A 288,358-nucleotide genomic window follows, 5' to 3' on the forward strand; every position below is an offset into this window, starting at 1 on the left:
TCATTTAGTAGGTCATTTGTTCCTTACGTTTGGTGCTGGGAAGAGATCACTTGCTGCAGGAAGAGGGGGCTGGGACACCAGTTGCCAGGAAGGTTGGGGGAAATCCTTGGACTGTGTAATCGGGTGATTTGTGTTGCTTTGAGCAAGGAGGCACAGGAGCATTCCACCTGCTGGTGATTCTGCCAACTGACTTCACACTGCAGGCACACCTCTCCCTCCACCCAACCAGCAGATCACCCTGACCAGTATAAACGGTGAATGGTTTAGTCAGTGTTAAAAAAACATGGCCATTATGTTTATTTCTCCAGCAGAATCTGTTTCTTTCACAGGCTTTCAGTTGCTGCTTTACTGAAGAGTGAAGTCTTTATTTCAGACATCTGCCTACAGAAAATAAGGATTTTTTAAGAGCACATTTAAAGATGAAAACTGAGGCTTGAATAACTTAATCAGCATACAAATTACACAGATATAAAAGTTCTCTTTCATTGTCTTAACTTACAGTTTATTTTGAACAGAATTCATTATGTTATACATCTAAGACTTATTATATTGTATAAATACCTTGGGTGTGATGTATATACATATTCAGTGTTATAGATTCAGCAGTTAATGTATGCATTTCACAATACACTGTAGTGTATTTCAATGTAGTGCACATGATTTATATTTCAGAAAAGAGCATATCCGCTATAAAAAGTTATTTCACTCATAGGGTACTCTACCTTGAAATACAGGGGTTCCATTGAATAATGGACTGTTTGTACTGTGTTGTATGGCTGTAAGATTTTCTTGTACATTCCCCAGTATGAATTAAGAAACAGCAGCTCAAAACGTTAATCTCTGTGGTTCTACGTCAAGAGGAGAGCAGGGCCCTGGTTTCCTAAGTAAGTTCTTGCTTCACTGGGGAAGAAGGTAGAGACAAGTCACATGGAGCTGGGCTGTGTGTGATGGCCAACAGAAAGAAAACCTTCTGCACAGGTGAGAATTACTGGCTTCTCTGTTCTTTTATGCCACTGCCATAAATCACTCACTCGCGTTACAAGAGGTGACGTCTGGCATCAGCTTTATTTTTAAGGTCTGCAAACTCGCCGTGTTCCATTAATCCACTCTTTGCCTGGGTGTCTCCTGGTCTGTGTGCTGATAGTGCGCGCTGTCCTTCCTCAACAGCTGGCGCACAGCATCTTCTCTAGACGTGCTGGGTTTGTTCAGCAGTAAATTACAGGTGTTGCTCTTCTGGGCACCTACTGAAGCATACTACTAATTAATCTGTCAGTGTAGTTTGGCTTTGCTCTCTTAGACAGTCCTAGTTTCCTGCATACATACATACACACACATGGTGCCTGTTGATCATATGTGGCAGCCTTTGCTTTGTACTCTCGAAAGCACAGACTCTTTTTATCGATGTTAAGTGCTGTTCATTTAACAGCAAAAAGAAATATTATATATTCCATGAATAAAATACTTGATTTTAAAAGCGGAATTGAAAAAAGTTCAGGTGAATCAGAAAACTGTGGGGGCATTTAAAATAATTTAAATTTAAATTAAATTTACTTAAAGTATGTCACAATTTTGAAATTAAAGCTATTTAATTTTTAAAGGACTGATCAGCTCCAAACCGTATTTTGTATTGAATCTATTCATCTAAATTCTTTTCAATTTTATAAGAAGTAGCAAAGTGCTTAAAGCAGTATAAGTCCAGAATAGCTCTGCTTTACTGGTGTAATTACTGAGAACAGAATTCTCACTTCTTTTGGTTTTTTGTATTGCCATTTTCCATGTAAGAACTTGCATGTCCCAACATGTGATGTAAAAAAAACCAAACCAAAAAAGAAAGGCTATATGAGCTGCAGTTGCAGATTTTTTTCTCCTAGTTTACAGATTCTGGTGGCTTCTAGCAATGACCATGCTGCACACAGGGCTGTCCTTCCCCCACATACTTAAGTGTGCAGCCTGAATGTACAGCCACTGGTAGGTACAAGCAGGGGTTAGGCCTCAGGTACAAGTTCAAGGACACACCCGTGTGGCAGTGGTGAGCACTCTGACTTAGCGATGATCTTCAGTCTCTCAAAGTCACAGTCCTTGAGAAATTCCTGACCACGTAAATGAAGTTGTTGGTTTCCATTGGCTGTTAATGAGTCAAAGAGCAGCTCAGCACACTGACAAAGGCATCCATTTATTGTGTGCCTCTGTGGCACTGACAAGAAGAGGTCAGCATCCGCAGGTGTACTGAGCCACAGTGCAGAAACAGGGCATGGAGTCCAGTACACTGCTGTGAGATCACAGTTCCACTGGTGAACTGATGGTATGTGCTCAGGAAAATAGCTCTGCTGTTTGCCCTCTGCAACTGCCATCAGCAAGCTGTTCCCTCTGATTTCCAGAGTAAACTTATTTGTGGTTGATTTATACTCACTTACTTACTATTGTGCAGATAATACTCTTGCTTTATGCTTGGGCCACATACAAAATAACGTGATGGAAAGAGATGTTAAACTCTAAAAAGGGATTTTTATGTTGGTAGTAACAAGGTTCATAGTAGGAATTAATATTTCCTTATGAGGTCTGGATCATTTAAGGAGAAGGGAACATTTGTTAAACAACCCAAGACTTCATTTGATGCACAAGTGCTGCATCCCTTATGAAACAGAAGTATCTCTGTGCTCTATTATTTTCTCTACTTAAAATTAGATTATAACAGATGCCATCCCCTCACTATGCAGTTCAGTGCCAGCAAACGTAAGTCTCTCATCACTTAGCTAAGCCTGATGTTCTCACTTTCTAGACTCACCATTAAAATTCTCATACTTTGCAGCAGTTACATTAAACCTGTTCCCAGTTATGGATTAGGCTGCAAATGCAGGATTTCCCGTGGTTAAGGTGGTCTCGTCTGTTCTAATAGCAGAACTGAATTACAAAATTCAAATCCTGTCACGAGCTAAGTTATGTAAGGCAGTTGTAATTTGGATCTTGTGTTTATTGCACAGGATCCATCACAAGAACATGTGCTTTATTGTTTTTGTTGAGTATTATGTAGATTCATTTTTTTTCTAGCTGTGATTTTCAACTTATTTGAGTCATCCTTCAGTACAAAAATACACGTAATGCATATGAAATGGAGCTTTGAATCTCCAGCATACTTCCCTTGTTAAACTTGAGAACAGTCAGTCACTTTGTAATGTGCCCAGTGTGTCTTTTCTTTCCTTCTTTCCTTCTTTAATGAAGTAAAATGGTGTAAAGTTTTTAGTGTCTTTACAGTCAGAGATGTTTTAGACTAGGTCTGGACATTAACTGTTGAGCATGGACTTCTTTGTCCTGCTGAACTCTACAATTGGTGTTCTAATTAGTGCAGAGCAACACTGGCTCCAGGCTTTTGCTTGCTAGGAAATATCCTTCCTATTCTCTGCATTTTGATGCCACATGTAACTTTCTTATTCTGAGGATAACGTTTATTGTCAACCCAGCTGCTGTTTCAGGAAAGCATTTTCCTTTGAAGTATGTGCTGTTTTGTTGTAGGTTACTTTTTCACAATAGCAATGACAAAAGTAAACCCAGGGTTACTCCTTGATTTTTATTTTCCAGGGTTTATTATTGTATTTACATTTCCCTGTAAGAAGATACAACCCTTTCCCAGTAAGAGTTCTAACACCTTTCTGTGTTTCAAATACTAACGACCCATATACCCATAAGAAAAGGAGAAAGATAATTGGTGATGAAAGAGGTATCTCTAGGGGCTGATGCAGATGAATAGAAAACTTAAATCATTATAAATATTACCATACTACACTTTGGTACAACCAAAAAAAACCTCCAAAGTAAATATTTAATGTTTCCTAAGTAAGTCAAATAATAGTCATAAACAATAGGAAAAGAAATTAACCACATGGGGGGTTTTATAGCTGTAAAAAATAAGATGACTACTTGGCTGCATTGCACATAGGCAATAAAATTAGATTCATTCAGATCCCTTTTAATGTAAGCCTCGTTTCAGGCTGTAAGCAAGAAATGTCTACTGTGCTTTACAAAGGACGACAACTAGAAAAATCAATGCAAACAAGTATCCCTTTCTTTTCTGATTTACCATTTATCATGAGAGATGACAAACAATGAAGTCTCCTCTGAGTCTGAGCGCAGTTGTATTAGCATTTTGCTAGTACCAGGCAGTATACAAAAACAGCCATAGTGTGTGACACCTCCAACACCTACAGGTAGCTGTTTTAGGGGCACATCCTGGTTTGTGGTGAAACAGGTTTAATTCAGCCAGCCTCTTGTACCTGCTCAGTGATATCAGGTTATCATCTCAGTAACTCCAAAGTTGGGCTGTCTTGTTCCTATTGCTGACTGGACTGACTGCTCCACCATCCATAAACAGAAGGCATAAAGGTGATTACAAACATAAGAAAGTAGTTTTACATATTGTCTTGCAGTCTTTCCATATAGTCCCTAAGTTCCTTGGAATCACCAAGATTCATATCTTGGCATACCCATTTAATATTATCATCACTGTCAAATAGAATTGAATTGGTGTAGGGGCCTCCATCCTCTGGCAGTATCGTTGTATATGAAGTGAACTTTACTCGCTTCTGCTTTGGCCCAGAAGGATTTATAGGTTCACTTTTAACTTCTTTTTCACAAAGGTACTCAGAAGATCTGAGGATATGGTTATGAAGAGTCTTCTGAGAGCTCCCGTTAAGGAGAAAGTTGCTTTCTTCAAACTGCATTCCTCTGTCAATCATGGTAGTGCACTCCTCTGACGGGAGCGAAATGTCAACTGTGTTTTCCAGCAGTTCAACCTCATTTCCAAGCCAGACCCAATCATGGGAATGGGGGATATTGCCTTGCTCACTCACAGCAAACCTTTTATGCCTGTACTTCCAAGCAAATGCCACACAGTTTATCAAGAAGACCAAGATTGCTAAGCAGAAAACACACAGCAGAGCATACATGCCAATCTCCAAATCTGTTAATCCTCTTGAAGTCAATGTGAGATCACTGGGATTGTTTTCTCCTGGTATTTCTACTTGCACAGGGAAACCTGTGAAGGCGGTTGGGTTATTTTGGAGCTGGCCGTCCTCCAGGGACTCCTGATCAATGGGATATACGAAAGTTGTGCTTTTGTTTGCATTGTCCTCATGACTGGACATGTCCTCATGGTTTTTGAACCACTCTTGTACTGTCCTCTCTTGTTCAGCAGGTTTCTCTATAGAATTGATTGCATGGCTTTTAAAATCTTTATCTGTATCATCAATGTCATTAGTGCTTCCTTTTTGGTCAGAATCTTTTTGACCAAACTTCACTTTGACGTTTCCTTTTCCAACAGCCAGAATGCTCTTCCGCTTAGTCTTCTGGCATGGCTCACTGATGACCATTTCAATTTTAATCAGAGGTCCTTGCCCATCCCCTTCTGCCACCACCACAGGCCATCTGGACTGGAGGTTTTGGTGTGTAGACACTACCATCTCATCCAGTGAGGTGACGGTGATGGAGAAGTCCTTGGAGTCATAGATATCTAAAGGTGTCACTGACCCATCGCTGAACAGAATCCATGCACTGACTATGGCTTCCTACAGGGAGAAGGCAAAACATGGGGAAGTTAAGAGACAGGTAAGAGAGCACAGATCAGGCACTCAGATATTTAGGTCTGTTTGACACTGGCAAAATAATTACACAGTTTAACATTGGTTTGTAGGATTTTTGTCAAAAAGAAAACATCTGCTTTGCTCCTCATTTTCTTCTTACAGATTTGTGTTCTCTGGACCGCTTACTCGGGCATTTCTCTCATTTTCAGGAACTACCAAAGACAGCCATCTAAATGTAATAAAAGGTGATGACAAATATGTAGGTTCTTTTGAATGCCAGAGCCTCGTGGTGAAAATAATCCAAATAATGAATATTTCCAAAGTCCTGGTTAATTGATTTTATAAAGGACTTACAATAGGGAATTTCTGTAGTACTGCAGTTCTAATGCCAGTTTTAATACAACATGCAGAGCTGTTACGTGTTGGAATGCTGTTCCCATTCAGCCCCTTGAAACAATTTACATTAAGAACACATCTGAATGCTGTATTCTGAATTTTCTGTCATCACTTTCAAATACAGAAGATTACACAAAATACACAGAAGTGATTGATTATAGCCTTTTCTGGGAACTAAGAAACACTTGCAGAAATACCATGTTTAAAAGGATGGTTTGACCAGAGCAAGTCTTCTTACTGCAGATTGCTAGTGTTAAAAAGATAGTTACACTTTCTGTAGTGATCCAGAGTCTCAATTCTACGATAAATACAATGAAAGAGATTAAAAAAAAATAATTCTAGATACTATTTTGGATCATACCTGTTTCAGAGTATGAAGAATATCATATGCAGAGGTGGTAGAAACGATAGCTCTCTTGCTTCCTTTGCTGATTTGTAAGGAGATGGACAAGCCTGAGACTAGTTGTACGCCTAGATCTATAATGGTTACACGGTCATCTAGAACGATCACTGTCTTCTCTGCCAGGATGGAATCGGAAAGAGGTGACAGAACCTGGAAAGATAAAGCAAATATCTTGCCTGAAACATCAACTAACTGCTTTAAAGTAACATTAGACTCTGATCGGCCCAGTACTTTGTATTAATCTTGGGGTTGTCACATCCATGTATAAGCTATAATCGATGTTCCCCCCAGGACTTTACACTTATTTGCTGCTAAATTACTTTAGTTACAAAAATAATTTAATAAAATAACCAATCGTTTCAAAATTGCAACTTCACCCCCACTATGGAGTATAGATTAAATGGATTTGGTTTAGAGAAGTCATTTTTGTTGGGGGTATAAAGCTCCCTGTGAATGCAGTTTAGCATGAGGCGTAGTGTAAGACACTGATTAACGCTGAAACCCAGTAAGGGAGTAAGTAAGTGTACAAAGCCTGGCCGATTGATAGGAACTTGGCCTGATGCCTTTGTAGGGACAGAGGACCTGAATGAAATGAAAGAGGACTTTGAAAATCCCACTGGGTGCCCATCTGCATTTTTCAAAGCCAACATAGTCCTATCAGTTTGTTCTAAGACCTTGTGTCTAACATGCTTAGAAAGAGACAGTCGTCTTTCTGCCGATGCCAGAAACAGCTGATTCGAGCCCCAAATATTTGAGATGTGATTTGGCTAATCATGGGAAATCCCAGCGCAGCTCCCTGCATCGGAGCTTGCTGCCTGCTGCTCTCTTGTAGTCACTGGAGTGAAAGATGCTTTTTAAGGGCAGAAATCCCTTGACCTCTCTGTGATGTTTGTTTAGGCTGAAAGGAGCTGAGCTCTAAAAGTACCTGTTCCTTTGTGCTGACTATAAAGGAAACCTAGTGTGACTGGAACATTATGGATGTTTGCAGTTAAGAAAAGCACCAGTGCTTGTATTCCTGTAGTTTGACTAAAAAATACGTATGAAGTTAGACAGAGAGACGGGCAGTGATGATCATGAGCACTGAAAGATTTCTGAAGATTATTTTTGTGTCCATTTTGTGAACATAATGGGACTAATTTTTCAAATACATTTAAGCAGATGAAGATGCATGTACGTCTTTGGTAAAACTCCCAGCAGTTAAGTTCACAAGGTCCCACTTAAAAGGAGCTGGGTATGTGCAGCATGGAACCCGCTTCACTGTTCACAAAATCTCACTGTGTTGCTTGTCACATTAATGTGGATAAATTCCATCAGGATTCACCTACAGGTATTTTACAGAAGTTATGAAAATCCGCTCAAACTTCCTGTTATGTTCTTACCAGCTTATTACTTTTTTCCTGAAAACAATTAGTTTTCTGTGTGCACCCAGAACTCCCTCTGTGGAATCTACAGATACATCATGGGCTGTACCTGAACCGTGGTGATGCCGTGCTCACGACCAACCAGAACTCGGCCATCTTGAAGCTTAGCAATCCTGGGTTCTTCCACCTTCATGAAATCAGCCACAAGGTCAGTGATGTCAAACTGCCACTCGGAGCCCAGCATATAGGTCAAGTGGCCTCCAAACTCAGAGGATTCAGCTACAAACTGTGTGAGGACTCGCACCATGGCATGCTGATACTGGAGGGTACAACCTTTCCCTTTTTTCTCATCATCCTCTTCATCCTCACTGTCACGGGTAGGCCTGTAAATAGATCCAGGTTTGTTATCTGCATCGCCATGATTTCCCTACAACACTACAGTGCTTCAGTTGCACAGTATTTTCCGTTAGATTAATGTTATCATCTGCTGCTGTGTGAAAAATAGGAAACCAGATTTTGGATGGGTAGGTTACTACATCTGGGTGGGATGCTTCTACAGCTTTTCTGTGCTGTACAGTTTAAAAGCTACTGCCACTTCTGTTAATTAATTCCTTGTTTGAGTGGGACCTCCCAGCAACCCGAAAATACGTTTGCTATGGCTGACATTTCAGTGGCACCACTGCTTGTTCACCCTGTCTGCAAGTGGCAGCCAAATCCTGCACAGGGCTTTCCTTAGCAACGTGAAGTGTTTATGAGAGGGCAGTTTGGGAACAAAGCTCAGTGGGGATGGGAGAAGATGTTTTAGCATCCTCTCCTCCACCTTTGCCCATAACCTTTGTGTTACCTTCTTCCTCTCAAAATTCTTGTAACACATTCAGGATTCCCTGCTTTAGGTAATGCCACCACACCTTATCCCACATGTGTAGCTCATAGGTTCATTAAGCCTTCTGCATTTGAGAAATACACTATTTCACCTTCAATCTTACACAGTTTGTGCAAGTGTCAGTATATTTAGTCGGGTAATGACCACAAGGGGCTTCCACTCAAGACATGAGTTACTTAGATTACACCATGCAGAGCGCTGAGGCTACCACTCACCCCACAGAAACAGCAGCAGCATTAGACACTTTAATGTTTCCTAACTACCAGTCCCGCTCTGCAAAATACAACCCATGACAACCTAACAGCTTCCCATAAACCTTCTATACGGCAGCTCAGTGATTTGTACCTGACAGCTGTGCTGTCACACCTCACAGAGCTTTGTCTGGTTTAAAACCCCATTTCCCATCAATTCTTTTACTGTGTGTTGTTTATTCCTTGGGACAAACACATGGATTCTCTTACCTCTGTCAAGTCAGGTATTAAGCACTAGGTGGTTACACTTTCACTCATTATGCCCCATGCTGTGGAATTCACTGCTCAGAAATAATTTGCCTTCTTCCTTTACTTATTTATTGAGCCTGAAGCCACCTCTATAGCAAGGGTGAGAAACTCAGCGTAAGCCTCTTATTTTTCACAGTATTTTGGGGAAGTAGTTTTGTGTTTATTGCATCCCTTTATCTTCTCCTTTGAAATACTAGCTATGAAAAACTATTATAAAACAGAATTGCTTGTGTTATAAATTGCTTTATGACGAAGCTGGCAAACAGTCAGCTGAAAACATATCTAAGAAAAGCCCTTGTTCTCTTCAAAATGATCGAAAGTCCTGGTGTTACAGAATCTGATACACTGGAAATACATTTTCAATGCACCACCTGGTAGCTGAATATATATATTTGGCCTGAAGTAAATGGTATTTGGTAGAGCCTTTTTGGTTCTGTGTGTGCAGAACAGTCTCCATCATCTCCATCATTAGTCACTGAATGAAACGTCACTGAGTAACACTGAATTATTAAGAAAAAAAAAAACAGGATCCTAAACCAGGATTTATTTACACAAATTTATCTTGCAGAATTGGACTTGCTGGGTGGTTCAGGAAACTTCAGTTGTTCTCTCCTTCCCCACGCACGGGTCAGGCTGGACTATGAACTGAACCAGCCAGGCAGCAAAGCAGATGAAGGGAATATTCAAGAAGGGAGTATTCACAGAGCTTACGTGGCCCATGGCTGCTTAGATTGCTTTTGGCTTGTAATGCTTACAAAGAGTTTATGTACTCCTTGATGTTCCCACTTCTGACTCCTGTATTCTGACCCTCTTCAGCCCATAACCCAGCTCTGATAACCACAGACTTTTTGAAAACCAGCTTTAGCGCCGAGGTTTGTGGACTTAACCTTCTTGGTAATAGAGACAGTAACATTAGTACCTGTGCAGAGCTGCAGAAAAATGCACAGAAGCTGTTCAGGTAAGGAGTACTTACAGGATTTGTGTTCAAGAGGAAATACACTCAAAGCAACTTCAAGGGAAAGAACGGTGCAGACCCAGTCCCATGCAGCTCAAAAATTTGGGTTGTGGGAAGAATGACCAGAGGTGAGGAGTGTTGCATAAAGGCTTCTGCCTGTCTTAGCAGGCTGGAGACTGGGCAGCCACTACTACCAACCACAAAAAGATGACTCAGGACCAACTCTTTCCTTGTGTTACCTCTAACAAACAAAGGTAAGGGCTCAGTTTCATTACAGAAACATTTATAAGTGTGTGTATCTGTACAGTTCTCCTTAGAAATATGCGGGTTTGATTGCATGTAACTGTGGAACAGCAGAAAAGCATCCCTGAAGCATGGAATGGGCAAGGCGCTTTCTTACACCAGTGCAAAGTGAAGAGAGAGGTTTGAATTTTCAGTACAAGCTTTGCAAGTCTGCATCACCAGGTACCAACTCCAGTTCTTGCTTTAGTTAAACAAATGATACCGATTTCTAGTTCAAAGCCACAAATCCTGATTCAGTAATCACAGCACTTCAGTGCTTTGTCTCCATGGGCACAACAAAATGTTTTGAGATCCACTGAACTGCATAATTCTCTTTAGAGTCTTAAACTTGTTACAGTGGTTTCAGTAGGCTTAAAATCCTTCATTAAAGCAGTGAGCTTGTTTTCTTTTTAGGAGATGTCCTCATGAATATAAGCTCTTGCTGCATACTGTGCTTCCCCCTGCCTTGGTCATCTCTAAGGTTAGCTCTGGATAGCTCTCAGAATCCTTCTTATCCTATTACTTCCTGTTTGGCAGACTTGCTTGGAAGATTTTTTCCTTTTCTGTAGTGAACCAGTGTTGCCAGAATTACATTGAATTTACATTTCACACAGAGAAAGCCTTTGCCAGAGAGCTGAGTTACAACAGCAGCCCTGTTACAAGGGTGCCTGCTAGCACTGATCTAATCAGTGATCTGTCAACTTTACATTACAGATGCTGTCTGTGAGCAGTTTAAGTATGTCTCTTCTAATTTCTACCACTCTCAAACCAGGCATCACATTCTTGGGCCAGATGCCAATTTTTTGTTACAAAAAACCCCTAAAGAAATCAGTTTTGCTGGTTTTGAATTTAAATACTCATTAAAGAATTGTGTATTTAAAAAACAATTGCAATACTTCTAATTGGGGGGGGGGGGGTGTGTGTAATTTTGGACACAGAATACAAGCCACTGAAAGTTGATTTAGTGGAAGCTACAGCAATAAGCTGCAGATAGGTCCAGCCACAGTTCAGGTAGAAACAGAGTTTGGTACCTTTACATGTCTTGAAAATACCATCTGCCTATTTACAAACATCTCTATGGCCTTATCTCCACAGGTCATTAGAGTCAGCTAAGTAAAGGAGGGAATTTACAGCATGTTCAAGCATTGTGTGGATGTTACTCACAAATGGAATGATTTGAATCTGGTTTCACTTAATTCACCTTCAGTTACAGCTTCATTTTTGAGTGGCAGCAGTCACACAGAGGTTTACCTGAAGCAGTTTGGTTTTTCCTGCATTTAACTTAGGCTTACTTCCCTGGTTCTGTCTCTAGTACTAGACAAGACCAAAACAAAGCTACCACCTAATGAACCATTACTCCAACAGACTGCCATTCATAAGCAATACCACATCTCTTTTAACTGTTCTGAAGGTTTTGAGGGCTGTTGCTACTCTGAGTTACCATGACACAGTAATGGCTTTACCACAGCTACTGTGAGGTAGCTGCCTCCCTGGGAGCATTGTGAAAACTGACTGCTATCCCAGTTGCAAATATTTACTTAAATCTCCAGCTTGGTCTGTGAGCCTTTAGCCGTGCAACTGCTATTAATGCAGGTGGAAGCCACTCACCCACATAAATGTATGTGCATACAGCTGCTAGTGCAGGAACTTCAAGAAGGATGTAATTGGTTGGCAGATACATGAGGAACTGAAATGTTCTTAGACCAGCAGAGGCTGCTTGGGCCTCTTCTACACTCTCATATTTGACTTCAGTTTAAATCTACACTTTTCATTTGCTGAGGCTGTGGGCTGCTGGGCAGCCTGTTGCAGGAGCAGGGTTTGTGTTAGCCTGAGCTAGCTCAAGGACCACAGTCCATGCATTAGTCATGAGCTCATTCAACTTGCATCTGGCAAGGGAGGCCGTTCACATGTGCAGTAGCACACACCACAGATCAAGTTCTCCTCTGGACAATAAATAAAAGTTGTTAGCCATATACTTACAGACTGATATGCTAAACTGTACTGCTGCCCTTACATAGGGGAGCCTGGTTTTGGCCCAGTTTCCTACTTTTGCTCTTTCTATTCCTCCAGGAAGTTCCTGCTCTTACAGCAGTTCAGACCAGGTGAGAAGCCACACAGTTCAAACTGAGCCGGGCACAGGGCATTTGTAAAACTTGGAAAAACCCTTTTTTATTGCTTTGTGGCAATTACTCAGGGAGTTAGGTAAGCCAGCATGTCTGTAATCACATGTATTTTACCGTTACAGGCATGGTAGGGTTTAGAGAGAGAAGCAGTACGTTTTATTAGATCAACAAACATCATTGGAAAGAACAGATGTGTTTTGAGGCATATAAACACTTTTCAGGTCTGAAATAGAAGCTGTTATATTCAGATGAAGAACAGCCATGCTGGGACAGAAGTTTCACAGGCATTTCTTTTGTTGACAGCACCAATAAAAACATTTACAAGATTATTGTAAACCCAGTTATATTTTGCCATCTGGCTCAGCCCCTCTGACAACTGAACCAGCACAGCTACACTGAGCGTGTGGGAAGGAAATACTGGGGGAACCAGGGGGGACAGAGCAGTGTTCAGAGGTTGAGGAAGTGTCTGCACAACCCCTGTAAGAAATGCTCAAAAATGTTACCTTCTGTATATGGCTCTACGTGAAGTTGCAGCAATACAATGCTATGGCAGCCACACCTGCTGGGAAATGCTTGCATTTGGGGGTTTAAATAAGATTAAGGACCTCTCCCCTCTTTCAAGCCTATCCTCAGGTATCACACAAGACAACCTTCACACTGCACAGCACTAACACTGTATGGCACACACCGGGCAGGCATATGAAGGCTGAAGCATTGCTCAAAGGAAGCGAGTGTGGCCTTCTGGCTGCATCACTGAATGAGGATTCAGGAAAAAGTTAAGAGAAAAATAAAAAAACTGGAAAAAAAGAACAAGAAAAGCCACTAAATCTCAGGTAAAACCCATCCAAATCTAAAAGGAAATGTAAAAACCTTTAGTACAAAGCAAATGTCAAGAGTGAGCACAACTAATGCTACTCCTACACTACCTATTGATTTAGAATAGCTCCCCAAAGTTAAAAAGAATCCCCATGAATGTTCCATAAACCAAGAGATCATTTATTTCTAGTTGAAACCTTTCCCATTCCAACGGGCCTGGACTGCTGACACGCAGTGTCGTAACCCCCCAGCTGCAGTTCTGGGGGGCGAGACGGGGGCCACCCTTTCTCTTCCACCCTCCATGGAAAGGCTTGCTGAGGATGTGCCAGCAGTTCCCATGCAATCTGAGCAGCAGCAAACCTGCCCTGCTTGCCAGCTTGCAAACAGAGCAGACTCTCAGGCCATTATCTTTATTTCAGCTGGCCAAATAAATGAGAACTAGACACCAGGGGGTAAATTTCTAGCACTGCATGTAATGGGCTTAAAGTCAGAATATCCACGACTGTTAAGCACAGCTGAATGTCTAACTCACTGAGCTTGCTGCTCAAAGTTTACTCCTGTAATAAACAGCAACAGCCTAATCCTGCAGATACTTGCTTAGCAAAATCCCCACTGGTTTTAGTAGGAGCTGCGCCTAAGGGAGTGTTGCAGTGCTGGACACGTTACAAGCAGAAGAAGGTAAGTTAAGTAAGTGAAACTTTAAGCAGCCAGCATACATTGGTCCGCCACCCAGCACATCTCTCCCTGCCACAAGTGGCAACTCTGCCTTTATCACAGAAGCAAACACACAATTTATTTCATGCCAGATCCTCATCACCTCTTCTGTCACTTCCAGAAATGTCCCCATAGCCCAGAGGTAAGTCAGTCCCTTTCTTTGTAGCTCATTATCTGAACGTCTGGTAAATTCTGTCCTATTACCTTTGGTTTTATGCCTTCATAAAGTATTAGGTAATTCTAGTCCACTGCTGCCTGTTTGGGCTCTTTAAGGCTCTTCAATAGCTGAGACAGATGTTCTCTTAGGCAAAGCGAGTGCTTCAACAAGAACTGCCTTGGTGTTTAGCAGTGCACTTCCTGCTGCCAGAAATGCTTTTTCACTGTATTATAAATCTGAGCTGGTGTCATGCCTTGTTCTCCTGTAGCATTTTTCAACTTAGCCTGAAACCCACCAATGTAGCAGTATTACTGGAAATTCTTAATCTTGCAAATTGTGCAAATGATGGGTATTTTCATTAGGGAATAATGGGAACAGAGCTCAAAATCCCTACCTCCCCCCTAACACACCTTTTTCCCAGTCCACATATGTCCTGGAAGAATCTTCAGTAGGAACATGAGCGTGTTTTTACCTAGTTGGGATGTGCTAAGTGATGCTTTGGCCAGGTCTGCTGTACACTACAGAGACTGAACAATCACCCAAAGCTTCAGAATCATAGGATGGTTTAGGTTGGAAGGGACCTTGGAAGAGCATCTAATCCAGCTGCCCTGGCAGTGCCCAGTGACCTCACTCCCTGTTTCCCTATTTCATTTAGCACTGTAAGCAGAACCTTGAGCACCAGCCATGCTGAATATCACACACATAGTGTTACATAACAGTGGGTGAGGTCCAGGTCCTTGTCTTCAGATTTGCACACTGGAGTTACGATACAGTTTCCTGAGGTTGTGTGGAATTCCTTAATGCTCCAGGCAAAGCCACTGACTACACAGATTGGGATAAAACGTAGCCTACTGATACTGCTGTTGGATGTCTTCATGAAGGCCAAGACAGACTAAAGCCGAACTTCAAAAAGGAGAGTTTAGATTCTGAGAAACACTCTAAAAACGTGTTGTGTTCTAAACCCAGAGGCCCCGAGCATGGATGTGGACTGTGCCAGTGCTGGAAGCATACCTTTTGTTGGAGGTGACAGGTATCCTCCAGCCTTTGATCTGGCTGAGCTCTGTGTCAGAGATCTCGATCTGCAGCGGGAGCCTGGGAACCCAGACCGTCACTTCTAATTGGGTGGTAAAATGCTGGTAAGTGAAGTTAACAATAGTATCCACTTTGCTTTTCATTTCCTTGCCATTAACGAAGATGGAGTCACAGCTGTCAGAAACCTTCAAAGAAAAAAGAAATAATTAGGAAATGAATAAAAGTTTCTGAGGAAGCCCAAGGAATGATGCATCAGTCCAGAGACAACACTGATAATGTGAGCCATGCATACTGCATTTTCAGTTTCCTAATTAGTAGCAAACAGTGATAAACGGACCCCAGGGAAACAGTTCTGCTTTCCTCAATGGATACTACTCAAACTACAGATGTTATATAACCTATGTGAATCTTTTATGCGAGGCAGATTACACTGTTCATGAATCAAACTCCATGTGCATCAAAGTTTATGTTTACAACTTGCTTAAAGAATGTGGAAAAAATGGGGCCATATGTTAGTAACAAAAAGACTGACTCAGAACCATAACACAGAATCCATTCCTTTTTCCTTGAGCACAGAACACTGAAAGACAAAGATCCCCTCATGGCTCAGGAGCACGAGTGCAGCACAAGCATTAATTTTTAGAGCTTCTCAGTAATTGTTTTAACAAAACGTATCTGTAGTTGCTTTGTGTCAGCATTCAGAATTACTGCCAGAACTAGCACATGGGCTCTAAACTACAACTCATCTACCCTCCTGGTTCCAGGGATCCTTTGGCACAAGATCAAGGTCCTGAACACAGATCCTGTTTACGTAAAGACCATGACATAGCTGTGTGTTTGACCTGCACCCTGGAAAGACGGAACTGCTTCAGGAGGTATGGGTTTAAATTATATTTACAAATGTGTGTTTTTATACCTTTACAATATATATAATACATTCAAATTAATGTATAACATGTTTGTAGATATATGTACATACATACATGCATCTATACATGCATCTGGATCTATGTAAAGGTTTGTATTCTGCTTCAAAGCGAGAGAGAGGTGATAGTCTCCATCAGAGTCCATGAACTGTGGTTTTAATCTTTTAAAACCATGGCTTACAAGATGTAGCTGTGTTACTGCAGTGGACTTCGTTCTTGTCAGGACTGTTCTGTGTCATGTGGTATAATGCATTGGGACTCAGATCTGAAGAGATTCTGGCCAAGCTGGTGATTAAATGCCCATTTACTGGAATTACTGAGATAGCTCATGTAGACTTCAGTGGGGAACATGCTGAAACACAGGTTGGTTTTTGCTCTGCAAAGGTCCCTCAGATCTCTTCTGGTATTAACAGGAATTAGGGGTTACTGAGCCCAGAAAAATTACAGCAACCGTGTAGCAGCCTATTTTGTTCCCCGGAGTCAGTCCTCACATCACATGTGACTTTGAAATGTAAGTCTTGTTCTGCTTTGAATCTCAGAATAACATCATTTCTCTCTCGAGCTCTATCATGGTATACAGCCGTTAGATGAACAATACCTGAGTTGCACTATCATGCCAACTTCTACTATCAAGGACAGAAGGGGAAACTTTTGGGAAACACTGTACCAGCTGGTATATATGCACTGAACATTGGCTGTTGCACACTTGGTGAGACCAGGCAGCCAAACCTTTCAGATCGTCCCTTTGCTAACACCACTGTACAATTAACATAACTCTCCTGTCCTGCTTAGTATTAGGTAATAGTTTTGCTAAAAATACTGTCAAGTGCTTTGAGATTTTGATTAGAAAAACTCGCTGTCCAGTGTTTCTCCCTCCACATGCAATACCCATATATAAAGTAAAAGAGCTGCACTTCCACATTTGCCATTTCCAGATCAGCTTCTTGGATCCTAATCAATGTACTGAAACTACAATCAATGACTTGTTTGCAAAGGGACCAAGCCAGGTTGTGAGTGATGGGGCAGAGGAAACCACGTCACTCTTCTGGAGAGATGCTCCTGCCACAGGAATTTAAAAACAATGACAAATAAATCCAGTTATCTGATAAAGAGCTTACAATGGACTCCAGGCCCTGGAGAACCACAAATGAACCTCAGAACCTTTGTTTCCCCCTAGTAATGTGTCGTAAGTGTCTCTGGAAAGTTTTAGCACATTAAGCAAGCCCATTAATTGAATGAGCAGTTGAGATTCTAAATCATAAAGCCTACACCTAGGGAGTTTTGTGAAAATTAATACAAGACAGAAATAATTACCAAAACTCAAAGAGGGAGGGATAAACATCAAGACTGGATCAGGGGAATAACTAATATCTGACATGACAGCAGCTAATATTTTAGATTCTCTTCTTGCTGTTTAAAATGTTCGTCTTGCCAGCAGGCAAGAAAGGTGCTAAATTAGGGAACTGAAGGATGGACTTTAATTGTAGCTGTAAAAACATCAGGCTGGGCTTACAAATTTCATAGATTAAATGTCTAGACAGAGCCATTTAGTCACTTCTGTACTGACCAAGAGATAAGCAGGAATCAGGATATATAACTACACTCTACAAGTTCACCCAGCAGCCTTGTGTAGAGTTCAGAGCTTGTGGTGCACTTAAGTGTATCTTCCAGAAAATAATCCAACCTTGGTGAGAAAACTTGAAGAGACACATTGTTCTTTCAGTTCTACATCTGGAATTTGGGTTTACTCTGTTAGGTACAAGCAAATCAAAGAATTTAAAGGGAAATCATGAGTCCTTGAGGAAGTATGGGAAGCCATGACTACTGTTAACCATTTGGGCTAGACTAAACCTCACCTGAGGAAACCTCTATTATCTAGTTGAGGTCATGCTTTGTCTAGAAAGGTTGGGCCAGATGATCCTTGAGATCCCTTCCAACCTGGTATTTTATGATTCTATAATCCATACATGTTCAGCATACATGATCCATACATGCTGAGCACTCTTATTGCACTTGGGATCTACAACAGGCCCAGAACAAAGAATTAGTTTCATCCATGTCTCAAATGAGAGTTGTGATTTCCTGCTGACAGCGTTCTGACACCCCTCCAGAGTGAAGAGGGAATGAGAAACACACTTTGAGTTTTGGGGACTCGGTGCCAGCTGTATTCTCTGGCTAATGGCCTACAGCGAATGCTCCCCTTCACTTTCTCCCTTTCTAAGTCTCCTGCATGCTTTTCTAGTTGCACTATGCCAAATGTGGCTCGTGATGCTGCTGGAAGGGGAGGTCGTACAAGTTCGGGGAGGGCACAGCTGTCTGCAGCAGGAAGTGCTCAGGTTCACCATGCAGCAAGCCAACACAGCAGGGTGACACAGGCAGAGTTACATCAGCAGTAACTTAACACAGATTTCTTTTGAGCTGCTGCTTTTGAAGAAAGAGGGGAAATGCTGCAAACACAAATCTCTCCTGCAAACACTGCACAGTGAGAGGGCTCAGGAAAAACTTAGGCTGCTACCCTCTCATCTAAAATGCAGAGAGCAAGCCTGTTTAAAGCAGTCTGTCACCATCCATTGTCAGCTGCCTGACTAAATGAGGAAGTGCTATTTGAGACAGGCTGCAGCCAGGAGGGCAGGATGGCTGGGATGTGCTCTGGTATGCAGGTCAAGAGAAGAGAGCTGTAATTAACCTCTGCAGGCTCTGGAGCAGGTGGTTGGATCCAATCCCCACAAGTAATTGTAAAAAGCACAACTGGCCCTCTACAGCCTGTCACGGCCTCCTCATTTTAGACTAATTCAGTACAAAAGTAGCTAGCAGTCCAAAACAGTAATTGGGAAAGCATTCAATGGTCAGGTCAGCAAAGGTTTATACACCCTTTGAGCGAGCAGGTAAAACAGAGGGAATGGGAACTGACAAGAAAACAAGTAACTACTGCCTGCTGCGTGGTTCTTCTTTGCATGCAGGTTGTATTCCAAAGCTCATACCTTACCCTCAGCTTGCGGGACACTGAATAAGCACTCACACTCCTCCTGCTATCTGCTGCTATCTGCTGAGGAGTTTGTTGGTTAAACAAGAGCTTGCTGCTGAATGCCTGCTCGGCATCTCTCCAGAGGAGAGAGCAAGAAGGCTTTGGGAGAGCCTTGCCACACGGGCATCTTCCCCGCACAGGCCTTATCTCCAAGTTCATCTTTTTTCACCTTCAGATATACACTTCTCGCTGATACTTACACGAACGGTCTGTATGAACAGGTACAATGAATTTTAAAGGAAAAATGATACCTAAAAGGAATTAATTCTTTTTGTTTAATTTGGTATGAAGCAGCAGTGACTCAGTGGATGCAGGAGTGATACCAAGTACAAACTGTCCTATGGCACTTTTCGTCTGTGAATTTTTGACATGCAAAACCCAAAAGGATGTTGTTATTTTTACAACCCAGAGGAAACTGAGGCACACACAGTGTGTATCAGAACTGAGTCTAACACACAGTCTCTTCAGCTGAGTGCTACAGCTATTTGGTTATCTAGTCCTGGTGCCCAAATGATTTAAATTTGAAGTTCAAAATCACCCTTGAAAAGAGGTCCCATTTACACCTGCTTCCAAAAGATCCTCCACCAGTAACTCAGCAGAACTGGCCTTCACAGCAGCATTTCTGCTGAAGTTAAGATGTACTTGCATTGAAAGATTCTCGCATTTAATGGGACAGATGAGCAGCCTCTTCAGTCTTGTAACCCTGTTTTGGTTTTTTCAGCAGCATCCCGACCTTATTCCAGTCCCTGCCTGAGAAAATGCCATTGCTGATGCCCAGCACTCAAGGAGCCCAGAGCATGGTCTGGTGGCAGCCACCAAAGTCCTCTGCAAACAGGCCCACCCAGAGTCCCTGTGGAAGAGGAGGGAGGGATGACAGACCAGCAAATCGCAGGTGTTCAGAAGCGGTCAGAGGACCAGTGCACAATGAAGGTGTAGAGGATGCAAAGTCTCATTATTGTGGCTAAGGCTTTAAAGAGAACAACTGTAACAAGATTTTAAAGTGAATGGTGCCTACGGTAAATGGCTCATTCTCACAATAATCTTAAAACTGTAATTTTGTGGTATTTCCTGAAGCTTTCTTTACCTCCTTTTCTGCAGCATTGTTCCTAGCATTGTCTTTTCAGCCCATTAAGGAAGTACTTGCTGAGCTACCTCAGACCCTTTCATCTGGCTTGGATAATTTTGTACATTATTTTTGCTACATGTTTGCTTTAGAAGCACAGTTTGAAATTACCTCCTCAGCCTGAAGAACCTGGCTTAGCGTTTGGCTAACAGCTGAAGACAAAAAGGATGATTATTCTTCTTCCCTGTCCTCTTCTTTCTCTCTCTTTCAGACAGCCTCTGTGCTCCCTGGCTCCCATCCCTTCCGCACTACGCACTGCCCAAAGCCGTTGCTGGATCTCTCCTAAACTGACAAAGGGATGGGAGGACACACCTCATGTCTTGCAACAAATAAACAAACAAAAGGGTTTTCCAAGCCCTTTTCAGCTAAGAAATGCTGGCTTGATTTAAGTTCAGAATGAATTCTGAATTTAGAAATAAATTCTAGACTACCTGGTGGTGGTCTAGAAAATGTAAGAGTTCTTGTTTTGGCTGTACCTGCATGTTATGTTCATGATGTATTAGTTATTGTAGTGCACAGTATTGGCCCATATGCACGTGTCAAGTGATAACATAAAAGTAGAAACTGTCATTATATTTCATTTCCCTTTTAAAGTTAAAACTAATTGGCCATAGTTGAACTACAGTTCTGCCCCAGAACATCATACTGGGCTTGTGTGGCAGTGACAGTGAGGGGAGAGGCCCCTCATGAGGAGGAGACATCACCCAGCCAGAACAGGATCTTTCGATGCAGTTAATTCTGGCAATAGTTCTGCTTCCCCCTGCCCCAGTTAATTACACGTACTGGGGTCTGCAGATACTGTATTTGAGGCAAATGGTAGATAAAGACTATGCAGAGTAAAAGGTGGGCAGTGATGTGATGCTGAAACTGAAGTTTTATTCCCTTTTAATTGTAGACGTGCCGCTTAGTCTTGGAAGTGTCATTTTTGAAACAATTCCTTTCACATTAATTTGTTTTTATTGGCAAACCAGTTCTCCAGGTACTGTTCTCTGGAACAGCTGCTGTGGTTTCAGATCTAAGTGTTGGCTAGAGGAAACCCTAGAGATACTATTCTAAGGCTGCTTTCCTATTTAGAAACAATAGCAAGAGCTTAAGTCAAGTACTCCCCTTCCCATGTGTTCGGTACCTGTTTACTTTTCATCTTATCAGTGAATGACAATGTTGCACAGAAACTGAATCCAGACAGTGTGATTCAATGCAGTCCAAGAGCTATACTTACAAATAGGAATACCAGTATTCCACCCCCCCACCTGCTGAAGGCAATCCAGTTGAATTGAGTGGAGATAAACGTGCAATCTAACAACCACTTACTTTGAAAGTAAGTGAGGAGCTGGTGGGAGCCCAACTACTTCAGCACTCAGCCCACCTCATACGTGGCTCAGGGCCTCTGAGAACAAGCCCCATCACCACAATTTGCTGCACAGAACGCTGCAGATAATGGCAATATCCATATCTATGTTTGAAGACTACCTGAAGGCTACTTATGGCACTGGTACAAAATACAAATTTATGATTTTTATATATAATGTAATTTATACTCGGCTCTGAAATGTAATGAAGGGGAGTTAGAAATAAGACTGAAAGGAAAACCTTTTGTTGAGGAAAGCACAGGACAGGAAAACGAGATAAACTGAGGTGCTGAATGTTCAAGAAACCAGAACATGATGGTACGAGCAACAGGCTTGTAGAGGGGCTGATCAGTTACACAGATGCACAGAGCTCCATGTGGACAACATGAGACCACTTTAACAGCAGCTCTGCAGCAATTAGCACGATGGTTAGTGGTACCCTTTTGTTTTATTGAAGAAGCCTCTGCTCATTTTCTCCATAGATGATACTATTTAACACCACTGATGAGAGAAGCAGGATACTGGGGGAGGAGGGAGATGAGACTACATATAGCTTGTAATGATGTGAATCGGTATTTGGAGTTTTAGAGTGTTTTTACCTTTTAACCTCTATTGAAACGCACTGAACTAGAGGGAAGGACAGCATGGAAGACATTAACATTTTGGTGTAGCAAAAGAGACAATTGCTGTGGCTTAGAAAAGGTGCAGTGATCCATGAATGTACAATGAGAATGTAAAAACCTGCTGTACTGAATGAAGTGTGCACTATTCAGAAACTGTTGATCTATGCAAAATGATGAAACAACACACGAGCTCCGCCAGGATCGCAGTCCCAGGTGCAGAGCAGCTGCTCTCATTCACTCCCGGCCTGCAGTGCAGGGGCGTGCCTGCTGGAGATGGGGAGTTTGGCGGATGCACAGGTTGAAAGGGAAGGACCAAAGAAGGTGGGTGTGCCTCCAGACTCCAGCCTGCTGCTCGGCTCAGTAATAACCGCTGTGCCTCCACAGCGCGGTGCAGCTGGGAAGGGCAGATGCTCTGGCGTTTCCTTCTTATTGATTATGTAGCGTGAATACTGAAAGCAACTGGGGGCAGCTAATAGCAGTACATGGTGGCTGCCAAAATGTGCTCTGCGATACATACCAAGTCCCTCTGCTAATCAGATGAGCTTTTAATTGTATGCTTTCTACAGGAATCAAGCTGAGGAATTCTGTCAGAATTAAAAGTTACTGTTTCTGCTCTTCCCGCTGATTAATCATCACCATTTGCAATCAGAATTGTGCCAGTCCCATTCTTCCTCCGTAAGTATCTGTTTCTTTCAAGCAATCTAGTATTCAAGTCAGCATGGCTTCTACTTGCCTTGTCACCGTGATGCAGAGCCTCTCCTGGGCTTGCATCCTTCCCAGACAGGCATGCTTATCTCTAGACAGACATCTTCATTCTTACACTGAGATGAAGGCTCTCTCACCAGCACAAATACTAAGCACATGCTTGTCTGAGGTGTTTCTTGCTTAAGTATTTGATCCTCAAACTTCTGCACATCAGGCATTACCAACACTTGTTAGTTTAAATAAATATTAACACTACTTCATACTCATAAGCTGGTATCCCAGAAGGGCTTAAGAGTTGTTGATCTGGTGAAACCACAGCATATGGTGCCAGCTCTTTCTTGCACCCATACCAACTGCAAACACTGAACCTGGTCTGTAAAAGCTGTTAATTAGGTGAAGCTAACACATATGTTTGAGCTATAAACCTCTCCTTTTCCCCACTTGAATTACACAAATGGGGTTATAGGCTGACAGAATAATTTACGCATCGTTGAGAGAAGTAAGAGGGGAAAACATCCAGGCAGATGTAACATACTTCAGTTCCACTGAAGTTCTGTGTAAGATAATGGGCTTTAAAAGCAATCTTCTGTGTACTGAGTAAACTTAGTGTCCATGATTCATGGCTCTAATCCCTGTGACTGAAATTTAAGATCTAAGGCTCCATGAAATTAAAAGAAAAAGAAACAATTACATGCGTATTCATTCAATTTCATGTACTGAGCATCCTGCCATTTTTCCAATGAATTTTTAACGGGGAAATAGGGGTTTCTCAAGCATGTGTACTTGAAAAAAAACAGCACATCAGTTAAAACCTGTTCTGGTTTTGGCTGGGACAGGGTTAATTTCTTCATAGTAGCTGCTGTGGGGCTGTGTTTGGGATTTGTGCTGGTAACAGTTGATCACACAGGGATGCTTTCATTACTGCTGAGCACCCCTTACACAGAGCCAAGGCCTTTTCTGCCTCTCACCCCACCAGCAAGGAGTCGGGGGGGGCATAGCCGGGACAGCTGACCCCAACTGACCCCACAGATGTTCCAGACCAGGGGACATGATGCTCAGCATGTAATGCTGAGGAAGAAGGAGGAAGGGGGAGGACATTTAGAGTGATGGTGTCACCATTACACACGATGGAGCCTTCCTGGAGATGGCTGAACACCTGCCTGCCCATGGGAAGGGGTGAAGCAATTCCTTTGGGTTTACTTTGCTTGTGTGTGTGGCTTTTTCTTTACCTAATAAACTGTCTTTATCTCAGACCATGAGCTTCCTCACTTTCACCCTTCTGGTTCTCACCCCACGCCACCCAGGGGAGTGAGTGAGTGGCTGTGTGGGGCTGAGCTGCTGGTTAGGGCTAAACCACAATGAACAGCTGAAGGTATCCAGCTCTCCTGTGCCTGCTGCTTTCTTGACATTCCTGGACAATGCAAGTCACCTCCAGATTTCCCCTTTCCCCATAGATGCCCCAACAGAGTGTACAAAAGTGCAAGGACACTTAAGTGTGCACAGCCCTCTTATAGGACACACCGGTCATTCAGCCCTCACATAAGACAGTCAAACAGTTTCTAGCCATCGCTAGGCCATACATCCCATTGCACCGCATGCACTGCGGTCCTGCTAACGCTTGTCACGTTAGCACAATGCTCACCGTATTTGGTGCTTTCTGTGAAGGATTCCCTGGAATGGGAATCAGTCTGTGAAAAACTAACCCTGGTTTCTCACATGAAAAAGAAATCATCAAGCTGTAGTGGGTCTGTGGCTGTTTAAAAATGGGAACTCCCTAAAGGCTGAAAGTACAGATGGGCTCCAAAAGGGCCCCAAAGTATTTTGAACCTGATTCCTAGCCAGTGGTGTCACTTTTTCTGGGGAGAGGGTCTGTGTCTCCCTGTAAAGCAGTTATTGTATCTGCAGTATTCCCATATACCATGCATACAAAAAGCACTTTCTAAACGGCGGCAGAATGGTAACAACAGAGGGGCTTTATCTACAGCACAGGGGAGATGAGGAAAAATGTTCACTGGCTACAGAGGAGCGGACAGTGAGGGTGAAAAGCTCTTGCCCATCACCTCTGTCCCACACTGGCTCTGGGAGCTTCCCCTGGACTGTGCTGTGCCATCTCCTTGGAGCTGGCTCCTGTGGACAGACTTGCAGGGAACACTCTCCCAGGGAGACAAGAGGGAGGTCCTTGAGGGTGAGTGCACCAGAAAGAAGCCCCAGTGTATTGAAAATGCGGCCAGATTTCCATTCAAGTGAACTGTCTCGGGGCTCTTGAAATTGTCAGGAAGACACTGACTGACACCGCAGATCTTTCCAAGAAATACTTCATCTCTTTTTCATGTCAGAATGACTCAATCATGAGCCTAAGCTTAACTCCTTAAGGCAAAGTGCTGGATCTGCTTCTGTATCTAAACAGATCTAAGCCTGTGCTGAAGATGGCACGCTTCACTTGTGACACAGCCTCCACTCAGAAGCTTCACTTCTGCACATAAATTCAGTTCGCTGGAATTACCATAGCACACATACATCAGCTGCACCTGGGCACATGGAAACCCTTGGAAGCAGCTCCCTATATAACCCATGGTTTCTGACGGCCACACACCTACAAATCCTCTCCTCCTCGCAGAGGTTTCTTGACAGACCAGGGGAAGAGAAACCCAAGAGAAGCTTAAGGGAGGAGGGAACAGGCAGTGGTATCAAGCACTAGCTGAAGGATCTGCAGGACTAAGGGGCCGCTGACACCTTTCGCCCTTATGTCCTCTTTCATCAGCACTCAACCTTTAAGTTCCTTCCACCACAGGTAAAGGAGACGGCACTGCCAAGGGTGACAGCTTTCCCTACACATTGCTACCCCAACACAGACTTCAGCCCCACATGACACACACTAACACAAGTCACTGAACAGTGTTTGTATTTCTCTCGAGGTTCTCTGCCAGTCACCTCGATGCATTTTAGAATTAACTGTCATAACCCTGCTATTTTACCAGGAAAGGAACAGAGCTCGTTACAACCCTCAGACAGAAAAGGAGCCCTGAGGACACATGGTGTGTGGCTCAGACACAGCCTTTGGGCCAGTGGCCCTGCACTGAGCAGCCCGGGGTTGCCAGGTCTGAAGCGCCCAACACCAGAGCAGACAGATTGTGCTGGGGCTGCAAAGCACATTACAGACCAGAGTCTTCTCTTTTGAAGAGAATTTTTAAAACCTCCCAGTGACAGAGAACAGAAGTCAAAATTCCTGCTTCTTGGATGACACAAAACTTCCCTGTTCCCACAGAGCTCTTCAGAAACCGTGTCCTATCAGAATCAATGGTTTGCTGCTAGCTTTAACATTAAGACAGAGACTGAGTTATCAGAAAAAATCAGTGTAGAGCTACCTGACTCCTGCATCACTCTCTTCACTGCTTCATCTTTGCTCCAAAGCCCACATCATCGGAGTGGACTGAGCTTCCTTCTCAACAAGTAAGACCCTCTTAAAATCCAGCTACAAATAAGCACTCTTCCTGTCTGTCAGTCTCCCATCTACAACTGCAGTGCATGTACTTGTATGAACTCCCTCTAAATGCCAAGACAGATCTGTAAAGCTCTTCAGTTTCCCCATTGAATCTGGGCAGAAATAACCAATCCAACTCATGCAGGAAAGAGAAGTGACAAACCACAGACTGCTGCCATAAGCTTTCAGTTGTACTTTTGGATTTTTCTCTTTGGTTTGTTTTTTAACATCTTCCCTTAGGGCTATGCACACACACAAAAACATGCCACAGTCAAGGAATGTAAAAACCACGGGAACGGAACAAAAAGGTCTCTATCCTTCCTTGAAGTTAGACCATTTCATCACAAGTATATATATGTCGGACTCGTACAGCACGTAAATACATCCCAAAAGGTGGAATCACAGAAAACGTGTATCCATTTGGCTCTTAGTAGCAGTTAAACTTTCTCTTTCCTAACCAGAAAGCCTAAGGGAGCGTTACGGAGTAACAGGCAGCATATTCTCTCAGGAGCGTCAGCAAAGGAGGAGCACACCAAGGGTGGTTACTTGTTTTGACCAAGCACATTTCTTTATATTCCCCTAATGATGCCACGTTTGCCTCATCACCCAGACAATATTCCCTAAAAGCCTCTGTTACGAGTCTCAGGAAATACAGCTTCACTTAAAGCCTTTGCCATTGATACAGCATGGAAGCAGCCTGACGGCTTCTTCAGACTATCCCTGTGCCTGTGTCCTGTGCAGGAGATGGTGCTGCTCCCTGCTCAGAGGGGTTGTGAGCTGCTTCAACAGGGAGGAAGGAGGCACCTAGACAGTAGGTTTGTTGGGCTTCTAGCTGTTGTTATACACACAGAGCTACTGAGTGCATGAGGATACAGACGGATTGTGCTGGAAAAGGGAGTGGGGTCATTAAAAATGGTGCTTTGTTAAAAATCCTCCAAAATGGGATAGAAAAATCCTATGTTAAAAATCCCTAGAAGACAAGACAGGGAAAGCAAACCAAGAATAAACCAGCCAGCATACAAAGCAGGCTGACAGCACTGGCAAATGTACCTAATCGAGCTGTATATCATTTCCAACTTTATCCTGCTCCTTGCATTGATCTCCCACTGCTGTGGCAAAGGAGGGCTTGGTGCTATTTTCTCTGGGATTTTAACTACACTGCCATGTATTTATTTTTCCTGTCCATTCACCTTATTCTCCGGTAAGATTTCACATTCTTCCCTTTCAGCCAGTTTTTCTTTCTGCTTTTTCTTTTAACTCTTCTTCCATTTTTGTCCCTTTAAGCTCTTAGATCTCACAGCCATGTGGCTTCCCCTATCTGCTGTATTCTCCACACATACTTTCCAAAGAGGCTTCAGAGAGTTGGCTCCTCACATCATCTTAGTTTATGTTGGTGGTGAGTGCCTAAGAGACATTTAAAAGCCGGACAGTCAGCACCTCAAAACCAAAAGGCTTCCTACACAGGCACAGAAGCCTGTGATCCAGTGGGATACGCAGCCACAAGGGAGGTAAGCCCGAGGAAATCTGAACACCTAAGGAAGGATTACCAAAACCACCTCTAAAAGATGAGCTTGTGAGCTTTCAGTGTAACTGGAACATCTCCCCACAACCACCTCCTGTCTCCCTAGGGAATGCCTGTCACCTCCAAGCAGCAGGGGGGCAGAGGCACCATGTCCTGTGACCTTTGTCTGCGCTGCCTCAGCAGCCACACTTCCAACACCCCTGCTTGAAGCTCTGCCTGCAGACAGGTCCTGGACACCCACCAATTGTTCACCCATGGAAATGGCTCTGTCCAGTGCAGCAGGTGCCAGGGAGCACCGTGTGTCCACTTTGTTTTCTGTCTGCTAAGGGGTAATGTGAAAAAGGTCACCGGGGTTCTCACCACTGATGGGGCCCTCACCTATAAATACTCCAACCTTCCAAGGAGGGGAGAGATCATGAGTTTAAAGGTTGCCTGCCAACAATATCATCTTTATAGCACAGCATCCCCTGCAGCAGGCAACTCTGAAGTCAGTTGGTGGCAACCAAAGCTATTAGGTTCTGCTTACTGAAATAACTCTATTAAAGTCTCATGTTTTATGCCGATCATAGACATAGTCCTATTGATTTAACTGGAGAGAGCACCCTTTCTTGTGGTAGAAGGATGTTTGCTTTTCTACACTTTGCTGCCTGCCTTGCTGCCTCACACAACAGTGTACAGCTGGTGCCAGGTCACCAGTTCCCAGTGAAGTGCAGGGCATTCAGCATTAAGGGCCACTCTCGTGCAGATGTACTCTGCATTGCCGATCTCCAGCCCATTTCTAGCTCTGCTCTCACACTCAAGGGGATTATTCAGACAAGATTTTACTCAAACTAGAATAACCAAAACACACTTCTGGTTTCCTGTTCAGCTCCAGAGGCCGCTATCGAGAAATCACATTTGCACTTTGAAACTTCTCTCACACACTTCACAATACCCGAAAGGCACCACCAGAGTGCTCAGAAGCCATGGAAAAGGTCTGGTACAAAGGGCCTGTTTCTCATGATATATAAAGGCCAACTCAGTGCTGATAGCACTGGGGGGTATCTGTGCTGCCTTCCAGGCACAAGGGCTGTAGGTACAGGAAAGGGGTCAGGCAAGGTTGCACCAACATGCAGCACTGGGCTGGGGAGTTGGGAAGGGATGAGCTGCTCCAGGCAGATTCCTGCTTTTCAGGCTACCTTGTGTTTCTTTTCCTTAGTTCTGTTCTTGTCTCTCAGTCTCATCCCAGCCTGCTTTATATAAAATCACCTTCATTCTGAGGTACCTCAGGCTTTTCCCTGGGCTTGCTGCAGCTCTCCCTGAACTCCAACTGACAGACAGGAAAATAATTACTTGAAACACAGGCAGCAGCAGCCACCTTCAAATCCTCTCCAGTCTCACTAAACAGGATCCCTTCCCATCCTGAGCCACGGACACTCGCACAGTGTCAGCAACCTTCTTCAAGGAACAAGCAGCTTCTCCAAGGAGTTGCATTCCTGTACGGACCCACCTCTGCATTCTTCAAATGGGCCTTATTTTCTTACAAGAATTCAGGAGATCAAAGTTGGCAATACAAGATTCTTCCTCAGCAAAATTAGTTACACAGGATGAAAACACCAATAATAACATAAGGCGATTAACCAAGCCACGTTATCAAGTTTGCTACGAACAGAAGGTCCTAACAAATGGCTGTCTACTAGACTTTAGACAACCATACTCACCAACAACACTGCAAGAAACAAACAAGCTCTAGCTTAAATAGTCATTGTTGCGTGGTATCCACAGAGTATGTCCTCCCAGGGACAAAAAGCCACCCCTGGGCCTCTGCTGGAGGAGTCAGAGGAGGTGTTGCAGTAAGGGGGAGACACGCAATGCTGGCACTTTGCTCTATGGAAAATGCAGCCCCGTATCCACAGCCACTGTTTCCCTTCCACCACTTACTTGTTTCAGTGTTAGTGTGTCCTCACTTATGGTACCAGAGCCCTGATCTTCACCCAGTAGCTCTGCAAATGTTGGCTTTGCATTTACAGTGCAAAAAAATGTACTTAAAACCACAGCAAGAAGGATTTACTCCACAGAAGGATCTTCTCATTTTACACTGAAAGTCTCTCATCTAAACTCACTACAGGTTGGGGAAATCTGTAAGTCCACAGCTGCTGTGTCGCAGGGAGCGTTTCAATCTGCAGTTTTCCAGCAGTGGTGTATTGAAATCTTTCATTTGTGGGGTATCAGTAAAAGTTGTGGAGAGAAAATCTCCCCTGGCAACATGTACTTTTGAAAGGCCCTTTCAAAGCAAACATTCCAGCAGTGGGAAATACTTCAGCACGCTGCGCTCCGTCTCCTCCTTCCTCCCCTCACCCCCTCCCCTATGCTCCTAACATCACAATAATCCATTTCTTTGTGCCCCATCTTCTGAAACTGTTTCACACCACCTTCATGCACCTGGCTGAGGAAGACCTCACAGGCAAAGGTTAGCTGCTTTCACACAGCACTATCAGTATTCTGTGCTTCATGGCAGCCAGGTGTTACCAGCTGGCCATACAGCACTCAGTTTTGGGGAAAACCTAAAAATCATTGTATTCTGAAACCCTGATTGCATCAAGTAGCAGCTAGCTCAGAGCACGGTAACCACGCTGGGCTCAGCCCATTAAAAGCTCGCTTGGAAAATTGGCGCTTGCTGAGCCTCTGCGGAAAGAAATGAATTAGGAAGGAAAACAATAAGGAAAGGGCATACATTAATTTTGCTCTGCAGTGGATAATGGGGGGTGTAAGAGATCTGAAGAAGAACTGTGTGTCTTAAGGATTTTCTCTGACGCTTTCAGAAGAAAGCCTGAGAGCCTTTGGAGAAGGGTTGCAAATTAAATCCAAACAGTAATCTCAGAAGCAGCAATTGGGAAAGAGCAAATAAATAAAGCCTATAAATAGGAGGCAGCATTTCCTGCTAGGAACTTGCCATTTCTGACAATGCATCTCAAACAAAGAACTGCCCCTCACTGGCATTCCTGCTGGGCCATCTCCATTCTCTAGTCCCTGGGTAATGTCGTTCCCCCCCTCACTGCTAAGCTGCACTGGGTATTTGTACAAGTAGCTCAGTAAAGGATTACCTCCCACAATGTCTATATTGCAGGAAACCCGTGTAACTCTGGCTGTGCTGTGAGATCTGTAGGGAATGCACTGTGTACACAGGACTTCCATACAGACATGAGTACAGCATCAGCACTCCACAAATAACAAATGGCTGCAACTCAAATAAGCACCCAAATCTTCAATGACCTATACATGCACTTTACAGCCTTTTCTTGATGCTTGCAAGAGTTCATATATCTCTGCTCATTATTCCCCTGTTTCTTACAACACTTCCTTTTCTCTGGCTCACAACAGATTTGTGGCTCCAGGCGGATGTTTCAAGGAGGTTTTACTCCCCAGCCCAGGGCAGGACTGTGTCGTTCAGCTCATAGGGCCACTGGTGCTCTCCAGCAGGAATCAGGTGACTGAGGTTCCTGTTTGCCTCCCAGGGCATGGATTGTGCTACCAGTGCCAGCCCTGGGAGCTGTCTGACCACCAGCTACTTTAACAGAAACCCACAAGCAATGCACTTGTTTGTTCTAGAATCACGGAGCACTTCCAGTGCTTTTCCTCAGGAGAAATTCATCAAAGGAATAAAATTAAATGACCAAATATTAACAAAACAGAGATTCATTTTCACACTGAGTCCCGTGCAACTCTGCTTTAACTCCCCAGCTGAGCATCACAGAAGTCCATATCTTCCCTCTAAGGAGTTGTAGAGTGCAGATGTGATGGATTTAGTTTCTATTTCCTATTGAACAAATGCAAACTTTAAAGTCTGAATCACTGCTTGACACTTGATTTTTTTTAAGATACACCTGGACTATGCTCCAACAGCCTGGCTCGACTCACAAAAGCAGCTCTTAACCTCTCCAGCAATTAAAGGAAGTCTTTCATGTGGGAGTGAACGCTTTGGTACAGTGACACCAGTATATGTCAGACCTTAAGAATCCACAACGCAAACCAAAATGCTAAATCCTGCCATTTAATTAACCTGAAGCCAACGGGTGCTCTCCCTACAGTGCATAGTGCAAGAGGAAGGAGAGAAAAGCCCTGCACCAGCACGTACCTTCCATTCCCTGTACCTCATGCAAATGGTAAAAGAAATACCATTTATAACTTCACTTTGTTCTTTCATCCTTATTTAATGACTTGTCTGAGTCGTTACTCCAGTATTTACTTACTATTCTTTAAGGCTGGATTTTCCCCATTCCCCTCAAAATCCCAGACACACCCCAGTCCTGATCTGCATGGCTACGTGTCACTTCTCCTCTTGTTGCCGTTCCTGTGATGGAAATCAAAATAGTTTTCATTTTGATTTCCAATTCTATACAAGAATGCAGAAATACTAATAATTAAAAACAGCAAGAAAAAAGAAGTCTTCTACCACAGAGGAGAAAGGAACTGGAGACCATCAATGGGAGGTGCTTTTTATGTCAGATAAATTAACTGCACTTCAAAATGATGGTGGCGTGTCAGGCTCATCACCTTCATCCTCAACTCCAATTATGCTTCTCAAGGGAATGCATCTCAGAACACAGCACTAAAACACAGGTGTGGATAAGTGAAACCACAAGAACATACCCTCAAGCTGCATTCAAAATCCAACTGAGACCCACAGAGCCTGTTTGTGAGTCGAAAGATTCAGCATTTGTATGTACATTTTAACGTATATTTTCAGTGCCCAGAACATTATTGCTTATACTGGGATGCTGTGCCATCCAGAAAGCATCATTTGCTGCCCAGTCTACTCCTCTCAACTATCACATCAGTGACGAGGGTGAAAGATAAAGACATTTCTCAGCTGGCAGCTAATGGCTGTTTTAACTTTCACATGGAGCAAACTTTGCCCTCTCCAACACCTCTGTCACTCCAATGCCTTTCACAGAGTCGCCTGACTTTAGCTGAGAGCACATTTTGGCCACAGGGGTTTGACGACAATGGGAATCTGAATTAATGTGCCCAGCCAGAATGGGAGCTCAAGAGGTATAAAAGCCTCAGAATCCAGGAGGTTCATGCATCTGCAATTAAAATATTTAAATGGCTGGCTGCATTAAAATTTATAAAGTAGAGTTTATTTCCTACAGAGCTTAGAGAAAATGCCTCCAGAAGTTTGCCATTTTCTCCCAACAGCAGTTACTTATGACTGCATTTGCCTTTGTTGAGCCTGGACTGAGTTGTTTACCCTGTGCATCTCTTAGTATAAAATATTGAGTTTATCCTAAGCAGTATCGTGGCTAATGATTGCTTCCCAGGACTGGGATCCATGCCCTTTGCATTTCTGCTCTCAGAGCAGCCAAATGCTAAGCCATAGAATTGTTTTCTTCCTCGGAAGCAGCAGCTGGTCCCTTGGAAGACACCATAAGCATCTCTGCCGAGATCTGTGTAATTGCACATGTCGGCATGGTCTGTTCTTAACGTATCCTCTCCCAGACAAAACACTGTTTTCTCAAGCTGGCTTTGAAGACTGTGTGTGTTTAAAAATAGCTTCAGGAAGACACACACATATATTTTGCTATAAACTGTGTACAATGTGTACTGTGTACAGAATATTAATTCTTCAATATGTGAGTTTGTGAGACTGCCTCTTTGGCATCGTTATTGCTATACATGGAGCTGGTTTGTGTGCAAATATGATTCTAGACCCGAAGTTTCGTTTTGGCACAATCATAAAACAACATAGATTTCAACCTGTTGCTGTGTAACAAGAACACTTTCTAAGATAAATGCAGTCAGATATTTTTAAGATAACATGCAGCAAGGCTGAGCTACTCTTTTCTGAGCATCCTTTGTCTGCGTATGAAACTAATTAGCACAATCCAGTGACCTGAATGTCAGAACCTCTGATACTTCGGAAAAAGGCACAATCCTTAATTCAACAGCTGACATATTGTGGAGAGATCTGCCACACTCTCCTGCCAATCTCCCATGACTCATAAAGATGAAGTTTGTATGGGGGCAAAGAGGGTGTTATTTGGGCCAAAATAACTAGAAATCATAAGAAGCTCTAATTCAAAAGTTTGATGAGTTGCAACCAACTCAGGGATATTTAATTATTGCTCTAACTTAGACATACCTCTCTACAGCTGCAAAAGACAGGATGGCACAATATTCAACAGGCTTCTTGCCAGTAAGTCCCACTAGGCCAAGAGGATCCTTACCACCACAGTAGCCCTACTGAGACAGAGACCAGCAGCTTCACAAAGAAGGTCCGGCTTAAACCAGAAGTAAACCAGAACTTCTTGGTCCCAAGCAGGATCCTCACCTCCTAAACACTCCTTCTGTTCAGCTGAGGAATACTTCACTGCCATAAACCTCTTGCCTCTGCCATGCATCAGGGAAGTCATTATTTCAGGGGCTTTGCAATGGACTGTGGAGTCCACTACCTCAGCTCCCAGAGATGGAGAGGAAGCTGACAGCGACTTGAGGTTGTTAACAGCTGATTTCATGAAGCTGATGACACAGACTCACTGGCACTAATCAAGTGGGATTAAAAGGACAGCATGGACAGGGATGCAGACTCACCACGTGAAACAGTCACACTTCAAAAGCTTTCTAGTTGATCAGCTGTCTGCCACAGCCCCAACCCCTCCCCTGCCCTGGGGCGCGATGGAGTGGTGGTTAAGCCTCCAGGGATTTCGGCAGCATTTGGCTGCACTGAAGGAAAAGACAACTTAAAAACTAAGATCTAGTTCAAAATGACTTGTGGACTATAGCAACTGGCACTAAAGTAAGTCCATCACATAAACAAATAGAGAGTATTTAAGCCGCTTCCAGAAAGAGTTTGGACTCCTAAAGCGAGTTAATTTCTGCGCAAGTGACCACAAAATAAAGCTTATGGATAATACAGGGATAAGGTACTCAAAAAGATGATAGATGGAGGAGTAAGATTAGCGGCACTTTCTGTACAAGTACATTACATTCTTGATCACATACTTTAATGGGGAAGCAGCTGCAGAACTTGTGAATTACAGGCTCTGGCTTTGTTTTCAGAGCTCCTTCATAAATAGTTGCAGTTAACAACCCCAGGCAGGCACTTCCTTCTGTAAGTTGTCCTAAAATATGCTGTGAGTCTGCAGCAAGGAACTGTTCCCAAAAATTTAGTATCATCTAAACTGGAGAACCGCAGTATCCCTCCCTTTCCCTAGGTTTTATTTTCCTCATGGATCCTTGCAGGAGTTCCTGGGCTGAGGTTTGAGAACACTGTGCTCAAAGTACTTGAATAAGGTCCTCAGTCACCCACCTGCTTTTTGTCTGGAAGAGGGAAGAAACTTCCTCAGATTCAATCTATTTCAGCTATTACCTTTCCTACCTTTCCTACGCTATTTTTACTGCACATTAGATAAAGCCTAGCTGGTTGCTGCTAGGAAAATTAGGGCTTCTATTGTTTTAACATTAATTATAGAGAGTTCAAGGCAAGGTTTGTGTTAGAAAAGTAGGAGGTATGGTTTGAATTTTACTTTCATTATAATTAGACAGGAAATTATGAAAAGGTGAAGAATAATTCATTGAAGTGCTTTCCTCTAGCAAGCGAACATGAAAAGTGCATTCTCGTGCAGGGCGAGTTCATGGTGTTTTATCGAAGCACCATTGTTCTTAATGTATGCCCTTGCCTGGGCACAATGAGACTCTTCTATTGCACTTTATGTGTGGGTGGAAATGGGCAGGATGAGGCCCTCTGACTCTTGTCTGTTCAATTGAGGGCCCTTTCTTTTACCAAAAAATGAGGCTAAATTAGCCCACGGTGTACCTCCATGGAAGCCATTTGAATTACTGCCCAGATTAACTTGAACCACCAGTCAATTTGCGGGTAACTTGCAAGAGACAGGAAAACATGACTAATCTAAGAATGAATTCACTGGGCAGCTGTCCCCCTTTCATCTGCGCACCACTGAGAGAAACATTTGGACTAAGAAGCTGTCCTCATAATTTCCTCACTTGATGCTGCTTTGTGGGTGATGTTTGTGACCACCATGTGACTACAGCATTTTCAGAATGGTTCTTCATGTGAGATTAATGTGGTTCAGGTTTTTAAAGGCACTTTCGCAGGGAGGAAAAAGGAGTGCACGGATCTTGTTTGAGATTCTGAGCAGCCGTAAAGATTGACTGTGCCAAAGCCCCTCAGGTTAGACTTCCCCCTGTAATAAACCATCTCAAGGTGTTCCCTCCGTCATGAATGTTGGTCTAACTCTTTTACTTCCCTCTATCTATGGCTCAAAAGCCACTGGGGAGGCAAGCAAAACCCACTGTAACAGGCCAGCACAACTTGAGCAGTGCTTACACTTCCTGGCAGGATGGATCAGCAAAGGTGGGCCTTGTGATGGTAAAACTGCTTTAATCTTTTTCCTCAAGGCTTTTTTCCCCTACCCGTGAAGACTGAGGCCCCACGGTTCAGCATACATGTAGAAAGGTTCATCCCACCACACCTACACATCCTTTATCTCTCAGTGCATTGCCCATTACTAAAGTAGCTGAATAATTTCTCAATAAATTCCATCAAGTTTCCACCACTATTTTCCTTTCAGCTCCACAACCCTGCTTAGCTTTGATTTGCAGGAAAAGTGGGGAGACTGGGAGAGAAGTCCTTCAAGTGAGTCTGTAGCAAAAGACCACTGAAGTTAATGAGACTCTAGTGGAGATAAGGATTTTGTCCATTCAGAGTCAACAGCAGCTTCAGAAACTACATAAGGCAGGCCAAGGCTGGAAAAAGGATGTTATTTCTCCACCTTGTTTGCAGATAAGGAAGAAACATTCCAAGAGGAATGAGTGATTTACCCACAGTCGCACAGGAAATCAGCAAGAGATATGGAAATCAATGCTGAGAAGCAGTTCAGTGCTTTAATCATAAACCCAATCTTTTCCCTCAAATGCCAACAGCGTTCAATGTTCCTTTTCAATAATGGAATAAGCAAAAGAGTTTCACTCACTTACAGGAATGTTTCCATCAAAATATTTTAGAGGGCAGCCTGTCAAAATGGTTGGTCAGTATTGAGAGCTGTGTCCAACTGCAGCGATCAGCAATTGTAGGGACCAGGGTATGTAGCTGAACTGAGTTTATTTGTGAGATCCCTTTGAGGATCGAGTCATGCTAAGGTCAGAAAATGCAAGGTCAAAAAGCATGAGATGAGGTTTTATGTTTACCACTAATTAGGTAGGCTTTGAAAAGCATGCACTGAAATACTTTCTTGCTGGGAAGCTATTAAACTGCTCCGCTGAGGAAATACACAGCTTAGAATTAGGAAGGATTCCCATCTCTTGCCTACAGATAAATCACTCAGACATCCTCTACCTATTTGACCACCTCTGAGTAATATTTGTATCAGTGTGACATCTAGGTAACTGCCTGTGGAAGCACGTTCTGTATAAACACATACCAGCCTGGGCCAAAGTCTGTTTTTATTTAAACTGGCTACGAATCATTGTGTCTTAATTGAAAATAATGGTGTTACAGCAGTGATCAAAGAATTGTCTCATTAATTGTCTGCTAAATCATCAGCTATTAAACAGAAATAAAAGGTTAAGAATGCAACACTCTGTTCTGCCCAAAAGAATATGAATATCTCTGCAATTACAAAGAAACAATAAAGGCAGAATTAGCAGCGAAAAGAAGGTTAAGATTAGGCAATTACATCCAAAATGCCTGACAACTCCTATTAGAGGGTTTAGCAGTATGACCTATATAGAAATGGCAACACAAATTTGGAAGCAAAGTCAATACTGATTTTAGCAAAGGGGCTCGTAAACGGAATACTCATTTTGCTGACAAAAATATAGGCGCATAAGCTCTGGACTAAATCTTACCTCAGGTAATTAATGGTTATGGATTCAATCCTGCAACCAATACATGTATTTCAAGTAAAAAAAAAAAAGGATACCTGAGTGGTATTCAGTCTGATAGCACCTCTCAGTAATTTGTGATTGAAATCCATTATAGGCATAATGTGATTTTCACAAAAATAACACTACTCCCATTTTATATCACCAGGACGATGCAAAATAAACTCAGTGAAGACCACAGTCAGACCTCTTCATTAGGTCAATATATTAGAAAGTTGCGTACCAGCTCTGGGAAAGAATACCAGAGCCATTCTCTCCTTTCTGTCAGCGATTTGATACCCAAATAATTTACACAGGAGCCAAACGAAGCCCTGATTTGTACCAACTTACGCACTACCAAAGCCAAAACGAATTAAAGTGCAAATCTTGTAAAGCCTGGGCAGAATTTTGGCCTGTGTTTTGGTCTGTGCTCCATTAGATCACTGAAAGGAATGGGAGGATGCTCATCAGCTTGAAGGTGCTTTGGAGCAGATCTAATTCCACCCGGATACACAACCCGTTTTGAAAAAGCAAGAGAGGATGATGGTCAAAGACAAGAGCTTTCCTTTCCTGAAGTGTATAAATCCACAACCACAACTAGAAATCTTGTCTCTGCTCACAGAGGTCACGTCAAGCCTTGTGTAGTTGCCAGCTTCATACCTTTGAAATCTGGGAACCATAACAACCAGAACTGCTGACTGAACCAAATGGACCTTAAACAGGCAGGTTTTTGAAATGCAACATCTCCCTAATGTTGTCTGCAGATAGCAATTTTATTAGTGAAGAGAGAATAGGAGTATTTTCCCTTATCTTTTCCTATCTTGCTCAGTCCAGTATTCTCTAACTATGTTAAGCCCAAGGAAAATTAATAGAAAGAAAAGCTTAGATCTGGATCTGGTTTTCTGAAGTGCACAGAAAAGACAGGCTCAGCAATATGTTGATGATATATAACTTGGTGCCAGAGTTCATAATATGAACAATTCATTGTTCTTATTTATCAACTGATAAATAACAGCCATTAATCAAATAATAGCTCTACAGTGCACAGCAAAAAAGAATAGCAAAATTTATCAGGAGAGTCTTTTCCTTTGACAACTAAGAGAGTCATAAACAGTCATTCATGTTCCTTCTGGTAAGGACAAAATCTGGTTTACAGGAAAAGAAATTGTGATTTTATTTTTTTTCTTTCCCTACCTGATATATACGGGAAAATACAAAATCACAAGCCAGAGACTCAAAAAACCTATTCCATTACTGGCTGAGGCTAAACATTGGAACAGTCACTTCCATGAAAAGGGAGTATCACACTAATGTCCTTTGTAAAACACTCTGAGGCCTGAAAAACACCAAGCACTGTAACTGAGCCCCAAGCTATCATCTTGTCTGAGGATACAACACCACACATGCCTCTTCTCAATAATCTGAATTTTATTTATTATTCCCCTTCATGATAAATGGAGCTAAATCTTAATGAAACAAGTCAGAAGCGAGCAGGGATTGACTCACTTAGGCTTTTGCCCAAACCCACCCTGCCCCTCCTATTGCTACCTAGGATTCAAAGGGTGGCATCTTTCACCTACCTACAGGTCTCTGAAAGAGGAAATACCTACAAAGTTACAGTAGCTCTGTAATCTCTTTAACTGCAAAGTAATATCTTTGTTGTTGAAGCTAAAATGCAATGAAATTTTGTTTGGTTTAGAGAATGAAATTTATACCAAAAATTGGTAACAAGCTTATTCAGAGTTGTCACAAGGTGCATTTTTTGTTCCAGCACATCATCTGCAAAATAAATAGCTCTGCAGTCTGCAATTCCTTAGCCAGCTAAAGAACATGGAAATTTATCTGACAAAGTACAAGCTATCTATTAGGACCTTTGCAGCCTTATCTACAAAGAGGTTATAATAATAGGTTAGAAGCACACAGGTACAGGATGCGGGTTTCAAATCCAATCTGAAGAGAAAGAAGCACTCAGGTCTGGAGAACACTCACACAGAACACAATTGGTAGCTAGAATATGGGGAGAAAGTGGTTTCTTGAAAGCTACAGAGACAATTTATTGTAAGAACTACAGGTTACAGGATTACTGTGTAAAAAGGGTGACCACACTACCCTATTTTTATAGCATTTATATATAAAATATACTGTATTTTCCTGGAATTGAGACAAAGAAACTATCTTTCTAGGACTACCCTACGAAACATATACATATATACATACATATATAATGACAAAAAAAGCCCACCCCTACAGAATTCATTGTAGTCAATTCTTAAGTTTATTTCATTAAGTTAAATCTCATGGATTAAGATCAGCCCTGAGGAGAAAGACTTGGAGGTGTTGCTTGACAAGAAGCTCAGCATGAGCCCAAGCCAACTATATCCTGGGCTGCAACAAAAGGAGAGTGACCAGCCGGTCAAGGGAGGTGATTCTCCCCCTCTACTTCACTGTAGTGATATCCCCCCAGCAGTCCTGCATCCAGTGCTTAAAGGGGCTGACAAGAAAGTTGGAAAGGGATTTTTGACAAAGGCCTGTAGGGACAGGCCAAGAGGGAATGGCTTTAAGCTGACAGAGGTCAGTTTACATCAGAGAGATCTAGATTAGACACTAGGCAGAAGCTCTTCTCTGTGAGGGTGTTGAGGCGCTGGCACAGGGTGCCCAGAGAGGCTGTGGCTGCCCCATCCCTGGCAGTGTTCGAGGCCAGGTTGGACACAGGGGCTTGGAGCAAACTGCTCTAATGGAAGGTGTCCGTGCCCGTGGCAGGGGTTGGAACTGGATGAGCTTTAAGGCCCCTTCCAACCCAAAATGCTCTGTGATTTAAAACATGAAAAAAACACCCCCAAACCAGGTAATGAAACAAATAAACCTATTAAAAAAGTTCAAAAGTACCTCTTTTATGCCTAAAAATAATGAGCTAAAAGGGAAAGCCATGCAATGGTGTCAGAAGTCACACAGTCAGTGTCTTGCTAAAGTCATGTTATGCTATTTTCATCTCAATGGCAGGGAGTGAGAACCAGTTAAGCTTATTATTAAAAAACGCCAAGCCACAACATTGATTAAAAGCTCCCAGATCTCATTCAAAGAATGTTTGCAATATGATTGTTATTTTCTGTTCTCTGTCATACTCCTCCCAGACATTTGGTACCATTCAGTATCTTTACTTGTAAGAAATTACTGAGTGGAAAGCAGTCAGAAGCATTGCTGTACACTGTTACAATATACTGCATCATTATTATTAAATAATGGATGTAAAAAGGCCACACAAGAACAAAGACCCCAGTGTGGGGAGTTGACTTTTCCCAAGTGGAATGTATCAGACAACACGTTCTTTCTCATCAGCGCTGGCTGGCCAGCCAAAGAAAGACCAGTAATGCACTTTCAGCAACCCTCTCCCTCTCTCCCAGATGGAACACACCAGCAAAAACGGCTCCAGTTGATGGAAACACGCTAACCCTGCATAACCTCTGGAGATTGCTCTCCTCTTTGCACCATGGAAACAATGCGCCACATCAGAAACAGCCATGATTGTAGAACAACCAGTTGATGCGAGGTCCCTAATGTGGGCTAAGTCCCAACACAGTGATGGCGGAGCAGAAAAGTGTGAAAACTCTGTTCTCCACCCCATATGGGTGCCTTACCTTTATGACGTCTTCATCAGCTGACCTGCACTCAGTGAAGTTTGAAACATCGACCACGGACCCGTCCTCCTGCACAGCAACCACCTTGACTGGTACAGACACCGTTTTGCCTGTCAGAATGGCCGTGTTGAGGACTTCCGTGTCCTGTAAGCACACACAAAAATGAAGAATGGGACTTAGAGAAGCATAAAAGCATGAAAATGCCACAGAGCTCAGACTGACACACTAACACCCTGCCTCTCACAGAGGTGCAGAGAGCAGAGGTGCAACCCTTCCTTGCACACACTCTTTGAGGTCCCTGCCGTCAATGGTCTGAGAACTTCCTAAGCCAGAAGTTGCACCTGTACCATCAAGGTCTGTTTTTGACAAACACGGATTGATTCTTTTTAAGCCCGCTTTCAGGTCTGGCCGCTATAGCAATAAAGTGTGTAACACAGTTACACATGAAGGCACATCTACAGCTTGGCAGAACCACAGTGTGATTCATGTATGACCTTCAGAGGGTGCCAGCATCTCTGCCCGCCCCTTGGCCCCAGATCATACCAGTGATGTGAGAGGTGATTATCAAGCATTACAATAACGGCATTTCTTCCTCACTGTTACAGCTATCATTGCTGCAAGTTGACCATTTTCCCTTTTTGGGCTATAAATACATGATGGGAAAAACTATGCATGACGTTGGGTATTACAAACTAAGCAATGCAATCTACATACTTGGGTTTTTTCTGGTCTTTCCCTATCAAAATCCCACCTAGAGATGTTTCACCGCATTTATCTCTAATCCTGATGAATTCTCAGTGCTGGCATTCTAATGACTCCATTAGAGTCATTCCTCTGCTGCAGTTTGATTAATTACTCCAAATGAGTTGCTACAGAGGTCCCTGCCTTGCAGCATAAGCAGGTATGGAGGTTGGAGGGGAACAGCCTTCAAAGGCCTACGAGCAGCTTGTCTCTGATTAAGCAGTGCTTCTGTCAGGCCTACAACTGGACACACACATGTGGGGCAAGGAACAACCTCTGCTTTCACAGAGATTCAGTTTGGCCTTTTCAAAAAGCCTGCAATAGGAAATGCTGCTTTGAATCAATCAACTTTTCATTTTTCAACTTCCATAAAACTAATTGCTTGCCAGCTGGGGGGAAAAACTAAAGTTGCTTCAAAATAATCTAACTTTAAATTCCATTATTAGAATTGGTGGAAGAAGAAATTGATTTTAGTGAAAAACTTGACGGCAGCTTGCACAGGGAGATGCATTCACTATCATTTGCTTCTGTCAGCTAGCTAGACTGATAGAAAATAATGGGCATTGACCACAAGCTTAGGACAGCTGGAGAAGACCAATAAACACTTGCAATGTATTATTAATCAATAGTCGGAAAGGTCTACAAAAAGCACCCTGAATTAAATGAGTTGAAATACTAATAACACTAGTGCCAGCTAACTAATAGAGTCTGCTAGAGCTTTATAGGCATTCATGTTCCAGAAAAGCATTTAAGCATGTACTCAAGTCCACCTCTGTTCAGAACAGCACTAAAAAGTATGTACTCAGCTTGACACTTGGACTTCAATGTGATTTAAACATTTAAGTGTTGTCCTGAATAGAGATGCTTTTCTAAGTAGTACCTCACAAAATAAATATACTGTCTTTGTTCTGTTCTCTGTGAGGAACAAACCAGATGTTTTACACATTAAATGCCTGTCTAGGTTTTTTTATGCTGAATGGGCTTATTTATAACCAGCTGCCAACCATGAAGGAGGGACACCGGGAAAGAGAGAGGTATGTGACGAAAGGGGAAGTGTTAAAGAACAACTCTAAAAGCTTTACAAAGGCTGAGGTTTGAACAAAACTAAGAGGAAAATGCAGTGCCAGGTGAAAGAAAACAATTAGATGTATTTCGGGTGGAAAGAGGTTGTAGAAGACAAGGAGAAACTGAGGGTGCTTCATCCACAAATATGCCAGAGAAGAGGTAGGCAGATTCCAGCAAAACAACAGCAAACATCCTATGGGATTTATGAATCCTAAGCCATCATAGAATCAAGGAACAGTTTGGGCTGGAAGGACCTTAAAGCTCATCCAGTTCCAAACCCCCCTCCACAAGCAAGGACATCTTCCACTAGACCAGGTTGCTCCAAGTCCTGTCCAACCTGGCCTTGAACACTGCCAGGGATGGGGCAGCCAGCCAACCCAATATAAACATACACCATATATATGATGAAGACACAGTGGCTTCTGCGTCAAAACACTCTCAAGAAGCAGTTTACCAGTGTGCTATTTCTAAACCATTCTTCCACAACCGATAGTCTCTTTCAGTGCACCAGATGAAATAGGCTTTTTGCCAACGTCACGAACAACGAACATGCAACTAATTCCACTCCCAGCCCCACTCTCTGTTAGCACAGCCATGTAACATGGCAGTGGAAGCCAGCGCTTGCATGCAATTACAGACATTAAGGGTGGAGGGGTTCCCTGGAGATCATCTGGTCTGATCCAAAGGCCTAGTGAGTCAATACATGAAAGGATTCTTTTGACTTCAGTGGACTTGGAAACAGGTTCTCAACAGGCCTGAACTGTTGAACACCTTGTGTTGACCCTCGTGTGACAAAGAGTAAGCACACCCGTTAGCCTCCTTTTAGCTCTCAGTGCTGCTTCACTACCAAGCTGAAGTCAAACTCTGATGCTGTGAGGGATAATGCAAAGTTTATAATGACATTTGCATTCCTTTTGTAAACTCCCTGTGAAGATGAGCATGAGATAAAAGGACTCAGAAGATGCTTCACAACCCTGCTATTTGTGTGTGCTCTGAAACATGCCCATCCTACTCTTGACTCTGAGCTGAACCTTCCCTCCTTCCCATTGTGAACAGGTACCCACTGTACTAATTAGCTGGTGCTGTTTCACAAAAACTGCACTTCATTGGTAAGCAATTCTATTATATAAATCAGTATTTCAGATGCCTGATGCCTGCATCGAGTGTTACACAAGTATAATAGGCTGCATAAAGACCTTTTGAAGAGCTGGCTATTTACAGGCTGAAAAAATATATTTCCTCTAAGGAAGAAATATGAAGGCAGAACTGAAGTAATTGACTGTCCATTCCATTTATAAAGATTTTTTTTTTTAGTGCATCTTCATCAGGTAATAGCATTTCATCTAAATTCTGTTAGGTTTGGTTTATCTTTCCAGGGTATTTCTCACTGCAGAAGAAAAGGCTTACTGAATTTAAGATACCTGTACTGGTTATTACTAACAGCATCTAAAATGTAGAGAGGGTAATAACGTTGATTTACAGAGGCAGGTGCTCCCAAGTGGCACAGCATCAGTGAAACACCTGGAACAATACCCAGGGACACCAACCAGCACAAACTGCACTGCCAAGTCCCAGGTGAAAATCCGGGAATCCCTTCCTATTTCTTTACTTGAGGGTTTCAACTGCCAGATTTTGACCAACACCTTCAATTCAAGCAGCCTGGGTGGAAGCTACACACTCATATTGCAGGCTCTATCCCTGAATAATAATTATGAGCATGTTTATCTCCAGCTCCTTTTCTGTACCTGAATGCATTCGCACTTCAGCAGAGCTCTTCTTAATTACAACTGTAACCTGCTAATAGCATTTCTTTGTTGTCTGAAGGAATCTGCTTCTTATCCAGCCTAGGCTAAATTAAAATTTAATACAACATCAGGTCGCAACAGAACTAGGAAGCAAATGACAGCTGTTTAATTAAAACCTAAAGCTGATTAGATGGCACTGCTGAGAGAAATACTCAAAAGGAAGAGCAGAAAACTACTGAAACTCAAGGCCAGGATAATGGCTTTATTTAAATATGAATAAACGCTGCAGCACAGCCATAGTAAATGTTTGACAACTCACTGCTTTGGAGAAATGGGAGGGGAAATGTGAATGGGAGAAGTGTCAGGAATCATGAGCGAGCTGTGATTACCTATGCATGTGACCAGAAGTAGGGATTACTGAGGAATGACTGCAACAGGTAGGCACAAACCAGTTGAGTAACTCCAGACACAAAGCTCCCAATAATTAGGGTTTAAACACTACCACATCGACCTAAATGCTCCTTAGGCATGCGATTCTATCGCAGCTCCCCCAGCTTCTTTGAGCTGACATGACATATGTCAGCCCCTTCTGCTGGTTGAGAAATAAAGACATGAAGAAACAGTTTAGGCACCTCACAAGAAAGCATTTCAGGAGCCAAGACCTGGGCAGGTCCTTGACCCCAGCCCAAAGCAGACAGTGCATCTCCCCTGACCCTCCAGGAAGAGCCAGCATCGTTTCCACAAGTCTGGAGGGGCACAAAAGCCCCACGCTGATCCAGTTTACCATGACAGATATCATCCTTGTGATTAATGCACAAGCTGGTTGGGTTTTTTTAGAGGTTAACAAAACATGCTACAGTACAGTAAACCCAATAAACAGTCAATTGTAAAGCAGGAGGGAAACCTAAAGCCAACCCTATTCCACTGACAAATGCTACAGCTAAATGCCTTTTGGCATTTAGTTGAAATGACTGTCTCCAATGAAGAAGGCACGCAGCTGAAACATTTGTCTGCAGAATTGCATTCCTTCATTATTATTTTTTTTCCCCAGAGTGTACCTTGTGAAAATACATGTGTATTATTAGAAGGAATCTTTAGGAACCAGTTCTCCTGCCTGGAAACGGCATCTCTTAAGACATGTAAATTATAGGGCAGATTGTGACATGTGGGCTGGGCTATGGGAGGTTTTTACATTTGATAAATTATTCACCACCTTTTTCTTCAGATCAAAGAGCAAGGCATATAAGTCCATTAAGCAAGCTTAATATATAAATTAGATGCTTTGCTGAAATTATTATAATCCAAAGCAATTCTGTACTTTTCCCCCCTCAGAGCTGAATACCATTTTAGGTTTCCAATACATATTAATGAAGCCCGGTTGCCAGAAAGCTACCCTTACATCAGGTAAGAGTTACCATTTTGTCACCCAATGGTGAGAACAACCAACCGGAATTATGTGTTCATGGAACATCAGACAACATAACCTTGCAAAGAGGTCACACTTTTGTCTGACCCTTTTTTCCTCCCCACGTGCATATAGACCGTCCACACTGACCAAGGAGCCAGAGCCCCAGTAAAGCTAGCAGAGGTGCTGGCAGCTGCTTTGGCAGACAGCTCATCAGCCCCTACCCATAGGCTGCACTTTCCATCTTGACTGCCCAAGGGCTTGCCTCAAGTCTGCAGAGGCTGTGCATGTGAAATGAGACACATTACAAGCCCTAATGAAGGACCTAACAGCCAATTCCGTACTCTGCAAACACTGGTTCAGTGGAGCTGCTTGTGGAATCAAGCGTTTACCAAGCTTTCAGATGTCAGAGTGAGGCCTAAAGTGTGACCACACATGAGTCCTTCTGACCTGACAAGCACACGTTGCTCGAAGGTCATTCCTACACCACTCCAACCTGCCTGTCTGTTTCCTCCTATCAGCTTCTCATCCAGCATATCATTATTAGGAGTGATCATTAGACAGATGGCAAATCACAAATTCTGCAGGCTATCATGTCAAAGTTAAAGGTCATCCTTTATCTCTTTTGTTTACCTGCATAATAGCTTTACTTCATATTGTGATCCCAAAAGAAGAACAGGCAGGTGCATATATTCTGCAGGAGAAATTAATTAATGTAGATTGAACCATACAGAGAGGTTCTTAATTACTGATCCTTGCAGAACAATGTAATAACCAATTATTAGCCTTATTGAATATTACTCTAGATGTCTACCAGTGTGTGCTGCAAAAACAATTTGCTATAGCACAGCAAAGCATGATACAGAGACTCCAAAGTGGAATCTTGTTGCATAACTGGTCTTTTTGCCACAGATACATTGAAGGAAGGTCTTAGCAGCATGTACCTGGCACACACAATCAGCGGGAGCGATAATTCTGTCTTGGAGTTCATGGGAACTAAAGCTGAGATTTATTCCCTTTCATGGTTTTTTTTTATGAAGGAAATTCAACTCGTTTTGGGGTTTATGTAGGATGAATAAGCAAAAGCTGCTGCTGAAGTGAAACCTGATTAGAAGCACAGATACTGTCGTATCTATGACCAGAGGCACTTTTATTTTATTTTTTATAACTCAGAACAGATCTGTCCCCATTAAGCAAAGGCTCAGAACACAGCCTGGTGCACTTGGCAGAAGTAATTGCAGCCTGTCAGGCAGTCTCTACTACTCAGCTAAGTACCAGTCCCTTCTGCATGAGCAAAAGACTTTTCCTGAGATCAGCTCACACTATTCCATTTCAGCCCATTATGTCCAATAGAGCTTATTCTCCAAGCCTGCTGTGTTAAACATCATGACATCACTGCTCTGAAGTGCACACCGGAGGTAGAAGGAACAGGAAATTCTTACAGCCGGAGAGCAACTATCACGCATCTCACTGTCTGCACAGAGAACTGACGCTGAGAGCTCCCAGTCTGTGTTCCAGGGCCTTGTAATACACCAAGAAATAAAGGACAAAGTTTGCCTAAAAGTGTGGTAAACTCTGCCAGTCACTCACACTGGAATTTACACTGTATTTAGAGCTCTGCAGAGCATCTGAGCATTCATCTGACAGACTTCTCAATAGAACATGACTGGAAAACATTTTTAAGCATATTTAGAATTTCAAAGTTCATTTAAAGATTTTTTTTTCCCTTTAATTCCAGAAAAACATGACCATGTTCTGACTGAATAAAATTGTTGGGTTACCTCCAACTGAAATCAAACCATATCCCTCTAAATTCAAGAGGATACAAAATGGGTAGAGCTGTCTACTCAAGAGCAATGACCTGAGCCTCAGTACAATCTGATACACTAATTACTGTTTTAAAATAGCATGAAAAAATAATACCAACACTTCTCCCTTCCACAGGAAAACCTAGGGAGGCCATGCTTTGCCTAATTTATGGAACGTAACTAATTACTGGATTTGCTTGAGTGCCAACAGGAGTCAAAGATACAATTTTCTGCCTCTATGTCTTTGGATCATAGAGTTAAAAACATTTAACAACATTGTGGATCCTTTCCTAGTCACCACAGTTTCCTTCAGAAGGAGACGGAAAGGAGGGTTTTCTGGAGGAAATTCTATGCCACCAGTGCAAAGGGAGAGCTGGCAACTTGCCGACTTGAAAAGGCTTCAGTTTCACAAGTGCAAAACTACAGACACTGAAACATAAGGTTGCGTATCACATGAGTTTACTGCAGCAATCTGTGTGCTCGTCTTCTACCACGAGTGCTACCTGGGCAGAAATCCATGTCCTTCTGTAATAACAGCTGTTTAATGCTATAGGAGAATGCACAAACTAATTACAGCATGTCTACATGACTTCCCAACATCCTGCAGGAGCATCCTCTCATGGAGGGAGTGTGGGTTCTCTTTCTGCTCTGGATGGTGACTTGCTTCATTAAGCCATTCGAGGAGTGGCTACAGCTTAAGAATATCTATTATGAGAAGGAGAATATGCATGGAAAAGTGACTGTGACATGGTGCAAAGTCCTCTGGAATGCCCCGGCTGAAGACAGTTGTCTAGCATTCGCTAGACAGGGTATTCAGAAGAACTGGATTTTGTATCTTCTCCCTCATCACAGTTCAAACACCGGTGTTAAGTCCAGAGCTCATGATGTAACAAGAAAATTCAATAAAGAGCTGTATCTTCTGGGCAGAGGTAAATGCAAATACTTACTAATGATATTTGAGAAGCACATTATAGCGCTTAAAATGGAATAAAGATCTACTAGTTGCTCACATTCATCATCCTGCAAAAGGAGGTTATCGCTTTCCAAAGAACATGGATCTGACAAGAAAGACCATGCCTTAACTCAAGCAAATATTGTTTTTTCTTCTTGAATATGGTCTGTCATGACCGGACTGCTGTACTTACTTATTTTACCTATTTAAGTCAAGGGGTAACAGGTTAAAACTTAAACAGGGGAAGTTTAGATTGGATATAAGGAGGAAATTCTTTCCTGTGAGGGTGGTGAGGCACTGGAATGGGTCGCCCAGGGAGGTTGTGAATGCTCCATCCCTGGCAGTGTTCAAGACCAGGTTGGACAAGGCCTTGGGTGATACGATTTAGCGTAAGGTGCCCCTGCCCACGGCAGGGGGGTTGGAACTTGATGATCTTAAGGTCCTTTCCAACCCTAACTATTCTATGATTCTATGATTTCATGGCTTGCATTCAACTACTCTCTGATGTAAAGCATACACACACGCTGCTGCAGGACTGGCTTTTCAGACGGCAAATGCTTTGGGAGCAGGCTGTTTCCCACTGCTGCTCTCCCTCAGAAAAGCTTTTATACCAGCAAAGTGCCTGTGGTGAATGGTTCATTCTCTGGCAGTCCCTGTCTTGGGACAGTGTAAGTGACACTTGGGAAGTTTTCTCCCTCTCCATTGCCTATTACAGGGCTCAGATGTCTAGTTTAGACTTGATATCTAGAATTATAGTAGAGAAACTCTATCCCTTCCTGCTTTCAAAATCACAATCAGTACTTACACATTACTGTTAGCTCCTTTACTCCTAGGAGCCAACAGGACCCCTCATAATTCTTACACCACTGCATGCATCCTACAGTGACACAGACTTCACAGACAATACAACTATTCCTTTTATCTACTTCACTCCATAAAGCTGCCTATTGCTGTATTTGATGCAGGGCAAATAAAAACCAGGACACACCTGCAGCTAGCCCAGGCATCAGCCTTTACTGTTCTTGCACATTGAGCTTTTAGGTGTTTCAGTGACCAAACTGAGGACCCTCCATCAACTGTACAATGCTCATCCTTGTACTGTCACTCCACTTAACCAAGCCGTTGCCTTTCAAGCTTTCAACGTTTGCTTTCTACTTAAACAAACACTACAGAAGATGTCTCCTGCCTGTGTTTAGAACTGCCTGGAAACTTTTTGACAGAGAGGAAAAAAAAACAAGTTTCTTGACAATAATAATAAATAAAAAAAAAAAAAACTAAGAAAAAGAGACCTCTTGAAAAGAGCTAAAATTGAAAATTGTGAATTCTTTCAGTAATAACACTGATTTCCTTTTGAGGTGTTTTTGAGTCTTCTGACTTATCAAGAACTACCAGAGCCTTTTTCTTCTTCTTAGCCTGAGTTTTGCTCTTCATTTTACTTTCTCAGTCCATTCACCTTGTACCTGCTCAGAAGTGCTGCCTTCTTCTGACATGCCCCAATGTCTGATTACTTCTTTTTTGCTCAACTTTTATAAAGAACTTCTTTTTCATTCAAGTTCAGAATGAAATCCCTTTTTTGTCTTCACAACTGAATCTCTCTGTGAACTCTCGTGCAGTGTATTTATCTCCCGCAGACTAGGACAATATTACCCATGTTTCAAAAGCTGAGCTACAGCTTTCAGAACATCCGTGTTTTCTCAGAATCCATCATCTTCTAGGAGACATTTAGGAAACACCGACTGGATTCTGCTCTCTGCTAGACTGGTGCAGAAGGGAGTAATTATAATAAAGACCATGAAGTTACACAAATGTAAAAGTCCTGTGAAATCAGGATCAAACTATTCCATGTTTCATCTTTTTTCCCCTGCCTCTGTTTCATCTGCTCTAAAAATTACATATTGAATGATTTATTTAAATTACCCCTTATAGTATCTTGTCTTTCCATAACACTTCAAAACCAGTTCTTAGCTCTGCCAAGGACAATAGGAGACTTCTCTTCATTATACAGCTAAAGCAGCTGAGGCAGAAGAAATCCCACCAGGCTGGTGACAGATCAAGAAACCGAATCCATATTCCCAATGTCCCAGGTCCATGCATTTTCTGAGAAGTTACACTCAAACTCGCTGTCTTCGGGCTATTAATTCTGTACAGTTTAAATACCAATTCCCACATCTTTCCTACTAAATGCTCTTTTTGCATAACAAATAAATGCTGAGCATGCAACATCTCTAACAGTTAATTTATTGGTTGGTTAACTGAAATTCACCTGTGCAGCAAAACAAGTATGTTGACTAAAGAAATAAAGAGGGCTACAAATAAAGCAACCAGTAGCAGATGCAAGGAAAGAAACAAAAGACTGTATTACTTGTCACCTTTCTTAAGTGGAAAATGATAATGGCATATTAGCATATACTGCAGTGGCCCAGACACTTGAATGCACTCATGAGAAAAATCACAGAACACCTCTTAATATGAAACTATCACAAAACATTCCGCTTTAAGAGGGCTTCCAATGTCATCACACAGGGGGTTTGAAACAGAGCGAGACAGCAGCAGACAAAGCGGATGACATTAATGTTTCTCAGGAATAGAAAGTGACAGTATTATTGGCTTTCAATACAAGGATTCTGTAAACAGACAAAGGTCTTCCACTTATTATTCTGTGAAAGCAAGTATGTATCAAAATCACAACATGTTTCTCTAATAAAGAATTTTAAACATGGTTCCTTGTCGCTTACCCCTCAGCACCAAATTCAGTCCAAGCAGGACTCCAAGGCAGTCTTAAAACATTAAAACTGTTTGCAAACTCTATGAGGTAATGGCTGACTTGCTTTTCTATCTTAACAAAAGACACTGAAAGACAGAAGGGAAACAAAAAGAGAGACTCCTATCTTTGCTTCCAAAGTATTATCTTCATAATTAGCCTTTAGAAATCCTTAAGACATGATTCAAACTCAGACTTTACAATCTATTTCTTTAGAACCTGTAACATTATGAGTAATGGGAAAAACACTGATCTTCCAGAAAGATAAAGTAGGTAGAGCAAGAGAGAAAAAAGAGAATTACTCAATTTGTGTTGAAGAACTCATCTACAAGAACTATCTCAGTGGACGAAAACATCTCCCATTTGCTGCCATTTTACTTAATGTGAGACACAAAATTACACAGCCTGACTCAGTTGCAAAGAGAAATTAGATCACCACTACTGGACTGTTCAAATGGGATGAGTATCTGCTATTCGCCTCCATTAAGGAAATTTTTCTTCCTTAAAACAGGCTGTGTTAACCATTCATTCTTTATTTTTCTTCTAAAAATGCACAGATTTACAAATGAAATGCGTCTATTATATAGAAACAAATAAATACATTTTATTATACAGAAAAAAATAATTTATTTCTTCTTTCGCAGTATCAATTTTACTGTTGTAAGGTAGGAAGAAGGTCAGGTTTAATGCCATATTCTTTCTTGTACTGCAGCTGATGGGGTCTTCTTGCTGCATAGTCATTGTCCTGATAAATGGACAGGTGAATACAAGGGAAGATGCTTTTTACAGAAGACATAGCTTAAGAAAAGATAAGGTTCTCTGGCATTTTGACACATCATTTTAGCAAAGGATTGACAAAGCAGGAAAAAGTGTCACACCTAAAGGCCTTAATAAATGTAACACAGAATTCTACCTCAAAATTGCTTTCAATTGAAAACACCCCTATACAATTACCACACAGAAAACAGCAAGTTCTCCTCACCTTCCACTTATAATTCTGGCTCTCTCCCGTCTCTTGTTACACCTTGAAGTATTCAGCCACATTCTCCCTCCCTGATGACACCTCACCTTCTGGGTGGTTCAAATGCGCTTGCGAGGCAAAGATACAGGCCAGCAGTTCCCACATTTTGTTTTAAAAGCGTTCCTCCAAAAAGTGTCTTACATAAATCAAATTATAAACTCTCTCATTCACAGACCACTAACACTCCATGTCTATGTCATTAGAAAACAAACAGCAGCACAGCAGAGGAAGTTCAGCTCTGCGTGTGTGAGGACATCACTGTAAGCTGAAGACTCAGAGGTGGAACATCTCCTCCCAGCACTGCACCACTTCACACACTGTCTTAGCACAGCCTCAACATGCTCTTCTCAGGTTTTTGATGGACAACGCTTTAAGATCAATGCTCATGCCACAACTGAAGCATGTTTAGGTATGAAGGTATGAATGCAAAACCTGGATGAGAGCATCCACCTACAAAAGCTGAACCTGGGTCTGGGAATAAGAAAGTCCACGTGAAGAACTGAGTGGGCACACGGCAGGTAAGGTAACTCATTTACACTACTGACTTTTCAAATTTTCTAGGCAACAGGAATGACCTGAAAACGGATAAAATGGACCTTCTGCTTCACTGCATCTTTGCTCCTTTGCCATGATTCAACTTCATTGTTTTCCAAAAGCCCGAGAATTGCCAGAAGGCAGCTTGTAACAAAAAGCAGTGAAAGATGATCAAAAGTTTCACTCCACATTCTCCTGCTTTCCTGCAGGCTAGTTTTGAAGTACAAATGTTTGTTCTGTTCATGGTCAATATGATATAAAGTGGTCAATCGATGCCCAATTTCTAAAATCAAAGGATCACAACATCTACATCAAATGTAAATTTCTTTTTCATTTATTGTTAAATGACATTGACATTTAACTAACTGTCCAAAGGTTACACTCTCTTAGATGCAGCAGTAGTACCTCGCATTTTAATGTTGGTTTTCTTCCCCTTTGTTAATGAAGGCAATCGTGCAAGTTGCAATCTGACAAAAGGCATTATGGAGAACAACCCGGGATAAACCTGAAACCTTACTTCTTCCTTCTTAATGACAAGTTGCGACAGGAGTGGAAGAGAGGATGACAGACAAGCTTCTTGGCCAGGTAGTGCTGAGCTATGTCACTGATGAGGCCCAGAAACAGCGACAGCCTGAGACAGAATCTACCTCATGCACTTTAAGCAGCAGCATTCCATGAGGCAGCCATCTGACAGGGCTGTCTCCAGGCAGCCATGGCTTGCAGCAGCTCCCTTCTCTGCTGCAGCATTTCTGGTTTGGTTTGTTTTATTCTTCTCTTTTCTTGGCCAAGAAACTCATAAATAGAGTTTCAGTCTAAAAAGCCTCATTCCAGCCTGCGTTGCCATTCAGTGCAGAGGGGAATAAACTTAGCTGGGAAAATTAGTGCGGAAAACAAGACTGTAGAACCCATTAAGCATAGCTGTGTGTAGCTGCTGTCTGTATTTCACACAATTTTATGATAACTCTTCCCATTTATTGTGCATGGTCTCTTGGGCAAAACAAAGCCAGAAACCCTACATTTGATTAAGAAAACACTGACATGAAAGGTGGACTGGGATCTGATCTACAAAGATTTTGCTATTTTTACATGTGCAGTGATATTTAGAAAGGTTGGAAGTGATGTTTAGATTTTATCTATTTCTGGTCAAATGGACTGCCAGAGGATTTTTCTGACAGTGGCTGTCTGCAATTCGGTGGCAGTGAATACGCAGAAAATGTGTTGGGTTCTAGGATCCCGTTCATAAAAAGTTCCAAAATTAGTTCAGATGAGGTGGGAGCAATGCAGTCTTTCTCTGTGCATGATTTGAGAGCACAGCACCCTGAGCACACACCTCTCTCCAGGGCAAAATCTCAATGGAGTTCATTTTTGACAATGACAAGAGCGCACCTGTGTTGTCTCTTTTGGCATCATTCCTGTTCTCACCCCTGCAGCACCACATAAAGGGGGCTGATGTGTGACTTTCAGCTGCCCCAAGGGGCTCAGGGCAATGAGGAAAGCACCATGATGCTTTGCGCCCAATCCTGATCATCACACCTCCAAGTGCACCAGGGCAAGACAACTCCGGCTGCCATGTATCCCCACACTGACAGCCCTCAGCTCCTTATCGGAGATCAAAGGCCAAAATGATTTTGCTGTTTTGGTTTAGACCACCTGAAACTGCAGCTTGCAAGTTACTCAAGGTGGAAGCTCCTAGGTGACTTGGAAACACCAGCCAACAGAGAATGGCCTTATTCACTTATTTCACGTAACTTCATGCGAAAGTCCAGCCTTTTTGTGTCTCACAGACCAATCTTGCTACTGATTCTCCTCTGAAATTTATGCTTTAAAACCCACCACAATTTGGCTGCTGAGCATCTGTATTGACAACCTCTCCAAGACTCAGTGTCACTTAGAAGCAGATTTTCTTCTCACGCAAGCTATTCTGATACTCATTTCACTGATGACTAAAACTTTATATTCAGTATTTTGTTCACATACTCTAAAGGAATGGTACAAACATCATAATAAATGGAGAAAAATACACAATGATTAATTGAGTAGATTAACCTTCAGAACACTTGGACAGCTGTTTCAACATACCATCTTTGAGGCCAATATGCTAAACCAGCTGTTCTTATACGTAAGGTAAAATTGGACGCTGTGTTTTGCAGTGTGAATACTCCAGGTCTATATTGTAACTTAGGGACTTTAGTGTACACCTGGAGCATTGCCAATTTTCTTTAGTAATTTACATACATTTTTTTCCCCACATTATTAAGAACTTCACCAATGTCAACTTATTTGTTCAACAATATGCTCAGAACCAAAGTCAAGTGGCTTTCTGTCACCTTTACATGGCATTCACACACTCACACTGCACGTGGCCGGCTGTAGTAAGATGCTTGCAGAACAGATGAATGAATGTGATTATTTTTATATGTAGTTTTACAATAGCACAAGTGTTCTTTAAATGGAAAGTATGTTCTGGTTCATGGCGCTTTCTCCTCTTGTTTCCAAGGCAACTCAATATACAGACACATGCAAACACACACGTGCATGCTATTAATGTCCTCTTCTGTTGTGAGAGATTTTTCATTTATCAATGAAACTTTTGGCAGCTTCTGTAGTAGTGAAAGCCTAAGAGAAACATCTCACAGAGTAACCCACGGGAGGAAAACATTCAAGAAGTGTTTCTCTTCCATTGTACACTTAAACCACATGTTTTGGAAACTTTTGGCATCAGGATCTCCTGTCTCTTCTAGCCAGATAGATGAGGAATCCTGAGCCCATCTCACAACGTCCTTGGGCTTTCCTTCTACAACGCAATGCTTTCAGTCAAGCTCTTCCAAAGAGAAGAAAATAACCTGGGAGACTGGTTTGTACACGCGTGTCTCTGTATTTCATAGAATCACAGCATCAACTAGGTTGAAAAATACATTTAAGATCATCAAGTCCAACTATTACCCCAGCACTGCAAAGACCACAACTAAACCATGTCACTAAGCACCTCATCTATGTGTTTTTTGAATGCTTCCAGGGATGGTGATTCCAACACTTCCCTGGGCAGTCTGTTCCACTGCCTGACCACCCTTTCAGTGGATAAATATTTCCTAATATCCAGTCTAAACCTCCCCTGGCACAGCTTGAGGCCATTTCCTCTTGTCCTATTATCTGTTACTTGGGAGAAGAGACCAACTCCCACCTTGCTACAATGTCATTTCACGTAGTCATAGAGAGTGATTAAGTCCCTCCCAGGAGCCTTCTCTTCTCCAAACTAAAGAAGCACAAAAATGGTGGCCCTTAGATCTTAAGGAGAGATATCACAGCCTCAGTAAGCTTTGCAAAAGCCAATCTCCAGAAGCTGCACTGCTGACACTTGGCACTGGAACACGGCTGCATCTGTTCTGTGTTTCTAAATGAAACGCATTTCAGAACAAGTAAGGCCTAGGCACAAAAATGATTTGTCATGCTCAGCACTCCGTGCTAAATCACATTTATATCCTCTGATTCTCAATTGTAATCCTCTTTGGAATTCACTTAATTGTCGGGCTCTTAAGAGCTGGGGGTCAGGTACAGACAGTGAGTAAGGAGTGAGAACAGCAAAGGCAAAGTACTAGTCTGACCAATTGTGCTGTTTATCTGAGAAGTGAGATGTGACAAAGAAGGGAGGCAGCTGGAAATTGCAAGAGATGTTTTGAAAGAAAGGGCTTTGAATCATTGTTATTGTTTCCATCTATCTGATTCTTTTTCCTTTGCATAACAAAAAGGCCTGCTGATTGCCGTTATTGCCTGGTGTTTTGTACTTGTCATTCTCACACTGCTTTGTGGGTTTTCAGAGTACATCAGACTTTGGACCAGAGTTGGCTCTTGCCTATTTAAATATCCTGTTAATCACAGCAGAATGGTGGTATACACAAATCTGGTCTATCCCTAAGGGTCAAGTGTCATTTCCAAAATAAAAACTACTTCCGAAGTACCTCGGGTGCGCTTGCAATACTACTCAGTTAAATGGCAATGCAAACTCAGGCCAAGGGAAAGTCAGGCAAAAGGTCTCACTCAGATTTCACTTACACCACGTACGGATTTGAAGTAACACAAATGTGATTTACCCCCAGGCTTACCAGTTGGACACTGCTTATGCTGAATTCGGATCAGTTTAGGGGCTGATGCAGAAACAACTGTCTGCGATTTATTTTATAGAGAATACAGTAGAATTCCATTAACATCAGCAGAATACCTATGCATTTCACAGCGGCAACAGCAGGGAGCCTGGACCTTCTCCATACATGAATACACGATGTTCCTCCTCCTTTGCAGAAGTATTTGGAGCTGTAGTTTACATTGATCTACTCTACCCAAAAAACATGGAAAAAGAATTCATCTTCCTCGGTAGAGGTGAAGTTGCAGTATATCAGCTCTTGTTTATAAGTAGATTTTTAAAAACTACTAAATCTTCAGTAGATGCTATGGGAAATCCCTGACTTCAGTGGGAGCTCCACTCTCTTGTACTAAGAAACTACTTTATGAATACAATTCCCTTAATTCATGCACTCCCCTAACTTTTCAAGATTGCCACTATTAACTTGCACACCATGTAGCCTTAATGATTTTGGTTACATTTTCTATTACGTGCTTCTATTTATAAAGGGTTTATAAGGGAGACTAATGGATATTTAATAGGCATTCTGAGTGTGCAACAGACACAAGCAGCATGTTAGAAAAGGTTACAGGCACACCAACAGAAGACTTACAAATACCTGTAAGCTCTGACTTGCAAGTAACCCAGTGGGACAATGGGATTCTGTAATAATGTTAATAGCAGGTTATCCAATTAATAAGTTTTATTAATAACTAAGTCTTTGTAAACTATTTTAAATGGAATCCTGTCATACACAGAAGCAATTCTGTGACTTACCGCTGTTGAGAAGGATAAAGGAGAAATCTGTAGGTTTGTTTTTTAAATGCCACTCTCCACCTGTAAGCATGAACTAATACTGTAACATTTCCAATGCAAACACCATTACAGTGTTAGTCTGGGATTTGGGCATTTTATCACACATCCTTAGGGTTAAATTCTGCTCTAAACCACATAAATTTAAGTCTCTCAGAAGCCACTACAGCTGCTTGCTGTGCATATCTGCGTGTGTAGGAGGGCACAACTTAGTCTTTTTATTTACAGAACCATTAATTAAATTACTGCAATTAAATGTCAAATCAAATTGCATTAAGATAACATTAAGCACACAAGAAGTTAGAATCAGAGCTCTTATTAGGGTTAATGGGAGCTACATAGGGTTAGCTTTTAATGCACCTCTCTCTAAGTCAGACCCCAAAGAATGCAGGTTAAATTGACACACACAAAGCCGAAACTTCACGCAAATATTCTTTTACAATGCCCTAGGTTTTGCATCATTTCCAATCATTTGCATGGGTTTCCTGCTATTTTTGTCTTAAAGCATGTTACCCTAAATGAAATGGAGAAGCTTTAGAAGTGACAGTTTCTGATCAATTCGGAGGAGCTGAGCACTACAAAATTACAAACTTGCAATTACTGCATGAGGCAACACCCTTCAAGAACAAATCTATTCCAGATGATGATTTCCTGCTTTATTTTCACTCCAACTCTTCTTTGATTCCCTGTCACAGTAATAGTGATTTCTGCAAAAAGTCCAAGGAATATAAAAACTTGCCCTCCTCATGTCTCATCCCCAAAGCTGATGATCGGTAGCACAGATCTGTGTCACTGCTGAGTGCTGACAGAGCTGCACGACAACAGCCATGGCCAGGTTATCAACTTGTGAGATGTCCTGAGGTCCATTCTCAAGGACCAGCTCCACCACACAAACCCCAGCACCCACATCCCCCAGCAGCCAGTAACTAGGCAAGAGGTGAGATCCCTCCCTGCAGAGGACTTGCCTCACCTAGGACATTGAGGAAATCCTTGAAAGTCTTGCTTATTTTGCCATAGCAATAAAGGGGAAGAACTAAGGTTTCTGTTGCTTGCGCCATCAGGAGTGTGTTACAGCACACCAGTAAACTGAGACAGGTAGATGTGAGCCCTCCTTAAGGAGCTGTACAAAGTAGTTAGGGGAAAATCACCACTGAAATTGAAAGCATTGTTATTGCATCCGACACCTTGTAGATTCGTGCTCTATTCTGAATTTAATGGGGTTTTAGAAAATTTTACAGCAGAATTAATAAATAAATAAAATGTTTGCTTACCCCCTGATTAAATTAGCACAGAACTCGGTGTGCCTGTATTTTCAACTGGAGAAAAACATTCAGAAGATTCAATATTTATGCAATGTTTTATGGAAGTTCAATGGCAAAATCCAATATAATTTCCCAATTAAAATCACCTGCTAGTTGACTTACTATTATCTCAAGGCGCTGCATACGGAACCTATTCACACAACAGCGTTACGTGAACATGCATAGGTTAAAAATTAGTAATTACTGTCTAGACAATTCACTGTTAGCTATAACTGAGTGAACAGAATGAATAATTTATGTAATGAATTTTGCACTCCTTTTCCTCTATTTGAACTGACCATGGAAAACTTGAAAATGTGCTCATTTATCGGAATTACTTTCTGTGAATTAATTCTTAACCTGAATATTTTCCCACCAAACAAAACTAATTTAACTTGTGGTTGACTCACGACACCCCGGGCAGCTGAGGTTCTGCTCATCCCAGTGCCCCCGTGGCCCATCCTTACACTCGGACACACACAACTCACTGGAAGTACACTGAAAATACCCTTTAGTATCTTTAAGAGCCATGATTTGCAGAGAGGTGTCTAAAAGAGCTGAACAGCAAGGTCCATTCAAAAATCCCATGAAGTGATTATCTGTAACTCCTTGGGTCTTGATAACTTCCAGAAATCCAGCCATGAGATGCTCTTGAAAACTCTCATCTCAAATTCCATGAAAACAACTTACAATACTTCACAGTCATAGGGCTATCCCACTTCATAAAACCATAGGAGTTACACTTTAAACATTTACTGCGGGTGCCTAGAAACTAGATAATATTATATGGTAAATATTTCTGATTTCTATTGGTGGAGTTAGATTTCAGCTGGCAATACAGGGGCAAAAAGCTCCATTACAGCTCCAACCATTACAGCCCCCTGTTCTAACACAGAATTTAATAGTGTACTTTTCTCTTTGAAATTTGCTCTTCATTAGGTGAGCTACAAAATGGAGGCTGAAACAATGAGGGTTTTTAACTCTGCAGCAGATCAAACGCATTTTGACATCCATCCTCTAATGGACAAATGACACACTAATCAGACAGAGATCAAATACTCTTGGCACTTAAATCTCTAGCAACATCAAGCCTGTTAACCCATGCTTGGCACACCAGAACGCTGCAACTGTCCAAAGAGCTCTGCAATTTCTGCCTATCAAACCTCAGTATTTGTGTCTCCTCCTGTTTTGCAGAGGCAAGCCAATGCTATGGGGATTAGCTTGCTCCTGACCACAGGGAAATAACACGAAGAAAAAGGACACGGGCAGGAATGGGGATGAATGAAGTGTGATTTTTGAATGACATTCTCTGCCTCTTTCCTCCTACTCTTTATTACAACACTACTGGGAGACTGGACAAGCAGCAACAGCAAATACTGGCTGTGCTCAGTGTCTAAGTCAGGGCAAGGTTCTTCTTCTGCAGGAATTGAGCAGGTTTGGGCTCTCTCCCAAGCTCCAGTACAGGAGTCATGCCACGGCACTGAGGTTCTGGGCAGTGCTGTTCCCAGTAGTGGCGGAAAGCAAGCTGGAATGACAAGAAGTCATTGCCATTTCAATGCATTTACCAAACTAAAATTAGAAGGGCAAAAAGATTATGCAAAATTCAATCAGCTTCTCACTGTTCTTCATCACAAATTTCAGCGTGATGCCAACATTTTATCCCTTGAAACTTGGTGGATCTATTTCCTCCCCTGGTCACATCGGGAATGCATTACTGCCCTCCAAATAAACCTGGAATTTGCAAAATGCCTACTCCTCTCTCCCCTCATCAGTGCTGATGCCCTCATTCCTGCCATCCCTAGGAGGGAGTGCTGCCTTCTGCCTCGGACTGGTCTTGTAAGAGCTCACAGACAAGTGCCAACGCAGTTTTGTCTTCCAGCTCCATGGGAGGCAGAGCTGTGAAACTGCTCATTCAAGAGCTTCTGAATTGGCCAACTCAGAATACTACAAGGCTGTCCCAAAGCACCACATTAGAGTATCTTGATTATCTTAATAAAGATGTAGCTTAACACTTTCAGTAAAGCTGAGGCACCTTTGGATGAAATTTCTTTATGCACAGTAGGCTACATTACAACTTTTAAAGCTCTCTGCTGCTCTGCTCCACCTTTATGATGCTATTTAAATGAACTAAAAAATAGAAATTACATATAAAATAATTCCTAGGCCTAATTGATATTGAGGCCATGTATATCAGAAGTAACTACATTAAGGTCAATGCCGGCTTTGAACACGAGTTGCGTTAAATACAAATAACCATTTACAAAGAAAAGCTTTCAGTGCAACATGTACTTAGGAAATATAATACAGCATCTGTTTGGCAAGAACATGGTCTGTTTGTATAAGCTAAAAACTATATGCATCACTCATACATGTATACACAACACAGAATGAATTCATGCAGAAGGGATTCAGCTCGCTGTACATCTTAGAAATACAAGCTGACAATTAAATAGTCCGAGTAAGACTTCCTCTCCAGCTAACAGAACAGCTCAAAAACAAACAGCATTTTGTTCATGTGTGCCCATTATATTCATGTGTGCTGATTTAATTAACAGTAATTTCAGTATCTCTGCGATTTCTTCCCTGTTTAACAAACGATGCCCTTTGATGAGGGCTTTAGTTCAAATCAGCAGCCAATCAGCTGTAGACTAAGCCTGGAATGCTCAGTTAATCGGCAATGAAACCAAAATGAGCACACTGGAAAAAATTACACATCAGCCAAATTACTGGGTAATTGTTAAGGAACAAGAAGAGTCTCATTTTAAGTACACAAAGTAAAAGCTTTGTAGCTGCCTCTAGCACAGTGAGTCTCCCTGGTCTGAGCTCTGTTAATGGACTGTACCACTCACAGAATCACTTCAGGTTGGCTCAGCTCATCCCTCTTGCAATCCCTCTGCCAAGAGGTCTGCTGTGCCCTTATTCCTGGCCCGCAGGAGGTCCTACCACTCCTGCTGGTCTGTCAAGGGATCCCTCCATCAGCTTGCACCAAAATCCCCATGGCAAATTTTCAGAAGGATAGAAAAGCAAACCTAAAGGAACAGAGGTAACCAAATAGCCCTCTGGAGGCAGCCCAGCTGTACCAGCTCAGCAGTAGAGCACCTCTTAGCACTTCCTCAGCACATCTATTATTGGAACCACCTACTTCTAACAAGAATTTAGTGGTTGGAGAGGGTTTTCTAAGAATAGTAACTCTTCACATGGATCAAAGAGAACCCAGATCACTCTGACTGCAGGAATACCTGGATGTCCTCCTACCAAGGAGGCAGAGCCCTCAGATACATGGGCAGCAATGTTAACTCTCCCAAGTACAGCTTTTTCTTTCAACATCTGACCACAGATGCGTGAATTCAGGCATCATTAGTCTGATCTTCAGAAAGAAGTGCCACCAAAGCATTACACTTTAAACAAGGCGGCAGAGCAGGAAGAACACGGAAGTGGCAATGCACATAACCTCTGTGTCAATGAGATTAATCACAGGAGCAAGGACAGCATCGACCAGGAGCCAAGGAGGCTGGGGCAACGCAGCTTGCCAGGCCGCATGGCACAGGGAACAGATGGGCAGCACTCAAGAGCCAGAGTGGGGAGAGATGTCCCCTTTATCTCTTCCCAGCAGTTGCTTGCCTGGATGATCATAAATTAGTTCCAACAATGTATTTTACAGCTATGACAATGAAGAAAAGCAATGCCAGACTTAGGACATTCATGTGTATGTTATCTAAAGACAGATGCTGGTGTGCGATCTGAGCAGACATTCCCATGGCACAGGCAATCCTGCCCCATTCCTGGTAGTGGAGAGATGGAATTTTTCTGAAGACATACATGAGATAGAAAAGCCAGCTTGCTTATGATGGAACAGCCTTCATTTCATGGGGTAATCATTAGCATTCATCCAAACAGCAACCAACTAGCAATATGTGGTTAAATCACTGCAGTTTGGTAAGCTGTGATTTCCAAGAGGAGGATTAGTGGGAAACACTGCCTTTAGGACTTGATCCTGAGTAGCTTGCAACAGGATCTCTGAAGCACTTGGCATCAGCACTCCCTGGATATTCATTAATGTTTTGGACTCTGGTTGTACCAACTATCAGCAAGTGTATCTAATTTCATGAAAGAAAATTATTGGTTCATAGTGGTGCTTTTACTCAAGCAGGCATAAAACATGAGTATGAAATCCCTCATAATCTCTAGCTATTGTCATTAAATGTTTATCATCCAACACAGTTGAATACAATTCTTATCTGTGATGGATGTGGCACACAATAGCTGTTTTCTTGAGTGCATCATAAATATTAATGGTATTCACAGAGCTTCTTAAAATTTGTCATGTTACGCTGCTTTCACGGAAACACTCAAAATGCCATTATGTTTGTCCCACCAATAGCACATTTTCTTCTGGTTTCTCTCTTTCTTTTTTACTCTCAAAATTAAATGCCAGAGTATGTTTAACTCAGCAGAGGGAAAATAGGGATAATGGTTCACACTGAGCAAATCCAAAATCTAGTTCAGATGCCCAGATTGAGACTGAAAGAGAAAAACTGGGGTATCCTTTGGAAAATGGAGTCCAGTTAAAACAGAAACACTTCCTGAAATTAAGGAGATTTGGCTGGAATTCCGTTTGCAGAGGAACACTGAGAAAGAAGGTTGAAATGATCAAATGGTCTTATTCTGCCATATCCAGAATGGGGCAGTTTCGCTTATGGAAAAAGAAAGGCTTTTTTCAAAATTGACCATTTGCACATTATTTAATCAAGTTTAATCAAAAGCCTCAGTTCTACAAGGAAAAATGTCTTCTCCTCTGTTGAACAGCTTTGATCAATCCAAAATAGCTTTTCTGAATGTCTCTTCACAGGCATGTTGGCATCTCCTGGCTTTACTCAAGTCAGACCAAGCCCATAAGGGCACTTCCCATGTCACACCCTCCGCACACACTCCTCTCTTCCAGTGTATTTCAGTCAACATCTTCACATGGATCAAATTTAGTAAAGTCTTCAGTGGCTTGTATTTCGGGTGATATGTTTCAAGGAATCCTTTAAAATCTCATCTTTCCCCATAAAATTTATCCTGTGGTTGTCAGAACAGCTTTAGAAACCAAACCCATTTAACTCCCTATGACAATTAATCTGAAGATGGCAATAATTGCAAGAAGATAGTATCTGTGCTACAGAGACATAAACCACTCGCTATGGGCATAGGAAATAGAGTAATATAAAAGAAAAATTTCCTTTTTCTTATTCTGTGCTCTCTCCACAGCAGTTAATTTGCTTTGAGTTTAAAATCAGTCCTTCCAGTGTAGGGTTTTAGGGAAGCTCAAGGCTTCAATCCTGCTCCCGTTAATTATTGTTAAAATTCACACTGAAATTCATGATCTGAGAGTCACAGATTCCAGTTTTATTGAAAAAAAAATCCTGATAATCCCTAATATTTCTGGGATGAAAAACTACTCGACATTGAGTTTACTTGAAATAGTTTTGCCACGAAATGGTGAATTTTGTGAATGACAAAATAATTTTCTGTGCAGTTCACTCTGCACACAGAGTAAAGATGTGCTGTATAATTTCCAGGGAGCTGGAAGGCCAAAGGTTAAGATGATTTCAAGTAAAAAATATGCATTAAGAGCAATGGATAAACACATATGGGACATTTTGCATTTGAATACATCCTAGCCAACCTCTAAAAAGTATGTAAATCATCTGGGCTTGGTAGAAATGACTGATTTTACTCTGGTATTTTTGACACTCCAGGATTAAGTGTTCTGGGGTCTATAGGTGACCCCAGAGAGCGCAAAGGACAGAGGCTATTAAAACTTGACATTTTCATATTTCAGATGAAGGTGAAGGCAAGCTTCTTCCTAAGTCTGGGTCAACTTCCATCTTGGCATGAATGTGATCCTTTAATTGCTGTCTGAATAGAAGCTCTCATGACATTAGGAAATTCTTTAAGGTTTGGGGGTTTTATCTTTAAACACTCCCTTTTTGATAGCTAGATGCAGCAGTGTTCTGTGTAGGAAAACGGACACTCAAACTCACATTACTTCAGACATCTTTTAACCTGTACTGAATTGCAATGAATGCACAGAAGAAACCTTTTCCCCAAAGAAGGGCACAAGAACTGTCACGACTGAAAGCTGCAGCCAAGTCTGAACAATGGAAGAGGACATCATTTCAGCTGACTCACAGGCCAAAGCTACAAAACACCTGAAGTAATACCAGGAAACATAGAATCACGAGAACATTTAGGGTTGGAAAGGGCCTTAAGATTATCTAGTTCCAACCCCCTGCCATGTGCAAGGATGCCTCACCCGAGACCATGTCACCCAAGGCTCTGTCCAACCTGGCCTTAAACATGATCTGTAAGCTTTAGAATAACTGCTTACTTGACTAGAGGGTCTCACAGGCTTCACTCAGCATGGAGGACCGCTGCAGACCACGGCTGGATGTGGCTGGATGTGACAGCGATGGGCTCTCCATGAATGAAGGTGGCCATGCCATCTCTTCTACAAATGGGGAGTTGGTGGCATTCATCCCAAGCTGCATTTCCCCTCCTACTCCTCACGGGAGACTGGACAGCCAAAGCTAGCAGTACATTAAAACCAAAACCAACAACTACAGAACCCAAACAACAATCCTCCAAGCGCTCACCCCATGCTCCTGCTTTCTCTAAAACAAATAAGCAAAGTGTTGCACTCAGCAACCCCCTTTCAGCCTGACTTACAGAAATGGGCATCTTTAAGGATGATTTTTCCAGGTGTTCTTGTCAGTACGTTTGTTAGCAGCAACTGGCGATGCTATTATTCAGCCTCCCATTTAAAAGAAACCTCACTGGAGTATATACAGCCATCTGTGCTTCTAAGTGATTCACAACATTAGTAAACTATTAGTCAAGCAATAGCTTACATTTTTGGGGAGGAGACAAGATTTCTGAAGACACAGATGAAATACTTGTAGGATATACAGAAATATTTCAGGCTGAGAACAGTGGTGAAATATTGGTTGTTGCATTTGAAAAACACTTTAGAATAATGACAGTCTGGGAATCACAATTCTATTACTATACAAGAAAGGATCTGTAACACATATATCTAAAACACCAGTGCTGCCAGTCACAGACCAAGCCATCATTTTCCCAGATAAGAATGCTAGATATTCATCTATTATTAAACCTATTGTTCCTCAAGCCCTCAGCCTTAGCTGAAGCCTCCTTATAATAAGCAGTTAAAAGACATTTCTTCAATGTCTTGTTCTTTACTTTGACTAAGTTCCTGGTTGCCTAGAAACTCTCTAAAAGACCTGGATTTTTCCTATTTTTTCATTTTCCCCCAACTGTTAGTTAGGTAAGAGATTAATCCAACCACATTTACTTGTGACAGAAACCTGGATGACAGGCTCAAAGCCGTTGCAGTGTTTGTTTCCTGCGCCCCAGGAGTGTCAGGCTCTACTGACTCCCTTGCTATTTGCCGTAACTATGGAAATTGTAGGTTGTATCTATTTAAACCAAGAGCTATAACCGTGGGAATTGTGTCACCAGTGGCTAGAACAGATTAGTCTGTGCTATCAGTTTCTGTAATTAGCAGGACACACAATTCTACTTTGCAACATTATTATATCGCGAGATTATTACATTGAGACATACCATGGCACCCAGCTTAGATCCAGCTTCACAATGTTCTGACAGACCTGCCGGATGCCTAAACCACCCCTTCTGATGCATTAAACATCAACCAGATTCACAACTCGCATCCTATTCACTGCCATAAAACTTACTTGAAAATAATCACCTGCAGTGGTTATAGTCAGTAACAGCAGTATCAGAAGGCAGAGACTGTTCCTGATACTCAGTAACAGTGGAGCCAAAAAGAACTTCAGATGTGGTTGTGTTCCACTTCCTCACCTTCATCTGTTACTCTACTCAACATGATGAGAATAGATCACCTTTCTACTTTTTGGACATTAGTTTCACAGGTTGATCTGTAGACCAGATGTTGAAAGAATCAATTATCAGAGACATTTATTGTCAAAAAGAAAACAGGCCTCACAGAAAGAAGCGGCTGACATGTTCATCTGACACCCAACGCCACATGGAACATTAAACTGAACAGGCAGGCCCGGATCCTCAAAGGTATTTAGGGACGTCGTTATCTTGCAAGAGGACAATGCAGTAACACTCAAGCTAGAAGCCTGCAATGCCAAATCAGCCACCCCAGTGCGGTGATCAGTCTCATTCATTTTCTATAGATAAAGTCTCTCAATAGTTTTTTTATTCTTAAAAGTTTATGATAAAACCTGAGATAAAACTATATATTCCTTCCAGTCTCCTCTACATAAACCTCCAGGAGCCAAATATTCCAGTTTCTAAATAGGATTCAAATTAAGGGAGCAAACCTCCCATCCATGAATTTTTACCTGAATTAAATCAGCTTAAACAGTTATGCACAGCTTTAGGTGGTAAAACAGCATTTACGTTCTTAAAAGCCACTCATCTGTGCTGTCATTAGTTCTTGATGGTATAAATCCTACCTCTTTTCTAACCAAAACAGGTTTTAGAGATAATAAGCACAGCATTGTAGGATTTTTTTTAAGTGTTTTAAAAAGTACCTTTAGGAATACAAAAAGTGACTTACAGATCATGCAGAAACAGGTAAAACTAAGTAAGAGGAACTTAATTTCCATTTAATTTTCCATTCTCATCAAGCTCAGTTTATTCAGGTCTGATTAATTAATTCCTGTAAAGTGTTCTGAAAATATAAAACACTTCATAAATACTAGATAATAATAGAGTACTTAAGGAAAAAATAATTTGTTAATTTGCATGGAGTTTTAGGAATTAGCATTTATTTCTTTTCCCTACCTAAGCAGGCCCATCCAATCCCTTTTAGCTATCAGAAAATGCTGTGGCAGTTACAGGATGATGCATCTTCACATATTTTATGCACCACAGTTAAGAGAAAACGAATTCAGAACGACCTGCAAAGTTGTACTTACAGAGGAATATACACACAGACGGTTTTCTTTCCCTTTCAAGTCCACCCTCCCTCTTACCAGGAACCCAGGTGCACATCTTCTGGGGTTAAACAGCAGTCTACTACGTTTTGAGCTCTGTGTTTTCTCAGCCTGTTGTCCAAAGAACCTAAAACTTCACTGACCACTCCTAAAGCAGTCCGGAATAAAGTAACTAAGACAGAATCATGTATCATCCATCCTTGTATCTGGGTATCGTATGATGCCTTGTCTTAATACATGTATTTTTATACCTCTACAGCTCTACAAGAGGACAACTATTCATATATCCAATTTTCATGCTCAGAAATGGTGAATTTCATGACCTAGCCTTATCTAAAGAAACAAAAGCTTCCAGGAACTACACACTGACTATTGGTATAAGCACTCTGGAGATCAGTTAGTATCTAAAGCAAAGGGTAGGTAAGATAGGTATGTGAGGCCCAGAATCCCGTCTGATCATCCCAGCATACGTCACATTGAACACTAGATAAAATAAACAATCTGTTTCTAAAGTGGTGTAAAATGCACACAGCAATACCATCTGGGATCAGATCCTACGTGATGCTGGAAACGGTGCCAGTGAGACATCAGCACTTTGCGCTCTGGGTTGATTCTGAACTGGTGCTCTACTCACCTGCTGAACAGAAATCAGGCCACGTTTGGACTGAACAAAAACTGGTTGGGGGTTTTTTGGAGGGTGGACACAGGCTGAAAGATACAGCCTACCCTCTTGTGTCCTTTCATGTCTTGGAACACTCCCCAAGTAAAACCGAATATGTTTTCCACACAACTTTGGCGGTACACACACAGAAAGAGTCACTTCCACACTCTTCAGCCACTGAAAATGATGGAAATGACAGCATAGCTTAAAGAGAACATTCCCCACTATGTTCCTCTATAATAAGTGCTATAGGACTGAAGGCTCTCAGCAGGCGTATGATTTAAAGGCAGAGCCGTAAGAACAAGTCCACAAAAGTCAACCCTTACAGCAGCAGTGGGGTTATCAAGCTGTCATCCAAAGCACCTCCTGAGGGCTGCAGCCTGCACACAACTGTGATCACCCCTCTCGGTATTTTCTCTTTGTCATGTCAGCTAGGGTTGGCCTGTGTTCCCATGCCACCATCTCTGTGCACAGAGTCTGCACTGCTCACGCAGGAGGAGAGAGAAGACTTCAGAAACCAAATCCTAAATTACTGGACTGTGCTGTTCCCATCTGGACGTAGTTCCCTTGGAAATCCCAACTGGCCCTGTGCAGTTGTTGAAACTGGATGTTTTAATTACAAGGAGCTCAAGGATTTGGGAGCACTGTCAGATGATGCAGAAAGCAGGCTCTCCTTCAACATGGCATCTTGTTTTAATTTCTCTCATTAGTGCAAATGCTTAACTCTTTTGTATTCTAAATGAACTGAATTTAGCCATAAATGGCACTGATTTATTATATAGAAGATCATTCAAATTAAAAGTGATAGTTTGGGAGGAAATTCCAAGATTGAATTTTAGTCCCCTTCCAAAAAATATGCAACCCTCCCCAAGTATTTTTACAGTAACCATACTGAAAGAAGAACAGTTGGATTTGCTACACTGACGATTTCTACTTTCCCCACAAGCTGATGAGTTTCCAGTTACTTCCTAATGCCCCTATCAAGGCTTAAGTATCTCTGCTCCTCTTTGGTCACAGCATACAGGCACTGCAGTTTATCACGATGTTCCTTCACTGAGTTATGTCACATAACCTCACCTCAGGAGTGGGCTGAGAGCAGGCACAGAGCACAGCTGATGCATGCTACCCTGGTCTAGACTCTCCCTGGCCCTCCTTCCTTCTGTGCATCCCTAAACAGTGTTTATTAATGCACTGCTCATTTGATACCAGAGGACTAGCCAGAAATAATCCGCAATACGAATTCATCACAGCAAGACTGTCTGCTAATATGGCACTCTTTTTTGCTACATAACGTGCACAAATCAACAGTATCTTCCACTCAGAAAAATCCAAAAACCCAAAAAAACAAAAAAGCCTTTCAAGCTTGCTGCCAAATGTACCTGTTAAGAACATGAGATTTGATGTTAAGGGCTTCATAAACTCACTAAAGCAAAAAAACAGCTCTTTTCATCAGGCTATTATTAAAAGGTTACCATGCATCCTGTATCTTTATCGGCACAAAAAGGCAAACTAGACACAAGAAAAAAATATCCCCACCACTATCTCCAAAGTCACCACAATGCAGTGACAGAATAAATTATGTGGGGGCTCGTTCCATTTTCTCCTGTTTAAGAAAGCAGCACAGAAAACAAAGTTAAACTCATGACCAGCTGTACCAGCCAACAGCAATATTCCAAGCCATATGGAGGAGGATGTCGTTTTATTAGCAGAACTAAAGTGGCCTACAGAAAGAGAACCACACATTAAAGTCCACTTTTGTTGTGCAGGATTTCACAGCTAACTTCTCCTCCACTAAGTTCTTACTGGATCTGACTCAGTCTTCTTACTGGAAAGAAATTTTCCCTCTCCATGACACCAAGCTGCACTTCTCTGTGCAAATGCTGGTGTCATTGCCACTAAAACATCACAAGGTTCTGACAACCCATCAAAACCTTCACTCTTGCAAATCAAGGACTAAATGTTTTGCTCAAACCTTAAACTCTCCAAGGAACTCTTATGTTTTCATCTATAAATATTCAATGTTTACAATGAAAGAGTCAGTACAGTGAAAAGGAACAGCAAGTAATTTATGTTCTATGCAACACAAAGGCATGGAAACACACTAGCTTCTGACCCTTCTGGGGGACCAGGGCCCAGGAGCTGACAAAACTCTCCTTTAGATACCACCAGCACTCAGAGGGAGACTGCCTTACCAAGGAGCCAGGCAGATCTTGGAAGAGGAATGAACATTAAAATGCATTTAGTCCAGTTAGGAATTCCGGCCCTTGGGAATGTGTTTCCAGGAATGCAGTGCCAGAACCTGCACCAGTTAGTAACTGTTAAATGGAGCAGCACAGCAAAACGGCAAACATACAGGAAGGAAAAACTGTTGTTCCTGGAACTGCTGTCATCAATCTTCCTATCAGCCTTGGGCTGAGCCAGCCAAGGACACTCACAAGGAAAGAAAAGCTCATGAGAGCCCCATCTGAGGATTAAGGTCATGAATTTACAAAAAAAATCTTTTTCCTTTACTCAGTGGTTAGTTTAAAATGAGAAAGTATTGGAGATAAGATTAGCTCCACTTTCAATTCAGGTTCAGCCCCAGATTTTGTCCAAGGACATCTAGAGACAGCTGAAGTGGCCAACATCTGTCATAACTGCAAAGAGATGAAATGAAGCCCTGGCAGAGACAGCAGCAAAGCTCTGATCCAACATCCATAATGGGCTTTGGGGTTGGATTTTCTTTTTTATCTGTGGCGCTCTGCACAGCACAAACTCTAGGCTGTCCATTTGAAACCAGCAATGCTATGTGCGAGTCTGTTCATGCACCATATTCTGTCTTTATTACATCTGATTCACCATTCCTACTTCATAATTTCATCCACACAACTAGAGCTTTGTTCTCCAAAAGAAAGGGCTAGAGGAGAATCCTCTATTGACTATCACCAGGGCTGCCAGTAAGTGTAACTTCTACAAGCATTTTTCCTTGCTTCTGTCCTAGTAAGAGAAGCTAGGAGCCACGCAGAGGAAATCACCAGTATTTCTTGGTTATATGGAGGAACAGAAAGAAAACCAGCACAGACGGACTCAGAAAGGAAGGGCAAATGTTTGTGAGAAAGTGAGATATTACCAGAGTGTCCTTGAAAGAACTGGTATAACATCCAGGTTCTTTGGCTGTCTCTATGGTTTTACAGCAGAATATCACCACTGAAATAACTGGTCACGTGTAAGCTTAAAGCACTAGTACTGAGAAGTCCATCAGACCCAAATGCAGGCCAAAGGTCCCTCCCAAAAGAGGTGCATTTGATTTTTAGAAGGAGATATTTGCATTTTTTAAATAAGCCATCAGCTTCAAGCCTTCCGCACACGTTCACCTTAAACCCTGCCTGGAAAACATTGCCAACACCTCCATCTTCACAAAGCATTTTGTCCTTTCTCTGTAACTCCAAACGGACCTTCTGTCAAACTGACACTTTGCAGCTCACTAGGCTGTGTGGCTCTTTGGGGAAAAGCAAAGCAGGAAACAGTCCAGTTGTTTGGTTTAGCAATGAAGTTTCCCACACATGCATGCCAATTTATTTCACTGAAAATGTCCCAACTAATTGCAACATTTACCCTTAAAGCACATGCGTGACAGTCACATTAATACACCAGAAGACAATGGCTCCAGAGGAGCTATTACCCTGTACCAGGCCAATAATCCACAAACAGTAAAGGATTTTCACAAAAGATTCAAATGGTTTCCGAGGAGCCGTTACAGCATATCAGGTAAATAAAATATTATTGAAATGTATTTTTTGCATTTAAATCACTTGCAGCAGGTGCATAGGAAGTAGCATATAATAAAATGGCTCACATCCCCTTGAATACTAACGAGAATCAACGGAAACATTTAGCAAGAAGCAGCAGCAGCAGGTTCTTACCATGGCAAGAGGAACGATCCCCACAAACATCGTCCGGCTCACAAAGATCTCGGAGACCACCAGTTCGCTCAAGGAATCATCTCGAGGGTATTCCACCTGCCAGGTGATTTGCTGGGCCCCTGCCAGGCTGCTGGTGTTGTCAATCTCAAAGTCCATCTCCAGGATCTCGAAGGAGGACATGTTTGCTCTGGAGAAAAGAAACAACAGGATTTCCCAGAACATCAGCAGGATGTCACGATGTCACAACATGTATTTCGATTTCTCCTCTATTCACCAGAAGATTCACCAGTAACTTCAACATACACACTTGAAGACACTGACAGAAACCCAAATAAAACTATATACTGGGCATAAAGTAGCATAAACAGCTACTTTATAGATAAAGTGACACTGTATCTTTTAGTTTCCTGAAATGGAGGCATTTTTCCCATAAAACTGTGATATTCATTCACCATAATCACAATGAACGTACAGAATAAGCCCCAAAACCTGGGAACTGCATTGCACAGATGCTGCTAAATTATTTAATATAGCATTATTATAATTTTGTTGCTGCAAATTCTGATGCTCTGAAACAATAGAATACTCAGCCATTCCTCATGCTGTATCAGACATGAGCTCTAGGCAAGGGGTGGGGGGAAGTCTCAGACTGAAATTTCTCTTTATCTCAGTGGAAAAACACGGATTTGCAGAAATTATACATGACAAAAAATGGGGTGTAAATTATCCTTGTTTTCAGTTCATGAAAACATTCTTCTCATTAGTGCTTCAGCCTTGTAATTACATGGTGATCATTATATATTTCTCATCTGGAAATAAAAGTTTAAAGGTAAAGAAATGGATGAAAATGCACAGCATTCAGAACCGTGTTTAAATTATTTCTGCTTCTTTTGTTAACAACAACACTCAGCACTCTCCTCTGGTCAAACACTATGTAAATATTAATAATTAATCCTCAGGTTAGAAAGACAGATCTTATCTTCATGTTATAGAGAAGAAAACAGACACCAAGATTTAACCAACAGCACTTGCCGTATCCACAGCAGGGCCCTATTTAGGAAACAGACTGCTCATCCAGCGCTTTACTTCCACAAAAATTAAGGTAGTTTACAAAGCAGCATGCCAGTTCCTGCCCCAATTTCCCAGACAGACACCTGCAGCGTGGCACGCTGGTGCAGCTTACAGAGCATGGATGCTCTTTCCAGGGACAGAAAGGCAGCGAACCTGACTGCAGACGCAGCCGCTTAATTTTACGCCGTCAAAGAGACAATCAGTGTTGCCAATGTTACTGAAGTTTCAGGGTATGCACTCATAAAATAGGTTAAAATCTGAATTTGCAGCATTTTAGGCCGCTCTGTATTGACTTGAATGTGCTCTTACTGTGAGCATGAGATGGCTTGTTCCCGATACAGGGCAGTGTCTCATGCGCGAAGGCACCCCTCAGGTATTATTTCACCCTCCATCCCGTCCCCCAGTACACTGTGTGTCATCACTCTAAGAGCTGTGTTCATAAAAAGTTTTAGCCTCTGCTACAAAGAATAAAGACTTAAAACATCCTTTTCCTTTTCCCAGCTGCACAGAGGCAGAATCTGGTTGTGCCATATGTTTCTGAAGGCGCATTGTAAAGAAAAAAACCCATCTGAACAGGAACTGATTTTTATGTTTTCTTTCTGACAACAAACACCACAAGCATATGATTCAATGCCTGGAGGATAAATATTTTCCATGCTGACACAAGATAATAACCACCTCCAGGCAAAACTAGAAGCTATTGAGGCATCTTTCGGGTAGTCAACCAGACAATCAGTAAAACCCTTTTAAGACAAAAATTATTACACGATACTAGGGATTTAATTAAACCATTTAAGTCAAAAACAAGACCACAAAGTAGCACTCGACTTCACTGTTTTCTGTGTATCACTTCTGGCAGTTTGTTTTATCTAAATCACATAAAATTAATTTCCTCGTAACACAGGAATAAGATTTCGAGATGAGCTTTACACTGACTGTGGATCTAGATACTGGGCCTGTAAGTTATGTGTAGATCTGCAATTGAGCTTCAATCTGTTCAAGTCAGTAGTTGCCACGCACAAAAACACCCATGTGTGGATTCAAATTTGGAACAAAACCACTGATGGAGAGTTTTGCTTTAGATTCACCACTTAAGTAACATATTGGGTTAATCTTCACTGATAAATCTAGTCCATGTGCACCACTGATTGGCACTTCTTTGAGCTCAGTCCATCGTGCTCTTCTATTATTCCATTCCTGTTTTAATTTTTACACATCCAGAAAGTAACCACAATAATGGTTTTATATTTTAAAGACAGACTGGGACTCAGATCTCCCTAAGAAAAGATTGCGCATCTTGACTATGCAGCAAGCTGAAGTAATTGCCAGGGAATAAAACAACTCTTGTGCCTCTAAATATGCAAAGACCATCACTGTATCCTTAGCACGGCTGTAGAGTGTAAAAGACATAAGTTTCATTTAAAGACAGACATGGTTATACACTGCCGTATCCGAAACGAGTCTCTATGCATCCACAAAAGAGCAGCAACTCAAATAAACCCTCCTCAGGTCTAACTAATACTAATGTACAAACTAAAGCAAAGCTGACTTCCCAGATCTCCCACGCCTTTATTGGTCCTGGTGCCAAAGCCAATGCTTATCATCATCTGGAAAAACAACATGGCTTATCAAATGTTAGCTGCTTAGTCTCAGATGCAAATCATGAAGCATGACTTAATATTGATTAAAGGATCTATTTCTTTTCATTCTGACTTTTGCTGAAAGAAATGGACTTACTGTATCTTAACAGCAGGTAAGTAAATTTTCTCTAAAATTATGATCTCCCTTTTTAGCTCTTCAGCCTTCAAGCAATTCCAAATGCTGCAGTATCTGAAACACAGAGCATCCAATGGACTAATCCACCCTCTTTATTGTAAGTCTCTTACAAGCTTACAACAAACACATGATAAAACCTGAGAAGTGAATTTCTTTCTTGCTAACACTTGCCAGTGCCTTTCTACTGGCTGCTGCATCTCTTATCCTGCAGGGGCTTCTTTCCCTGGGGAAGGTTGGTACTATATGCATAATTCTTGCCATTTATTAACCACCCTCTATAACACTATGCAGAAAACAACTGTATTTTTCCACTGAAATTGATGTGGGTTGCTAAAGTAAAACCAGAGACAGATTAAACCATACTCACGACTTTGAAGGTTTGCATTTACTTGTATCAGCTTCATAAATCCACATCAAAACACCTGTATCTAAATCTCTCTCCTGGCTATAGAGCATTATACTATAACCAATTTTAAAAGCAGTCACCCCATCCTGCCATGGCAATCTTCAGCTTTTAGTCTGATCTGTAGCTGGTGGTCAGTATGCTGGTCTTTGAAGTGGATCTGCAACTGCCTGGTGAAGACAAAACATTACCAGTGGGAAAATCCACTAGCTGAGAGGACGACAACTGAACTCATGCTGTTATCAGCCATTAAATCCTGCTAATCCAAACTTTATCCTATAAGGATTCCTCAGCTTTTTCTTGGGTTTTATTCCATCTTGCTCTTAAATACACTTGCACCGTCAGGAAGAGTCTGATGGAATCCAAGGACTATAAATCACTTCTCCTTTCCACATCTTTCCTCTCTTTTCAGTTAAGTATTTCTATTGTCCAGTGATCACAGTTTGGAAGGACTTTGCCAAACCCCAGTTTAGAGGAGCAATAAAAAAATAAAAAGTCAAAATTACTTCTATAAAAAAAGATTATTTCCTGCAAGCACAAGGAAAAGACCTTATAATTTTAGGCAGCTGGCATGCTTGCTAATAAGTTCATTTCTATGGAAATGAGTTCATAACTATTAATTTTGCCTGCTCCTGATCTATTCTTGATGAGCCTTTCAAATTTAGAAAAGCGCTTCATGATTCTCTCAATTTGGTAATTACTAACTCCCTTTGATGAATCCAGCCCAGTGTTTCAGACATGAGACATTCATTACACATTTTTCTTTCTGGTGAGAGGAGAAAAAGAAACCACAGGCTTGGATTTATTTCCTCTTGCAAACTCCAGTAAGTAGGGCTTCTTCTTCAAACTGCAAGTTATAATCCTGTTTGTGTACGTTCACAATGCTCTGCTAGGAGCTAGGAGATCCCCCAAACCCTTGAGTCTACTGCACAACTTCCCATGGTTTAGCCTAATATACATCTAATGCACCAAGACCAGGTCCCCCACAGCCCAGTCAAGCTTTCTAGCATACAGTCTTCATCCTGTACCCAGCAGCAGGCAGGCATGGTTGGGACCCCACACTGGAATAGAAGAGAACAGACTTTTAGCACAGAATGATAAATCCATGCTCAAGGAAGCCAATCCTAGGTCTGCCCAACACCAGAATAAGAAGAGTTAATCAAGACAAGAAAACACTGCTAAGTCGCAGAACTATCCAGCAATGGACACATCCTGATGCAGGCATGCAGAGCCCAACTGCCCTGCTGGGCTTGCCAAGCTAAAGTTCTTCCTCTAGATGTACATTAAGCCATACAGGAGTAAGTACTCCATTCACAAGTGGAGTCTCTCCACAGCTAACAACACTCTCCCAGAGGAACAAATCACAGCCTGCACAAACCACTAGAACACTAAGGCCTGGGTTTTGAGTGCCCCTAAGTACCTTAGAGAACTCTTGCGTTACTGCATTCAGATGCTGTGAAAAGATTCACATGGGTTTTGGAGGGCTGTCTAACACATTACCTGGTTACATATATTCTGATTTTCTTCCTGAATCTGCTATGGGATGCAAACAGTAGGAAAAAATAAATGTATTTTAAATCTATATCTAAAACAAATCCAGTACCAGATTTTTTTTTTCCCCCTCTACATTTGAGTGCTGTGTCCAGCTCTGGGGCCCCAGCACAAGAGGGACTTGGAGCTGCTGGAGCGAGTCCAGAGGAGGCCATGAAGATGCTGCAAGGGCTGGAGCAGCTCTGCTCTGGAGCTGGGCTGGGTCAGCCTGGAGAAGGCTCCTTAAGGGGAGACCTTAGAGCAGCTCCAGTGCCTAAAAGGGCTACAAGAAACATGGAGAGAGGCTTTGGACAAGGGCCTGTAGGGACAGGCCAAGGGGAATGGCTTTAACCTGCCAGAGGGGAGATTGAGATGAGCTCTTAGGCAGAAGCTCTTCCCTGTGAGGGTGCTGAGGCGCTGGCACAGGGTGCCCAGAGAAGCTGTGGCTGCCTCATTCAGTGCACAAGGCCAGGCTGGACAAGGCTTGAAGCAACCTGGTCTAGTGGAAGGTGTCCCTGCCCATGGCACAGGGTTGGAACTGCGTAAGCTTCAAGGTCCCTTTCAACCCAAAGCATTTTATGATATATTACCTTACTAAGCATTTATATGGAACTGCATTTGCTGTTTTTTTACAAAATAATAGATTGCTGTGCATGTTCACTACAGTTCTAATGTGAGAGGTTTTACTAAGTACCACAAAAATCACCTGGTATTGAAATAATACTGAATTTAATTCACTCCTAAATTCTGTCTAAGCCAAACGTGGAATTACTGAATTAAGTACAGGAATGATAACACAGTGACTGATGTTTTGATGGCAGTGACACTCTAAATGGTGAATAGTTACCTGAAATAAACAAATGCCTATTATTAGCTATTAAGGAAGATTTACACTGTCAAGCAAACTGAAGAGCCTGTCCTACGTATGGCTAGAAAGAATGAAGCATGCAGAATGCCACAGTGAAGGATGAGAGCTCCTGGCTCCCACAGCCAGCTCACCAACAATTTAGTTGATAAAAGTCAGACCCTTCTATTAGTGCACTTGGCTATTACAGGAAATCATGAGTTTCATTCATTCATAAAATAATGGTTTCAGTAAATGGCAATCTGTTTATGAGGCCCACAGCAGTGTAAACAAGCCTCTAAAAACCATGCAGCAGACACTAGGTAATTGAAAATAATGAAATGTCTGGTATCATGTTGCTTGAGAATCTTTTCAAGGTTAATAATGGTCAATTCTTACTCCCTCTGATAAATTGTCACCAGATTCAATGAGAATAGGATTACATAAGCAAGGTACATGAGTTTATAAAATATTTCAGTAATATAGGTCTCACTCCTTTGATCCCAAGAGGATTAATTTCATAAGCATGGTTTACTGAAGAGCAAACACAAGAGGAGGCTTTTCAAGGACTGATTGGAAGTGCTCAAGGCCCTAGCTTCCTGCTGAAGTCAAATGAAGCAGCAGCCAGCCAGGACCTCTTGGGGAAAAGATCCAGATTAAAGGTCTTGACCTTCTCCCCCTTAGGAAATTAAGATCCCAGCAGCCTGAGATGAAGGAAATGAGAACAAATACCTGCTAACTGAGCAGCATCCAGCTTCTGAATTATGAAGATTTACATACGGCCAGCCCTTCCAGCAGCTACAACATCCTTAAGCACAGATCCTACCTCAGAACAACTTCCTGAGGTGAAATGGCCATACCTTGTGTTACATACAAAGTTTGACTTGATAATGGATATTAAAGCTTAAACCCTTTTCTCCCAGCATGTATCATTTCCACTAGGCTGTAAGCACACAAAGCCTTACACAACCTTGGAAGCAGCCTACTCCCACTGTTCTCCCAGGGGAGGCTGCTGAGGAAGGGGCTCACTGGATATGGGTCTGGCTGGGAGCCCTGCAGAAAGAAGAGCAGGTACCCCTGAGTGTTGCAGTGTGCTCCAGAGATGGAAAATGTCTGCTTGGTTTCCTCTCATGATGCATTTCAAAAGCACAATTTGCAGTGTGTTCTGCTAACAGAGAACTTGCTCTGTCATGCAGCTGACTTCATACCAACTACAGGCTTTTGCAAAACATTTCTTAGTGCCTGATCTTCTTTTACTTTCACTGCTGTAAAAAAACCTGCTCCTCAAAGATGCACATGCAGATGTAAATGGCTACAGAGGAGAAAACCAAGCTGCTAAATCTGTTCAGAACGTACGGATTGACACAGCACTTTTTAATAATCCACTAAAAGCTATAAAAAAAAACAGGAAGAAAATATTTTTGTTCCAAACACACCACCAGGACCAGCTATTATTAATGTTATTTTGCTTAGCAAACATTTTCTCACAACTGAAAACAATAAATCTAGATAATGAGCAAACCTTTTAAGCTCTTCAGCTTCTTCCACTGCCAATTCACAACTGTGCTGCTCACTAACAACTTGCAATAACTTCCACTTTATTTGATTTTATCAACATCATCATGACAACCCTGGAGACAACAGAGACAATTGCTTCCATTATTTTTATTTGCTTCCAACCTTGTGACAGTACACAGGAATTCTTCTGGTAGAAGACTCCTTAGATACTATTTGAGTTAGCCTTTAACAAAACAGGACTTTCAGGAGCACATTCAGGATGGAGAGTTGGTGTGCGCCAGTGGTAACAGGTATTGCTGGGCACTGGGGCTCCATTTGTTTCTTTGCCATGACTCTCCCCTTCTGAAGCAGCACGTAATCTTCTGGGGTTTAAGAAAGCAATTTGACTGCACTGGAAAATTTTTCCAACTACCATTTAGAACCTCTTTATTGCTGTGCTGTGGATTTCTTGAAATAAAGCTTCTCCGCCAGAAGAAAGCATCTTGCTGGGGAATATAACAAACACATCCAGTACAAAATTGGAGCCAGGGTTTAGCTGATGTTGGATACAAGTATAGAGGGAGCTATTGTTGTCAGAAAAATAAGAATGATTTCATGATGAAAGATTTATGCTGAATCCTAACCAGTAAATAAATACCAACAGCCCAAACCCTGCTTATAGCTTTTCTTTAACTATTCAGAAATTCTCACATATTTACATACCATAATCACATGGTGTATTTTCAACATTGCTGTGCATGCACCTAAAACATATTATAAAGCAGAGATGGATTTTTAAAGAACCAATGACTGAAAATTTGGGATAATAAATTCAGTGACACAAGAAATTCTCTTCAACGCAGGAACACACATATAGAGACCATTTCTCCACAGGCTCTCAGAAGACCTTTTAAAGAGCGTGAGTCCAACTTGTGATAAGGAGTCACTTGGTGACTCTTGAATTTTTATCAACAAATGGGTATGCAGCTTCCTCATCCTCCTAGAGAGGTAAGTTTGGGTAAGTGCCCTGGACGCACCCTAATGGCTCAAACCACGTTTCCAACAACATGCTTCCTTGGCACTTTAAATACCTTATGATTTTTACAGCCCTGACATTAGCATGAAGTGATCAGCCTCTTTTTTATGATTTTCATAGGCCCATCATTAGCATGAAGTGATCAGACTCTTTTGTATACACCAAGTGCATCAGAAAAGACAACCACGACCAGACAACCTAGGAGAAAGTTGCTAGCAATGCAGTTGCTATTTAGAGTTCAGAACTGCAATTGAGACTGACAGCTGGATCTGCCTGGGGACAAAAATCAACCACAGGGGATCTAAAGATGCAAACTCCCCACACACTGAATTTATGAATGAAAGGAAAGGGGATACAAGGTGCAGACTCTGACACTAATATACCTAATGTGCTGGAGGATACATGAAAACAGTGACAAATGGTGCTCTCCACTTGAGGATTTAAAAAGCCTAATCCAACACCTTTAGAACGTAATCCTTTGCTTAATGGGCACATAGTGTAAACGAGTAAATAACAGAATGCCAAGCAGCCAGCAAAGACAAGGGGCAATTAAAAAAACAGTGTTTTCGTTCTTGCTAAGAGTGTACAAAACTCATGAGTCTGCCATAGAAGCTGCAGTAATAACACCTGCATGAAATAATGACAGAACAAATCCAAGCAGGATTCCACCTATTCCTCCTATATTCTCTTTAAACAAAATCAAGCATCTAATGAGTCAGACCTAGCCTTCTTTGAACCTAATGTACTCCTAGATGGAGAGATGATGTGCAGGGTGTCCTGCGGCCAAGTCACACTTCTGCTAACAAATAATGGCCATGACAATGTCCTCAAAGAAGTGAAGGCAGGGATCAGTGTAGCCCATTAACACAAACAGGACTTCCTTTCTCCCCAGGTCCCCAGGAGACCCCCGGTGTGCATAAAACCCTGTTGGTTTATAGGCTGCTATTTATGTTTTAAGAAAGAGTTAAACTTTTCTTCTCACTGTGGATACCCACTGAACAGACAACAAAAACGTGAAAGTGAAACTGGCAGATAAACACCTGTGCCCATGTTTTAATTAATAAACAAGATTAATTCATCCAGCTGAGCAAACACAGGGTGGATCAGGGTCTGCCTTCAGCCTATGAACAGAAAAAGTCATCTGCAGTAATTCTCTGTGTGCCTCCACCCTTTGCTACCCGCCATCAGCTTAAAGTCTTGATCTTCCCAACAAAACTAAACGCAAGAGAGAAACAAGCAGTTTAATGCACGTCACTCCATTAAAAGCCTATTTTCATCCTACAAATAAGCCCAAATTTTCCTAGAAGTGCAAAGATAACTCCAAGTAACTAAAAGCAATGGGGCAGATTTAATATTTCTCTCTTTAAAAATCATTCCACAATTACTTCCTAATGGCATGAAAGGGAGGTCAACACCAGGGTCACCACGTAATGACTCTAGGTCACCTCTTCAAAGGGTAATCACTACTTTGTCACACTTGCAAGACAATGATTTCCCAACACATGATGGATTTCAAATATAGTGACAGCTAATGGGGGGCTGCACGGATATTGCTCAGAGCTAAGGTCATACCATGAATAAATGAGTTCAAGCACAAGTGAGTACTAAGTGAGGTTAATTCATTTAGGTTCTGAAAAGGAATAATGAGAAATGGAAAGGGGAGAAGTGCTGTTCCATCCTGCCTTCCCCCCGCCCCTGTTTAAGTGATGAAATGTCCCCCCAGGACTTCATTTCAATGACTTTCCTTAGCAGTGAAGGCTTTACCCTGTGTCCAAAGCCAAGCTGCTCACCAGTGTGAGGCCAGTGGGAAGAATTACCCCTAAGGACATCGCACTGGGACCTCCCACATTTCCTCATGGAGTCTGAGCAACGTATGACATGAGCAGAACAATACCTAAGATACCGGTGCGGTGGATACAACGTTATATTGACACCCTTATTACCCACTGTAATAGTCACACAATTTGGGGATTGTTTTGTTTTTTTCGTTTTCATTGCTCCAATTACAAATGTTACCACAGCAAAAAACCTTGCTGTCATGAAGAACAAAGAGTCAGATAAAAGGATTGCTAGCAAAAGAAGGTAGGTTCCTGCAAGCACTGCAAACCACACTCAGCTGCATTAAACATCCTTAAAGTTAAGGGTTAATGTAAAACAGCATTGACAAAATCATCCCCCTCCTATTGCTCTTTTTTCTGAGTCTTTTCAGGATTTCATAACCCCCATCCCTCCTCCCAACTCTCTTCCTCCCCACACAAGAATATGCTCAGCCCTGGGAAATTGTTTATCTGAAATCCTTACATTTTGTGAGTCCTGGCATTCTTTGAGACAGCTGTATTTACACCCATTGCTGGTGGGTAGTCATGCTGGAAGCAATTAGCTTTCATGCTTTTTCAATATCCCCTTTCAAAAACTTTGAGATCCCTCATTGCTATTGATTTAGATGTAGAGAAGCACGGGGTGGGGAGAAAGGAAATGAGTTCATCCATATGCTGCGCTCCTTTAGCTGAATTCAAATGGAGCAACTTCAGCTCCCCCCCACTTAGCAAATGCCTCCACAGACATGTTTCCAGTCTATCAGTGAAAATGCTCAAAGGCCTTGAAAACCATCACCACAGCACTCCAAGCCAGCAGCTTCCAACACTGCTAGGTCCAGAAAAGGCTCAACCAGCCAGCAGCCACCTCTCATTTACACTGACTGGTTGCATTTGAGCAGTCTGTTAACACTTTCAAGGACACATCCTTTATATTTTACCAAGAGAAAATCTGTCACTGCTGGGTTACTTAAAAGAGGAAAAAAAAAAACCAACAAAGAAAAGAAATGGGAGGAAAACCATGGTAGAAGACAGTAGCTAAATGTATACTGATTGCAGTAATTGCATCCATTCCTCTGTCGGGAAGTCTTGTATTGTATTTCTAATACGCGCTGATAAGTGCATTCACAACATGATTAACTGCCTCCAGACAGGAATGGCTATTATGTTTAACAGACTGATTAGCAAGTGACAGAGCTGCAAACTGTACTCCTGGCAAATTGGCTGCTTTTAAATTACAGCAGCTTTTTTATGGTTCCATTTTTAAAATGCAATGGTTTGTTACGCATATACAATGTACTTCCTAGCTGACAGTAAGTAATAGAGGATACTGAGCTTTTAACTTTTAATCTTCAGATCTCAATTAAAGAATTGCTCATTTTCTTTTTAATTACAGCAAAATCTGCCCCATACATGGCACTCATTAGGCAACATCCTGTCTTCAATATTGGTCTCTCAAAAACCACCCTTTAAAGACAGGAACAGCGATTCTAGTCCACTTCTTTTGGAAGCCCTATCTTGTTCAAGCAACCATTGTTGCTGGTTCTGTAAGCAGTCAACTAGGACAGGATTTATTGTATTCTTCCCAGCATTTGATTAATTCCCTTTTCTTCCTGGCATGGGCACCTTTCCCATGGTCTTTCACAGAAGCCCCGGAGTCCTCCTGGAACAGGAAATCAAAGCCAAGATCTCAAAATCTGACCTCAGCTCAGTCTTGCTGTGGCACAGGGCATGCCCTTCTATAGCCAGGACTGTTTATACCTCACATGAAATGAGTTCCTCATTAGTGCCCTGTATTTTATAACAAACTGTAGGATTCAGACACACAATTCCTTGCAGTGCTGAAAATCCTGCCATCAAATGTGTGCTTCTGTTTTTTGATTGCTCTTATTTTTATCAATGTACCATATGAGAGAATCAGTCTTGGATTTGGGCCCTCTGTGTATTTCATACAAACACAACCATAAAGACAGTCCTGACCTCAGAGAGTTGCAGTCCACAAGACAGAGACAGAGAAGAGCTATAACAATCTGCACCAATTTAAATTCATATAGAAAGCACAAACACTTTAAGCACAAATTTATCTAGAGACTTTCAAGCTCAATGACATCATGTACTTCAAACTAGCTTATTTATAACACAAAGCTTAGTATAAGGAGATAGAATAAATCAATTTGCTCTATCACAGAACTTCATCAGATACAATACAGATGGCTCTGCTACCACGGTTAAAAATAACCCACATATTTTTAAATCAGCTCAAGGCATTTATCAAACTAGGAAGCTGGTGGAGGAGGATGCTGTCTAGCTTGTATACAGTAATGGGAATATCCACCCAGTGCTTTGATGCTTTCATTAATCTTACATCATGCGTTTATAATTTTACTGTGGACAGGGAGCTGAACTGGGAGAATTCAGTTTCCCAAATCTTTGCTAAATAGCAGGAAAGAACAACTTGAAGTTGTTTATTTAACATACATAAGGGGGTGGGTACAATCATCCAAAAGGAGACCTGGCTGAAGAACAGAACATAGAACACCTAGTAACAAAACCAAGGTAAAGCAAACCTGGCATCCTGGCTGAGCAGCCCAACACTTCCTGTTGGATAAGAAAGGACGATGGGAACTAACAGACCCTGAGAGGTAAGCCCTATAGTAAATTAATCATCAGGGAGACTGCACCATAGAGGTGACCCTGTAGATCCTGGCATCCTCCTGCATGGTCCTCAACCAGATAGCTTGTGTTTCCCAGCTAATCTGCACCAGGCAGGCTACAGAGCGCAAAACACCCCACAGCCCTGCAAAGAATACTGCTTGAAGAAGGAAACTCATTTGTTTCTCAGCTTTCATCACTCTTGTTCTCACATTCCACCCACCCAGGGAAAATTAGGTGTTGATGTTTGCTCACGATTTATTTACTGAAGGATTTGCTGCAAAGTTTCTGAAGGAGCTCTGTCCAGCAACTCCCACTGGAAGGAAAACCACCATGCCCCAGGGTCCCAGGAGAGAGGGGACACAAAGGCAGCACGGACAGCCCAGAATGAGGCAGGATCATTCTCTATACTGGCAGTAAATTCCAGGTCCTGTGTAACCCCTACAAAACAAGCAGGGATTGCTCATGCTGTGACCACTTTCTAATTTCTTTTTTTTTAAACCAGGTATAATGAGCTCCTGGGACGCCAGAGCTTTGACATCCACTGCCTACTGTTTTTCTTCATAATGAGCTCTCTAAAGAAGACCAAAAGCCTTTGCAACTCAAATAAAGCCAGATTTCATAACAATAAACCTCAAAAATGTAACTTATTAAACAAGGGAAACTCAAAGCAACTAGATCAAACAGAAGAGAAATAAGAAGGCTCATACCCAGCTCTCGTCCCCAGATCCTGGTGTCACTGCAGGCAGGTCCTCCACACTTGGTCTCAACTAACCTAGGGACATCCTGCACTGCAGCAAACTCCACTGCACATCTGGCCATCCCCAGGCAGATCCATCCATGCTTCCTGCCTGCTCCTGCTCCTCTGTGCGTCTCTGTGCCAGCCACCAGTGACCAGCTCTGTGCCGTGGGCCCTCCTCACTGCCACATCCACACTGCCCTGGGAAGTTTTCCCCAGAGCATGCTCAAGCCTCACTGCCACCTTGCTGGTCTGAGCACCCCTGATGGATTATAATGACAGCCTCCCATTTCAGCATCCTTGTACAACCTTGTGGGGTCAGAAACACTGACCAAAGACAGCCCAACATAAGAAGAACACGGACCCATTGGAATGAGTCCAGAGGAGGCCATGAACATGCTCTGAGGGCTGCAGCACCTCTGCTACTGAGACAGGCTGGGGAGCATAGGAGAAAGCTGGAGTTGTTCAGCCTGGAAAATTCTCCAGGTTGACCTTAGAGCAGCAAGTGCCTAAAGGGGCCAATAACAAAGCTGGAGAGAGGCTTTTGGCAAGGGCAGGTAGGGCCAGGACAAGGAAGAATGACTTTAACCTGACAGAGGGAAGACTGAGATGAGATCTTAGGAAGTGCTTCCCTGTGAGGGTGCTGAGGTGCTGGCACAGGGTGCCCAGAGAAGCTGTGGCTGCCCCATCCCTGGCAGTGTTCAAGTCCAGAGCAGATGCTCAATGTACAGGATAGGAGCACACAGGAAGCTTTACTCTCTGAAGTCCATGTGGCTTTACAGCTGCTTTCAGTGGGCAGAAGATGAAAATCTACTTTCATCTAAATCTAATCCTTTTTTCCTGAGGACCATCATTAATAAAGTACAAATCAAAATATAATAAATTGTGGCTAGAACATCAAGTTCAAAGTTTACTTCTGCCTTTACAAGATAAATTTAAGAAAAAGAAGATACCATTAGAGTCCATTAGATACACACTTTAGGCTTACTGCTTATTAAAACATATATTAGCTGTTCCCTGCTACTTCAATTTATCAGCTGCACCATGCCCGTATTTTGTTTTCAAGAGGATTACAGCAGCACATCTAATTATATGAATGCTTCTGCAGGTTGTAATTGAAAATGAGATCAGTTGATAAACTCCTTTGATAAGGATTCAAACACATCCTAAGAGAAGAAGGTGACATGTATCCCTTCTGGGTTTGCTCCTTTGCAGTGGCCTCAGAAACGCACAGAAATTGCTTCTCTTCTGCTCTTGCTCATTTCAAGTTCACCTCTGTCCCCCAAGATGCTCACTGTTATTGCAGCATCCCTCCCCATGCTGTTTCCCTGGCCTCACACCTCCATTTCCCCTTTCACTGCCACCTGGCAGCCCTCTGACACCAAACCTGTTGTCCCCACTCTGCCACCTCTTTGCTGCTCCAGCAGCACCACCAGCTCCCCTCGGCTTGGTCACCTTCAATCTCACTGATAACCCCCGTCACCAAACTACAGCTTTCTGGAACATCCCAGCCACAGTGGTATTCTTCTCTGTTCATAAGCTGAATATTGAAACTGAGTTACAAGGGGCTGGAACTAGATGATGGGGGTTTGAACAAGATGATCTTTAAGGTCCCTTCCAACCCAAAAAAGTTGTAGGATGCTAATTCGTGTTTCTCACAAGTGGTATTAAACAGCATTCTTAGGTTTCTGTGATATAATTGGTTTTAAATTGCTTTTAACACAGGAACATCAGGTTAATGAATTTTATCCAGTTTGACTGGAGGCACTGAAGCAGACATTGCATGTGTATAAGTCTGATTCTTTTACATAATAAAGTAATGCCATATTATTTACTTTGGGGTGAAACAATGACATCTTCAGCACAGAACCGTGGAACAATCAAGAAAGTCTAGCAATCCTGATACACTGAAACATCAGAGGAGAGTGGGAAGAATTTATGGAAAGATTGAGCAATTTCAGAAATTGAGAATTATTTAAGTGAAGAATCAGAGAGAAAACAGGCTGGGAATTAAAACCCAAAACCAACCCTTTTCCCTTCAGAACCCCAGCCCTTCAAAGTACTTCTCACCAGGGCTCCATCTAAACAAATCAGACTGTGGGAGGTAGGTGTAGATTATCAGCTTTAGCTGCAAAACTCATACTTCTGCATATCATTTTGAGCAGGGGCAATGCAAAAAGGAAGAAAGGCCTTTAAAACCAGGAAGCTGATTTGCAGGCAGTGTATACAGCATTTTACTAACACCTGTTTTCATCACACTGACTTAGTAGTAGGGTTTTTTTACCACTTGTGAGTGATTGCAGGAGCTACTACTTTAAATTAAAATAAGGTAATTTTCAGTTTCAAAGTTAAAATGTGAGTGTTCTGAAAAGCAGAACAAACAAGATAAAGGCTCCGTTCTCCTTACACAATACGTGAAGTCACACTGGTTTTAAACTTTCTTTAATACTGGTCTGTACAAACTGTTTGCATCTGGCTTGCAGGACTGAGAACACAAAAGTCTTTGTGGAACCAATCTAAGGCTAAAGCTTCATTTTGTTGGAGTTCCCTCTCCTCATTTCTTCTCTTTGACTCCCAGACTTAACATCTCTATCACCTTCCCCTAAACTAAGTATTTCCTTTGAGTGAAAAGCAGCATATTGTGAGCTGCAAAGACTCAGTGGCATCTCTCCAAAGCGCCCTTTCAATCCCTTGAGAACAAGCCCCTCCATCCTCTCCTTTCAGAGGAAAACAGGGGTCCATGTCCCATGCAAGTGACATACCCCTACAGGAGACAAAAGATTCATCTTCAGGTCAGCCCTCAGGAGCACTGGACCAAGCTCCCCGGCATGAAGCACAGCCACAGATCCCTGGCCACAGCCCTGTTATGGAAGGAGGAGGGACATGGAAAAGACAAATAATCCACTTGGGAAGGACCACATCTTTTCCTCGCTCCATTTCAATTATTTACCAGACATCCGAAGGCTGACTGGAAACCTGCTTCCAGAAATGAAAGAACCAAGACAGGAAAAAGCTACGAGAAGATCAATCACACAAATACCTAGTGAATAACCCAGCAGGCCACAATGTTTCTTTGGAGATCTGCAAGCAGCCAAGAGATGACAATACTCTAATTAAAACAGCAAGCTGCAAAACGCATCCAAAAGGCCTTCCTTCCCATGCAGCCCCTGCTCAGACACTAGGCAATGAAGTAAACATCAAGTTGCACTGGGAATTGTTTCCATAAAGAAAATACAGATAATGAGGCATCCCTAAAAACTCTTCACTTCCCCCCCCCCCCTTTAATTTAAAATGGAGAGGAGCATGTGAATAAAAGGGATAGTGTCTGAGGCAAAAGGACAGATGGTTCTGCTCCCAGAGTAGTGCATAAAACCCAGGCTTATTACAAGCCTTTTACACTACTTAGGGGTTTTTTTATTTACTCTTCTTTCTCTCTTCACTCATCTATTCATCTACTCATTGGAGTACTGAAAATTCAAGTTCTTGTTCTTCCAATTCATATTCAAATGGAAACACATAAAAGCACAGCACAGCTTTCAGCACTAAAGTTTGAAGAGTTTTGTTGTGGATTTGGGGGGCTTTAAGTGTGTAACAAGCCAATTACAGAGGCTGAATCAGTACCTTGTAGATGAATACGCAGGAAATGAGAGGAACATGGCAATGGTGACACATCTTCCAGCCTGAACTCCCTGGAACATGTGTATATACTATTATTTTATGCATAATGAGTAACTTTAATGTGTTTATCTCATCAAGAAAACTACTTTTCCTCTTGCTTTTGCATTCTCTCTCTAATGAAGTGGGCTTGCTTTTGATGATGGCAAATGCATAAATAATCTCTTCAGAACGATCCCTGGTTTGGTCTCCACAGATGCATTCATGTCCTTAGCTGCCAAGAAAAAATGACCAAGGCCACCTGCTTCAAAGGCCTGTTGGTACAAGAGATCTTCCACAAAGCACAGTATCAGATGAGGGCTGAGGCTAGGCTCACTCCTGAAGACACACACGACATTATTTCCTTTACAGTGACTTCCCATTCAGCTATAGCCTCTGAGACCCCACTCCTAGAACGTGGCAGGTCTGATCCTGCTCATGGTGGGCAGCAGCCACCCTTGAGCTACACGGGCGCAAGCTGCACCCTGCAGCACCCTTCAGTACTGATGAGAGAGGCGGTTCTGCCACATGGAGCACAGCATCAGCCTCCCTGCAGGGATTCCTGGCCAGACACCAGAGTGACAGATCTCTCTGCCCTCCAGCTGATGTACAAGCTACAACTAAAACACTCTTGCAGACTATAAGGTGAGCCAGAGAGTCAATGGGAAAGGTTTTTCCCATCTCTAATTATTGACCCAGAAGAGAAAACAGGAACCAAGAGCAGCACCGTCCTGCTGGGATCAAGTGTTTTAATGGTTTTGTTGAATGGATTTCAATTGAAACACTTCAGTCCAATAACATGAAATACTTCAGTTAAGAGCAAGTTACTTGAAATAAGGCACTGCATTAATAGTTCCCTAGCTGAACACCAAACACTTGCAAAAAAGCTAGGAGATCCTGGATTTCCTGTTAGGAAACCATTCTAAAAACCAATTGCTGAGCAGTTCTAGTTATCTCTGTTACAGAGGTGGCTCCTTCAGTAGAGCTTGGCTATTTAACGTACACGGGCTCTGCTCTTCTGTCTTGATGGCTGCTTTTCCCTTAATTCTCCGCTTGTCACGGAAACATCAAAACATCAGAGGACTCACTAGCATGGAAAGCAGTCCTGTAAAAGCTACACTACAATACTCCACCTAAACTTAGAATGGAAGTGAGTCTCAGAGACCATACAAAACAGTTTAGGGAGAGTATACTCAATTGGATGGGGGAACTAATGGCAATGTTTCTGCAAAGAATACTAGAGATAAGAGAAACACTGAGGAGAGCCATCATTTCCTAATTTATAAGGAAGTTGTCCTTGATCCACCTGCATCATTGTTCCAGTTCAGCAACAACTGCACAACTGCTACCAACTGAACTCTGAGCATCAGCATAATGATTCTTTTTTCCCTCACATGTAATGTATTTCCTTCCCACACCTTTACTTTTGGTCTTTAACCTTGGGAAAAAAAAAACAACACATGCTTTGTAACTAAAAAAGACAAGGAAAAAAAAGGATTTAAACCTAATACTCATTACAATCACCACAATAAAATTATGGGAAATACATTTAACTATTGCCATTGCAATCTGAAAACTGTTTTGTTACAATTAAAAGGATAATTACTTTTCATTATTTTAACAGGCTCATCAATTAAAAATTTAAGACAGCCTTGCCAGAGTGAATTTACTTTCATACAGGACAAGCAACACGCTCTCATGGTACTTTCTGACACATCAAGTCTTCTCTACGTAGCTTTATACTATGCTATAGTAATTTTCATTTAGGGGACAACAGTGCATATATGCTTTCATTTTCCTCAGCTAGATGAGTGGAAAGTTCTTCAAAGCTAGAAAAATGCATGTAGAGCAGACACTTATTTGGGCTGAAAAGTGCAGCACACTTTGCCTGCTGCTCTACTTGTTATGGTGAAGAAATCCAAAATCAACAAGTCAATGTTACTTGCTTTAAAAAACTTCCTATGCTTTGAAAATAAAATATTTTTATCTTTGAATTTGAATTGTTATGCCCCGATTTAATTTAAACTTAACTGGGAGGTAAAAAAATGAAACTTTGGCCTATTTGGACCCCAATTCCTACCAAATCTATTGGTTTTATTGATTTATTGTCAGTTCTTACTCACTTATTACTATTTTTAATAACAACTCTGCAGTGCCACCAGTAAACCAAAAATCAGTCATCACGAAGGCCAGGAGGAAATACTCAGGCAGAAGCAGATGGGACACAAATGGAATGGAAGATGGAAGACCGTGTGTGCACCAAGTACAACCCTGCGTCACATTTGCAGGCCCCCTTCTACTCACAGGAAAGCTTTTCACCACTCTTACTGCCTGTGCAACACAGACATAAGGTTTTCACATATCCCGGGTGTGAAAACCTTTTCAAGAAGGGTTTTATTCAGAGCCAAAATACCCAGTGGCATTGGCCATGAACTTACCTCCTCAGGATGACTACTGCAGGCAGTACTATCTCACACACAAATCTACAGAGTAAAGTCATTTGCGAAAGCTACTTGGCAAACGTTAAATAATGTGGTCAAACCACAAACAGCTTGTGAACAATTCAAAACAGACAGAAGCAAACCAAAGCTTTTGCTACAAATTGTACCTCCAGCTCAAGAAATTAGGTTGAATAACTCACTGTTATGATTTGGTTTGTCACCTGCTATGATACAGCACAGACCAAAAATCTTTGCTGAAGAATGAATGTATCCTATTTAGAGCTCCATTTAGCAATGATTTTACATGGTTTGCAGGTGTAGGTCATGGGTGAAATATAGACCATGGTCCCTTGTTGCTTGAAATATAGATCTCTACAAACAGTCTTATAAAACAAGCACTGGCTGGAAAACTGCCACTTTTTCACATGCTTGTTACTCAGTAGAAATAAAGATGCTCATGAAGATCATAAAGGGGCACAAACTAAGATTATAAGAAAATATGAAATGTAAGGACATTTAGTATGTAATTAATTAAGCAGAAGGCCCTTAAGTTGTATGAACAAGCTCAGTTCATAAACTCAGTTTTAAAAAAAAACAGTTCAGTTTCTGGAAAAAACAAAACCGGTGTTAGATTGGTAATACATCTTAACATGCCTCTTTTGGTTTTATCTATAAAAATGTAGAATGTTAATGTACAGTATTAAATTGGAAGGAAATGCAAACATGAGCCAGGGCAAAGAATCAGAAAAAAGCACCTACAGAGGTGATATACACACGAACTAAATAACCATCTAAGTGGAAAAATAAAATGGTACATCTATGCTGCAATAAAGCCAAGAGATTCAGCAAGCAGCAGAACTAATAAAACTGAGCTTCAGACTTGGATCTACCAAGGTCTAAGTGATCCATTTCCTGACACTGGCTTTTCATAACGGTGCTCTCCTGGGTGAGTTCTCTGGTGCCCAACAGGCTGGAGATGATGCTGTGTCAGAAGGAGCCCTAATAGAAACTCTCTTCTCTACCTAGCACTTTTTTTTCATGAAACTTACAGGAATTCAGTATCTTTGGAAACTCTACCTTTGTCAAACTTGGCTGAAAACAGAACACACACCTCTCCACCATGTCTCCTTAACAGTGAAGGCCAAAACCAAACCAACAGAGTTAGATGACACCAACGATGAAAGAAGATTTTCCAGTAGGTTATGCCTGCAAAAAAAAGCTGGCACAAAGGCTGCACCATAAATGGGAATCGTCTGACAGTGCAGGACTGTAACAATCCCTCTTCTGGCAGGACTAAAGCAGGACCACTTGAGTTTTCCTAGGGATATCAGTGATAAAAGCCAGTTAATCTAGAAAAAGAAGTTGACTATAGCAGTGACTTACATGGGAACAGAGTTAAAGAACAAAGTACTGGTAGGCAGAGAGGCATGGATTTATCAGTACTTGACATGTGTTATCAAAAAGAGAAATGACTGTACTACTGGCTGCAAACCTTGCACACGATAACTGCTTAACTCCAGGGAGCTGAGGGAAAAGGGCACAGTATTGCCATCGTCACCCGATGTTCACACGCATGGCCAACTAATCAAAGCCAACACAGCTCCAAGGAGGTGCAAGGGCTGCAGAACTGGGCCTCCCATGACTCGCTCAAAATCACACAGGAACTGCAGCAGAGCAAAAGTACAAAATACCTCCACCTTCAATTTGCTCCAACCTTCCTTCAGGTCCTTCAGCAGGACCATAAAGACTTCAGAGTGTCATCTCCTGAAGCATGCACCCAATGCCATGAAGAAAAAGGCCCGCTCCGGCCTTCCCTCCCACAACTGAGGATGATGCATATGGTCTCTGAGGGTTAGTATTAAGCCTTTGCTCTTGCAAACGCAGTTTCACAGTAAATGGAAAGCCTGAAGCCCCCGTCAGTACATCTGCAGCCTGGCACCACCACGCTTTGTGATTGCCAAGCTGAGACTGTCATGTTCAGCAACACCAGTGACCATCTGTTTCTACCTTCTCCTCTTCCTCCTCCTTCTCTTAATTCCTTCTCCTTTGCTTCTACTTAACTCAGTCTTAAGTGACCAAGATACCCTGGAAGCAAAGGCAGATGAAAATCTGCAGTGGATGATACAACATCTGCTGCTTTAACTCCCAAGGAAAAGAAGAAAATTGCAGCAAGGCTTTGAAAGAGGGTGTAATGTTGAGGGTTTATGGGGAAAACGGAGCAGCTTGAAGCTGAAGTCCTTCCAGTCCTGTGATTTGACATGCTGTGTCACTGGGTGGCATGTAGAAGAGCAAGGCCCCATGGAGGGTGTGTTGGAAATGGGAATGATGTGATTGCAGTGTGCTGTAACCTAGAATAAATGCAAGCTGACCCCTGCTTATCTCCACAGCAGCCTGCTATGCAGGGGGGTGAGCAGGAATGGAGATTAGTAGCTTCACTCAAGTGCATTGTCTCTGCTTTAAACATTAAGTGCTCTAAAGCAAAAGCAATCATTTTGATGCTTTGCATTTTGATGCTTGCAGCCTACATCTTGCCATGACAATGTACCAGAAAAGTTGAAACTTTCTTTATAGGGATTTACATTAACCAAGGCATGCCCACACCACCTCTAATTCTGTTTTAGAATTAGATGGAGGCTTTGCCATAGGAAAATTCAAATCCTATGTCAGCAGTTTATCAGATGGCTTCTAGCTAAGGGACATACTAAAGGACAAGCCCTGAATCTGCAGCCAAATGGCCACATGTAGGCCAGTGAAGTGCACACTATAAATAACCATTACTCTGCTAGACTGAGGTGAGGGAGAAGAAGAGAAAACATCCCACACAGAGCAGACTGTTGTGTTTGCTGAAGCTTGCCTTCTGGAGGCACTGAAAACAAGAAACACTGTGCTTCAGCAGGTCACAGCCCTGCACAGTCCCAGCTCACTTCACCACTTCAAAGTAAATAAAGACAAAGGCAATGCTGTGCAGGGGAAGGAATAGGGACTATTCCTTCTACTTTAGGCATCCTTGATGTCAGCTTTGGATGCAACTGTGCTGGTTTGGGGTTGAGTCAGACCACAGGCACATATTACTCCTCACTACAACCTCGAAGATCCCTGGGGGAGAATGTCTAAGGGAGAGCATTAGGACAGGGTGAGCACCCCAAGCCCTCAGCCAGCAGCAGTCTACAGTGCATGGATTTCCAAGGGAAAGAAAAGAATATATGAGTATATATATTTATATATATATATATTACTGGATGGATTTTTCTTCTGTAAAGATGCTCTTTCCCTTTCCAAACCCACATAAACTTTTATAATTCACAGCATCCCCTGCCAAGGACTTCCAGGGGTTATGCAGTTGGTGAAGCAGCACCTCCTTTCATCCTGAGCCTGCCAGCTGCCAGTTTCAAATGATGTCACCAATCCTCTTTCAGAAAAGACAGTAATTTCCCTATTCACCTGACACAATGTTGATTTCTTCAGACCTGACTCATTCTCACTGAGACAGGCATCTTCCTGCCAGTGGATGTATTCCCCTCCCTGCAGAGGAACACAGATGTTGCCTTCCTACTTGCTAATTTTTATCTTTTCTCTTAATTGAAATTACCTTCTGCATCCTTAGTTTTATAACTAAATGTCCCATATGTTGATGGCAATGCAGTTTACAGAAAATCAGTTGAAGAAATTAGGTAAATTTCTTTAAATAATAACTATTAGAAAGATACCCATTAAGGTAAATGGAAATTACGGTACTCTGAAATTAAATAGTTAAAAATGATAATTTCTTTCAAATTTAAAAGACTCCAAAGTTGGTTCTTTCTGTGGCTGCTGAGAGAGAGTATCATGTTATTTTTTTATATGGGAGCATTTGAGGTACTCAGCCTGACAATTTCAGCTTATTTAGCTTATGCCATTGGACCTCACGTAAGGACAGAGAACCAAATAGCTCCTGCAACTAAGGTAATGGGGTAGTTTTAACTTTACTTATGAAGAGCCCACCTATCGGGGACCCTATGTGTGCCTTTGGGTGCACCAACCATCCCTCTAAACAGTCAAGCTTGTGCTGCCCTCAGGGAGGACCTGTATTGATACTGACACCATTATTTCCTGCAGGAAAAGATTTTCTACCTATTCAGGAGTTGAAGTCTCTAATTTCTGAATTGTCAAGATGAGATACTAACTTACAAAGCAAGGCTAACACAGACCTGACTTGACAAACAAGCAATGTGTCCCCCAAAGAACTGGAGGATCCAAAAGGAAAGATGCCTATGGCTAAAATAAGCTAATATACTTTAAAAGAGTCAAATATCTCCAGACCCATGCCGCAGCAGCAAAAACCAGGAGTAACAATGACTGCCATGAAACCTGTAACTACAGTATGACTGAATAAAGCCTTCAACTAAGCATTGCAAGAAAGAAATTCCAGTGCTCAGCACAATGTAATTTTAGAGGAAATTGGATGTTCTGTTGTGATGCAACGTAAATGAATATAAATAAATTAAACCACTTTAATAGCTTCTCGACAATAATGTGTATTAAATGCTCAGAGAAACTCCTCCAGGCAGCAGTGATTAAATAAATGTAAAATGCTTTCATATTAAAAGGGCATGATTCTGTGTCAGGAAAGCAAGCTTTGAGCTCTTCTTAACTCCAAGTTCAAAGTACCCTCACTGAGCACAGTAACACACAGAGGACAGGTCAGACTCAGCATCCAGCCCCAAAAAGGAGTCCAAGCTCATCAACAGTGAGATTCAAGCACACACTTACAGGGAAGGTAAGGCACTATCAAGCAAGCACAACTCCTAAGGCAGATTAAGGCAGGACTTGCTGGGAAGAGGACATGAGGATATGAGCTCTTAGAAAAGAGCCAAGTTCATTAATTCCTTGCATTGGTGAGTCGCTGTTCTCCTATATCTTTGGCAAACGGAGATAGCATTCTCCTTCACCCCAGAGCAGCGCAGCTACTGCAGGGCCCAGCTGCAGAGTCAGGTGCAGGGGAGGCACAGATCCATCAGCCACCCCAGTGGTTCAGCTGGGGAGGTCTATGTGTTAATGATCAGTTTAACCATTATTTATGCACAATCTCCCAGATTTTCTCTACAAAACTAGCCACAAGCTTTCAACTGACTCATTCCCCTGCATCCCATACCCAAATGAACGTGACAAGGTTGCACACCAAGTCACAGGCATTGATCCATGCCCCTGAGCCAGTCACACACAAAGCAGCTGGCTGGTTTGCTGCTGGGATGCAAAAAATTATTCTCAGAACTCCCTATTTAAACCTTGCTATTGGTTCCACTTAAAGGTGAAACAGAAAGCAAACACTGGGGATGTGAGTCTGGGAAAGGCCAGAGAAATGTTTGCACATGTTAAAAATATACCTACAAAACTACTGAGTTTTAAACAGATCGACTCAGCAGCTGCTAGCAGTGATGGGATGATCAGTGGCTGAAATGCTTGTAACAAAGTAGCGATATCCATACTTCCTAAGCAAGCATCTCTCAAGACAGGAGATGCTCCGTCTATGAAAGAACCAGTCAATATCCTCCACCACACAGGAACCTCTGCCCACGTCCAGCCCCATACAATAGCCACACTCCCAAGGCACAGGAATGAAACAAAAAACTTGTTACATGTGATGGCCAATTGCAGACCTTAAGAAGTGGGGGCACTCCAACCAGTCCTCATGGTAACGAAGGGCACCTAACGCCATGTAACTTGTGGTTTCTGCTACGCATCACAGGGTATAAATGATGCTACTTCAAGATGGAACCAAATCCTGATTTGGAGAATTAGTCCAGTCTGTCAAAGCTCTGGTCAGCCTTTCCAACACCTCCTACTTTGAACACCTGCACTTCTTCACTGTAAGTAAGAACAAAACCCAGGTTTTTCTGCAAAGCTTCTGGAAAGTTCAAGTTGTGATGATTGCACTTTAGCCCTGATGATAACTCATCAGTGCCAAGCTGTAATTCCTGTTTTCCTACTAACCCTACACCTTTCCTCTCCCCATTTGTCTGCTTTGTCCCCTCCTCTCATTCTGCTTCACACCAAGTTCACAACAGCCTGGTTTTTTGTTTCTACAGCACCTGTCATTTATGATTCCTCACCTCACCAAGGGTTTGGAAGCACCATCTGCTGTAAATACTAACTCCAATGATACATTTAGGTTTTTTGTTTACCATCACAGTTCTCCTTCTCCTTTGTGACTTCTGTTTCTGGTTTTAATTTTTCTTTCAAACTTCTTAAATTTGACCTGCTTCTGAGCTGTAAATATGCTTTTAAGAGAAAAAAAATCCATTCTTTTAGATGAAACCAGTCTTCTGCACTACAAACAGCATTCTTTCCAGGTAGCTCCCACAAACACACAGACACATTTCTTGTCACTAAGTGCCTGACAGCATTTCAAATGTTGGACCACATTCCTGTCTCTAATAAAATGGCACAAGCTTGCCACAGTTGATTTTATATAACTTATCTTTGTAAGTTATATAAAAGAAACCCACCTAAAGCAAAGCAATTTGGCCACCATATATTTAAATTAAATGCCCAGTGGAGTTTAGTAGTTGGAAACCAAAAGATTTACTGAAGGCAGTTAATGGTCAGGTAGCCTGAGTGGGAAGGATTAATTGAGACTTATTAGAAGTGGAGATGCAGGAAATAGAGGCCTGCAGATAATTTAGAAACACAGAACAGAGTGAAGCAAACTGGCAGTCGAAGACCAAGGCAAGGCACACAGCCAGCTTTTCCCCGTCTCTCATCAGGGTGTGCCGAGGTCTAGAACAGCTGGAAAGATAAATCAATGCCTAAGCAGTGAGAATTGCACCAACTCCCAGCCGAGTCCCAAGTGCTGCCTGGCTGCTCTAAATCAACATGATGGAGATGGCTGGCATGCTGTAGGCCAGAGAAACAGATTTAGTGGGCTTCACCACCTCCTTCAACACTCACTCTCGCACCGGTTTGACACTGCACGGTGCCTTCCCCCCTTACCTTGGTTTCTCATGAGATTTTGGCCTGCATGAATATAAATAGCTTTAAATATACACAATAATTCTGTCTCTTTAAAAAGCCCTTCTGCTACTTTGTCACTCTTTGCTGAGAAAACTCATGCCAGGTCCCCTTGCAACATGAGCATCCCTGCCCATGGTTAACGGAGTTTGAACTATGTGACCTTGGGTTCCAACCCTAAACATTCTATGTTTCCATGACAGCAAAGGGCAGGGATGAGCACAGAGCACCAGCCCAAGCTATGTGCCCAGGGGGGAACTCTACCCACAGAAGTTGCAGCAGGAAATCCTTGCCCTCTGTCAGGAAAACCAGAAGGCTATGCCTTTAGGAAAGAACAGATTTACAGGTAAGCTGAGGTACAAACAGCATAACCACCCTATGACAGCACTACCCTCCATGATTCCTCCTCCTCCTCCATCCCCGTTACAGGACCAAGCTACTTTTTCTTGCATCTGCCACCACTTGCTTCTGGCTTCAAATGAAAACCACATTTGAGGCCCCTCCCAGCAAAGCACAGGGACAGAGCTGGGCTCTTTACAGATTCAGCTCCAGCACCCCCGAGTGCCAGGGATATAAATATATGGTATTTCAGAGGCACAGGACATAAATCCTGGCTTGGTTTAGAAGCCTGTGGGCAGTAAAGTGCTCTGCCCATTAAAACATAAATTATCATCTGAGCATGGCTGATGAGAGGCTGGGACTAATAGGAAATGGTACTAAATCAGAATTATAGGAATGCTCTTTCCAGCCTGACGGTGGGAATTTACTCTCCTCCCCAGCGTGCCTCAAGATGGCAGATGAAAATTAAGGCTAGTTTGTGTGGGAGGCCAGACGTAAATTGCTACCCTCCCTAAATACACCCTTATCAATAAAGCATCATCTTAATCACATCAACCCTGCCTGTAGAACACTTGTCATCCCCGAACTTCCAAGTCTTTATGAAAAGAAGAAATTTAATCTCACCATCATCCTCTGAATCGGGCAGCAGCAGCATTAACTGTAATACTACATCCGCCAGGAAGTGGAGCCTGGCACTCATTACCAGAGCTGGGCTTTCAAACATCCCTCACCATGGTGGCTATGAATTTCCTTTGAAAAATGTGAACCTGTAACACAACCTTGCTGAGTCCCCTTGGAAAACTGGCCCTGTGGAGCACACAGAAACCCCTGTGCAACTCAGAGATTCAGTCCCTGCACAGACAACTGCTTCTCTACCGTGTGAGGGTGCAGATCCTTTTATCTTCCACCATTAGGTCCATCTGGAGAAGATCACGGTGAGGCACGAGCAGCAGCTCTGCACCATCACAAGGTTCATCACTGTGAAGCACAGTGGTTCAGTACACAAAGCAACCATCCTGAAGACAGGAAGACTATCACCCTGCCTCGTTGCTTTATCTCTTCTCAAAGCTGAGAACTGAAATCAAGGTCTACAGCCTCCCTATCAGCAGGTTTCAGTGAAAAAGTTTAATGTAAAGCAGAATTTTACAGCTGTTTTTCTAGCAAGGTTTGTAAAGTTGACAGAACTTAAACTAATAGCACAAATACCACTGCAGTAAGTGGAGGGGACTTCTCCACAAACATCCGCTTGAGTTCCTGGCTTTACCTCACTGAGGACAGGCACTACTAAGTCAGCCTGTGAGATTTTTCTCACTGTTTATACATCAATTACCTTGTATCAGTTTAGCAAGCATGGCTTCAGTTCCTATCATGCCAGCCCTTTATCTCGGGGAAGGCCTGTCACCCTGATTGTAAAGACAGAAAATCAAGACAAAATGCAATAATTTAGTAGTATTTTAGACAGCATTTAAGTCCACAACAGATCCAGGAATTTAATCCAGATCATTTCAACTTTTCCCTACAGTTTTAATCCAGACCAATTTTTAAATCGTCTTCTGGGAATTAGAAAAAAGTAATCAAGACAAGTTTGAAGAGCCTGAAGAGATCAAATCTGAGCTTATTTATGATCTACAGATAAATCAATTCGCTCAGGTAAAGGTTCTGTTTGCCAGTAATATTTTCTTTGAGTCCTAAATTTACCCTTTTCTCCAGATGTTTGTTTCCTAAGCAATACTAACTCGCATCTCTTATTTATGGGCCATCTATGCTATTCTTTGCTCTCCATTCCACACAGGGCTAAACGATGCTGTTGAGATACAGCTCCTGCAGAACGGCTGTTCACTAGCTCATGTCTACAAAGCGTTTTGAGTGTCACAAAGAAAGACTGCACTCCACTTCCATTTCTATAGCCCATAACGCACACGTCTGGATGTGTGTCTCTGGGCATTTCAGAGAAAACGGGAATCTTGACACTGATGCATGTATCTGAAAAGATGATTGAAAGGTAAAATGAATGAAATGCCAATGTTCAGGAATAGACAATAGCTGGTGGGCTCACAGCACCCATAGCTGCTTTAAACGACTGTGGGAGAAATCCTTTTAACTCTAGGTTTGGCTTCTTGCACTGCTTGCAGCACATAACTAAGGCTACTTAAACACTGTTGGAGACCTATACAGAGCAGAACAGCCACAATCTAACGCAGATTACAACGGCTTCTTGTTTCCCTCCCAACACAGACTTGTCCTATTGCTCATTATAAGTGGAAAATCAGTCCTGTCTGAAATGGCAGACCTCTGCGACATCAGACAATTGGACTGTGCTTCCATGCCATCTGAACTAAACAGGACTGGAATCGTTACACAAGTCCCAGGGTGCCCACTGATGAGAGATGTGGGTTGTATTTATTGTAGAAGACACTTGCATACTCTGGGGAAAAGTTATTTGCTGGCCTTAAATCATCCGTGCAGGAACAACTACAGAAAGCCTGCAAATGTATCAAGAAGGGATTTAGGACTGAACTGAATACGCCAAAAGAACAGGAGTGAAGAAAGGTTTAAGAGCCGGGGTGAAGAAAGCACCATATTTTAGAATGGAAGAGCAATTTTGCCTCCAGTGCTCCTATGGGCACTGCACAAAGATACTTCCCACTTTCAGAGCAGACCAAAGGATCACAGTCTCAGAGGTGATGGGGATGCTGGATACTTGGGGTGGGATTTTCGGAGATCCTAACAGCTACTAAAGCACTGAGTTCAAGTTTAAGCTAGTAAAAGTTTCCTCCTTTTTAACCGTGCTTTTTACGTAGCGTCTGGGACACAAGCTGGACCTGCATCTCAGGGTGTATCCTGAAAACGAAGCCAGCTCAGGGAGAACCAAAAGCAGCGCAGTTCTCCTGCCTCTGTACCCATTGGAGGATGTGAGGAGCAGACCCTGAACATTCTCAAATGGGACAACCATGAGAGCCGTTCAAGGGACTATTCATTGCAGTGGCCAAACCAAAACTACCATCCTGTTGGCTTCATAATGCCCCAAAACAGTAACATTTTGAAACAGAAAGCCTTCATGTAATTTACTCCATCTCTCATTACAGTGCTCTCCCCAGAGCTTCAAAAGTTCCTCCACTGGCTGTCATTCAGTGTGACAGAGCCAGCCCCAGTGCCCAAGCTGAGGATGGCTGTACCTGACACAAGGTCTCATTGTGCTGCACAGTTCTATTTGCCTACTGCACTATGCAAGCCATACCGGTCACACCAAAACAATGGTAAATGTTACTGAATTCCAAACAGTACAAAGTAGGTCCAGCCCAGATATCATTTCCTTGTCATTAATTCACCCTGAACACTTCATAAACTTTTATTGTAAAGAATGCCTTTGGAATTGAAGGAAACTCTGAAATTCAGCAATATCCAATGATCATGCTCAGTGTGTACTCTGCGTGAGAGAGAAACTGTTGTGTCTATTTGCTGTTGTGAAGCGCTAACCCATATGTTCCTCACATTAGGAAGATATTTAATGTATGCCCTTGGCAAGTAACAGACTACGGAGCACTTGAAACAAACAGAACCATCACCCAAAGATGAGACATATTTCTCTTAAAATTAAAAGGGCTTTCTTAAAAATAAGTATTGTTTTTAAAGAAAAAACAACCAAGAAGCAGCTATTTACAGTAAATTAAAAAGATATCACTCAAATCTCACTTATGGTAATATAAAACTATTCCTGAACTTTAATTATTATGACGAACCGGTCTCCTGTGGCTTGTTCATTTCACGCAGCTAAAAAAAAAAGTATGTTAACAGTCTTCTAATTATATCAGTTTTCTGTGTGAAAAAAATACCCTGGCTCCCATTTATTACTCTATCTAGGGAAGCTATGGATCATTTTGCTATTCACTTAATGCTTTTCATTTACATATCAGAAATACTAATAAGTGTGGTGTTATTAGATCATATTCTCTCTCCCTTCCAACCCAAGAAAACGGTCCATTTGTTTAGCTGCCACAATTAAATTATTTTCCTATGGCGTGGTTTTTGATAAGGGCTTTTATCAGAAGTTTGACTGTATTAAAGCTTAATAGGACAGCTCTCATTAAAATAAAATGCCAAAAGAAAATATGTTTCATTAAAAGCCAACAATGGCTTTACCCCCCACCCCAACCCCATTCTGTCTTCATTAGCATATTTAATAGAGGAGGTAATTGTGCCTTTCACTTGAACAAGAGCCACAATCTGAAGGTCTGGATGCGTTTAAAATTCAATAGATTACTTCAGACTCATACCACAAACGGCACTGCTGCACCTAGAGATGGCCAAAGCAGAAATGGCAAAGCAGATACATTTGGCACACTGTGCACTTGTTTGACATTGATTTTCCATGGTGCTCACAGCACAGTTCCCAAGAAATTCCTTCATTTCTAGCGCACTTACAATATATACCAAGGATATCAATTAAAAAACATCCTTTAGTCCCCTGTAGTCCACTCTTAGAAGACAAGGAAGTTATCTCTTTGAAAAGGAATGGACCCACAGTCTAGAAAATCAACCTCTAAACACATTTTATTGGGAGAGCTAGTTCGTGCTCCCAGGAGAAACAATCTCTGGTGATCTTTGGGATTATTACTAGTTAGGTCTTCAAACAGAAAAGGAAAATATAAATAATTTAAAAAAAAAGACAAAGAATCTACCTGAAAAAAATTAACTTTCAGAATAAGAGAGATGTTTGAGAGACGGACTAAGGTTTTCTTGCCATTTCCTCTGATTACAGTTCCCACTTCTGCTTCATCCAGGTAGGATGCAGCATCCCCTAACATGCCTGGCTGTTCAGTGGCTCTGTGCCTTTGCAGCTTTCCTGCCAGTAAGGAGGGACTGGAAACTAACCTCAGAGGTCCATGACACTTGACAAAGAGAACTAAAATACACTCTGATTTTGGCTTGATGCTGGATTGGAAAGGAAAAGGAGCTTAACAAAGATCTTGGGGTTGATTCTGTGCCATAAAGAGATCTTTTCACACTGCCAAAATAGTGGAGAAGAATCTCAGTGTGGGTGAAATTTGGGCCTTTCACAGATAAGCATAAACTGCTTAAGAATCTGGCAGTACACCCTCCTGGTAGGTAACAGACAGGCTGAGGAAATAAAATGTGCAGTGATCAATGTTGTGTACACATCCCATCCATCATTGCTTGAACGGACCGAGAGAGTGATTTTATCCTAATAATACAATGTCAGTTAGGATCATTCTTTTGTTCTTCTGGCACTTGCTCCATTCTTCCTGTTAAGAAGTTTATAAAGTTGAAACTTTTACCTAACCAGCCGCATTGCTCTCTCATACCCTCTTTAAACAGGTTTCTGCTCACAGTTGAGCAGACATTAGCTGCTGTAACAAAGCAGCAGCCCATATGCAAAGTTTGCCTGTTTGCACTACAGTGTCCTGTGCTTCAACTCAAAGCCAAAATGCCCATATGGCCACTGGAAAAAAAGAAGGGGAGGAAAAGACAAAAAGCTGAGCTGGAAGGAAAGAGGGATTGTCAATACAGGAAGTGGATTAACATCTCAGCAGTGTAAACGTGAAGTCATTCTGCTGTACAATACAGCAGCTAGGAACTGATCAGAGACAGCACAACTACTTCTAACTCCTTCTTCTTCCCTTCCCCTCTCTTGGCCCAACCTCCTACAAAAAGGGACCTCTAAGACCTGTTGGGATCAGAGTGCATGTTCCAGATCTGAGCAGCCCACATACATCTAATAAAGGCAAAATGGCACATTGAGTTCATGGCACTATTTATGTAAGGCAAAATTTTTCATCAGGCTGTTATCAAGAAGTACGCTTTATAAGCTGCTCCTATATTACACACAGAGGAGCTAAATAGAGAGGGCTGTCTTTAGCGCCAAGACCAGTTTTGGGGGGGAATCTGAGTTTAAAGCCAGACCAGAGCCAGGTCTGAGTTTTTATTCTAACAGTTGGTAAGCTCTTAAAATTCTAGCCCACAATAATTCAAAAACCCAAAACATCTTTCAAAATACAAATAGTCCCCAGATCTCTGGGTATTTCTGCTTTTTTAAGGCTGGCCAGAAATAGCACCTTTTTAACATGCAGTCCTCTGAGAGTCCCAGCCTCAGGGATACTTAAAGCAGGACTGGAAATTATTGTGCTGGTTTCAGACCTGCATTTGGGCAGGAGAATAGGAGCAGCAGCAGCACACAAATGACTGCACAGAGGAAGCAATCTGCCAGCCCCTGTGGAGAGTACCCAGAGCATATGTTCAGTGCAGCATGCAAACATCTTTGATTGTACCAGGCAGATCAACAATGCTCTGGCTACACGTCTTTAACAGTGGGAAGCAGGTGATTGTGGCATGAAGCTTTTCTAAACTCTGCTGCTGCTGTCCGAATTGATTATATTTATAAATTTTATGGATCATGACTTCTGCAACCCTGACTGTACAGTGTGCTGGTCACAGGAATGGGAAATGCATGGGGCATACAGCGGGGTCCTGGTGATAAACAGGCTGGTTTCACTGCTTCAGCTGCAGCTTTCTTTAGGCTTGTCTGAACACTGTTCGCCTTCACAGTCCTGCTGTTGCTTGTATTTGCTCCTGAGCTAGAGTGGATTCAGATGTCCTTCCTGCCTGCACAAGGTTTCCTTGTACACAACCCTTGGCATTTCTACAGGCAAACCTGACAAACAGCAGCACCCAGCATACTGTTGGGCCCTTGTTGTCTTACCTACATGGCTCCTAGCTTCAGTCCTGTGAAAACAGACTTGTGGGCCTGTAAAAATCCCTAATATCTGCTGTGCAGGGAACTGATTCTTTTACTATTAAGGATATTAAAACAAAACCCAAACCAAACAATAAGCCAAGCCACCTACTTTTCCAAGGCCTAGAGGAACTTGGTTTAGGCTAAATGGTATATATGCATAATTAGTTGTATGACTGTGCCATTTCAAGTGCATTTTCAAATGAAAACTAACTTCAAAACCTTTAACAATCAGCAGCTTCAGATAATTGAGGCAACAATGGAAATGATCTACACAATGTGATTACCCAAACCACAACTGAGCCAGGACATGGGGGATGTACAGCCACATTTCTGAGAAGAAAATGCCCACTTCCCTTGTATGGCTAAGTGTTACAACAAAAATTAGCACTAAACCAGTCTTTCATTTCTTTTTCTTCCTCAGAGGTGAGAGGAAACACCAGAGCTTTTCCTAATGTACACAGCATTCCCCTTTTTTTACTACTCATTTCATTGATTTTCTGAATCTTGGCAAGATGCTAACCCTAGTCTGTATAACCACAGGCTACAGTACTGCAACTGCCAGGCATTAATACATCTGTTTGAGTCACTCATCCACCCCAAAATTGACAGTTTGAAGAATTACCAGCTCCCAATACATGAAACTTCACTAAGCCTGGACAGCTGTATCAGTGAACAACCTAGATTTCCATGTTAATATGACCTTGCTCAACACAAAGTGCTTTGGGTATTTTATGAGCATGTCTGTGAAAAGCATTTGATCTCTTTAGAGGTATAAAGCAGGGAAAGGAAAGCCCATTTTGCCTAACTGAATTTACCATGCATAGCTGAGATGCATAGCTTAGATCAGCATCCGTAGCTAAAATGAAATGAACAGCCTGTCAGGTGTGAATTGCAGGCAGTAACCATAATCCCCTTCTCCCTTCCAGCTGCTCCTCCAGTCCAGCTCACTGCAAGCACCTATGAGAAAGGCAAATAAACTGTTCCTCTGAGAGCAACTGAAAAGCCTACCAAAAAATTAAACACTCTTTGTAATAAGTGCTCACTCCTCCTACCCCAGGCCCTTCATCTCCCACTTGATCAAGAAACACAGATGTCTGTAACTGCCAGGTTCTGCCCAACTGGTAACCACTCCTGACATGCAGCCTCCTGCTCTGTTCACACTGCTCCTGCTACAGATTGTCATAGCTTCAAAGTTTGAGGGTATGAAACAGAATGGGATACAACTACATAAAATGAGGAAGGGCACCAAAAAGATGAATAAAAACCAGATTCCTTCCTCTCATAACAAAGGAAGCTGTGGGACATGTAACTGAACTTAAAAGCAGCATTATTTTAGAAGTACTTTAATTTATACTTAATTCAATTTTAATTTATTGCAGAGTTTATTTGAGGAACTGGCTGGCCCAAGATACACTTAGGTCTGGAGTTGTAAAGATTCTACTCTCATTTCCACAAAATAATTTGCTGAGCCTTCCTTTTCAAGCTCTAACCATGGCTTTGATCATGGCCAGTAATAAGAGAGCCCCCAGCTCAAACCAGCTGGGTAAGAACAATCTCCTGTACAGTACAGACCGCTAAAATGCAGAACAGCTTCCCAGGCAAAGATTATGTCGAACTATTGACCAAGGCAGCAACAACGCAGGGAGGCTCTGGGCTCATCAGAAGTGTTTGATAATAATGAAAAGAAAAGGTGGGATGAAGAGGAAAAATAAATAAAACCAAACCAACCCTCTCCTTCCTCAAAAATACATAGTACTGGACGGCAAACTGATGCAGGTTAATCTAGAAGAGACTCATCAGACCAGAGAATAAGGGACAAGCAGAGCTTTCAGTATCAGAAGTAAGGCCTGAAGGTGAAACCTAGGAGCTGTAAATTATTGCAGGAAGGGAGGAAAGACCACAAATGCCTTCAACAGTCACATGGTGACAGCAACGTGAATGGCTGTATGGCATCTTCCACCATCGAGGACAGAGCTGTCGTTATCTGAAATGAGACATCCTTGGACTGTCAGGAGGATACTAGTACCTAAAGAAGTGTCTGCAGCCTTGTAATTGTGGGGAAAGATCATCCTAGAGCAGACAGATGATGAGCTAGAGAAAAGGCTAGAAAAGAGGAGGGATTAGTAACAACAGAGGAAGGATCTATTTTCTGGGACACTACGGAGCAACGGCTAACTCTGTTCTTGCTTGGTTGAGGGAGCTGGGCCATTGGATTTCAATGAAAATAAAACTGGGCCTTAACATTGTAATGAACTATTTATTAATTAGTATGCCCTAAATGTTCAGAAAAAGCTATTACTTAACGTGCATTATTCTCCTCTCCAATCTTCTTTAGATGAAAGGAGTTGATTGGATTGATGATAGGATTGAGAAATGCAGACTTGCCATCTGAAGATGCCCAGTTGCATCTTTTTTTGCTTGAATTTCATCAAAAGCTAGCACAAATGGGATGTCAATGACACAAGCGCAGAGCCAAACGCATCTGGCTTTACTGAGCATAATTGTAATATCAAGTGCCTTGTTGGGTTGTGTCTTTTGGAAACAAAAACAATCCATTGTGATACTCTGGAAGGGTTCCTTCTCATCTGCATGGAACTCATTTTAAAAGGATGATTTAAAACAAAAGGAACATTATCCAATATTAGAAGTAACCGATAGCAAGGCTCATTAATGCCATGCACTGAAGCTACAGTCTCTGCAATTCTATTGCATAGCTAAACTACTGTAATTAAACCATAGTTCCTCTGTGTTATTTAGCAAAGTAAATAATTACACCGTGCCCTGAGGTTTATTGTTAATTTGTGCTATCATTTGGAAACCTCCATTTTATGGGACCATATCCCTGTAGTGCTGCACTGTTACTGTACTGCATGTCAAAGTGACTCACTGACATTTTATTCCGTTGTGTTCCACATCCTGAATACAAGTCATTACACCGCCTTGTGTACACGTGTGTTTGTGTCCAAGGCAGCCACCAGAGCTTCAGACCTTACAGGCAGCTCTTAAATAGTCAGTGTGGCTTTATTTCCCAAGGTGGAAAGCTAGTGTTTCCCTATGTCCCTAAAGGGGTCTGGATTCATTCTCTTCCTGCAATTTGACTTTCTTTTGTTCTGAAACATACATTGTAGCACAGCAGGGCTAGAGTCACTTCCAGCATCACTCCTTCCATAAACACAGCTCTTCCTGCACTCTTGTTATGAACAGAGCCTCTGCCCTCGAGCTCCTAGACTGCACGACTGCATCTGAGAACAGCAATTCACCTTGTTGGAGAATAGCCATTTTTCTACAACCTGCTTACAGCCGCCCAGCTGATTTATCTAAAGGCAGGAAAACAGAGCAACAGGTAATAATGATAGTAATTAAAAAAAATAAAGAAATATATCATTCAACATCCTATTTCCCTGAAGATTGTAGGTCATGCTGAGAGGCACATATCTGTTCTGACAGCACCAGAACAAAAGCAGATTACAGCTACATCCCAGCCCAGAAGCTGTAACAGGGCTTGAGCTGCACAAAGTGATAACTGGTCCATTTGTAATGGCACACTTGGACAAATGCCCAAAATCCCTATGCAGTCTGTAAGGCTGGAAAGGGAAAAATAAAAGCAAAGTGCCCAAATAATCTCAGTATTCAAGCCAAAAAAAATTGTATTCACTGATATCCCAAAAGATGAGACCATCAATCCCCACAAATGAGCAGCAAAGTTGATATGGATGTCGACTTCAGTCTTCCCAGTCTGGGAATTCAGCTTTCTGCTCCTAAGGAGGAAGACCTGGTTTCTCTTGTTTCCATGCTCCTCCCAGTGGCAGAAAGGAAAGGCCTGTCTGCTGGCAGCAAAGTGGAGAGGTTTTTTCCTTTGGCCATTCCCACAGTCCTTTTTAGCTAATAGCCAGAAAAGACTCATCATGAAGGTCTACTTATACAGGATGAATCAGGAAAAAACTCTCTAACATGACCATGAGTGTAATATTCCATTGCCTCTGAAAGCCTGTGACTGTGTGTCAAATATAGTAAAGGTGATGAAATAGAGGCATCGAAGATAGAGAAAACAGACTCAGGAAAGAAAAAAAATCTTTCCATAAGTTATTGTTTTTCTCTGAGAGACTCCTCGTATTTGCTACAGAAATACCAGCACACAATGTACTGTTTGGGCCCTTGTCTTACCTACAAGGCTCCTAGACTCAGTTCTCTGAAAACAGACTTATGGACCTGTAAATATCCCTCATGTTTATTGCTGTGCAGAGAATTGATTTTTTAATATTAAGGATATTAAAACAAAACCCAACCAACCAAACTAAAAAATAGAAATACCCAAACCCAACCCATCTATTTTTCCAAGGCCTAGAGAAACTGGTTTCAGTCCCAGTGGTGCACGTGTGACTAGTTCTGGTTGACACAAAACCTCACTTTTTTCAGTGAACAAATGAATTTCTGTCCAGTTCCACAAATAACTACTGAGAATTCAGAATGGGTGAGGCTGTTTCAAAATGAAAGGAACAACCCCAAAAAAGCAAGATAGTGAGATTGGAGAACTTTGCTCTTCTGTATAGCTCCCAGTATTCCACAGCAGTTCAAGTGCCTGCCATGCCCTTTCCATGACAAACTTCACAACCTCAGCAGCAAGAACATAAAGAAGTTGATTTGTGCCATTCACTTGCATTTTGAAATTAAAATTAACTTCATAACCTTTAACAATCAATAGCTTCAGATAATTGAGACACCAATGGAAACGTTCTACACAATGTGATTACCCAAACCACAACTAGGCAGGGACATATGAGACTCCTCGTATTTACTAGCATTTAAATCTGTGAATTGTATCTGCCTGCCCAGGACAAGAGATTACATTTCACTCCCTCACGACAGAAACTCATAGGAAAATATCTTTAAAGTTGGGTGTTTATAAATACATATACACATAATGAAACACTGTATTTAAAACTCTGCATTCAGTCCAGTAGGGTTTGGAACTGTGATGCTGGGCCAGAAGCTCAGCCAGCGGTAAAATGTTCTCTCGATTAGCTCAATACGACAACCAAAATGAACACACATCAACATCACTCCCCCGGCTTCAGCTAAACTACACGGATTTGCATCTGCTGCATTTCTGGCCTGATGTACTCTGCATTATCCTGCTTCCTAAGGCAATGCGATGACAGCCAGGTTATCGCTGCGTTTCCTATCTGTTACTGAAGAGCAGCTGCTTTTCAACACAGCGAGGAGCATCCTTCTCTGATGAATAAAAGGACCACATCACTGGCCCTGTACGGTACTGTGGTGAAACCGAGATTATTTATGAGCACCTATATGTGCTCAAATACAAACAATCTACATACTATAAATGAGAGACCCAACCTATAGGTACAACTCAGCCTCTACAGTCTTCATGCTAAATCGCTACCAACAGCATTCCGAGTACTATAAAGAACACAGTAAAAGTCATTAAATACTCTCTGCAGATCAGGGAAGGAAACATGGATCAGAATTTGTAAAGGATTTGGGGATCCTTCAAAATAAAAGTCACTAAACTGCAAGATATTTCTATGTCAATAGTATGGTGTGCCACCATTTGTCTTAGGAAATACATTTTGAAGTTGACATTCCAACCTAAGAGCAGAAGGATTTATTTATTTTTTGGCTAAGGAAACTATTTTCACCTAAAAATTCAAGTCTTAGGTAAGCAGAAATAGACTTTCTGCACAAGCAACACTGAAAACATAAAGACATCACATAAAATCTAGCTTTCTACAGCTGCTATAAATCTTAGTCCCTGCAGCTCCGCAAAGCTAATTACCAACATACCTGAGACTTGGCATTACTGATTAAACTTTGAGCTCAGTGCTTCCTAAACACCCAACTTACACCTTTAAAGGCACTGTAATGGCTCTTAATGTCTCTACTGAAGCTGACAAATGCTGACACTGTCCAAGCAATCCAAAGTTCACCACTCATCACCTTTCCAGCACTGCTGTCAGATCTCTCTATTCTCTAACGAGGGACAAATAACAGAATATGAGATGGCAGAAGACCACATATAAGCTATTATTTGGTTTATAGTGATAGGTTGTTACAGTCTTTCTTTCAAAGTTAGCCTTTAATTTAATGAATCACCTTTCTCCATACCCGATTCTCAGGGCACCACACCATGTTTGCCATGGTGCCTCAGCCTCACTTTCTTTTCTTTTCCTGTTGGCATTTAATTTACTGAAACAAAATGATTACTGCTATATCTCGCAGTCAGATAGTGATGGTTAAATGCCTACCACCATATTCTTTTTAAGCAGCCATTTATTCAGCCTCAGTGATTTGTTACATGTGTAATCCAACTTCACTGTGTGCTGTGATTTGGAAAGTAAAATATTCTCACTGCTAACATTGCTCAGGACATTCTAAATCGACTCGGAGATTTCCTAATATACAAAAAAGGACAAAGTAGAGTTGGAGGTTACCTACTGAATCATCTAGGCCATTTGCTAGCCACCACAGGCTACCATGCTATATTATCTCATTTGTTAGCTCTGTTGTATCTGCAGTTGGCTGACTCTTCCTCAGGGAGCAGTAAGTGTTGCAGAGCCTCACCACCAACAGGTACAACAACTGCTACTGGACTGAAGTGGCTACATCTCTGCTGCCAAAATATAGCACAACCCCCTCTCCTCCCAAATGGCTTTACAACATAGAAGTGCTTGTGAATCCTAAACGCTCATTTCAAACTGTGAGTTAATTCATCCACTCTGAGATGCAGAAAGAACACCTCCCACAAGATAAATTTCCAACAAATGCCAGCCCCAGGTATCTCCCACCTCAGGCAAGACCAAAGGCTATTGGAGAACTTGTGTGCAGGCTGTTGGTACCGCATAAAACAAACAACACCTTGGATTTTGTTCACAGGAAGTCTCATAAATGCTGAGCCATGATGCTCATGGCAATTAACTGTAGCAGGGGTTAAGTGCTTTCTCCACACTTCATTTCCACTGAAGTCCTGGCCTGTAGCAAAGCACGATTCCAGACTTCTCCCACCAAAGGCTTAATCAAGAAATACAAGAAATGTGTGGAAGCATTCCCAGTGACTTTGCTGGGGTTTGGATTAGGACACTCAGAAGAGGGACACACACAGAGTTTGGATAAACAGGCCACTTCATCTCGGCAATTCACATCAATACATCTTAGTCTTCAAAACCTGCAATACTCCTTTTCCTAACCTCTGGATGGATTCCCTCCTCTCTTTCTCTGGGTTTCCCTTGCCATTCTCTGTCTCTTTCAGGAGAGAAAAAAAAAAATGCTACAGAGTAGGCAAAACCAGTTGTCTGGGCAGCTCTGCTCCCAGCCTTGACATGAACTGGCTTTTTCATACGTGCTAATGCTACTCACTGCTGTTCCCCTGACACCTGAGTCTGCTCTGGCACCGCATTTCCACAAAGCACTGACTTCTCCAGACAAGTCTTCAGCTCCATTGTTCAAGTATGTAACACATCCTTTGCCTTATTGGTTCTTATAAATCAGATTATCTCAGTAATGCAGACATTTCACTTGTACTGTCAATTTCTGACTTCATTTAAGTTAGAGGAAGAAAGACAAGGAGTTGTATCAGGAAGGATTTGTCTTAAGCAGCTTTACAGACAGCAACCCCTCATCTTGATAATTTTTAATGGATAGTTGCTTTCTTTTTCTTCTTTTTCATTCCCTTCCTCCCATCAGTTTCTCTCTTTACCAAACCACAATTCAGCAGGCTGACTGGATCACAAAGTTTTGATAAGAAGAAACGCTCCTTCTCTTGCCTTTTTTGGTTGCTCTTATCAGCCTTGTCTTTAAGCAGTGCTATAAAACATTGTTGCTTAAAAAAGGGGGTAAAAAAGGCCTTGATAAATTGTAAACATGGTCCTTAGAGGTTTACTCCTTACCTCAGTCTGCAGAATTCAGCCCAACAACTCCATTACAAGCAAGCTCTTTTCCTAAGGAGCTGAAATATGCATGACATCTCTGCTCTCTCCCCTTTTCTAATTTCACTTCAGCCCTGCGGAGGGAAGCTTCTTTGTTAGCAGCAGGAAGAGGTAAAGCAGCACAAGTTCACAAACCCTGCTACGTACAGGAAAGAGCAGCGTTCCCATGGGTGATGTGCATGACAACAGCAATAGGCCAGGGCATAAAACTCTCACTTCTACAACAAAAACTGAGTATTCTCTATCTCAGCCATAAAAAGAAAAAAAAAGAATCCTTAATATGAAGCTTGTTCCTGGAGGGCTGCAGAATAAGCTCCTTGCCTTTGACACCCTTCCTCTATATGCCAAGTGCTCAAATCCATTACCTTGACAACACTGTGCATCACTGTAATAGCATGAGTTGGAGCTGGGATTTCTGTGACCATAACAAAAGCAGATTCCCATCGATTGGTGGGAGCTCCCAGTTCAAAACTATAATTTCAGAAGGATTCTTGCTTTAAATCTTCTTGTCCTCTGCTTTGGGTCTTGCCAAATTGTACATATACCAAAACCTGCAGCTTGTTTTATGGTTTTGTTTTAATGGGTTTGTCTGTATTTCAAGACCCAGCAAACAAAAAAAACTCAAAAACCCTTTACAAAGGGTTTTGATCAAAGCTTCATCCTTTACATTCCCAGCTTCTGGCATTTGCAAGCTGGACCAAAGGCTCAGACCAACAAAGGAAGGAATGAAGAGGGGATAAACCAAAACTGTACATCAGTTTTTCTACCCGAGAACCTACAGCTCCACGCAGTTATCAGTCCAGAGGCAGGAATGACTGCTGACTAGCACAAGTTTGGCTGACAAGCCAAGAGAGTAAACAGGTTGCAATAATGACATAAAATAAGTGTTACCATCAGCACAAGCAGCAGTACATCTTCTTTCACAATATCCAGGAGAAAAGGGGTCAGGTTTATTGTGTTACAGTTTCCTTTCCTTGTCAACATCCCTCTTCCATTAGCTGTGCTGCATCTAGCTTAGCTTATGGGGGCACTACAGGGACACAACTTGCTATGCGCTTGTGGCAGAATAATGCTATACCAAAAAAAAAACAACCAACATGTACAAAAGCTCATGAAATCCAGTAGTAACTGGGATTCTTGCCAATAATGTGAGCTATGCATTGCCATAGAGTGTATCCCTTAAGGCCTAGTTTACTGCTTTTCCCTGGTATCCATTCACAGGGTTGTGAATATCAACATTAGCATAAGGCAGTAAAACATGAAACTCCCATTTTATCAGCCCTCAGAGCCAACGCTAAGCAATGTGAGAGGTGACTTCTCTGCTTGGTCATAGTTTTAGGACATTATTAAAAGGTGCAAGCTTTACTGAGAATGAGTGAGACTGCATGTGTTACAGGAGAAAGACCTTGCAGGACCCACTGAAGCTGTGATGTGGAACATCTCTGTTTAGAGAGAGCACATGTTTGAGAGGAAGGAAAATAGACAGAAACTGTTTCATATAGCCAGGTAGAAAGATGATATCTGCCTTGGCAAGAAAGCAGGAGATCAAACAAAAAAATGGGGCATACACCTACTAAGCCAAAATCCATTATAAGATCAGAAATCCTTGCAGGAAACAGGGACAGCTCACCTTGCCACTTCAGCTCAGGGAGAAGAATGGAGGCTGCAGGAGGGAGCAGAACACGAGGCCAACATGAGCCTGCAGCACTCCACAGGCAGCAGGGAGGACATCACGTTGCCCTTGAATGGAGCCTCACAGACAAACCCCAGCAGGAAGGACTGGTATCGACGGCTGAATTTGTGAAGGGGTGGAAGACCATGGAGGACCCCTCCTCAGGTCTCTCAGGAAATCCCAAGTATTTCACAGCCCTGAGCCTCCCATCTGTTCTTGAGAATGGAATGGAGGATCTAATTAAGGGGAGATTAACATGACAGGCTTGAGGCAGCAAAATCTCTGCTGGAGAAAACTCAGTTACCTGCTGAAGCTCTTTGAACAAGTTAATACAGTAGTAGAGATGGTGAAAGGGAACATCATTTTCTGCAAGTTTTCAATAGATTTCCATGTAATAGAGCAAAGGCCCTATCCTGTCCTTAGGAGATGCAATGCTATAGTTCAGATTAAAAAACAGAGAAGAAAGGTGAATCCAAAGCAAGATGCAAATGGGTACAAACTGGAACACAAGAGGTTCTACTTAAACTTGAGAAGAAACTTCTTCTCGGTGAGGGTGACGGAACACTGGAACAGGCTGCCCAGGGAGGTTGTGGAGTCTCCTTCCCTGGAGACATTCAAAACCCGCCTGGACACATTCCTGTGTAACATTATCTAGGTGTTCCTGCTCCGGCAGGGGGATTGGACTAGATGATCTTTCGAGGTCCCTTCCAATCTCTAGCATACTGTGATACTGTGACTTTCAGACCAACATTCTAGACTACATGGTCATACACAAGTAACAATGCACCACTGTGGCCCGTTCAAAGAAAGGGCCCATTCCTGGCAGGTCGTCAGCATCCCACCCTGCATAGCACACATCCCAGGATATCAGTGACCAGGCTGTGCTGGACCAGCCTGCAGCTGCCAGAGAAGACTGAGGATGTTCTTCAGTCAAGAACCATGAGGTGAGTAATGGGGATGCAACTGAGGCTTATGAGACAAGTGCAAGGAACACTGCAAGGCAATGAACAGCCCTGACTAAAGAGTGCCACAAGTAACACAAGTACCAGAAGATATGAACAGTAAGGGACTAGTGGAATTTTCTGCAAATTTCCACAAGAGTTAGGTACAAAGTATTTCTGAAAACCCAAGGAAGTTTATCTGCATTTTTAGGCAGAGGAAGAGAGCATCTATTTCACAGTGTTCTCCTGATTATTCCTCTTTCTATGCCTAATAAAGACTTCGAGTTCAGCTGAAGCTTTGTTGGGGAACTGAAGTCAACACTTGTAACTGGTGCATTAATCTCCCTCAACTACAGACATGTTCCAAGCTAGAGTTAAATCTATGGGTTCTGCTTTCTGCCTGAAGAACACTTACCATTCCCTTCAACCGCTCTCTGAGTGTTCCACTCCGATTCCTGTGTTCCTAAGTCCCTTGTGAGACAGGCAGATGTTAATACTCCCATTTTATGATTAGAAACTGAGGCACAGAGGATCTAAGCAACTTGGCCAGAGTCACAAAGGAAGCATCTGGTTTAGCAGCAAGCTGAAGCCTAGCTCCCCAGCCCCAGGCGAGCAGCCAAACTCCTGGAACAGCTTCTGTGAGGAACAATTCCCATATGGAAACAAGCCACGAACACAAGGACAGCCTAATTACAATTAAAAAGGAATCTTCCTAGACCCAAATAGGGTAGCAGCACACAAGGGGTATAGTTAACCCCTTAGAGCAGGACCCCAAACTGAGCAGGCAGGGTTTTACCATCAGAAGGGTTCTGGAAAGCACCTGCTGCTCTGACCACCACTGCCACTACTACAGCATGGGCTGAGGCACAGCGGGAACCCAGGCCCTGGCTTCATTCCTCAAGATGTCACCCATAAGGCAGCCCATCTTTTCCCCGTCTCTCCTCCCAAAGTGCCTACTGGAGCCACCATACCAACACCATCAGAGAGCGCTCTGCCCCGTACAAGCAAGCTAATCCTACAGCCTCCTCTCCCCCAACCCCACACTGCCATTTTACAACAGATACACTTGTTCACTTGAGTTAATTCCCCTCTGTGCTTTCCTTTGGAAGGGAGGATTTCAAAACTTGATTTGTTTTAGTCACTAAGTACTCTCTGGTGTTCCCAGCAGATCCTTTAGCTGACAAGGTTTATACTTGTCGCCACTTTGTTGTGTTTTATGAATAGGGACCCAGAAAAACCCAAGACACCATTTAACATAGTACACATTAGTCTTTTACCCTGCACCGCTCAGCGCCTGGTATCGCTCTCTCTACCAGAGTGTAACACACAAAATGGTCCCTCTAGGCAATGTGCTCAGTCAGGAAGGATATTAACTCACCCCAGCAGAGCGTGTGACTGAAATGCTGACAATCCCTGTAGTTTAAGGCATGACTGATAAAACGTTTGTGCATATGAGAGAGATGCTGATCTGGTTCATACCATGGTGGATTCAAGTGAGATGCCCAGCATGTGTGAACAACTTGTACACCTCCTCTGCACTTTTTGGTGCTTCCTCCCAAATCCTGAGGCAAGACCCAGGCACAATATGCTGTTCCTGGGAGGCACTCCCACTGCAGGGAGCCTGTACAAGCAGGAACACTCAGGGCATCCTGCTTCCTGAATGCTTCACCTCTTCCCCTTGGGCTGCACCTCGTCCTCCTCACCTCAGTCCACTTCTGGTTAAAGCAACTGATGAGCAGCTAAAGGCTTGCTAAAATCTATTTCAGCTGTTTCCTCCTTGACAAAGGACACAACTGGGTAATCCTGAGCTGCTACCTGGAGCCAGAAGGCGTTTCACCAGCACAGAGACAGGGTGAAGGCCAAGTCCCTTCCAGTGTGAGTTGTCCCTTTCCACAGAGCAAAGCCTGCAGACAGCAAGATCAGCACTCACTGCACTGAAAGGGATAACCACAAAAAAGGAAGGTGCCACCCAGCAAAACATAAAAAGCTGATACCAGAGCATGATTACTGCTGCAGGCAATCCGAGGTGGTACAACACAAAGAAATACAAAGAGAGGAAACTGGAACAAAGGAAATACAGAGCTGTGGATGCACTGAGATTTGGAGCCAGTGTGCACCCAGCACAGCGCATGTCAATGAACCCACAGCAAATATGGAATAAAAACCTGTGTATCAGGGAATCACAAGACAGTTGTTACACCTCTCTCTACACTCACGCTTCCCCATGAGAATATTCACACCAGTGTAAATGCTGCACTTCAAGGCTCACAAAAGAATCAAGTGTAGTCCTCCTTTCCCAATGTCCTTAAGGAAAAGTTTGCTGCCTTTGAAACTGTGTATTTTGTTAATTCTGTTACATCGTGCTCTCTGCTGAGCTTTTGTTCAAAGAGAAAGGCAGGGTGTCTGACAAACTCAAGTACTTTTTGACCCTGTGATTCTCTGAGTGCCTTATGTTATACCTAAGAATCCAGACAAAACCACCCCTGCTGCTGTCTTGCACTGAGAAAATGAAGCTGGACGACAGCGTAACAGCTTGCTCGAATCCCCACTGAAATCAGAGCTTTTTCACTCACCTCCTTCGAAACAAAACCCCAACCTCCCACCAGTCTGCTGCTCAAAACTCTTTTAGGCTGGAATTCATCAAAGCAATCCATAACATTCAAGTGAATTTCATTTATGCTTAGGTCAAGTGAACAGCCCCTTAAAGTGCCCAGAATCTTACTTTACTTTCAATAAAATTAGTTTTCAAAGCATTTAATAAGGTGAAAGTAAGACCTTTCCAAGTACCTCTGCTTTGAAAAATTATGATGTATTACATTCATTAGCATCTGTCGCATTACGCTGTGGGACAGGGTTTACTATGAGTGACAGAATATGGCAAGTCAGTACCTGCAGGTGTGTGACAAACAAAATCAGTGTAATCATGAGGCTCAGAAAATTGCTTTTAATGTTATGTTTATATATATAATTCTGATAAATTACCTGGGCAGGATATAGCAGGATTTTGCTTTATACAACTGCCTGGAAATCTTAAAACTGCATGGATAAAGGTGGAACTTCACTCACATTCTACTTTATTACAGAACGTAAAGATGTGTCAAGTAGCAAAGTGACATTCCAAATACTGGTAATAAAATGACATCCGATTGTTTCAAGTCAATGGTGGGAAAAGGTTCCCTATACAATTAAGCACAGAGTTGAGCAGGTGACTGTATTCTCTTTCAGACAGGGACATTATCCACATCAAAAATTTTCCTCACCTAGGGCCTTAAACTTTGATGGAATGATTTGCAGGGTGCTTTGTGAGGAATTACCTGGTTGACCTCTGAAAGAGCTACAGAAATCATCCCAAGCTGCTCGCTATAAGTGTGCAGTGACTGTTCTGAGACTCAAGAAGTTGATAACAGGATACAGGGCATTACGCTGCTCGGTCACTAGTTCAAATCTCACATAAACCAGTGATGGGCAGGAGTCATTGCCACAGGAACGCAGTTTGGCTCCTTCTGTGAAAGGAGCTATGAATCTTCCCCTCCTCAGCAGTGAGTCTTACCCATATCATAAACATCCCTACCACATTTAGAGTTACTGGCAGTTACAGGGACATTTCGGGCAATCTCTGGTCAGAGGATAGGCAGCTATTTGGTACCACTTCTGCTCTGTCTTCAGGGCTTCCAACCTGCCATGTGGGGCTGGGACCTTTAGCAAATGCTTTAAAATCATAGCATTTGTAACTAAAAATAAAATGCTATTTCATTTGGTGGCTGTGTAATAGCGATTTTATACAGTGCCATTAAAAGTAAAATCCAGATAGGAGGAACTGCTGACTGCTGCTAAACTGCAGGATTTTTAAGTTCTTTGAGGCAAGAATATGTCAATCTTTTATATATCTGCAAAATGCCACTAGTATCTATGGCACTCTATAAATCATAATGGAATGATACAAGCAAACAGGAGTTTATGGGATCTTACTCTCTGGCAGATTTTGCCCTATGGATAAGGTAGCTTACAAAGCAATAATGAAATATTATCAGTAAAATAAAGTTTTAGTGGCTTTTTATTCTTAACAGCATTTTCCTAGCACCATGTCAATAGAAGCGCAGCTTCATCTGGGACCAAAAAGTTCTGATTTGCATATGTTATCATGCAAAATGAGATTTGATTCTAGCCTTGCCTTCAGAAACACTGAGCCATGCATAAGATCAGATCACAGCATTAAAACAATTTATTGTACTGGAAGTCTCTTCTGTTAGTTTTGGCCAAGTTCCCAGTTCAAGTGATTAGTGAAACTGCAGAAATACTAATTAGCGGTGCATGGATCCTCTGCACTGACAGTGTTCGTGTTCACGGTATATTAACAAGTAACTGACCATGCTCATCTTACAGCCACTGCCTGCTCCACCACCAACTGCCAAGACAGGAAACCAAATGACCACTTACAGAAGACAGGTAACATGGAAGTCCTCCCTCCCAGGACATGCAGTCCAACTGTTCCTAATGCAAGTGCTCTGAGAGCAGCCATCCTCTGCATCCCCAACATGCAAAACTGATGTTATCAGATCCTGCACATTCATGAGCTCATCCTAAGGTTTCCTAAATTTCTAAATGTTCTTTCTTTGCTTTCTCATCTTCTGAATCTCATGAAATTTGCAAGATTTTCCATCAGTCACAACAAGCACAATCTTCCTTTTAGGTTTAAATTCAAGTCGAATCCTTCTTCAGAATCACTTGACTTCAAGAATCAGTGGCTCAGAATGTAAATATTTGAAAAGACATGATAAAAACTGCAAGACTTGTCAATATGTATCACCATCACTACTTAATAAAACTCCTCGTACGTAAGACACCAGCGTTGTTGTCCTAGTATTTTACGGTAAATAAATAGAACTAGAGCTAAAATTAACCTCATTCATTTAATCCACAGCTTATGTACCACACAAGTCATCCCTCTAAGGCTGAAAACTTACACAGGCATTGAACTGGTTTCCCAAGCACCAGGTTCAGACCAGAGAATAATTCCTGACCGACCAGGGGTCTGGGCTTCTCAACAGCCTTCACTATACAAGATACCAGTCTGAATGCAAGTGTTCATCCAGAGACCCAATTAAAGCTGCGTTTAAAAGAAAATTAAGACTCAGGTACAGGATGTACAAATGAGTGAATGTGAGCTGCCCCAGCCTTTTGGAGCACAGTCTGTCTCCAGTGTTACACACTATGCAGCATCAAAGCATAGTATTTGCAAACATTAACAACCAAATAAAGCTTTGAATGGCAAGAAGTCAGAAGTGATTAGCTACGAAGGGAAACAGGTCTGTCCTCATGTCATCAGATGAAGAGTTGTCTCCTGGATTTTGTCAAACATCAGTTGCTGGCATATATTCAGGAGGTTCTCTCCTGATCTCTCAAACTTAGGCGGTACCACATACATTAAGGTCTCCCTGTAACATAAGACCTTCAGAAGGAACACCTTCCCCTTGCAAAAACTGCTCAGGAAATGTCAATCTAATTGGCAGCTCTAGAGAAAACATCCAAAAAGCTAATTTAAAGGTCTCTCCTGGACCAGGCTCTAACCCTGCCATATCCCAACTGCAACACACACTTCATATTCCAGAAGGCATCTCCCACATAATGGTTTAGCAACCTACACTGCTGCCAGGAATAGAAAAGTACATCAGACTTCAGCAATTAAGTTTTTCTGTGCTACATAAGGTGGAGAAGAACCACATAAGGAAAACAGCACAGAAAATGAACGGGATGGATTACAGGCATCAGCATTAACAGATAAAAGAATAGCTTCTTTCTTTCATTCAGTAATACATTTGGAAGAAGAAAGCTTTTGCTGACAAAGAAAACTGTAACAAGCAGGACTACACATCAACGTACAGTTAGCATTCATTTTGTCATAGAGAGTTCAGCATTCAACTTAGGCTTCACATTTTGCAGGAAGCTTCTGCCTAGGTCACAGACTTACCCTACAGTTCAGGGTCAGCATGAACCTTCACCTTTAATTTTATTTGGAATGAGGGGACAGATGGAGTTAAGGAAGTTCAGGCATACAAAAAAAGTTTTAGGTTTGTATTTAAGCATGAGGTATTAGTGTGAAAAAAGAGAATAAAGAATGAACGGGGGGTTATGTGTTACTTTGCTTTGTTAAAAAAATAGAAGGAGTCCCATGCACAGAATAAAAGGTACTAGAATCTAATCAATTGCTCACAGCAGGAACCCAGAAGTACCACTTATGGTATGCCGCAGATTGACATGCAATCATGGCTGGAACAGAATTACAGCTCACATCACCACATCAGTTCAGTTGATCTCTGCTGGAGCCTGTGGGGGGGAGGAAGACGTGGAGGGAAGACGTCCAGCAGACATCCCCTCATCAAAAAACTATAACTTAAGGACTAACCAATACCAACCCAAAAGCTTCACAAATTTACTGAATCACAAGAGGCAAAAGCATGAATTGTCCCACTGCAGATGATCAACTTCTTGTTCTATTCAACTGGTTGAAAGAAATCCTGCTCCTACCCATCCAGTTTTCCAGCTTCTCATGGTATTTACTGTTATTATATATTTCAGGGAAAAAAAAATGTATCAGAGAATTTGTTCTGTAAAACACACAAAGAAAGCAGCCCCACTGTGCTTCCAAACACTTGTGCAGAGAATAAAGGTACAAATGCTTCAGTATCTCTGCATCAATACAAATCAAAACCAAATCTTAGAAGTTTCAGCTTCTAATTTTTGACTTTGTTTTCCCTCCACCAGTCTTTTTACCTGACCTGGGGCAATAAACACATGTAAAACACGAGTGATTGGAAAACTTGAGCTAATTGTGGGTTCGCCAACAGGAAGGGAGCCGCAGCCCTGCACCTGACCCGTGCTGCTCTGCCCTACCCCTGCAGAGTGACAGGGCAGATCCTGCAGCCATGCAAGAGTGACCGCATCTGCTCCAGCACGTGCCATGATGTGAACCACCTCGATCCTGCTGGAGTGAACGTCCTGGGAAACTGGGGAGGGAGTGCTGCTCACTGCAACCACAAAGAGTACCTTTTTATATTGTATGAGAGCCTTCTTCCCACAGGTTAGGGACTGATGTTACCCTGATGACTGCATCATTTCACAAAGCTTTGGACCCAGGCAATAGAAATGCTTTTGTGGGATGGAGAATATACTGTGATGAGGTCTTGAACTTCTCCTCCCCTGTCTCCTTGTAATGAATGAGAAAAATACACATTCTAGTGAGGAACAGAGCACTTGTACCTGGCTAAATCAGATGCTGGACTGGGGCAGTCAGGTCCTATTTCATGCAAGTAATTAAGCGGCAGGTTTGCAATGTTACTGAACCCCAAACAACTCTTGGTTTAACACCAAGATCGCTGCCACACTGCAGAGGAGCTGAGCACCCCATTTAAAAAATAAACAACTCATCTTTCTGAAAACTGCTCAATTACGAGATCCATCTCCCCAACATCCCAGGGGAGAAGGCACTCACCTGTAACGTGGGGAAACCAGCCTCATACCTATGAACTACCTGGGTCACTATTTCTCCAGTGTTACACCAGCATTAAGTTTACATAGAGGCAACAGGAAAACTCAATTAATGCATTTTCAGCAGCTTGGGGTAGGTCAATAATGACAACACTCAGCAGAACAGAGCCAACATTTGCCAAGGGCTATCACATAACTAAGCTATGCCTTGAAACAAGGGAGAGCTGATGTATTCCATATAATAGTCCCACCTGAGGAATTCCACAAATTACTAACTCTTTAATGGTATCAAAAGGGAACCAAAAAGTTTTCAAGAAACAAAGGCTTGGATTAACCTCACTCCATTTAATAGTCCTCTTATTTAGATGTATCCATCTGAGCCAGCCCAGTAGCCTCCCTGTATGTTCTGTGTACTCTTACTGCACAGCTAGTGGGGGGCTGGTTTAGGTACAGCTCTTAAAATCAATCATACCTGAAAGCACGGAACCTGAACACACTCAGGTCAGACCTGGGCGTCTCCCACTGCAGGCACCCAAATGCCTCCGGTGTAGACACACAATTCCCACTCAAAACAGCTGAGTATACACTGTGACAAATCCAATTCCATGCCAGTATGCTGCAACGACCCAGAATTTATGTCTGCCACAAGAAAAGCGGCAGTCTCAATACAGAGAAGACAAAAATGCCCTATCTCTCGTACTACACCCTTTTGGGAAGGCTCTAGAAAAAAGTTATTTTCTCCTCCAATGTGTTGGTCAGCAGGGAGTTGCAAGGTGCTTACTGAATAAATACCAGGTCTCATTACCAAGGCACTGCCACTCAACATGTTCCACACTTATCGCCATTTTTATTATTTTTATAAATGATGATTTACTTTTCCTTTATGGCAAGGTTGGAAGTGACAGATGAACCATCAGCTTATCTGCTGATTTTTAATGACAGCATTTTGCATTCATTATTCCCTACTTAAGTCACTCTTTTTTTAAAAAGGAATAACTTATTTCTTCCTCTTGTCACTAGAGAAATTAAACAGTACACCATTAAGAAGAGTGCTTGTCTAACAAAAAGATACATCAGCCACAGCTGCAGAAAACCACCATGGACAAAAACTGCCTCAGAGGGAGAGCAAAATGAGGAATCTGCTATCTCCAAACACCTTCGCTGCCCACCCAGCGCTGAGGTCAAGCGCTTCTGGAGTTAAATCTCTGCACTGAAAACTCCTAAGAGAAAAGACCAAATAGTTCTTTCTGAGCGTGCAATGCCAACCAAAACATGCAGCATACAGACAACAGGCGCAGAAAAGAAACCCCCCGCAACAACAAAGCTCTTCATGAGACTTAAATGCCAATCTTTTGAGCCCAGTGAGTCCAAGAACTTCCAAAGAATCAAATCTGTTCTTGGATTATACCAATTTAAAAAAAAAACAAAAACAAAAAAAAAAACCACAGCAAGATCAAGCTATTGGCAGTAGTTTTTAAGGAAAGGTTTTGTGCTAAAGCTTTAGTGATTTGCCTTAATGACTGCAGTATTTCACAGCAAAGCCCTTAACAAGTATCCTGGGAAAATCCACATACAGCAAATTGTATAGAGAGAACAAACACAGCCAGCTGTCAAGTACCTGCGTACAATTTCCCAAGGACAGCATGTCCAAGTTTATAGCAAAACAGAGTCCTACATTTTCAGCCAGGTGTCAAGGGGGGACATATCTCTTGTCCTGTTACAGTCCTGATGCAAGCTGTTCCCTCCAACAGGGAGCTATCGTGCTCAAATGTGCTCCCCAGTATTTTGACTCTTGTCCAAAGCTTTCCTGTGCTCCCTGGAAGCTCCAGTTTATCCCTGGCTTTTTTGTACTGGCACAAGCTGCCCTCTGGAGCGGTTCGATCTCCAGACACCCCAGAGGACCAGGGGTCTTGCAAAAGGGCCCATGTCTCAGTTTAGATTCATCACACTCTGTGAGGGCTCTCAGCTTAACTCCCACTTCACATTCTTCATACAAACAGGATACAGACAGGTTTAAAAGAAACAAACAAAAACCATACGCTGACACTGACACACCATCAGCCAGTTCTTACTTTTTCATTTCACAAGAGCTTCTGGCTTTTTAGGTTCTAAACACAGGTGAGGAATATCAGTGGCAAAAGGAGTGAAAAATTTAACTAAAGCAAAAAATAATTTATGCAAAGTTAATGCCAGGATGTTTTATAATGTATTTGGCACAGAGGACTCGAATAAATCAAAGTAACAAACTTAATATTTGCCTGTCTAGCAACAGCACCTCGTAACAATAAAATGAGTTTGAATTTTGGCTAAGTGCCTAACAAATGAGTTGTTAGCTTTTGTACTTTAATGCACTGGTTGTTCAGTAAGCAAGTCAACACATCCCAAATGGGATTCAAATAAGCTCAGGAGGCTCTGCTACAAGTGAAATTCATAAATTGGTAAAAGTGGGAATTAAACGTACCTCAAATAACAACTCCCCAATTTCACATCTATTCAATAATCTCTTCAGGTCCTATTATATCGAAGAACAATCCAATTATGGTTCTTAAATCTCTGTGTACAGTTGCCAAAAATGAATTCCTTAGCAACACTTCCAATATATTGAGAAATATTTCTGTGCTGCAGAAGATTTCAGTTCCTGATTTCCACAATATTTTCAGGTTTAGCACACTAACACCTCTCATTATATGTAACTTGGTTTACCATCAAGACTTATGTTTTCTGCATGTTGCTGTCTTTAATAGCTCAGTGAGTGCCTCTTGTATCATTATATCATTATACCTGGCGGCAGGAGAACCAAGGTAGCTACTTAAAACCAAGTACGTACTTAAGGGGTACCCTACATAAAGGTGCTCTTTCGAATCTAGACTTAACTTTGCCAAAAGAACAGGTTTTTAATCTGCGACTATATAAACAAGTACAGTGTTTACAGAGGAATCAGTAATGCTTTTGTGACAATGGCTTTGATCACGTCTTCTCCTTCCCTCTGGAAACTCCATAAGGCCCACTGAAACTTTCCCATCAGATGATGTTACATATCTAAAGGTGCTGCACAGATACCTAAATCTGTGCAGACCCCACACTTATAAGATGAACTATGACTGAGAATTGTCGCAGTGTCATTGTCTTGGCTATTCAGACCAGCATACACCAAAGAAAAGGCTTCTTCAAGTCTAAGCTATTGAGAGGAAAAAAAGGTGATTAAATCATAGAAAGAAAACCTAAAAATCCAACACAATCACTTTTGTTCCTTGAGCCAGAGCATTTGCCATAAGAATGAGGAGTCCAGCAGCCCTGGTTACTTGGGCTTTATCACTCAGTCTTAAGTTATCACTTAAACACAGCTGGAACGTGCACACAGATCGCTGTAAAACTTCAGAAATCCCCCAGAATTGTACAGATTTTTGTCATGGACCTCCTGTGGCAGCTCATGTATGATCATCCACGTGGCCATTTAAATATATTGCACAGGAAATGACAGCAAACCAGCAGAGACTCAACAAAGCCCACTGACTCCTGAATGTGTCATCACTCCCTTTGGCATCCAATATGGAAAAAGCATGCAAGCACCAATGGATGAATAACTATTTGAAGAGGCATTCACTTGTCAGCATGCATTTGAAATTTGCTCCCAGCCTCCCTGCTATATTCTTGCAGTCCTAATTATGCAGACTACCCTACCCTGAAATTAAACTTTCCCAACTGTTACATCAATATTAGGATTCACATCTAGGAAAGATATACCCAAAATGAAGCTAATTAGATCAAATTAAAAAAACAAGACTAGTTTCAGAATGACTGGGCTCATCTTTCAGAAGAAATGTCATTTAGAACAGGCTTTAGATCAGGTTCTGTGGACCACACTTGTTTAGATCTTATTTAAGCCACTTCTTCACTTGTTTGTTGCTGCACCAAGGAAGAGACCAAAGGGTCCGTTCCACTGATTTCTTTCCTCTTTAACCCCTCATTATATACAAAAGAGAAGTCTAAGAAATGGCTTCTGTTTTCCACATACCACCTAAATCAGCAGTACAGAAAAACGAGATCAAAATTGAAAAGGCTTAAATTATAACCTTAAAATTTGCCTGCCAAACCACTTCTAGAAGCTAGGACTAGACTTCTGGAAGAAAGTCTTCAGCCACAAACACAGCTGACAAACAACTGCCTTATCTATCAAGCAAGTTGATCAAAGAATCAGAATTCACTTCCTTCTGATGTTTCTTTGGATTTACACAAAGCTTTCTACTAAGTTTGGCAAATTAAGAGATCTTTATCAAAAGCTGATTTTCCAAGTCATTTTCATGCCTCCATTCACCTTACTCAACTGAACACAGGTGAATACTATTGACTTCTTCCAACAAGACCTTCATCATTTCCCAAATTTTCAGATTTTCCTGCTGCACTGCACAACAGGTTTTTCCAACTACCAAAGGTGTGTTTGTTCCAAAAGATACCCTTGGCTCATAATAAAGGTACCATATCATCACAGCAAGGATGGAATAAGAAGAGTCATTAAGTCCTTACCTTCTTGGACTGGTGAACTGGGGCCAGGAAGCAATTATCTGGACTAGCAGTCAGTAATCCCTCTGACCCCTCTACTGGAGGCTTCACCAGAGCAGCAATGAAGCTAACTAAGACGAAGAAACAGCCATTCAAAAGAGCTGGCTGGCTAGGAGAGAATTCATGTGGTTTCCAGGCTATTAGGCTCCCAACAGGAGATGGACAGACAATTTCATTGTTCTTGGCCTTGAATGGGGGAAATAAAATGAAGAATCCTTCCAGAAATTCTACTTTCCTGTATGATCCTAGAACCACAACTTTCTGTTGTAAGTTGTCCCTCCTGCTGCTGTTAATTTGTCTATTATTTTTTAGGTCCTCAAGAAGCTACTGTGAGGTGTGAGGGCTTTCATCTTACAGAAACACTTCCAAGCAGGCTTGGGTTCTTTTATACAAAAAGGCCTCCAGGTAAAGAATAAAGGTTAGTTAAAATTCTTGTATCTCAGGTTTTCTTTATGACTCTATTGAGACACTTACGTTTGAAAATGTGTGTAGATGCTCCTCACTGGAGCACTCTTAACACAAAGCAGAATAGTTTCCCACCACTCATAATAGAGGTCACAACCTTCAAACTAGTGCATTAAAGACAAATCCTCTTCATCAATGGCTCGAGATACAGTGCTGCCTTGGGGTCTGGCCAAAGGCCAGAAAATGAACTCCTGCAGGATTTACAGGTCCTGCACACTCTACATTAAAAGCATGTTTCTTTGCCCATGACACTTCTGACCTAAGGAAAGCAGAAAGAGCATAAGAACAGGAGGGAAACACCCAAGCCAGTATACTGCACCACATAGTCTATGACTTCTTTCCACACCTTAAGCTCCTCTCTTTTTTAATTCAAACCCTTCCTTCTCAACGTAGCTGAAGTATGGCTTCATTGAAGTATAGCTTTCATGGTGGAAAGGGGCCCAAAGGACGTCTGGACTACTTCACCTACATCAGACAAGTGTGGCAGGGATAATAGCCATCCACTTCTCCTTCCCCATCTCCCTGGCTTTTATTCCTCAGGCCTTCTCTATTCTTTCCTGCCTGCTCTACACATTTGTGTTTCTTTGCTCCCTCTGCTCCACTTACACATTCACTTTATACTATGTGAACTTAATGGCACCCAGCCCACTGCCTTTGCATGGGCCTAAAATAAGACCAAGCAAGCCTGTCTGTCTGTACCAGCTACTGTTCTTTTGTGGAAAGCCACACATGCAATTGACCTCCTGTCAGCCAACTGTTGTTGCTGATGGCACTTCACCCGCTCGGTGTCCTGGGGCCAAGCAAGTTCCTTTGGCAATAAACACATCAGTAAGTGTTTCACTGCACATCCTGATGCATTCCCCAGTGTGGTTTTAACTGCTATGTGCTACTGCAGGCTACAGCCACCCATCTTTATAAGCTTATTTATGTTACTGAGGCAACCCAACTCCTTATTCTAGCTTCAGCATGCCCTGTGCTTAGAAACCAAGAGCACAGACACCCCAGGTACAACCAAACTGCATCCTCTGGAAGGCCAAGTCATTGCAGTAAATCAGCTCATCAAACCAGGACTCTTTTGGAGACAGTAGGAATCTCTGCACCACACTGCCATTTCTGGATGACATACAAGCCTGGAGGACCCATGTAAGTCATTCTGGAGCAGAGTGGTCGGGAATTCAGTGCAGAAACACCTCCAAAAAGCTGTGAGAGCGAGCTCCAATCTGGCAGAGCCAGTGCAGAGTACAGCCAGGAAGCCTCATAGCGCCCGAGGGGCTTCCAGGTGGAGTGTTTGCTTATAGGCCTCGGGAAAATAAGGGCTGGAATACTTAGCAGGGAAAAAGATATTTCCCACAATACAGAGATGAGTGCAAATCTGTCTGTCAAAGTGAAGAGGGAGAGGAGAGAACCTCAGCTCTTATTTCTGAGACATACCCAAAGCTTTAAAAACAAAACCAAATGATACATTGCTGCTCAGCTGATCATCAGCTCCAATAACACATATTTACTTTAAATAAATACATGCACATATTTTAACTGGCAGCCAACTTTACATCTGCCTTTTGAGTGATATTTCTGGTTCAAAGGGTATTCCCAAGCACAGAAAAAGAAGTGAATTATTTCAAAATAGGAGGGTCTATTTGCATACCTATAAATACATGAAATAACTGCTTTTTCTGATTTATGGATTTATGTATCTGACAGTACAACTCCAATTTTATAAAGTCATTTAAATTATTTTAATTCCATGAACACCTCTTAAAATGGTAAATAAACTGAACGGTTAATTATAGAATCTTCATTTTTGGATTCAAGTTTAAAGACAGATGATGTCAAATGCCAGACATCAGAGCTGGTCTGCAGCAATTAAAAATATACACATCTCCAGGCAATAGAAAAAATACTTCTGAGGACACTTGAAAAAATCCCTCTGAAGATTTCACCCTGCCTACTTTTGCATTCTGCATGTCCCTCATGCAAGTCTAATTTATGCAGTGATGGATATCTTGAGAGATGGAAGCTGCATTATAGACACGGAGATAAAATAATCCCTCAGTGAGAAGAACCAGTTTGGTCCCAGTAACATTATACTCAGCACTGCAGGTAAAATCAATGTCATTAACTTTGCTAGTTAGCATAAATCTTACCTTTCTGATTAAAGTACTGGTTTGTCAGAAAATCAGACTCTCCTCACCTGATAATGATCCAATACAACTGAATGACAGTTTTCCTGAGTAAGGAAAATAATCTCTTCATATACTCTCAGAGTTGCAACTCTGTGGTCTGTTTTGTGTTCGTGCCACTTCGTCTCCCCTGAACCAAAGGCCAGGTCACGTGAACTTTTTGTTCTTCAGCTTTCTAGCAAGCAGACACTGAGCACCATGAAATATGTCATACTGTGGGGCCACGGAAACTCAGCTCCTGCTCACCAGTGATTTGAAATAACCTAAGTCCTATAAAATGCTGAATCACTCCGGCGAAGTTCCTGAAATCCCATTCCTCTGGATATCAGTGCTGAGTTACGAGCTACCGCAGCTTGCCAAACACAGACCATGCTCCCAGGGCATTTCTTCAAGCCCTCTTGCCCTAGTCCTTCTGCAGCCTAATTTGTGGCATGTTCCTGAGATGCTTCCAGAGAACTCTGATGTGCAAAATACAGAACTGCAAGGCTCAATCCATCTTTCAGCAAAGGGAGTGGAAAAAGCCTGCATGGTCCTTACAAAAATGAGATCTGTTTTCTGGAAAACATGTAGGACTTGTGTCTGGCAGAATCCCAGACTTGGCCTTGTATTTCAAGAGCAATTTTTGCACTAATTCAACACACTGGCCTACACCACAGGGAAGACCCCAGTCCTTCACAAAAACAGCCATTCTGCATGCAAGGCTGAAAGCATTCCATTTTTATCTGAACCCACCAGCCCTAACTTTCTCCCCTTCACTCAATGCAGAAATCCATCAAGATCCTTTCCTGCGGAATGGAAGTGCTGGGTCCCAGCTGCAGGCATTATGCAAGAGTATTTGCGCTTGAAGTAGAAAACGTTGTCTTTTTTGAAACAAAACACACTGCTGCTTCAAGTAACCTTAGCGAAATGAGATTCACAGAGTTCTGCCCCGAGGAAAGAGTACGAGGGAGAATAAATGCAGATGGCAACAATCAATCTTCTCGCTCAATGAGCTACCAGAAAAGTCCTTTGAGATGGCAGCAATAAGGGCAAAGAAAAGCTCCAGACAGATCCAAATAGATGTTTGCATATATACTTGTGTGTATTTAAAATAAATCTCTTCCTTTTATGCTTTTTGTTCAACTACAGGCTCAAAAAGAGGTTTTAAATACAAGCTTACGGGACTACTAAAGAGGTGAATTTATGAATGTCTTTCTAACAAAACACACTCTGGAAAGCTTTAATCTATGAATTGTGACAACCTTGGACAAAATGGATTTTTAATAGAATATAATGTAAACTGCCTGAAACACTGTGATAAGGAAGTTTTTTCTTAAGTAATGCACAGAAAAGGCATGATGCACTCTGCATGAAAGGAGGAAAGGTCTTAATTTAAATCATTTTAATGAGCACTCAACTGGCGTAGGGAAATGTGAGAAATGGAGATGAAAAACTCACGATAACAATAATATTGCAGAGGGGAGAAGGAGAAAGATTAGAAAAGTAAGCAAGTTTGAAAAGGCTCCAGCTGATAACACTGGCTAAAAGGAATGGAGACAGGATTAAGAACATGTCACAGTCCAAAGCCACTGTTCTCCTTGCAGGCAGTGTCTCTTGGTGGTTCTTATCAGAGCTGCACACTGGGGAGGAAAGAGCAACCCAAGTGCACAGCAGTGGAGAAGAGACCTCTCTCTGAGCTAAGGACAATGCGGATAGGCAGATTTCAGCGGGTGCGGCTCTGACTTGCTGGAGTTTCTCACTTTCATCAAACCAACCAGAGCTGTGGGAGGTTTGGAGGCCCCCCACAAAGCCCAAGAGAGGTTGCAAAACCATAGTGAACACAGCCATCTCTTCCTGACTTACCCACTTCTCTACTACCAGCCTAACAGGCAAGTCAGCAGAAGTAAAATTACTTCCAAGAGAGAAAAAAACTGCCTCCCCTGAGGTAGCTACGATTCTGTTTACTACTAGCTTCTGCTCTGCAATGAAAGAGATTGATCCCGCACTCTCACTTGTATATAAACTGCCTTTAATTAAGCTCCTTGTATTATTACTAAAAGGAGGAACAGATGAATAGGGTCTAGAGACAGTTTTGCCACATTGACCTAACAGAAGCAAGTTCAGGTCTCTGCTCATCTAAATGAAACATGAGAATCCCCACATAAGCACTTAATATTCCTCAAAAGACAAGAGGGCCACCATTATAACCAAAAAGGCAAATTAAAGATCAAAGTTAAATATTTACTCTAAGCACTACAATATTTGCACACCTGGAGATGATCTTTCAGCAATTTCTATTTGCATACTTTAATTAATCAAAAATATTAAACTAATCTCACAAAAGGAAAGGGTCAGAGTAGTAATTACCTTGAGATCTGTTGCTTTTGTGCAATTTAACAGTTCAACACAAAAGTGAGTTTTAATAAAAACTAAGTTAGTGTGACAGGTATAATTTCATGGGTTAGTGAAACCACGTACATGGCAATAACTTCCAGTGTTCATCCTATTTCTTATCTAACTTTTAAAACTTTGTTTCAGTTCAATAACTTGATTCCTCCCTAACATCAAATGATCTTAAGTCGTCTTTTAACCTCAGTGTTTCACTTTCAAATCGATGGGTTTCTATCCTGCTCTGAACAGAACAGAGGATGCAGTTGTTTTAGCAAAAAGAACCCGACTGTAGCATTCAGCAGAGAACAGATGCCGCTGAGAACCCCAGTCTGCTGCCTGAGCTGATTCAGGTTGAGAGGTCACCATGGGTCATCAGAGGCATGAAGGTTGCCTCCCGAGCCAGGTCTTTGCTGGCTGACCTCTCACCCCACCAAAGGGACTCACTGGCTTCTTTTACAGCTTTGGGAGGATGTGGGGAATCTTACCAAGAGATTCAGAGACAAACCACAGAGTGCCAAATGAAGCCCATGAAGCCCCAGCAAAACAGTGGTGGAAGATGGCTAGAATTTCCTTCATCACGACCTTAAAGTTACAACTTTGACAAATGTGCTTATGAACAAAGAGGGGACTCTCCCCCCTTTTTGTTCTAATGGGGAAGAAATGCAGGAAACAGCTAATGAACTGAAAGGTTTGCTTGGCATTTCAAGTGCTACAGAGCCAGAAAGCTCTGTAGCACTTGACTTCATCAGACACTAAGCAGGGAATCACCTCTCTTCACTTCTCACGTTTACAATGCAAATGTCTGCGTCCCACTCGGTCGCCTCCACTCTGCATCTTTACTGCAGAGAAACAGGCAGTTTTTGCTCGCTATTCCACCAGGCCTGTTTTACACATCCAAGAGGACTCTCACCTCTGCAGTGCCTATTTGTCCCTTCTGCTGAAAAGCGAACTCACACTAAATAGCTTTCACCTCAACGCTTGCATTGCAGGTACCCAGAGCTAGATGGGATTCATTTGTTCCCCAAATACAGCTTCAGAAATTAAACAGAGTAGAAACTTTCTCGGCACTCCAAACCTCTGGCAGCAATCTTCCTAGGTCTAAACAATTACTAACAACTATTTTTCTCCTTTACAGGAGCTTTCAGAAAAAAAGATGGATGCAAAAGACTCCCCAAATGAAAATTCTGACATAAAGTTTAGAGATTTCCTAATTAAGATACAGTTTCAAGTTAAATTTATGCACAGTGTACTTTAAGTGTAGAGTAACTGCATGGTAACAAGAGAGAAATGGCTTGTATTGTAAATACATCATTCTGACTAACTAACAATGTAAATTTCACATTAAGTTTGACACAGCTTATGAGAGCATAACCATAGCAAACAGACACAGCATTCCTGAAACAGTTCATAGACTCATAGGTGTTTCACAGCAGTTACTTTCATGGCTTTTCAAATAAAGAAGAGAGCATTGTCCTATACGGCTTTCAATTATTCTTCATATTTCTCTATTTTAATCCATGCCTTTCTGTTGGCTCTTTGGCAAGAGGGATCCTCCTGCTGCCCTGAAGGTGCATGAAAAGCAAACGTGAGCTATGATTAGTTGGCTGCCTCCAGTTTAATCAGATAATCTACTGCCAAAGCTCAGAAGTGAAACAAAAGGAAAAAAAATCTCTCATCAGATCACCTACAGCTCTTCCAAGGAAGCTGAGGAGGAAAAATTACTGCTATTAAAAGAGCAATACAACTCATTGAAGAAGCTATTCTCTGTCTCTCACAGCATTTCAGCAAGGGTTAAGGCACAGCAGCACATGGTGGCTTACCTGCTCTCTGCGCTCGGGTCGTTGTGCACACATGTCACCGTGGCAGTGGTCCTCGCGCTGTCTGTTTCTTCTTGAACCCCCCACTGGTCTGCATCACTGACTCTGATGTCCAGGATCTTCACACCGGGGGCTGTCCTAATTCTGTTGGGGAACAGCAAGCATTGCTTTAGTTACAGACCTCCTACAAATAAATCCAGAGGTAAACAAGGAGATAAGAGGCAATATTCCCTCTTCCATTAGTAACAGATTAATACATTGTAACTGTAAGTCACTCTGCTTTAAAAATACAAAAAGAGGTCCAATCATTTTAAAGAGATGAAGTATGAGTTTCATTATGTACAAAGCCAGTTAATTTTCAGCCTGAACAATGTGGAGAGAATAAGAATGCTCTCTGCTTCAGTGGCACTACTTTGATATAAATGAAACAGATGTGACTAAGCAGAAGTTGATTTAATTTGTGATGTCTTTCCTGCAGTTTAAGATGGAGACTCAGAACACTGTGGTATAAAATACATCCTCCTGCTCGCAAACCTTTGGGAGCAAGGTGCCTTTTAATGTTAGGGCAAGCTGCATGGAAAAAAAAATGTGCTTCAGTGCTCCAAGACCATAATGCAGGAAGGAGTGAGAGAAAGAGTTTGTTATTCTAGATCCAGGACTGAGGGATGAAAATAATCATGCCAGCATACTGGCATGTATCAAACTGGGCATGTCAAACTCTTCCTGCTGAAAATAATATGATGCTGACATGGAAAACCTTGATTTCCTAAACACAGCTAGAGTTTCAAAGCAGTCTGGTAGCTGGTAAATGTCACCATTTTTTGGCTTTAAAAAAATTTGCTTATAGAAGTCCATGCTCCAGTGGGGCTCAGCATTACGAACAGATTGCCAAGGAATAGGAAACAAACTGCTTTTAATAGCAGGGACTTCATTTGTGCAGCTTGACTCCTGAAACAAGCCTGGGATTTCGACAGAGCGCTGCAAATATGCCTGGAGAACAATTAGGCAGAAAGCAAGAGCTGTAGTGCCACGTTCACCACTGCTGCGACTTCATTAATTAAAAGCAAAGCCAAGAGGGACCTCTTAGTTGTATGGTGGAATAAAACAGCACTGCTGAGACTTGATGCGTTACTTAACAGTGAATTGTGATGGATTTACGCCGATGCCTCATGGCCAGTTGCTGCTCACATTACACTATTAAGAATTTCCTTTAAGTTCTAGGGTTTGGATCAAAGGAACTTCAAGATGCAATTGGTGTTTTTTTTCTTCTCAGAAGGAATTAATTCATCTTGCTTTTATGATACCTTTATTCTTGCCTGTAAGGCTTTACTGACTTGATGGGCCATATTCACACCTGGCATAACCAGTCTGATGAAAAATGCTCCCTGCAAGGAGAGAATTTTCCTTGCTATTTTTCTAACTGTCTCCTTCATGTTCTCCACAGATATTCGCATCTCCAAATAACGTGCCTCAAAGCTTATGTACCCCTTTCCCATCACCTCCTCTTTCTTTCAGAGGAACACTCATTCATTCTGTAGTAATTACACCTGACCAAATAATTCCTGCCAGACACCTACAAGGCTTCATTTCAGGCTGACTTGTAATGTACATGAGAGAGAGAATTATGCCTTCAGCAATGGATTCAATAATTTTCCTCATCAGACTCAGCCTCCCACTTGAAAAAAAAAAATCATTGGGGCCTGGCAAAAATAAAATAATAAATTAAAAATAAGCAAGTAACCAACCAGCACTTTTTAAATGTTCTCCTTCACAGCCAGAATGATGGGGTTTAACAAACTTGCCTCTCCACCACCCTCGCAATTTCTCATGTGTTTTCTTGCCAACATGTCTGGAAACCCCCAACCCGCCTGTCCACCCAAGTCAAAGCCTCAATTAATTAAAGGTTAACTGAAGGGCATAGGATGCTGGGGGGGGGGACACAACAGGACAGCTGGATTTTCCCCAGGATTCATCACCCTTTTTCCATCTGTCAGAAGCCTGGAAGTCCTCCTACACAGCTTTTACACTACAGATATCTTCACTCTGCAGCATTCGCTTTTCATCTACTCTGATTCAAATCTAGCACGTCAGTTTATACCAACAAGGGTGAAGAGCAACATGGAACAGTTCCCCTACCACACATGGCCAGGCTTTCACCATGCAGCACCACTGTGCAGCTCCGTTCTTCATGGAAACTGAAGCTGCTGCTCCTCTTTCCCATCATCAGTGGTCCTCACATGCAGTTTAGCAGTAAGGATGCAATAGCCTTAAATAACCACATTTATTTACACGCTCAGCTATTCCAACCTCTTCCAGACACTGCACCCCAAAACTCTGGCTTCTCTCTTCAGCCAACCCCTCAGCTGTGTCTACCACCCTCAGCCAGGGAGCTTTGCTGTTCTTCTCGTGTCTGAACACAGCTGTGAGATGCTCTTTGCCAGCGTGGACATCACATGAGGCTCCCCTGATGCCTGCCCTCTTGGCTCACTGCTTGGCTTCTCCTTCAGGACACTGTCCATTAACAGGTGTCCCTCTGGGTTTTGGCAATGCTGTCTTGGCTGCTTGCTGCACGTCCCCTGTCTTGCTGGGATAGCACCAAGTGAACATCCATACTCTGCTCCCCAGCTACATCTTCCAAAAATGTCTCAAAATGCTGCATTTTAGGAAAATTTCCAGTCTAATCCCCTGCAATGCATCTGCTCTGGTGGGCTGAGACAAGATGTCATTTTGCATTTTTGGATATCAGTAGAGCCAGGAAGGTTGAAAGAGGGAAGAAACTGAATTCAGCTTCTCACTTAGGAAAAGTCAAGAAATTCAAATGAAACCAGCCTACATATGGGTGGTTTGAGCCTACTGTTCTTCAGATAAGTGATTCATATCTTTAAATCTGCCCCCAAGCTATACAGGCACAAAAATTATTGTAAGTGGTGGGGACGGAGGCTTTCAAAAAGAGTAAGAAATTCCAACTCAAGCTAAGATGAACTGGAGAGAGGCTGGTGAATGGTCAGTGTGCCAAGCCTGGGTGCTGGGTTTATTGCCCTGCTCTGGGCAACAAACCAAGTCAACCTGCTGTTATAAGTTCGGATGAATCATTCAGTTCTCTTATACCTCCCTTCCCTCCATATAAAACACTGGGAAGTGCTGCTCTTCCAACTCAAAGGGAGCTGTGAGGATAAATACAACTTCTTGGGAAAACTCTGATGTCCTTTAATTTTACCTGCCGACAAAAATTCCGCCACCTCTGGGCTTGAAAACACAGAAATGACCTACTGAAGTATGTCACAGGAGCATGACCCAGGAAGTAACTGTTGCCACTCAGATGGCTTAATACTTTTGTATAAAGGTAATTGTGAATACTTTTATTCATTTTTTTAAGGAACACAACATGAGAGCCAATGGGAAACTTGGCAAAACTGACATTTCCGTGAAAGACATCCTTTCTGAAAAGCCGAAATTTCAGACAGAAAACTGTCCTGTTGAAAAGCACTTGCCTGCCTTTAAAACATTACAACTTACATGGCAATTTGATAACATAATTAGCAGAACTGTGAATGAGACTGAGGAATACTGAATGAGCTCAACAGAAGTTAGCCTTGCAACAGGGCCCCCAACGTTCCAGCCTGTATCCACAGCCTGTACCACAAATCACTATTCCTGATACCCTCTTCCTTAGGGGTGGAGGAGGTCCAACACAAACATGATGTCCTCAGGAACTGCCTATCATGACACTGACGCCCATAAGATCTTAAGAGGAGGCAGCCGGGGGGAAGAAGAGGGGTAAGTGTCAAAGTTCTCCAGAACAAGGCATCAATGAAACAACTGCTTCACGAGTGAATTTAGCCCTATTCCCAGCCATAAAGGCAGAATAGAGGAAGCTGCTTTCAATAAGACTGCAGAATACATTTGGTACTCCTGGCAGTGTTTTTTCCCCCTGAACAGTGCGTCCTCCATTTACTGTAGAATGTAAAGATGGAAACACAATGGACTGAATGGAGCAGGCAAGCAGAAGCATCCCCAGCCTGCCAACTTGGAACAACCAGAACTGTCCTAAAATGCAATCCCAGCCTTAAATGTATGTGACTCCATGAATTCAGCTGTGCTAAACCTCTTCTCTCAGTTACTACAACAGAGGGAAGGGAGAAGGTACAAGTAATAAGCAGGGCTGAAAGCAACTTAAGGGCTACAAGAGGAATCTGAGCAGCCAAGCACTCAGCAGAAGTGGTGCAGGGACTTCCACCACCTCCCAGTCAGTTGAGTACAAAATCTACAAGGTAAACGCTTGCTTGCAACACCCCTCAGCAACACTCCCGGCAGTGGTAATTAGGAAGTGAAAACTCGGCAAATGGAACTTTAAAATAGAAACAGAAGGAAAAGATATTTAGGAAATAAAACGGGAATGTGCTCACAGCAGATGGAAAATGCTCAAAGTGATGAGAAAACGGACTTTTTCAGAGCTATTTTAGAAATCCTCTTTTCTCCCCCCTATCCCATTACGGGGGAAAACATGATCTGAGCTAAATGCACTCTCAATGACGTACTAATAATAATGGTTATGGTAATAAATTTCACTTGCGATTCCCAACCATTTCTGAAGTCAGCCCTTCAACACGCATTTTTAGTCCAATTAAAAATGAAATCATCCTCCTTCCCTACAGGAAATCCAGGCTGAAGGCCAATGTAGTTAACTTGCCTAAAATCACACTGTCTCTGCAGAGCTAGAATGAGGGTGGATACATCCCGATTCCCGAGCTCACGCTTCAGCCAGACACCCCTACCCAGCATTAAGACCAAAGCTGAGCAGAGCTGAGTAATTCTGAGCCCTCACAGAGCATTTTACATATTTGAAGAATTGCACAAACAGCAAGTAATTAGTTCTGAACGAGGACCCTAGGGAGTTTCTAGTTAAAACACATGTGGTTTAAGATACATTAAGCAGAGCACTATAAATTAAAATAATCACTGAATTCAGATGTAACATCTGAGGACATTTAGGGTGTGAGATGGGCAGTGTTTCTATACAGGAATAGAAGCATCACTGCATAGCGGGTGGAGGCAAGCAGAGTTTGCTGGGAGATATAAGAAGAGGGTATGTGATTTGCAGCTGCTGTATCAAAGTGCATTCCATGCAGTTTGGGAGGGAGGCACAGGCAGTCAGTAGTTCATTGATGTGAGCATATGAAAGCAAAACCACGTGGGAATCACTGGTACAACAGATGGAAGGCTGAAATGGGACCAGAGCTCCCCCACGAGAGGCACCATCCCTCTCTTTTGTGTCCTCCTAAGCTTCCTGGCCAAAATTCTCTGTGGGTAATCCAGAAATCTGAGGGAAATGAGGTGATGCAAACTCATCCAGAAAACATATGGCAGAACCAGGAATTATCCCTAGAGCTGCCAGGGAATATTTTGGTACCTTCACTACAAACCCACCCAGCTCTCCTGCTCCAGCTTTAGACCCACTAGTAACAGACAGTGTCCCTCCCCTGCACTGGCCAGGCAAGAGCAGTCTGTGGGTAAAGTGGTATATGTGACATGAGAATGCAAACACATAATCATCCTGCACAGCCCCACCTCTTATGGAAGTCACATTTACAGCAATGCAGGGATCAGGTCCTAAACCTTCAGTAGCTAAGCAAGTGTTTTGTTTTCTGTAGTATTTTTCCAAGAACTTTAGTTCTTTGTTCTTTCATGTTTTAAAAGACCTGTCACAGATTTATGTTCCAACTACTTCCCCATCCCATTATCCTTAAAATGGGAACATTAGATCAGCTGTGTTTGTTTCCACGGTTCCATGTTATTGTCACTATAAGTAAAGCTATCTAAATATGTAAAACACACATCAAAATACACCAAGATCCTGCAATGATCCAAGCCCTCTCCAAAAGGTCACAAGCACAAATAATACGATGCCTTACCACAAAGTAAAAACAAGCAGCCTGCAAAGCCCTGTGGAGAGGTGTAGGTAGACAGCAGGTAGATGGCAATTTGGAACAGAGGGCAGCTGCAGTGCATCAAACAAGGAAATCCCAAGTAAAAGGGTTTGACTAATGGTACCTGCAGGTAAAAAGCTCAACATGGGCCTGGTATAAAGCTCATGGCAACAGGTGTTACCAGTGAAATAAGGTGGGAACTCATGGTGGGATAAAAAAATAAAAGCATGCTTGCCCTTGGGGATAAAGACAGCTCAGTACTTAGAGACAGCAACTTCCAAAGTAAGCTGGAGTTTTACTTCAGATTTGACCTCTACCTTTCATCCATGCTAAAAACCACTGCAGTGGCTGCAGTCCTTCATTGCAAGTCTAATGCATCCCTGGCCCAAATTCGTTTTCAAAACAATGTTATGCTCTTCCCCCCAGTGCAGGACAAGGATTTCTCAGCCCCACCTCACGTTGTGCCCTTTCTGTATCCCCTGACCTTAGCACTCTCTCACCTTTACACTGTATCAGGAAATGGGCCTTTCCCTTCCTCCCATTCACCTCAATTTCTCTCTGCATCTGTTATTTTTATACAACCTTTTCTAGCTGTCTTATTTAACCCTGTCAAGCATTTGGGGATGCAGCTTCTATGAAAGCAGTTATTACTGTCAGGGTATCTCTGACATATATACACTGACAGGATATCCAGCACGCACTCGAGGAAGAAAGCCAATGCCAAAGCACTGGGTAGGACAAAGCAGAGCAAATCAATAGTGACCAGCACAACGCAAGGCAGGAACAGCACTGCTCAACAGACATGGTGCCTAATGTGAGAAAAGCCTAACACCTCAGAGAACAGAAAACCCTTTGAAATGGTGGAGGGGATCAACGCTAAAGATTTAGGATGATATAATTACCACCCTTCTACCTGAAAAGGTGAAGCCATCAACCTATTTTTTTTCAGCCCATCAAATGTTTCAAAATATGCCAAGCATCCAGCTCAGTAGCATATTGGATTTTGAATAATGAAAAGAGTAAACAGGATTTTAATTTGAATTCTGACAGTAAAGTGCTTTCCATGTGATAAATTAACTACTAGGGAAGACAAATTAACACAACCTTCCCTTGAGTATGATGGTTTATGATTTTGAGAAAGCTTTTACAGAAGCCTCAAAATAAGGCAGCATAAAGAACAGGAGATGATGATGGGGGGTGTAGTTTATCAAAATCCTCCCTCCTCCTTCTCAGCATGTGTAACTTCTCTGAAGAAGTGCAGCAGATTTTCTCAAGAGCCCACCATTTTCCCTAGGAATGACTACACATTTCAGGATGGACCATCAGCTGGTCTGGACCACCTGAGATGGATGATTTTAGCAACTGCTTAATACTGAGAAGCTAAATTTCACATCTGTGAAGCAAGGTCAGAAAAAGAGATGTCTCCTTTTATAAGGGAAGGGGGTGCAGACACAGTCTCTAGATACAACGCTGTGCTAATACAATCAGGAAAGATTACATGAACATCTTCAAAGCAGCCTAACATGATGTTGTATTTCCATATCCAACAGAAAATTCAAAGACATTTTAAGGTTTCATCCTATTTCAGCAGAAACTCTGTTTTTCAATCTGTTCTCTCTCACACTTAGGTAAGCAAACAGAGCTTAAAAAAACAGCAGACATTCTAACTGGCTTGAAATTAAAGCTATTAATTTTTATTCTTACATATTCCTGTCACAAACCAGACCTTGTTCATATGGGTTTCCAACACTGCTATGGAAACCCAAGAGATTCAAAGTCTTTATGTAATAGGAGATGAAAATGCCATCTCCCACGGGGAACACTGTTTTCTTTGAAATGTATCAACAGTGGAATTTTGTCCCTCTGGGAGAAAAAGGGTTGCCAGGCACTGGGGCAGGAGACATCGAGCCCAATTCTATCAACCCCAGACATTTTATTAACCATTTAACTGTCTGGGCAGCTTTGAAATGGGAATAAGGATGTTTCCCCAGCTTTGCTCAGATAATCACACAAGGAGAAAAAAACAGTAGTATTTCTATGGCAATACTGTGCATTTGTATACTTAACAAAGTGTCCAGATACTATTTCATTCTATTTCTGCAGTTTCCCAGTAACTACTTAAACCTGCAAGTCAATGTTCTGCAGCAATTGCGATTTTCCTCCTAAAACTAAAAGCCAAAATTTATTTGACTCCACCTGAATACATTGTTGTGCCTTTGACATACAAATTACTTCAATTATAGCATAAGCAAATATGGCTCTAGATTGTGCGGAAAGCTCTTAAAACTCCAGCAAACTCTTCACACTAGGAGGACAGGCCTGATGTTTGGGTTGCTGACCCCCTAGCACAGCTCCAGTGATTTCCAGCACAGGGAAGCAGATCCTCTGTCCTCTCTGCCTGGAGGGCAGGAAACATTGCCTGCAATTTGCAAATAAATACACAATTCCTTGACACATTACACTTCCAAAGTATCCAATAAATATGAACTATTATTACTACTGATCAAAAGGAGAAAGCAGGTCTTCTTCCAAGTCTAAAGGATCCTTTTGCTACCACACACCTCATAACATCCCTATCTCATTAGGATGCACCACCAGCTCACACCTCTGCCTCCCCTGAAAGAGGAGAAAGATTTTCCTTTATTCCACTGCCTCCATTCACTTAACTGAGCTAAGAATTGTTGATCACTATTCAAACAGCTCCAGGGCCTGCTGTCACACGCCCTTAGACATCTCCAAGAGTTGAACTATGTGCCCTCTTTTCTCCAAAACAACAATCTGTGGTGTACCTTCTCTGCAGAGAGAAGAGGTAAAATGCTGGAGTGGTTTTCTGTAACGCATGTCTACAGAACAAAAATCAAAGCCCACTCAGTCTCTTCAGCCTTTCTCTCAAAGATCTAAAACACACAGACTACGTCCTTTACCTTGAAACTAATGCAATACTGTAACAGATGAAACTCTTCCTTAAAGCCTACAAGTACAGGACAACATGCATTACCAAGTCTGAAGGTGTCCAAAGTATTTGAACTTGGAATTCTTGCAATCATGCAGAAACACAGCTTTGAAAACTATAATGAAAAAATCAAAGTAAGTCAGAGGTTTCCTCCTGCAAAGACAAAGATACTTATAGGTTTCCTTTTATTGAAAGGCTCCTTTCAGAAATCAGCCCTGCAAAATGTCTGTAGCCCGAATAGAGTTCAGGCCTCCTGTGAGACACAGTTTCTATAAAGATGTCATTTTTCTACCTCTACAAGCAAAGAAAGCCCTGAAGGTCACGGTTTCGAGAGCACCTAAACAACAACAAAGTACAAGCTTTCCATCCCTCTTCCTGCAAAACCAGATAATGAGCTCCACAGCACTGTCTTGGTCAACACTGGAGGGGGGTTTACAGCAGTTAAAATAGTTCATCACTGTGGCTAAATTAAATCACCACCTTGGAAACGGGGAGATTTTCCGTAAGTGAAGAGTGTGGTAATACAATTCAGATTAATATAATTACCTTTTACCAGCTATCAGTGTCTTTGACTTAAGATCAGAAAAACTGCCCTGGGTTGCTGCTGAGTACTACAGAGATTGTTGCATTCGTCAGACTGTTTGTGGCACAATCCCTCAGGCTCAGAGCACATTGTGACTGCAAATCCCCTGTCAAATGCCCAGAAGAGGCCACTGGTAGACAGTGTGTGGCTACTCTTGAGACAGTGTGTGTAACCTCACAAAAAAGTACCCAACAGAGGAGGCCTGCATGCACTGGACTTTCACACAGCTAATACACATCTTTTAATGGTCTAAAACGTACACGGGAGAAGACCAGCAGCGCAGTTGATGGGCCAACAACATATTGACATGTCTCCTCCTCTTAGGAGATGAGGCTAAAAGCAGCAAAGGTCATCTTTACCTAAAAGGTTGCTTGAAACTGCACCAATAGAAAACAATTCAAAAAGAACATTAAGAAGAGCAGATTTGTGAAACCTTTATAAACCCCTAACGTCAACTGAGACCATTCCCAACCCTTGGCACATCCAACAACTGCTTAACAGCACAAAGTGGTCTTTAAGGGACCTATCATCCATTTTTCCACACTTGCTCAGTACTCTGCATTAAAAAGCAGCACAGAAAAGGCTGTTATCAGGAACTCGGCCTAGGCTATGGCAAGGACTACAAGGGATGGAGTTCTAGGGAAGAGGGATAAAAAGCACAGCAATGAAAATCCTTCCAGAATTAAAAAGGCCACAAGAACTTTGCCTGCACTTGTAGTTGTTGTTTTTATTGGATTATTTTATGAGGTTTTATGTTGTTTAATCGAAGAAAGAAAATGGATGCCATAAAATACGCAGAGCTAACCGGGGCTGCAGAGTATATTGCTGAATATCGCTGGTAATGCCATTTCCCCTTCACTGTCAAAAAATACAACTCTCGTTCTTTATATCCCTGTCACATGGAACAGTGGTCCTCCACGCTTGCCAATCAATCATCCTGGAGTGCACCTTTACCTTAAGCACTATGTGCTAGGATGGTGAATAAGGAAACCTTAGGAAATAATCTCCCTTTCCACAAGACAGAATTCAATTTCCAGTAGAGCTCAGACCAGTACTTTTCATGAAAAGGTGGCATCATATATTACAGCAGAAAAGCATTTCTTTGCTGCTAGTGAAAACTTTAGTGAGCATTATGATGATGTGGTTTGTACTCCAGGCACCAATCACCACCAAGCAGGCTAATAATGTGCGAGTTCTGACGAGAACCAGCCCTCCAGCTGGGATAAAACATCACAGACGTCTTTCCCCTGGTTGTTATTTTTCCCCATTCTGCTCTCTACTATAACTTTTCTTCCAGCTGCAGACAACAACTTTCCAAGAGTCTCCTCGAGAGTCTGCACTTCAGAATAAAATTATCCCACTCTGGTGCTCAGATAGCCTTAGTCAGCCCTCTGGCCACTGTCCCAACAGGCTCTGGCAGCCCTAGTTTGGTTTCTTTGGGTGGTGCTTCTCAGCAGCTTTTTGAAGGCGCTCTGCAGGTAGGTTGAGCTTTCAACAGCAATTCTTCACATCTCCTTCTGGATCTCAGCAGATTTGGCAAGGATTTTGCAAGTCCCAAGCTTCGTCCCTCCTCCAAGCACAGCTGACAAAGGCTGTGCAGCAGAGTCCATCACCTACTGCAACAAAGTCCAGAGAAAGCTGGACAAAGCTCTCTCTGTTAGATTTGCCTGCAATATTTCTCACCACGAAGACAAGGAGACAGTTTTTCCCCTCTAGACGCCCTGGCCAAAATACCATCCTTCAAGCTGGTGCCTGACAGACAGACCCTGGCAGCCCCAGAGCCCAAGATGGGCAAAGAGGTCAGGAGGATTCAGGCCTCCAAAGTCTGTTGCTCAGAGTGCTGCCGCAGCTCAAAAAGCTTATCCAGCCTTGCAAAGCTGTCAGGAAAATTTACCAGCCACCATACAGAAATTGCTTGCCTTTTACCACAGTGATTGATGGTAATGCAAGAAACTAAGGGCATTTTACTTGCCTGTCAAAGGAAATTACTCACCCAGGGCCAGAAAGATTGGAGAAGGATTCTTTAATCCTTGCAGTGATTTTTAAATTAAACTCTAGCGTTTGCAGGGCTGAAGACCAGGCACAGACAGCAGCCTGCTTCAGGATGGATTCAAACATGATATAGCACATGGGCAGACAGGTCCGGCACAGCAATAAACCAGAGTGAAAGGCAACTTTACAGATTTCAGGGAGCCAAATCCATTTCTAGGTCATTAACGTCTAACAAAGACTTAGGTCCTGGCACTATGCATGTAACAAAGGTTGGGGAAATAACAGGACTAAAAGTCACAATCAAAAACTGGAGGCAACTGATCTAAGTGGCACAGGAAGGTGCTCCCATTTGGTCTATACTGTGGTATAGGGGTCAATTCACTTCCTAAATCAGCAGACTTGATAGGCTCATTCTCTCTGTGGCTTTCCCATTCCTTACTAACACCAGTACTAAACCTTCCTTTATCCTTCAACATCTATCTTTCCTGCAACTGGCCTGTTTGCCAACAGGTCTGCTCTGTTCCAGTTTTACCTACAGTACCAGCATTCCCCGTGTATGGATGGCGGATCCTCCACCATGGTTCAGTCACAGCATCCTTGTTAAATGAGTTACTTCAGTAGTATGGGGGCAGACAACATTTATTCATTAGCTGGCAGATCAAGGATGAAGGACAAAAAAGCCGTCTTTCCCCAGGAGCTGGTGCTTACAAGCCATAGCACAGCAGGCTCCAACACATAGCACTGCCCCTGGGGAATTTCAGTAAGACAAACAGACATCACACAGCACTTCTGAGGGTAGGAACGAGCCACTCTCATAGGTTTGATTTTGGTTAGCCTCTGTTTTCTTGACCAGCCCTTATACTTCATCTCCTCCGCAATCCTCAGAAACTAGATGGAAATTCATCTCTGTAAGAGGTCATAAACAACAAAGTGGGAGAAGAAGCAATTCATGTTTCATTAAGACTACACCCTGCCTAGGTGCTAGCTACCACAAAGTCGCTTAAACTTTCAACGTTTCAAAGCACACACTGTGTTAGCAGTAGCACTCTAAAAACAGGCTTTCCCGCTGGGGCAGCTGGGGGACACAGAATCAACGTCCTATAAAAATGGCTACAATCTATTATAACACATCCAGCGGTTTTCAGTGAAAAACACCCACAGCGACATACCAGAGCTCACTGAGCATTAAGCACTTCCCATTCCTGTTCTTCCTTTCAATTCTAACTAGTCCCTAACCCTGTTAGTTGTGAATTTGTAATTAATGAGCCTCGTTTGGAGGATGTGAATGCTGAAATTGGTCTGATATACAGGCTCTAACCACAGAAAGACGATCTAATTCAGTGAGGGAATCTGCTGCACTTCAGGGGGATTTCAAACCTTCAATAAAGGAAATCAGCTGTTAAGTCATTTTAACAAGGGGCAACATGCTGCGCGCTCAGCTCTGTGGTACCATGTGATGGTCTCACAGCTTGGCATCTGGGGACAACATCATCTTCGTGCATTAGGGATGCTTAACATCTGCTTGTAAATCTGGGGCTGGTCAAAAAAGTCATGACTGAAATGTGGATGGTACAAGTGTGATTTTTCAACCAGAATTCTTAACTACAATAAACATACACACACATACACCCACACGCATACTCTTGTGATCTAACATAGCAAAATATCAATAACCCAAGGCTAAACTAATTATGACTAGTTATGCTTGAGCAGGAAAACAGCAGCCGCTCCTCTCCCCTTCAAGGGGACAAGTAAAAGAAGTGCCTTCATGGCTCTTGTTGGAAGAACTGTCCCTTGGGAGTCTTCATCTTCCCAGGTTGTCCACAGGAATTTATTTCCTCCTCAGCTGGGGATATGGGGACAGGATGGTTCTCCTCTCCAGGCTTGACAGCAGGGCTAGAGAAGGCCCTGTATGCGACCTCATCAGCCCAGCCTTAGTGTAGGCTCTAATAGAAAATACATTTCCCAGGCCAAGAAAAATCTGATAAAACAGTTAAAAACCAAAAAGATGTTATTTGTATCCCCCATCATGTGCACATCAATACTTGGAAATATTTTGGGGTAGGACAGGAGCTTAGCTATAGCTGAAATGGTTTATAAAATGCACTGAACAAACGCTCTTTGTTCTCCTACAGCAGTCACTTTCAGACATACTTCAGGAGACTAATCCTGGAGACCAGGAGATTAATTCCTGGAGACAAGCCCTTTTCCCCCTGAGCTCCTCCCCAGCACTTCAGAGAAAATTACCTGGTCTGATCTTAACACATCCTGAAAACGACAGAAAGATTAATTATGTTCCTCCTTATTTCACCTTCATGGCACATGTGAGCAGCTTCTATAGCTGTGAAGCCTTTATTTCCAGGGTACTTCAGATTGTACTACTGAGATAGTCAAAGACTCATTAAAGCTAAGGGGAAGTCCCATTCAGTGAGACTTAGTATGGAAAGGAGGGGGAGTGGGGCTTAAAGTTATCTTGTACTTAAGTTAAAGAGACAGTTGGAGAAGACTTATTCATCGATCAAACTCTCCACTCTCTAAGAGTCACCCATCCTCGCAGTGCTCTGCACACAGGAGATGTTGCTGGGACTGAAGGACTGAGAAACACAGCCAGCTCCCATGACTGGATGACTCTGCTTGTTTCTACAGAAGAACCTTGTGATGAAGAAGCAAAAGCAAAGCAATCTGCCTTACATTTCTGTAGACACAATTTGGCACCTACAAATGGCAATTGTTTTCCAATTACAACACTAACAGCAAGTTGGAGCTCAGCTTTCAGATCAGTCTCCTGTAAAGGTGGTGCTTGTCAATGCCTGCATGATTACGGTTATAATTGTTTCCTCCAGCAATTACTATCCCTATAGCTGACCTTATCCAGGAGTCAAGTACCAAGGCATTAATGTGACAGTACCTTCTGTGCAAGTAATTGCTGATACAAAACCTTATTCGCAATTACTAACATCAATAGCTTGTGGATATTAAAGCAAAAGCAGTATGCGAGTGGGGCCGAGATTGCTTTCTAATCTGATAGCTGGGTCATAAGCTATCCGATTTGCTGATGAAGAGCTCAAATTACAAAGGCACCATTCAAAAAACAAAAAGAGATCACTATATATATGACTTCCTTTGATTTTAAGTGGCATTGAGAAAGTGCTCCATTCTTATCTGGTGGTGTTGCCTCCCTGACTTGAACCTTCAGTGTCAAACCATCATCCTCAATTAACTTCAGGCACAACTATTTTCAGGTGTAACCCTGCCTGCCAGCATAGCAGCAGGCTTCAAAAAGCAGCCCTTCAAGCTATACTCTAAAGCTCATCTATCAGAAATACCAACATTATGCTTCTTTTTTACTACTTAGAATTGTGAAGCCTCAGCAGTATTATTACCATCAAGGTTGTATTTACTGGTAATTGCAGTCTGAAAGCAGACCAAGATTTAAAACAAACACAAGGACAAAGGGCTGTAAATTTATTAAATTTAGGAATAAAATAGCACAGACACTGATATGCATTCAACTCCTATGGATCACTTAAAAGCTGATCTAGAGAAAACATGCAAGTCAATGCACTAGTAAAGCCCACACTGCCAGCCAAGGCATACTACATAAACAGAAGAGTAACTCTCTGTAGATCACATACCACTAAGCTTATAGCTATAAGTTAATTTCAGACGAAACCCTGCAAGCCCACCTAGTATGAAACGATTGCAGAATTATTTCAAATAGCAACAAATGTTGTAACAAATGGGAAGTATATTTACAATCAATTTACAAACAGAAAGAAAAATTATTGAATTGATCAAAAATGCTATTTACTGCTGGCACTTCATTTAGCTTTCTGCAGAATGTTTCAACATTTTTATTCCTTTATTGGAACAAATAAGTATTGAAACAGAATGGATAATGAAGCAGATGCTAAGAGGCAATAAAAGGGCATAGGATTTTTACTTCTTTTTTTGCAGTAGACCCATATAAACTTGAAGAAAATGAAAGTTTAAAAGCAGGTTTTGATGCTGGGGACTTTTATGAAAAGTAAATGAACAACAGATTTAAGGCAATGCAATTGCCAGTGAATCACGACACTATGGAAAAGGGCCCAGACAGCTCTGAATGCATTATGCACTGTGGAGGGGAGGGAGAAAAGAGCCCCTAAAAGGAGACAGTGCTGCAGCCCTTGCTCAGATAAACCACCTGCATTTCACACAGAATCCCAGACTAGTTTGGACTGGAAGGGACCTTAAGATGATTCAGTTCCAATCCCTTTTCCACAGGCAGGGATACCTTCCACTGGAGCAGGTTGCTTCAAGCCCCATCCAACCTGGCCTTGAACACTGCCAGGGATGCAGAAGCCACAGCTTCTGTGGGCACCCTGTACCAGTGCCTCACCACCCTCACGGGAAGAACTTCTGCCTAACACCTAATCTAAATCTCCCCTCTTTCAGTTTAAATCCATTATACCCTGTCTTGTCCCTGCACACCCTCATAAAAAGCTCCTATCCAAATTTCCTGTAGTCTCCCTTTAGGTATGTAGCAAAGTCAGCTGCATTTGGGTTATAAAGCCAAATCACGAGATTCTTCCTTCCATGGAAGTCTGCTTTAGCATGAACAAAACTGTGGGGAAATCTCAAGATGTGCAGGCTTGTGTCAAGACAAGGTAGAGAGACCTCAATGCCTTCAGCTGCTTTTTGACACTGTCAACGTCAAGTGGCACGAAGCAAAGTGACGTGTTGCGAGAGGCTCATGCAGCAACCAATGCAAATGTGTGATAAAACACAAAGAGCTGCAAAGTCTTGCTGGGAAGCAACAGCGCATATTATTGATGGCTCAGCAGCCAGAAGATCTCAGCACATGAAGAGGATAATGGGTTTGTCATCTCCTGCCAGGAAAGAACTTTAAGAGGGGTGAAGAGAGGTAGTGTTTCAGGTCCATGCCCACACTGCAACCCTGGCACATGGTCCCACAGGGCACACCAAGAGTTTAGCCGGGACGTTAGCCTGCTACAGCACACCCCAAGGCACCGAACGCCATCCCATCCACACACGCACATCTTGACTCTTTCTTCCTGAACCAGACGAGCTTCCCAACAGCCTCAGCATTTCCAGATTTCAAATCCTTAGTTGGGTTTCTTCAAAGAGCTAATACATTTGCAGGAATTATTTTTGCGCTGCAGCCTCTCCAAAGGCACCACTTCCACATCAGGCGGATTAGTGGCTGAGCCTGCTAGAAATGACAAAAACCAAAACTGTACTAAGCAGACTTTCCCTTTTGTTTACTGAAAAGCCTATTTTCTTCGAGATAACTTTGGACAAGAGGCAGTTTGCAGTTTAAACAATAAGAGATTTGCTGGGCACCAAGAGGCCCCCTTTTCATCCCTACACACCTACAGATCAGGAAGAGAATTCAGCAAAGAGTACTTGGAAATATGACAGACAGGACCTTTATTAGGTTAAATCATTCAGGACCAACCAGTCAGAAACACTGGGATTCAAACCTGGTTAGAAATGAGAAACAATCTGGCTATAGCAGGATTACAACTACATTAGCTGGGAGGTCAACCCAACTACTCAGGACTCCCATTATCCAGCCCAAGGACTGTGAAAATCTCTGCTCACCTAATCACCACTCAGTAGTTACATATTCAGATTTCTTTCTGGAATAAGTGCAAATTTGCTTTGATTGACTGACGTTTCATCACTTAATACACTCATAATGTGTCAGGGGAAAACTTGACTGAACTCACAATGCTGTACTGATTGAGCTCCTAATAGGAACAGTTGTCAGAAGGACTTGCAACTCTCGAAATCACATTTGCTAGCTGGAAGAGGACTTTCTGCACCAAAGAGCCTCTCCACCTATGTGCAGGACTTCCTGGGATGCAGAGATGGACAGCCCCTCTCTCCCCAGTTGCCATCCACTGGTGACATTGCAGTTGGCTGCTACTGCCCCAACAGCTACACAATACTTTTTCTCCAAAGTCCTGCACTTGAGACATACAGTTATAGAGTCAAAGAAAGCTTTGCTGGAGGCTCACGAACAAGCTATGTCAGAGGAGCAGCACAAATGAGGGTCAAAGCTGTCCTTCACCCCTTCCACCCACCAAAAAGTCTCAAGTACAAATTACCCAACCACAGAGCTCGAGGGTGAGCAGAGAGCACAGGAGGTAACAGAGCTGTTGGTCAGTGTGTATCTTAGATGAAAATCGGGAAAGATTTCAAGGAAAATGGATTAAATTCAAGTGTGAGCCCTTGGCCAGTGCCCCAGCCTCGAGGCTTGCTGCCTGCCATGCACTGAGCTGCTTCCTGCTGCTCTCAAGCTCTGCCTATGAATGGGAAAAGTCTGCCGAGTTTTCCTCTGCTCCTGATTCCTCATCTGAAATTTCCACATTCACTTAGAAAGGTCTTAAGATACATCTTTCAAATGAACCTAAACACTGCCAAATTCCTTTCCTTCCCTGCAGAGACCCGTAAAGCCCAGAAATGACCTATCTTCAGCATTCATGACATGGGTAAACCAGATCCCTGGCTACCTTCACCCTACTTTCATTATACAGAGAGGGGAAAAAGCAGTTCTCTTCAATACTTATAACCAACCCATTTCAAATAAACATTTAAAGCTGCCCTCATTTTTACATAAATAGCTTCTACAAACCGATTGCAAACGTTGCAATTGTTTTGCCACACGGTTGCCAGCAGCTGGGAGCTCTGAGATGCCCATTTCAATCGTAAATCTTCAATTTCAAATGCATCTGGCAGTTAGCTCATGGTGAGAAGTGCTTCTCATCACAAGAGCTTTCAGAAGACCCCTAGGAGTGAAGCAGAGGTGGCTTTTCTTAAAGCCTGTGTCAAAGCACAGCTTTCTGCAAATACTCCTTTTTGTAAGTAAGTAAATAAATAAGGGCAGGTTTTGTGCCATACCTTCTGCACTGCTATTTGGGGCAGAGAGGCTCCTGCTAGACCAGACAAAGCCTTCAGTCAGTCCCACCGAATATTCACAACCCAGTGAAAAGAACAGTGGGAGGAACTGGCTTAAAAGTGCATTCATTGTACTTTCCTTTTCTTTAAATGTAGTAATGTACAACAGCTACTTGTGGTGCTGAACAGACAATACTATTAACTCCTTTTTTGTCCCAGCACTTCAACCATTTACACTTACATTCTTCCACCTAATCACTACCTACCTGTTGTTAAAATCCATCATGCACCACGATCAAACCTTGAGGTTCCCACTCAAACCCTCCCTTAAATGAGTTCTTAGTAGGGTTTTTGCATGACTATTTCTTCCTAACTGGTATCTGCATAAAGAACACAAGAATTGACCCTGATCATTATCATAATGCTTTCATGTTTTCCACAATGCCACTCAAAAGCCTAAAAATATGGCACAGAAGCCCTGCAGGGAATTAATGCAAAATGTCCAGTTGTAGCAGGAACCAAAAGAATCAGTTGCTGAAAAAAAGGGATATTGAAAGGAACCTGGAGGATGCATTAGCAAAAGCACTTCTGAGCAACTTTCCCTTTAAAGCACACATGGGACAAATTCATCTCAAGAGTCTCTTCAAAGGGAATGGTCTGTAATCAAAATTAATCACAATTAATTTGGCCCTAGGTTTCTGTCATGGAGAGGGAGACTCCCACAGTCAGAGCTGCAGGCAGTGGATGGCAGGAATCGCATCCACAGCGTCCACCTCTGCTGATATTGCCAATTCCTCTGCTATGCTGGTGCCATTGTACAATGCTGCAACGAGACTCAGGCCAAATTTGCTTATCGGCTCTGAACAAGGAGGCCAGCCAGCAATATGTGCTGAATGCCGCTCTTTTAGAGGATGTCATCTTTCTATTTAAATTACCTAATTCTCCTTCTCCAACTCCCTGTGGCAACCCAACAGTTGAAATCATACAGTATAAGCTAACAGGGTTATGTAAGTGTCCATTTGCTGTACATATGCTCTCCCCCCTAAGGTCAGTGATCACCACGACTTTGTAGAAAGAGAGGTACACCTTCCAACTCTGATGTCTAAGTGCATCAGAGTTTTGGAGGTGCTTCAGGAAGTGCCTCTACCCTTGTCGGAGGAAGAGATGTGGGTAGCTGAGCGAGAGGCAGGCAGCAGAGAACTGCCACGGAGAGAGCGTCAACGAGAGATGATTCCAGGCCGGACATCTGCCTCTCATCACCCCATAAAGCACAGCTACACGAAAGCATACAGAGGATGCCAGCTCCACGTGGCACCTCTCAAGGTACTGCTGAATAGGCACAACCCTTGAGCTTTTTGCCCAGACTTAATTCCTTGCTCTGCCTGCATGAAAGCAAAAAACTTCCTTGATATGCAAAGAGCCACCTTCCCTGTCTCTTGAAACATCATCTCAGTCTCCAGCATCCAAGGTATGTGTTTTCAAGCTAATTCAGCTTCTCTGTCCTCTTAGGAGGACCATTTTTGCAACACAGAAGCAAATAATTTACATAAACAACTAAGCTGTTTCAAAGTAAACTCAGTGTATCAACACAGATACTGCCTTTGTTTCAAACATATTTGACTTGCATACCTATACTTAAAAGAAACAATATTGATCCATGTTATCTATTAATTCCTGTAGCCCAAGGCATGTAAAAATGGCATAGGCCATCTAGCAGGATCGACTTTTGGTACCACATCTCTTGCTTTCTGGAGGCATCCAGGGTTTAAAATCTCAGAAAACTGTCTAGGAAATCTAAACCCATACAACATGAAGTTTAAAGTATGCATTTTATCTTAGATTGACATTTTTCATTTGCTATGTTTTACCATTAAATTGCTCTCAAATTCAAAAATACCCATTTCTAGATACAGTTGGAACCTTTCTCCAGAACAGTACAAATACACAATCCAGTAGAGGTAGGGGCATTCCTCTTTTATACATAAATCTACTGTACATGTATAGCTTCTTATTTTACCCACTCTGTAAGATTGCTGCTCCCTCCTTGGCAGTCTGGAGGGCACAGATGCTCCCGCATGCACAGCAGTGTCACTTCCCAAACTGGCTGCTCCCTTCAGTTTTCTGGCCAAATCCATTAATCAGGCCTTATCCAGGGAGTCTGCATGTGCATGTACTGTAAAATCCCCTTACAGAGCACTGTTTTCCACCAAAGTGAAACTTTGCCAAATTCCCCCATGGCATGCCAGCCACAGAAAGCACACAGCACAAGCTAATGGAGCTCCGCACGAATCCATTTGCCACACATATGCTATGGATACTTCCAGGAGCAGAACCCTGCTTCTATGGGTGACTGAAGGGCAGGAACAGCCTCCCATAGTCCCCATGCTGCATCCACAAGTCAAATTCCTTTCCAGTGCCTTTGTGCTGCAGTGTGGCATTTCTGTCCATTCTCCTCTCTGTCAGACTCAGCAGCCTCCTCTTTTCTCCACTTGCTTCCTCCCAGCAGTCACATCAAACAGACGTGTATTACCCTGCTTGGAAACTGCTGCTTTTATCCTCCAAGTGAAGAACTGGAGTAGTTAGTGTGCATACATTTCTGAATAGTCTTCAGTGAGAAAATTCAATGTTCCTATTCCAGGGAATAAAATAATTACATGCTTTTCAAACTTCCTGTTTTAAAAGCTGCTGTTACAAGCGAAGACAAGTTCTAGACCTAAACAGACCTCCCAGTACTCAGCTGTACTTTGCAGTGTTTTCGAATGTTGTTTGTGTCACCACTTCCCTTGCTGATCTGCCACAGATGACAATGTCTCCAGCACAGTCTGGGGCCAGCTCCAGCTCCCCAGCATACAGAAGCTCCTGATTTGGGGTATAACACTGGACTTCTCTCCCTTTTCCCACTGCAAGCAAAGCCAGTTCACCTCAATCAGATTTTTCTCAAGCAGCAGAACACCAACTTGAACACAGCCACATCCTATTAACACTGATATATGTAAGACCTTTTAAAAGGCCTGGGGAAAACAGATGCCACTTTGTTGAGAGAAATTTAGACACCAGAAACTAGGAAGATGAAATGTTCTTCAATTGAACAGAGCTCACCAATATACAGCACTATGGTTTTACATGCATGGCAACATCTGCAAATTCAGTTCCTGTGAGTCACAGGAAGGCAAAACTGCTTCACAGCTGTCCCTCTTTCCATACTGAATGTGTATTCTGGGAGGGGAATCTTCCCAGAATGTAGTATTATCACTCCAAACCCAAATTTTTGAATGTAAGTTCATGTGACATATACCCAACATCCATGACATACAGCAACTGGAAATGTTGGGTTCTTTTCTGCAGAGCACCAGCTGCCTCCTGCCAGCAGACAGTCTCTATTGAACTCAGTGAGAATGATATGAGCCTGGCTCCAACAACACAGAAAAAGAACGAGCCATCACAGCAAATAAGGAATGTGTCGTTTTCTCCATCTTTTCCTGGATGGTGAAACAGAAGCACAAAGAAAGCAAGCAAATCACTCAAGGCCACACCAAGAATAGCACCAAAATCCCCAACCACAGGACATGCTACATACTTGTAGTAACAAAAATATATCTGTCACTGCATGTCACGCGAGCTCATTCAAACTTAGAATTTATCACTTGCTTCGGACTCCAGCCAGGTGACAGCAAATATATCATGGAGCTGTCAACAAGCTGCTAATCTTGGCTGTGAAGTGTAGGAATACAAGAAGCTTAAAAATACACTGCTTCTTCAGAAACCATAAATTTTGCTGGCTCTTTCCCACATACCACTGGGTAATAGGTCTACTCCAGCTATTTCCCTCCCACCTCCTGCAGTTAAACAGTTTCATTTTGCATGTCTATTTAGAGAATGACAATCAGACGTATAAGGCAGTGAAAATAACCCATGGGTATACAGATGAAGAAACAAATACCTTCTCTGGCTCCTTGACTGAGAAGAATCTGACTGATTTAACTGCAAAACCTGCACAGAAATCCTAGGACATACACAACTGGATTTTCAGAGCCTCCAGAGAAAAGATGGAATAATACCTCTGCCCATCTGGAAACGCGGTCTGTTGTGCTCTTCTGAGAAGGGGACAAAGCAACAAGAAGCAAACCAAAGACCTTTCCTCCTCTATCAAAAACCAAACCACATGTATAGGCTTGCACCTTTCGGAGAGAGTGTAAAAGGATGGCACAGTCCCATGAGTGAATACTCAAGCAGTGATTTCAGTTTCTCCTAGCACATATATTTGGACAAAAATGTAAACCGGGATAGGGGAAGGATCTTTGATTTATAAACACAGAAGTTTCAAAGGATACTTCCTCACAAATAAGGCCTTGCTCATGACATTTTGGATTGGATGCATTTTGGGGAAACTGCAAATAAAAAGCAAACCTCCTCATTGTCCAAGTTACAATGATTTACGGTCAGCAAGCTCAGCCTGAACACTACTGCTCCTATAGCTGTGACGTGGCCCAGCTATACAAGGCAGTTTAACTCGCCATTCTTCACTTGCATTTCTCCTATGCCAACCGGCCTGGTGTGCCTGCCATTCTTCATTTCCTGCTCCAACCACAAACTTCAATTTTCTCTCCACAGCACTTACACAGTGCATAATTACAACTAATTATTGATCACTGAGGGATTACTAGTTGACAAATCCAATTCTCACTCTTCGCAAGCATGACTGATTGTGGACCGGAGAGGATAAAAGGCACCTGCACTGCCTTGGAAACCTGTGGGTCTACAAGCTAGGTGGGACCAGCACTTTCACCATCACCATGAAACCCACCAGACCACAGTGGCACCTGAAGGCCAATGTGTTGAGGGACCTATTATGTCAGATGCCATGAACCTACATAGCCAGTCCTCACCCCGAAGACTTTTGCAAGCCTAAAAAGAACAAAAAACCAAGGCTTTTACTCTGTAAATCTATTCAATTTAGCTGCATTTGTACCACTTTTGTACTGCATTTCTGCACATATTCTCCCAAGCAAGCTAACTGGCAGCAATGTTCACAGGAACAGCTCCTTTCAGGGAAAAACAGCACTTGATTTTCCTCAAAGCAAATCTTAACTTTGCATGCTTTGGCGCACTGCTGATCTCAACAAATGGGACCAATGAAGGAACGGTGAGCGTTGTGCAGCATCAGTGCCCTCTCACAGCCCACCCATTAATGTTATTCCTTAGCCACGGCATTCCTGTTACCCAGAAAAGAGGAGTTTGCTGTTGCAGGATCTGTGCACGATACCATCGAGGCACTGTGCAGAGAGTGCTTAAGAAAAGAGAATGAAAAAATAAAATCTGAGAGAAAAATACATAGAGCTGCCCAAACATCACTGAATGGAGGAAAAAGCCACGTTTTCATAAGCCACACAATGACGTTTTTCCCAGTTGTACTTCAATGGAGTTATTCACATAATTCAAGTAGACACAAATCCCAGTGTGCAAATATCCGTGCCCTTGTAGCCCAGTGGCAGCCTTTCAGCATGACTTACAACCAAAGAAATAGAGAAGTCCACTCCCCTGGCACACACAAATCGGTTTATTATTAGAGCTCATCCAGCACCATTATTTTCTGACAGTAAATGTGGGTTTAGCAGAACTGAGATTTCTGTGAAGAACATTTTTCTTGCAAATGTTTAACCTTTCTTTTGGGGAAAAAAACACATTTTTGTTTCATATCTGTTTAACATGATGATACATTTCCCTTTCCCTTCTGTTCCAAAGGAAGCACAGCACCATTTAGAAAATGCTGCAGTAAATCTCCCTGACTCTTAAAATAAAAAAAACCTGAGACTGAGCTTCACATAAAGAAGGATTGCAAGTGCCTTACTAAAGGGCTTTCTTCATTAAAAAAGACTCAGATCTATTCTGCTTCTTGTCTATGAAAGTGAAATATGATTTTATTAAATGAAGCCCTTAATATGTTTGCTAAGACTCTGTCAGGCTGAACATTAACTACATTTCCATTGTTTTTCAAGTCCAAACTGCAAGTTGCTCTGTAAAGAGACAAGCTCGCTTACAGCCACTTAACCTACAGGCCAATGAAGAAGTTTGCTGTGTTAAGTGCACTTGCTATGTCCAGCACACACAAGAGGCACGGAGCACTCATAAAATGCACAGCTTTCAGAAATTATTTAAGGAAGGAAAAGTTAAAAAAAAAAACAACAAAACAAAACTGAAAAAGAAAGAGCCATGTTACATGCAATTTGGGGTAGCACATGAGCACAAACCCAGTACCTACTGCCCAGGAGCACCCCAGGATGTGTGTAGGACACCCCAGCAGAGCCCTGCTCCTCCTCAGTAAGGAAGAATACCTCGGGGAGCCTTCCAGGCCACCGGGTCTCCAGCCCTTGGCAGAGGGTTTGCCCACAGGGCGCACACCTTGCTAAGTCCTCCCCCACAGAAGCATTTTTGAGATGATGTGTTGAGTCCATTCATGAGGATCACAGCTGAAGCAGCTTCCCATCCCAGCTGGGGCACCTCTGCCAGCACCAAGCTACATCCTTGCCCAAAATTATTCCCCTCCCGACCTGCAGTTGACTTTTGCCTGCGTTTTCAGCGCCAGACACAAGCCAGACACAAGTCCGCTCTGCCCTCTCCTGGCCTGCACACAGATCAAGCCTGTGCACTCGTCCTGAATCTCCCTTGCGGAGACTCGGGATGGAGGGGATACTGGTGGGCTGGGAAAAGCCTAGGCACATAAGGGACAGAGTGAGGGATGGAGGTCCAAGGATGAAGAACTGGGCATCGCCATTGTGGGGGTCAGGCACAGGCTGGCACCTCCCTGCCCACCAGACTCACCACCCTGGGGTTGGGTACTCAATTTTGGCCACCCCAAATACATTTGCCTTGGTAGGAGCCCTAAAGGAAAGGGCAGAAACATCCCTTTGGCTTCATAGTCCTCATTGAGAAGTACAAGTTTGCGGGTAGAAGGACAAAGCCTTCCTCCTTTTGGAAAGCATCTACTATTTAAGGTGTATCACTGGAACGTGAGCAAGAAAAATAGCAATGTGTAAAATCAAAGCAATGACAGACATTTCTTGTAAAAACACCACGAGACGTTACAGATAAAATAATGTTACAGAATAGGCCAAGCATTAGAACTATTATCATCAACAACAGCATGGGGGACACAGCAGTTCAACAAAGGAAGTGAAAAATAGCGGATATGATTTAAGAGGCAGAGAGAATCTGCACTGGCAAGTTGTAATTACTGAAGCTGAAACCCAGCCAGGATCCTGGGTGACTGCCTCCAGGCTTATGAAATTCAACCCAGAATCTTCAAATGACCAAATAACTAGGGCCTGGGTTTCACGTCACCAACAAGACTGCACCATCCCACGGTACTTGTGAGCTCAGATGTCTACAACCAAATATTGACCTGAACCAGATCTGCTTTGCAGAGTCATTTTTCTTCCCAAACTGATACAGCTGTAGGTTTCTTCTAACCATTCTTCAATTTCAGCACCCTGTATGCACCTAATGTGCAGTCAAAGAACATCACTCATCCATTTTACAGCTCCCAGAATGCAAAGATACCTACCCAATTTCCTAAGAAACATTAATATTGAAGTATGGCTTTCTCAGCCCAAGTCATGCAAGCTGAACAAAGTTCTCCTGACGTTTTATGACAAGGTGATTAATAATACCAAGAAGAAGAATGAAATGATACCAGATTATAAACTATTGTAAATCTTTCAGTCATCTCAGGAATAATGAATGTAGGAGAGCACTACAGATTTCAACAGAATCATTGTCGTTTTCTTGTCAATCAAGCTGCTATTTATGTAACAGCAGAAACAGACGATGAACTCAATCTTAAACTGAGGGTATAGCACATTCAAAGCAGGAGTTATAGGCACTTCTTTAACAAATTTTTCTTTTTTGAAAAGAATCAAAAAACCATCCTAAGCTAGAATTTCCAAAATTGTTTAAGTAAATTTTCCATCTGAAGCATCATTTCTGATCACTGCCCTTCCCCTCTCCAAGTGAAAGCCACAGTGACAAGGAATTCAGTGTTCAGGTCACCCAAATGTAGCTGGACTTGGAGAGCCTGAGCTGATACGACCTACTTCTTATCAAATATTTAAGTAAAAAAGTTTAAGAGTATGGTCAAAACAGCACTGGCCTAAGCATCCACTGGACTGAAATACCCAAACTTCCTCGGGTTATAGAGTCAAGCAAAAAGCAAACACAAACTCTTTACAAGTTGTTCTAGAAATGCTGTTAAGTCTTCAAACCCTACCTCGAGACAAGGGCTCTGGCCTTGTTCTGCTTCTGGCTGCATGGGGGAACTCTGCACTCTCTGACCCCTTGAGGCAGCCCATCCTAGACGTTACCTCAATGCAATAATTAATAAGTAATACTCCTGAATTTGAGCTCGTCCAACTCATACAGGCTGTTCCAGAGACAAATGAATAATGCATGTAGAAGAGATTCATTTGGGGGGAAAAAATCTAACTTCAGTTTGAAATAAAGCTCTGGTTGCCTTGGCAAAGAGGATTTAATTGCTGTAATCACTACATCTCACATAAGGTTGGTATTTGAGGGAGTCCACAGTACCACTATTCAGTATCTGCTCCATAGCAAATAAAGGACTACTGGTCCCAGGAGCACCAGTGAAATACTTCAGAAAAGGTTTAAATTATTTTTAAAGGGTTATTAGCTTTGGTAAATGAGTCAAAAGTCATCTTAGCTCAAGAGCACAGGTACTTATGCCACATTATGGAGAACAGCAGGAAATGCCATAATTAAGACTGTACTACTGGTGTGACTGTGCGTCATTAAAAACAGTATCCAAAACATAACCATTCCCTATCCATCTGTGTCCTATCCACCCACCCAGGGTAACCACTGCCCCTAACAAAATTCCCTGCAATTATCAGAAACACGAAGCCAGAGCACTGGCACACACACGTGCCCTGCACACAATCAAATTCAGACAGTTTTACTGGCATGAGCCCTAAGCAACTCCACGGAAGTCAATTAAATAACCCTTCTTTTCTGTGTGAGGGAAGACTCTGGCCAGGCAAATTAAATTAGAGTTGGGCCAGAGCCAACTCCCAGGTCCAAACCAACCCAGAACTCACAATGAATTTGGATCCTGGTCCAGATTCTCACAGGCTGCTACAGCTTCTCCCTTTCCCTCTGCCACCTCCCAGGATGGGACAAACTTTTCAGACTGTTCCCCCAGCATTACTTGGTGTGTTCTATCACCATCTTCCATCAGGGACCTGCATCAAAGTGCTCATACGTGTGCTTCCTGTGGCCACTTGGCACATTTTTTGCCCAGAGCCTCATTAATTTTAGCAGATGCTTAGAAAGCCCACGAACAAGACATCACCTATCCCACACTTCTGCTTCTACCTTTCTTACTTGCTGCCTGCTCAGACCAGTGCAATTGGAGATGGGGATTCAGTGAAAACGCATTTGAGGACTCCTTCATTAATCCCACAAAAGCTTGGGCCATACAGTGAGAAAACACCAACCAAGAAAGTTCCCTTGGCAGGAACATTTTTAAAAGGATGTGGTGAGGAGAGGAAGATATAATTTGGTCCCAGTGAGTAACTTAAAAGCACGTCAGGAGCAGAGGGAGACCTGCTGGAACCATGCCCGATGGCTCACAGTGATAAGGGTGACAAATCTGCCCAACAAACATGGGGCTGCTTGAATATAGCACTCACAACAGCATCCCCCTCACTGTGATACCTCTCAAAATTCTACTTCTCTGACCAGTTCCTCCTCTGCTGGGAACATCCACAGCATCTCTACAAGGATCCTAAGGAGAACATATTTTAGAGATGTTTTCCTGAGCACAGGATGAAGCACTTCCATACAGGCTACTGACATCCAGCACTGCTCAGGGCATGGGGCTTTTAAATGGCAGAGTAAAATCTGAGAGATGAGAGCTGAACCTTGCCACGCAGGAACAGCTCCCTGTGTTCTGGGAAGCTCGGGAAGAGCTCCTGCTGCAGTCCCCCCCATGCGAAGCAGCACTGGCTTCACTGCATGGGGGCTTTCTGTAGCCCTGCATCACCTTCCTCGCACTGCCTCGCTCCCCACTGCCCACACAGTGTTGGAGGGCTGGCAGCCAAATACTGCAAGAAGTGAAATAGCTTTAACTGTAAGCACCATTTGCTGTGCCTCTGGATGGCAGACTCATTTGTCACTGTTTTCTTCTCCTGCAGCTCTTTTGATTCATCTGGGATCCAATAACTTTGTTAATATGATTTCTTTCATACCCTGGCCGAGTACAGCATCCAAGGCACACATGGCAATATATGAAGCTTTAAATACCTCACATGAAGCACAGGTCCCTGCTCTGCTTTGTCCAAAACCATTTCTTACAAGTCCTTTATTGACATAAGGGGGGGGGGGGGGGGGGGGGGGGAGGTAGGAGGAGCACCCAAACCAAAGAAAATACAGTGAAATTTTCTTCCAATATTCTGTCTCTTGCTCTTTCTGAAAGCCTCTGTTTCACAAAGCTATCAGCCAACCATCACACCGACCTTCCTGTACAAGGCCACCCAAAAACTGATGGGCAAACACAAGGATGAAACCAACTCTGTTGCATCAGCAGGAACACGAAGAAATTGAGATCAATGTGCTCACTCAAAGCAATACTTCATGTACTGCATGGGATAGTATTTTACCAGGATAAAAAGACAGCAACGCACGGTCCAAAACATTAACTCAGGAAGAAAGTAAATTTCAAAGTAGACACATTTTTATACTTTTAATACTATTCATTACACGCCAGAACTAACTGCATCAACGACCAAATCACTGTTGTGTCTGACTTGTTTAAACAAGATAGTGATTTACTGCACTGCCAGCTAATGAAGAGCCTACAAGAAGCTGATCAATGCCATCACTGTCTGGCAGCACAAAGCAGAGACCACTCAGCATATTGTCCAAAACAAAGACACCTCCCCCAGGCTCCTGGCCAGGGACTCACTCACTAGGACACTAGGCAAGAAGCCACAGCATGTCCCCAAACTTGAAATGATCACTCAAAGGCAGAACTATGAAAACATTCATCTTGCAGCTATCTTCTTTAAATTGCCCTTTGTGATACTGCATATCTAAGCAGTTTTGTCATTTGAAGGCAGCTTTCTGTATATTATAACAGAGGTAACTGAACTCAGAACCAGGTGCTCACAGGCAAAACTGAACTCCTAATTCCATCTTCAGTGGCTTTCCCTTCCCATTTTGGATCTGCACTACTGTTAATCCCAACAAGGGGAAAGGCACCTCTCCCCTCCTGCAGGCAACAGCTACAGACAGGACAGCCACAAACGAAAGAGATCTGGGGAAGAGCAGTGACAATGCTCTGTGAAAACTGGAGAGGCTGAAATTTCAGCAGCCCTTGACACAGCTCCTTGTCCAAGAGCAATCACTACCCCACACACCTTCACGTGGCATAGAGGGAGTCTGAAAAGATACAACAAACCACGGGGGTCCTTTTAGCAGTAGTCCCCTCCAAAATCCACTTGCTTCTTCCCAGGCACACTCTGCATCACAAGCAGTTTAATCAGAGCTTGTACCTCGCTCTCAATGCAATGTGCTGCATGGGCTGGCAGTGCTGTGCAGCTCCGCATCCGGCCCTGCAGCAAGCACCGGGCTGTGCCGGAGCTGCCTGGAGTTAATTAGCAGGAGCTGTCATGTTGAAGGTCTCAGAGATGGGGATCAGCCAAGGAAAAAGTCTGTAGAACCTGAACCATTTAAAAATGTAAAATCTTTTTCCATTACCATCACCAAGGCTGTGCTTGTGTCAAGTCACATGGCATACTGGCACCTTCCAAATCCACAGGAACTGCTTTTCACATCATCTCCGTTTGCAGAGTGCAGCAGTGGCTGCTAACAGGCTGGCAGACAAGAGGTTGTCAGGGCTTCTATTACAAACCCTATTTGTCACACATGTGCAAAACAATCTGATCTGTCAAACAAGATACGCTGCCACCAGTTACACACAGCACTTGTAGTTCAGTCCTGCAGACGCAGATGCCTGCTCACATACCAACTGACTTAAAATCAACATAACTAACTCTCTTTTTTTCCACTTTATGGTTCTGCATATGAGATACAGCAAATTAATTTACATAACATTGCCACATCCCTTAGTGCTCGTAGATGCAGATGGGCAGATGAATGAGATAGCTGTGCTGCTGGCAGGACTCAAATAGAAGAAAAAGTAGGGTTTCAAGGCAAACCAAACACCTTTTCCAATGGAAAGTGGGTCGTTATTTCATTGCAGCTGTACTCAGTGTTCCCCCACCATACATGTGAAATATTCTCAAACTGTCAGTATTAAAAATAACTAGGAGCCACACTATTCATTTTCCCAGTGAAAAACACTGGTAAAATACACAGGCTAAATATTCTAATATATTAGGGTTATTATATTCTAATGTATTCTAATATCCCTAACCCTATATTCTAGTATCTAATTCTGCATTTTGGTCAACCCCTCCAACTCCCACTACAAACATTTCCCCACTCCCATGGGAGAAGGGAGCATCCCTAAGCCAGGAAGGGTGAGAGAGAAGACAGCAGGGACACTTGCCATAGCCTCCCAAACTCAGCACCACAAACTCCTCTCACTATCTCATCCTCCTTTACCCTCACAACACCTTAATAACACCACAGAAAGAAGCAGCTGTGTTTCTGGACAAAGCAGCATATCCCAGTCCCCTTCTGCAAGGCAACAGAAGTTGCTGTCAGAAAACGTCTCAATAAAAGAAGAACGTTTATCACCACGCACCGCGATCCCGTCTGGAAGTGCTTCAAAGCCAATATTCAACAACTAACAAGAGCTTCTCGCCGTCACATGGGGCTGCTGCTCTGCCTGGTTTATCCCTGTGAAGAGTGATCGCGGATGGCTGATTATTGTAGCAGAGAGTTGACCTTTATCTAAAATTCCATTAAAAAGCTTTATTGACTATGGTCTTGCAGGGTCTTTTAGGATTCACTGGGTCACTTATTCACTGTCAGATATCCATTGGGTTTTAAGCTTTTAGGAGTACTTGAGCTTTAGGAAGGAGCTATGTTTTTGTTGGTTTTAACTGTTTTTAAGACAGTATGAGGGGTGATTTCTTTTCTTCTCCCTCTCCATTGTGGCTAGGGCAGAGAAGGTTATCTTAAAGCATATGAAAAGGAGAGAAAACCTGGCATTGTAGTATGACCCCTTCCAGGGCAGGCTGGCTTGCGCACATGGGTGCAGCAGTGCCAGGCACTTCCTGCCGGTATCCAGGGAGGATGTCCTTTTCACTCGAGTCAACAGAGATTCAGGTCTACCCACTTCATACGGCATCCTTGTGAAATCTGTAACTCCATACCATCATGCCAGGCTTCCATTTGCTGAAGCTACTTTTCTGGGGCCACATCCCTGTCTCAAATGGAAAAATGAAAGAAGGGTTCAACCCTTTCTGAGAAACTTTATAGAAATGGTTTATCCAAGCTAAAAAAATTCCAGTGACAGCTCCCCCAGGCTTCACAGGAGTGTCCTGGAAGATGTTACTCCCTTCCCTATTCAGTGACAAAAAGAAAACCGTGGGAGGAAGACAATGCATGCATTGAATGAAGCAGGAGATTTGGAAACAAAATCGTGTGAATTTGTCTTTGAGGAATGTTATAATGTGTATATACATGGGGACTGAGTTAAGGTTGCACAGATACCTCTGGCCTTTCCAGACATTGCAGTGCTTGATATTTTGTATTAGTATTACATATTACTGTTTCATTTTACATTTAGTTCAATGTACACTCAGAGAAGAGAGAAATAACAAATTTAAACATTCGTTCTGGGTTTATTAAAACCTCTGCATAAAACCCAAATATTCCCAAGTGGCCAGTAAGGCTTTAATTCTGTAATTATTTCTACATCTGAACTAGGACTTCTGATGAATTTCAGAAGTCTATTTTTTCCCCTTCTCAACACTTTCAGTTCTGCTGAATTTTCATTCTAAAATGATGCTTCAGTTAATCATTCATTTCTCTCACCAGTAATAATCCTGCCCTGCTTCCCCATTCATACCAGCTTGGTTACAGGCACTGAAGGCCACGCAGAGCCTCCTCCTCACTCGCAGCCAGGCTGCATTCCCCACAGTCTGTATGCTCTCATTTTCTATGCATTTCCAGATCTAAAACCTTCTGTTTTCTTTCCTTTGTTTGCTCTTGGCAACTATTGGCAGGAGACATCCTCTTAATGATCTTTTTCTGGCCTTCTAGACGACTGCTCAGACTTCTACAGATCTTTCATTATTAACGCAGAAGCCTTGTAAGTCAGTTTTAATGGCCTGTGCAATTTTTATTCCTTAGCAGGAGACATAACCTCCTCCATATGGATACATGTTTATTAATATATATCCTTGATATCATTTTTCCTAGTGAGAATAATCAATAAAAGCCAACTGGCATGTATTACACCTTGTACTGGTTCATCCAAAAATCAAAGAGCAATCTTTGCCCTGCACTATGCGGAGCACAGCAGAGCAAAGCAGCAGCTTTTCCCTGAGGTTGCCTAGGCACCAAGAACAGTGAGGTTTCTCTGCATGGTCCTGCCATTCTCCTCCACACAGAGGCTGCATCCCAGCTGCTTTCAAGTCTCTAGCCTGGGATTCATTACCTGGTTTCAGCTGCTTCCTGGAATATCTCCAATCTCTCTGGTTCTATTCCGATTGGCCTTAAAAGAAGGATGCGTTGCTCATGTTTAGCGACACGTAAGGAATGCCAACAAACCCATGTTTTGTTTGTGACTGGACAAATTGTTGTCAGTGCTCAGCCTTTGTTACGAGCACATCCTCACTGATGGTGTCAATGGGGAGACATGGAAAATGGGCCAAAGTATGTTGTTTATTTATAAAGAGAGTATCCTGGTTTCTTTCCTATAACTAAGGAGCAATTGCCCATTTATTCCATTAAACGTTTTCCCGCTGTACAAAATGACCCCCATTTTTCTTTAAATGCACCCATTGAGTCTGAAGATGGAATTAAATAATAACACATCACAAAATAAATGCAAGCCATTCCCAGTGCTATTGGGTGAGCTTTCCTTCCTTCCAGTTAAGCAAGAATAGTTTTCTCCTGTCTCTTTTGTAACTCCCATCTGTATGAGGAGACTTCTTCTGTTTAGTAAATAGCACAAAAGCTGGTGTTACCCCTTCTTGAGCCCCAGTTTCCATCTCTCCTTGACTACTATGCTTCACCTAAGTTTGGCAGTACAAAAGGTAGCAGAGAGACTCCTGTGCATCAAAACACAAACAGTACCGGAGTATTTGTGGCACTGATGCCTGTATTAGTCGTGGTGGAATCTCAAAGTTGTGCTTCATTTTCCCTTATTTTTTTAAACTAGGTAGCCCATGAAGAAGTTTAATCATGGCAACACAGCCCATTCCACCTATCTTTCTGGTTAACCTATGGTTAGTGGCAACCCATCAAACTTAATGGGCAAAATTTATGTTCACAGATGGCAAATTTTACAGTGCAGACCAGACTAGCAAGGCCACAAATTAATCTCTCCCCCGTGTCATAAGAATTTCACTGCACACATGTAGAGATCATCTATCAACAAAGTGAGCAATATTGACTGTCAAGTCTAGTGAGAGTATTAAATGCACAGTTAGCCTCCAGATTGTGCCCTGTGACATACCTGGGTCCTTCACTGCACCATACCACACTGGCTGGATTGTAGTAGGAAAAAGAACAAATTCCCTGGACCACAGCACAACCAGAGCTTCAATCCAATCTTAAATTGTAGTTACTGAATGAAAACAGCCAAGGCTTAGCTTAACCAGAGCAAACCAGTTCGGACTGATGAAAGGGACTGGAAGTGACAGCTGAAGCTTCGCCCTGTAAGTGACATTACTGGAAGGACAGGAGCTTGAAGAGCAAGTATCTTTCAACAAACCATATTGCTGAATCAAGAAAGTGTTTCCAATTGCTTTTCAGTTTCCAAGCTTGGTTAAGAATTCCACATTTTACCAAAATGAGGAAGAATCTGCTTTTATATGAGAACTGAAGTCAGTTTTGCTAGAACAAAATCCAACATAAAATAAAATACTACACAACACAGCATGAAATAGTAAAGAGGTGCATAAAACTGAACATATCTGCTCTTTTGCATACTGTCAGAGCTGAAAGTTGGCATCAAACGCTGTGTTGAGAATGACTTGATTTTGATCTATCAGCTCATATAAGCCAGACTGCAGCTCACCCTGCTACACTTAGAATAGATATGATTAAAAATGATCAGTTATATTAGGAAAAAATATATTTCCCTAGGCAAACATTCACTTCAATGTATTTTATCTGGCTATAACACACAGAAATTCTATGTATATAAAAATCTTCTGGGTTTTTACAGACATTAGCATTCAGCTGAAACACAGGGAAAGCCTGCAAGGGAAACTGCATAAATTAGATGCAGGCACTATAGTGATTGTATTTCCCTCGGCATAATTCCCTGCCTGCTATGTAAACTCCAGCTGAATAATCTCTCCATGGGCCCCAGGTATGTCATTTGAAATAATCATAGCAACAGTTGCTGGTGCTCTCTCCATCCTGAAGGACAGGTGAACCATGAGTAGAATGGCCTTCTGTCTCTTCAGCATTCAACTGAAGGTTAAATAAAAACACTTGTAGTTTCACTGATGAAAAGCACAGTGCAAGCAAAGCCAAAAGAAGGACCAGATAGGCTTAGACTGCATAGAGCCAATCCTGAATTTTCCAAAGAAGTACTTCTGGGCAGATAAAATCATGCTGATTTATTGTAACAGAAACATCTCCTCAAGATTAACACTTTTCAAAGAAGGAAATCCCCATGGAAACCTGACTGCCTTCCCAGCAGCTTGGGAGCACCGCAATGCACACACTGCAGGTCAGGAGCGTGCCACAAAGTAACTCCTGCCTGATGGCTGGGGACACACAAGTCATAGAGGCCTATTTGAGACGAGGGTCTCAGCAGCAGCCAGGCTCTTGTGGCTCATCCTGGGGCTCCCAACTCCATCTGTTTCTGCCTCCTTGAAAGCCCATGTTGGTTGCTGTGTTCAGTGCTTCCAGAATCTACTTTGCTTTTGAAAGGCAGCATTTCAAAACTAGCTCAGCAAGAAGTTTTTAGTGCTCTCCTGGCCAGAAGAAACATCAAGCCCCAAAGCTGGCATCATTTGTTACAAGGTGAATGTTATTTTAGAAATTTCAGTGGAAAGAAAACATCCTCATCTAAGAGTGTCTCTAATACCTAGGGAATTTTATCTGTGGTGTGGCAAAGAGAAATAAAAACTGAGAATTAAGAGCTAATGTTAAATCTTTGCAGAGCCTTAGGCAAATTCCATAATCTCTCTGCTATAGCACTGAGGATCAATACACAACTGCTGAAACCTGACTGCTCAATGAGGTTGGTCTATCTACTGACAGTGGATACTAGACAAAACCATATTTAATGAAGAAAAATCAGTAAAGCCATGTAAAGGCAAGAAGTTTGGGTTTATAGGAAGACCTTTCCTTACCAAAACCTTTTAAAGTCTAGTTAAACCCTATGATATTTCTCACATATTTCCCCCATCCCTGAATAGTGCTTGGGATATTGCAGACCATTTCTTTCCTTCTGCCTGTGCACTGTGCTATGAACCACTTGTGCTGATTTACGCATCTATCTGCAGGTTTATTGATATGTATCGGCTACTTCACAAGCGTTGAATGATTTCCAAGTGCTGCATAAAGTTTGCTGTCTGTTTTCTCAACATCTGTCCCCAAAGTGCACTTCTATCATGTGCTGCTCCCCTCGTTCTTGGATCAAAAAGTTGGCAGTAAGGCATGAATCTATTTGAGGTTTGCTAGCACAGGCTGCAACTCTTTCTTTCCCAAGCGTCTTGCATTCTCACTGCATATGACACTTTCCAATTACCTTTTGGCCCTTCTATTCTCTCAGTCTGGCTCACATTCCTCTCCAAATTTGGTTTCCATGCAGCTCTGAACCCACAGCCTGACAGCTAAGGACACAACAAATATATAGCACTAACCCTCGGGGTGGTTAGAAATGCCTGAATTCTCCTATTACAGTCAGATTCACAAGTAAAGGTCAGTAAAAAGTCTCAAAGCTTAAAACAAAAATGGCCCATACGATAAGCAGTCAAAACCTTGAAGAAGCTTGAGGAAGGATGGGCTGTCTTACAGAATGAAAAACGAAGACAACTTGCAAAGTTTGGATCCAAATCCTGGCTCTGCCAAAGACTTCCTACGCAAGCTGAAGCACGTCTCGTTTTCTCACCTCTCAGCTCCCTCTGTAGAATGTAACAAAATAGTTCCTCACCACATATGACCTTGTGCAAGATGTACCCCATGTACTTGGAAAGATGGTGAGGAAGTTGATAAAAGGAGAGGAAGCTTCACTGAAGACCTGGAAAACCCTCCTGCAAACTGTCTAGCAAAATGGATCACCGCAGTTACCCTGCCTGACTTAGAGAGGCAGAATGATGACTAGAAGCAAACAGAATTACAACAAAAAAATAACCATACAAAAATTTATAGCTCATACTTTAAAATCAATTCCCATGTTCAAAAAAGTGTCATCCACACAGATAATTCCAAACTATTTATCATTTTCCCCAGTTGGAAAGAAAATGCTTAAGTTCTCTGTGGAAAACCCTGAATGTAACCAAAGAAATTGCATCTGACACAGATTTGTCCCTATCTGTGGGCTGTTCAGCATAGAGCACTTTAAAAATTCTCTTACCTTAATACAAACTGGTCTGCTAGAGAGTCCTCAGCCAGGGCAACATGAAAGGTCACAACGTCACCTTCTCTGACTGGGTTGAGTGGTAAGCGAATAACGATATTTTCATCCAGCCTCAGTGAAGACTGTTTTAATTCATCTTGATTTGGGTAAACAACAATGCTACCAATCCTCTCCATAGCTGAAAAAGCCTTCTGTTCATTATCTTGACCTGCATGGATATTGTTTTCCCATTTTTCATCCTCTGGAGAACACTCCCCATCTGTTGTGTAGATCTTATAGAAGAGCTCCACAGTAATCCCTTCCAGGGAGGCTGTTTCCTCTGAAACCAAGGGTGGAGGGGAGCTGAACCAGGTAGGAGATAATTCCAGCTCTGCAACACATAATCCCAGATGACCTGTCAACCTACAGCTGGCCACAACTTCTCTAGACTCCAGGAGAGCAAACATCTTCACACAAGGCAACATCTCCTCAGAATTATAGTCATCCCAGTCCTTCCCCACAATATAGAACAAGGTTTGTATTTTAGGGTTGTTGGAATAGATTGAGCTGTTGATTATGTGAGATTTTAATTTCCAATTAAAAGTGAATTGGTTTGAGAAACCAAAAGATGCAGAAGTCAGCATGAGGTCCAAGGGAACAGCCTGTTCAACAGAAAAGGGTCCATATGTGGCATTTAGGACAGGTGGCAGTCTGGCTTTGTATATAAAGAATGAATCCACCCTAGACTGCAAGCTGGAGTTCCTCATGATATCCTGGTTGGCTTCTTTGAGGAAGAAGAACGTATCAGCATTGCAGATTTGATAGTTTGCAGGGAGGTACGTTGGGAGGTTTGAAAATCTCTGTATGCTGTCCATGATCCCTCCTCGGCTCTCCACCACTGCAGGCCAAAGGAAACAGAAAGACAACTCTAACGTTTGCTTAGCATGCCCCTCAGTTTTCCTCAAAAGCAGCGTATTCACAGAGATCAATACTGCTAGCCACAATTACAGAACAATCTGACACAGGTACCATGGAATAACGCTGTTGGCTCAAAGGTCATACACTGAAAACATCCCACTGCATCAGCTGTAAGCTCCCTCTCCACCTTCCCCAACTAAGATCTACTTGAAAGCCATTAATCAAGACTGGGGAAAACAAGGAGACTGATTGGCCAGATCCCAGTCAAGTTTCTAAACTTCCTGCTGGTTGCTCTTTGTTCTTTTAGTGCCAGATCAAACTTACAACTTTTCCTCATCCATGTTTCAACATACATAAGAATCTAATATACTGAATATTAATAAATCAGAACATTGTCTTTAGCCCAGTGTCACTAACACAATGCCATGGGGGTTGCAAATGCGCATCACTCCCAGTCTGCTTTTGATAGGTCAGCCTTTGGGAAGTTAGCGGCAACCTGATAAAGGCTTTGTGTTCTTGAAACCCAAACTTTTCACACACACAAAAATGGGTTTGATAGGGGTCTCAGTGGGATGAATTTATAGGCAAGAGTGAACTTGAGAGACGGAGAAAAATCCTTTACACAAGAGTCTGCAGACGGTTAGAAAGATTTTCTGATTTAATTCCAGAGGAGAATGAAACACATTTGGAAACCACAAAAGTTTCTCTACAACACAATGGTCAATCCTCCAGCCAGTGCTGAGCAATTTTTCCTAGGCAAGAAAAGATTCCAGAGGGAGGGAGGGATCAAACAGACGTCTTTGGTTTGGGCCGATCTCTAATTAATAGTGAGATATATTCAATCTGGGCTGTGACTCTACCAGAAAGAAATGGTGGGTCTTTCAAACTATCAATGCATACGCTCCAACAAAAAGCTGGTGAATGCAGCTCCAGGGACTGCCAGTGAGGAAATAAACAGAAACCAAATGAATTGAAATGAAGCAGTTCCATAATGCACACAGATAACAAAGGAACAATGACAGAGCCTAAGGTCAAAGCTCTTGCTGTCTCTTGCTGAAGCCCAGTGGAGATTTTACTGTTTGCCAGGACTGGGGAGAGCAGATACACAAGGCACCTGCTACAAGCCACATGATTCAGATACTTGCAGCCACAATTTAGCAGGTAAAAGCTCTAATATTTAAGCTAATTTTTCAGGTTGTGTATTTTTAAAGCCTTCACTTAGTGCAGACAGATTCTAGGGCAAATCTCATCCATTTGACTTTGCTCCACTTTTGCTCTCAGTTGAAATTCTGCTCATTTATTTTCTATGGCTTGTGATTATCTACACTCATTTAAACGCTTCTTATTTCATCACAATACTTCTGGCCTTTCCTGGTGCTGTATACTGAATTGTGTTGATGTTCTTCTGGAACATTCTTTGTGGAAATGAGTAAATATGTGAAAAAAATACAAAAGCCTAAAAAAAATTCGCAGCAGAAAGCAGTATCAACAGTCACCTCTCTCACTACTCCACACAGGGATCAGATCAGGGTTTCCTCTCAGATTGACAAGCAGATGCAGTTGCAGAGCAGCTGTCATGCAAGCACCCCACTTGAGTGTCCTCTCGGTTCTTATGCCATGCATAAACACTTCAGCCCATCTCTCATAACATGCCAGTGCAGACAACACCTCCTGGCTGCACGCAGCTGAAATGCAGAAACCCAGATGATGAGAAACTTCCTCCTCCCTTCTCTATGTGAGCATTGACTGGGCCAGCTTGGTATGAAATCACACCTCACACAGGGGACAACCAATTTTCTACTGGAGAATATTAACTTTAGCCCTTCCTTTCCACATCTCATTTCACCCAGATGTGAGTGATGGGCACCTGGCGCAGTCCCTGGGTCCAGAGACCCCAGTTCTCTATGGCAAGCCAGAAGGTGTGAGTAGTAATAAGCAACTTGGGAAGAAGACAGATGTAGTCCCTCTAGGCAAGAGGCTAACCAAGCTATAAGCAGTGTAAAAAGTAGGAGGCACAAGCGAAAGAGCTCAGAAAACAGCAGGTGCTGCATAGCAGGGATGGACACACTGCCTGTTAGCACCACATCAACCCACAACAGGGATGGAAGCAAAGAGCAGTAGTGAGCACCATTTACCAAGGGTCAGGTAATGTCCCACCACTGCGTGCTGTGCTGCTCTGTGGGAGCCCCAGCACTCTTATCCCACCACTGAATAACAAAGTACTCGGGAAACACGCTGCAGGTCAAACCTTGTCCTGCTCATTTCCCTCGGAGAAGGGAGAAAGAAGATCAATGCCAATTCTAGAACCAAAGTCACCAAGCAGTGTTTTAGCAGCTCCATTACTGCTATGCTGTTTATAGAGCACCCAGACACTGCATGGTTTGTGTGCTGGTGTACAACTGCACAACTCAGTCACTGAAAGTGAACTTCGCCCCTTGAAGCCAGGGGCAGCAAGGGGAGGAACGGTGTTGTTTCTTCAGTAAGGAGTCAAATACAGCCAACCACCTTCCTGGATTAATTGTAGATAAACTGAACTACATTTGAAATAAATACTTTTGAGAAACTGCACTTATAATTAAAATTGTGTAGCCGTACAGGCCAGCAAAGGATGCACAGCAGCAAGAGTACTCTCCATTGCTGGGAGAAGAGCTGAAATTTGCCTTCTCCCAAGACACAGATTTAAACACCGACATAGCTCCTGAACTTAAAGAGGAACCATGAGCAAGGCAAGGCTTAAATGCACTTGTCTTCACATTATAGGGCTTTCCCCCTCCATCCTTTATGCAGATATTTTCTCTCTCTCTCAAGCAGAGAATTACACAAAGCTTAAAACATACATTTTTTTCCCTTTCCTCCATTTCATTCCAGTGGCAACATTCAGTGCCTCTTCTCAGAACTGGCACAAGGGCTGGGATACCAGCCTGCTGCAACTCAAACACAATGAGACACAAATTTTGTCTGAAAGCTGATATGGGAAGACATAAACACCAGTAGACAAGGCTGGGCTTTGTCCTAAAACCAGCCTGCAACAAAATACGATATCTGAATTTAGCAACATTTATGACACTGAAGGTACATCTAAAAAGATATAACTCATATGATAGCAGACCAACACTCCACCTTTTTAATTCAGTACATCAGCACCACAGCATCAATCTCCTCACAGCAGCAATCACAAACAGGACACATTTGCAGCTTTCTGGTTTGCAACAAAGCAATGAATAAATCACCTGCTCCTTTAATAAACACTCGAGCAAGATCAAAAGAGGGCAGAACATTAGATCAGAAGGTGGGCGAGTCCTAATTATTTAACAAAAGAGAGCAAGAGTTCAAGAAAAGTAAATGGAGGGTGAATGAGCATCCCCAGAGCCCAGTGCTGAAGACAGCCTGTTTCTCAGACTACTGTGGCATTGAAGGGAGATGGAGGGAAGTAAGACATTCAATGCGACTTGGGTTATTTAGCTTTAATTTCTAAAGTAACTTTTACCTTGTAACAGGTTTTCAGGAGGTGCTTTGCTCCTTTTAAAACACTTACTTGCACTAGCCAAATACCAAGACCCCTAGTGCAAAACCAGGTCAACTTGTAAAATCTCATCGCTCCCATTTTATGCCAAACCCCCTCGCTCCTGAGTCAGGCAAGAGCTTCATAGCTTGGCTCATCCTGAAAACTGAGTGCAGACAGAAAGGAAACACCCTTCTGATGTTTCTGAAGAGCATAAAGTTACCCATCACCTTTGGTTTTAATCTCACTGGACCATGGACTGAAGCCACAAAACCAGCAGAGAACTTAGACACATGCAAGGCCACAGGTGTAGTTCACACTGTGCAATGAAAGTCTGCTGTTCATGTAACTCAAGATTTCATTTCAAGCTACATTTCTTAGCTTTCATACATTTTAATGTAGAAGCATTTAAGAAGCAAAACAAGTATCCCCATAGAAGGCAGTGGTGGCAGTGGCAGATCAGCATTAAAAACTAATGCATCTACGCTAAGCTGTAGCAAGAAGAAAGTCTTTAAAATTCATCATTTTGAAAGTAAAAAGGAAAGTAACTCCTGATGGAGCATGAATCCAAATTTCACATCTAAATCTTCCCTCTACTTTAGCGAGCTACTTCACAGGAGCCAAGTCTTCCATAAGCCCTCAGTAATTCTGAAGCTGAAGGTGTGAAGAACAAGAAGTGTTTAAAATTGCAACTTTTGATATTCTTTTTCTCTGAAAACAAACAAGAAATCTGATCCTGCACCTGGGGGAAAACTGCTAAAATGTTCAAATTCAGCTTTTTTGCAGCATCATCAGAACTGTAGCGTGAGATCATACAGACATTCCTCTTTTACAAAGAGGAATCATTTCAAGTAATGTGGTGCCAGTAAGTACTATGATGTTATCCATGACTCATGCAGAGGCAATCAATGGCTTGTCTGTATAGGAGAAAAATCACCAGTCCTTCCCACCAGGCCTCGCTAAAGACCATAAAGAACAAACTACACATGTACATTATTCCACTATAAAAAATGGCTCTATTCATAATAATTATTTTGCTCTGGAAATGCAGGCATTATCCCTGAATGAAAACAAATTGTATCCCAGAACAGGGTGTCTACACAAGGAAAGCTATTCTGTAGCTGATAAATTACAGCAGATTCTGGACCAGCTGTGTAGGTCACTTTCTCTCATACATGCAAGGGATAACCCCTGATGTTATTTAAGGACCCCTACCATGTGCAAGGTGATTTGGCCTGGTGACAGCTGAAGAAGCTCTGACTCTCAATCCTGGCAGCAGGAAAATGAGGAGGATGATTGGAGTGGAAATGTATCACGAGTTTAGACCTCATCTGAGCACTATATGAGTAGGATAAGTTTGGGTTGAGTGAGAATTTAAGGAGCCCAGATGAACACCCGCCTCACACTCTCCCTGACTCATTCAAAATTTAATATGATATCCATGGAAGGAGGATGTCACTGTTTACTTCCACATTCAGAGTCCATCCTGTGACTCATCTCCTCAGTTTTACATTAGGGCGGAAAAGGAAGAGATAAACCCTCCACAGTCCTGCTGAGGAACAACTTCCATCACCTACCATTCAAAACTAAGCCTTTCTCCTTTAGTACTTGAGGTAGTTCCATAGTGAGCCACACTAGCACAGAACAAAAAGACAAAACGCAAACCATAATAAGTCTTTTCAACTGTAACAGAATAATTTGAAGATACAACACTGCAAGAAAGAGCTAAGAAAAGATCACAATATTTTTTAACATTAAAGTCAGTGCAGAAGCTGTCAACATATAAAAAATTCTAGCATAAGAAAAGATTATAGGAGACCTTTGAGCTCTTCTCATTCTCTAATTTTCTTATCCTAGTTTGAGGTAAGGATAGAACTCACAACCAGCTCACGGTCCTTACATTCCATCTTGATTATACATTTGTGCAGACAGATTCACTCTGCAGAACGTTGCTGGTCAGACAGCTCAGTTTGAAAGACAAGAAAAGGGATGCAATTTACAAAAAAAAAAGGTCTACTTAATCCAAAAATCTCGAAGTGATGAGAGGCTCATTAACTTCTGTGGGCCCGGGACACTGTCTCACTTTTCTTCTAATGTCTCAGACTTCTGTTACCCAAGTGCCACTGCAGCTCCACGTTCTGACCACACACTATGGGAGTTAGCCCATCCCATTTCAAATAGGTATCTAAGCTCAGCACAACTCCAGTCTCCCCTCTCAGTAAATCAATGAAAGATTCTCCAGAATCCATCCATCCCTCCTAGACACTTTTATCTTGGAGGTAATAAAACACCCTTGGGAGGAGCCTATTTCCAGCAGATAACTGCTAACGGTGGCCAGTGGAGACCTGCATGCTGCAGATGTAGATGTCTATGGGGAAAGGAGTGAGTTGGCCCCTTCAATCTCACAGCTCACTCTTCCCTAAAGCTTCTTTTCCCAGACCACATGCCTATGTCTGCACATCACTCTGCTTCCAAAAAGCTGGAAAGTAACGCCTTGGGCCTCTTAAATCTTCTGTCTGCTAAAATACATCTTTTGGGGCAAAATTAAGGCATACATATGAATGAAACCCCTGATCAGGCCACAAGCTCAGTAATAAACTGTATAATTGTGTTCCAAAGCAAGTCAAGTGCTTTGCCTGCTTACCACTGCCAAAAACTTAAGTAGGATGTAGAAGTTTTCAAGCTGGTGCTCACTACAGTTTTCAGCTTGCATGCATTTTGCACAGTCACCCATACTGAAAGACATACGTACAGCAAGGCCACCTACAGATAGTAATAAAACCATCCTGTCTGAAAGGCTGCCTATAAATCTTATTAAAGTAATCCCTTCCCTGAACCCAGATTATTACCTTCACCTTTATGGTAGAATAAAAATTAATTTTCTCAGCTATAATAAGCGTATGATAAGAAGGCATCACTTGGGACTAAATAAAGATTATAATTAACTCCAACTGAATAAATCTAAATTTAGCCTGGACTAGCAATTTGTTTTCATACATTTTCCTCTACGACTGAGTGAATAGGTACAGCAGGATTAACATCTCATGCCAGTTCCAGCACGGCTGGCACAGAAAGGAGTGAGGCAGAGTGTAATCCAATACCCAAAAGGCCTGAAGATTAATTCAGGGTTCTCTTATCAGCAAAAGTTTAGAAAACTGGGAAGGAAAGAAAGAAAGAAAGAAAGAAAAAAAGAAAAAACACTTTAAAAGGCCAAAAGTGGCATTAGTCCAGCAAGAAAAGCATGTGAAGTGTGGGACTCCAAAGAGAATACTGCTCGCTACACTCTCTAAATCAGCACTATGCAAAACTAAGACCTCTGCCATGGGCTGCTCAGGGCACATTTAGAAGCATCCTCTGTGCTTGCCTGTTCTTACTCTTTCCTATAAAGTATCTGCTTTTGGGTACTATCAGAAATGGGCTGCAGGGCCAGGTGGATCTGTGCTCTCAGTGGGCACAGCCATTCAATCTGCACTCCCTCATCTACAATACCCTCAGAAGTGATCCCTAAAGCAATTACAAAGCAAGACGACACAAAATTACACAAGCACATACAAGCACGCAAAGTGAAGTAAATGCATCACAGAAATATACAAAGTTTACCCTGGGTTTTTTACCCTTTATAACAGCACTATACCCACTCTATCAGAGGTTTTTTTTTTCCCCAAGGAAACGAGGCTCCACTTACAAAAGGTTGAGAACTGCCCTGCTAAGCCATCACCTCATTATTTGCCATTCTCTGGGCAGAGCATTGTTAACAGGATTGTTATAACTGGAAAGGAGGAGTTCAGTCTTGTTTACCAAACAGACCACATATTTATCCTAACCAGGAAACAACATGCAACCCAAGCAATGAAGCCACCCTGCTTTCTCCTCTGAATTACATGCTAGTCCATGCAGCCCCTGGATTTGACCACATAAGATTTTAACAGGTATAAAGCTACAGCTGAACCATTATTATTACAGCAGAATGGTTCTCCAAGCTGATATGTTTATTTCCAAAGACTGAGGTTCTTGTAGCTTAAAGGTAACACAGTTTGAAACACAAAAAGATGAAGTAAGAGTATGCATGTAACGTGTTACACTACTGTAACAACTTAAATTCACCTCTCATGAGGGTTTATCATTTCCTAGACAGGGCTATTTCAGGTAAGTTTTAGAGGCTTTTATTGCTCCCTCTGAACCCTGTACAGTGGGACACATGGTAACTAAGGCACCTGGGTTTATGTGCTAGAGTAATAGAAGAAAACAGTCACAATAAAAAAAAAAATATCTAAAACTCTCTAAACATCCCTAAAAGAGCTTTCCATGAAAAACGCTAGGATGGCTTCACCATCTGTGAGTAACGTTCCCATCCCTGTACCTCCTAAAATCTTTATGTCATCACGTATTCTATTTATTCACCTCCACCTTCCTCTCACAGGCGTGTTTCTGGTCAAAGCCTTCACCGTTAAGAACATTTATTCAAACGTGTCTGACCAAAAAAGCTGGAAGTTAGATATATTCCTGTAGTCCTGCCTAGATGATGTGGAGAAGCACTATGTGGTCCCAACCAGGGACTGTACAAAGGACAGGATAACTGTTTCTGGCCTCCCAGGGCCAGGGAGTTCTTGTCCAAATAGGAGTAGGGGATCATTTTGATGGGTGAAGCACAAAGGCAAATATATTGAGGGTGAACCTACAAAGAAAAAGGTGAGCATGAGGAGAGCATGGAGACACTAGACACTCCCTTTCCAAAACCCAAGCAGAAATGAGGTAAGACATTCACAGGGTTTCTCCTTTAAGTCTCCATCAGCCATCTCCAGCTCCTCCCTCCTCTTAACAGAGGCAATACAGGTATTTTCAGAACTAAGGTTTTCCAGCCCAGACTAACTCCCCAGGTGCTAAAGAGAGTTTTCCTCCATATCACACTCCAAAGCCACCTTGGTGCAGAAAACTGACAAAACTGTTTTAACTGCCCAAACCTCAGTGCAGGGAAGGTGTCCAAGAGAGGAAATCCCCCATGAGTTCTCATTTCATGTGGCTGTTGCAATCACCCAGGTTGCTCTGCTGGACTGACCACTGACATAACTTGCCATTCTAGTTTCAATCGGGATGTTTATACGGCAGGTGAAAGTCACAGGCTGCTCTTGGCAAGTTTCTCTGTATCTCTCATACAGCAGCAATGAGGAAATTGTCCTGCAGTTACAATTAGAGGCATTAGCACAGTGGCTAAAGATCATGAATTCATCAGCTGAAAGAACTGAGTGACAGAGCCACTACTGCAAGCTAAACTGAAGTTTAAAAACACCCGATTAACCAAGGAGAGCTTCTATTCTGGTTACCTGGAGTGGAGAGATGACTGTTAAAGCCCATACCCAGAGGTTTTGCACAACCTGCACTTGGTGGCAGGAGCCCCATAAATACAAACCATGAATACCAAGTCCACCTCAAGCTGCTTCCCCCAGGCATGAGCAGTGTTAGGACTTCCTAAAACCTCCTTCTCCCTTCCAGACACTCGTCAGCATTTCTCGTCTGGAGGTGGAGATGCCAAAACCAACCCTGAAAACCAGGACATCACCAACTCAGGAAGAAGGGTGATTTGTATGGGGACAGTCAAGAGGCACAGCCACCGCAAGGTGAAGCCAGGCTGGGTTACAGTCCCAGGGGCCACATCAGGACTGCAGATGCATCCCTCAGCTCCCCACCTCATTGCACTCGTCCTGGTATTGCTCCTTTCCCTGGTGCAGAGTTGATTCTTCCCGCTGCCAACACTGCAAACCCCTGTGCATCCCTCCTGACACCTGATAAATAAGGTTTGTCACAGCTACTGGAGGTTCTCATTCCTAAAGAGGAGGCTAGGAGAGTGCTCCCTAGTACTGTGATCTGAAGCAAAATTCATTTTCTCTCAGTGATACATCATAAACAACAGAAAACATATGTGTATGGGAGTGTGTGGATATATTTTCCAAACAAATGAAAGGCCTTACAAGGCAAACACATTTACTAAAGGTACCAGGTGATTGCAGAAGTAAATCTCTTAAATATATGCTCTAAACTATTAGCTAACTGTGAAATATTTGTATTCAAGTGTCAAAACATCTACATGTCACACAGAGCCAAGAGACTGACAGGAGAAAGGCCAGGATTTATGTTAGCTGGGGTCTATCTGTCATGGAGATAGGAAAGCTGAAAGTCCTTTTATTAAAATCACTCTCCTCCTGCAGATATTGATCTAAGCAGCTAGGGTTGAATAGCAAAGTGCATCCTCATCTCTCACAAAGGTACTCACTGGTACAGGAGTAAAAGACTGGAGTAAATGTCCTCGCACCCCCAGCTAATGGCATCCCAAAAGGAAGCAGGCAGAGATGAAGGGGAACTGGTATAAACAGAATTCCATGGCATTACGGCACAGCCGCCCTCCAGGAACTACTCAAGTCCTCTTCCAATATTATCAGAAAGGCTATTTTACTCCCAAATCACTAACATAGGTTTCTATTACTCCCAGATTGAGTTCACCATTAAAACCATAGAGAGAAACACAGTGCTGTCTGCATTGCTTGCACTCCCATTTTAAGACACAAATGCCATCTCCAAAGGATCTTCACATAAATCTGCTTCAGCATTTTCAATTTTTCCTCTACGTAATAATAGCAATAATTTCTGCCCCAGTCTGGCCTGATCCCTCTTTGGCTCCTGGAGGACCCAGACCTTTGCTGTGTTTCTCTTTGCAAGTTCTAGTTTGGGACTGCAGTCAGTGGCCTCAAGAATTACACCTAAAGACAAAATGAAGCAAAGTAACTTGAAGTTCTATATACTGCAGACCACCTACATTCCTGCATCCACAGAATACACAGGTACATCATTTCATAGTACTCCTGATTCTCCCCACAGAGGCTTCTGCCTTTGGTGATATTGTAAAATTCCTTGCATGAGCCAATGAGAAATTACAGGATATTAAAATGCTGGCAGCAGATTCTCTAAAAGCATTGTCAGAAAGAGGAAAGGTTAGCCCAAAGCCTTTCTCCAGAGCAATGGGCTTTCACTGGATTCTCCATCCTGTTGTTTCAAAGATCTTAGAGGAAACAAGCTCCAAACTGATGGACCCGAACAGCCACAGGAAACAACAAAAGCAGCTTACAATAAAACCCCTGTAAAGTTATTAAGAACACAGATATGTCTCGAATGCACAGAAAATCCTCTGTCTTACCAGCACTCATCCATATCCCACTGTGACTGTAATCCCAGGAAGAGCAGACACCAGGCACAGCCCCACTGGGGGACTGCAATAGAAGAAAACAGGTTGCAGAGACACGCAAAGCAAAATCCTGTGTCCAGCAGCAGCACCACAGCTCTGCCTGAGCACTGGGAGCACTTCTCATTTCACTCTCCATTGCTGTCAGAATCCTCCCCTGGATAGTGACCCTGGCTACACATGCTGAATTTTGTGACTCTTAGCAATGTAGATAAACACCTGGTTCAATCTTTGCAGTGTTTAAGTCTGTGGAAAGAAGTCAGCTTTCACTTAGGTTTCTCCACTGAACTCCAGAGGTGCAGGCTGTTGCCTCCAGCAAGATTCACGTCCCTATCGTGCGAACACGCATGCACATACATTATTTCAAGTGTGTGTGCAGTCTCACCAAGTCAGGGAGTTTGCCAAGGAAATTTAAGCACAAGCTACAGAGTTTGAGAACAGAGACCTGTGACGCCAGCCAGCCTTTCAGCTGCTTCAGAAAAAGCTCCATGGCTTTACAGATTCACCCCTGTAAGTTCAGAGATATCTGCATCTTTTTTCTCTGAACCCAATTTTCTACACACACTTTGCATTGCTCTTGCAGACAACCAACATTACACTAACCAGGCTCCCAAAACAGTATGTGTTCTCTGACTTTCATAGAAACAACCACACACACCTAGTTCTGCAGTTCAGACATCATTAAGTTATCAATTTATATCTCCTCTCAAGGAACAGCACACGAAAACATGAATCCTTCCTTTCTACTGACAGCTTCCCCATCCCAAAAACATACCCAGAACAAAAGTTTCTGTCTTCTCTCAGATTCCTTTACTTAATTCAACATTTTATTTTTGGAATTACAACAGCCTCAAGCAACTCCATTAATTTGCTACAGAGTAAAAGAGCTTTGTATTCTTAGGGAGGCTGCTGACCTCCTCCCCTGCTCCCTTGCTTATCGAAATAGTCCTGCTCGAGCACATCCCGCTATCAGAACAAAACAGAATTTTTCATGCTCGAATGCATTACTTTACTTTATGAATACACATTTGACATATTTTCCAAATCCACAGCAGATGCTGTCAGAATGGACGAAATAACCATCCCTCAGTAGCACTTTTCTCTTACTACAAAGAGCAAAGGCTACAGCTTGTCATTCACACGTGGAGAACGGCTTCTCATGGCCAGGGGGGAAGGAGCCTGCAGCCTCACCCAGGACTTCTTGGGTGTTTGTTTCTCTGTCTGCTGCCGATTAGTAATTTAGAGTTTGATTTTCTAAGCACAAGGAAAATTCCCAATAGCTCTGGAGGAGGTAGTTCAAGGAGATCTTGTCAAAATATTGGTGTGGAAAGAAAGTGAAACCTTATTATGGCTTTCATACTGCGATGCACCAAATACAGTTATCTTGCTCACAGGCAATTATTAACTTATAGGCAACGAATAAGAACTCCCAAGGAATACACAAAGTTGGATGAGGAGGTTCACTTGTGTTACTATATTAAGGTAATAGAAGATAATGAGCATTAGCTGACAGCATTTTCAAACTCTTCAAGAGTCAAGAGAAATAAATTAGATCAGATTTGAGATTGCCCAAGAAGGCAAAAAGCTGGATCTAATTATTTCCTCCATGACAGGGCAATTACAACATTGAGAAAGAGTCACAAGATAACCACTCTCATAGCCCAACCGGACACATGAGATAGGAAACTCCAGAACATCAACACGATGATTACATTAAGATGATGATCAATTTAGAATTAGTTTAGGCCACTGCCTGGACCACAGCAGAAAGTGCTCACCTACGAGGATGAGCTGGTAGCGAACTGGATGCACACTAATTTATAGCAGTGTTTCCCAACTTTCCTCTCTTACCTCTGAATTGAAACAACTCACTGATAGCAACCTGTAGCAGCTTGGGAAAAAGGACTCAAGACTGAGAGATCTGGAAAGTTGAGGCTCAACCTTTCCACACCAGGAGTGTTTATGCATAGGGTTAGCATGCAGTACTAGTTGTCAGTTATTTCAGGGAAAATTTATCATTTAAGAAATAGAAACTGAATTTGTACCAGTAATAATCTAGTGCAGAGGTTAGAAATACAAACATCTGCTTCCTGCTCCTCTGGGCCACTTCTTGCATTAGCACAAGTTTGCAGGCCCAGTTTCTGACTGGAATAAGACCCCGTAAATACAACTGACCTCACCAACCCCAATCTCATCTCTGTCTAGAATGCAGCTCCATCACAGCTCAGTGTCAGCATTTGGCCATTTGAAGCTGCCATAATGGGCAGTGAGAGGAGCAGCAAAATAACTGTGTTCACCTTCTGCTTAGTGGCATCTCCTGTAAATCTTTATGTAGATACATCCAAGTGCAGTTCAAGTTTTAAGTCAATTCAAGTTCAAGTCATATCTTATTACATCTAGTAATGCTCACCTACCCACAGCCCAGAGAATAAAATTCTGCAGAAACTCAGTATACAGGTCACTTGAGCACTCTGCTTCATCCGGCATTTGTAACTACAGGCGAGTACATAATTCACACTGCATAATTTATCCAGGGGATTTAGCCCATGGAACACCCAAAGCGGATAACAATTCCTTCATACTTACTTAGTTTTCAAAAAGCTCAGTCAACTATTTCTCTGCTTATTCTGAACTCTGCAAAAAGATTATGAACCTCTGGCTACATTCTTTCAGGGCTTGAGCTCTTAGCTAGATGTGATCAGTCAGATTAATTCACCTCTTTTTTAGTCTTCTAACCTTCAACTATTCTTGTTTCCTGAGTGGAGGAAAATGTGTGCAAGCACTAAATCTCAAACATGCTATTCTAGCATTTGGATTCCATTATCCTAGAGATAACATATAATCCTATAATGATACATAGTAAATTAACATTTAATCTCATATCAGAGAGTTCAAAGGGATCACAGACAGCTGGTGCTAAAATAAGCATTTGCTAGAGGCTGCAAGAGTGGGGAGCTGAAGATGAGAAGTGAGATCTAAGCTGCTCTGATGCTTTGGCTTGGCAAGACTGGGTGGCAAGGAAAGGATCAAATAAATCCTTGATACGAAGGAAACCATCTCCGAAACCAACCTGTGCTTTTCTGTTGTGAACACAGTCCTGGTTGTCCATGCAATGTGGAGAAATGGAAGATTGCCCACCTCAGAGCTAACAAGCAGGGAAGGTCATCATCTCACAGTGCTCACAGGGGACTTAATTCAGTGCTTGGTTCATCCCATTTGTCAATGTGCAGAGCTCTAATGAGGCTGGGAACAAAACATCCAACCTGGGGTGGAACTCTCTCCAGCTGCAGAGATCCATGGCCACCCCTTTTTTGTCACCTGGGCCTACTTCCATCATCCACATGCAGAACTGATGAAACAATGAGTTTCAACAGAGAAAAGCCAAAATCCATCTATCATTTTGTTCCTCTTTCACACGCTCTCATGCAAAGTGCTAATACACCAACCACCACACAATCTTTGTTAAGAACGATGGCTATTAATAGTTTTCTCCATAGGGGCTTCCTTAATAAATGCACATAGTGAGTCTGGTGAGGATGATGTTTTTCTCCTGAAGATGGGCACCATAAAAAGCCCCCAGCAGTAAGCCACAGACTCCCAAGCAGCACAAGGCACTAACGGGCTGACCAAAAGAGCAGAGATCAATCCCTGGCTTAACAAAGTCCCTCCAACTTCAACCAAGCCAAGATTTCACAGCTAGGGTAAGGGAGTAAGAACTGTTTTTATCTTCCCAGACGCTCCAGGTGCATAGTCCCACCCAGGTCCTATGGCATGTGCCTTCTCCTGGAAATTTGCAGACCCAACACTTAACCTTTGTTCATGGGCGGGAAAGAAACTATTGGAACCAGTCAGACTCAGGTCCTTTCTCTGAATCGAAAGACATACTTCATTGCCCTATCTCATGCTGGAATACATGTTATAAAAACACTCAGGTAGCCAAGAACCCATCACAGACACGGACAGTATTTCTAAGAAATACTGCCAAACCTTGCTAGCTTCCAGTGAAGACACACCAACCTCACTGCCAAAGCAGCTACAAAGTAAAGGCAATTAAAAAAGATCAAGAAAAGGGAAATAAACTTAGGCAGGATAGTCAATAAAATACAGTGAGCTGAATGTCACAACTCTGGCCATTGGCCACAATTCTGTATCTGAAGAAAACTTAACTAAAAATAACAAGAAAACCTGAAGTGTTGCGAGTTTTCTTTGCTCTAGCATATAACACATTTCTATTCCCCTTTCTCGATTAGCCAAACGAAGATCAATGTATCTATAAAACTCAATGACATGTTAATGCAAACCTTAAAAAAGATAAAATGCCTTTTATCTCAGCCTTAGGAAAACCTAATAAAGAATTAACAGTCCATGAAGCCATGGAATTTCACTCAAGGCTTTACTTTATGCCAGGACTTCCTACTCCATTAATTTTTAATGAATAGGTTTCCCCAGGCTTTGGGACATGTCGGTACAATTGTACATTGTCATTAAAATTGGTCCTATATTTTCCTTTGAAGCTAGGATAGGAACTTGGTTGTAGCATGCAGACTTAAAATACAGACAACACCCACAACGGATCAGAAATGTAAATCTGGAGCCACTGTTAAGATAAATACGCAAAAAAAAACGTGAACAAATATTGATTTTGATAATGGTCTGAGAGTTAATAAATTTATGAGCTCAAACTTTCACCTACAGGATGAGCACTTTGGATCAGAGCTCATTTGTAAAATCAGCATTTCAAATTTATATCTCAGAAGCAAGTGCCAGGAATCTAACACAACACTAGATGCTGAATCTTTAAAGGGATGCAGTCAAATATTAGTCTAGGATTTCATTCAAGATTGGCTCTCAGAATTAACAAGTCTTTAATAAGAGCCATGGACCATGCCGGGAGGCTGGGATACAGAAAGCCAGACACCCCCAAGCTTGGTGGGAAACTGGTCTCATCCAACTTCCCAGCTATATTTATTTCTACTGACAAGCACACAGCAGAAAGGCAAGAAATTTAAAATGCCAGTACTTAAAAACCCCAATAAATTCAATCTAATACTTTCACAAGTTTCCATCTCTCAACAGGTCCTGAATACCTGCAGCCACACTGACATTAAAGAAAACGCAGATGCTTCCCACTTCTGCTAATTGGAGTGGGCTTGATTTGGATGCCAAGGAAAGGGCCCACTCCTTTTACAGCTCCATGGATGAAGACTGAGGCCACAGCACCCAGCTGCAGCAGGATGCTTTCCTAGGGGGAGCATGGCAATAGCAGGAGAGGCATAACACAGAGCCCAAGATCATACACTCTTTAAGGCTGACAGGCTTGTGAATCAGCACAGGGAAAAAAGAGACAGAACTAGACAGCGAACACAGACCGAGGAAAAGCAGGAGGCAACAGTCCAGGAGAGACTGACAGGAACAGCAGTGAGCAAAGAGGAAGTGGCAGGAGTAGAAATGAAACTTGACTGTACAAAGATTGAAAACCTGCTATTTCCATTAAATATACATCTAAAAATAGAAACCATCGATCACTGGTTCAAAAAGCTAAAAGCCATACTTGAAGCCTTTCCATTATCTCTTGGATGAAGATGTCCCACCCTTAATCTACCATAGCCAGGTATGGAGAAAAGCTTCCCTGCCTCAGAGGTCCCACCTTCACAGAATCCTCCCTGAGGGCTAAAGCTCCTTAGATGCCACCAGTCTTGAGTAACATTTGCACCAGTTTACCCGGGATCATCCTCACCTCCTTTTCTACCTCTGCTTCTCCTCCTGCTCTGGGAGAACAGCTGCTGGTCCCAGGCACTCCAAGATTAATTATTCTTGGTTTCTCTCCTGCACAGTGCCTTGATCTGGCTAATATTAGGTAACTTCTCAGGTAGCATATTTATCTGCTGGCCTGAACATAAAAATCAACATCTGACTGATGACAAACATCAGGCAAGTTGGGTGGAGATCGTCCTCTGCAAACTTTACCACCCTTATCCTGGTAGACTTTGACCTCATGGCAAGAAGTCTGAGCCTCTCCCCTGGTTCCCACTTGAGGCACAAGCAAAAGTCTTGGCCAAAGTGAGAAACCTGGCATGGGACAAGAGAAGTACACAGGGACCCAACCTTGAAGCACAACCACTGCCTGATCCATACCACTGCTCTGCCAGTCAGATGCATCACCAAAGAGATAAGACACAAAGACTTAATCATCACCAAAGAGAAAAGACACAAAGAGAAGAAGAAAGATCACCAAACACACCCGAGAGGGAAATCCACACCAAGACCCCATTTCTACAGTCCCATTGTAGAACATGCCACTGAGGACATGCAGGGACCCTCACCAACCACTTTCTCATCTCTGCATTTCAGCTCAGGGTAAGGAGTTGAATGACTCAGTTGTCCTGTTCTGAGAGTATAGGAAAGAGGATTACGCAGTTCTGCCTCAACATACAAATGCTGTACATGGAATAACAGCCCCGGATGCATCCTGCACTGCAAATCTTGTTGGCAAAAAAAAAACCCAACCCTTATTTTGCCATCTTTACTCACCCAACATCTCATACATACCAAGTACATTTGGATCACCAAGGTGGGATGTTTAATTAATCAACGGGAAGCACTGCCTTCCAAGGGCAGCCTATTCTAGATTTCTTCCTGGCATCTTCAACGAATGCTCTGCCACTCTTACTCATATAGCACATTTCTAAGATTTTTTTTCTAAGACAATTCTAATTTCTGCAAACAGAAGAAATCACTCACTGTTCTGTGCACTGGGGTTCAGATCCTTCATTGCCTGACATGGAAAATTCCATCACCAGATCCCCAGATTTGCCAAGAGTCCCTTATGGGAGCCACTACTTTCAAGAATTCTTACAAAAGCCTGCTGGCAAGCTTCAAAAAAGCAAACAAAGAGTAGGAAAATATAGACTTCATAAAAAGCAAAAATCCTAGCCCTTACCTTCCAAACACACCCTTTGAACCTCACCATCTCCACTGAATTTTAGATGAAACTCAGAGACAAATATTTACAGGCACCAGACTATAAATGAACCTCCCTTTTGATGTCACCCTCCTACCCTTCAGTTCAAGGCTGGGCAAGACAGAAACTTGAAGATGAAGGGTGAACTAGCTCAAGAGGGGGAACTTGTCAATCAAAGCTGCTAATGCAAGCCCACAACAAAACTCCAGTTTAACCTCAGCAGTGATCACCTATCATAATGTGGCACTTTGACTGCTTGTAATCCTGCTCTGAAAAACAAGGATGCTGCAGAAGTGTTTCTGAAACCCAGCAAGGAAAAATGCACCTGTCTGCTAGGCATCCATCAAGGGTTCCCAAAGTCTGCAACCAGAGGAATTCTCAACAAGTTTCAAGTAGCTATGGAGAAGAAAAATATCAGTATAAAGGATTAATACAGATACAGGCTCCCCAATGCTCCACTATGTGCCTGGCACATCTTTCCTCAAAAAAATTGAGCGTATCATACATAACCACATCTGACATGGGCACAAGGTTGCAAATAGAGAGATCCTGTGTTTTCCTTCACCCCAAGCTCCAAGGACACTGGGCTGTCAAACACACACTGAGGGATGCTCTACAGCACAGTTGGAAAAGGATCACATTTAAAACAACTCCATCCAAGAATGTAAGGTGCACACTCCAGGGAGCTCCCCAGCACACGTCCATAGATACTGGAGGTATCCACGAAGGAAGAGATGATAACCCAGAAAAGGTAACATTCTTCTTCTTGGCTCATGTCTGAATTTATTGGGTTTTGCCTCTTCACACCAGGAGAGGTGAAAGTGCTTAACTGAACCCCTGACATTGACTGCAAGTAGGTTTTGCTTCAACCAATTTATTTAAACCTGTACAGCCCTAGAGCTCACCTTGTTTCCCTAACATTAGGGTCTTAGAGACCTATTGTTTGAACAACAGTGCAGGATTCGCAAGACATCATCATATTTTAAACAGAACATTTCTGTAGTTTTCTTCAGGAATATTAGTTTTCAGAAATGCAGGATACTTATTCATGCAGTTAATTGGATAGACTGTAATAAAAACAAAAATATCTGTTTCTTCTTCTAAGTGTGGGAGTAAAAAGGAAAAATACAATTTTAACTGATGAACATCCTTATCTTACTCTTTCCTGAACATTTAATCACAACGTTTCCAGCATATACAGCTTGCAACACAGACCCAAACTGGTTAATTTTCCAAAAGCAAGAAGCTTTACAAAACCTGTAAAGCAAACAAGCCAATCTTCACATTCTGAATATAAAGGTAACCCACAACAGCAGGAGATTAAGTCCCAGGAAGTCTGGGCTTTGACAGTACTGCTATCAGGGCAAGCATCAGGGTGCTCAGGCAATGGAGCAGCAGTGAGGAACAGAGGCAGTGAAGGCTGAATTCATGTCCTACCACAGACCTGTGTAATCCCCAGCTCTGGGACTGCGCCTGTGCTGTCTCCAACAGTGCAGCCCTCACCAGCTTCAAATCTTGTAATTTTATCAAAGAGAAGCAGGCATGTGTGAAGAGCAGCTTTCATTGCACTTAAGTTTTTAGCATTAACTAAATATCGATGGTGTGTCATTAATAAAATTCCACCACAACAAACCAATTAGTAAGACTCATTAAATTTTTATGCATGTTACTAATGTGCATGAAGCCAGCTGACCTTTCAGTGATTACACACTTAAGGTTTTCTGCCTTCGCGTTACAGGAATTGCGATGCATGTTCCAAAAAGCAAAGCCTGGCTTTTCCATGAAGCTCAGTGCTGGCTTCTCCCTCCTGCCATGTAATTCCTGATCACACCTGCCTAGTACAGCGGAGCTAAAGGATCAGGGAAGCACAAAGAAGCCTCGAAGCTATTTCCACCTGCAAAACAAACACAAGCAAAGCCTGGCCACACATGAGATTATGCGGAAACACATGGACTCAGTAGTCACCAAGACCCTACCTCTGCAGGGGCTGAGGATGGGCAGTCCCTGTCCTGCTTGCCCCTGAGACAATGATAGCTTCCATCTCAGTTACAGCAGGGTGGTGAGTAAACTCACACTGGCTGGTGGTTTCGTAACACAACAGCCCAAATGCCAACAAGTCCATCCCAAAGCTGGCCTCAGTGCTCCCAAAGCTACACATATGCCACTAATGGGTGCATGGGGCCATTAAGTTAGTAAAGCAGAAATAAAAGTATTTAGGAATAAAATGAAACTTCTGCTTGAGTAAGGACTTCCGGATCAGGCATTAAATCTGCCTGGTATCTGTCTCTAGTGTCACTGCACACCCATTTTCTCCTTGTAAAGCACAGTATTGATTTTTAAATGTTTTCATTCACACTTAGGGGCTTTCCAGGACTGGACTTTATTCTTCAGTATTATCTGCTGAACAGTGAAACACTGGAACAGATTGCCTGGGAGCACTAGATGCTCTTCAGCACTGGCACTCCAGAAGGAAAGGCTATCTGCAAGGAATTACAGAGGTAGAGCTGAGCTTTCACTGGGACAGAGGCACAGACGAGGCAACCCCTCCTGCACCCTCCCAGCCCTTATTTCCCTCTGAGCAGTCAAGCACAGTCTGCACCTGAACCAACCGTGAGAGTTAATCTGCCCTCTGAGGCATCAGCAGTGTCTCAGTGGTGGGGAAGATGACAGGTTATCCTACCTTTTGTCATCCCTCTAAAATCTGGTTTTCTCACAGCTTATCTGTAAACCATGCTCTGAATTGCTCAGCTCTTCAGCAGTCACCACAATACGCTGTACAAAGACAGCAACGACTTTTCAGAACTGAACACGCATCTACAACAGTTATTTCCTGGGTCCTGGTACTGGCCTGTTCACTCATGACTGGAAATACATGTACACTTAATTACAGAGGCAAAGTTTTGAGACTATTACAACAATTAAAATTTGCTGCTAAAGTATTATTAAATGCAAAAGTCAAATACACAGTTACACAAAATCTATCCTTCCCCCCATCTTCCCCTTAAAGAGGTTTGAGGGATGTTTTTAACCCAATTTCTACAACCTGACAAGCTCTGCACCAAATTCCTCCCCTTCTTATTCTTTCTGATGCACAATAACAGAGAAGTGCCCTTGCCCTTCCAGCAGACTGCAGAAAACTGAGTTTTGGCTCTGGACTCTCTTCAGCTGTAGCTCCAAGGACCTGACACTAATGCAGATGCAAGTCAAATCTGTTCCTTGCTACCAGGCTTTTTGGGGCTCTCCGCCTGCACCCCAGCAAAGGGAACAAGCCTGAGCAGGTTCTCAGAATGATGGCACATGTTAGGGCTCTCTGAAAAACAGTCCACAAAGGAAGGACCAATTCAACAGCTTTTTGCCACCCACAGCAGGCAACAAGCCCCTTAGAAACACAACCCATATTCACCACAGGCAACAGTCATGTTTGGAGGGTTAATTTGTGAAAATACAGTGGCAAGTACTAAGAAGCAATATCCAAGTGACAAGTGCTTATGCATATTTTATGAAGCATCTTCAACCACGGTTCAATGTATCCAAGAATACTTCTGATTCTAGAGGGGATTTGGAGAGGAAATAACATATAGAATAGGAGGACAGATGTTGCTAATTTATGATGCAAAGGCCTTTACTGAAAAGTGCACATTTTGCTTAAGATTCTCTACAAATGCTATTTTAATGCTGATTTCCTCCTCTTCAGAATTTCACAAACTCTTCTCTGTAAGAACTTCAGCTTGGCTCAGAAGTTCTGCTTGGATCAAAGCAGCATCTGTAACCAGCAATTAAACCGGGGCTTCAGTATTGTGCATGTTTTAAAATCATATCCACTTTTTAACAATGCCACTTTGAAAAAAACATGACTAAGCTGTAAGTTGGGAATGTGAGGGTGCATTTTGTCCTTCTGCCTTCCACTGTTGCCAGGGTTATTGGGACTTTCTGACCTTGGACTAGACTCAGAACAGCAGCAGTGTGGGAGCAAGTGAGATGGATGGTGACTAATACCCAGTGAGGTCATAAAAGAGAAGCACCATCATCTCCTGAAAAAAAAGTAGGAGGATATATTGGCCCAACTACTTCATCAGTCACCCCCAATGCCTCCTTGTACGAAACACTAGAGATGAGAGCACCAGGGGTTGTCAGAGCTCTAACAGAAGGACAAGGCCAAATGCTTCACAGCTGCTTAGTTTCGCATTATGATACAGTCTCTCTCTCTATATATATATATACATATATATAAAAAAATATGCAGTCAGACTTTTTCCACCGACCTTGCTCAGGGTGAGGCGAAGTGGGTGCTTGCTCAGGGAGCTCCAAGCCAATGCTTCACTCGCTCCCCACCTGTCAGTGACTTGTTTCCTGCATGTTGCTTGGACTGCCCTGAGCATAAGGCAGCTGATTTCTTCATTGCCTTTCTTTCACCACACTGTATCCCAGAGCTCAGCTAACCTTACTGGGTCTTCTCTACATAGCTCTGAGTGATCCTTCTGCTCAGCTCCACAGGTGGAGCAAGGCAAAATGCCTAAAACCTCATCCACTATCCCAGGCATTTGACTTGGAGTGCCTCAAGCTCATTTCTTTACTACTCAAATCACAGGTGTTCTGCTCTTCAGTTCCGGGGGGGGGGGGGGGGGGGGGAGGGGGTCTCTCAGCAATCCAGCAAATCAGCAATGCCGAGGTAGGATCCCAGAGAACAAGGAAAGGCAGCCATGGATCACCAAGGTAGCATGGGCTGCCTCTGTTTCCTTGATGCTGCACAGAAAATCCATGGTAAAGGCAGGGAGAGAAGTTCCATAATTCAGTGCCAATCTCTGCCCATGGATTGTTCCAGCCCAAACAATTAATGACCAGCAGAGTTAACAGCTGCTGAAAGCCAGATCCTGAAAAGGCATGTGGGGGCAGCAATGCTAATTATAAGCAGTGCTGATGTCTGGGCTTACCAAAAGCAAGGGGGATTTATGCTTCTGCATTAGTGCTGCCTGGGATCACGCACTGTCCATCACATCACACAGTTGCAGCCATGTGGCCACGAGTACGCCACTGTGAAGGAGGCTCTGCCTATGCCCTATACCCCATCAGACCCAGGCAAACCAGCTGCTGCTGCTCCAGTCCTGGTGCAGGTCCCCCCAACATCAGGTGGCTTTGGAGAGAGTCTGGACACCACCAGCACAGCACAGCACTGCACTGGAGGCACCCAGCCGGATCAAACACAGCCTCCCGGCAGCTCAAGGCTGCTCTGAGCTGACCAACACTTCATGCTCCCTCATTCCCACTGCGCTCTGGGAGTAATTACCCTGCAGAGCACTATCTCACCCACCCCAAGGAGCATTTATTTACTTTTTTGTCTGGTAAGTTGAAATTTCACTAAGCTCGTCTTCAAAACCACTGCATTACAAAGACATATAACAAACACCAACTGTTTATAGACTAGGTTATTTGTTCCCAGTGTATCTTCCTGCCTTTTACTGGCCATGTCTTTTATCAGCAATAACCAAGTACCTTTCAAATTGACAACCTGTTTGGTTTACAGCAGGAAAATACATCCAAGTCCCTTTCAAGCCTGCTCTTGCTGCATAGAATTCAAATAGCTCAATGAACACATGATTGACATTTTGGTTTGGGGTTTTTTTTGTTAATCATCATTGCTTCAGGATGGGCTTCTGATGGCCAAGCAAACTTCTAAAGATCAATAGCGTCAGTGCCAGAACCAAGTACCCCAGTCCATGTAATGCCCAAAATTACAGTGTCTAAACCCAGAAATAATCATACTAAAGATCCAAGTAATTTTGAGATGATAGGCCATTTCTAGTTAGCACTAAAAGGAGCTGGGCTTCAAGGATATAGAAAGATCAGCTAATGAAGAGTGATAACAGAAAATAGCTAGATGCTAACTTGGGGAGCAGCTTGCAGGGATACCCAGACTGCTGGAACCTGCATGGGAAACACACAGCTAGAAGGCTTCAGGGCACAAGGAGAAAGCCTGCAAACAGAGACCACCTATGTGCAAAGTAACACAGAAGGAGCCTGAACACTCAGAGATGGACCCCAGACCTGCCTTGTCCACTGACCCCTTACACATATGGAAGAACTGCAGTGGTGGAGCAAAGCTGCGCTGCTCTGCAGGGTGTGTGGCCACATCCCATACCTGCTGTTCCCCTCCCCTGCTTGCCCTCCTCCCTCCCTCCCCTGCCATCCCTTCCATCTCCTCACCAAGGGCTTGCTTCACATCACTCTTCCCATCATTTATTTCCTTTTGAAACGGCTGATTCACAAGCAATAATCAGGCTTTCGTGTTTTAATGTTTTGATTGTACTCAGGCCCTTGCTCTCCCCCAAACCCCCTCCAGGTTCACAGCAGTGACACCTTCTTTCACATTCCCTCTCCAAGAGCCTTCATTTCTCTCCCTAATTGAATTGTTGTCATGGAAATCATTCCTCCTCTCCATCTTACTGAAAGGCTTTAAAAAACCCCAGCCCCTGCTCTACCACTTTTCCAGCCATCAGCCACACCATGTTCCCTTCCAGCACCTCACAGCCCCACCAGCTCCTTCTGCGAGGCCTTAAAGCCCACAGGAGCCCCCCCACTGCCCTTCTCCCACAGCCATGGGCTGACCCGGCTGGAATACCCAGGCACCAACACATTAATTCACTTGAGTAACTCATTATGATCACTGGCTTTGCTACCCCACTTTCCCCCTCAGACATGCAACAGCTCTGGAGCCATTAGCTACCAAAGTGTAGCCCCAGCCACCTGTTCTCTGTCTATATATATATTTATCTAGACGTAAATGTGAAGTGTTTGGGTATTTTAAAATTTAGAAAAAAAATAAAAGAGTTCCTGCTTACATAACAGGCGGTAATTCTGCAGCCGAGAAACGCTGTTTGTTTTTTAACAGGATGGAAAGCAAATTACCGAAAATCACCCTTGATGAACTTCCAAGACGAAGGCTGCCGGCTCCAGGCACAGAGCAGGGCTCACCCGGCTCCAAAGACGCGCAGGAGGAAAGAACGGTGCTCGAAATACAGCCCCTTAAACCGCGCACCGAGGCCCGGGCGCTGCCGGCGCCGCTGTGAGGTGGCGTCGGGGCTGCCCCACCCGGATACGGCCGGTTCCAACCGGTTCCACCACAGGGCAGGGCAGGGCAGGGCAGGGCTTGTGACGCCTACGAGAAACACATCCAAATAAGGGCAAAACCTGCCCAAGCGAGGGAAAAGTGTGAGGAACGGCCCCGGTCCCTGCAGGGGCGCGTTCACCCGAGCCCCGCCTTGAACACTGCCAGGGATGGGGCAGCCACAGCTTCCCTGGGCACCCTGTGCCAGCGCCTCAGCACCCTCACAGGGAAGAGCTTCTCCCCGAGAGCTCATCTCAGTCTCCCCTGTGGCAGGTTAAGCCATTCCCCTTGTCCTGTCCCTACAGGCCCTTGGCCAAAGCCCCTTTAGGTACTGAAAAGCTGCTCTAAGTTCCCCCTGGAGCCTTCTCCAAGATACGACAATGTCTCATCAATACATTATACTGGAGTATGCACAGAAAAGCTGCTCTATTTGCATCAGGAATCCCACTGGCAGCCCTAAACACCCAGGGAGAGCAATCCCCACACGCTCATCCAGCCCCATTACACATCTAGAGCACTTGCAGATGCTGTGCTTTCCTGTGTTCACCTGCACCTCCACACAAAGCCATCAGAAGGCTCCTCAAACAGCAAACCAGTCCATCACTTAAGAGGGGTGACAGCACCAAACCCAGGCCACCTTCTTCAAGCTCATTTGACCCACAGGAAGGCAAAGCCAGAGGTCAGTGTGAGGCCAAGGACAGCTTTCAATACTTCATAATAGACAGGGCGTGCACAGAGAACCAGGGTGAGAATACCCTAAATCCTGGATAGGAAGACACAAGCAGGCATTCAGCCATGACTAATATCCCAAATATTCTCAAGATGGAAAGCAAGAAATCTGCTCCATGATCAGTCACTGACAGAGTCCCATAAAGCTACTAATTACAATGGTGTTTACAGTCTATATTTCATTTCATTTGATGTTTTTACTCTGATTAGTTATTCTATCACCTGCAGAGAGCTAGCTAGCTGCATGCAAAAACAGCACTGGACTTAATCAAGTAAAGTAGAGGGAATTCAGCTAGCTCTGTCCTGCTCAGTGCTGTTCCCCTCTTGAGAACTTCTTGTACAATTAAAGAGGAAAGCTAAGAAGAGTCAAGGTAGGTCAGTGCTCAGAAGAGAGACACCTGCAACAAATGGGTGAGCTGCAAAAGAACTCTGTATTGCTGATCCTTTCTCCTGCACAAACACCCCTGCTGGTCACCATGGCTTCTGGAGGAAACACAAAGCAAGGTTCAGCGCTCATCCATTCCCAGATTGTACAGTGCATCTCCTATGAGGAGCAACACTCCTCCCAGTGTCTTCTCACACCAAGCCATCCAGCCTACCTGAGTTCCTCTGGGATATCAAATACAATTGGAACGCTTTCCCTCCCTCCCAGCCAGGTCATCGGTGGTCACGCTGTGTCCCGTATCTTGCTGAGCCCTCCCCTGGGCTGCTGGAGCAGCAGCATCATTTCATGTGCCTTCCCTGCACACAGCCCTGCAGAGTGCCTTTTTATCATTACACGACATGCTGAGTTTTGTCCTGCTGACAGCATACTGTAACCCCAGAGCCTTCTCCTGAAGTGTTGCCTAGCCTGCTATTTGCCATCTGCAGCAATTCCTGCCCCAAGCTATCACTTGTCCCTTTTATCCTTTTATCCAGATCACCCTTTCAATCTGTCCAGATTATTTTAAGAAGAGGCTGTGGTTCTTCCTCCCCAAGAATCTGCAGTCCCTCCTGACTTTATATACCTGTCATTGGAAGAAGCGTATTCTCCATTCCATTACCCAAATTGAGAATGAAAATATTGATCAGGATGGACCAGAGCCAGCCCTGCAGAGCCTCACAGATTTTCTGGGAATCTTAAGATAAATGGGCTGGTCCATAAAGCCCAGACTCCTCTTTCTCCTCTGTTTTAACACTGGTACCACCCCTGCTGTTACCTTTCCTCTAGGCAACTTCTACCTGGCATGCACATCCAAAGCACTCTCCTGCAGCACTGTGATGCTGCAGCCAAGTTTCTGGGGCATCTGAAGCTTCCAAGACCCTGAAAATATCTGAAATTGCAGTTGATGGGGTGATCTCCCCTGTGGAAGCATATGTGGGGCTTCTCACTCGCAGTGCCCTTGCTGAGAAAGCACCTCTTCCTGCTCAGCACCCTTGTTGGTGAGAGACGCAAATATACTTTTGCTTTAGAACAAGAATCGTTGCTTTTTTCCCCCATTTAGCTTCCTAATCACAGCTAGCCAAGCTTGAAAATTCTATCCTGCATTATGCAATAATCCACTGAGAGCTGGGGGGGGGGGGTGTTGCATAAACTGTGTGCTGCAATGAAAAGCATCTGTCCCCCTCTGCTTGGGGGGGAGCAGCCCCCACAAAACAAACAAACCCTCTGTCCTCTAAGAGACGTTCACTTTTGCCAGTGATTTGTTCTATTTTACTATTCATTTACTGACAATACTTCTGACAAAAGCAGAGCAGAAACAGCTCAGTTTGCAAAGAGCTGGGCTGTACTCACCTCTATAAAAACCATACACAGTTCCATACCAAATCCCACTAAAAATACTAGTAAAGGCTGCTTCTCCAACTGAGGGGGCTGGGGTTTCCTTTTATGAAGACAAAAAAGCCATTATTTAGTTCTTGGAGTGGAGAAATCTCACTCTCTACAAGACACAGAGCAATGAAACGTTCCAAAATTAATAAATGGGTCTGCTTGGTGCATTTTAAAATTAGAATTCATTTTTCAGAGAACCTGTATGCAAAGTTGCAGCTGATGCAAATTAAAACAGTAATAAACACTTCAAAACCATGTTTATAATAGAAATGCTAACAAATCTTTAACTGTAATGATAATGGCTTGCTAGGCAGCTCTATAATGTAAAATTAATCCTTAACATGTCTTAATTTTTTTTCCACTGGGTCATTTAATAATGTGATAACTCATTTCTTTGCTCTGCCTCCATCCCTCACATTGCCATGGAGACAATTGTGAATCAGATATAAATAAAAATACTCTAACACTCTGGCACCACATGTTCTTTTGATCCCTTGCCAACGTGATTTTAAAATTACAGGAATTCATAGGAGCTCAATAATTAACAATTCATTTGCTAAGAAATCACTTCTTTTTAAGCCAGTTTCCTGGTGATTTGCTAACTCAGGACTGCTCACAAACATTCAAAGTTCTGTTACTCCATTTCAAATATCTATCTTGCACTTCAATCAGCAACTCAGAGGCAGAGCTACTGCAGACCAGAGTCCTAAAAGCCAGCCCTGCATTTCCCTTTGTAGTTTCATCAGTCTCAGTGGACTTCTAATGAGAGTAAATTTTAAGGCCATTTTTAATTGTTTGGGCTCAGAACATAACGAGAAAAACCAAAGTAGTCATTGAACAAGTTCACTGCTGGCCTCTATTATTAGAGGTGTCAAAAGGAGCTCACGGATCCCTGCTTCCATATTAGTTTGTTAACTATATACAGCAGTAGAAAGATTAAGATTAATTATGCATTAATGATCTTGACACCCCTTAATTGCTGCCCACTGAGAGAGGCCATAATCCCTGGTATTATCCGTGTTCTCAGAAATCCTGATGCAAAACTCTCCTCTGCGACACTACCACCATGAATTTGCACAGAGGCAGGTCTGGGTCCAGTGGCTTTTTAGACCAGAGGGTGCTAAATTAAATCCTTGCTGAGGGGCACGTGGTCTCAAGCAACTCCAGTGCTCACAACACTTTGTCACTGTCATTGTACATATCCTATAACAACTTGTAGCTCTGCCCTCACCACATGAGGACAGTCCTGGCAGTTCACAATTAAGGACTTCAGTTTATTAAAGAACTCCATTGTGTGCTTAAACCTGTGAAGCCAGGGAAGAACTCAGTGTCCTGGGTTTTACAAAGGATCTTATGCAGCTCCAACGTTTTTATTTGCAGTTACATAAAACCCTCAGTTAAGCAGCATTATTATACCGTTTACACGGTATTCTGTTCAGCCTCACCAGGCACTTCCAGCCCAGCATCCCAAGAGGAGATGTGTTTCTCTGCACAGCATTTTCCATCTTCTGCAGCCTTAGAGGTGGAAGGGCCAGCGTGAGCTGACCAAGTTATTAATCATTGCCACATCTCTTCCATTAAAACATGTAAGCTACAACTCTACAATTACCTCTGTGCATCACAGGGAAATCTCACACATACGAGGTCTTGTAAAAAAGCCCCCAGCTCTAATAACTGTTTTGTCCAAAAGGATTCCAAGTGATTTAAGAGCTCAACTCTGACTCTCAAGAGCAACATAAGCACCTAAGGAGTTTAAATAATAGCAAGGACTCAATGGCTCAGCGCTTGCCTTCCCAATATAATTCCTGCTGTAACAGCTAATTATAATTACTGATACAGCAGGTACAGCGCGATACGAGCCCCATCCTTTAGGTGACTTACAAAGATCTGCTTCTAGGGCAGACTAAAGTGAGAAAAGAAAAGAAAAAAGGAAAAAAAAATAAAGAGGGGAAAAAAAAATAAAGAGGGGAAAAAAGGTCACTCTTTCCCACATGACAGCTGCTTAGGGCTGGCCCATGGGGAAATAACACGTTGACCAGCCCCACCAGCTGTCTGCAAACAGAACATTCCAACAGCAGCTGCTCCAGCTTCAGCTCTGCCCTCTCCTGTCCTGCAGTAATTCACAGGTGGATAAATGCAGGGGCCAATGCTGTCAGAAATGGGATATCAGTGTACAAGAGGCATTTCGCCCCTTCTCTGTCAGCACGTACAGGGCAACGGCATTCAGACCCTGCTTTGAATCCAAACACTGAATAAGTACAATAGTAACTGGATAAAACCTAGTAGGGAACGCATAGCTGGCAACCAGCACAGAGAGACAAATGCAGAGCATCAATTCTGTATAAGGTGAATGCAGCCTTTTGTGCCTCCTGGCCACTAGGTCCTGGTATTTTACCAAGCAAAGCAAGCTGGTGTGTTAGGGACACAACCCAAAAATGCAGGAAAACTCCTGGTGTTCAGTTCTGCACAGTGGGAACAGCACCCCATGACCATGGGGCTGGTGAGCAGGGACACACCACCTTCAGATTCCTGGGTAATGCCAAATAGCCATGGGACGTGCAGGAGGATGAAACTTGGCTGAGAAGGAAAAAAAAGTAGGGACAGAGGGGGCTCTTCCTCACTTTTTGCCTAATTTAATCTGAATTATGTGCTCATACTCATCAGCCAGGAGTGGATTTGGGGAAAACAAGGGGCTTTAACCTCCTGCATAGCTCTGCTGTACCTCTGCACGGGCAGCCTTTAGCCTACTACCTAAGTCAATTTCTATCTTTGATCTGGCTCAGTAGTCTAAAAACAAAGTTAAAATATAAACACCGACATCCATATCACAGGGAGCGTCAAGGCAGGAGAGGAGTTTTAGTTGAGGAAGAGGGCTTAATCCACAAAGTAACTTTGGCATTTTGTCATACTGAAAAACGCTTCCAACACCTACAGCCTGACTAAGACATTTGAAAATACAGATGAGCTTCTAATCGATACACAGCCTATCCTTGGCAGGCAGGCAAGCAAGGCGTAACAGCGCCACGTTATACATCCACTATCCCAGACGGACAAATCAGTGATTCCCAATTTTTCTGAATGCCAGGTCATACCATACCCTTCCTCCTCCTCAGGGCTGCACCGGTTCTTAATGAGCTTGAAGGTTACTTCAAGAATAGAGTGAACCTCTCTGGTGACCTGACCTCCTTTGTGGTGTTTGCTACAGAATTTCAGTTAACCCCAGCTCCAACAGCAGGGCCTCCGAAAACATGCACCATCCCCTGAGGAAGCTCCCACTGATGGGCAAGGCTGGCATTGCTTGTCCCAAAGTCCCATCTCTGGTCCCACCAGCTCCAACTGTTGAGCTTGTAAACAGCTTGCAGAGGAGAAAAGCACCAAGAGGTTTGGGGGACACGAGAAGGGAGAAACCTCAGTAATCAGACATGCAGGTTGTGGAATAAAAGCTAAGTCAATAGGTAAGACAGATCTGCACAGAAGCCTTCCACCACCCAAATCCCCTCTTCTCCCACTATTCCTTGTTCCCACAGTTTGCTTTGAAAACAATTGCACAAAATCAGGTTCTAACTGGAGAGCCACTGTGCATGGATGCAAAGACAGGAAAGAAGGGAAGGATTACGGGATATTCCCTCCCAGAGCCACTGTCCCACCACAAGGAAACCTGCAGGACACCAGAGACAACTCAGCGATGGAACTAACACAAATCCAGAGGCACACACACTGATGCTTGCCTGGGCAGGAAAGCCTCAACAGCAGAGCTGGCTTAACACGCTCCAACAAAACAATTTTGTGGGAGGGCCAGTGGCATCCTCCTGCTGCTGCCCACCCCAGTTACTGTGTGCAGCCTGCCCAGCATGGCAAAGCAGGAAGTCTGGTGCCAGCCCAGGCAGCAGCACTGCCCTGAGCCCAGCAGCAAAGACAACTGGAGCTGTCAGCTGGAGGAATCCCACCTCTGGCTTGGAGGCAGTCAGGCAAGACTCAGGATGGCAGCCTCACTTTGCAAACATTATCTCTGCTTTACGACTGGAGAATTGAGACACGTACTGATGAAGAGCTCTCTGAAATTCGAAGTCCAGCTGCTGCGCAGAGCAGAAGGCAGATCTCTTGATCACAGTTTAATAATTTAAACCACAAGAATATCTTCTACTGTCCTCCATGCAAAAACCTCAGTACTCATTAACCATCCGAAAGGGAGCAGGAAAGCCTACACACCAATTAAATCATGGTTCAGTGAAACATCATTTTTGAGAGGGATGCGCTGCAATATCCCAAGCGCTCCTTCTGCGGGGTTGTGCTTTACAACTGCTGTAGCACGGAGTTAATGACACAAGTTCCACTCTTGTTAGGATTTTGCTGCCTGTGCTCGCTCACAATGGCTCCCGTATTTATTAGCGGTTTGATAACAAAGCAAAGCACTTGTGAAACTGGCCTCAAGCTCCGCTCAGTGAACTGTGAATTAACTGTAAATATAATTAGAGCCATACCTCACACTCGGGACTGGGAGGAACAGGAGGTCTGCCCCAGAGCTGTTACTACAGCACTACACAAGTCCAGGGCTGATAAAAATAGCAGCCCCAGCTGAAAGAGCAGAATTAATTACATCAACTGTTAAAACAAGCTACGCAGAATGGTTGTTTCTCTGCTTACAAAAGCAAGAAGAAATTCCTCAGTCCTGCCTGCGCTGTTTCAGGAATGAGTGACGGTTTGAGCAGCCACAGTCCCCTCCTGTTACATTACTGATTTCCAGGAAGTCTGACTCCATGAAGCACTGCTCAGTCACAGAGACAAATTAAGTCAGATTTTTCCAAGACTGATTTCCAAAAGTACCCATCTGCACCCCTTTAAGAAAGTCCAGCCCCCTGGTCAGAGGATGCACACAGCCACCATGAGCAGCAACAGCCAGTCCTCATCAAGCAACTCCCTGTCTCCAATGAGGGGATCAGTGCTCTCGTAAGGTAAGCAGTAAAAGCTGAGCAGGGCCACAATGGAAGGGCAAAGAAAGCTGTGAGAGCTGAAAAACTACAGTATTTTCAGGAAATGCTGTACTGTTCACTCTGTTGTGGAGCATGGGCGCTTAGCAGGCAGGAAGGAAGGTGATAGTAATGGGTCAGCAAAGGCTGGAGGGGGGCAGAAACAGTTTGAAATGAGTGCAGTAAAGATCAGATGGAGGGATCCCAGAAGCGAATCCCTTAGGAAAACAAGGTCTTCCCTCAGAGGGAGCCCAGGAACAGGCTCTGGGGAGGGGACAAATCCCCATCACAGCAGGTTTGGGGTTCAGCTCCCTGCTGTCCTGACCTCATGTGGGCAACTGTCCTGCTCCAAGCAGGAGCCTGGGCTAGAAACCTCCAGACAGTTCTTTCAGCCAGCATTTTTATAGTGTCATGAGGTATCACCTGTGTGAGATGAAATGAGATGGATTTGGTAAGAGGAGGATGCAGGGAAGTACAGGCCATGAGGAAGAGGCAAAGCAGGAGGCTGAAGCCCTCAGGACGACCTGCCTTTCCACAGAAACAGCTTTTCTATGGAAACAATCTGGTCTTTTGCAGGGCAACAAGCTCAGACCTGCAGCAAAGGGGAAGTTCTCAGCCAGGATGTGCGCCCCTTCCCATTCATGCCAAGGACGGAGGCTCAAGACCCCTGCCATGGGGAGGACCTGCACAAAGAACCTCCCACAACCCAGCTGCATCCTTCAGCCTCCCTGTCCCATGGCAGAGGCATTTCCCACCCATACCTCTGGGTAATACAGGCAGAACAGGACACTGCACCCATCCACACATTTCTGACTTAAGTCCACGACCATAGAGGCAGGCAACATGGCATAAATTGAACAAAAAAACCTTGTAACATAATGTCTCCTTGTGTTGCCTTCTTCCATAAACAAGCAAGATTTATGCATTCCTGGGGCTATTAACAAGAGCCATTTGTCTTTATTTCTGCGCGTAACTAATGGAGACACCAGCAACACTGACAAGCCTCGTGGGATTAATTATTAAAGCCGTTTTCAAGGGGGTATCTACGGGCTTGGCTTCCCTCCTCCTAAAGGGAACGTCAAGTATTTTTCACAGCACAGGATGAAATTCCATTTAAGAGACCGATGGCCCATGCAAGTACAAAGCATTACCAGGCTCGGACACGGCCTACTGAAAAGTTACAACATCCAAAAAGGTTGATGACTTCCTCAAGTTGTCTTTAATTCCTTCACTGTACAGCTCTTACAGCAGCATCCTGAGTCAAATCAATGAGACCAAAACCAAAGGACCCAAGAAGCCAGTGGGACCGTATGGGTTCACTCGGACTTGCTGATGTCCAGAGCCCAGGTGATTCTTTTAGATACCCATTTCAAACCAGCCTGGAGGAACCTAGAATTCAGGAGCGTTCCCTTTCCAGGGAGAATCACACAGATCAGGAAAAACAATTAAAATCCCCATGGTCCCACAATAAATCAAAGGCTCAGCAGGGCTTAGTTCCCTATAGTCGGTCTCATGTCTTCTATGGGTTCATTTTCCTAGTGAGTGCCCAAACACAGAATAACCAAACCAGGAATGGAAGGGGAAGGAAATACTGGAGACAGTTTAAACTTTGTAAATATGAGCTTCCACCAAGACAACACAAACAGACATGAGTCATTAACTTAATTCATTTTATGAAAAAGTTGAATAAAGGTTAATAGAAAATTACTCATTTTTTCCTTAGGTTGATTCTTTTTTCCTACCCATCCTACATAATTTAATTAAAAACGTGCTATGGAGTTCCAGAGGATGATTAAAAATAACCTCTCATTTTCTATTAAACTCCTTCAGTTTGTACAGGAGTTCCTATAGAACCTTATTAAATTTCTGTTTACCTCTGCTACATTTCATTTCTATTCCATACATCTTTTCCTTAAGTCCAAAGGGATTTCATGAAGGAGGTAGCTTATTATATAAATATCCTTTCCCATGGTTGCCAGTTGAGATGAACATTAGATCAGCGCAGAAGAACATCCACAGTGTAAGAACTCTTTAAAAGCAACATTATTAGCTTTGCTTACTGAATGGAGACGGAGAGTCGAAAAGATCTTTTCTAGTTATGACTGCTATAACTGAATACGCAGGTTGGTTATACCCGCTGGTTATTTTTTCCCAGCCTTCTTGGCATTTGAATTCTACAGTGGCGCATGGAAGAATCCAACCCATAGCAACCCAGTCTCCCTCCGCAGTCTTGCTGAAAGCCAAGAATGTTTTTTCCCAGTTTCCTCATGTTGCTGTGGAGCTACAGTACAGAGCTATGTAGCATTTATTAAAACAAGGCTAGATTGCTTTACAACAGGTAAAAGATATTCAACAAAACCAAAACAGGATCTCCAGAGCTTGCAGGCATATGAAACCTATTCAAAATGGTAGAGAACAGCTCTAATATCTTGACTCAAGCAGCTACCTCTTGCTGGCATCCTCCTTGAAAATCTGATCCAGCTAAATCCATCCAGCTGCTTCTATGTTCAGTCCATCCATGCTGGATTTCTGGCTAAGCCCTGCCAAGTCAGAAGCCCAGAAGGCTTGTGCAATATATCTGTGTTTGCTCATTGACTTGAGGGAACTACACAGACCTGTTTTCCTAAGGAGCAAGTGACGAGCAAACTCACACCCATGGTGTACTTACACAAGCAGCAGGGGCAGCATTTGGAATTAGCATAGGAGACACACAAGGGCACGCAGAGGCTTGAAGCCACCCACAGAACAGCCTGCTGGCACGTCTGCCAGTGCTGGAATCTGCAGTAGCAGCAGAAGCAACAAAAATAGTGGTGGCTGCTCCTCCTCCAGCAATGCAGTCACCCACTGCTGCAGGAGGACAATGATGCAACAGTGAGGAATCGGCTTTGGGGCTGGGAGATCCAAGTTTGATGCCAGCTGCCTCCTGGGCAACTGTGGTTAAGTATTATGAGCTTGGCTTCATTAAACCAGGTTTGATGAAGCCCTGCAGACTTTAATGGGACTTAGATGCTTAAATACCTTATTGGACCTTAGGTTTTTTTCTTCCATGCTGCTGCTTTCATCCCATGCGAATACATCAGCACTCCCCAGGCAAGATGGGAGATGAAGAGGCACTTGTAAACACCCAAGCACATGTCCTGACATGGGATGGGAGGCAGACCTGGCATATGGCACATGTCCTCACCACCAAGGCTTAAAAACACAGGGCTTACAAGAGCAAAAAGAGCCCCTCCAGGAGTTCTGCCAAGGTCTTCCCGGGCCCATGGCTGCCAGCCTCAACAGAGCAAGATTGATGCACTAGCAAAATATGCCATTTTGAAACTAATTGCACAACAAGAAAATATTCTTTAGCATGAAGCAGCCGATCCTAGGGGGAACAATTACTAGGAGATAAAAAGAACAGAGAGGAAAAAAAAGCCCAACCTTCTGTGTGCAGAAGATGGATTTACAGAGCTCCTGCATTTCATTAGGAAAACCTTCTGTGGGTTCCACAGTCACCTTGAGCAGCATTAAGGAGGGAAGGGAGGAGCCAGTAAACATTCAGGAGCCAACACTGCAGTTCTGCCCTCAGGTAACTGCTGCCATTAAAGGCCAAATCTAATAAGAACTCTCTCTGGTTTGCAAGCCAGGAAAGCCTTCAATAATCAATTAAAATGTGAGATAAGACTGCAGCTGCTTCCACGTACATGGACCACTCAAGTCTGGGTCCCTCATCAGTTTTCTGAGATCAATACACATCAATGCATTGCTGTTAGGCACATATCCATCATCCCTAAAAGCTGCAATCAAAATACCAATGCCTGTAGTAAGAACCATCCCTTATTTTTCTTTACAAAGCTGAGACAAGGTTTGACTAAACCAGTCTGTGCTCTGAGAATGAGGCACAAGGACTGAAGAGAAACTTTTCTCCTTACAGGGAACACCAAATCACATGAAAGGGGCTTGTATTTTTTAAGACCCAGGCTGAAAATCCCAGCTATTACCTGTATGCAAAGGACCTTACAGCAGGTTCCTAACTGCCATGAACTCAGTTCCCCCAGTTTTATTGCCACTGAACCTTGCCTGTGTTTCCATCCTAACATTGGATTTTCTTTCCTGAATAAACCAGAATAATTCCTGATTTGAACTCCAGTGCACAACAGAAACAGCCTGTAAAATCTTAAAAAGAAGCCAGTTCCTTCTAGCAGAACAGAAGATATATTAGGCTTCAGGACTGTACAGAGCAGAACATTAAAATAACAGACATCATAGAGTTTGATAGCATCTTCCAATCTCAAAGATCTCAAAATACATTACTAACTGCAACAGTCATTGCTCTGCTAGACAACTGCACATCTCTAAAGTGAATCATACCTTCAAGAGAGGAGTTCGTAAGTCTTTATGTAAATGGGAAATACTTTGTTGATCCACAAAATGCTACCGGCTCTGGAAGGGAGCACAGCAGCTCTACACAAAGGTCCTAACATTCACCATAGGTGTGCCTGTTTCTCCAGCTTGGTTTAGACAGCAAGAGTAAATTAGCATTTACTCTCTCACCAGCAGAGAAAGATCATCCCACAAATGTATTTTCATCACCTTTATGTAATTCAGGATCGTCACTTTCTTTGCTCTGCCCAGAACTTAACGCCTCAAGAACATATTTTGTGGTTAAAAAGTGGTATTGCTATAAAGCAATGCAATAATAACATCCTTTTTCGAGCCATCTCCCACAGGCTCCTCACTAGATGCTTTAATCGAAAATGACAGTTAATAGTTGCCTCAGTGTTTTCATTAGTGGCTACTTTTTTAAGCTTCAGTTTTGATGGAGATAGAAGGAAAGCAGCACAAGCTGCTGTAAAGTTTCTGTAGTTCCCAGTTCAGTGTTGTTGATTCAAAACAGTCCAATTGGCTTTTTTTTTAAAACTCTTTTATTATGCACCTTTTAAGACTAAGCTTGGTTTATCCTTTATCCTCTTCCTGCAGACACAGGAGAGTCAGATCTATACTCAATATCCAACTTCCACAAAGAAAAACTCATTTTAACAGAAATACCTTTTTTTTTTTAATGCAAAACCTAGAATTCAATTTTTAGCACTCTCCAATAGCTCCTGATGCTGATAAACAGGAACATAATCCAAGCAAAATAAGTATCTTCAATCCTCGCAGCTAAATTCCAATTTCTGTGCAAATTCCAAACTGTGCCCTCCAGCCCCAAGAGTTACACATTGCACAAGCAGATAGTAAAGGCAGTGACCTGATTTGTTCTGCCAAGTATGTAACGTGTCATGAAATATTGCAGAGGAAAGCCCAAAATTAGCTATTCCAGCACCTTCAGAATCAATGGCAAAACCCACAGGACTCTCCTCCATAGCCACCGAGCAGCTCTACAAACCCTGACATTTTCTTTATGAGATCTTGTTTTCCAAGTCATTAATTTGTCAGCATCTGTACAGTATTTCCTGACTCCAGAACAGCAGCAAACTAAAGCATCTTGAAATCAAAAGCCCAAAGACTTCCCATCCGTTGCAACCCACAGAAAACAGCTGGCTTCCTCCTCAATATCCACTGCAGCACAGCAGTGCCCTTGAGCCTGTACATCAACTAACCCAGCTCAAAGCCAGAAGGTTGGTTTGCCTTCCTCTCTATGCTCAGCAATAAGCACCCTCTCTTTCACCCATGATGGGAGCAGACTTCAACAGGGGAAAACATCAGGCTGAGAAAATCTGGGTGAAGTCAGATGTTGAGCACTTGAGCATCCATAAATGCAAGGACCCTCCAGCAGCAAACAAAAGGAAATCAACATCCTACAGGACTCAGCTTGACTCCCAGTTAGACATGCTTTTGAAGATCCAGTCCTTATGCAGCCATCCTGAGATACCAGCAGCTATTCTTTGCCATATTTGACATAAGTGAAAGACTTCTCTGAGCAGAGCCTGTCACATTATTTTCTCTGCTTTCTGTAAAACTTTGTACCACAAAAATTTTTATATATATTTTTTTTAAAAGGAAGCTAACTCTAGAAGATCCTAAAATAGCCAGTAATCCTTAAGTGAGCCCAGAAAGCAACCTACCCAAAGCCTGTTTGCACCAGAGAACTGATTCTGCATTGTTCTGTGACTCAAACTCCTGCTCGCTGTCAGGGGAGTAAGTTGGGCAACACAGCAAGAGATACAGGCTGCAGACTAGAGAGGCAACCAGGAAAATCCAAGTCAGGCTGGATGCATAGGGAAAAACCCTTCCTGTGGGAAAAGCACCAACCGCAGTAGTTAACACTGTCCTTGCAAATGGCATCACCGAATAGGCCAGATATACCCAGGAACCACCTCCTGCCAGGAGGGGACAGCTCATTGTCACCACTGCAATGGCATTTCCTACATGAGCGCAAATAAATACCCACCTGGTATTTCATACCTACTTGAAATGGATTTCAGCTTTTGTTATGCCCTTTGCCATTCATGTGCTGTAACTACTTTCTGTTCCATTTAGTACAGCACTATAAATGACTGGAACCTTCAAAACCATCATTGTGATGCCAGACCAATCCCACATGGAGCAGGCCTGAACCACCACCTAAGACAGCTTTAAATTGCCTGGTGGAAATGATAATTCCCTCTGCTAAGAGAGGGGCACTCTCTCATTGGGAAGCAAAATTTATTTGTGTGAGGATTTGAAATGCTTCAGCTTTATTCAGACCCCCCAGCCACCAAGACAAATCCAGTTTAGCAAGCCCTTGCCCCATCTCTTGCACCACACGTTGATCCAAGGAGGAAACACAACTTTTTGATGAAATACAGTATTAAAAACATCTGAGCCTGGCAACTGAGAGTATCTTTCAAAAGACTCCCCAAAAGCAGGACAAAACTTGAGATTTCCGAGTCACCCATTGCCTACCCATCCTGCAAGGCAAAGACTTGAGCATGTACCACCTCAGTGATTCATTTTTTATTCTTGATACAGAGGATACTCTTATAATTGAGATAGGAAGTAAAATCCAATTAGAATGCTTGTCACAATTGTCAGCTGAAATAACAGGGAAAATGCAGTTTCTGCTCCTACAGTCAGGACCACAACTGTTGCCACCCCAAGACAGGACACAGCCCTCAAAGGTAATCCCTGAGAGTGGCACAGAAACACCGCCCTCATGACAGCATAAGGCAAGTCACCAAGTTACTTCTACAGGCTTTATGGCCTCAAGAATACCAGAAGCAAAAAGAACAGGAAAATAAAGAAATATACCTCGTTTCACTTCTTCTGTATGTGCTCCTATATACCATACATACTTCACATTACTGTGTGCATGTCATTATCTAGGGATACATCAGAAACTGCTACCAAGGTAACACGGATAGTAATAAACAGCAACCAGAGGTAAAACACCACCAGGAAGACAATATATTTCCTCAGGTTGTATGTTCATTCCCCCTGTTATAACCCATTCAGTTATTAACACATCAAATATTGGATCTGCATAGTTTGACATCTTTTGCATAAGAATTAAGATCAGAGTTTTTAACAGCTCTGCTAAAAGAAAAAAAAAACCTCTCATTAATGAGTGAAGATGAAGTGCTCTGAGATTTCTTACACAAGGGACTCTCCAGGAGACATATTGTGTGAGTCAACAGCATGTGCCACTCTCAGAAAATAACACATGTGAATGAGATTTCTTCTCTGCTAGTTTTATTTAATGAACAAACAGAACAAATCTTCAGCACATCTTTCTGAAAGGATGCACAGCAAGGCACAGGTTAAGTTGGTTTTCAAACTTCACTGTGACAAGCAGAGAATTTTCCAATGCTGGGATAGAGCTGGGGAGAATGGCTGCACAGGGCAAACAGGAGGATTTATTTCCCTTTTTATGATAAGATGACAATTCAGGAGCCTAGCAAATCCTGAAAAAGAAGTCTCTAGTGGATGGATGCAAAGAGAAATGAGCCCAGGCACCTCTGCTGCTGCTTTGCCAATCACATTTATATACCTAGCCCAGCTCAGCAAAGGGAAAATTGAGCTCCTTCAGGGGCCAGATGGACTCTCAGTCTCAGGTGTTGACAGTTTTCATTTCTAAACTGTTTTACAAATGAATGTGGATGTTTAGGGAGGAATTTCCATTTTCATACAGTGCATGAGAATGGCTTTTCTGGGTATACCTGTTTCACAAAAGAAGCTGCTGCTTAACTGTGGCCCCAGCTTATCCAGACAAAAAAGGCTGAGGATATAAAGACTTTCCAGAAGAGCACTTGGGAAGGACTGTAGCTTCCCCAGCCTCTCTCTTACCTGCATGCACTGAGTCAGGTTCCTCACAGTAGCCCTTATATTACTGCTGTAATTATTATTATAGCAGCAGCAGCTGATACAATAGGAGGGAGGCGAGGTGGCCTTTACTCTGCCTTGCCAAACACTAACATAATTACACATCCCGACCACCACGGTGCCTTTGTAACTGCAAGTGATTCACGAGTCCAGAGGAGCTCAACTGGAATTTAAATTCCCAGGGGAGGCCATTGGGCTGTCAGAAAGGAGAGGAAAAAAATAAAAATCTCAAAATGGGTGCATTTGATCTGAACGTCTCAGAGAGACAGATATTGAACTCCACAGCACTATATTTAGACTCACTTTTCAAAGGATAAATGCACTTTAAATCTCTTCAGCACTAGTTTATCCTGCTAAAAGCAAAAGCACTATGCCTTGGAGAGGAGCACGGTGGCCCCTCTTCCTACAGTGGCACAGGGCATAGGGAGCCTGATGGTCCCTTCCCCACCTCAGAAACATTCCCATGAAGAATGGGAGGAGGATACTTCTTGGCTCAAGGGCTGGGTGCCAGCATGCACAGGGTGGAAAACCCCATACAGTTGGAGACAAACGTCATGGCTGTGCCCATGCCTGTCCCTTGCCACCCAGCAGCACCAGCAAGCCTGTTCCCCTGTGTGCAGACACGAGTCAAAGCAGGACAAATACCTCTGAAGCAACTAAACACAGAACTAAAATGCCCATTTTAGATGACTAATTGTTAGACAAGATAAATCCCATGTGTGGCATACTCCTCCTCAGCATCACCAGCCCAAATTCAGTACCTTGGGAGGTGCAACAAGTACTGCTCTCTTGAAGTACCTGTGAAAAGCCACATGGCAGTGATCTACAGATGGGTTTTCACTTCAGAGCTGAGCCAAGCTGCCTCTGGAGTCTCGTCCCCACAGCAAAACCACTGAGCATCCACCTGGAGCCTGGGGACTCCTTGGGGGACATGGCAAATGGGATCACTGCTGACATAGCAGCTCAGGCCTTGCTCTGAATGCAGGTCAGCTCCTCCAAGCCAGTCTCGCTGCTTGCAAAATACAAACACAAATGCAGCACCCCATGAGCTGGATCTGGCCCATGAAGAGCCCCGAGGGGGCATGATGACACTCACCCCCCAAGACCACACAGAACTGCCTCCCTGCTGCAAAGTGCCACACCAGAGCCTGTCACCAAAGCTTTTGCTAAACTGCATCCCAGAAAGTTGGTTGCTTGTGAGGAATGCATCCAATTTGAAAGAGCCAGGCAAGACCCAGTGAGGCAAACACTGCTCACTGCGGGCTCTCCTCCAAACGCTGCAGTAATGCATTTTACAGAGAGCGATCCCCACGCTCTAAGTCAGCGCAGATTTAAGAAGCCGCATACTTCAAATGTCTCCAAAGAGCACTAAAATGAAAACGCAGTCACAGTGCACTGGGACTACTGTGAAGCACTATGAAAGAGAAGCTAACATTTGTTTTCAATTACCCAGCACAGATTTGAACGACTTAAAATTGTCCCCAAAGTATTAAATAAATGTTGTGTGTTTACTATGCACTTGTGCATGGAAAACTAAAGTTATCTGACAACCATCTCCAAATACCAATATTTTACCAGTATTGTACCAATATCATTATATTGACATAGGCTTCTCCCTGGGCTTCAAACTACGTTAAAATTAGAAAGCAGAGGTATGCTAAACACTGCTCTCTGAGATGTACAATAAATGCAAATGATAAAACTAGTATTTTATTCCCGTATCTCCATTTTGTTCCTAGCAGATCCCATTGCCATTTTAGTCAAACTCTCCAAACAAAATGCCACAGAAAGCAGGAAAGTTTGTGCCAAATGAAGAACGACATCCATAAATTTATGAACTAACTAGACTGACACTCAATGCAATGCAAAGTGTTTGCCAATCAATAGCCATGAGCATCAATTCCCCATGTACAGCATTCTTGTGCCGTCAGTCTCCCACCAGCAACAAGCAATGCCATTTTCTGCTTAACTTTATGATCACTGTAATCTCCCCTAATCAATGTTATCGACAGGTCTGTGAGATCGAAATCCAGGAAGCTCTGAGGCAGCAGACAATGCAGAATGATGTGTGGAGAGGACAGTGCCTGGGGTATGCAGCGCTCTGGCAGTGTTGCTTAGCAATCCAGCCCATGCATGTCCATCCTTCCGCTGCTGCCTACACCCAGAGATCTCCACAGCAATCAAAATACTGACAAGAAGAAGCCAGAGCAATAACTGCATGCAAAATGAATAACAAGTGCTCTGTGTTTTCTATGTGATTTACAAAAGTTTAACTCCCGGTTATCCATAGCATGACAGGAAGCAGGGAGGTGGTGCTGGTTGATTAAGGAAACGTCTTGCTTTCCCTGACAGCCTCCCAGTGACTTCACTTCAAAGGTACTGTCCACAGAAAAAGACCTGAAAAGCAGCCTGCACTGGGAATTCAGAGAGCTTTGGCAGATCCAGAGTAATCTGTGATCAATAACAAATTTGTCTCTTTTTCTATTGCAAAGTATCAGCAGAGAGTAAACTTCTCCCCAGTACCAGAAGGCTTTGCTGGGATCTCCACTCAGGATGGATTAACAGGACCAGAGATTGATTCAAGTCACTGACAGCTGTGACAAATGAAAACCATCATATTTAAGGGCTGCAATGCCATATGCCAGACATGACAGGCAGAGTTGTAGAGCACTGCTGTGGGTTGCAAGATGTGGCCCACTCTGTGTCTGTGGACAGGACAGAGAGGGTCTCCGTGCTGCCTGAACCCTTACTCCAGCAGAGCTGCTGCTTATGCTTAGATGAAATGAGCTGTATGACCTGCAGTAATTGCCTTGCACATGAGAGCCAGAGAACACCAGAGCAATAGCAACTGAACAGGTTGCTTTGGGTTTTTTTTTGTTTTGTTACTCTTCACGTTAAGTCCTTCAATTAAAGATTTAATTCAGAATTATTAGGCACTTATTAGGAGCTAAATTCTTCTGATTATTGCTAAAAGTGACCTACAATACACATACCATAATCCTTCATTTCTGTATTGCTCCCAAATACCTGCAAACTAGACCATGGGGAAGAAACTCCAGCATCTCAGGCCCCTTTTAAGCATCTGCTGCAAACAGCAGGTTTCTGCTCAGTGACTTGTCCAGTTTGTTCAGTATTGGTATTTTCAACCTCCTAGGATCTCGAGATCCCCAGTGGGAGCCAAGTAAATGGTCAGCAATGGTATGACAGATTGAGCATCCCTCTTGAGCACGTACAAGAGATGCCTCATAGTCTATGACTGAAAATCCCTCTGCGTCAAAGGCTGTCAGAGTAGTTAGATCATAAACTAATAACTGTCAATCTCCATTTGTTTGCAATGGCGCAAAGAGGGCTTTCATAATTCTCTTAGAGATATAAAATAGACACTCTGATTTTGCTTTAAATGAAAGCATGTGATAATGTTAGCTGCCAGTAAACCTCAAAGACAGTATTTATACAGCATTAGGAACATTTGCAAAGACAGGAAAGAAACGCTTTTAGGCTGCAAGAACTTAAAATCTACAACCCATAACTTTTATGCCTCTGGTTAAACACAGTGCAGAATCTATGCTTCAGCCTCCTGGAAAACCCCATCCACAGCAGGCAGCCCTCGATGATGGCGCTCTTTGAAGCCTCAAAGGTCTTGCAGTGGGCTCAGAGGGAGGCAGCCAAGCTGTCAGCATTAACTAACACCACAGGTCTTCTACCTGTGCACCCAATGACCTGGCATCAGGGGTGCAGGAAAAAAGTGTTATTGCCCTTGAATCGATCACAGCAGACCAGGCTGTGAGCCCATCAGGGAACCCTGGGGAGGATTTGATCTTCCATCACCCAACACACACTCAGTTTTTGTTAAAGATGAGAAAGGCCTATTTTATCTGAGGCGGGAGGGAATACCTATATATACACACATCTCTCTCTATGGTGTGTATGCGTATATATAGAAAACACATATAGGCGCACAGACTTGCCAGCTTCCAAAGCAGAAGATGACAGCATGTTTTCATATAGTACATCTGAAGAAAAGGTCTTGTATCACTGCTAGAGCAGAGAAAATTTCATCTTGAAACTAAGGAAAGAAGGAAAAAAAAAAGAAAAGAGAGAGTGCTTTGCTCCTCATCGTGCCTGAGGAACTTAACTATAGTGATGAGCAAGATATAAAAACCTCAGATAGCAAAGCACTTTTCTGGAGACCACGATATGCATAAAAACTCCTGCAAGCCATTGTTAAATGTTCCTACCCTCCTACCCTGCAGCCCATACCTCCAGGGTGCAATTTTTCAGGAGACAGAAAGATTTAATGCTGCCTTGGTTAAAGAACCCCCTGGATTCTCGCTGCAGAGCCTGTCATGACAGCGTGTTCCTCTGCTTTATTATATTAATAAGCAGAGTTATTCAGCACTCAACATGATGTGGCTTATTTGACTTGCACATGACTGTGTCCCCAAGCTGCAGCAATACAGAGGCCTCTCCCCACCCCTCCTTGCAAAAAGACTGTTATTTTGAGGCAAAACATCCACAACTCCTCACAAACACAGCCACACGTGCAGCAAGTTGCCACAAGCATGCAGAAGCATGGGCTGAATTTGTCCCCAGCCACCTCCACTTTCCCCCCAGCTCCTCAGGATGCCAGGGATGACCCCCTGCCCCAAACCCTCCATCCCACTCCCAACTCTGTCTTATCCCAGGAGCATGTTGAACCTCTTCTCAGCTGATTAAAGCCAAATACAAGAAGAAAACAAAAGGCTATTAAGACTGTAAAAAAACCCACATCTAAGGCATGAACAAAGCTCTCCTTCCCTTCCCTAGCTTGAAAAACAGCACCATCCTCCTTTGTCCTTGCCTGAAACTACATGAACTTCCCTGTTACCTCTAATTACTGCTCCCTGCCTTTACTTCACGAGCTGTGAGAGGCACGTGGTGGCTGTGCACGCCAGGCAGCACCACTGCACAGCTTTCAGAAGATACCCTGGTTTATCACTTTTCTGGAGTGTTTGGTTCAAGCACAAGCAGAGAGGAGACTGCACCACTGCTGCAAACTCTGATGCTCTTATTCACATGAACTCAAGGCAGAAGGACCCCAGCTGATTTCCTGTTCCCCTTCCCATAAAGGTGTTTTATCTTTTCCTTAAGATGCAGCCGCAGTAATATGCTGTGTTGCAGAGGTTTTATACCATGTAAATGATGGATGTTGTTTCTGTACTGATTATGTTAAACCCAGCTGTTTATCTTTGCTAGGACTGCAATTATTTTAACAGTAATTGTAAAAATAAACTGGGGGGGAACAACAACATGAACTTTCCAGTTTGGTTTTCAGAAGTAGAGCATTGCCAAGCATGATTTGACCTCAGACAAGTCACGTGTAGCCACTTAGTTTAAAAATCAACTGAGCTTGGCCATGCAAGGAAAACAGACTGTTCTGAAGGGTTCTGGGCAGAACTGGGTCCCAAAAGGTTCAGAATTCAGACCAGCCACATCTTCCTCATTTACCACCACCTGCTCAAGCTGCTACAGCACCCAGGTCCTCCCAGCAGCCAAACCACCATATAGAGCTGGCAGCAAACACACAGGATAGGGTCAAGCAGCCCACAAGACAGGAGTGTTGATCATCACCTCTTTCCAACAGGTTCTCCCACACACAAAAACACCAACATGGACCAAGTATGTTTGAAAGCACCCATTTTGCAGCTGCAGCAACTGCTCCCCAGCCCTCCACACAGTTCCCCTGCTCCTCCTCCTCCTCTTCCAGGGTCGCAGGCAAATGCCGAGCCATGGAAGTTGTTCTTTCATTTACAGCATCTGGTTCCTTGGCAGACTCCTCCAGCAATTATGTTCATAGTTTAAAGCTGTCTCTAGTTCTGCTCCACAGGTTTGCTGCTTCTGGCTTGCAGCAGTCAACTTCTCATCTTCCCTGTCCATCATTTTGGCTGAACGTTGCTCTTGAAACATGGGGATTAGACCACTCGTATTTCCCTCTAATTAGGAGCAAAAATAAACAACACCCCATGTTGTTCTTTAAACACAAGCACTTCTTTTACTTTCACAGCCATATTCAGGAGGCCCTGGACACTCTCTTGGTCTTGAAGCACAATGTACTTGTAGTCATTTGCAGAGAAACATCCACCCAGCACCACGGAAATCCCTGCCTGAAAGGCCTCCAAGTCAATGGGCTCTCAGAAGGAAGGATATAAGCCCTACCTTAAAAACAAGGGAAGAGGGAAATCTCATGAGTGCCAAAGATCTCCCCCAGCACTGTAGGAAGTGCACTGCACTTTGTGCTAGTGAAAGGTTGTGGATAAAAGGTGAGGGACAATGCAGATGCTGTTCCTCATCGTCAGCCTAAAGCGAGCACCTCTTGGGATAAGAGGATAAGCTGATGCTCAATCCAGTTTCTCTGATTCAAGCTGCCAACTAGCAGAGATCCATACACCTGCTTGAGGAGCTGCAGGTCATTCTGGATAAAGCAAGGCAAGGCCATCACGGGGTGACAACCTCTGGGTACCACTGGGGCACAGGGCTCCAATCAGCAATCCCTGAAAAAACACCAGATGAGGCTTTCCAAAAGAAAACATCCCAAACTACGCCACCCCAAGGGTGCAGAGTCACCACCCTGGGGGCTCACAGCTTAGTAACAGCAGAATTAATTTGGTGGAGAGCCAATTTGTAAAGAGGCATTTAAAACCAGTCAGGTTCACACATTATCCTCAGGGGATGCTTCACAGAAGCAGCACCTTTGGCAGCTCTGTGTCTCACCAAGAGAAACAAGCTGCAAACCGTTCCGGAAACACACCCACTATGGTGGCTCCTGACCTCCCAAAACACTCTCCTGGAGGAGGGAGCGACAGCCTGGCTATTCATCATTGCTTCCTACCATCACTGGCTCAATGCCCGGAGCAGAATTAATTGGCCTGGCTTGCGAGAGTGTACATTGAAATGGATGGTGCTTCGTCTCAGAGGAAACCACAAGCCCTCGTCCAAACAACCCCCAGGACCACCAGGAATAGCTCACACACCTCCAGACCTGGGGAACATACGGCTACAGCCAACAGCCATGATGGGAAAACCCATCAAGTAACCCTGTTCTTTGCTTTTAACAGAGGCACAGCTTAAACCTTCTCTACCTTTCTGCAAATGTAGAATCATCATCATAGAATGGTTTGGGTTGGAAGGGACTAAAGCCCATCTAGTTCCAGCCCCCTGCCACAGGCAGGGAACATCTTCCACTAGATCAGGTTGCTCCAAGCCCCATCCAGCCTGGCCTTGAACACTGCCAGGGATGGGGCAGGCACAACTCCTCAGAACTGCCTGTTCCACATGCGTTGTGAGTCCCTACCATGAAAACAGCTGGGACATATGCTGACTGCCAGACAGACCAACATGAGCAGCACAGCCATGGCATTAGCAAGGACCATAGCAGGCACGCTGCATTAGCATCCAATTAGCAGCCCTGATGATTTAACAGGGCCATTGGCTCGAGTAATTGTTGCTTGTGATGGGCAGGTCAGAGAAGGAGGGATGCTCTCCTCTCCTGGGTGGGAAGAAAGTTGGATGCTCTATTAGTCCCCATCCCCAGCATCCAAAGGCCCCATCTGGAGTACAGAACAAACAGACTGAAAATGGTGCTTCCTCAGCACAGGGGGTGCAGCAGGGGCTGGGCTTCCTCATAGCATCAGCACTAATTCCCTGTGTGCCCTCCCTGTTGCAGAGATACCTGGAGCCCCCCTGCAGGGTTTAAGGAAAGCATTCATCCTGGGCAGGTGGGGACTTGGGGAATAGTTATCCTTTTTGAAGGAATAAGCCCATAAAGAGAAAAGTACAACAGATTTAGGCATTTAAGCACATTTCCATAACTGCTTGCAATGATTCCCAAGCAGCAGCCTTCATTAAGCTGGAACTGAGGCTGAGAGCACCAATTAGCAGCATTTAAAAAAAGGAATGAAACTGCTGCAGTCATCCCCAAACAAGGAGTACAGGCCCAGCCTAACCTCTTGTGCCTGGCGTTGCTGGAAATGACAGCAGGTCAATGCTCTGGGAAGGTGGAAGGCAGAGTATTTGGGATGGGCAGGAAGCCCGGTCCCCCCAGGCAGCCACTGCAGACTCAAGGTGGCCGGTTGCACAGCGCCATTTGGCTACTGGGGGAGGAGAGATGTAAAATACAGTTCATCCTCACATCACTGCCATCAAAGCAAGAAAAGAAAGTAAAAGGAGAAACCCTGAAAAGTACTGGTGGACACTTTCCTTGTGCATCAGCCCCCAGGAGGAACAGGCAGCCCTGAACTCCTGCCCAGCAGGTCCCAGCAACCACTCTTTGGGAAGATGCTTGAGCTATTTTAAATCATGTGGCAAACGAAAATTACTCTTTTTTCCCCATTCATTCTGTATTTAGGCATATTCCTTAGCTTTATGCTGCGCAAACCCGTTCTGTTGGCAGAGCAGAAGTGCATGGCCTTGCAGCATCTCTGCTGCTCAGCTCCTGCTGTGGGTGCTGCTTTCAAGGCAGTAACATTACTTACCCAGTTTTCCTTCCCAGACTCAACCTGACCAGGCTCCACATAAACTTAGTCAAGTTTAGTCTCAGACTGGCAGCAAAGACATTCACTAGTCCAAAACACAAACCAATGGGAAAATAAAATCATCTATTTAAAGGGCGTTGTGGATTTTCTCTTCTTTTTAAGGGCCATGAGCAATTATTATTGTGCATAGAGATCTTTAACCATGCCTTTATCCTCAGAATAAAAGGGGGAGAAGGGGAAATGATTGCTTTTTCATTATTTGTCAAACTGCCAGTACCGACACAGTCAGTGGACTGCCAGAAGCTCTCCTTTGATCCAAGTAAGTACCATTCTCATAAACATTTCAAATCTACCGGGAGAAAACCCAAAACTCCAGTCAAATCCTTCCAACATGATTCTAAAGATAGATATATAAACAACAAAAGAAATCCTCTTCCTCTGTATATAAGACTTTGCCATTCAAGCAAGGCACAAAAGGTTTTTGAAAGAGATGCTGTTGGAGAGGATCCAGAACTGGACCAGAAAAAGCCAAACCTGAAGACTCGCATCATCAGCCCAACATCATCACTCACTGAGAGAAAAATACATAGATATATAAAAGATTCTACACTGGGAACCGATTTACTTTTGCTGCTTCACAGAGCAATCATGCCCCAGGACCTGCAGCTAAATGGCTGGAGCTCACATAACTGGAACAGCAAAGGAAGCAGCAGAGATCTTTAATGGCTTATGAAATTCAATTGAAATTGATGGTTGGGAAAGTGAAACATTTAACACCCCAACAATTTAACACTGCCGCACGCACGTGCATATACACAGGCACCTACATGGACCAAGAAAGGTGAGAGCTCATTTTCCACTTGCTTACATGATCATGACCCCCACAGTGCTCCAGGGAAGGAGACAGCACCCTCAGAGAGCAACTTAAACAATATATAAATATTTTAACACCTCTAGACCTTTTTCCACTGGAACCTTTAATATAAAATCTATCTTTTGTGAAAATGGCAATACATTATTACAACCTGCCCCATTCACTGCTCTGGAAGATTAGAAGCCACGTTCTGCATTTCATCTTCTGCAGGAGCTCATAAACCATGGCTGCTATTTGAGAAGACTTGAACAAACTGTTTGCAGCTGATGTACTTTTCCAACACAGATCTCTTTCGTTATGAAACCTGTCTCTGATGAACAATAGAAAAATATTGTTGACAGGGGTGTACTTTTCCATCAACTCAAAAATATCATTTTGCAGAATATTTTCACAGCTCAGCAGAAGGTGGAAAGAAAGACAATATTATGACTACATAAGAAAGGGGGAAAAAAAAAGTCACTGTAATTAGCTTATAGTAGTTTTTTTGTTGGTTTCAGCTTGCTTAAATAAGGTTCTTTACTAGTTAGAGCCAAATCTGACTTACAAAGCCTTCAGGCAAAACTCATGTTAAAGATTAACCTGGGTAAAACATTCAGAATTTAGCCAAAACACTTTAGAATGATGCTTATATTCATAAAGCAACAACAAGAACCACCAGTAATCTTAACATTATTACTTTTAAGTGCTCCAGGTGCACTGTCAGTCAGGTGCTTTGGTTGCATCACTCCAACCCAGATGCAGGGAAGGAACCGCCACATCCTGGCAAGCATCACCCTATTGTTTATGGAGCGATTCAAGGCTCATGGACACTGCTGAAGTCCAGAAGGACCAAAACACCAGGAACCACTGCACTGGAGCATGTCACACCACTGCCACCATACCCCAGGAGCAGGCAGGGGATATGTTCATGTGGGCACTTCATACAACCACACCGTAACTGAGCTCACTCCTATGTGCTGTACCAGTTGATTCATGGGGAGGCTTTGATGTGCAAATTCATCATTATAACTTTTAACTGAGCTAATGTAAGCATCATATGTTGCTAATTACACAATGCAGGGGGAAAAAAAATACTGCAAATGACTTTAACTGCTTAATCTAATCAGGATGGCAAGTTGTGTTTTAATTACAAATTGTTGTGCAGCAGCAAAGCATCTGTTGCAATTCAACAACTCTGGTCCCAAAACAAAGCCCCCACTGCATCTCACTCGTGCTCAGTGCCCAGCTCCATTCACCACAGACCCAGTAGCCCCCAAACACCAGGCTAAGTCAGTGGCACAGACCCTGGGGGCTGCAGCCTTGGCTGGGGAGGGCAGATGCATCCCTCTAGGGCTGCTGGGGACACATACTTCCACCTGGCTTACAGAAATGCCAACCCAGAACACCTCTCTCCAACAACATGTTGCAACAGGGGCTCCTGATGGACACCTTTGGGATTGCCATATTCAGACCCCACCGTTCGTAACCCTTCTTTTAATCTGTATGATCAGTTCAACATGCCAAGGCAGAAATCTCTACAATCTTCCTCCAAGTCGCTGCCTGTCAATTCACATAAGCAAGAATCAAGCAGCGCCTTTGGAGCCTGCTTCCTCTATGTCCTTACACAAAAAAAAAACCAACCCACTCCCAGACTTTGTCATCTCAGATAGTGCCTGGAGCAAGTTTTTACAACCAAATTAAAATCCCTGAGTACTGTGGGTTTTAATGGAGGCACTGATAGAGCCAAGCAGCTATAGCATGGCAATGATGCACTTGCAAAACGCATCACCTTGACAATGCATTACCATGAGATATGTGACGACAACAATGTTCACTGTCCAACTGTACCTGTGGCAAAGAAAAACATCCACTTGCCCGTAACTCTGCTGGTAATTAACTAGAGAGTTTCAGGAAGGAAAGAATACCTCTGAAACATTATGGCAGATACATGGGATCTCAAAAGCAAAGGCAATCTATTTTTTCTTATTTTTTAATTCAATACAGCTTCTGCTTGTCAAAAGGAGGGGGAAAAAAACAAACCCACAGACTCTGAGCATATAAACGTGTTTTAGATTTTGCCAGTTATTCCTATAAAGCAAAAATCTGCAGTATTTCTGTTGGGTTTTTTTTAAAACACCAGGGGGCTGATTACTGTGAAATGATCTTAGGTTTCTCCCACTAAGTGGACAGATGGATTGCTACTTTTGCAACTTCTTTTTTGCAGCACTGAATTCAGCTGCTGGCAGGAGTCTCCGTTCCAGCACTCCCCAGCATCGCTTCTCTCCTTGCACTTACCATCTCTCTTCCCAGCCTGAGGCTGGGATACAAAAGAGGTTCTGCACAGCACAGGGATGCGCACGCACCCTTCAAACCAAAGGGTGCACCCGACTGTGTCGGCACCACAGTTGCCCTGCACCTCCATCGTGCCCATGCTGGGGGAGAGGGAATGGCCCAGCACACCCCAGCTCCACACCTGGATCCTCCTGCCAAGGGAGATGGTGATAATGCTATGGAGAGAAATGCCACCAGCACTAGCCAGAACAAAAATGAGATCTCCCCAGCATCCCAGCAAGCAAGCTGAACTTTAAAGAGTTCTGCAAGGTGACAAGGAAACAAAAGCACTGCTGGACAAAACCTTCTTGACTCTTTTTTAAAAGAGAAATCTGACAAAGTGAAACGCTGCAAAACTTCATCCCTGCTACCCTGAGGAACACAGCGAGCCCATTCTCAGTGGTAAATGATTCACAAATGGTTGTGAAAGTTTTGGGTCTCCAGCCAGCAGCCACTGCATTCACAACCCATCATTCTCACAGGAAAACACAGCTGGTCAGGAGAAGCACTTGGAAGAAACTCCTCAGCATGCAGGGAAGGGAAATGCTCGTTCAGCAGGTGTTTTTCAGGAACCATCCTCTGAGAGGACACAGCCCAACATGCCCCCTGTTGGGTATCATCCTGCCACAGCCGAGGGACTGCAGTCCCTTTAAGAGGAGGACGAGGGACAGAAGGAGGAAACACTCAGTTTGATCCAAGGAAGTAAAAAAAAACTATGAAAAGCAAAGTCCCAGCCCCAGGAATGACTAAGCACAGAGCCAGGCAAAGCAGGCATTGGGCTGGCTAAAGCAGCCACACAGCACACGTTCCCAGATCTATTCCAGCTCTGAAGGTATGCCACACAGAAAAGCCATTTCTGGGGGAAAAACAACAAATCCAAACCTAAAAATAAGGACCAAATTCTTTCGCAAGCTACACGTACTGCCTGTGAGTACTGTTTATAAGCATCCATATCCATCCATAGCTCCAGCTGGTGCACAGATAGCAATAGATGGGTCAATAGTCATTTATCTAAAGATATGTGTCAGCCCTTCTCTCCTCAGCTCTCAGACAAACCTGTTACAATAGCCACTTACTTTAACCCTGAATTATCCACCTCTGCTCATCTTCATGGAGAAGGGGCACAGCAGAGAAAGCAGCAGGCAACTCCCTGTGATCTGAAAGCTCACTTTCTAAATCAAATCAATTTTTCTAACGTAATTTCCCTAATCTAAATCACTGACCCATGCATTTTCTCACAATTCTTTGACAAGATCTGCACCAATTGAAGCAAAGCTAAAACACTTCAACCAGACCAATTCATAGAAGTCTTTAGAGGAATTCTTTCATCTCTGTAATTAATTCTTTAAGTACCACAGTGGGATGCTCTGAATTCAAACCCAGTCCAAGGAGTAATGATTATACTAATGGGATAAGCTGTGCAGTAAATAAATGTGAGTGCCCTGCTGAAAGATACCATTTTCAATAGGAGATTGCCATTCAGGGAGATAACTGTGTTTTGGAGATAATAACTAAGATGATGAAGTCCCACAGACTGGAGTCCAATACAGCAATTCCCAGACCCTGCACACCTAACCGGGCTGAGCATTCAGCCAGGGGACACGGGGGCCTGACTGCTGATACACGCTTGGACTTGGCTTCATTGGCTCTGCTGGCAACAGGAAGGGTAGTGGGGACAAGTACTGCAGCAAGTGAGAAGGTGTGAGGACACGCAGCTTAGGAAACCATCTGAAAGTTTGCTGGTTGGTGTAAGAACCAAAGCAATGACTTCTCTTTGACCTTCCTTTTAACTGGCTAAATGCAATAAAGCTTTCTAATGCATTTAATGTGTTGGGCTGCAATATGCTCAGAGAAAGAGAAAATATTTTAACTCTGCATAAGCAGGGCACTTTGAGAAGTCATAGCTGTAGGTGCACCCAAGAGTTGATACTCATCAAAGCCTCACATCCCCCAGGGCTTACATCAGACAACAGTAACCTCATTACAAACTAACAGTGTTGCAAATACGAAGGGTTTGCAGTGAAACAACATGGACATCTGGGGTGTAAAAAGGCACACCAGAAGAACAGCTCCTCAGTCCCTGAAGAGATGTCCCCAGACCCCATCACTGAGCAGCTCCATCACACCAGGGAGGTGATAGGTTGGGCACCACAGGCTGGTGGTTTTTTATTTTAGCAATAAAGAACATTGACTCCATCTCTTTATTTCTTCTTCAGGCTTCCCGTAACAGTTCTAACAGGCTGGTACAAATCAAACCCAGCAAAAGAAACAAGTGCTAATTCAGTGCTTCTCCAACACAACCGATGGCACTCAGCCTTGTGATACCAGCTCTGGAGCAGCCTGAGAGAGCCCTGACACCATCCACATGCCTCAGCAGTGCTCACGATGGGGTCTGGAGATGTCAAGCAGGACCAACAGACTGGCCACACCACCTCAGCAGCCTCCCTCCTCAAAGAGCAGTAGCAAAAAAGCCTCATCAGCTGCCTTAAAAAACCCAGAGCCAAACTTCACCTAAGAGCTCTGTTCTCCCTGCCAGCAGCACTTCAGGTATGGGACTGCTGCCTTGGGACCCCTCATGGGGATGATGACAGCCCATGGGACCATGTCTTCAATGGTGCCTGCTCTCTTCTCTAAAGCCTTTAGAGATCTACAGATGGAAGAATGATGAATGATTAATATTTGAGAAGGAAAAAAATGCCTCGACTGCAATAAAATTAATGCTATCTTCTGCTTTTATCTTGCTTGTGTCTCTTTCTTTCATGGAGTTGATCCTTTTTTGCACCAATACTCATGCTAATAACTTTCAGTGGCCTACTCCTAAGCAAAAGACAGGAAATGAGTAACTGAGCTGCATTAAAATAAAAGAGGAGGAGACCTTTGTATATTAATTCTCATAGCTGTCAGAGATGAGGATTTAATAATGTTAGTAACTAAGCTACTCCATTATTTCCAAACACCTTGGAGGAGAATGTCTTAGTGGGAAATGAATTAGTGTGACTGTAATGGCCTTTTGAGCATTTTCAAGGCATAATCTATGGCTCATCATCACATGCATTTCAAACCCTTGCCCTTTACTCTCCAAATAACCTCCACCTGTACATGCATCTACATGCCAGGCTCGGCTCCTTCTTTTGAGTGTTTCCCACACACTGTTTAACATTTGTCCCCATCTTGCAGATTTGCCCAAGTTCGGTTTTGGATGGGTGATAAGGATGGAAAGTTTTGGGTTCAGGTCATACAACAGATGACAGAATAAAGCAGAGAAGAAAAAAGGTAGGCAGAATATGGGAAAAGTCTAATAGGCTGTGAAATGCTCTGCCAAAGGAAACTGCAAAAGTCCTGCTGCCTGCATCACTGAAAACCAGCCACGCTCAGGAACAGGCTGTACAGAGCAACCATTGGAGACAGGAAACGCAGCTCATTCGCCAGCTTTTCCAGCTCTAATTCCCATGATTTGGTGATGGCTGAGGCATGCTGGCCTTCAAGCTTGCCCTGACAGAGCTCCACTACTTCCAGAGAGCTTTTACCATTCTCTCTAGATGCTTCTGTTGCAACATTTTAAAAGCCTGTTTCATCGTGCGGGTCTGCATTGTGTCCTTTATGCACACAATGAAAGACAATCAGACTTTTTGTGTTCATAGGCCCTGCACCCCCAGCTAAGTGCCTTTCATAACCACCAGTGACACTGCAGACTGCTGTAGTAGCCCAGCAGAGCAGGGCACAGAGACATCCAGGTCTGATGGCTGGTGTCTGTCACCACACCAGACACTCCCACCAGGCAGGGCCTTGCCCCATGCACACTTCCAGACCAGCTGCTTCCAGAACTCATCTCAGACTTGCTCCTTTTTCATATAAAAATATGGTACCAAAGGCAGTTAGCAGCTACCAACTATTTGAGTTTCTAATTATTGCTCGTTGCATAGAAACCTGCTCCATCTGCTCAAGGGTTCCCTTTTAGGGTGCATGTACTCTTGTCTTTTTTTGGTGCAAGTTTTTTTTGAGCTGCAGCATCCATTAAACAGCCCTCCTTCCCCATCACGGCAAAGGTCTTGCTGCTAAGCAAATACTGCAGCTAATTGACAACAACTCCTAAACTGAGATATAAAATAGTTGTGTCTGTCACTCAGGCAAACAGCTGGCTTCGCCAGCCCAGCTGCTAAATAATGTAGAACAGTTCATTTATCTGACTCAGAGAAGATCCTTTATAAATGGAATGAAAGTCTCCAGTGCTACAGAGCCATGCCCTGATCATTCCTGCATCTTAAAAACCTAATATTGCCCATAAAATCCGTAAGTAACATAAACCCTGTTCCTTCCACTACTCTCCCAATCAGAAATACTGGATTTAAATCACCTGCTGGCAGGTTTATTACAGGGCCCACAAGCAGATAAGGTCCTGTGCACCAGCCCTCTGCACTTTACGGGCAATAAATCTCTGCATTGCCATCTGGTTTTGAAACACTTCCAACATAGCAAAACAAAAAACCCCCAAAGATATCTGCACCTCTAACTTAACCTTCTGAATGATTTTATTTCTTGGGTAACGAAGATGACACTTCCCCTTCTCTAGCAGAAATGCTTTTCCTCTGCAGGCTGATTACCTCCAAAACTCCCTCGGCCCACACCCAAACTCCCCCAGTGTATATTTAGGGCACATGTTAGCCCTGGGCAGACAAACAGGCTCAGGATAGGGACGACTGCTTGGCCAGAGACACCACCTCCCACACCACCCAGTGGGCTGGAACACTATCTCTGGAGCCTCCCAAGCTCCTTGGCTTGGCTGGAATAAGGATTTTGGTCTCCACATCTCCATCTACCCCAGTCTGAATTGCATCAGTGGGGGGTTTCCAGCATTTCTTCCCATCTGGGGCAGCTTTGTGGCACTATCATTGATGGGTACTGCCTAACGCAGGTGGTTTTACACCATCTCCTCCCCATAACCACTCCTCTGGTGCCTGCACAATCTTCAACTCAAGGGCAGCACAACACCCTGGGGCAGAAGGAACACAGCCATGCATCCACAGAGCCCCAGCACCCTCTCCCCAAGATTTAGCATCTTTGTCACTTAGAAACCCTTCCTTCTGCCATTGCAGGTCTCCTCCACCATGGAAGAAGTGATGGGGCAGAGTGGCTCCTAAGGGCCAGTTGGTGCAGGCACGGCAAGATGAGCAGAGCCGGTTTACATGCAGTTTCCAATTATTCTACTCAGCAAACAGCAGCCTTATGGAAACCCCTCTGCTCCTGGGTATCTCTCACCCCCTTGGGACATCCCTTTGCTTCATCCCTGACTACCACCATCACCAAAAGAAATAGTCAGAAAAAACCCAGTTAAAACCAAATGCTACACTTTATTTTCCTCTCCTTGCCTGAAGTTCCAAGAGACAAGATAGGACATAATCACCACTTTTAAAATCATCTCCTATGACAGGCAAATTGATCAAGTAGGGAGGCTGGGCTGCTTTTGAACTTGAACAAACTGATTTTCCATGAAAGATGGTGTTTACATTGCCTCTCAATAGCCTGCTGAAATATGCACACCTCTTGCCATTTCATCACCAAAATTTGGGAAGAATGAACATATCTGGGGGGAAAAAAAGGAAAAAAGAAAACATGTTTGAATCTGGAGCACATCATAAATTCATGAAGCTTTCTGAATGCTGTCAGAAACAAACACATTTATGTAAACAAAGGAAAGCTGAAAGTGCAGCAACAGAAATTTTGGATAGCATGGAAGAAATGTTAATATTTACAAGACCACTCTGGAAGGTACTGTGCAAACAGCCACAGTCCTTCCACTTTGAATTTATCCACCCCAGACACTCCACACAGCACTTGCGTTACTTCCCATTGCAGCACTCTACCGCACAGAGGTGAACGGAAATAGCCAGGGAAAGCCATAAACCAAACAACCCATGCCCACCCTGTGGGTTCAGTCATGAGACCTCTTTGCTTGTAATTTCTGCCTGCCCAAGCTCACGTGGGAACAGCTTCCTCTGAAATGACAGCTGGGAAACTCCCGATAGCATGAAATCGAAGTATCTTCCACGACATCTAGAGCACCACATGGTAACTCACACTCCCCAGCCTCCATGGCACTTAATGCGAGAGGATTTGACAGCTGCAGTTGGGAAAGCATCTCTGCTACCACCACATGCCAGCGCATCAGCTGAGCCACTGACAGAGGTAAGTGCTAATGCTATGCCAACAAATCAAGTCACTGCTTGTCATTAACAAACATTAGTTATATTTAGGTGGGGGGAGAAGAGGGAATCAAATTCAGTGAATTTAATTTGTTGAGCTGACAGTATTTATTTCAGTGGGATGGCTTCTCATTCATCAGCATTTTTATTAAGGCCAGAAGGTTTTAGTTTTGCTTCCTTCCTGCGCAACACAGGAAATTACCACCTCCCCTTTCCTCCCTGCCCACACCTCTGAGACAGTTCAGGTCTGCAGCCACCTGCATGAGTGAGACACATTGCGAGATGAAGCCACCACTCCATCATGACAGAACTCGTGCTTCACATCAGCCTCAACAGCGGAGGTTGGGAAGAGCACCACTAGAAACTGCCATAACCCAACACTATGAGTAAAGATACCCTTTGCTTCCTCTGCCTTTCAGCAAAGGGACCCTCCCAGGACAGCAGCCAGCACAGGTCTCCTAAGCAGCCTGGCTTCACAGCGTATTTCTGAGGAGCTAAGAAGGGCAGGAGGACGCTGACCTAGTGTAGGGGCACCAGGGTAGAAACCTCCATCCCATCAGCATCAGTGGCAAAACCCTATGTAGCCCAAATCACTACCATGCTCCTCCATTGTGCACAGACTCTTAGAAACAAGGGAGTCCTTGCCCAGAAATGCTGTGTACATCAGACACCTGCCTGGGTTCAAAGAGGGATCAAATCCATGATGGCAAACCTATCACAGCAATTAAATAAATGGATGCCATCTCTGGCTCAGGAATGCTTCCTTGATCCAAAAATCCCTCCCAAGACACAAACCGTGTGCCAGCCTCTGCAACCCCCTGCTCTGACCTCCTACAGCTGCTCCTGGGCTTGTACCTTCCCTGCCACACTAAACTGCTTTAAACATGAGATAAGAGGACTTGAGCTGCCTATCATTCCCAGTAATAAAATACAGCAAATTAATTGCACTTTATTGATTTTTATTTTTTTTAATGTAACTATTTCAGCGTTCAAACCTCAACAGACTCTATTGATCAGCCACAGAGTCACGTGTCAGTGAATGGAGCTTTGCAACCAAGCCTGACAAATTGAAGAAAATAACCAAAACCCCAAACCAGTGAGCGATGTGGGCTTCCCCATTTCAGAGGAGCTGCAGCACCAGTGACGGCAGATGTTGAAGTGAAAAATGCTGCACAGGGCAAGACACACAGCTGCCCCCTGCACTCCCAGAGAACCTAATGTCAATTGCAGCAGCAATGCATAAATCCAGAGCAGCTCCACTGCTCTGATTTACACTGATGAGAAGTTAAATCAGAGTATCTGAAATACAGTGCTCTAATGGATGCAGGAGCAAGAAGCAGTATAATTTCAGCCTTCCCCATCCCACTATCCCTCAAATCACATCAGTTTGAACAGTCATTGCATAAAACGTTGTAATCTGCACTAATGTGGGGAAAGTAACCTACATTTCAACAGTTTGCATGATCACACTCTGCAAATCTATTATACAGTAGATAACACAGGTCTTTCATTTTTGTTCCTGAAGAGCCTCTGCATAAAAAGTGCCTCCATATTACGTAGAGTGATACAGGGACACATAATAAAATAAGCATAATGTCTCTCCACCCACACCTCGCTGGAGGCACAGTCTAAAAGCAATTCTCAGGTCCTTCCTCAGACATGGATCATGACAGCCCAAGTGCATCTTACAGGGGCTGAAGTAGTTGGGTTTTCATCAGCTCTGCATACCCCATACCCACACCATCAGCAGCCAGCCCTGTGTTCCCATACCTGCTTTGGGGTGTGGGGCAGAGGAGCAAGCCAGTGAGACAGCACCAGGCAGGAAAACAAAACATCCAAGTAATTCATGCAGGGATACCTATTCATATAACCTCGGAGATGGCTCCGCACCGTCAGTGAGGAAGGTGGCCAAAAACCCTGCCTAGATGCCAGCAACAAACAGGGGCCTGCTGCCAGCAAGAGACATCTCGAGCTCGGCGTGAGCGGCCTTTGGCTGCCAAACACACGCACACCCTCTGCTCACAGCCGCACGCACGCCAGCAGCCAGGCCGCCAGAGACCCGGGGACAGGAGAGTGATCTCTTAATTGGACCTTCACAGAGCTATTTAGGGGACCTGCCTGACAGGCGAAACAAACGCCACCCGCTTTGAAGAGGCCGGAGGAACTCGGACCGGTGCACCTCCAGTCCCCGAAACGCAGCCTGCCCAGAGCCAGCTCCAGCCAGGGGGAAGGGAGAGAAAAGCAAATAGAGAAAAATGGCAAGTGCCCAACACGACCGTCTGTGTGAGCTGGGAGCTTTGCGGAGATGGCAGCACCGCGGCATGACTCATGCAGGTGTCTCTCCCGGCTGCAACAACCCAAACCAAGATGTGCTTCATTAACCCCTGTAATCCAGGGAAAGGCGACTTGGAGCACAGCGAGCCGCGGGAAGGTCAGCACAGCCCTAGAGGGAGGTATTCCCGGGCTCTGCCACCACTCGCCTCTTTCAGAAGAGGTTTCCCCAGCTCCCAGACCCCGTCTCCACAAGCAGATGTTGCTGCGGTCCACGGCAGGGGTGGGATAGGGCAAGGGACAGCACTCTGCTACAAAAGCAAAGGGATGCTACTACAGCCTGGAGAGGAGGAAGAAGCACAGGCTGGGGACATTCACAGCTTGAGCTGAAAGCACACTGCGAGCTTCTAACGCACACATTGTGCAGGGAGGCATTCAGAGAGCAGGGGAGAGGGATGGGTACGATGGTAGGTTTGCAACCACAAACTGTTTCAAAGTGGGTTTCCATATGCTTAAGCACTCAGAGCGCTGGAAGAATTACACCCACAGCCCAATCTCACCATGGTAGCTACCCACACAGGAGGCGACAGGAGTGGGGGGGGGGAATATCAGAGAAAAGATTATCATTAATGTGTCAAAGCAATAAGAAAATATCACCAGAAAACCTGTTCCTCTGCTGCTCTTAACTCTCTCCTCGAATAAAAGGAGTAGAGGGCATTGCACTGGCAACAGCAAGCCATCCCTCCACCGGGGCAGCTCATGCACCGCGTCCCCTGCTTGGTGCCCCTTTCCGTGCTCTGCACCCCAGTCCCCATGTCCTGCCCAACAAGGCTCCCAAGTGCCCCCGTGGCTGCACAAACGCAGGCAAAGGAGGCAGCCGACGGGCAACGGGTGCTTTTTACGGCAAGCAGCGCAAGGACCCCCTCGCGTCCATCGCATGTGTGTCCCCGAGGCGGGTGCCGCGGTCCTAGCAAATTGTTCCTTCTGTTTCCCTGCAGGGACCTTTCCCAAAACACTTCCTTACCGCAATGCATACCCTGTGCCCTCCCGAGGAACAACAGCTGCTGCTACCACTCAGCAGCGATCCCAGGGATCGCTCCTTTTCCCCTAAAACCCTTGCATTTAGGCGTATTTCTAAAGCCCCAGTGAAGTTTCCCCAGCAGCGCAGGCTCCGCATTACGACCAAACGCAAGCACCGTCCCGAGCAGCAGTAAAGGCAAGCGAGTCGCTGAGCAACTTCAGCACCGATGCACCTTAATTAATTTGCTTTTAACAGTCCCTGTTCATTAAGAACAACATCTGCCGAGGAGCTCATGGGAGCAAGAGGAGGAAAACGAGCTCTGAGAGAAGTCCTGGAAAAGACTTTCCCAGGGGCAGCGCTTCAGTTTGCCAGCCTGGGGTGAGCCTTTCCCCCGCACCTGGGACCCAAAGGGCTGCTCCTGAGTTCAAGTGGGAGGGAGGGAGGGAGGGAAGGAAAAAATAGGGAAAAATAAGGAAAAATGAAAGAGAGCGCTGCTGTGTGCCATGAACTCATATTTCGCCCCCCCCCCCAGCCGGGGGCGTACTGCCTCGCAGCCGGCCGCAATTAAGGGATCGCACCTCAGCTCCCCTCAGGGCCTGATCCTCTCCCCTGCCAGCCCGTTGAAACCCACTCTTCTTAAAATTAAAGCGCAGGAAAGGAGGCACAAGTATTGTTTTCGAGATTTAACCCCGTACATCTCTCTCCCCCCTACCAAGGGCAGACAGAGGCGGCGAGGAGCAGCAGCGGGAGCCTTGGGAAGCCCCAAACCCCACGACCCTTCCCAGACCCACGCTCCGGCCACCCGAAACTTTTCCTTCTTCCCCCCAACCCGGCAGCGACCCACAGACAGCGCAGGGGGCTGGTAACACGCATGGGGAGCAGGGAGGGTACACGGTTGTGCAAACAACGGAAGGGACTATGGAGGTGCATGGAGGAGTTCCATGCGCCCAGGCGATGGGGTCTGCGTGTGTCCCACCCGCGGGCGCGCAGCGCAGTAGGGGGACACCCGCGACCCTCTGTGGGCACGTCGGTGGGAGGGCTGGAGGGGGAAAACAGCCATAAACAAAACTGGGAAGAGAATAAAATAAAGTAAAAGAATTTTGGGGGGAGGGGGGGGTGGGGGAAGGGAAAAAGCCCAAAGCGGACCCAGGGGCTGGGGTCGCGGCAGCGGAGCGCGGTTTTACCTCGGCACAGGAGCAGCAGCGGCGCCAGGAGCAGCGCGGGGCCCCGGGAGAGCATCCTCTTTGTTCCATGCCCAGAAGTAGTCATGGTGCTGATTTATTTGGAGCGGGGCGGCTCAGCGGGGCGGGGGGCCGGGGGTGTCGCGGCGGAGCCGTTAACCACTCCCCCCGCGCCTGCCCGTCCGGCGGCGGGGCCGGGCGCCCCGCGAAGGGGAGGCGAGGGGAGAGGGGAGGGGGGGGTTGTCCCCGCTCCCCGCCGGCCCCGCGCTCACGGCCGGCCCCGCCGCATCGCCGCCCCGGGGGGGCAGCGGGCTCCGCCCGCCGCGGCGGCAGCAGCAGCGGTCCCCCGGGGCGGCCGGGCGCTGCGGTGGTGCGGATGGACGGACCGACCGACCGGGGCTGGGCCGGGCGGGGCGGAGCCTCACCTGAGGGGATCGGGGCAGGGGCTCGGCGCGGGGCAGGCCCGCAGGTGCCCTCCGCGTCCTGAGCGATGAGCGCTGCCCCGGGCCCGCCGCTCTTAGGAGCAGGGGCCTGCCGTGCGCCCTTCGCTGCGGAGCCCCAGCGCTGGCGGCCCGCACAAGTTTGTGCTCACTCGCGGTGGGCTGCGGCCGGACCCCCCGAGCAGAGCGGGGCCGAAGCGGAGCCAGGGCTTCCCTCAGCGGCCCGAGGGGCGCCGGGAAGAGCGCGGCTGCCCCCTGGCGGCCGCCGCCGTCACTGCGCGGAGCCCGCTGCGGCCGGACGGGAACGTGCCCGGGTATGAGGGGGGCGGGAAGTGTGCAAAGAGCCGGGTGCGTGTGCCCTGCGAATGGGGGGTGTCGTGTGCAAAAGAAAGAGCCGTGTGCAAAGGGGTGCGGTGTGCACGGAGCACTAGGGAGGTGCGCAAAGGGGCGTGCAAAGAGCATCCAACCCAAGGGGGGTGTAAACAGGGTGTGCAAAGAGTTGTGCAAAGAGCATCCCAAGGGGTTTGCAAAGAGTTGTGCAAAGAGCATCCCAAGGGGTTTGCAAAGAGTTGTGCAAAGAGCATCCCAAGGGGTTTGCAAAGAGTTGTGCAAAGAGCATCCCAAGGGGTGTGCAAAGAGTTGTGCAAAGAGCATCCCAAGGGGTGTGCAAAGAGTTGTGCAAAGAGCATCCCAAGGGGTGTGCAAAGAGTTGTGCAAAGAGCATCCTAAGGGGTGTTCAAAGAGTTGTGCAAAGGGATGTGCAAAGAGCATCCCAACAGGTGTGCAAAGGGGCATGCAAAGAGCATCCCAAGGGGTGTGCAAAGGGGCGTGCAAAGCCACACAGACAGGAGTTTGCAAAGGGCACCCAAAGAGGCTCGCAGCAGGAGTGTGCCCAAGGACATGAAGGGTGGGACCCCTGGCTTTGCACAAGTGCTACCTGACAGCAGTGCAGGCGCAGGTGAGCTGCTCACACAAGCAGGTGTGTGTTTAGTGGTGCTTTGATTATGAAGCCACCCGTGATCTGTTGACCTCTATCATCAAATCCCCAAATCCCCCTCAGCTGGAGCCAGCCTTGCACTGAGAACGCACTCGGCTGGGAGCTGTAACAGCAACTGCAATAAAAACAGTGGGGAAAAAGGAAAAAGAAAGAAAAGTAGAGGAAAAACTAGAAAAAAACCCTCCATCCCCTTGGGTTCTTCTGCAGTTTTGCAAACATGTCTGAGTTTGATTTCTTTTCCCTCCCTGCATAAACAAGCTTTTATGTAGTACTTGCTGTAATCTTGTTTGCCTCCATAACCACTCCTATGAATGTCATAAAAAATTTAAGTCCGATATTTTACCACTCCACACACACAGGAACGTGCGTAAACGCTGTTCTCCCATGTAGGGAGATGCTGTGTGCTGGGATGAGAGTCAGCAACAGCCTGGGGCTGGGCCCACACACATGGAGGAAATACAATAAAAACCCAAGAGAACACAAAGATTTAGTGTCCTCAGAGAAGGTAAAGCTGATCAATCGAGCTGCAGTAATGAAGGTCAGCTTGCTGTCTGCTCTTGGTACTTGGTATAACGAAGTGCAACAGGATCATTTAGCTGCTCGTGGAAGCTTGGTGATCCAAAATTCAGTTAATTTGCTGTTTCAGACACCTTCCTGTTTCTGGCAATTTGGGGGGGGGGGGGGGGGTGGCTTTGCTTGAGGCTTATGCCACTATGAAAGCAGCGTACATCTCAAGGGATGCATGCAGGAGGTTGCAAAGAGCATCCAAGAGCCATCCATGAGCTTTGCCCTGCAGCTCAGCTGTGTCCCTGGGGGCAGGGGTGCAGGCTACAGGCACCCAGAGCTGTGCATGGGGCACAGACAACCCTCTTTTGCTGGCCAAAACCAGAGACACCCCCCAGCTGCACCAACACCTTCTGTCCCCCTCATCTCAAGTCATGAGTCCTGTGCACAGCCGATGGCCTCAACCACAACCTTGCCTTTCTGGCAGCATGGGAAAGCATTTAGACTTCATTCCAGCACTGCTACACGTTTCCAAGTGTGATTTTTATAACCAACATGCATAAGAAAATCCAAAGTGAGAAATTTTGCAGCCCAAGAAAGCACTGACAAGAAATCCACCCTGCTTTCATGGATGCAGGTGCACTGGTTAGAGGCACTCAGCCCCGTCCTGGTAGCTGCAGATAGGACTAGTCTGGTTAATACCTTTCCAAACTTGGCCTTAAGAGGAATGGTAAAGCTGAACTGATTCATTATGTGCCTCTCAGCCAAATAAAGCAGTAGGATCTTCTCCCTCCTCTAGAACACATTTTTATTGCCTTTTAATGAAGGCTAACATCAATCCGGTAAAAATGAAATGAAAATAAGTGTTAGGTGCTGTCTACAGGCTGAAAAATGGGAGACAAAGGGCAATGCCAGAGCAATCCTCTTCCTGCTTGGTTGTGTTGCAAGAAACAACCCGTAACAAAGTAAAATACCAACAATAACTTCTTTTGAAGACTTTGCCACTGAACTGTGTGCCAACAAGTGAAAACAGAATTTATCACAGAATTAGAGATTTCCCAGCACAAAAGGCACCCTGCAGCAGAGGAGCTGCTCCTGAAATGGGGGCAATAGGGGGTTGCTTCAGGCACTTTGGCGTGGGGGAGCTGGAGAATCCAGCTGAGCACCAATGATAAGGGCAACCAGGATTTATTTCCCTTACTGAGTTAAAAAGAGGTGTGAGAAAATGGAAGGGGATTATTGGGGAACACAAAAAGCATAAGGAAGAATTGCAGATGCATCAACAAAGCAAACAGCTACAGCTGATGGAGCACAGCTTCCTCCTCAAAGCAACAGGGCAGTAAATGCTCCTTGACTGAGTTTGCACAATTCATCGGAGCTTCTGGTTTCTGACCCCCTTAGCTGGCTTACAGTGTGCCTTGTCTTTTCCCATCTTCTTCTGATGTGAGAGCAGCAAAAGGTGAATGAGATGCCACCGAGCTGCTCACTGGTGCCAGAACCAGCATCTCCCATAGGTGAGCCTCAAAATAATTGCTGTCTCAAAGGAGATTTGCTTTCAAGTTATTCCGGTAGGATATAGCTGTACTTTCTTTGTGCCAGTGTGATTTTGCACGCAGAGGCAACCCATGTGTAACAAAGGACTTGAAAGGCATTACAGCATTATGGAAAGATGTTGGGTTTTTACATCAATCACATGTCAAAAGAACGAAGGTTTGGGGAGTGCCCTGCAGTAAGGATAAGAATTTAAAAAGATGTCTTAGTGTATTAGGAAGCAAAATGCCAGCTGGGAGTTAAAAGGGAGGTAAGGATAGGGCCAGATCCTGGGCTGTGTTTAGACACTTATTTCCTAGAGGAAATAAGGAGCCTGAATACCACTGAGGCTTTATAAGGCACATTTGGGACTGCAGCAATGCCATTGCTTAGGCTAAATTTGACTCAGCAGGGGGAATAAGAACCTCTCTGGGAAGTCTGGGGATCCCTCCCTCTCTCCACTTGGCAGCAGGACTTCCCCACCCTGCCCTGTCTCATCTGGCAGAGCAATGGAACTCTCAGGTCTGATCTTGAGAGCAGGGGAGGGAGGATCTGCGTGAAAGGACCTGCAAAATCACCATCAGGATCAGAGCCATGTCTGATAAGGGGTGCAAGAGTTGACTATTTCCTTATCCCAGCTTTCCTTCTACCACGGTTTAATAACAATGGGAAAGATTTCCATTTAATCACCCTTCAAGGTGTGTTACAGCATTTGAAAGCTCGCCATAGATTTTAATCGCTTTGCACCCTCGTGGCCAAGCTCGGTACATCAGCATTTATAACAAAAGCCTGCCAGACCTAAAACCAGCTAAGTGATTCCAAAAAACCCCACTCTAATCTGTCCTTAAACTGCTGGTTTGGGGCTCACTCGAGTAGCTTGTGAATCCAAGTCAAACTCCACAAACAGTTTTGGCTGGGAAAAAAATGGTCAAGTCGAAATATTTTTGGTGGGTTTGAATGGAAACACTTTGATTTTGTATGTAGAGCTGCCTGGTTCATTTAGAACTCCATTAAGGAATGCTGTCCCATCAGACCACATCTGCTGCTTGCTTGCCTCCAAGAGGCAAGAAGAGTGTTAGCTCCAGGTCAGAGAAAACCCAGATCTTGCAAAAACTATAACTGCATCAATTTTGCAATGCTGGAAAACACTGAGATAATGGACCCTGGGGCTGGTGTGTCACTGGGGGCTGCTGATATGAACGTACCACCAGCAGCCCTGTAGAACAGAGAAATCATTGCAGTCCCATTTTATAGACAGGGAAGCACATCAGCACTGCTATTTAGGGGTCCCTGTGACCCGTCCTTCCCCATCCATAGAAACTTCACCACCGCTTGCAATGTGGCATCCTGACACAAAATGGGGTCCTTGGGGAATCTGCCCCTCTGTGGTCCCCAGCATCATCTAGAGAGGAAGAAACCAAAGGGAGATAAGGAGCTGCTGTTCTGGCAGCGTGGGGCTGGGTGAATCACTGAGGTAAGTGATTCACCCAGCATCACACAGGAAACCTGTGAGCAACGCAGGAACTGAATCAGGGGGTCTTGTTTTTTGTGTTTTTAGCTTTTAATCATCTTTTTCTCATTATCCTTAAAGCCTCTTCCCAGAGGTGGAGGGGGCTTTGCTCGCCAGAAGGGAGCAGGTTAATCACTCCCAGGTGGAAAAGCAAAGAGCAGTGGGAAGTGTGGTGCCCTGCTGTAGACAAGCACCTGCAGAGACTAAAAGGTGATGAATTGCCATAATTTCTGCTACCTCCTTTTGCTTAATTAAATTGGTTTAAGACAGGTCTGAGCAGGAGACTGATTTCTCTCTGCAATTTCAACCACCTGTATGGGGAGGAGAGGTAGGATCAGGGATGCTTGGCAAGACCTGCCATTGTTATGGATTTTTTCTCTTATGTTCACTTACTCTCAGCTATACTAAGAGATGCCTGGAGGATCTGCCCCAGGAGGAGGATGTGAAGAGCTCAGCCCCTGGCACAACATGCGAGTGGAACGCAGTGGATGCTCCCATGCCTGCACTCAAGCCATCAAGACGTCATGTTCCACGCAAAGCAAAACCAACCCCAAGAACCGAGCATTTTCCATGGAGGTCACAACCGGGAAAGTTCTCAGGTAGCTCAGTCACTGAAGAGCTGCTAAAAGCAGGAGTCACACAAAGCTACGTGCCTGTGGGCTCATTAAAATAGTCTTTGTGCTCCAGAAATGCATATAAAAGATGCACACAGGACCTGTCATTCTTACAGATTCCTTCTCTTTATGTTCACTCATTCTCAGCTAAACTAAGAAATGCCTGAAGCTGTCAAAGGGGCTGTTTCAAAGGCAGCCTGGAGACAGAAAGGGAGCAAGCCGGTGCCTGGAAAGCCTTGCTAATCAAGGGAGGGGGGGATCCGCCTGGTTTCCTCCCTCCCCGGAGCACGGCTCGTGCTTCAGCTTTGAAGACCTGTCATGTGTGACGCTGCTTTGCCTCAACATTTATACTGAGACATTTCTGCCTGGAATATATATTTAATTCCCTTAAAACCAGCCCGCCCACCCTTTGCCTCTCAGCACAGCGCTGGGATCATTTCAGAGCCTTAAATAAAACGTAGGGGAGGTGGCCCCAGTGCCAGGACCATCCCCGGGCCATCGTCTGTATAAACAAAGGGATTTTCTCACAGGAGAGTGCCCAGCAGGCTGCGTCTAACATCAGGATCTTTAGAAATCCAGGTCTCTAATGAAAAGGGGAGACTTTTGCCCCCAGGAGCACTCCAAAAATTAATGGGTATCATGACTGTAACTACTTGAATCAAACGCAAAGCCACGTGTCGCTCAGCCCTTTTGCAATATTAGCAGCTTATTACAAGCCTGTTTACATCTGTCCCTGCCTGACTTAAGCCCAGCAGGAATAAAACTAATATAAAGTGAGCAAAGTGAATTAGGAGCAGAGATGCTTTTACCAGAGCTTGTTCGAGTGCAGCACACTCCTGGCACTGTGCAGATAGATGGGTCCTGCTGGTGTCTGGTGGGTCAAAACCCAGCAGGTAGCTGGGGGGAGGCCCAAAGGCACAGACCTAGGACAATGTCAGCCTCAGGACTTGTTCCTTTGTACCTGGTGTCACTGGTACCATGCAGGGACGTCCCATTGCATAGCAGAGGTGTCCTTGAATCGCTACAGCCAGTAAAACTCCTCAGGCTCTTCCAGCTGCAGCAAGGGGTCAGGCTGGGGCATAGCGAGTGAAAACCACCATTGAGATGTGCTTGAAGTAAGTCTCTGCAGCAGCCCCAGATGCAGACATTCACTACGGGTGCGTTCATTAAGCTGAACAATCCCTTTGGCTGGTGTTTGAAGAGCTGAGGTAGCTGCCTGTGTTGTGAAAGGCAGAGGTATGAATTCTCTCCCGTTCTGTGCTATCAGCATCTTTAATCTGAAGCCTCTCAGCAAGCTGAGAGGTGACACCATCCGCGTCCCAGCTGGCAAACACAACTAATTAGAGACAGTGCAAGAGACAGCACAACATCAAAGGGGGGTTGCGGAGCAAAAATCAAGTGTGGGTGCCCTGTCTGAGGTGGAGATTTGCCTCTCCAACAGGATGAGTCACTCCTCTCCCCTTCCCACGTGGAACAAGGGCCCTGGCTGAAATTTTAAGAGACTGCATTAATAGATCACCAAACCTATCTGGCTGTCAGGGATGAAGCACATTTTGCAGGGAAGAAGGACGGATTGGGGCTGGCACACACCATTGGGCTTGCCATCACAGTGGTGGCTTATGAATTACTTACAAGTAGCTGTAGTCTCTGGGCTAGTTTAATATTTCATCTTGTTTTTGACGGTCAGATGCAGGACAAGATCCCAGAGAAACCCAAGTCCAGGGATGAGTCCTGTTAATGCCACCAGTTAGATCTGCTGAGGAGCCACAAGTGTGCTGCCCGTCCCTGTGATTTAGACGTGATGCACATAACATGCAGGAGGAATTATTCATACCAAATAATTTCTCTTACCCATATTAGCTTTGGGGAGAGCTTGCAGCAAATCTACTGGACCATGTGAGCCAAGATCTGCTAAGCAGCTACTTAACAGGAGCAGATCTGAGCAATGCGTGGCAAAAGGGAAGTCAGGCAAAAAAAGAAAGTTCAGGGTTATCAAAAAATCACAGCAAAAACAGCCCTGTGGAGGGCTGAAGGTGGCCAGAACTATGGGATAGCCCAGAATGAAGTCTTTGGCTGCCCAAAGCCTCCCAGCACCCTTGCGCAAAGGTGGGCAGCTCAGCTCACACTGGGCTTTCCCCTCTATTGATAGCACAGTTTAACCTTTCAGCTTTCATCAGGGTATGGCACCATTGTGGTGATCCCTTGGAGCACTGGCCAGGCTGCATCTAGATGATCTTTCAAAGTTCCTTCCACCACAAGCCACTTGATGGTTGTGTAGTGTGGGTTGCTGCTGCAAACCCCACAGAAATAGGAATTTGAGATACTTTTTATCAAGGATGTTTCCCCAAGAACCTTTCTCTGGGCTAACACCACATTGGCTTCATCTATGGGTCCAACATTAACCAGGCTGGCAGCTCAGGGGACTGTGGGCAAAGCCTCTATGGGTCATTCTAGGACCAGACAAGCTCAAGTGACGAGGATCTTTCATCTGTGGTCAATACACAAACCTGAAGACGCTGCAGGAAGGACCTCTCCTGGTTTCAACAGCATTCAGCACTGCCCCAGCAGAGGCAGCACAGCAGGGTTTGCTGCACAAAGCACTTTTGCAAGGTGTTTAAAAGCAGATTTCTCTGGAATTCAGAGATAGACGAACATTAGGCCAGAACCAACCTCCTCCTGGCAGCTCAAGTGGCATGTTTTATTGTACAGGACAGGGACTTGGACAGGGGTTGGTGCCCATGACTTGAGGTCTTGTTGAACTGCGGCAACCAAGTGCCCTGACTGCTTGTTTCTGCCCTGTCAAGAGCAAAATGATTGATTTTTGTTTCTACTTGAATAAATGAGTGGGAAATTTCCACTACTTAGATCAGGAGATGCTGTGAATATTTATGTTATTGTTCACCAATTGGGGGAAAAAAGGAAGTGCTATAAATGAACATATTTGGTGACCCAATTTGAGTGGCTCATTACAATTAGATCAAGCTAATTGCCAGCCTTGTATTTCATTTGGCAACTTGTTAAGCTAATTGAACAAAATAAAACTAATGAACAATTATAATGAAGTTTATAATTAGACCACTGGAAAAAACCCTCAGTTTGAGAATATTTAAGGCATAATGAATGTTCAGGAGATTTGGGGAGGGGGAATGGGAGGTGTCAGCACATCATGCCACTCTCTCCCACCAAAAGGCTTCTTCCCAGGAGCTGAAGTTCTTGGCATATTACCTATTCCCAAATTACCTCAACCTGGCATTTTCTCAATTACATGAATGCCTTTAATGTACATACATGGCATTTAAAGTGATCCCAAATTCAGGAATTAGCCCATTAGTGAGGCAGCTCAGAGCTGGGCATTATATTATAGCTCTCTTCGGCTCCATCTCTCCAACAGGAATCAACATCTCTGTGAAAGACAGAGTTTTAATGCTAAAAGTGAAAAACAAGCATGTGGTGCAGACAGAGGAGTTCACAGAACCCCAACAAGCTGATCTATGGTGTCAATACACCAACTTGCCTTTCCCATTCAGGAGCCAGGGAGGCAGAGATGGGAAAGAACAGAGCAGCACTCTCCACATGATCAGAGCCATTTTTAAAAATAGTTATTTTTGTTGCATTCAATCCCTACATAGATTTGAATAAACCCATGCCAGTCTCTTTTCACCCCCTGCTGCTGAAGCACAGAGAATTAAATACCATGATAAGACTCACTTTCTGGAGTTTCAATTTACAGGGTCAAGCAGGTGCCCACTGAAACCTAATAGAATTGTCACATCAGACTCCTCACAGCTTAAAAACTTCTTTTCCTCCAGCTTGCACATGAAAGTAATTATTTCATATAGAACTCAGTGGGAACTGAGGGTTTCCATCAGGGAATAAACGCAGAAACTTTTAAACCAGGGAGGCAATGGGATCAACCTTTTCTCTTAGATGTCTGGAGGTTTCCAGCACTTGTCTCACTCTGAAAGCAAGTGCTGGTTTTCATCAGGAGCCCGTGGTGCTAAATGCCATATGCACAGGGCAGGGATGAAGCATAAGACCACAGGGTGGATGGAACTGGAGATATTAAACAAAGCAGCATTGATCACACTCCCTACCTGTAACCACTGTAATCCCAGCCTGAAGGCCCAGTGGCAATAACTTTCTTCCCATTTACATAGCTGCTTTACTTGCCCAGATATTAAGATAATGAACTGTTTCAGGGAAATAAGAGGTTTACTTGTAGAAGCTGTTCAAATCCTATTCCCCCCTCCCCAGTTTTAATTCCAGCTGCATCAGCAGAAAAATCTCTGGGTTTTCAGCCATGTCTCAGTATTTCTGTGCCATCAGAACCAGCTGAGCTGTCCTCTCCTAAAGCTAATTACAGGTTTCACCAGGAGAGTGGCAACATCCTAGTATTAATGTGGGTTTGTAGCTGTCTGGCACTCACCATGTTCCCTCACCTTCTTTTGGTGGGTTTCATGCAGGTGTCCTTTCGTCGGTCATCCTGGAACTGCTGGCACAAACATGCTGGAGCTAGGGCTGCCCTCCCTTCGGCTTGTGCTGCTCGAGGCAGGGTCTGGTCCCACTTCACCATGGGCAGGAGAGAGTTTGGGTAAGGAGGATGCCAAGGGCCATAACCTCCCACCCCCCCTGCATCCCTCTCTGCAGGGATGCAGAGTTTATTGCTGCTGCATCACCTGTAAACTTGGCATCTCTTCCTTATACTGGCAGGTTACAGGCATGGATTATTCTCACTACATCAGCACTGGCAGTACCTTCAGTTTTTGTCCATTGCATGAAATTAAAGAGATCCCTCCATGTGCTTTCTTCGTTAGGCAAAGTACCTGGACAAAAGCAATCAGGTCTTTTTCTCCCCCACTGCAACAGCCCCAGTAATCCAATTCACACCAGCAGAGTCTGACAAATGCCTTTCACCAACTTGTATGAGGACAGCAGGCTGACAGGCTGATCATCACTTGGGAACAACCATGAGAGCCTCCAGTGTGCTAAAAGCTCACATAAACATTCAGGGTTTTCTATGGGCTTGTGCTGATCTGGGCATTTGCTCCCTAATTTCCCTCCCACATGGATGCTCACACCCCCCAATAATAAAATGGTTGAGAAAATGGGAACAAACCTTGAAGTGAAGCATGAAATAGGCTCCATGATTCCAGATAGCCAGGTCCATTTAAAGCCCTGCTTGGCATTTGCATTGTAAGAACAAATCCTGTACAAAAATCTCTCATCATGCGTTATACTCTTGCATTAATTCATGAAGTGTCATGCATCTAGCATATTTTATTATACATGAGAACGAGGCAAATTAAAACTCTCAGTGGAGTATCACTTTGCATACTCAAGGCCACCTCCTCAGGCCCTGCTGAGGTTTAGAAGTCTCACCTGGTTAAACTCAGCTTGCCTTTTAAACCAACTTACTTAAACCAGCACAAATTCTTATAGTTTTCTTCACTCAATTTATTTCAATTTAGCTTTAACCTCTTCATAGCTAATACAAGCTGAAGAGAAATACATCTGGTTTAAAGGCAAATAAATGTGCTGCCAGGGAAGCTAATTGTGATTGAGTTCTTGGGGTGTAGGCACCCACTTCTCAAGTGCCACTGCCTGTGCCTATCCCAGTCCCATGACCCAGAACCAGCTGCATCAGGCAAGTCCCATCCATTTAAAATGCACTGCAAAGGAAGGAAATGTAACTCCACATCTCAGCAAGCTCTTAAAAAACACCTTTTCCTGAGTAAAAGATGCCTCAGATGCAGGCAGAGATCATGAGAGGTAACAGTGCTATAAACAGTCTGGGACTCTCCTCCTCTGGCTGCTCTAGAAAGAGGAGCCTAAGATAAACTCATCTTTAGAAAGGCAAGAAGCCAATCATGCTAAGATGGGGCTTAACTAAAATTAGGCTGTTTGAACATGACACTAGAGCTCTTAACCCCATCAAAGTGAACTTCATGGGTTCAATGCAACTAGGTTTTGCATACAGCTTCCAAAACGTATCTTCTCAAAGCAGCAAAGCCAAACTGAGCAGGCACTTTGTAGGAGTGGGTGTTCAGCTACAGGCTCCCAAAAGTCACAGCATCCAAGGACTGCAGAAGAAGGGGCACCTCCAGGACCTCCTCTTCTTCCAGCCTTATTTTCCCCTGCCCCAGACACATACACCCACCTCCATCTACTCAGTCCTTCACATTGCCACTGATTTCAGCTCTCTTGTCTTACTGCTGTCTTAAGAGATCGTACTGTTCAGCTCGGAGCTTGTTCTGGTAACAAGCTCTTTCCTTCAAATGACAGTGTTTGAGCCATTTGCCGTAATACCACATCCAGGGCCTTGGAGAACAACATAACACAACCAAGCCATGTTTCTAAGAGCATGCAAAGCATACAATGAGAAATACTCTCCTATTCCTTGGCAAAACACACAGGCTGTGGATCAACAAGCTAGAAACATTAGAAACAACCTCAGTGTAGAACTAAAACAGAAACCACAGAGAATATACTCATCTGTGGGACTGTTACCCTACAACAACCAATTCTGAACTTCCTTTAAATCACTGCAAAAGAGGGAACAGAACTGAAAAAGGGATTGTCCTTTCTTCCCTTTTTGTCCAGATTGCTCATTAGCGATGTGAACCTCTCCATGTATACATTAATCTGCTGTTGTAAACTCATTAACAATCCCAGAGATGGGGTTTTTTTCAAGGGATGTTATGGTTTCAGCAGGAATCTCGGCCTGAATGCTGATAAGCCTCTTGAACTTTGTAAAACCACTTGTCAAAAGTACTAAGATGAGAATTTTTTAAGGTCTTCTAATTAAGAAGTACAAGGCCCAATTAAGCTTTCACTAACATGTTAAACAATGGCATGCCAAGGATTTTCCCACCCCCACCAAATGCCATTTTATCACTTGAGTTCATCTCTGACTGGTGGTTTGGAAGAATTTCTCTGGCCATCAGAAGCAATGATGAGAAATGGTGTGGACAGCTGCAGCCTGCTGCATTAATACTTCGGGACATCTTATTGTTCTGCAACTGAAATTGTTCTGAGACACTCTTTGACTCACTAATGGCATTTCAGAGACTGTTATGCAAAGGAGAGGGAAGCAGAGTCACTCCCACTTTGCACACAGATCATGTAGAGCAAGATGCTCGAACTGATGTTGATTATCTCATTATTTGAATCTAAAAAGGCCCCTAATTCCCAGCAAGGAAAATATGTGTGCTCTCATCAGCTCGGAGGCTGCTGTACTGGACTGTGGCCATGCTTCACAGCAATTTGTACCCTCATTTTATTTCTGGAAGAATACAGTGCATGACATGTAGCTTCCTCTTTCTATAAAAGATGTAGACGAAAATTAAGTTGCATCTTGTTGCTGTCTAAGACCCGATTATTTCGGAACTATAAATACCCTCTTCATAAAGGGAGAAGGATGAGCCAAGCATTTTTGGACTTAGCTCTGTAGGGCACAAGATCCAGGCAGTAGACAGACATCTCAGGTCTGATGAGCTAAAAGATTTAAGTGGAGAAATTGCTGTATGAAATTGCTGTTTGAACATTCCAAAGATCACCTGCAGGAAGAGCAAAGCCTTCACATGCACCGAGATATCTCTGATCGGAGTCCCAAAGGTGGACAGAGGTTAAGTACTCAATAAAGTGACCCACTAGAAGAAATGGAAAAGCAGAAACAGAGAAATAAAGTGTTATTCAAAAGAACACTTCTTCCAAATCAATGTCTGTTCCATGCTGTGACCCAAGCATGAAACCCAATATCAGCCAATTTCAAATACATTAGTTGACAAATGCCTCTTTCCCAAAGCTCTTGTACCTCTGAGCACCGAGGAGACAAATCGGAGATGACGGGCCTGATCTCATGCTGCTCCTGCACCATGCTCCTCCAGCAGCCTTCTCCAGCAAAGGTGTGTCACACTGACAGAAGTGCTCATGATCCACAACCCTTCTCCTCCCTCAGCAGCCTGTTGAACACCCAAGATTCACACGCTATCCAGGAAGACAATTAATAACTTAAATCCTGATATTTAGCCACACCACAGCCCTGGTGTGTGCCAGCTGGAGCTGCACTTAACCTGCATAAGGACTAAGGCAGCACTTCCATCCAGGGATGTGGTATGGAGTATATAATTCCCAAATACCTTTCACAGAGATTGGCCTGGACACCATCTTCCTGCCACTGTTCCCTATAGACACTGGTTCTCCCAAACCCTACAGAGTCTGATCTCAAGAACAAACTGGTACTCCTTACTAATGCATTTGATATATTATTTTAACACCCATCCACCTGTGTGACTGACTGCTCTGCCTTGTCAATGATATCCCTTTAAATGTGCCTGCATTAAACTGAAAGACAATAATGGCCCCAGGGAAGTTGCATTCCATCAGGCAATTATCTGTGTTTCTAAAAATCACTGAAAAGTAATTCATCAGCTATGCCCTGCTTGGGTTGTTGTGTACCAGCTGATTTTATTTCTTTGAGAACCACCACCAACCAGAGAAATTAACTGAAATCATAAAGTAGTAGGAAGGGGAAGTGCCTGCTCTAACAGGAGCTGACAAGAGTGCATTTCTTGAAGGGGTATGATAAAACTACATCTCTCAATGAGTCAAAGGCAAATGGGCTGATTCCATCATGTAATTCACCAGTCACTCTCAAATTTGCAGGAGAGTAAGTGAGAAAAGCACCTAGCCTCAAGTACCTCTGCTCTGAATTTCCTTGCTATTGAGCATTTATGTTAAATGCTTAAAGCAACTGCCAGAACCAGCTCTATTTGCATGCCACTAACATCTGCATACATAGCTTTCCAGGCAAGACACTGTGAGCCCCAAATTATAAATAGGCATCAAAAAAGGGTGCTATAAATAGGCACCAAAGAAAGGTACAATCAAGGCATCAAGTCTTTCTGGATAAAGCCACCTGAGGTAGGTCAGTGCTCCACTGGCTCAGACATTCTGCAAGGGTCACCCAGCTTATGCCTTAGGACCACCAGGGCTGTGGTACTCACAGGAGCTGCTGCTAATGCTATGGTAGGAAGAGCTGCGCTACCACACCAGACCTTGTTGTTGTAGCCAAGCAGCTGGGTGCTACCAGTTTGCAAGGACACACTTGAAAGTGCATTTGACCACAATTATGTGATGCCCAAGCCCTAGAAAGAACACAGCTAGCTCATAACCTGGGATGGGAAGCAGAAAATTATGTTCTCTGCTTTTCCTTTGCAAACTGTAATGACTTTAGCTCCCTGCTTTCATGCCAGTGAGGTTCTCAACTATCCCCAACTGGATGTTCACAGCTCCATGGCAGTAACCAAAGAAACGGGTCACTTACACTACAAGTAAGCAAAGACAAATCCAAGTTGGATGCTTGGAGGACAGGGTTTGGAATGGAAGGAGCTCCACTCAGGAAGTGGGACATTGTTCCCAATTCTACCATAGCCTCCCTTCAAGTCACTTCACAGCCTGACACAAGTACCCACATACCTCTCCTCCTCCCTGGACTTCCATGGGCTGTCAGCATCCAGCACTTCTGAAACTCAGTCCCTTGAAACCAGGAGAGGCACTGGCAAGTCCTTGGTCTGCACAGTGCATTTTGCACCACCCATCAAGGCTTCATGGCTATAAAGTCATTTTTCAGTACATAGATCAATGTATATAAATACATCTATTTTTTTGTTTGCAACTATAACCTGGGAAAAGTTTTGCAATATGACATTTGCAAGAGATCCAATTATATCAGTTAACAAAACTTTCTACAGTGTTTACAGCAAGTTAACATATTAAAAAAGCAGCCTCTAGGCATTATATATGTTCTTAATGCATCTGTGCTTCTAAACTATCTTTAATTAATGAAATATCCCCAAATTACTTATTAAGAAGGATCTGTGGGCTTTATAAACCCCAGACATTTTGCATGAATTAAAGAACAATGTAATGAAGTTTTAATGAATACAAAGTCACAGTTAATGTAAAATTTATATATAGCATGCCAGAGGGGAAAGGAATTTAAAAGTACTTTCAATCATAGGTTATTGGCAGCTGTATAGCTCATTTTTATACTTTTCTAATGGGTGCTTGGTATTTATGCTATCATATTTATCAGCCAGCATGGTATATTGTCTGCCTTGGTACAGTTCAGAAAGTCAAATGGAGATGAGCTCATTCAATTCCTCATTTGCTAATGAGGCATTTCTGCATCCTACAGTGCCTGTGGAGCTGGTGTCCACAATGACTGTGTGCTTTTGATTCAGCCACAGACCACCTGAGAGGGGCTACTCCTCAGCTGCATTCATAGGCAGTTTCCCCATTACTGCGTTACTAGCAGCAATATGACATTCTACAACAGATCTACCACAGGGTGGAAGAAATATATATTAAACTTTTACTAGCTGTAGCCAAGCAAGCATCTACATTTTGCCCTAGGTATCAGAGTACACACCTTTCAGTGCGATCCCTTTTAGTAAGATCAACATATCACAACCTGCAACTTCTTACTGTACTGACTCAAGGTACATTTTCAGGATGCTCTCTTCCATTCCTGTTCAACCTGGGACCTTCTCAGTGAGTGCATATGTAACTAGCAGCAATGTTTTACTTGTCCTGGGCTCTGCATAAGAAAACAGGATAAAACTTTCAGAGAACAGTAATTATGTACAGGGATGGACTTGGATAAAAACTATTAAGCTTGGTAACAAATTAAGCTAAATAGCAGTAACAAATTAAGTTAATTCCGTGACACCCAATTGAAAGGAAAACAGACAATAAGTGAATGGAAGTTAAAACACATGTAATATATAATATATATTTAAAGATCAATTTCTTTTAATTAACTATCAATGCTGAATGCATTCAACGCAACTGTAAGTACATCCATGATTTTAATGCATTAAATACTTAGCCCACAAAATTCAAATAGTGCAGGAGATACTGAATGCCAGAGGCTCGGTACAACTACTGCAACTGTATTGTATGAAAAACAAAATGGTTTAGTGCTTCCATTTTACTGTTTTAGTATGCTCATGACAGTATTTTTCCCTTTATAAACTGGAAGGATACAGAGCTAGAAAACATTTTAGGCTTCAGCTTTCAACATGACACTTAGTAAAAAAAGTTACAAAATACATCAGCTTGTAATAAAGACACTGGAATTCTTCAGCTAACATAACCCAGGATCATTGCCTTAAAGCCAAGGAAGTTCAAAACAAGGAAGCAAAATGCTGCCTTCAACCGCAATGATGTTAACCCACAGTAATGACAGAAAATTCCATGGAAATAACAGGAAGTTACATCAGGAATAAGGAGGTGATTGCTCCCCCACCTTCTGAACCCCCAGAAGTCTATCAACTAAAAGGTTAAAACAATAGAAAGGTTACATCACAACAAGAAGCAGCAATTACCTTCAAGAGTACCGTGAGATATTTCAAGACTGAAATTATTCGAGTCAAGTCAAGTGGGTTTAGTGCATTATGATTTGGCTTTATGAAAACATTTAAGTGCACACTACATAGAGAACACTTGCATGTGTCATGGTCAAGTAGTTAAAGTCAGTGTGTATTCCTTACAGGTGACAAACACACAGACTGAAAAAAGCATTGCTAAAAATCCAGTTAAAAAAACAACAGGAAGTCGAGTACTTTATGGAAGAAATACCCTAGCTGCAACTGTAACTGATGCTGCTGATGCTCCCATTTAATGGGCTGTTAATATGAATCTAATCCGAAAAGATGCACTCATATATAAAGATCAAAACAGGCAGGTTCCTCCTTCCAGGCTGGAAAAAACTCCAAGATATATGGCATATTTAACCAATAAAAGGAAGCTAAGCTTTACCCATGCCTTTCATAATGCACTTCATGAAATATTTTTTCTTTTAAAAGAACCACTGATATTAAATAGAGCTTTTTCTTTACATACAGTATTGGTATATATACAAAACAAACACAGAACAAAGACAGATGCAAAAAAAAGAAATCCAAACAAGTGAGTTCAGAAGTTCTGAAGCTCAGGAATATTTCGGTACAGTTCCAAAGTCTCTGGGTTTGAGAAAGCTCCCAGCTGCAAAACTTCCTTCCCTGCAATTACTTGCTTCACAGCTACTTCCACTTTCTTCCCATTTATTGTATACTGAAAAACAAAAATGGCAATGACAAAGTTACACTTTTCATTTAGTAGCTTTATGGAAATATTCATGACACCCCCCCCTCCAATCCCAGAACAAAATCAAAGCTTAGTGCAATGTCTTCCCTCCTTCGTTACACTTGAGGCACCAGATTCTTTCTTCTAAGAATCACTTGAAGGGTAAGTGGGATTCAAAGAAGAGTTTGTAATTTTAGTTTATTACTCCTACTTGGTAACACTGTGAGAACACAATCAAGCTCCAACTTAAACAATGAAACCCATTCAGAATCATGGTATAAACACCAAAAATCTTTAATGTTTTATGTTCCGACACATCCAATTTTCAAGCAATTTTTAATTTTCTAAGGGTGGGCTCAAAACTAAACCCCAATTCCACTGGGCTTTGGGAGAAGAAAACCATGACTTATGTGTCTTAAATGGACAGTCTTTTTCTAATAGGGTGAATTGAAGCACTGAGCTTAAATGGTCCTCTACATTTAAACGTCTCAAAACAAACCGTAACAGGCTGTGGATGATCAGAATGCTTATCTGGTCAGGACAAGACTAGAAAGATTTGACTGAGAGTTTGCATTACATTTCTAACACCTGGGTATCTCATTAAAACTCTGCTTTGTATTATTGAAGTCCAAATCACTTCAACGCAGCTACACCGTTTTTCTACCAGTATATAGTGTCTGTATAGTCAGGATTAGACCGTGTGTTCAGATAAGGATTCAAATACAGTTCTAAAAGTAGCAGAAAACAGGAAAATGTTTCCCTTCCAAGCCAAACTTCTAAAGATGGGAGCCAGCTTTGATCACTTCAGCACTAGCACGTTTACCTGAAAGGTAATTAAAATTCACTCAATTGTAAATTCAGTTGAAGTGTGAACTAATTAATGATCTGAGCAGGCTTTCCTGAGGGGCCCCATCACAAGCACCTCACTGCCATCAACTTTGTGCTGTACATTCAGGTGATTTACACGCTTTACAAGTTTAACACTTCATGCAGAAACTAAGTTGCAGGCCAGAAAATCTAGGCTTCACCATTTCATACGCACAGGGGATTTTAGAGTCATGCAAAGAAGACATTTTGAGCCAAGGATTATTTGCCAACAGTGGCCTGAAACAGCAGATCAACAGATCAGAACCAGATCACTGCATACACCATAGAGGCTGGCCATCCTGAACTGTTGACCACTTTCACATCAAAACCAATATTGGCAGCAGGGGGGGTACCAATATCAAACAATTGGTCTGAAGTCTCGAATTTTTGCTCTAGGTACACTCAAGTCCATGTGCAAATGGACTTGAGACAGCTGTTGAGAGTACTATAAGACACAGGCATCCCAACTAAAAGGTTCTCGTGAGACTTCACTTGGAGCATTGTGTACAGTTCTGGTGTCCTCAACATAAAAAGGACATGGAACTGTTGGAACAAGTCCAGAGAGGGGCCATGAGGATGATCAGGGAACTGGAGCACCTCCTGTATGAAGACAGGCTGAGGAAGTTGGGGCTGTTCAGCCTGGAGAAGAGAAGCATAGCAGCCTTTCAGCATCTGAAGGGGGACTATAGGGATGCTGGGGAGGGACTCTTCATTAGGGATATCTCTGTAGTGATAGGACAAGAGGTAATGGGTTAAAACTTAAACAGGGGAAGTTTAGGTTGGATATAAGGAAGAAGTTCTTTACTCTAAGGGTGGTGAGGCACTGGAATAGGTTGCCCAAGGAAGTTGTGAGTGCTCCATCCCTGGCAGTGTTCAAGGCCAGGTTGGACAAAGCCCTGGGTGAGATGGTTTAGTGTGAGGTGTTCCTGCCCATGGCAGAGGGATTGGAAATAGATGATCTTAAGGTCCTTTCCAACCTTAACTATTCTATGATTCTATGGTTCATAGAACAAAGGAGAGGACTAGAGTAACACAGATCCAGGAGACTGAGCATGTAGAACCTTTAGCTGTACAAAATTCTCTACCCACCCTCATGTCCCCATGAGCACAAGGATTTTAATAACTGCTACAGTTAAGGCACTGAGAGACCTACATTTAAGTGGTTAATAGATGTAAAGGTGAAATGACTTACAAAGTGATTTTATGAATTTGCTCAGTACTCAGCTTTCATAAGAATGTCACTTGAAACAGCAAAACAAAAACAAAATAAGCTGAGGGGTAGCCAGGAAAGATGAAGTTAAAGGAAAATATTAAAAAGGTAATTTAAAAGGTTTAAGTATATATTACTGAGAGAGCACAACACATTTATAAACTGAGAACGGGCATTTTTAGGTATTGTTAAACAAAAACATGCTTAGCTGCAAAGGAGAAGAAATGATGTTGCTAGGCAACATAGACAAACTATTTATAAAGCCTGAATACACTTTTGAGATGCTAAAATTTCCACACATGTGGGTTTGAAGAGCAATGACAACTGCTCCTTAATTACTATTCAAGGTGACAAAGAAAAAAGTAGGCAGGATTTTTCATGACATACCGGAATGCCTTTGGTTTCTAGAATGAGGCTTGGAACATGCCTGGCAGAAAGCGCTCTACGGATTGCATCCTGGATTCTTTTCACCAGATCCTTGCTGAACGCATGGTTTAATGCCATCTTCAGGAAGAGTATCACCCTCTCCTCACCATCTTTGTTGTACTGAGGGACACAGAGGCTATCAGAAACCTCCTCAAAAGCTTCAACTGAAAAGAGAGGAGAATCCTTACTGGCACTTGCATTTGTGTATTATTCAGTATGCACATGTTTTGTGGTTGCACCAGAAGAAGCATCAGCTCCGCAGAGCTGCAAAGGCAGAACAGACATTGTGGCTATGTTATTCTATAAGCTTTGCTCTGGCTTCTCTGAAATTTGAACTGCTGCTTAGGTGAAAATCCAGGTTTAAGGACCAGATAATATTTAAGTCCACAACAAAAAAAAAAAAAAGGCATAGCTTTTGGGACAGAAGCTTTTACACTAAGCCATTTTCTTTGGGTTTCCTCACAACCCTCATTACTGCAGACAGAAAACTAACACGTTGGATCACACAAGAATCAGGAGAAGCAACAGGCCCCTAAGTCTCAGATTAGCACCTCTGCAGGTGCATTTTCACAGCCCTTCACAAGACAGACCTTTGAAATATGAAGCACAAGCTCAAGAACTTCTTCTAATTATTAGGAAAGGCAGAATAAAACCGCTTGTCTTGCGAGGGGGAAGAAAAACCTCAGCAGTTAGGTTCTCTTATAAATCTGTATTATATAATTAGTCTTTAAGGCTTTATTATATAAAAAAACATCTTGCAGAGAACAGATCTTGAGCAGTCATCTCCAGCCCTACAGAAGCTTTGGGAAAGCAATCCATTTCAAGTCTTCAAAACTGAATTTTACTGTTAGTGCTAATATGCTCTCTGCTGACATTTGAAAAACGGCAAATCTTTTATTACCTAATCCTCCCAAACACCTGAAATGTAAGCATTATAAAGATTTAAGGCAACAATGTCATCGCTGAGAGGTAGAAAGTTAATTTCATACCTATGTTGTAGATTTCAGAACTTCCGAATCTTACTCCATTCGGATTTAGTGTACCATCACTGAATCACACACCAACAAAACAAAGAAGCATTGAAATGTGATTAGTCTGATGAAAAGAGAAGAACTGATGCAATTAACCAAATCTCTCTACATTTCATGCAATGAATATGCAGCCACATTAGAAATAGAATTTTAAAAGAATTTGTTTCAAAAAGACATTTTGCTCATTAAAATGAAGTTGTACAAAGAAACTCAACATTACTACTTGATCCTTTCCTAGTGCCTCCTCTTTCCAGTAGCCTACAACTACACACACATGCCACTGATGACCAAACAGACCAAGGATCTTAGTACTCCATCATATTGCAGTTGCACATCATTACTTTCCAGTCTCTTATAGCTGGAACTTGTGTTGCATATATAGCAGCCTCATACTGTATGTCTGTTGAGTAGGTCTGTTTGTGACAATGCAAGACACAGAATCAAGGCATCCACTCAACTGTGTTTCGAACAACAACTTTTAAATGCAAGCAGAAAATGTAGCCACAGCTGTGATCTTGAACATCTGGGATGGTCAACACAAGCACAACATATACCTGACCTTCTATAATTTCAGTTTTGCTGTAAAGCAAGTCAATGGCAAAGGCAAGACCAGAAGAAAAGTTTCCTGATTCACCACCTTAAATGTGCTGCACTCTCAATTTGAACTCTTATAAATGATCATTATAAACCATGGACCACAAAAACAAGTTCAACAGTGTCTTGTGTTCACACAGACAAAAGTGGAATAGAAATTTTGAAATGGGCTCCTTCCCTCTAATCCAGCTGCTCTGATTAATTTAAGGGCTGGAATTCACACTACTGGATTTAACAAAAGTAATATAAAGCTAACAGGCATGATGGAAAGTCATGTACATTATGCTCTAAGGTGAAGTTTGTAGATTTTAACGCTTTCACCAAAATACTATACCTGCGACCCAGCATGACAATTCCTCCTGTCTTGGGATTAATTTTGCAGTAATCACCATGGGCCCAAACACCTATTAGAGAATGACAGATTAAGAAGCTGATTTCTTATTCATCCAGTCGTGGCAGGCATTTGTGTAATTCAACTCATGTTAACTTAATAAAACACATACAAAAATGTACTATATCAGATCTAGTTTGAGAACTACCCACAGCAAATGTAGCAGTACTTAACTACGCAAACAATCCACACTGCATTTACTACAAGAAGCTAACACACATGAAAGTAGTTCAGACATTCGGATCAAACTAGGTTATCTTCTCATTACTTGCTTGCATGACTATACAGCATCCTTTAGAAAACAGGTGAATAGCTGCTCTAAACACCTTATTTTGAGGGAACTGGGAGAATCTTCCACAAAAATAACACCATTCCCACCAGTCCTTCTTGATCCCCTTTTAGGATGTGCAATTCAATGCAAGAAGCTTTCTGGGCTTGCACAATAGGTCTCAACAATTCCCTTGAAGCTTATGTACTTAATGATCTTGAGCTGCGTTAATATACAATCAGATTTGACTGCAGAGCTGGAATAACTTTTGTATTCCTTTTAAGATTGCTCCACTACAGCAGCCTGCCACAAACAGATATACAGGTCAATTCTAGTCAAGTTTTTCTAAGGAAAACAAACAACCCTCAATTGTTTACACAGGCATGTACACATAAGACCATTTTTTAACTTCACTATGACAACCTTAAGCCCATTTACAATGAAAGACAGAAAAGAGGTTTCAGACAGAACCTCTGGACCTCAATGATTTCAATCTAACAACTGTCAGCACAGGTTTATTTTTTCCCCTATTTTCTGTTGTCAGGCTTACATGCAGACCCACTCCCACATTCCCTCAGTTTTCCTATCTATAATTATCTCCTGATGCATGTCCTGACTTTGCTTGTGAATTCACTCTGTATCACTGCTATTTACAAAAAAGCTTCCATCTCCAACAAGCAGCAGCTTGAGGTCCTGTCCCTATAAAAGCCCCTGACCCATAGGCAGCAGGGAGTTCAGCATTGCTGTGTCACATGAGCAAAAGCTCTGGATGACGTGAGTCCTCCAAAATTATTAGGAGGAAAGCTTCTGGCACACAGTATCTATTCCTTTACTTTTACCACCACTGGAAGACTGTACAAATGCAGACTCTGCATGTCTGAAGCTGCATACACTTAAACCTCATACTAATGAGGTAGCAGGGTCAGTACTTATCCCTGAGGATTCACTCTTCCCATCTAGGTAGCAGCAGTCTGGCAGAGGTGCAGTAGCACTCATTAATGGCTGATTGCTCCCTGACCTATTCAGCACTTTTCATTTCACACTCATGCCAAGCAGTCCATGTCTGCACTACAGATTATCAGGCTGTTACAGGCACATCTGCCTAATGAGAGCAGGAGCAAAATGGGATTGGAGCTTTTCAGAAATTCTTAAAATTGATTTGGATCCATATCCAAAACAAACCACTAGAAAACAGTGAGGTACTATGAAACTTGCTATGGATTTCTCACCTTGGAAATCTAGATTCAAAAATGCACTTACATATCATTGGGCAAGAATAAACCTGTACTCTTAAGAGCAGCAATACCATCTATATCCTTGGTCAGTTTGAGCAATATCCAAAGCCTTTCATTACATACCTGGGAATTTTGAAAAATATGCCTTCCTGTATTTGCTTCCATTCTCATCATTCCAGAAGTGTGTAGGCTGACAGGGAATAGGCTTGGTACAAACCAGCTCTCCACTTTCACCCCAAACTGGTTTTCCTGTTTACAAGGAAAGAGGTAAACAATAGAGTACCAAAGCAAAGAGCATCTACAGTTATTACTTACATGCCAGATGCTGCTGTAGCTATAAGATGAGCTGTGACTGGTGTGCTTAACAGCTTGTGTTCAACTCCTAAACTCATCCCTATCAACCTCAGTAATTTCAGGAGACTTGCACCACACAGTGGAAGCCAGCCTGGCTATATGCACAGCAACATAGCTAACTAACACACATACCAGAGGCTACAATTTGGCCTTGATACGTTTTAGCAGAGCAATGGAAAAGGAGGGCCTTTATACACATAGATTATCTTCACTAGAGTCCTGTATGATCCAGATGAGGTGGATTCAGAGGCGGGTTTTATGGAACACGCTTCCTAAGCGAAATCACTCATTTAACAGCTGACCATTTACCCATCTGGTGAATGAAACTTGAGGTATGTAACTACTGTATTTCATAAGTTTGCAAAATAGCTCTGATAACAGTTACCTTCATCATTCCATGCTTCTACAGCCATTCCAAGATTTCTGGCCTGAATTTCTCCTTTGTAAACTGGAATTGTAACATTCTGACCCATGAAAGACGAAATTATATCTGTCCCACCTACAATAAAACAGTCCATTTAGAATACACTGTATATTTTGGAAAAAGCAAAACTGGAAACAACTTAAGAACTCTAGAACAGCTTCTGATCCACATTAAGTAGCATAGAACAGGCAAGCATTATCCAGGATGGTATGGGACTGAATAAAAGAAGGTTTATTTTCTTACTTTACATGTCTTTATACATTTATGCCCTTCATGCAAGAATATTCCTTAAGGCATAACTTTTCTTCTTCCAACAGTTTCTTTAATCTCATTTAAGGAAGTTTCTGTCTATCTAATGAGAAAAACAGGCCCTAGTTTTCAGACTTAGATATTTATGATCACTGAGAAATGTTTTGTTTGTTTGAATTAGTTTAAGGTAATGTCAAGCTATTCCACTCAGTATTTACTTAGCTATTATATCTCATTCTCATTAGCAGGGAGGGGGAGGGAGAGAAGAAAGGGAAGCCATGTCTATAGAATGAACAGTTATCTTAATGAACATAGATACTGTCAAAGTGCTTACTTAACTGGAATATTTATAGTCTTTCTAGAACTTCAAGGAAGTGGAATTATAAGACATATCAATCATGTTAGCTTCACTCAAAAATAGTATCCTGCATATAAGACTATTAAAGTCTATTGTAGCAAGTTCTAGATTCAGCACTACTCTTACTAAGGCCTGAGTCACAGGTGACTTCAGTAGCAGAACAGTCAAACCTTAAACAAATCAAACTAAGTTAAAATGCCCTTTGAAAAAGTCGGTCCTTGTTACAAAACAGAACAAGGAGTTCCATGGTGGACTTGCTGTGAACAGAAGTTGCCTCAGCTTGCACTCCTCACAACAAACTACACAATATGTGGGCTTGATATTTCCCTAATCATGTAATTTACAGAAAACTCTGGCTGTCAAATACTTACTCCAAAAGAACTGAAACAGGGACATGAAAAAACCTCTCCAAGAGGTATTTTCTGCTGAAGGCAGCTATTTGCAGACCAGTGTGTTCTATAGGTTAATAGACTCTTCTCTTGATCTCACCCTGCTACCCCTAAGGACAGCCAGTCAAAATAAATGATCCTGCTGAAAATAAAGCAGCCAAAACCCAAAACATCCACCATGACAGACACATTCCACCTAAAAGCCTGAGTGTATGAGCTTCATTATGGCACGCTGAATTATGCAGAAAATCTCTACGTTAATAAGACAGTTAATTCCAGTTTAACTATAACCAAGCCTGAACAATCCAAAGGTTAAGCTTCTTAAATATACAGCAGCAAACAAGCAAGAATGAAATGCACAGGCAATGAACAGAATTAGGAAGATGCGTGCAGCATAAAAGCATCACCTGAAATGGATCCCAGGAGAACGCTGCTTTTTATGTGTTTGTAGACATACTCATAGCTTTGAGGTTTGAGCGGTGATCCTGTAGACAGAATAGTGTGGAGGGTTTGGAGATTGTGTGTTTCACCTTAAAAAGGAGGAAATCAACAAAACAGGTTAAGGCAGAATTTTTACAAGAGTTTGTATCTATTTGACATTACAATGCAGAACAATTACATAAAGTACTTTGACAAGATTCAGGGCCAGAACCTGGATAGGAAAGATAGGAGGGAGGACAGAAGGGATGCAATAGCTTTTTGAAGTTTACCTGGTTTTAAATTTTTCTCTTCTAGCACAGATAGCCACTTTGCACCCGTTCCAAGGATGGTGATCCTAGAGTGAAAAAAGTTTCAATGTTTGGCATCTTTAAGTAATATGCTAAGACACTCAAGGCTTGCCATTCCCACTGCGGTAAGCAGAGGCTGTTAGACACTGTACATTGATCAGTCAAGCAATGCAGTGTCTTAAAGCTTTCCAAGTGCAAGGCACATTCTTCTGAGCAATCAAAACCAGCCAGATCACATGTCATTTTGGCAGCTTTGAAACTTTTATTTCAATCTTTACATATTAAGCAAAGCTTTCCCACCTCATGGAGAACGCTCACTTTCATTTACAGGAATTCAGAACTGCAGAATACTCCAAGGACATCACAAAATGTTACAACGTTTATTTCATTAATGGGTCGTAATTGTCACTAAGCTGTTAAACAAAAAACTGCTGCCTTGTTGCACTCCTGCCTGTAAGAAAATTGCCATTTCAGGGCACAGCTCAACAAAGAATACTTCACTCTGAAGACAGCAGCCAGTGATTTTCCCTTTTCAATTTACACAGATGAAAGTCGGAGTTGCAGGTGCCTAACTGAAATGAAATATGGCCTAGCTAACTGACTAACTGAATTCTGCCCCTATGAAAGGGTATTTGGAGCTCTCCAATACAACATAATTGAAATTCGAAATGAAGGCCATCCCCTTCCCTATTCTATCAATAGAAGTGCTAGTTTAGTTTCTGCTGACTTTCAGGAAATCCTCTTCCCTGCCTTCTGCTAATTCATTTTATATTACAGCAATAAACTCACTCAAGAAAACGCACAGGGACAGACAAGGATAAGGGACACAGTCTTGAGGGCACAGAACATGGGCAATCACACATCAGTAGAACTTAAAATAAGATCCTGCTATCTTTGCTTTTATGCCAAAGGCAAGAGGGAAGGTAGAACAGCTCTTGAGATAATACTATTACAGACATGGAGAGAAAGCTATTTGAACACTATCAAAAGGGGACGTCTTTGCCATTTTAGGTGGATGACAGTTACTAAGAGGCTGCCATCTCTTGGGTAGGGACAGGCTATTTGCACACTGGGGCATAGAGCAGTTTATCAGGTACATGGGAACAGGACCATGACAGTCCAGATGTGCATTGCTCCTCCAGTTACATACCACAGCCACATCACACTCCTGTATAATATCTTACTTTCCTTCCATGCTTCAAATTATTGCTTATTTTACAGCTAGAATACAAAATGCTTCTCTATTTTTAAGCTCTGACACTTCCTCTACAGCACATACAGAGCCTAGTCTTCTATTATTTCCTTCCAAATGCTACATAACTGGTGGATGGTGACAAAATAGAGTTCACTTGAACAGATCTTTAATTGATGTCCACTTAAAATCTTGTCATGCAGTATGAGATACCTTGATCATACTGTAAGATTATGCTCTCAGAAGGAAAGTGTGGCACATCTTCAGAGAAGGAAGGTAGTCTTCACATGTTTGAAGCCCTTTTTTTTTTAATATGTAACATATGACTGAGCTGGGAACAGACTGCATTATGAAGTACCACACAGATGGCCACCGCTTTTAGCGCCAGATTACAAAAGTGAGACATGCAGACACATTTCAGTTATCTTCACTTACTTCTGGCATGCAGAAACAATGCTTAAAAATAAGCTGTGTTATTTCTTGAGTCTAAATTTTTGCCTGTTGTTCTAATGGGTCTTTTTCTGGGGGGAGGTGGGGGGCGTCTTAAGTTTGTGGGTTGGTTTCGTGTTGGTTTTTTTTACTGGAAGCATTCTGACTAGGCATTAACCGTCAATTATAATAGCTACAGACAAAACGGCAGCCTTTGAATATTACATGTCACAAAAGATTCAGTGAAGTTTAAATTATTAATTATCAAGAGCCAGGAAGTGGATCTTTTGGCATCCACTTTCTACCACAATTTTAATTATCAATTGAAAAGGACATGATTTTTATCAGCAGTAACATTCAGATCTACTCCTTACATCCAGCTGGCAAAATAGGAAAGTTACCAGAAAGATGAAGCAGAGTACAAAGCTAAATACCAGCACAGGATTTTACAGCTGTTTAGCCAATACCTGCCATTTCTCTGGGCTTTGACAGAGAGGGCACTGTGAGCATCTGGAGGCACAAAGACCTGTGTAAAACAATTAACGAACAGCTTGGCAGGGAAAATTAGGCATTATAGATTTAAAAGCAAAATATGAAAATACAAGCAACCCTGCTGAGCCTTTGCAGTCAATTTATGTCTTTAAGTCAAAGTGTTACATTGAGCCTTATGTTGAACTGCTTGAAAAAAAGGATTTTTATTTCCTAAGTTCTGCGTGTGCTGAGAAATTACTCTTCAGATTGCTCCCAATTACTGCCTTTTGAAAAGGCTGCTCTTGAAAACTGACTATTGAACCAAAATTCTTTATTTGCCTGGAATCCAAATACTTAACTCAAATTTGAGACAATCAGCTCTTTGTCTCTCCTGCTCTCCATCAACAACTGGTTTAGTACAAAATGTTAAGAAGTAGTACCACCCAAGGCTAAGCCAAAAGATAAACTCATGATGCACACTAGCTTTGATCAAGGGAATGACACCTGTAATGAGGTTGCTTGTATGTGGTCATCATAACAGGAGCAGAACATTTTCCTCCATTTAATCTTGTTTACATACCCCAGTCTGTCAGTCAAGTCCCAGAGCACATTTGGTGATGGAATTAGAGGAGATCCATCATACAGGACCACTGAAGCTCCTGTAGCAAGCGCAGTCACCAGCCAATTCCACATCATCCAGCCAGTCTGGAAAACAGAAAATACCTACATCAATTTCCATCTTTGTCAGCTAGCTGTCTGCTTTTCTGGCAGCAATATCAGAGCCATCAGGAATGCTGCTTGCTACCATATGCTGGTAGAGGAGCTACAGGTAACTAGAAAATGATGGACATGTGTAGCTCTTGGCAAAATCATCTGGACCAAAGCATGCTCCTTGTCCTTGTGCAAGAGGTGCCATCTTCCCCTCCATTCTCCTTGCCTCAAGTTTTCCTGCTTTAAGAAAGTGTTAAGCCAGCACCTGAGTTTATGCCCATCACTGCTGATTATATCTAATCATATTATTTAGGAACCAGAAAATAAGGCTGGAACACTGCTTATCCTCTCACCTGTCCCTAGAGTAGGTCAGCTACATCTTCCCTGATGAATGTTCACCTAATTTACCTTTACAAATACCAAATGAGATGCAGGTTCCATACATCCCTATACACATACTTTTAAAGCACGAGTTGAAAGACAGGACACTCTGAGAAAAGGTAATTATAACAATTCCTTCATGGAAGTATTCCAAACTGATTAGTGGTGTTGAAGTTCAGAAAGGAACTCATGAGGAAATACATCAGCCTTCTCAAAAGGTTTCAGTCATAGAAGCCTTTGGAACCATTTCCTTTACCCCAGCATTAGGAAGATAGCCCACCACATAACTGAACTCCTATACAGATCAGATTTATTCAGCAGCTTCTTACCTCCCCATCAAAACAGTTACATAGGACAATGCCTTGCAGAAGGATTAAAGATACATAAAAATGTACTTGTAGATTTGTATGAAAATCTCTCCCATCTCTATAAGAAAAAAATATATTAAAGCAGTTTTAAAAATGCCTTAAGCCACACTTGCCGTTGTATAGTACATAATAATGTCATTGCTGGTCATGTTCCCATGAAGAATGTGTTCCTTCAGATGCTGTATTAGGGTACCCTGAAAAACAGAGAAAGGAAAATGTAAGTTCACATAAATGAAAAGCAAAACTATGACACATTAAGACTTAAAAAAACCCTTAATGTTGTCAATACTTCGCAGGACGTACTCCACAATTAAAAGCAAGTATTTCCTTTAACCACAACTAAAGTAAATCCCAGGGCCTATCTACAGCAGCTGCAACGATTGCATTCTCCATTTTTTCATGTAACTTTTCATCTTCTCCCATTAGACCACAGCAATTCCCCCTGCACATCATTTTTAATCCATGGAGTAAATAACTTCCTCCACTTCCAACTCTCCTCAGCCAGCAGAGTTGCACAGCGCTCCATGAAGGCCATAATCTTAATGGCATGCTTTTACTGGTCAGATTTTACAAGATAAGCCCTTTGACAGTTTTGTTTCAGTATACCAATGCAACTGGGAGGAATGAAGGACCTAGAACTGCTACAAACTGCAGCAGCTGCTATACATTAACAATACGTATCCAAACTATCTTATTTATTAACATCTAGGAGAGGAAAGACCTAACTACACACATCTCTTATAAACATGGAAGTGACTAGCAGCATGAAAAGCCTCCCAGCTCAAAGCATCAATATTGATAATGCAGTTGAATATATTACTTTATTTTCTCTTTTGTTGGAGATGCTGCTCAAGTACCTTTCTAATCATTATTAAAGCATAACTTGTTAGGATAGATAAATCTACAAACTACTTCATTAAGTCACTAAACTGCAGTGACAAATTGGTGTGGTCAATCTTAAAATAAAGATGGGGCTTGCTTTTATGCAAGGAGTTATAGTGGAACTATTAAGAGCTTCATAAGGATGAAACAAGATATACACTGAAAGAAAATATATGACAGATGAACATTTGAAATGAAAAAGGTGAGTCATAAAACTGGCACATGCTTCAGGAGAAAAGGCAGAAAACATTAAATAAAAACAAAGGAATAAATCTTATTTTCTCTTTGCGAAGGAGCCAGGTCTGGATTCACCTGCTACTGTTTGAACACATTAAGCTGTCCCGATGCTGCCACCTAGCTATAGCTAACATTCCCTACACTGAAAACTGAAAAGCAGTCAGGATTTGAAATCACTAACTTCATTGTTAAGGTTGCCAGAAGAATTGCAGGTGTTAACATAATTATTCCATTTATAAAAGTAAAGCACATCGCCCCCACAGGAGAATCTGAAAGAGCCACGTAAGAGTGAAATTAAAAGTCAAATTCAATTAAAACAAATACTGGCTTTCCTTTTCCTTCATTTAGTTGTTGCTATTGCACAGTTTGGGAAACAAGCAAATTTTTAAACAATTACTCTAGGTAGAGGCTATGAACTAATCCCCTGCAAAGCGTGCTAAGTCTCACTCCAGAAGCAAAGGTATTGTGGTAGATTGTATACCTGTTCTAAAGAGCTTATGGCCCAGTGTGCGATCTCAAGTTTATTTATGGGGCTTACTTATAGGACTTGTATGACCCCCAAAATAAACCCTAAATGTTCAGCCCTTCATATCTGGCAGCTGATAACTTACTGGCCTGCTTGTCTTCATTGGGCTTAACATATGGCTGGTAAAGCGCTGAACATCTGAAATGTCAAAGTATCAGTTGGCACCGCTGCTCCTGAGCCACACCACCAGCACATAGGGACCAGTGCTAAGGGGTTACACAGCTGAGAGAGAACAGCTACTCAAGGCTGCTGGTCTCAAACCAGCAACCTCCCCAATGCAGCATTCAGAAGAGTCCGAGCATGAGAAATCCTCAGAGTGATTTGCCTACAGTTACACAAGAGGTCTGCAGCAGTACAGCTATTTAAGCTCAGGTCTTACAAGTCCTTAAGACTCAGAAATTAACTGATTAGGATTTTACCAAAAAATTATCTTCTTAGATAATTGGGAATATGGAATAACTGAAAAGGGGCCTGTATGAATGAGGTAAGAAGCAGAAGCAATGATTTTAGGACTTACTACTGTTTTACAAGTATTAAAAAGAACCCTCCAAATGGCTCTCTGTAGCACACCCCGTTGTTCAATACAACACAGCTTTGCTTCCAAGGCCAGGAAAAAGCTCAGTCTCCTCTGAGGCACTACCTTCTAAATCATCTCCCATGACATGGCTTCATTTTCACTATTTACATATGTTATTTCACTGTGTGTCAAGAAAACAGAATGTGTACAGAGAAGACAGACCAGAAACATACTGCAGAATTAGACAGAAACAGAGTTGTGAATTTAAAGTAAACTGTGTATTGGCATCTCTAAGATCAGTACAGAAACAAAACAGCTTTGAAGCACGCTGCAAAAAAACAATTGAAGTGCCTTTACTGAAATGTCATCCTTTCTTGTGTTTTTAACTATAAAAAAAATCAAACTTCAGTCAATCTGAGGCTGGAAAATGAGACTAAGACCATGGGCTAATTCTGCTTTTGTTGAAATCAATGAGAATCCTCCTATTATTTCCAGGGGAAACAAGATTAAGCCAAGAACAAGCAGAGGAACCCAATCAAGTGTGCAGAAGATATCTACACATCTCTTTGCATGGATTTTATTTGTAGGCCCTATTCAAGCTGACACATACAAAACATGCAAACCACAGAACCTCTGATGCAATAATTTGCTTTTTGGCCAAATAAAAGAGATTTTGGCACCAGAACTTACAGAAAACATTATCCTACAGTACAGGAACTAGAGAGCTGTTCAGTAGGAACACAGAATCCTCATAAATAACATATCCTATTCAAGAAGCCATCGCAGTCTCTCCTCCCCAGCAAGGATGAGTAGTCCATACCTAAACTCTGTTTGAACTAAACAGGTGATTCAAATGGAGAGCAGAGGCATGACTAAAGGCAAACTAAACAGCCACACAAGTAGCATGGGACAAAAAAAAACTTTGCAGAGAAAAGTCCTGTTTTCTGATCTACACCTGTGTTTTTCATTTCCCTACTGTTTATCCTACATCACTGAACAAAATACCTGTCCTCTTTTTGCTAATCCATCTCTGCAAGTACTTTTAACCAGTCTAAAGCCAGCACAGATTCAAAACAACTGTCAAACCTCAAAATATAACTACTTCTTTCTTTTTCACAAACACAGGATTTGTGTCCCAAAGGGACTATTTTGTATGTCACATGCTGCCTGGTATGATCTCCTATTGATAATAAAGCAGAGTGTCTACAGGCAGTGTGGGATTTGTCTGTGGGCAAATCCTCCAGTCCCTGCCATCATAGAGGCCAGAACATACACACTATGGGTGTGACAAAGTGGCCCTGCCCTCAGGCTACCTAAAAAACTCTACAGCCAGTCTTGCAAGATGCTCATCCTGACTTCCAGAGCAAAGAGCAGAAACAGTGGACTTGGGCTAACAGCTGCGCAGTTTAATCTATACAAGCTGGCTGAAGTGTGCTAGGCAGCACATTGTGCCTGCCTTAAGGGAAATAACACCAAAACCCTGCCTTTTATTAAGGCCCACACTAACAGCAGAGTTAAATTTTCAACAGTATGCCCAACTGCTGGAATCACTTCCTTAACTTTTTAAGTTGCCTAGAACCTGAATAATAAATGGAAAGCATGTGAACATGGGTCATTTTGGCAGTAACATCATATATACATTTAGTCACAATAAGACACTGCCTAAAGCAAAGCTTCCATACAAAGCAAAACCTGCATCCAAAGAGATAAGCTAACCTTTTGGCTTCCTTCCTTAAAAGAAGATTGATAAGGATGACATGCTCTGAACTGATAAACATAGGGACTAAAGTTTATGGTCAAAAAAATCCTAGGTAATAAAAACTGCAAGCTCCCTAAGGGCCTCAACTGTGTCCAAAAATCAGTTCTAAGGACTCAATTCAAGTTCTTTGGCCTTTCTTCTGCAAGTAAGAGTCAGGCCAGTTCTACCAATGCTTTTGTGAGTGACACTTGCTCCCTGGAAATAGCTGAAGTCTGAATCTTTAAGGATATAAAATAATCTGGGGGGTTTAATCCATATTTGCTTTCAAACAGTCACTTACAAATAGAAAGTTTCATTGCAAGTTACTGAAAAACTGTCAGCAATCAGTTCGTCCTTAAAGTGCACTATAGCGTGATACTGTCAAAGGAAAAACATAACCCAGGTAGTTAAATATAGATAGTGGAGCTCCAGGAGGGCAGACATACCCCTGCTGAATGAACCATGCATTTTGGTGCCCCTGTTGTGCCTGATGAATACATGATAAAGAGAGGATGACTGAAAGGCAGCTGTTCAAACTCCAGCTGGGGGGCCTGGTCTCCTTTCCCAGCAGCAAGGAAGTCTTCTAAAAAGACACTGCATAAGAAGGGAGAAAAAGAACATTTAAAACAAATTTACATCATTACCCCAGCCCATACACAGAATTACTTCTGTCTTTAATATGTCTTTTACAATGAGCTATATATTCAAACTATGTACTTTATTTTTATTCCTAGTTTTTTTACTCTTTGAGCTGCTAATTATTTTGTTTCCCTTCTCTGCTTTAAAAATAAAGCATTAGTATAATATTGAGATGTAACACAACAAAAGCAAGCCTATAAATCTACACCTATGATCAGCTGCTCCTCTTAGCGGCTCAGACTGGAAAAATCTCACCCTCAACACAAAATCTGGAACTCAACCACTTCCAAAACGTACCCAATGTATGTAATCCAGGGCAGTAAATAAGCAAAACAAATTATCTCTAGAAATGTCACTTAAATTATTAATTATTCATTTCTCAAAGTGAGTTTCTTCTCCTTGCTATATCCTATTGAATTTTGCCTTTGTTTGAGAACCATTAATACCAACAGTGGCTTTGTAGAAGCAAAACGTTGGCAGCAACGTATTACTTCTACATTCAGTATGAAGCTGGACCCACATTAAGAAACCTGATTAAACCCTAACTTTTGCAAGCTCATTTTCAATTGCTATTAGAATCCATCACATCCATAGTGAGGACAGACACAGCTCACAAGCTCCCATTACCTGTTTGGAATCCTAGAAATATCTATGTTTTCTCTTGAGGAGACATACGGAATCACCACCACTTTTTTTATATCTGGAAGTCCTGGAAGAATGAAGGAAACAAATTATTTTCTACATTCAGTTACCTAAAACAATGGTCTTTTCTGTCTGATTGGATCATACAATGTAATGCACTAACAGGAATAATTCTCTTGCACCAAGCATTGAAACTCCAAAAGACTGAATTGTTACCTAAGATACAATTTGCTCAATATTGCCAGCCTATGTGCAAATCTGCAAGCTTTAGTGCTGCAATACCTCTTCATTTTTCTTCAGCAGCACTAAAGCTTGGGCTTAAAAAACCCAGTATCACCAGTCCCTGTTCCCCTGCTGATAGAGCTGACTAATTTATGAGGCTATACTTAAGCTAAGCTAGCAAAAGACTGTGAGAAGTACACGAAAGACTGGTTACTTTTTACTCAAATCAGTTCTGAAGTTCCAAGTGGCCACAGAGCTACTTTAAAGGAGGAAGGACAGCGAGAAGCAGTCAAAAGTGTCACTTTTTGTGGCAGTGAAGGCTTTGAGAGCTCACAGAAGTACAGCATAACTAAGAGTAGATGGTACGCAGTGAAATACCTTTTACCACATTAAGCAGCTTTTCCAAGTGTTTATGTTCTTTGCCATTGTATATAACAGCTTCAACAGAGAAGATGAGCTTAGGCTGAATTTGGGAAAATCTGTCCAGTACACCCTAGAGAAATAGAGAAAAAGAAGTTAAAGTTAAATTGCTGCAGTAGGAAACCCCACTAGATACTAGATAAGGACAGGAATTAGCAGAACTGATAAAAGACTGCCTGCTTGTCTTTCACTCACCCCAGATTTTCCAAGTACAAAAGGTTTGTAACAATCTATTTAATAACCCCCAAATATATGGACCAATAACAAAGATAAAATCACCACAAATCACAGGATGGCATTCAGTGAAGGAACAAGCTCAAAGCTATCTAAGCAGTTAAAAATTCATCTTGAGAATCACTTAAACTCATCTAGAGAGGATAAGCACCTGTAATGTGAGCAGGAGTCAGGCACTATTTACCTGAAGGTCCAGGACTCCTACCTGCATCTGCACGCCCTTGTAAACTGCCCCCAACACTCCTTGGACAATGCACCAGTAGTTGGGCAGTCTGCACAAGGGAGAACCTGAGAAACACCAGTCTCCTGGAAGAGGAGTGCCTTTATCACACAGCAAGGTGGCACTTCACATGGACCAGCAGCTTTGCTCAGCTACGACTAACAAAGGAAACTGTACCACTGGGTTTTACCAGAGTTACTAGATATTGAGAACGCATATACATACATACATACTGCCAACAAAAACTACCCCAGCTCCCTTAGAACCTCTGGGGCAGGACACATTCAAATGCTAAGTTTTCTCTTCCAGCTTACACTGTTCTCAGGAATTTACTATAGCTATTATCACATTTGAGAGAAAAACCCTTCTGGCATTTTTTCCCCCCAGATACACAGCATGCAGCAATCTACCAGAAATGGATCTTTCTGTATTCAACAGCAAGAAGCAAATTATTTTGCTAAAAGCTCTCAGCACACAGCAACGTTCACATCCCTCACTAGCTGCATTATGTGAAATGTTAAGAACTACAAGATTACTCCATACTGTAAAATTGTCAGCTAACTATTCAACAACAATCTCGTAAGTCATGTTGCAAAAAAACCAGACTTTAGTCATGTGCTTATTCTTCCCAGCATTCTTTATTCTTGTCTCCTGTTTTGCTCTTTACTTTGCAGCCAAAATGAGACAAACTATTACCAAAAGACCAGTGCAAAAACATCACAGACAACTCATTTCCATTACACTCTTCCTTTCCAATCTGGACTGGTCAGGGTTGCAAGAAAGCCTCCTGCAGAAGTACAGAGGTCCTGTCTTTCTCCATGGTGTCTTTTTAGGAAAGCCCACTGAACACCACAGGGATGTGACTAAATATAAACATGCAACTGTCTCTGCTGAGTATGTCACAACTTTTCTATCACCCAAAGATGCATTTCCTTTTCCTTGTTCACATCATAAGAATAAACATAATACAAGCATGCACTGACACCTAGCTTTATCAATTAGCTTAAAACAAACACCAGAATCTGGTTTGGTGGCAGAAGTTTTCAAGGAGCCTCTAACATGTTAGCTAACAAACCTGGAAATGTAGATTAATACATCAAAGTTATCCTCTAAGGAGTATGAAATTCAATTTCCTGCTTTCTTAGGTATGTAATCAAACATATTTCTTTGTAATGTTTTCAAAGAACAGACTAAGCAGCTAAATTACACACAGCACGTGCGTATGTATATGTATGTGTGTGCACAAACACATTCATGCTGAGCATGGAGCATATATATCCCATATCCATGCTGCCTGATGTTTAAAAGAATTAAGACTAATGAGAGGGCTTTAAGAGAAGAATCAGATCTGAAGAGAGGTGTGAATCAGAAAGAGATGGCTACAAATCTCAGGGTCTTACCAATGCTGCTAATACACCCAGTTGGATTCATTAGCACTGGCAGAATCAAATCCCACAGGGCAGCCTGGTATGACACAAGGGCAATAAAAACAGATGGAACACGTAATTGCTACACTGGAACTTTAGTCCAACCAGATGGCTCAGCAAGGAATTGCTTTCATGAAAAATTCAGGTATACCAGATATGGCTCATTCTATTTTCTGAGCCTCAAATCCAGTACTAAAAACTGTGCAGGGCTCCATGAATGGAGCTGCTCTGGTTTTGCTCCAAAGGTTCCTCATATAGTTCTAAGAGAAGAGGCTCTTCTTAAACATATATATATACACAACAACTTCTTATGTACAGGCCGCAAAGAACCACTTTCCTATTAATATACCAAAAGGGATAACAAGGACTAGAGAAAAGAAGGGAAAGCTGCCAAGAGCTGCATTCTGTGTGGGAGGGAGCTCACTGGTTCTCTGACAGCAGACTTCCTGAATGCTTGTGAAGCCTTTGGATGTATGGCATTCAGAGCCTGCAATGTGTAGGCAGTTCTGAGAAGTGACATTTCTAAGCTTCACAAAACATATATACACAATTGGATTTGAAGTGTTGAAATTGCTACACTGTTCCCCAAAACACAAACAGAATCTTCGTTTATGTTAACAGGACTAATGCAACTGCACAGAAGGAGGAATGTCTTTTCCTTAGGGTGAAAGCCAATATCCCCGAGGACCTCTGCTGATCTCCCTCAAGATTTTAGGGTTTGAATTCATGCCAATATACGTTGCCAAGCCAAAAGAGAATAAATGACATCGATGGCACTGCTGTTCCAAAGCTAAGTTTCATTAAAAGACTATCACAAAAACTAAATAAAGCCAGGCACTGAAAATAACAGCATATCAACATGGACAGAAAACATACCAGTACTCCGTAATGCAAGTGAAATGAACAATCTTCTCCCAGATGAGAGATCAAATCACATTGCAAAGAAAATACTCCATACTGTCATTTTCTGAGCAAGCAGAAAATATTTGTAGAACAGATTGATCATTACATGCTATAATGATTTTTTTAATCATTTTTTTTCCCCAATGATACAACCTCAAGCATAAGAAAGTGGAATCCTGCTGCCCTCTAGCGCTAGAGATGACAGCTCCATGCATCTAGCCTGCTCCTGGTTAACGGAGATTGAGGGTATGCGTTACCTAAAATCATTGGTATTTTCTGTGTTCAGCACTGCACAGACAGTACATTGCCAGATGCTTTCATGCAAACTTTTAGATAAAGGTTCAACACTTCATTTTAGAAGTGATTTGTATCTGTTGCTGCTTGAGATGTGTGCTAACGGCTTTCCAAAGAAAGCAGAATTTATTCTCAAAGCTTCCAGGGCACATGAATCAAGTTAATTTTTACCTTATTTTACACACAGCACTTCTTCCTACACTAACAGGAGAGTTAAATAGGTTAGTGAGATTAGCCTGAAATGCCTCACCTTGTTGGCAAAGCCTTATGGAAAAGACCAAATGGGTGTTGCTCAGTTTACCCACACTGGGGGCAGAGGAAGGGACTACTTATGCAAAGAAACTGGAGTGTAGGCTAAGAGCCTGGGAAAGGATTTGAGAGGGTAGGGCCTAGCCCCAGATAACTGTTGTACCACTGCTCATTTGCACATTTAATGTAATAAAAGCTCACAAAGACTGTGAATTCCACCTGAAAATATCCCAACAGTGACTTAGCTAAAGATATCCGATTTGCAATGCTGAATGTCATTACTGACAACTGAAAGCACGGACTTGCGGTAGCTAATAAAAATCTGGTGTACTTGGGTGTGCCAGGAGGTGGCAGCAAGACTAAAGTGAACAGAATCTGCCACTTCATCCCTTTATTTGTATGAAATAGTGATAGCTTTCCTGCAATAATAAGGCTACTCACATTAATGCCAAAGTCAGGCGATGTTGAACTCCAGATAGCACCGATACTTGCAGCAGCCAGCATTGCTTCCACTGCATGAATGCTGTTTGGTAAGTAACCTATGGCAGAATTTGAATAGTTAGAGATGGAAGTGAAAAAATAGCAAACCTTACAGTAAATATAATGTATTCAGCAGCCAGTTTGAATAGACTTTTCCTAGGCTGAAGCATCCTTTACAGTTTTCCACACATAATGTCCTCTTCTGAAGTCAAATCACTTACATGAGGAATTAGAAGCAATTCCACTTATAATTGCATTGAGGCTTATATATACAAGGTTACTCCCACTTTACAAATGTTTCTGCTTCATTAATGACTTTCAGGTTAAGAGGGCAGCACACTGACTAGAAGAACTGGGAGGGAATACATTTGTGGTTTGAACTGGGTACATGGAGACTAATAGAGCACCATGGAGGGGAAGAGAACAGGTTTTTTGAAACAGCCACTGGAGAAGCAACAAGGATCTGGAAGGAAACATTATAAATAATCAGTTCAAAAGTAGAGATTCAACTTTATAGTACCAGAATCTTGAACAAGAAAAAACAACATCTCAAAAAGAGACAATCCCTGAAACATCCCAACAACAATGTAGTTCTTCAGGTTTACCCCAGCAGCTTGCAACAAGATTTCAAGATTGACATTCAACTTATCAAGGCACATGGAAGAAATTATTGTCAAAAACATTAGATTTTCAATGGGCTCAATTAGAGCCACTGTCCAGAAGGTTCTGCATGGCTGAGATCAACCTCAGCTGATCAGAATCCAAACCACAGATGAAAACATGCAACTGAAATAGATAAAAAATCTGGAGTTTCAGATCATTCTTCTTAAGTAACCAAAAAGATGCCAATGTCCTTAAAAAAAAAAAAAAGCATGACAGGCCTAACTGTTGTACCTGGGCACGTAATTATAACTCAGCATTTGAAAGCAAACTTAAATGGCAATAAAAATGCTTTCCAACTTCTTTAACAGAAGTGGTGAGCATTGACAGATCTTGGACTGCAGTGCATGTTGCAGGTGCTCCACAAGTATCTACCAGACAGCAGAAACTCACTAGTGTTGAGGACTCCTCAAAGATTTATGGATGTTCTCTTCAATACAGGAACGAAGATGAGAGATCTTCATAGCAATTCTGCACATTAACTTCATCAAGGAGGGTCTGAGCTTGACTTCTATCAGTTTGTCTACACAGCTTGAAAAAAAATCTATCCTTTTTCAGCTGTGTATAAAGTAGACTTTAAAAGTCAGAATTTAAACTGAGATTCTTTTTCTTCACAATTCAAAACCAGTAAAATCAATTTCCTTAAGCCAGCTTGACCGCTCCAGTTAATGTGTGAGCTGTTGTGCTCTGGGGTGTAGCAACTCTGAAAACAGCTTTATGACTTGAGCCCAACGATTTCTGGAGGAAACACAACTGTGAATAAAAGCTTTACACCATGTTAAGAGATAAATTACTCCCTAGAGTTGCTTTTTGTGGTGTTTTGTTCAGAGAAGTTCCTAAGTACATAAAGTGCAGCAAAACCTCATGGCCATAAAGGCATTATTTACTTTGCTATTTCCCCCCTTAGAGACAAGGTTTACAACACAAAGTACAGTATCCCAAAATTTTACAGATTTTTCTTTTAAAAGAAATCTTCCTCCCTGAAAAATAATTTGAAATTTTAATCATATGAACTAGAACAGACTGAAATGGCTTTTTGTGTGATGAAAGCAGCTCTTTTTTAATTGATGCCACTGATCATTTCTTGGATGGGATTATCAGGAGGCCAGAGAGTAATGAAAACTGAAAGATGTCTCTTCATACTTTGGAGCAGTTATTACTTATTACTATGCCATAGCTTACAAGCATCAGTTCTACTGTAAGGAAGTTCTCCTTTTCACCATTCCTATAAAAGCCCTCAAGGCAAGAACTCAAGTCTCTGGCTTAGCACTGTGATCTTAGTACTTTGATTACTTAGCACTGTAATCAAGTAATTACTTTCATTTGTCAGTTGGCTTTGAGGTGGTGGTGGAGTTTTAGAGGGTATCAGCCAAAACTGCCCAAAGGTATGAGAAACATGCAAGGCAACTCATGCCATGCTTCTGTATCCACATCCCACCATTGCAGGCAGCCAGCCTGCGTGCTCATTGAGGTTTTCATGTGTTTGTCCTAATCCCCAGCATCCAGTATTACAAATAAAAATGAGGATCTATTTTGGAAAGAGATCATCCAAACAGTGATAGAAGAGCTCCTGGTGCTTTTCTCTTGACAGCTCCCAACTCTTCACACAAACTACTTCTCCTGTCTGACACAAACTACTTCTCCTGTCTTTCACATTAAAATGGGATTCTCAGAAAGAAAAATGACACATCAGAGATTCTGCAGATCACTGACAGCAACTGTCACATATGTAAAACTCCCTGCATTTGACTGTGCCCCTTGAGGTATCAACTGATTTCTCAAAGCATTCAGTAGGCTGACACAGGTCGTAAGTGTCTAAAACTTGAACAGGAATATTGCTGACAGACGATAAAAGTACAACTTTTTAGCTGGATGCATGCCAGGGGTCACAGAACAGTGACATGTACAGAAGCTCTGTACTACAGAAGAATAATGGTACAGTTAATTTAAATATTCACCATACGTTTGTTTATATATTTAACTAGAGCCTCCACGTTCCTTGATAGGATAGTTAAGCTAAGGATCAAAACTAGCATCTGTCAACATGGGTAAAGTCTACAGAAGGTACTCGTCCATCTCTGTATCTTAATATACCCCTTTCTTGAAGCTGGCAAGAAAGGTGGAAACTAACTATTCTTTTTAGGAAGAGGAGAATCTTCATACCTTCTTTGGGTATGAAAGCAATTGAATAGAAGGCTCCAAAAGCAGAAGTTGGGAACCCAGCAACTAGGAATTCAGAGTATGACATACCAAAGATCCTAGCAGCTCTCCTCCTGACTCATAAGCATGTGTAAAATCTCCATCAGGACAAAGAAATAAAAAATTTACTTTGACATAAAGCCTGTGACAAAAGTGTAGCAGGACAAGTAATACCTTAAAAACACCCTATGGATTTTTTTAAGAGGCACTTAGAGCCTGATCTGCTCAGGACAGCATTTTCTGTCAGGCGCTGTTTACCTAATCTAGCATAGGCTGAGGTGACACCCGAGTTGTTTGTTTTACTGCAGTACTTCAGCAACAGAATAGGTAAAAACTGTAGTCCAAAAATTCCTGGTACAACTATGCTGGAAACCGATCTCACTTCATCTCTGAGTGCTGAGAACACATTCCCTGCAAGCACCTACTGCCTTCATGAAGCTGAATAAATGTGTATACAGAAACAGAGGTGTCCAAGCATTTGAATAATAAAAAAAGCCCCAAACTTGGACCCTGCATCAAAGACCGAGTTTGAGCCTTGAAAGAATGCATCAGAAGGACAGTAGGGAGCTACAATACCTTAATGGCTTATACTATTGATGTACACCAGCTCTCAAACAGGTCAAAGACCACACTTCCAGCTTCTCTTTGACATTAAAGTCCTACAGGAGTGGGAAATGCTGTAGGACTTTAAGGTGGTCATCCTACCTAACATTACTGCGGCCTGAGACTATTAGCAACATGCTAATCTCCTTACAAAGCTAGCTTTAAAACCCACGTAAGCAACAAGGGCTAATACAGTTACTATAGATAAAATACTAGCTTTAAACAATGTAATTCATTGATGTTTTGTTGAGGATTTTGAGGGAACACATGGGGAAGATTAGTTTAACTGCTGACTTGGAATAGAACAAAACTGGGTACTGGGCTATAATAGAAGTAAACTATCCAGAGATGAGAAACACAGATACTCCCAAGTTTTATTTATTCCTGCTGCAGTCATTGTTATTTGCCAAACAGATGACCAGTGGGAGACATTCTTCACATGTGGATCTGTGTAGCTTGCATTAGGTATTGCATCTGTTTCTTCCAACGGTCCCATCACCACTGCCATTAACACAGCGCATCTTTAGAAGAGATATGTTCTACCTCCCATCTGCTTCAATTATGTTTACTATTAACTGCTCCTTTGTGATGGAAAGGGAAGACTGGGATGAAATCAAGCTGAAGAAGTGCTGACATTGCTGCTTGTCCACCCACATTCACCCACCTCTACCTCTAATACACTATTACTGTCATGATGCAACCATGAATTGTACTGAACTAACAAGAGGATAGGCTGAGTATAATGAAAACCTAAAGCAGTTTTCTTTTAGAGGCAGTAAAGCATGGAGATCAAATTCACAAGTAATGTTAATGATCTTGTGTACAATTTTAACAGCTCAAGATTTTAAGTGATTTTAAGAGAAAGTGGCAACAAAGGGCATCAGAACCTGTCAGGCTGACTAGGTGTTGGGCAACTATAATAAAATTAAAGTATCTCCCTTCTATTCAAAAGCTGATTTCTCAGAGGCAGTAAAAGCACACCCTGTTATTACTGCCCTAAAACACATGAAGAATCACCCTTCCTTCTGCCATCTGCTATAAATTTTGGAAGAAATTAGGTCCCAGCAGATTTTGGCAAGCTTTGGAGAGCCTGATCCTTGATACAAGTGGGTGCAGCATTCAAACTTTCCCACCCAACACTTAAAATCTCTCCCACATTTCAACTTGGGACTTGGACCAAAGCCTGCAGCCTGAACCTCTGACTGCGATGTTGCAGTTTAGCTCTTCCAAGGACTGCCAATATCCTCTGGCATAGGAAAGAAACACAGGAAAGAAGTTGAGAAAATTAAGATATATATTCCTCTCTCTAAATAGCTGCATTGCTGTTCAAAATCCCACTGGTTTTCTTTCACAGGGAAGCTCTCCCTACATACTGTTGCAATCAATCAATCAGGCTGCTGAAATCTGTTGAGTCAGGAGTCAAAGACTGGGTGCAGCAGGGGAAGGGAAGGAGTGGGAACAGTGCAACTGATGGGAGCTAATATGCGTTCATCTGGCTGAAGATTACAAAGGAAAAAGACAGTCATCAGCCAAGGTGGAAACAAGTAAAATGTGAGAAAATGCCCAAAAGAAAAAAGTGCATAAAGGTAATTTTAAAAGCCCGTAAACGTACCATGATTTTAAGGACAGAAAGAGGTTGCCTGGATTCGTTAATCTTTTCTATTATCAAAAGTAAAGGGCTTTGTTATGGACTCCAAGCACAATGCAAGCTTGCTTCCACAAATAACTGCTCATAAAGATGAGCCTAAGCTACTGAAAAGCTCAAGGGGCCCAGCACAGATACTTTGTGCCTACAGCAGCTGGGCAGAGAGGTCTCTGCTGTGGAAGTGCCAGATGGAAAATTTTGGCTTAGGAAATGCACAAAAACACCAAGGGAAAAAACAGAGCTGCAGCTTACTCAAAGGATGGGAGCTGAACTTGCTGCCTTCTGCATGCAAAAATCCTGCATAAATAAAAATAAGTGGTATCTATTAACACAATCTTTGGTTTTTAACTTAAATAAGAGGTGAGCCAGCTTCTAAAACAACGAAGAAGATTGAGGAACCAGGTAGCCTCCAGTTGTGCTACGCAAAATGCAGTCCTTAACTAAAAGGAACCGTTATTAAAACTATAATAGCATTATTAGCTTAATTATTAGCATCACTAGCTATATTGCAATAGCACATTTTCTCCAGCTACAGAGTGCATTTCTCCTGCATAGTACACCTTACAAAGAACTCCTCGCAAGATGAGCACAATATGAGAGCATCCTATGTGGTCTTTTCCCAAACACAGCGTTTCTAACTTGATTAGAAGAGTTCTAGCAGTGATAACCAGGTTGCAGAGAGGCCTTTAATTTGCACTTTAGAACACAAAACAAGCTCATGCAGGAAAAAGTCTTCGATCTTAATTCGGAATGTATGCTCCCGTTAAATATGGCTGCACCTGCTCATACTTAAACATTAGTATTACATCTGTTACCCTAGTGAGCAGATCTTCCCAGAGACTGAAAACCTCTTATTTAGCATCAGACATCAATATGTAATGTCTAAGAAACGGACTTTAACCTGAGAATTAGGACAGTAAAGAACAGCAGGCTCCTACTCAGAGGAACACATTGAAGCTACAGCTGTTGCTGCTCAGAAGCTTACAGCTATTGTCCTCCCCAGTGTGTGCAAACACATTGTATTACCTTCACACACTGTTTTAATTCACATGAAATATGAAAACATATCCAGTAAGTACTCTTCTGCATTGTCCATCACTTTCCAGCAACACATTTCATCATGTTACGGGATCTGAAACAGGTAGAGTTTCTACTCTTTTTGTCACTTGCACATGAGATTCAATCCTTCATTTTAGCATAACCAGCAACACATATGGAAGAATTGTTTTGGGCCCTGTTATGACTTTTTTTACTTACTTATAAACTAATAAGGAATTATACCCCCACAAGCAGCCTACAAAACAGAATACTTCAATATTATGCACAATCATGTATTGTTTTGCCAATGTCCTTGGGGCAATTTTGAAATACACACAACCCACTTTCACCATTGGAGGACAGGCAGTAAAAAAAAAGTAAACTTACATTCTAAATATTCAAACTTTGCAAAGTGTAAGTTTTCCTATTCTTTAGTTTGGTTTCAGACAGAGTATTGCTCCTCAACAGGCTGACAGATATAAATGTGTCAACATTGAAAATGGAGACAAAGCTAAGCATTAGTCTTCACTGGGACAAAACTTCCTGACTTTGCTGGATGGTTCATACCCAATTAAGGATTTAACTCTAATTCTATGTAAAAAGCAAGCCACCAACTGTGGCAAGTAGATGTTAGTTACCAGATCCATAGAATACTCATAGCATATGCATGAAGTATGAGCTCTTGTGTATATTTTACATTTGCAGGTCACATTTGTGGGCTTAAACAATAATAATGCATACCCTTCTGTTTTTGAAGACATGGGCTCCAGTTCTGGTTTGTAACACACTGAAAACAAACCAATTTCATCACTTTGGGTTTGCATCACATAAGAATTTGCACATACTTAGGATAACGGCCAAGTATTGCTCAAAGAATATGTGATTCCCATAGTAAGATGGCTATGCAACATCAGCAGAACCACTAGGTAGGAGTGAAGCAGCTTCAAGGATATTGACATTTAGACTTGCACTACACTGACAGAACTGAAAAGCCTGTGTTATGGAGCACATGAAGCACAGAGATGAAGTAGTTCAGCTGGAAGGGCAAACCCAGCAATTCAGAACTAAATTGAACAAACCAGACCGATTAACTCCTTTCTATGCCTGGACTGTATGCTGCACAAGCTGTTCACAAGACAAAAACTTATTTATACAGAAAGATCCACATGATGATCTTCTGACAGGAAATAATATTCCAGAAGATCTTGTGAGTTACTGAATGGATCTCGGGGTTTTACACTACTCATCTCTGCACTGAAAATTTGCTAATTGAAAAATTCCTGCTCACTGGCTGCTCACTACCACAGTGCTAGAGGACACTATTCCCAAATGCACTGGTGGCAGAAGGCAGTACAAACCCATTTCTCATTACTGCCATTCGTAGTGCACCGTATTACCCGAGGCCCCACGGGCAGTAACTTCCAGATGGCACCAGAACAGTCAACCTGGGACCAGAATTCCCAAGACTGCTCCTGTGTGAATGTGCCAGACCTTGTGAGTCAGGGCTCAGCTAGATGCAAAGTCTCCATCACTTCTGCTTCCATGGAGTGCTTATGAAGCAGTCCTTAGTGAAGTTATGAATAAGGTATTTTTCTTTCCCTTCCAGTGCTGAAGGACATGCAGGCTAATCCATGTTCCTTCCCTCTAGAAGTATATTTCATATAAACATAAATATAGGAGCATAAGAGCCTTTTCTTCAGAATGTTTCTGTGAAACAGTACTTCACATTCATGTTCCCATAGCCTTGGCTACTCACCCAAGGAAATTTCCCCTCCTCTCCTTTAAGAAAAAGCTACTCACCCACAATTCTGTCTCCCACTTTTACTCCCATCTTCCTCATGGCTGCAGCATACAAAGCTACAGCTTGTCTGAGTTCTTCAAAAGTAACTTTCACGATTTCTTCTTTGCCTTCCTCTGAGGAAAGAGGATTAAAACAACCAGTCAAAAATCCTGCACTGCAACATAATCAGTCTAGTCCAAACAGTTAATACTGGAAAAGAAAGTATATTAAGCTATTTCAGGAGAAGAGCTTCCACAATTACACTTTTTGCTTTTCAATTTCCTCTTATGCTTTTCTTTTTAATGGAAATCAAGTATTAAATCAGTAGTATTCATTCAGTAGGCACAATGATGGGAACATCATCTGGGGAAACGCAAACTATTCACTGCAGAAAGGTGTGTCCTCAAAGAACATTCACTATAAGCAGATTGCATTCACCACAGCTACTTTCTAACATGAAAAAAACAACCCCTTTTTCCCTTTTTGCTTAGTTTTCTCATTAGGTCTAGCCAGCAGCATCAAGGTGCTAACTTCAGGTTTTACCACAGGAAGTCACTGTTAACTAGAGAATCATTCACATGCAGTTACTAAGGTCTGACTTTCAATAAGCTTTTTTAAACATCTGCGCCTGCCAACATACCACAAAGCAAATAAACTAAACTGGACTCCATTCATCCCTGAAAAGATCTGCAGGGTGCTTTCATTTCTGTACTGAAAGTCAGATGTTACATAAGCTGTTAATAAACCACTTGCGAAACAAAGTGAACAAATCTAAATGTTATGAAAGGCGAAGTTTGTCAGCCTAAGGATCCCTTCCTATAATTCCTTAATGCAACTCCAGCAAACTATTCGGATTGGCATGCTCCAAGTATCCAGCACTCCTCACAAAAACATACTAAGTATGTCACAATGTAAATGTGCTGCTTGCCCTGGTACACCTGCCATCAGTCTCATTTCTTAAACAAGGAACAGGATTTTTTTTTATACTTTTGCCTTCCTAAATTCCCACCCCAGTAAATGTGGACTTAAAGAGAGCAAGAGAGCAGGTTGTGATGGCAAACAACACAAGTCAATGTAATATGTAGCTCATGAGCTGAGCAGGGACAGCTGAGAGATTCTGCATTCCCATCAAACAGAAAATGGGATTGTAATATTGTTCCATGATTAAAGCCCCCAGAAGAAGAGAGTCACAAGTAAGAGATTTACAGTGGGAGCCACTGACAAGTGAAATTGTTTAGTAAAGTTACATTTACACTCCAGTGCTTTGTCAGATCCACCCTGATTCCACAGAACATATCCCTAATGAACACACAAACCTGGCACGGGTTCCCAAACCACCACACTGACCTAGCAGCAAGGGGTTAACAAAGAACACTCTGACTTAAGAGATCTTAAGAAGATTAAATACAGCAGAAGGTCATGAAAAGAAGTGCAGGTGGAAGTCTGTTCACCACAGCATGTTCAGTCCAGCAATCATACAGTATTCACTATGATTATGTGACACAAAGCAGAGAATTTCTGGTACAGCCCATGTTCTCCTAACAAGAAGTAAGATCTACAGGAACAATGTAATCACATGTCAAACCAAATAATTCATTAGAGTGATAATAATTCCTTCAATAATTTGAACTGAAAGCATTGAACTCCACTTTTCCTCAAGGTGCATGTTTAGCTTTTAACATTAATAAATCAATCACATCAATTCCACATAAAGAGTTGACTTACTAATCAGTGCTTAGCTATTGCGCAAGGTGTACTTAACTACATTGATTTTTTTCCATTAAATAATACATACGCAGCTTTTCTAATGGTCTCAAATTTGAGAGTGATGAGTTCATCACTTTGAAGCCAGCCTTCCGTTACAAGCCTCATTCCTGTCAGACTTCACCAGATGAATTCTTATGACGCCAAAACTGCGTCACAGATTTTCCCATTCTCTCTGAACTGGTAGTTGATTATATATGTGTGCATTTGCTTTTATATATGTGTATGCTTTTATATTTATATGATCAGAGAGGTTTCTCTCAGTACTTCTAAGGAGTAAAACGCAACTGATAAATATTTTGTCACCAGTCAACTCACAGAAGATAACTGTTTCCCATTGTTTTCAAACAGCCATCAGAACAACAGGAATACACATGTAACTCAGAAACTGATCTCCACACATCGGAAATTAGGAACTAACACTTTTAATACCTAAAACCAAACAATCTACAGTTCTGCATAATTTTTGCTGCTAATGAGCTGTGAGTCTTCACTGTTTATTGTTAAGCTACTAAGCACCACCACGGCTTGGTCAGTCTTATGTTAAGGATTAGGTCCAGCAAAAGGGAAGCTGAAAATGCAGCTCCCTAAGGAAGGACTCACACACCTGCACAGAAGCTAATCCCATCTAACAGATCAGAACAATTTAAATTACCAAAGTCAGCAGACATAGGGAAGGGACTTTGTCTTAACACTGCCATCCTAATTATGATTATTCCCAGATTTTGAGACTTAAATCTTTTCCACAGTAACAAAAATTTAAGACTGAGCTTTAGTGTTTCAGAAAGGTGAAATTCCAAGTCTCCCATGCACGTAACTGTCATTCCTTTCTGTAACTGTCAACCAGAATTAATTCCACCTACACCCCATGTAATACTTAGTATTCCTAAATTTATCTTAGGCATAGGAAGAGCATGGGAAGTACAGTATCAAACAACAGTGTCAAAATACTTCCTGAAGGCAAGCATTAGACAAGTGCTCATGACAAATGTGAAATAATAGCTCAAATACTGAGTGATGCTAAACACAGCATGAGCCCCACTACCTTAATGCAGATAAACCCATTCTAAGAAAACTCTGTTTAGTTTGTCAAGCACTTTTCAGAACTACCTATATTCCCAGAGCACATTTTGCTGTTACTTGCAGAGTAAGGTTTCATATAAACAAGTGCTGTTTTATAAGGCCTAGTCCTGTGAACTATAAATACAAGCCATTAATTCTTTCTTACTTGCTGCATACAGTGCAATCTTGTCATTGTCCTTGTGCCTCAGAAGGTTTTCTGCATAGTTCAGACGGCTGCCTTTAAACCATTCCGGGACATCTACAATGCTTTTGGATGTATCAACCACCTGAAAAATAAGATACAGATATATTCCTGGAAAACTGTGATATCATTTTTCAAAGCACTGTACAGAAATTAGCTAACTAATTCCAAGCTCTTTATATACGCTATTAGGCAAGAATAATTTCTCCTAGCCTACAGATGGCAAACACAGATACTAGATCCTGTAATTACAGGCCTAGAATGATTAATTATTTGTCAACTCTCACAAGCAAAGACATCATTACAACAACACTAAAAACAGCTTCCCACTGACAATTCTACCGGCAGACCAGCCTTAACTACACAAGTGAAGCCAACCAGTATGACTACATCCAGACCACAGGATACACACAAAACCACGGAGCACGCTGGGGTTTTGGATCTGGGAAAGTCCCAAACAGGGACTGAGCTATATGGTTTTGTAGCTCTTTACCAGGATACACTCCAGCCTCCCTCTTATAAAAATCAAAGCACAATAAAGTGTGAGTACCCATTTTTTCCCAACATGAATCACAAGAGAGAGACCAACATCAGGAACTTAGACAATGGGAATTCCAAACAACTCTAGACTAAACAAGTGACCTGTATAGTAAAACGTAACTAAAAAGTTCAAGCTTTTTATTCCAATTCTCCATTTTTAGGATTAAGTTGCAGTAAACATGTAAGTACTCCACAGCTTCTTCCACAGTGCAGAAGTATTACTACTAACCTCAACTA

The 288,358-nt window shown here is 42.8% G+C and overlaps 2 protein-coding genes across 4 annotated transcripts in view; both read right to left on the reverse strand.

The window, feature by feature from the left end:
• Window positions 1-3,551: 3,551 nt before the first annotated feature.
• Window positions 3,552-237,458, reverse strand: TMEM132B (transmembrane protein 132B). 3 transcript variants are annotated; one of them, XM_057414845.1, is made up of 9 exons: window positions 237,202-237,458; window positions 173,344-174,223; window positions 136,238-136,378; window positions 73,268-73,454; window positions 41,446-41,589; window positions 15,175-15,380; window positions 7,843-8,116; window positions 6,331-6,522; window positions 3,552-5,558 (listed from the first exon to the last, which is right to left on the reverse strand). In XM_057414845.1, exons 1-9 carry the CDS (start codon window positions 237,284-237,286, stop codon window positions 4,404-4,406), a joined length of 3,264 nt encoding a protein of 1,087 aa, XP_057270828.1. In that variant the 5' UTR covers window positions 237,287-237,458; the 3' UTR covers window positions 3,552-4,403. The 3 variants fall into 3 exon arrangements, with proteins under 3 accessions (XP_057270828.1, XP_057270829.1, XP_057270830.1); XM_057414846.1 differs by lacking the exon at window positions 237,202-237,458 and adding an exon at window positions 198,841-198,946; XM_057414847.1 differs by lacking the exon at window positions 173,344-174,223 and having other exon boundaries at window positions 237,202-237,451.
• Window positions 237,459-254,426: 16,968 nt separating this feature from the next.
• AACS (acetoacetyl-CoA synthetase) overlaps window positions 254,427-288,358 on the reverse strand; it is a 40,867-nt gene continuing 6,935 nt past the window's right edge. The window contains exons 3-18 of the mRNA XM_057414990.1: window positions 287,546-287,666; window positions 284,574-284,687; window positions 276,590-276,687; window positions 272,780-272,894; window positions 272,165-272,246; window positions 271,345-271,492; window positions 267,112-267,192; window positions 266,119-266,243; window positions 263,429-263,493; window positions 263,126-263,248; window positions 261,684-261,797; window positions 261,068-261,193; window positions 259,385-259,454; window positions 258,415-258,473; window positions 257,387-257,589; window positions 254,427-254,910 (exon numbers count right to left, since the gene is read on the reverse strand). Of these exons, the coding sequence (XP_057270973.1) occupies window positions 254,773-254,910; window positions 257,387-257,589; window positions 258,415-258,473; window positions 259,385-259,454; window positions 261,068-261,193; window positions 261,684-261,797; window positions 263,126-263,248; window positions 263,429-263,493; window positions 266,119-266,243; window positions 267,112-267,192; window positions 271,345-271,492; window positions 272,165-272,246; window positions 272,780-272,894; window positions 276,590-276,687; window positions 284,574-284,687; window positions 287,546-287,666 (1,782 nt within the window). The 3' untranslated portion in view covers window positions 254,427-254,772. The remainder of the gene's footprint in view (window positions 254,911-257,386; window positions 257,590-258,414; window positions 258,474-259,384; window positions 259,455-261,067; window positions 261,194-261,683; window positions 261,798-263,125; window positions 263,249-263,428; window positions 263,494-266,118; window positions 266,244-267,111; window positions 267,193-271,344; window positions 271,493-272,164; window positions 272,247-272,779; window positions 272,895-276,589; window positions 276,688-284,573; window positions 284,688-287,545; window positions 287,667-288,358) is intronic.

This window comes from Pezoporus wallicus, unplaced genomic scaffold (genome assembly GCF_028554395.1).
Source record: "Pezoporus wallicus isolate ANWC-B61680 ecotype Strahan unplaced genomic scaffold, APGP_CSIRO_Pwel_v1 contig_8047, whole genome shotgun sequence".
NCBI lineage: Eukaryota > Metazoa > Chordata > Aves > Psittaciformes > Psittacidae > Pezoporus > Pezoporus wallicus.

What these genes read in the sequence shown, in the direction of transcription:
- TMEM132B (XM_057414845.1), bottom strand. Translation starts at nt 237,286, where the DNA reads ATGACTACTTCTGGGCATGGAACAAAGAGGATGCTCTCCCGGGGCCCC. An exon ending in CTGATGAAGACGTCATAAAG is followed by an intron (nt 15,381 to 41,445) that starts GTAAGGCACCCA and finishes TTTTCTTTGAAG; the next exon opens with GTTTCTGACAGCTGTGACTC. An exon ending in ACGGCATCACCACGGTTCAG is followed by an intron (nt 6,523 to 7,842) that starts GTACAGCCCATG and finishes TTATCTTTCCAG; the next exon opens with GTTCTGTCACCTCTTTCCGA.